This window comes from Mesocricetus auratus, unplaced genomic scaffold (assembly GCF_017639785.1).
Source record: "Mesocricetus auratus isolate SY011 unplaced genomic scaffold, BCM_Maur_2.0 Super-Scaffold_4256, whole genome shotgun sequence".
NCBI classification, from domain to species: Eukaryota; Metazoa; Chordata; class Mammalia; order Rodentia; family Cricetidae; genus Mesocricetus; species Mesocricetus auratus.
Window position 1 is genome coordinate 30,855,804 of NW_024429182.1, and position 266,278 is coordinate 31,122,081.

Consider the following 266,278-nt stretch of genomic DNA (forward strand, 5'->3'; position numbering starts at 1 on the left):
ACTTCAAAAATCCAAATCAGGAAATGGTTTGTACATACTTGTAGGAGAGGGTTCGAAAGAAACCACCAAAATGGCTGCTTCATGATTAGGGGGAAGGTTTTATGTGTGTGTGTGTGTGTGTGTGTGTGTGTGTGAGAGAGAGAGAGAGAGAGAGAGAGAGAGAGAGAGAGAGAGAGAGAGAGAGACAGACAGACAGACAGACAGACAGACAGAGACAGAGTCAGAGACAGAGAGACAGACACAGACACAGAGACAGAGAGACAGAGACAGAGAATCTAGAGGCATCTGGAAGAGTCCAGAGCAGAATGAAAGAGAAGCAGTCTGGACACAGCCAGGGCTAAGGAAGTGGGGAAATCATGCAGTTACCGTTAGGATGAGTAGCTGGGCATAAGGATGACCAGGAACTGGAGCAGCTTGGGAGTTGAGGGTAGAGGAGGAGATGAGAAGGTCCAGGAGGCTAGAGTGGGCTTTGGGATATTTAACAAATGTGGGTGAATTGGGGCTGAAGTGCCCTTGACCTGCAGGGCACAAGGGGGGTTGAGCCCAAGGAAACCTGGAATGACGGGACAAGAGACAAGAGAAAGTGGACAGCAAGACAACATGGCTGATCAAGCTGCTTTTAATGAGAGTTTCGTACAGGTTTAAGGAGGGGAAATGAGGAAGGGGGATGGGGCAGAGGAATGCAGGGCAACAAGGAAGGGGTCGTTGCCTAGTAAATGGGCCAAGGAGTGTGTGTTTTTGGTCACGTATGGGGGTGCTGATAGTTGTAGACCACCACTGAGGCTGAACAGCAGGAATGAAAATAAGAAGTGTTAGTAGGTAGGTGCTAAATAACTGTAGGTTGCTATCAGCTATTCCTGTGAGCCCAGGTTTTAGTCATTAGGAAGCTGGGGGTGGGGGGGTGGAATATTCTTTAAAAAGGCTGGCAATATTTATAAGAGGTTCTAAATCACAATGATCACTCCCAACACTGAAGGAGTCTGGAAGGCAGCATGGACTCTGACAGGTGCCCCAGGTATACGAGAGACGTATGTCCCTTCTGCCTCGGGTTCCTGAGGATGCTGGCTTTTATCTAACCACCAGAAATCCTTCTGTAGTCCATCTTGAGCTGAGCATAGACTCAGTTTTGTATCTAGTCAGTGGGCCTACCCTTTTTTGGCGGGAAGTAGGGTACCATTTGGAACTGATAATCCTCTGTTCTACTTCCTAAATAAACCACCAGTTCTTTGCTGATGGGATTGCACTTTGGAATGGTAATAAAAATGGAAGTCTATCTTGGGCTTTTGCTTCTGAATCTCTGAACTTGGGGTCCTGTAAAAGGAAGCTTTTTCTTTGAGAGAAGCCTTCCCGCCAGCCTGGTTCTAGAGCTGCATCAGTCCCAAATAAACACACAGGAGGCTATATTAATCATGAAGCTGTTGGCCTTGTTTGTTTCTTACTGGCTAGCTCTGACTTAAGTAATTACCCCATAATTGTCAATCTAAGTATGTCTCTTACCGGAGAAGTTTCCGGGCTTCCTACCCCATGGTGTCACATCTCGAACTCTCCTGTGTTTCTCCTTCCCAGAATCCTCCTGGACTCCTAGTCCCACCTATCTAGATTCCTATTGGCTCAACAGTGCTTTATTAACAAATGTACAGGACTTCCCCCATCAGGGTCCCAGCCTCACAGGAGTCCCTCAAAATGAATCTGACACCTAGCTAAGTTATTACTGAGATTTGGGAAGGCAATGACTCTAAAAACTATATGCTGTGCTGGGTGTGTTCCAATTTGCCTATAATCCCAGCATGCAAGAGGTGTCTGAGGCAGGATGATGTTCAAGGTCAACCTGGGCTGTACAGAGAGATCCTGCCTCCAAATGAAGCACAAACGACAACAACAACCCTTTAGCTTATGAAGTGAGCCATTTCCTTTGATTTTCCTAAAAAACCAATTGGGGCTGCAAAAATGACTCAGGGGTTATTAGTACCATTGCTTTTCCCAAGCTGTACATAGCAGCTGTTTGTAATTCTAGTTCTGAGGGATCCAATGCTGTCTTCTGGTCTCCTCAGTCATGACGCACACACAAGGCACACAGACATACATGCAGTCAAGACACCCATATGCATATAGTGAAATAATAGAGTCAACGTCTCTGCAGATCTGTTTTCCTTAAAAAGTGGAGGTCAGGTATTCTAATTTAGTACTTGGAGCTGCTTGAGAGTAAGAGTTGGCTAGGGAAGCCCGAGGCACTTGCTAGCCTCAGTGTATGTCAGAAGTAGCATATGGACAATAGCTTTACTGAGATGAACTTGGACAGGCATCTGCCTCTGGAACTAAGAGATCTTTTAAAGTTCTATCTATCAAAGTCATTTGTGAATTATATGTATCGGATACATTTTGCTTGTTTGTTTGGAGGGCCTGGCCTCGAACTCACTGGGAAGCTAAGGGTGAATTTCTTACCCTCCTGCCTCTTCCTCCTGAGTGCTGGGATTATAGGTGAGCACCTGTTTCAGGTTTAAACAGTTCTGGGGCCCAAGTTCTGGGCTTTCTACCTCCTAGGCAAATATACTGCTACCGAGCTATATTTCCATATCTAATTTTTCTAATATTTTTTCACATTTGATGAAGTGAGGAGAGGAGTATGCATCCCAGCACACTAATAGCAACCAGAAATCACCTTGTGGAAGTTGGTTCTCTCCTACTGTGAGGTTACCAGGGATCAAGATCAGGCCATCATGCTGATGGCCAGTACCTTTACCTAAGACATCCCATTAAGACCTAGATTTCCCATATTTCTGATTTTGGAGGTGAAATCTACATCACATAAAATTAACCATATTAAAAATGACCCATATAGAACAGTCCCCATATTCTTCAAGCCTGGGATAGCTGTCTGGTTCCAAAACATTTTCCCCACTTCTAAACAATTGTTCATCCATGTTAAGCAGTCAGTCCTGTTCTCCCCACCTGTCTCTGTGCCCAGTTGCACTGTGCCTCTGCTCGCTGTGGTTGCTTCATGTGAATGAAGACAATGGCTTTGGCTCTTCTCAGTAGCATCACGTTTTCAAGGCTCATCTCCACAGTAGCATGTACCAATCCTTCAGTCCTTCTAGTGGCTGAAATATGTTGTGAATAAGGGTCTTTTGTTGTTGTTTGTTCCTTTGTTTTTCAAGACAGGGTTTTCCCTGTATAACCCTGGCTGTCCTGTAGACAACCTAGCCTCTATAGACCAGGCTGGTCTTTGAACTCAGAGGTCTACCTGTCTCTGCCTCCTGAGTGCTGGTATTTGTGTGTGTGTGTGTGTGTGTGCCACCACACATGACTGTGAATAAGTATTTTTAATTGAAGAAACTGAGAATTTATTCTTGGAATTTCTGGATTTTTGCTTATCAATGAACTCTCGCCATGAGTGTGGTCAACGGTCTTAGGAAATCCTGCATTATTCGCACGTGAGGAAAATGGCAGCACAGGTAGGCGAGGTAATTAATTCTCAGAAGTTCTACAGCCTAGTGTGATAGCGAGGCCCAGAGGCAGTTTAAGTGACTCTGTTTTGCACAGCTTGTGTGGCAAGGTGCTCCAAGTTCTACAGGCTAGGAGGGTGAGCAGGAAGGAAGTCAGCATGGTAGGCCTGACGTTCATGAAGTGCAAGGAGAGCCATCTGGCCTGGGTTCCAGCACGGTCTGCCCCTACACTACACACTGCTGGACATGCGGCCCAGTCCTGGAAGACCCCTGGGGACACCATGGCTGACCATTTTGACCTAAGTAGGCGTCACAGTGCCCCCCCCCCCAGTAGACTCTGAAGCACTAGGTGGGTGAGACACAGGAAGCTACCAGGTAAGTCTCTGGTTACTACTTCTTTCTCCCTTGGAGAGACTAGTTATACTTTCCTGCAAGATCCACTGCAGTCTCCTTCCCCTGGTGAGCATCGAGGGTATGCAGCAGCTGCAGAAGCTATTTTAGGTCAACAAGGACCCAGAGAAGGTCACCACTCACAGGCCAAGTGAGATTATGGGGAGGGCTGGCATCTTGGACAAGCCTGAGTGGATGTGCTAAGCTCTGGCAAGCACACACTGCATGAATATTTAAGAAGACGTGAACGGGCTGCTTTCAACATGGAGCAAATTCAGTTAAGTCAGGGTTCCCGGCCTCCAAACTGCTGAGTCACACACTCTTGGTACCAAGTCATCTGTCTCATGTAAGCCCAGTGGAAAAATACAAATAAGCACTGATGTGTGACCCTCAAATAAATGCCCAAAGACATTTAGTTTGCTGGTTTCTCTTCTAATAGGCTACAAAGGATGAAAGAGAAAACCTAGAAGCCATAGGCACTTAAAAGTACCAATTCTCCGGCCAAAGGTAGAATTTAAAGAAGTGAAAATTCCCTCGTATTATTTTATTGGTTCAGTAATTAATTATTAAAATTTCAAACTTTTTAGTTTAAAAATGTGCCTGGGTCTCAAGATGTATCTTAGCTGAGGAACACTTACTTGCCTGTGAGATCTTGGGTTTGATCCCTAACACTACCAGAGAAAACAAAAAAAAGGATAGAAGAAGAGGAAGAAGGCTAGGTGAGGCGTTGCCCATCTGTAACTCCAGTGTCAGGAGCCAGAGGCCGGAAGATTGCTGTGAAGTCTGGGTTACGTGCCAAGACGTATCTTACTTAAAGGACGATAGAAGAAGAAAGCAAACTGCAAGAAGGAAAGAGAGAAAGAAAGAGAGAAAGAGAATGGAAGAAAGAAAGAGAGAGAATGGAAGAAAGGAGAAAGGAAGGAAAGACAGAAGGAAGGAAGTGAGGGAAGAAGGGAGGGAGGGAAGGAGGGAGGGAGGGAGGACAGAAGTGCTTGAAGACTACCAACCAAAGTTAGCTTTTTGATAATTTTATTCCCTAATTGAATCACGTCCATGCATTAATTAATTATAAATTGTCTTCCTGAGAATTAACATGACAGCTCTTCACACACAAGCTTCTGAACACTGAACTTGAGACATCAAAGGTGGAAAATAGAGAGGAAAAACTCACTGAAGACACACTGTTTATTGCAAGTGTGTGTGTCTGCTAGCACACATGGCTGTTCTGACATCTACCCTTTCTGTTTTGGTGCTTGTAATGTGAGCATCCTGTCACAACACAGGGCTGACTTAGCAATGCTATGTTAAATCTATGTGTTCCAAACCCTGAACATACTATGATTTTTACCTTTCTTCTTCTCCTCACCACAGGGGTCATAGGTCACTCTGTGCCTGCCTTTTGGTGGGTTCTGCAGGGTTAAATGCAGGTCCATAGCCATTTTCAGCCATTTCCCCAGACTCTCTCTCTCTCTCTCTCTCTCTCTCTCTCTCTCTCTCTCTCTATCTATCTATCTTTCTCTCTCTCTCTCTCTCTCTCTATTTCTCTCTCTCTTTCTCTCTGTGTGTGTGTGTGTGTGTTGTATGTATGTATGTGTGACTGTTTTTTTTTTTTTTATTTACGAGACAGAGTTTCTCTGTATTGTTTTGGAGGCTGTCGGTCCAGCCCAGCCTCCACAGAGATCCGCCTGCCTCTGCCTCCCGAGTGCTGGGATTAAAGGTGTGCGCCACCATCACCCGGCCTGTGTGACTGTTTTTGATGTATACAAGTTTTTAAATTTGTGAAACCAATATGTTATATAATGTTTCTGTTGCTGACACTTCTGTTTTAATTGATAATCTCTGTCCCTTTTAAGCTCTAATCATTGCACTTATATTCATTTATTTTTTGTTATCACTAGACCTTTCTCCTTTCTTATCTATCTAAAGTCATTTCCACACAACTCTGTCTTATTTATAAAGCTGCTGGGCTGGCGCTGTGACTCAGTTGGCAGAATGTTACATAAAAGGCACACAACCTCAGGTTTGATCCCGGGTGTTACATAAAACAGGCATGATGGCACACACACAATCATTTTGGGATGTAGAGATAGGGGATCAGGGTCCAAGGTCATTGTTAGCTAATTTGAGACTGGCCTGGGATACATTCAACAAAGCAAAGACACAGATCCACTATGTAGTCAGTGAGCTCACCAGACAAACCTCAGCCACCCCTCTGCAGAGGACAGTCGGGCTCCTGCTTGCATTTGGAGTTCCTGCCACCCCTCTGCAGAGGACAGTCGGGCTCCTGCTTGCATTTGGAGTTCCTGCCACCCCTCTGCAGAGGACAGTCGGGCTCCTGCTTGCATTTGGAGTTCCTAGCTTGGCTTTTGTGTCTTTTTCTGCTCACACAGTTTCCTAGCTTTGACATCTGTTTCTGTCTTTTGCAACTGGTTTGGACTGTCTTTGCCAGCTCTTGACTTGATACCTCACCTGATTGCAATGATGGTGGAGCACACGGTTGCAAGTGTTCTTTTGCCAGCTTTCAATTCAAGGAACCAGACTTGGTGAGCAGGCCCTCCTTACGGGAAGGAGGTCCGTAAGCTGTGGTGTTCACTAAGGCAGGTGAGCCGCGCAGCAACCTGTGTGTTGACAGTGCACAGGCCTGCCCTCCTCGCTTTGGCTATGTTACTGGGAAACAGGAGAAAGAGAGCAGGAGAGAAGGGCCTGGGACCATCCCCATGCTTGTTGCTCAGCCTAAGTCTGTGTCTCATAAGGACACGGAAGAAAAGCTTAATTGTATGCCAAGTAAGATAAACTGACTTAGCCCTAGTGATCAACAGCCTATCAGATTGGGCCAGGAAATCCTTCAACTCCATCTTATCCCCATCATCAGTTTAGTATGGGGGAACTAGAGTATACACTTTAACTCATCAGAGCCTTCTTTCCGCACAAATAAAGCTACAGGTCAAAGTAGCCTCTGGTACTCTAAAGGCCAAATGTTATGAAAGTCAAAGTTGTCGACTGCAGGCTTGCCCAATGTGTTTGGCAAAACTGTATAAGGTGTATAAGGTGTATACTGTATAAGCTCTAAAGGGTATAATAAGGTATATACTGTGTAATCTGTATAAGGGTGTATAAGGTATATGTTGTATTAGTTATATAAAGGTGTATAAAGTATATGTCCTATAAGCTGTATAAGGCTTTGTATAAAGGACCAGGTATGGGGAGCCTAAATCTAGGTTCAGGGTTTGTTTTTGGTTGAGTTATCTCAAGGTTGAGGCTGGGGCCTTGGGGTATGTATGACTGGACAATGGTTCTAGGTGTGTTTTTTGTGTTGCTCTGTCTCAAACCACTCCCGAGTTCTTGTTGAAGGCGGGGATTGGGGGGTGGAGTGGGGGTTGGTGAGGTGGGGTGGGGGTGGGGTGGAGGTGGGTGAGGTGGGGTGGGGGTGTGGGGGCCCGGCTCCATATGCTGGTCCCTGATGGCTGCTCTCACCTAACCTCTTCCAATGCCCTTCCTAGTTCATTTTGTTTTAGCCACAGCCTTTCTCAGTGTTTCTTATTTCCCTCTACCTGGAACATTGTCTCCGCAGGTGTCTTAGGGTTTCTGTTGCTGTGATCAAATGCCATGACTGATTGCAACTTGGGGAAGAAAGGGTTTATTTCAATTTACAGTTCCATAGCATACTCAATCACTGAGAGTAGTCAGAGCAGGAACTCAGGGAGGAGTGCTGTTTACTGGCTTCTTATGGCTTGTTTAGTACCCGCTTTCTTTTACACCCCTGCCCCCGGGGACCACCTACTCTGGGGTGACACCAAACACAATGGTCTGGGCCTTACTACACCATCAATCAAGAAAATGAACCAAAGACTTTCCAAGAGGCTAATCTGAGAGGGGCATTTTCTCAGTTGAGGCTTCCTCTTCAAAGTGGACTCCATCTTGTTTCAAATTGACATATAAGTAGCTAGCACACCATAGGGCCCCCCAGTCACAAGATAGCAGAGCCACCCATATCTTGTTATATTGAAATATGGGTATATCTTCATATATTGTAGCAGGTATAGTTGTTGACTTTGTGAACTCTCCTTCCAAAGATGACAGAGGGTCTAGACTTTGGGGGAAGTAAAAAGGAAAAACAAATCTGATTCTTTAGAAGGTGATGACCAGAGACTGGCAGAAGCTAAGCACTATGGGTAAGGCGATGAATAAATGACGTAGACATTGATTTTGGCTTCATAGAGCTTACAGACTAGAAAGGATCTTACAGCACTAAAGTTCTGTGCTTCCAGAAACTGCTGTGTGTTTGGGATCATGGTCAAGACATATTGACAGTATAGCACATGTCACTCTATGTCTTAGGAGAAGTGAGTAACATGCTGACTAAAACTAGATGAGGTTCTTGCCTTCATGGAGCTGGCAGTCTGGTGAGGGAAACATGAAATGACCCCAGCACTAATGGTACTGTAAGAGGGGACCCAAGGGGAAGAGTCTTGTTTGAGCAAGTATCACTTCAGTTGAGATTCAAAGGGTATTATCTTGGTAATGAAGAGAAGGAACAAGCATTGTGGGTAATCCAAATAGTGTCTGAGGAGATAAAGGAGAGGTGGAGGCCTGGAAGTCTGAGAGAGGCCAGTGTGGCTGTAGGAGTGCCCTGTGTCTGATGGTTTGAGAGGTAGGCAGGGCATTGTGTATGATACCTGACACAGAAGTTCAGCCCAAATTCTGCATTGTGTTTTCTCAGTGGGTTTCTAGGTTAATGCCATAGGGCCCTTAAGCCATTACATGCTTGGGTCACAGAATCTTGACTCAAAGAGGCTCACTGCACCAGCAAGCAGAAAATATACTGACAGCTGCCTGCATGGCCACTAAAACTAATGACCAGCCTCTTGCCACTTAATGGTGATACTGAAGGAAGACCAACTTTTCATTTATTATTTATTTATTTATTTTAAAGATATTTAAAGATTTTTATTTTATTACTGTGCATCTTGTTAGGGTTACTATTGTTATGATGAAACGCCATAACCAAACTTGGGGAGGAAAGGGTTTATTCAGCTTATGCTTCTATATCACAGTTCTTCATTAGAGGAAGTCAGGACAGGAACTTAAACAGGCAGGAACCTGGAGGCAGGAGCTGACTCAGACAGAGGCCATGGAGGGGTGCTGCTTACTGGCTTGCTCCTCATCGCTTGTTCAGCCTGCTTTCTTATAGAACCCAGGACCAACAGCCCAGGGATGGCTCCACCCATTAAGGGCTATGCTCTCCTCTATCAATCATTAATTAAGAGAATGCTAATTAAAATTTTTCTCAATTGTGGGTCCCTCCTTTTAGTTAAATCTAGTTTGTGTGTGAAATTGACATAAGACTAGACAACACAATAGTGTTTATATGGTGTGTGTGTGTGTGTGTGTGTGTGTGTGTGTTTAGGTCAATAGACAGCCAGTGGAAGTTGGTTCTGTCCTTCTGCCACAGCACCCAGTATGGAATTCATTCTAGTTGTCAGGCTTTGGGGGAAGATGGGGACAAGCACCTTTACCTTCTGATCCATTTTGATGACCCACAAGCATCTTTTCTAGGCCTTTGTTTCCACAGTTCCCTGTGTAGCAGCGGAACACAATGCTGTCTTGGGAACCCATTCATTTTTTTCGTTTGCTACCTTTGTGTTCTTCAGCTATTAAATAGGAACAGAACTATTTTCTTTTCAAAGTCTGTACTTAGCACACAGCTTAACTCAGCCGCTATTCATTAAATCACAGCTATTCTTTTTTAATCTGTTAAATGGAGGCCGCACTGGCTGTCTTCTTTCTCCTCCTCCCTCTCCCTGCTGTACAGCCCTGGCTGGCCTGGAGCTCTTTATGCAGACCAGAGTTTGTATAAAGTGTAAATCCCCCTTCATAACTCCGCTGGGAGTAGACATACAACTTTCTCTTTCTCTCCCTCCCTCCCTCCCCTTTTTTCCTAAGGGCAAGGTCTTCGTTCCATTCTCCCTAGTTCCCTAGTGCCAGTCCATTTTTAATTTATTTGTATTTTTAATGTACATTGATGTTTTGCTTGCATATATGTCTGTGTAAGGGTGTTGGATCCTCTGGAACAGGAGATACAGACAGTTGTGAGCTGCCATGTGGGTGCTAGGAATTGAATCCAGGTCCTAGGTCCTTTGAAAGAGCAGCCAGCTCTCTTAACCGCTGGGCCATCTCTCCAGCCCAGGTTGTGAAGTCTTACTTCTTTCTTGTTTTTGTAGACAGGATCCTACTTTTTCAGAGGCATCTGCCCAGGGCAGGATAAATGCCTGATGCATGGTTACAAGTGGCCTTGCATTTTCCTCTTGCTTGGGGCTGTTCATTTTTTGATTTATGGGTGGTTTTCCGTTTGGCAATCTGCTATCACCAGGCTGGGGGGGCAAGCACAACTCCCATGCCCCGCCCCGGCCACCAAAGATCACTCAGACTCAGGAACTCCGGTGCAGCAGAGCGGATCAGCCAATCAGAAGAAGTTTGGCCCTCTGCAGTTTCCGTCCGCTCACTAGGAGGCGCTGCGGCGGCCGCGGCGGCCCGGGCTGTCGCGGGCCGGGGCGGTTGGGGCTGGTGGCTGTGGCTGCGGCTGCGGCCATGGAATGGAGTTCCGACTCGGCGGCCGTGAGGCGGCACCGCGGCGCAGCGGAGCGTCGGGAGGGACCGGCGGCCGCGCCGCACCGGGAGAGAGAGGCGTCCGCGCAGGAGGACGCGAGCGGCGGCGGGCGGACGCGGAAGGGGAGCCCGGAGAGCGGAGGCGCGAGCCGGCGGGGCGCGGGGACCGCGCTGTCCGAGGCGCGCACGGTGCTGTCGCTCGCACTCTACCTGCTCGCACTGCGGGCACTCGTGCAGCTCTCGCTGCAGCGCCTGGTGCTGAGCCGGACCTCAGGGTTCCAGGGCGAGTTCGACGCGCGCCAAGCCAGGTACGGTCGACCGGCCCGGCCGCAAGTCCGCTGCTGCCGCAGGCGAGAGAGCCCGGGGTGGGGGAGCTCCGGGTCGGTGAGTCCCGCGCGGGTGAGCCCCGGGCCAGTGTGCCTCGGGCGGGTGAGTCTGGCGCCCCGGTGCTGAAGTTCCGGGGTCCTTGGGCGCAAGTGGGTGGGAAGTGGGATGGTCCTGCGCGTCCCTCTGGGGTCTGAATTGCGGGTATCCGGGGTTTGCAGCCTCCCCTTTCGCTTTCTCAGGGTGACCAGGTGGATCGAGTCTGCTGTACCATCCGCTCTGCCCCGCCTGTAGATGATTTGTGCCAAGACTGCATTCATTATAAAACTCTTTGGGGTTGGTGTTGGAAAGGGGTGTCCTGCCTTCCCAAGCACCACAGCCCCCAAATCCGAAAGCTGTCAACACTCCCCAGAGGCTACCCATTCACAATTCTGCTTACGATTTCGCAAGTTCACCGTCGGTCTGTAGCTCTTCTGTGATAAGGATTGTGTAGGGTTCAACCTTTTTAAACGACCTCAGATGTACTTGGGAAGGTGAACTCTTTGATATTGTAACTTGTTTCTTAAACCAGATGAATCCTAAGCTAGCAGAAAGTTTTTAACTGCGGTTGTTTTAAAAGCTGCTTCTTTGGATGTAGCGTGTTGAAAACCTGTCTTCTTAAGGGTTTTCCTCATCATCGGGACCCAGTAAGGAACAGTCTATAAGGAGCCTGTGAAGTTGTGTTTTCCTACCTAACCTTCAGCAGTCACATGCACTGAATATAAGCCCTAGTCTTGGTACTGATTTGATGTGGAGTCAAAGGAGGAAAATTTGAAAGCATTAGTTCCTGGGATGTAATATAAAGTGATGAAACTTCCAGTCATTTTCTTGGGATGTCTGAATTGTTTTTAGTTTGTTTATTTACTTACTTCTTTTTTAAAAAGTGCCTTTAGAGGCAGAGGCAGGTGGTTCTCTGTGATTTCGAGGCAAGCTTGGTCTATATAGTGAGTTCCAGAATAACCAGAGACCATGTCTTAGAAATGGGGGAGGGGGGCAGTGTTGTTTCCTTTATTAAATTTTCTTTATGGGAGAAGTCAAAAGAACTAAACTTTCTGAGGTAGGAGGGACGCATGTGAAGTTGCTCCAAGATGTGTTCATTTTAAGTTTATCATCATCATTCCTTTTGATTGCTTCCAGGGATTATCTGGAACACATAACAGCCATTGGCCCCAGGACTACAGGAAGTGCAGAAAATGAAATTCTGACAGTACAGTACCTTTTGGAGCAGATCAAACTGATTGAAAGACAAAGCAGCAGCCTTCATGGAATTTCAGTGGACATACAGAGGCCTACAGGCTCCTTCAGCATTGACTTCTTGGGAGGTTTTACAAGCTACTATGACAACATTACTAATGTAGTGGTGAAGCTGGAGCCCCGGAGTGGAGCCCAGCATGCTGTACTGGCTAACTGTCACTTTGACTCAGTGGCAAACTCACCAGGTATGTACTTGCACGGCCATTTAAAGTCACTGCAGCCTAGAAAGTTTATTAACTTAGCCCCAACTATTTTTCCCACTCCTGACACCATTCTGTTAAGAGAAGCTTTTTCTTTGCTAGCCGTTTTGGTTTATCCCCCACCAGCCGCCTGGACTCTGCCGCATTGTAGTCCCCAAATAAACACACAGGAGGCTATATTAATTATGAAGCTGTTGGCCTTGTTTGTTTCTTACTGGCTAGCTCTGACTTAAGTAATTACCCCATAATTGTTAATCTAAGTATGTCTCTTACCGGAGAATAGTTCCGGGCTTCCTACCTCCATGGCATTACATCTTGACTCCTCCTACCCCATGGCGTTACATGTTGACTCCTCGTGTTTCTCCTTCCCAGAGTCCTCCTGGACTCCTAGTCCCTCCTATCTAGGTTTCCTATTGGCTCAACAGTACTTTATTGACAAATGCACAGGACTTCCCCCAACAGGCCCACAAACTCCATGACAACACATGAGATGTTTTTGGTAGACTAAAGTAGTCTTATTAGTTGACCATGTGTCTGTCTGCTTGTAAGTGCTTACACAGCCAGGGGTTGCAGTAGGCTTTGGGTGTACTGGGTAAAGGATCCCTGCATTTCAGGGATACATGGTTTAGAGGACATTACTTCTAGCAGTTTCCGTTTGCTTTGAAAGTTAGAATTACTGCCTACTGAAGGTATGACATACTGGTAGAATACTTAGCCTAGTGTTCTGAATAGACATTGGCAAGATAGAAAACTTGATGTTTAAGACAATGACTGACATAATGCACGATTGTCAAATCAGTATGAATCCCCTAAATTGAACTTTTTAAAAAATTTAACATTTTATTGATTCTTTGTGGATTTCACATCATGTATTCTGATCCCATTTATCTCCCTGTCCCGTCTCTTCCAGCCTGTGCCCTTGCAGCTCCCCGCAAAACACAATTTGAAAGTAAAATTAAAAATAAAACAACAAAACACAAAAACATAAAAAAAATATTGGCGTGGAAGCTGTAGTGTGGCCCAGTGAGTCACACAATTTACTCTTTAGTCCATACATCTTTACTTGTAAGTGTTCATTGCAATGAGTCAATGGGAGCTTTTTTTTTTTTTTAATATAAGATTTCTCAGCCAAGTAGTGGTAGCAGCCTATGCCTTTAATCCCAGCATTAGAAAGGCAGAGGCAGGTGGATCTTTGAGTTCTAGGCTAATCTGGTCTATAGAGTGAGTTCTAGGAAAGACTCTAAAACTACGGAGAAACCCTGTCTCAAAACAAAACAAACAAACAAACAAACAAAAAACCCAAAAATGAAAAGAAAAAAAAAGATAATTCAGAAACATGTTTTCAGTAGTTTGAATGGTTTTTTCATGTGTCCTGAGGCCAGACTGTGGAACCTTTCTCCTTGCAGTAGCACCAGAGAGTGCAAGATACATTGGCAAGAACAAGGTAAGGAAACATCTAAAACTCTCTTCAGCTGTTTGATAGGGTATTGGTTGAAGTGAATGTAGCCAAAACTTAAACCAGAAGAGGCTTCCCCAGAAATCTCAAGGAAAAGTATTAAAATCAACAGTAGTAGCTTGGAAATGGAGAGATGCAATTAGCTTCAAAGTTCTTCCAGGAAGTAGATGTACTAAGTAGTTGTGGACCACAAGTGTTCTTTCTTCCTTTTTAAAAACAATGTATTTATGAAATATTGTGTGTGTGTGTGTACACATATGTATTTGGAAGCCAGCAGAGTTTGTCCAATTCCTTGGGGCTGGAGCTGAGACATCTGTGAGCAGTTGTGGCTGATGTGGACTCAGCCTTCTGAACTTGTCCTCACGATTGAACAGCAATCTCCCTTAATTGCTGAGCATCAAGGATTTGTGCTTGGTTTTTTTTTGAGACAGGGTTTCTGTGTGGTCCTGACTGTCCTGGAACTCAGAGCTCCTGCCTTTGCCTACTGAGTGCTGGAATTAAAGGTGTGCCCCATCACTACTGCCTAGCTCCAAGAATTAATTTTTTAAATTCTATTTAGAGATGGTGATATTTTTGGAAAGTATTGAAATAGGGAAACAAAAACCACTATTGAAATGATATTATATAAAACCTTCTCATTGTACTTGAGTCCCGAAATCTTTTATCATGTAGGTAGATTTCCATGACTCTCTCTTACAATGGCCTCATGTCTAAACCAATGACATGCATTATCTCTAAAATTTCTTCTCTATATACTCATGGAAACATTCACAAATAAGACATGCAAAAAGGAAAGAAAACAAAACAAAAACCCAGTTACTATAGGCAGGTAAGAATAGAAAGTAGTGTTTCACAATGGCCCGGAGATCTTAGATCTTAGACATAAGAAGAGCCCTCTTCTGATCACACAGAGCTGGGTAGGTGCTGGGCCTCCTAGCCAGCAGAAGGGTATCTGAGTATCATTAGGCCTTCTCGGGCTTATTGCCTAACTTATTCTTTAACTTCCTAATGGTTTATTGGAAAAATAATAGTTAATTTCCTGGTAGTATAGCTCAAAGGGTTAAGTGTAAGTAAAACATTAGGAGAGCATCTTCCAAGGCAATCTTCCCTTGTTGTGGGTAATATTGATAACAATATTTGTGGATGTTTGAATGTATAACCATTCAGAGTTACATAAGACATAAACTAGTCTTAACTTGATGAAATGATTTTGCAACTGGACATTTCTTTGCATTTAGAATATGCTTTGCTTGTTCAGAAATCAGTATCCACACATTCATTTTTTTAAAAGGCAGAAATGCCTTAACTTATGCTAGGGACACAAGACAAGCAGACAAGGCTATTTACATGTGCAGATGTACCTGGGCGATACCAAGAGAAAATAAACCATTTCAAAGAGGTGGTTCAGCTCTCTGGCTTAGATATTGTTGTCATCAAAGAACAAGACAAAGGGAAAGAGCCAGGTGGGAGAGTGATTGCTCTAAGTCCCATCCTCAGTGCTGCAGAAAAACCAAAACCAAGCCAAAACAAAAAAGGAGAAAGGACCCGGAGCCTGTGGGCAGCAAATACTGGAGTTGACTGACATGTATGGGAAGTTGGCTAGGTTTGCTGTCCGTAGGCTCTTGAGGGGCTAAGGTTGTCTTTGGAGGTGAACCTTTGTCCTTCCGGGTAGAGGGGGGAGGTGGCACACCTGCATGGATTAATGTTCTGCTTTTAGGCAAATGGGAGGAGGGCAGGGAGCTTTTTCCTGTTTCCTTCTGGAATTCTGTCAGTACCAAATAACCCTGTGTTTGCATTTTCTGCTGCTCTTCACACAGTGCCAGGTGTATGGCTTTCATGTGAGTCCACTAATGAAAAGATTCTTTGGACAGACGTTAGAATGCCCTGCCCCCCCTCCCCGTCCCATAGCCCAGGCTAGCTTTGAACTGGTTTCATACTTGCTGTGTAGCTGAGGACGACCTTGCTGAGTGTGCCACCATGCTTGGTTTAAATGACTAAAGAGATTTTTTTTTTTTTCAGATTGAATCTATGGCTTTCTGCATGCTAAGCAATGCTCTATTTCTAGCTTAGACATCATTTTTACCTAAAATTTTATAATGCCATACTAATAGTGTGAAGGAAATACCTACCAGTAATAATCTAGGAGTAGTTGTTTACCCACTCACCAAATAGTTGTCGCCAGAATCCTTTCGGTGAATGAAGTCACTGAAGCAAGTGTGAGTATTTGTGTGTGCGCACATGCTGGGGATGGCTCCAACACCCATGCTTGCCAGACAGATGCTCTACCACTGAGCTGTACTCCAGCTTCAGGAGCACTATTGAGACACCCTCAGCAGTGTGGTCTAGGCTGGCCTGAGCCTTACCAGCAATTGTGCTTCAGCCACCAAAGGACTCGGTCTCAGACCTCGCAGGGCTGGGATCTCAGACCTCGCAGGCCTGTTCAGCCTTGCTTGTTTTCCTGGGAGCATTATTTTTAAGTCCTCAGCAGCGTATCTGGACCCCGGAATTGATACTAATTAGAAGTAATGTTTCCCACAGAAGGGCCTCATTTATCGTCTCAGCTCTGCTGTGTGGTGCCAGGCCACTGGTGAAAGAGACGTTTGAGTTACTTTGGGGTGACTTCAATTTCAGGGTTGATTCTAAATGGGAAGGGACATCTGTTAATCACTTAGCATTTTTACTGTTCGCTTTCTTGTATGTTTTTTTTTTTTTTTTTTTTTTTTTTGGTTTTACGAGACAGGGTTTCTCTGTATTGTTTTGGAGGCTATCAGTCCAGCCCGGCCTCGAACTCACAGAGATCCACCTGCATTTGCCTCCTGAGTGCTGGGATTAAAGGCGTGTGCCACCATCGCCCGGCAACTGTTCACTTTCTTAAAGGTATTTTGACCCCTTTCTGGGTCTCTTCTAAGACACTAGAACCGTTAAAGTAGGGGAATATGAATGGGAAGTTTAATTTGTCAATCAGTCATATAAAGGTAAATATTTTTTAAATTTCACTTTTAGCATAAAGAAAAGCGTTACTATTTGCTATTTATTTATTTATTTTGAGACAGGGTTGTGGGGACACCAGACCTTGAGCAGAAACCCACTTCCCCTTCGGCCTGGGAGCAGGCAGCTGTGAGATAATGTTTACTGAAAACAATTCAGTGCTTTAAAGCTCTTGATAGGGCTCAGATAAGGGCTCGCTCACTGAAACACCATGACTTTGACACCCCCTACGGCTAGATGCCTCTTCCTGCTACCTGCTGTGTCTCCCCGATTCTGGGGCCGGAGATTAAACCACCAGCCAGGAGGGTGAGAAGTCTGGGAGAGCTGTGAGAGGTGTGTGACAGCTCGGTTGGAGAATTGTATGTAGATGGATGGCAGAAGTCCTTAAAAAGGGAAGCGGTTTTTTCTTGGGGAGTTCTCCTCCTAAGCTGACTTGGGAAGCATAAAGTTTTCTAAAGCAACCGACCGGTCTCTGTGTCATCTATCCCGACCACCTCGCTACATTCTCGGATGCAGGCTGCACAGCAGGTGCGACACAGGGTTTCTCTCTATTATTTTGGAGGCTGTCCAGGAACTCACTCTGTAGACAAGACTGGCCTCGAACTCACAGAGATCTATCTACCTTTGCCTTCCGAGTGCTGGGATTAAAGGCGTGCACCACCAGCACCTGGTTTACTTTTTATTTTCAGAGAACAGTTTCAAATTAAAATGAAAATGTCTTATCTGTTTTCTGAAAAGTAGCATGCATTAGCTCTGTCAGCTTATATTCTCTGCTCTAATTAATAGTAATCAGGGAGCCATTATTTTGTTTCACTCTGACTGATGATTAAACTACAGTCCAATATTCACCAAGAGAGGTGTCATTAATACTGTTTCTTTTTGAGTAGAAGTAGGTTTTAGAATCTAACAGAGAGCCACAGCAAGCATTTTAGTTTCCCTGGTTACAGAGCCTTCCCTAAGTTTTCAGAGAAGAAAACTAAGGTGGGATGTTTCCCAGGAGCCAGGCTATGGGTGTTGTCTTGTTTGCGCTGTGCATTACCTGTGAGGTGGAGCCATCACTCTGCTTTCTAGATAGGGAAGGGTGGATGACACCCTGCTCTCCAGCCCCCACTGGATGCCGCAGCATCCTTTGTTATCGCGTGCACACCCAGAAGTGCTACTGCCTGAATTAGGGCGTGTCTGCTCACTCCAGATGCCCTTTAAACTCCCTGTCATGGGAAAAGCAGGTCTACAGAAATCAGAATTGCCTATGAACTCCCGTATGCCTCCCACTCTCATTCCGCCCAGTCCTACTTCTCTCCCTGCAGCCCTCTGACGGTTATGTTGAGGTGGCTTTGTGCTTCATTGGTTCCTCTCTATTTCAGTCTATACTGATGAAGGATGGGGACCCCTTTGAGTATGTCAACAGTATCATGAGCTACCTCACTTAGAAAGTCTAACAAGAACTTTTTAGTGTCATCACATAACCAATCAGTTTGCTTTTTTTGTTTGTTTTGTTTTTCGAGACAGGGTTTCTCTCTGGCTTTGGAGGCTGTTCTGGTCTAACTCTTGTGGACCAGGCTAGTCTCAAACTCACATTGATCCGCCTGCCTCTGCCTCCCGAGGGCTGGGATTAAAGGTGCGGGCCACCACTGCTCGGCTCTCTCCCAGAGCTTTTAAAGTCAGTACATGGGATCCAGCAAGATGGCTCAGTTCGCAAAGGTGCCTGCCACCAAGCCCAGCTGCCTGAGTTTGGACCCACGTAATGGAAGGGAAGAGTGACCTCTCAAAGATTGTCCCACACTTGCATATGTGCACTGTGGCAAGTGTGCCATCTCCTCCCCACCTGCACACAAAGTCAGTACAGATGTTAAAATAATGGATTTCATTATTTTTTAAATCAGAAAACTAGAGTTCTTATCATCTTTAGTTAATATGATTTTCTGATGTAGAGACTAGAGTATTGGACTGAGTGCTGCTATACCCTTTCAGTGCTGGGGCAGGCCCAGCCATTGGCTTTTTCTGCTGTGTCTTACCATTCAGGTGCCTTCTTCATACTCTTCCATTACTCTGCCCCTTCAAAAAAAACTTTAAAAAGTGTTACCCCATCCAGTGTAAACATCCATTGCACAGTGTTCCTCCCTCTGTAAATGTGAAGTGCTACAGCTTTTATGATTTTGAAGGTCAAGAAGTGATAGAGTGGAGGAAGGCATAAGTATCAGAAATAAAGAATATCCCAGAGGATTGTGGGAGAGGATAACTTCCAGTTGGCCTTAGGTCCTTCTGGTTTATTTATTAACACAGCTATTGAGTATGTACTGTAAGCATGGTTCCAGGTACCATTTATGTCATTGAACATACCAGACAAGAATTTTTTTGTTTTGACATTTTGAGGCAGGATTTCTCTGTGGCTTTGGATGCTGTCCTGGAACTGGCTCTTGTAGACCATGCTGGTCTCGAACTCATAGAGATCCGCCTGCCTCTGCCTCCCAAGTGCTGGGATTAAAGGCGTGCGCCACCAACGCCCGGCTTCAGACAAGGATCTTAATGGGGCTTGTCTTTGTTGGGCATAGTTGTCATCCTATGATGAGAGTTATGCTTCCGAAAGGTCATGCACCTGTCATGACGCTTCTCTGAGGGTAAAGAAAACTGCATCCACACCAGCAATGAGAAGAGCTGAGACTCTGAGAAGTGACTCTGTTTTCTGACTCCAAGGTGCCAGTGATGACGCAGTTAGCTGTGCAGTGATGCTCGAAGTTCTCCGTCGCATGTCGGTGTCATCAGAACCCTTGCAGCATGCTGTGGTGTTTCTCTTCAACGGTGCTGAGGAAAATGTCTTGCAAGTAAGGTTTTATTGTTTTAAACATTTGAGTTGAATAATAATGAGAGCAATAATGATTGGTAACTTTTTTTTTTCTTTTTGGTTTTTACGAGACAGGGTTTCTCTGTATTGTTTTCGAGGCTGTCGGTCCAGCCCAGCCTCGAACTCACAGAGATCCGCCTGCCTCTGCCTCCCGAGTGCTGGGATTAAAGGCATGCGCCACCAACGCCCGGCGATTGGTAACATTTAATGTGTTTTATTAGCAATATGAGTTATATCATAAAATAATATGTAAAACAAATACTGTACTTAGCAGTACTTTAAAAATACCCGTAAATGCAGACATGCTCATTAAGTTAAAAACACAACTGAGAACAGCTCATCTTGCTAGTATATGATTCTTTTATTTTCACTTTTTTGTTGTTTTTTTTTCAAGGACAGTGTTTGTTTGGTAACACTCCTAGAACTAGCTCTATAGATCAGGCTGATGACAAATGCATAGAGATCTGACTGTCTCTGCCTCCTGAGTGCTGGAATTAAAGGTGTGTGCCACCACTGCCTGACTGTTTTCACTTTTGGTTTTATGAAACAGGGTCTTGCTGTGTCTTCCATGATAGCCTAGCACTTGTGATCCTTTAGCCTCAGCTCATGCTGGGATTACAGGCATGTACCACCATGCCCAGAAGAGTTGATTCAAGGGCCTTTTAATGTTATAATCACTCTCTTCTGAGTTTCAGAGAGATGGTTTGAGGAAGGTACATAGCATGAATGCCCAACCATATGGATTATCTCTCCTGTATTCTCTTAACTTTTGCATATCCTCACAGTGACTTTCCACTTGGCTAACTGAACACCATTATATACAGGAAAATGTCTTTAGAGTTTGCCTTTAAAATTTTTTATTTTGTTCTCATAGTCCCCACCTTTTCAAGATAGCCATTCTGTCATGCAAATAAGCAGTATAAAAACATATTTTAACCTACTTTTGTTTCTCTCATTAAGGCCAGTCATGGTTTTATTACTCAACATCCCTGGGCCAGTTTGATTCGTGCATTTATTAACCTGGAGGCAGCAGGTGTAGGAGGGAAAGAACTTGTGTTCCAAACAGGTATGTGAGGCTGTACACTGAGCATTTCAGTGCAGTCTAATCTTATGACAGTGGAAAGTTTTTCAGTGTCACTAACCTCTTAATGAGCAATGTATTGAATGAGATTTATTTTTAAGATGTGAGGTAATTTTTAACTTGTCTTTGTGAAACATTTTTTGGTGTGTATATGTGTGGTATATGTATGTGTGTGTGTGTGTGTTTGCGTGACGCACATGCTTGTGGTAGCCCAGAGGTGTTAACATATTGTGTCTTCCTCAGTTGCATTCTACCTTAAAGAGATAGGGCCTCTTGCTGAGCCTGGAGCTTATGCCTTCAGCTAGGCTGACTGGCCATTGAGCTCCAGTGGTCTTCCTGCCTGTTCTTGTTAATGTTTTAAAACAAAATAATGTGATCAGTATGTGGCTCCTGAGTAGTACTTATTATATGCAAATATTATTTTAAAAAATCACTATCATATAATGGTGAATATTATTTTTTAATTGTGGATGATTATAAGGGATTTAAATGATAATTTATGAGTTAAAATGAGCAAATTTACCTGAAGTTTAAGGGATTTAATTTCATCACTGAGTTTATTTAAAAAAAAATCAGAAATGGAGAGCAACCATTTTATTTAGTAGTTCTCTGGTTATTATACTTAATATATTTATACAATATATAACATAATATATATTATACTTAATAGCCAGAGAGTTTAAATTTTAGGCTGAAGTTTTCCTGAAGATAACAGGATACAATCAATAAATACCATGTACTGGTCATCCTAGCAGAACTTAAAGCTCACAGATTTGCTCAGTCAAGGCCTGTTAAGACCTGACTCTGGAAAGTCCATTTCTTGTCCTGCCTCTGCTAGAAATTTGGACAAAGTAAAATGCATTTCAGCCACACACACAGCTCCTGCCAAAAGCTGCCTCTGTTGCTGTTGTTTGAGTCAAGACAGTCTTACTTCGTATCCCTGGCTGCTCCTGTATTGCTCCTTCGGCCTCCTCCTCCAGAGCGGGGTTACGGGCATGTCCTACCATGCGCCATTTGCCAGGAGTCTTAATGGCGAGTAGTGTTTTGGGTGAGATGGGCTAGAGGAAATGACTAAGGTTGTAGAAACTTATTTTGTAGCATCTTTAAAAGACATGGTATTGTTTAAGTTTTGAAATTACACTAAATACTAAGTGTTTTTTATAACCTAAACAGCATCATATTTCAATACGCTCTCAAACTTACTTTATACTCATTCAAAATGGATCTGTATCATACTTCAGTTATGGTACAGCATTGCCAGTTTGGTGATGTAGGCCTTTAAACATGTGCGCGCACACACACACACACACACACACACACACACACACACACGAAATTCAAGACTTTTTAGCTCTCAGATTTTTCTATGTAATCAGTGAGAAGCAGCTGAAGTCTAACATCTGTAGGGGTAGGCAGCTGCTTTCCCCCCCTCCACCTCCAGTTTCTCAGACGCTATCCAGGATAGGAGAACACATTCAACAGCTACCAAATCAAAAAGCAGCAGCAGAGAACTATAAGCAAAAATAACAGTGAGTCTCAGCTGCTGTGAAAATCCCAGGCTCTGCTAAAGTGACACCTTGTCTTACGTATTTTCCCGCCAGAAGTGTACTGCTAAGTGCCTTCATCATATGCCTTTAACTTATGATCCCAGCAGAGCCACTCACTGCCTAGAGACGACCAGCTTCCCTGTGGTGCTGTCTTCAGAAAGGCCATTAGCATTTCCGTATGAGAACAGGCACCTCTGGGCTAGCAGATGTGGGTTGTGTTTGAGAATGTGTGCCAGATTGCCGTCCTCAGCGTTTTTCTGTGTGGTGAAACTTGTCCTATCCTGGCTTTTCATATCAAAGTTTGTACTCTCCAAAGCGCCATTGGAGGGAAATGCTCATTTGGGGAGCTTTTGATGGCTGGAATACTCACTAAATGTGAGGAACAGTGGCCCACCAGGCCAGCACTATAGTGAGTCAGGATGATTGCCGGCGTGTTTGAAAGTGTTAACAAAATACAACCTTGTAAAATTTAAACAGATCAAACCATTAATATATGTTCCATTTTGAAAAATCCAGGTTCTAGCAGCTGAGTAGAAGAAACCCTTTAAGGCACTCTGAGCAAGCAGACTGCAATTTGTTTGACATCCTTCTGGGATTTTTAAATAATGTCTACTTATGCACATGAACACATACACATATTATTTCCTTAAAATGTGGTATTTTGCAGCTGTAGCCTTCTTTAGAGTATATTTAAATATTTATAAATATAAATCATGGCTTATTATATCAAGATAAATTTAAATGTCCTGTAAGTAGTTCACCAACTTAAATAGTTAAAAGTCAGTGTTTGTTTGTTTGTTTTTTGTTTTTTTAGGTATTTCCATAGTTGTACCACTGTCATAATTCTAGATCATTTAAAAAAAAGGTTTATTTATGTGTGTGCGCTCATGTTTGTGAATGTATATGCATGTCTCTGAAGGCGCCCAAAAAGGTCTGAAGAGGTCATAGGATCCCTTGGAGCTGGAGTTATAGGTGTTTGTGAGCCCTTTTACATGGGTGCTGGGAACTGAACTCTTGTCCTCATGACTGAGCAGCAAAAACTCTAACCACTGAACAATCTCTCCAGCTCCTAACATTTTCATCACTCCTAAAAGAATACTCATCAGTTAGCTGTCCATTTCATCTGTGTAGCCAACCACATGTGGCTATGTTGAACAGCGCTATCTGGCTAACCTTGTATTGTATTGTCTCATTTCATTTCAGGCCCTGAAAATCCATGGCTGGTCCAGGCTTATGTCTCAGCAGCTAAGCACCCATTTGCTTCCGTGGTGGCTCAGGAGGTTTTTCAGAGTGGAATCATTCCTTCTGATACCGACTTCCGGATCTACAGAGACTTTGGAAACATTCCAGGTGTTCTGTCAGTGGCCACAGACTATTGGGTCAAAAGCAAAGTTTACTTCTTGAGGATGCTGTATATGGAGCTTTATCTTCTAACTCACCAAAGCACAGTTCTTGATGCTATCCTTTAAAATCCCATAGTAACTGAAATGCTGCCTGCTGTAGGGTGGTGTTGTGGGAGATGGAGACAAATGTTCAGCGCTTCACCCCCAAAGATGCCAAGGGTCGTCAGGGTCTTTACTCCCACTCTTTGTTGTCTTGCATTTCTAACTCTTTTGGTGACTTCTGTAGCCCAAAGTAAGATCACTTTTTCCATTGTCTGTCTTAGGAATAGATTTAGCTTTTATTGAAAATGGATATATATATCACACCAAATATGACACAGCGGACAGAATTCTCATAGATTCCATTCAGAGAGCAGGTTGGTATTTAACAGGTTTGGCTTTTGACATACAGTGATAAAATATCTAGAAAGTGCGTGCTATAGTCTGTGTGATTGAGAGACTGTATGTGGTTGAATGAGTTAGATTTGGAGTTGGAAAGATGAGGGCTTAAATTTTAGTCTTTACTGTCTGACTTAGCAATTAAAAACTTAGAAATTGTCACTGAGGTCACGTAAAAAGGAGTGACTCAGGGCTGTGGTGGGGATGCTGATCACTGTGAGGACTGGAAGGGACAGCCCCAGGCTGGGAGGATTGTTGAATAGTAAAGAATGTAGCTAAAGTGAGAGCTATGAATTGGAGGTAGCATCAGGACATGGGTTTGTGGCGCCAGCTGAGAGTAGAGGATGATAACATGGGCCCATGATAGGGTGGTGAGGACAGATGCGGCCCTGACTTAGCACAGAGCATTGCAGTGCTTCCCAGAGAGCTAAAGACGTTAGGGAGGCAAACCTGAGCCTTGGAGAATTGTTAGGGATTTGGGCTATGGAAAGAAGATGAATTTTTAAGTTAGAGCACAGCACGGGAAGGAGGAAACACGGGGGTAGGGCATGGGAGTGGAAGGCTTCAGACTAGAATGGTGTATTTTCAGAAGTAGAAGACAAGGTTGAAATATATGGGGGAAGAAAATTGTAGATGATTTAGAAGCCATCAAGATCTGGTAGGAGGGTACTGCTTAACATGTGCAAGGATTGTAGGTATACATTTCCACACCTGGCTTACCTTTTAAGGTTTTTAATGTTTTTTTTAACTTTTTTGTTTTGTTTTGTTGAGATAGGATTTCTCTATGTAGCCCAGGATGGCCTTGAAGTTGTCACCTTTTTGCCCTCTGACTAAATGTGCTTTTTATTATTATTGGTTCTGGCTTGTTCCCCAAGTACAGGGGACCTAACCCTTGTGCATGCACTCCAGTCAAGCACTGTATCCCTGGTCCCAGAGCCACCTCTCCAGCCCCTTCTAGAAAACATTGTTTTCGTTTTATTTTTGTTTAAGAGAAGGACATTACTGTATAGCTCAGGCTAGCTTTGAACTTGCTGTGTAGCCTAGGCCGGCCTTGAATTCACAATCCTCCTGCCTTTGCCTCCCATTCCCAATAATTCTTAATATTCTGTAGCAACTTGTTCTGTGCTGATCAACTTCACGAGAAGCTTTGTTTCACCACAGGTTTTTGGTCTTTAGAATAGGCTCTCACATGGTTATAATGCATTCCACGAGGGAGGACAGGCTCTCACATGGTTATAATGTATTTCACAAGGGAGGCCTGAAGTGGAGCTTTGGGGTTGTACAGTTGATCTTAGGGAGTAGCTGTAGTAGAGGGTTGTAGTTGGAGCTTCTAAGTGGAGAGGAAGAAAAGCAAGAGCAGGGCCTTACCTAGGAAATTTGGTAAGAAAGGGGAGAGGGGCGAGTGGTAGGAAGGCGCCTGCTCACACTGCTCCCAGGCACTTCTGTTTCAGATGGTGCCTGATCTGTTTCTGCTTTACATGGTGTGTGTAAGTCACGATCCAATCGTTTACTAGATCGTCTTATCTTTCTTACTAAAAGGTGACAACATTTTAGCAGTTCTTAAATACCTAGCTACATCTGACATGCTGGCTTCTTCGTCTGAGTATCGACACGGAAACGTGGTTTTCTTTGATGTGTTCGGCCTGTTTGTCATTGCATATCCTTCTCGTGTTGGCACAATAATAAACTGCATGGCGGTTATGGCTGTTGTTCTGTACCTGGGGAAAAAACTGCTGCAGCCCAAACATAGGAGTAAGTATTTCCCTCTAAGGTGTGGATACTGAATGGGGGTGTGATTTCTGGAGAGATTTTAGCTATTGTTTTTATTTTTTCCCAGGAAGTACAGTATCTTAGGAGAATATTACTTTATATTTTTAGGAATTTGTAGATAAGTACTGAATTGATATGCTCGTTATAATTTCAGGTTGGTGAAGTCAACAGTTTTAGTACTCACCCTGAAACTGGTAAAGTTTGCCGATTTCTCTGCCTTAGCCAAACTAATGGAAGGCAGAGCCAAATAATGCCAAAGACCTGTTGTGCAGTGTAATACCCTGTGCCCTGCAGGGATCTGTGGGAAACTGTCTGTTGTCCACTCGACTCTCACAGTTGCTTAGTCTTTTGTTATGAGGTAAAATTACTAGTAATACTAAAACAGAACTTTAGTATTGTAGACGATGTAAAGAGAGGTGCTTTCGTATGTGCTTCTCCAAAAAAAAAGAAGCTGTTAGAATGATTTCCCTACTTATTTATAGCAAATTCTAATATTTCTTGAAATTCAGTAATATTCAACTCTATAACTTGTGTTAAAAGTTAAATTTACATACAACCAAAAAGAAAAAAAAGGTTTGTAGAAGTTGACTTTTCATTTTTTAAAAATATTTATGTATCTGTGTGTGTGTGTGTGTGTGTGTGTGTGTGTGGGCGGGCACACACAAGTGTGGAAGCCAGAGGACAGCTTGTGGAACTTGACTGTCTCCTTCCACCGTATGGGTTCTGGGGGTCACACTGAGCCGTCCTGCTGGCCCTATAGATTGATTGTTAGTGAAAAGTCCCATTGAGTCTTCTCCACGACAGGCCATCAGCACAGTCCAGAAGATAGATGCAGCACTTCTGGTCAAACTGTTCCCTCCAACCCAAATAATTTCTGCTTGAAATGTTTCATAGGCTAAATTGTTGTATGTTATGCAAGATAAGTATTTAGCAGCAGTTTAAATAATTCTTTACCACCAGTTATTTTCCCTGTCATTGTTTTCCAGTGTTAACATCTTTCAAAACATTTTTACATTTATTTATTCATCTATTTGTGTGTGTGTGTATGCATGTGTGGGGGTGGTAGTGTGCCACAGTGTATATGTGTGTTGTCAGTAGACAACTTGTGGGCTGCAGTTCTGTGGGGCCTGGGGCTTCAAGGATGTTAGGCTTGTGTAACATGAGTTCTAACAGGTCATAATAATAAAAACCCAGAGTCTGAAAGATCAGAGAAGTAAAGAAGCCAGACACAAGAGAGACTTCTTATCTCCACTGAATCCTCAAGCCAAATAGGTGATCCTGTTTCTAGGAACCCTCAGACTGAATGCCATGAGCTCCTGTCTCCTCCCACCTTAGATTCCTCTCTCCACCCAGCCGTATCACTCCCGTCTCCACCTACCTAGTGCTGGCATGTGACTCCCAAATACTGAGATTAAAGGTGTGAGCCACCACTGTTGGCTGTTTCTTTTAGACTGAATCAATCCTGTATAGCTCAGGGTGGCCTTGAACTCACAGAGATCTGCTTACCTTTGCTTCTGGAGTGCTGGGATTGAAGGTGTACACCACATTGCCTAGGATCTATGGATAACTAGTGTGGCTAGCTCCACACTTAGATCTTCAGGCAAGTTTTATTTGATCGATCATAAACATATATCATTACAGGCGCGTATGGCAAGTGTACTTGCCTGCTGAACCATCTTGCCAGCCCTATTTTCTTGTCTTTTAGCAAGAGTTTATATGGAACTTTGCTTTTTAAAGATCCTTGCTAATACAAAGCATCCCCAAAATGATGAAGATTACCATCTCTTTGCCTGGTAAGGAGGGTATCTGAATTGTTCCATGAGACACCTCTTAAGCATTTTTAATACAATGGGACTTTCACTGAGTTCATTGAATATCCTTTATTCTTATCCCATTAAGTTTTCTACACTATACTGCAATTACAGTAGTGAACTTTTTGTTTTAATATTTGCCCCTTTAGCACTACTAATTTTGTTATTGATTTGATGAAGATGGTGACATTAACTTTTTGTTTTCTCTTAATTAGATGCTGACTACACGAGAGACTTCTTGTGCGGACTTGCCATCACTTTCATTAGCTGGTTCACTAGCCTTGTTACAGTTCTTATTATAGCAGTGTTCGTCTCTCTTATTGGACAGTCTCTCTCATGGTACAACCACTTTTATGTTGCCGTTTGCCTGTATGGAACTGCAACAGTGGCTAAAATAATACTCATACATACCCTTGCAAAAAGATTTTATTATGTGGTAAGTGACTGATGTGTGCTTTCTTTTTGCTACTTTTAAGAATTGAAGACAAACAAGTGGAATTTATTGTGTATGGTCTTTCAGAGCTATTAGAAATTGTTCGGCATGGCTATAGAAAATGCTGCCAGTGTTAATTTCCTGGCATTTTCTTATTCTGAAAATTGGGATGTAGAATTTAAGTGAAGTTACAAAGCTGTATTTTTCCACAGCATTTAGAATGATGGTGGTAGTGAGACTTGCTTGCACGGCTCTCTGCCTCCACTGTTGTTTCTATAACTTATTTCTGTATGAATATCACTGTGCTCTCCTGGACTCTAAGGTTGATGATGGTGGCATTGCTGAACTCTCTGCTGCATTGTTTGTACTTAGGCAGTGTCTAACACAACTTGACACAGTGAGCACTTCTTTCCTAAAGTAGTGCATTTAAAATGTTCTCATTGGTTTCCCCTCCCTCTTTCCTAAAGTAGTGCATTTAAAATGTTCTCATTGGTTTCCCCTCCCTCTTTCCTAAAGTAGTGCATTTAAAATGTTCTCATTGGTTTCCCTTCCCTCTTTCTTTTATTTTTAAGATTATATTATTTCCCTTCTTTTTCCACCTTCTAATCCCTCCCATATACCCCTTCTTATTCTCTTTCAAATTCATGACCTCTATTTTCATTAGTTGTTACACGCATGTATGTATAAGTATATGTATATATCTATATGTTCATATTTCATATGCCTTTTTTAGTTTATATAGTTTTCCTCATGCATGTTTTTAGAGTTGGCCATTTGGTATTGGGTAACCAATCCTTAAAAGACTGTCTTTCTCCCACTCTCAGCATTCCTTCGTTGCCTGTCTTTCTTTGTGTAGGGTTGAAGCCTTGTGCAGCTCATTTAGACAGTCATGTTGGTGAGACCTTATCAATGTAGGGTCTGATATTACTAGGAGACAGTCTCATAGCAAACTCCCTGATCTTCTGATTCTTACCATCTTTGTCCCCCACATCTGCAATGTTCCCTGAGCCTTAGGTTCTAAAGCTGTTTGTAAATGTAGCTATTGGGACTGGATTCCACAATTTTACATTTTGATTGGTTATGGTTTTCTGTAATGGTCTCCATCTGTTGCAAAGTTTCCTTGATGCAGGGTGAGGACTAAACTTATATGTGGGTCTAAGGACATTTAGAAAGTAGTTAGGCATTAAGAAGCCCTATGTAGTTGTCTAGGTTTCAGAACCAGGCATGATTTCCCTCTGAGTAGGTCTTAAGTCCAAAAGAGAGCTTGGTTCCCACCAAGATGTGTGCGTCACTGTTGCATCCTGAGCGTTTTCTTGCCATGCTGGTCATTATAGCTTCATAGCTGGGTAGGTAGGACTATTAGTTGTTCCCTTTGGAAGCTTACATGCTGCCTTCTTGTACCCCAGGGAGGATGCATTCAGGTGAGTTCCACCTTACAGGCCTGTGGGTCCTGTGTCTGTACATGGTGTCTTGAGCAATAGGGACTTACCTTCTACCTGTGAGGGGCAGCCAAGGGCAATAACAGTAGCCTATAATGTTTTGGCACACTCTTGGGTAACTCTGACCAAAAACGTTTAAAAGAGGGCTTCTTAAGCCTGGTGTTAGGATTTTTGTTAGATGGCCTTTGGCTCTTGGAGGGAACATTCTCAGCCCATGTGAGAAAATTTCACTTAAACTATATATTTGTACACATCACAGTATGACTCTGTAACTGTTTCAGACGTCCTTAGTTGTTTTACCCTTCTGCCACCTCCTTCTAGATCTATCTCCTTCCCCATCTCTCACTAGAGTAACCCTTTCCCATTTCCCTGATCAGATTACTTGTACCCTGGTATTCCCCTTCATATTGTTCCTACACCCTCACCCCATATATCCTAGTAATGGTTCTTTCTTACTCTGCTGGATTCTGCAATTAAAGTTCATACTCACATTGGAAGATTTGGATCTAGGAACTCTTAAATGTATTAGATGCAAGTTTTGGCAAAAATGTGTCTGTTATCAAGATTAAAGACACATTATTAGAGCCAGGTGGTAGTGGCGCATACCTTTAATCCCAACACTATCGAGAAGCAGAGGCAGGCAGATCTCTGAGAGTTCAAGGCCAGCCTGGTCTATAGAGTTCTAGGACTTCCAGGGGTACACAGAGAAACCTTGTCTTGACCTCCTCACCCTCACCCCCCCAAAAATCCCAACTGTAGATAGAAGTTTCCGTCCAGCCCTGTCCTGCAGCTGTTCAGTCCCAAATAAACACACAGAGGCTTATATTAACTATAAACTGTCTGGCCTATTGCTCAGGCTTATTACTAACAAGCTCTTACAACTTAAATTAACCCATAATTCTTATCTATGTTTAGCCACGTGGCTTGGTACCTTTTCTCAGTAAGGCATTCTCATCTTGCTTCCTCTGTGTCTGGCTGGAGACTCTATCTCTCCCTTTCCTCTTCCCAGAATTCTCCTAGTCTGGTAGCCCTGCCTATACTTCCTTCTTGGCTATTGGTCAGTCAGCATTTTATTAAATCAATATGAGTGATAGATCTTTACAATGAACAAAAGCATTATCACACATCACCCCAACATATATGATACTCTCATATCATTATAATTTCAACTGTGTAAAAATGAGGGATTTTGGTTATGAAGTAATAGACCAAAAGCGAACTACAGTGAGAAAGTTATAATTTCTAATGTAACTGAGGGAAATCTTAGTACTTTATTTTCAGGACAGTCAATGGACACCCCCACTGCCCCCCAGTTTGTCAGTTTGTTCTGACACGGGTTAAGATGGATGCCTGAAAGACTATCATCTAGCACCCTCTCACTAGATGTCTTTGTTATCTGCCATTTAGTGTGAAAAGATGTGAGGAACCCTTCCATGTTAGCATACCCTATTGAGGAAAGACGTTAGCCATCGGCTGTGGCTCAGATCATACTTTTCTCAGAGTGGCTTCGTGTCCCATGCCTGTTCTCAGCATGGTTCTCTCTGTAAATCAGAATGCGGTTGAGTAGTGTTGGTTGGGTAGTTGTGGGGCAGAAATGGTAAGCAGAATCCACTTGCTCTCTCCCACGTGCTGCTGAAGGCACAGTGGGAGAGAAGTGTGCGCAGTGTGCTTTACTTTGTCAGAGCTGGGGATGGAGCCATGTATGTGTGTGGTGTGCATACATGTGTGTCGGTCAGGACACACTCGCGTTCCTCTTCAACTGTGATCGACTTCCCCCCTTCCCATGGAAGTTTTTAGATTGTTCTCTCCTCAGAAGTGCAGACTCTCTGCTCTGTTTGCTTTCTGCCAGCACCAGCCAGGCCTTTGCAGTGCCCTGCCCTCCTCATTCTTTCTTGTGTTCCTTTTGTTGTTCTCTGGAGGTTTTTCTTCTCATAAGGGCCATGTCATGTAAGTCTGTGTTTAGTATCATTCTTCTTTGCAGATTTCAAAGACTCATAAATCATACCAAAGCCAGTTTGTCTCGTCATCTCCAAAATGGGTTCTGTATCCAAATCAAAAATGTTATCTGGTATGGTTTTGTGTATTTTGTCTAGCATTCCCCAAATTTCTGCCTTTGGTACTCGCGTCTTCCCAGGGTGAAGGGCATCAGTGATCATTTGTTTCCCCTGAGGCATCTTAGTCATGAGCTTCCCTGTCTGGATTGTTAACTGTAATTCTTGATGGCTGCAGGCCTGGAACAGTCAAGGAGCAAAGGAGCACCTTGTGGTTTAGACAAGAATCTCACTGGCCTGGGCCTTGCTTATTAGGGCTAGGTTGCCTGGCTGATTCTCAGGGACCTACCTGCATTTCTCTGCCTACCCAAGCTGGGATTACCAATGAGTACATTGTACCCAGCTAATTTATGTGGGCTCTGGGATTGGAATATAGGTCTCCATCCTTTCAGATTAAGCACTTTACTGTTTCCTTCTTTTTTGCTTTTACTTTTGAGACAGGGTCTCACTAAATTTCCTCAGGCTGGCCCCGAACTCACACTGTATCCCAGGTGAGTCTTGAACGTCTGCTCCTTCTGCCCAGCTTCCTGGGTAGCTGGGATTGTAGGCTGTACCACCAGCCTGCCTCACTGTTTTAGAGACTCTTTTAGCTGAGTGCTCGTGAGAATGTGATGTCTTTCTTTGTGCTCAGCTTCATTTGTAAGATGTAAGAACTATAGTGATTCTTGTACTTTGTACATGTGAAGTAGTGCTTTGAGAATGCAGGGGGAGGGGCATGGGTTTTGCATTGAGACTTCATTCGTGAAGGTGGTGACATTTGCATGGCGCTTTAGAAGCGTGAGTGCCTGATAGAGAACAGGTTGGTGATAGTTAAAAGTGGGAATGTGCAAGACACATTTGGGCCATAGTCAAAGAAACAGTCTAGTGTGGTAAAGACAAAGGAATAAAAAACCATAGCACACAAAAGGTGGGTTAGCATGAAAACCTATTCCTTGCTGGATAGAGTTGAGTGGTTTTGTGATTTAGTAAAAACAAACAAACAAACAAACAAACAAGAAAAGTCTGGCAACTATTTTGGAAAAGGATAGCATAAGGGAGGGATGGAAATAGATTTGAAGACCAGTGTTCCATTTGTTTAGCTCTGGCATTTACTGTAAAACATGCTTAATAGTTTCAGTGTTCCTTACTAAGCTCTTTGAGTGCATTCAGTTTCAGACAGAATTACTGCTGCGGTTACTATTTTGAATATTTTGAGGTAGAGCCTCACTGTGTTCCCAGATTGGGTAAAACTCTTGTTCTGTAGCCCAGGCCAGCTTCAAACTTCAGGGTGTCTGACTCAGCTTCTGGAGTGCTGGGACAACAGGGGTACATCACCCATATAGCCTTCAGGCTGAGGTCTGAAAATTATTTTCTTTTAAGACCATGCCTCTTAATACCGGGTTGGACATATAAATATCTAACTACCCAAACCTGTTTGCTAGTGAACTTTAAAGTGTGGTCCCTTAAGACATAAATGAGAATGAGAGAAAAAGAAGCTTAAAGGCCAGCCATTCTCTCTTTAGTGTCTATGCGCTGTAATTATAATTAGAGGTTTACATTTATGGAATCACTTTGGCATCTGTTATAAAATTTGAAGTTCCGTAGGCAGCTTTCATCTCAAATAGTATAAGAGGCCCTTGGACTTCATGTCTTCCTTTAAAAGGAGCGTCAAATGTGTAAGACAGTGTCAAGAGTAGAAACGTGTCAAAGTGGCAAAGATGATGAAGTAGCATAGGAAGATAGGAAAACCAAGCCACACATCCACCATGGCCACTGCTGTGAAGGGTGGGTGGTTTGGTATGTGCTTTGTGATGCTGTAGCAGCTGGTAATGTCCTTCATGAACCGCTAGATTGCTTGTAACAGTGTTCGGAAGTTGCAGAAACAGAAAAGGAATATGGGATGGATGTTTTTAGGAATCTCTGTATTGTGGAACATTTCCTTATGACAGAAAGAGCAGTGTTGCTCCTGCCTTCTTTATCTTGTCCTGTGTAGCAGCTGCAGGAGCCACACCTGGCAGGAGTAGCAGTGTGAGTGTTCCCTCATCAATTTGAAGGGTTGCCCATGCTGGAAATTATGCATTTGGCCTTGAAGAAATTGTAATAGAAGAACTTTATGAATGACTGTGAACAAGATTGCATTTCTCTTTCTTTCAGAATGTCAGCAACCAGTACCTGGGAGAAGTGTTTTTTGACACCTCATTGTTTGTGCATTGTGCTTTTCTTGTTGTTCTCACTTACCAAGGATTTTGCTCTGCATTCACAAGTGCTATCTGGGTAGCATTTCCGTTGTTCACAAAGCTTTTCGTGTACAAGGACTTCAAGAAACATGGTAGGGTCATTTTGTTTTTTGATAAAAATGGGATCAATTATATATTTAACCAATTGGCTTTCCAAAATACTTTATTTTTTATGTCATACAAATATCGTGTACTGTATGCCCCATCCCATTCTCGTTTCTGAACATATGCCATTATATTACTTTAATATTGTTGTATTTTATCCTCCCTGATGAAAATGCCTGATTGCATTAGATCACAGGTACCAAAGGGGCTAGAGTGACATCTGATTCCATTTCTGTCAGGTGTCAAAAGCAGGTGAGCACTGTGAAAGGAGCCCAGCCCTGCATCTTATCATGGACTCTTACAGGCTTGTTTTCTTTCTTTTCCCCTAGGTGCCCAAGGAAGATTTATTGCTCTTTACCTTTTGGGGATGTTTATCCCATATCTTTATGGACTGTATCTCATCTGGGCTGTATTTGAGATGTTTACTCCCATCCTTGGAAGAAGCGGTTCGGAAATCCCTCCTGATGTTGTGCTAGCCTCCATTTTGGCTGTCTGTGTGATGATTCTCTCCTCCTATTTTGTAAGGGAAAATGGGTTTTGTTTGTTTTTATTTTTTATATATGTGATGACTTTAGCTGTACTGGATTCTGTGAATTTATGTTGCTTATACTTTATTAAGAAAAAAATTAAACAAAAGATAGGATCAGTGTTTGTACATTGTGGGTTCAGAAACAAGAGGATCTGTGAGCTCCAGACCAACCAGGCTACATAGTGAGGCCCCATCTTATTGTTGCTGTTCTAATGTTTGTTTTTTTAAATATATATATATAAACATATGTATATACACACACACAGGGAGGGAGGGAGGGAGGGAGGGAGGGAGGAGGAGAGAGAGAGAGAGAGCACTTTCCATATATATCCTAGCATGGTGAGGCCCTGTCTTAATGTGTATATATATATATATCCCCACTCTCTCTCTCCACACACACACACACACACACACACACACATACACACACGCACACACACACACACACACACACACACACACACACACATATATGGAGAGAGAATGGGGATAGAAAGAGACTTCCATGTATATCTTAGCAGATATGGATGTGCAGAATTATACTGTGTGGACTGTGAGATGTTGTGTCCCTGAACTTGTACAATACTCCCTATGAGCATGTTTTGAAGATGGTAGTTAAAAGGCCAATGTTAATACAGAGTAGTTTCAGTAATGTTTTTTATGTGTGCCATTGAGGCATTTTCAGTATCATTTTACTCCTTCATTGCTGTCATGTCAAAATTCATGAATTTTGCCTCTCGGGGTGACACCCATACATGCTTATCAGTCTCTATGAGTGTACTGCCCAGGTATGCAATCTTGGCTTCTTTTCTCATGGAACTCCTTAATGGAAATAAAAGATGGTTGATTAGTATGGACTAGGACTAGTTCTTTGGTAAGATGTCTACAGCGGATGCTGAGCCTCTCTAGGGACAGCAGCTGTTTAGTGCTTTTTCAGTTGCAATTCCTAAGGAGTACTTACTGAGCACCTATAAGGTGCCTTGAGATCTGAGGCTAGGGAACCAAGTGGAGACAGGGACTGCAGTTCCTGACTGCTTAGTTGTTCCTGGGCCATGGTGAGCTTTTTCATACCTGCAGTGAAGGGAGTTCCTTGTGGAACTTAAGTTCTCAAGACCTAGCAAGGTCAGGGGGATGCCACAGTCATAGTCTACACCATCCACAGAATTTCCCTAGCTACCAGGAAAGCTCTGCATTTACTAAAGTCATTCTTCGGCACACTGCTTGCTATTGACTATACTAGTATTACAAGAAACCTGACTTCTCAACTGCTTGCCTTTAAGATACAGATTAAAGGCTGAGACAGTAGCTCACTGATGCATGAGGCCCTAGGCTCAGTTCCCCAACACGGAAATGGCCCCTCCTCCCAACAAACAAAAAACCTACAGGGTAATGATTAGCTCTTACTGGTATTTACAGAGGTGAATGGAATCCTAATGTTTGTTGTTTACTTGTAGTTTTATTATTAACCCTTCAACCTTGTATTTCTGTATTTGTTAAGTTTTCTTGTTGAATATCACTGTGGCAGAACACCTGGTAAAAATAACTTAAGAAAGGAAAAAATTATTCTGGCTCATGGTTGCTGAGGGGACTGTCCATCATGGTGGGGAAGGCACAGTGGCAGTCTAGATGAGATTGTGACAAGAAGCCAGGGATAACAGACCCAAGACCTATTTTCTCCACTTAGACCTTGCCCGTTTAATTGCTAGTTTCCCCAAATAGCACCTCCCAACTTGAAGGAAACATTTCCCGTTCAAACCGTAATAATAGATTTGCTGTTGTGAGGATTACAAGAGTTAGAGGCCCGGGCATGGAGACACATAATGGTAGTCCTGGCACTTGGGAGGCTGAGGCAGGAAGATCATGAGTTTGAAGTCAACCTTGACTACAAATTGAGACCCTGTCCTAAAAAACAAAATGCAACCATAAAGGAGAGAGTAGAGTTCTGTCCTCTGTAAATTGGAGTATGATCTAAAGGTAGTTAGAATTATGAATCAGGTTTTCATTGTACTTACTCTATAGAGCAGTGCTTATCAACTTTCCTAATGTTGTGACCTTTTAATACAGTTCTTCATGTTGTGGTGACCCCCAACCTTAAAATTATTTTGTTGCTACCTCATAACTACAACTTTGCTACTGTTATGAATCATAATGCAAATCTGATGGTCTAAGGTGACCCCTGTGAACGGGTTGTTCCACCCCCAGGTTGAGAACCACTGTTCTGGATGGTTGGAACTTGTGGTGCTTATAAAGGTGATGCAGGTGTAGGCCATTTGAATCCTATCCCATGATCATGTGGAAGGGCGAATAAGGAACCTGTGAAACTGGAGATTAGGAAAGTCCTCCCGTCATGGCTTTCTTAGAAGCCAGAAGAAGGAGATTAAAGTGTTACCATAAAGTATTATTAGGAAGGTTTTTAGAGAGAATACCTCTTGAAATATTAAAAAAATTCAGGTGAGCATGTTGGAATGTACCTAAGTCTAAGGCCAGGCTGGTCTACATTGTGAGTTATAGGTTAGGTTAGGACAAGGCTGTGTGGTAAGAACCTGTCTCAAAACCACCATTCTTCCCCTAAAACAAAAACCTTATACCCTTTTCATTACGATGTGAAAACAGTGCTGTTACTCTTAGTTGTTGTAAGGCATCTTTCTCTGTTTTCTTATTTATGTGTCACAGTGTTGAAGACAGTGGCTTCCTAACTGAATAAATGTTGCTCCTTGGGTAATAGAACACTGAACCATAATCTTTACTTCAGAGAAGCTTTTTAGTTATTGAGGCTTTTAAAAATTATGTTTTAGAAAACAATTACATTCTTGTTAAGTGGTAAGTTACCATATTCCCTAGAGTTATTCTTTGTTGGGTACCATGGTTGTATCCGATTGGCTGAGAGCTGAAATGGGCTTGATGATAAGCATGGGGTAACAGCCCTGTCATAGTTCACACAGGCTACTCTGGGATCCCTTATATATGCCCCTTTTTTCTTTTCATGTGTATTATGTACACATATGTGGGTAAATGGCATTCTGAGGGCACAGAATGGCATCAAGTACCTTCCCCTACCAGGCCCTGCCTTATGTCCCTGAGAGAATAACTCTCACTGACCTGGAAACTTGCTTATCAGCTACGCTGGCCAAACTGTGAGTTCCCAGGATCTGCCTGTGTCCGCCCCCCAGTGCTGGGGCATGAGTAGTCATGCCTGGCTTTTTACATGGGTGCAGGGGGTTAAAACTCAAGTCCTCATGTGTGCACAGCGAGTGCTCTTACCCACTGAGCTATCTTCCCAGATCCACTCATTAATTTTGGTGTTTTGACACAAGGTCTCACATGGGCCAGGGTAGCCTTAAACTTTCTTACAATAACCTTGAACTTGTGATCCTCCTGCCTTCACTTACCAAGTGCTGGGATTACAGGACTGTGCTACCACACTTAGATTCTTCAGTTGATTCTGTACTCATTTAAGAACTTAAAAGTGATATGAGATACAACATTTAAGGCAATACAACTGTAAAGGTACTTAATTATGGAATCTAAGCATACTGTCTCTTTATGGCCACTCCGTCATCTTCATTCTGTGAGTCTATTCATTTATAACCTTTTAGAAGATGAGTCTTACAATTTGAAGATGAGAGAACTTCAATAGAAAGTGGTAGCTTCAAGTGGATTTTAGGACAGCTTTGGCATAGGTAGGCTTGAGAGTGCCAGAACTATAGCACTATAGCAAGCATGAAAAAATAAAATAAATACACACATATATGTGATTAAAAAATATTTTCTCTCCAATTCTATTCCTTCATCCAACTTTAACTGAACATCATCTGTATGTACAAATTACCAGACTTCCAGTAGACAGGAAGCTAATTACTTGGGACACTTTAAACATTTGGGGCATTATGACAGTTTGGTAGAGGAACAAGTAGGGTTATAGTTGTTTTGCTATCTGGGGTGATTATTTACTAATGTAGTAAACAAGAGTAAGGCCTCCCATCCTTGATTGAAATTGCCCCCCCCCAAAAAAAAAGGATATAGGGACATTAGATATGAGGAGCCTTTAACTTTTCATAGACTTTGATACACATTTTTTGTTTCTCTCAATGAAATATCTTTGTATTCATGTTCTTCTTGAGTTTAGGGTATAGGCAGGAAGATGAAGAAACAAAAGTAGGAGCTAGTTTTAGATAGTGTCTCAGACCTGAGAGGACTGCAAATGCATTTTGTGTGCACTCTTCTTTCAATTTGCTGATTTGGCTACAATAAAAAAGCTAAGTATATTTTTTGGATGCCAACCTTTCAACTGAGCAATTCATGTTTACTATCCCAACTTCAGATTCATTGTTTAGTGTTCACAATGGTTAACTTAAAAGCACAATATTGTTTCATAGTGTAGTTTTTCTTCAAATGGAACTTTTAGAAGATCCATCTAAAAACTAGTCTGTATGATTCCAACTCTTATTATTAGTATGTTATAAACACTAAAGGTGGAGTCTGAGTTTTATTGAAACATATGCTTAGGCATAAGACCCTGCCTGTGACAGTTTGGCAGCTTTGACGCCACGCTTGTGTTCAGTTCAGTGGTAGTCTGCTGTGCAGGTCTGGCCATTGTTGGCTGTGAGTCACAGTAGGCAGTGGCTTGACTGCTAATGGATGGATTCTGGTCCCTTTTCCTTTGATGTTTGAGCACAGGGTCATTGTGCTTTGTGTCCATTCACCCTGTTGGTTTCTGGCCCACAGTCACAAAGTTCTGTCCTGACCAGTTGAGGGTACCTGTCATTTTCTAGGCTCTTATGGAAATACCTGAGGAATTACTTTGTTTACTGGGTGTCACAGTACATTACCCAGCCTCCTAGTGACAATACCCACTAAAAAATAATCATTTAAATTACCTCTATACCAGTGATATGAATTTGTAATTTTTCTGTTTGTGTTTAGATTAAATTCATCTACCTTGTGAAAAGCACAAAGAAAACCATGCTGACTCTAACACTGGTGTGTGCAGTCACACTTCTCCTCGTCTGCGGTGGAGCCTTTTTCCCATACAGCTCCAATCCTGCGAGTCCAAAGCCAAAGCGAGTGTTCCTTCAGGTAAGGGCAGTTCTTCGTAAGCAGTGAGAGTCAGAAGATGAAACTGGTTGTGTGTGCTTTGAGCTCCACTAATGAACAGGAAAACTGACTTTTCTGCTGTTGACATAATTTAGTTGGTCTAGGTTTCTTTGTGTATAAAACAAGGAACACTGCCCATCAGTGGGCATTCTTATTAGCTAGGCACACTTTCCATGGTGTGTGTGTGTGTGTGTGTGTGTGTGTGTGTGTGTGTCTGTCTGTCTGTCTGTCTGTCTAATAGATGAACATATATAACCTGGAAATCATGAACAGTTGAAAATACAAATGCATAAACATCTATAGGCTGACTAAAAGTCTTAAACCATTACTAGCAAAATAAAATAGGAATTAAAAATTGCTAGTAAAATTGAGCCTTAGTAACATTCAAAGTAATATGTGATAAAAATAACCTAAAAAGGGGTTATTAAAATGTACTTTAGGATTTTCTTTAGATTTCAGGTCTTTTCCTAAAACCTTTTAGAAGTGGTACTATATAGCCAAAGGCTTGTTTTCAGTTTTGTCAAAGGTTTTAGAGTGGTCATACAATGCTAACTGAGTTATACTAGATTACTCAAGGATTGAAAAATTAAAAAGACTGCAATGTGAGAGGTTTTGAAAGGAAGCCAACTAGTCCTTGGTGGTAGTCTTTAGGACAGTGATCTGTTTTGTGTGAAACCTTTGGTGAAGAACAGTTTTTAAGGAGGTCCAACATGGTCTTCAGTGGCGTGGCAACTGTCCCAATTCTGACAGTAGAATTTAGGAAAAGCTACATTTTCAGTTTTAAAAGGACTGTTATTTGTTTTGGTTCTTTTCCCCCTGATGGGCAAAATAATAACTATTTTAGGCCCTGCCAGCCGTGCAAGTTTCTGTCGCTGATCACCTACTTTCATAGAGTGAAAGCTGTATTCTACCCAAAGCTAATAGCCGTGAGTTCCAACATGTGCTTCCTGTGCCATGCTAACCCATGCCATGCCATGCCAGCCCTTTCTGTGCTGCTCTCTGCTGCTGAGTAGCTATTTAAATGCATCGAAAGTCCTTTGGGCATTAAGACTGACATGTGGTCTGCTGCCATACCTGTCTTTCTCTGTAGTTGGATTAACTGCATATAATGCACTGAGGAGGAAATGAGTGTGATTATACACATGTGCTTTCCATGATTTGTTAAATTTGAATATAATTTGAATTTTTTTGTCCTTTGGGTTTTTAAAAAAGACATTTTATATTATGTATATACATGTGTCTGTGTGGGTATTTGTATCTGAGTGCAGGTGGCCTAGGAAGCCAAAGGTGTTGATTCCCTGGAGCTGGAGTTACAGGTTGTTATGAACCACCTGATGTGGGTGTTTGTAATTGAACCAGGGTCCTCTGGAAGAGCAGTACACGCTGCCTAGATTTCCTTCAATTCCTGGGTTCAAGTGACCCTCCACTTCAGCCTTTGTAGATTAAGCTGGCCTTGAACTCACAGAGATACGTCTGCCTCTGCCTCCCAAGTGCTGGGATTAAAGATGTATGCCACCAATGCCCAGCTAAATTTTATGTGTAATTAAAATATACTTCAACTATATTTGTGATTTACAATAAATAGTGTCTAGTTTAAAAGGAAAAAAAAACCACTAACAGTTAAGTTAGTAATTGCTAAGTTTCCTTTTTGTTTCCTGTTGCTAATCAATTTTGAGTGGGGAGGAACGTGGGTGAAACAGCTGCAGCAGTCTCCTCACTAGTCTGTTCTTTTCAGCACATGAGTAGAACTTTCCATAACTTGGAAGGAAACGTAGTAAAAAAAGACTCTGGAATATGGATCAATGGGTTTGATTATACTGGAATGTCTCACATAACACCTCACATTCCTGAGATCAATGATACAATCCGAGCTCACTGTGAGGAGAATGCCCCACTCTGTGGCTTCCCTTGGTATCTTCCGGTGCACTTTCTGATCAGGTTGGTCATTACTTTTTGCTTAAGTTGGTGTTTAGTTCCCAAATTCTATCAATGTATCAGGATTCTTATTGAGACTTATCCTTAACTCAATCAAGTGCTGTTTGTAATACTTTACAAAGAGCAACAACAACAACAACAAAATGCTTGTTTGTAATATGACTATAAAATGTCCATTTCGTTAGTCAGATAATAGACCCAGGAGAATAGTTTTAAGACTTCTCTCTTCAAGAAACCTGAGTAGTAGTTAGAAAGGGTGACCCTCTTAATATAATACAAACAACAGTTACAGCTTCATTCCAGCTTGGCATCTCAGAATTGCACCTGAGAAAATAGGATGGGCAGTGGAATTGCCTAGGTAATTCCTATTCTTTTAAAAAGATACATTCTATGTGCATGTATGTTTTCCCTGCAGTTATATGCACAGTGTGTGTGCCTTATACCTTTGAAGGTCAGAAGAGAGCGTTGAATCTCTGGCTCTAGAGTTACAGGTGACTGTCAGCTGCCATGTGGATGCTGGGAACTGAACCTGGGTCCCCTGTAAAAGCAGCCAAGCTTTTGACTCTCCAGCCCTTAACTTCTTTGATTTTAAAGTTAGGAAGGATTTGTTACACAGCATGGGCATCAAAGGAGATGGTATCATTTATCATATTCATTAGGTGTTTTCATACCCCTTGTGTATTCTGAACTCTTCTGTGAGTTATGTTTTACTTATTATAAGTTAAGAGGGCATCCTAAATATTAACGCTACCTTTCCAATAGGAAAAATTGGTATCTTCCGGCTCCAGAAGTTTCTCCAAGAAATCCTGCCCATTTCAGACTTTTATCCAAAGAGAAGACACCATGGGGCTCTATAAAGTTGACCTTTGAAGCAACAGGTGAGCCAGTTTTCCTCTCACCTCATTCCTAAGCTTTTTAGTAAGTTGATATATGTCTGTCCATCCATCCATCCATCCTCTAAGACAGTCTCAAATATAGAGCTCAGGCTGGCCTCTGATTCAGGATCTTCTTGCCTTAGCCTCTTGAGAGCTAGAACATGTACCATCACAACTTGTACCTTGTATTATTTCTAATAGTAATTAAAACTTCTTTGAGACTATCTAATACACTTTATTGCTTAGAAGTTTCAGGATAAAAATGAGCAAAACTACAGTTTAAAGCTTACCAGTTTTCTGCTTTAGACTATTTCTTTTTGTTCTACTTGTTCTTTTATTTAATTTACTCTTCTTTTTCTTGTCTACTAAGGTGGAAGCTTAACTTACATCCTTTAGATTGTTATCCCTAATATATGCATTCAGTGCTATAAATTATCTTTTGAATATTGCTTATGCTCTTGATTAAGGTTTCTTAAAATTTTTATACACCTGAGAAATTTTATTTGACTCTGGGGCTACAAAATAGGTATACAAATCAATCACTTACTGATAATAAATCAGAGAACTTTATTTTCAAAGTTCTTTGGTACACATATAATTTTACCAGTTACTAACAACAAAAGCAAGTTTTCATACTGGGGAAATGGATGTCTTTGTATATTTTTTTACATGAAGAGTTACATCTTGAGTACTTGCTGTTGTAGGATTTAGAGCATCTTCTGTATTTCCAAAAACTGATCAGCATTTTGACTTTATTTATTTATTTTGAGACAGGGTTGCCCTGTATGGTTTTGGAGGGTGTCCTGGAACTAGCTCTGTAGACCAGGCTGGCCTCAAACTCACAGAGATCTGCCTGCCTCTGCCTCCCGAGTGCTGGGATTAAAGGCGTGCACCACCAACGCCCGGCTCATTTTGACTTTATAAACATCAGTGCTGGGAGTGCCACTCTAGTAAGTATGTAATACAAATGACAGAAGTGGTTAGGACCATTGCAGAAAATTGTAAAATTTTGTCCTAATTCCAGGGCAAAATTCATTTAACAAGTCTTTATGAAACTTGTCAGGAACTCAAACAGCAAGTCTAAAAAATAAAGTCTAACACATTCCAGTCCAAACACAGTCAGATTTAATATTTATATGCTGATGGAAAAATTTTGTATAGACAGTATAAACACTAATTCATTACCTAATGACTATCAAATCTGAGCTGGTGTGTTTCAGGCAGCATTTGGTGGCATTGCATACATAGTACAGAGTATTCACGTCATGTGTTGAGATGCAAGGCTGTATTCAAGTCATGGAATGCATCATAGACAAAAGCGTCTAGAAATATCTTGGATTTATTACATATTTGTCTTAATTACTTTTCTGTTGCTGTGTTAAGACACTACTTCTAAGGCAACCTGTAAAATAAAGCATTTAGTTTGGGTCAGAGTCCATGGCCATCATGACGTGGGGGACAAGGTGACAGGCATGGCGCTGGAGCAGTAACTGAGAGCTGTTTTTGTCTATGAGCATAAAGCAGAGTGGTGAGTAGGAATGGTGTGGGCTTTTGAAACCTCAGACCCTGCCCCCAGTGACACACCTCCTAGTTCTTTCCAAACAATTCTATCAACTGGGGGAACCAAGCATTCAACGATACAAGCCCATGGGGGCCATTCTCAGACTATCACAATGTTTGCTTATTTTGGTTGCTGCATATTAAAAAACCTTTTACTGTTGCTATCTCCCCCCCCACACACATTGGGTTAGACGACCAGTAAGGTGCTATGGACCATAGTTGACGAAGCTGGCCCTAGATCCCACAAATTTTAAATTGTTGTGTTTTAGTGTTTAGTTCAAAATACTAAAACAAAATCCTTTCTCTTGACCTTGTTACCAGAACTTCACCCATGCAGGTAAGTGTTCTACCACGGACCCACATCCCAGCCCTCGACTCTTCTGTATTGACCCATTGTTATCAGAAGTGTGCTCTTTAGTTTCCAAATAATGTAGCTTTTTTTCTGGCATCAACTTCTTGTTTAATTTCATTTTGAGCCAAGAAGTTATTGCTTGTATGATTTGTATTCTGAATGTTATGGTGTGCTGTATGCTGAGGATTCTGTGGCTTGGGTAATGCTCTTTGTGAGTTGCTACTGTTGAAGGGAAATTTTGTGACTATCCTGTGGGCCCAGTTTCAGTGTAGCTATCAGTTTTTGTCTTACCCATATTCAGGCTTTGCTGTTAGGTGCATATATTTTAAGTATTCTTCTGTCTTCTTATACATTACCTTTTGACCTTATATAATTGCCTTTTGAGCAGTGAAAATTTCCCTTGCTCGAGTCAACTGTAGTTCTCCAAAGCTTTCTTTTGATTGCTACTAATTAAAAATTGTATATTTTTCTGCCTATATTTGTTTTTGTGCTATATACATACTAGGTAGATGCTCTATTACCAAGCTACATCTCCAGCACCTTCCATTTACTCTTCTGTGTCTTTATCTTTAAGAATTTCGTATAGATAGTACTTGGTTGGGTCTTGTTTTATGACCCAGTTTAAATGGGTTAATAGTTTTGCCTTTGTTTTTCCATCTTCCACCCTGTTTATGTTTTAATATAGTTTTCACTGAGCTATTAACTAATCCATTTTATGGTTTTGGTTTAATTTTGTGCTGGGCATCGGTAGTGCACGCCTTTAATCCCAGAACCCAGGAAGCAGGCAGACCTCTGTGGGTTCAAGGCCACCCTGGTCTATATAGTGAGTTCCAGGACAGCCAGGGCTACACAGAGAAACCCTGTTTTTAAAAAACAAAATTTTGCATTCCCGTATGTGTCTGTAAGTGTATGTCATATGCCTGCAGATACTCAAAGAGGCCTGAAAGAGAGTGTTGAACCCTCAGGAACTGGAGTTAAAAGTAATTATGATCTGCCCAATGTAGGTGCTGGGAACTAAACTATGGTTCTCAGAAATGGCAGCAAGTGTTCTTAACTCTGAGCCATTTCTCTGGCCCCGCTATAGTTTTATTTTTAGTGATTGCCATAGAGTTTGAAGTGCGTATCTACAGCTAATCCAGTTTCACTTTAAACACTGTACTGCTTGGTGAGTATGCCTTTGGTTTGCTTGAGACAGGGTCTTGCTGTATAGCTCAGTCTTGCCCTGCCTTATGACTCTCCTGCTTTTGATTCACCAGTGCTGGGGTTCCACCACATTTGACCAACTATTTTATAAAAAAAATTTAACCCTTTCTCTCCCAGTGTCATTCAAATACTCAAATACAAAGGCCAGTTAAAATCAGGTTGGGTGTAGTTGTGCACACTTAATTCCAGGGAGGCAAGCAGATGTCTCTGTGTGTTCCAGGCCAACCTTGTCTATATATAGAACTTCAGGCTAACCAGGTAACATAGTGAGCAGCAGATGCTATTAATAGCTGAACACCTCTCCAGCCCCAAATCAAACTTATTTTAATGGTTGCTGAGGACTTGCAGTAAGTCTGTGTCCTCAGTTCATCCCCTTCGGAGTGCAAGATGTTGGTCTCAAAAGCAACAGGCAAGTCCTGTGACACTGCTTCTTCACTTAAGATAATTAGACTTTATCTCCTTTAGGCTCATTTATTTACTTTTTGGACAAGCTAGCTTCAAACTCATGGTCTCCCTGCCTCAGTCTCTTGAGGGACTACTGGAGTATGCCACTTGGTGATTGTGACTTTTGTAGTATTTTTTTTTCCTTCTGGGGGGGTGGGGGAACCAAGGTTTCTATGTGTAGCCTTGGCTGTCCTGGAACTCACCCTGTACAGGCTGGCCCCAAACTCAGAGTTCACCTGCCTCCAGAGTGCTGGACTAAAGGCGTGTGCTACCACTGCCCAGCCTGGCTATGACTTTTAAGAAGCCGTATTGAAATGTAGTGTTGGTCATTGTCAAACAGATAGGCATTGACCTGAAGACTTGACTCTTCCCTTTTCCATGTTTAGTCTTCTAGGATTTCCCTCACGGTGTCACCAGCTGATCTACTACATTTGATTGTCACTTCCCTCCTTAAGTAAAATTAATGAAGTTCTTCTGCTTGCAGAATAACTCTAGGGTTCTTGGCATAACGTTTTGTGGGTCTTTGATATAAAGTCTCATAGGCATTTCAAGCTATTCTTCAATAAAGAAATCAGGATCATTTCCCTTTTTGATCAATTGTTCTTTGTGTAAATGTGATGGTTAACTTTGTGTCAATCCAGTGAGACTAAATAGTACCTTGATATTTGGCCAAATTATCCCAGACTTTTCTGATAACATGTATAGAGTGGATTTGAGTCAGGTTGATGAGTTACTGTAGTCCAAACACTGAGAGCCTTAAGGAACTAGCCACAGGCAGATTACTTTCCAACTCTCCCTGCAATCTTGGGTGGGGGTGTGTTAGGTAAATTCCATCAGCAGTTACTTTTCTCACTTAAGATTTTTTGCCTTTTCTGTTCTCTTATCTTTGTTGCTAGATACTGAATGTCCAAGCTGGTAAACCTCCTGCCTTGTGGAGAGTCCACCTAAAGTCACAGCACAGATGAACCACAACAGTATGGTTTGGGTGTTAACTGTATTGCCTATCACTGCTGACTGATGGAAATGTTCCTCTTACAGGACCAAGCCATATGTCTTTCTATGTTCGAACCCACAAAGGATCAACACTTTCTCAATGGTCTCTTGGCAATGGCATTCCAGTCACAAGCAGAGGAGGGGACTACTTTGTGTTTTATTCCCATGGACTCCAGGCCTCTGCATGGCAGTTCTGGATAGAAGTACAGGTGGGAATTTTCCTGGCTCCCTGACAGTACTTAGCTACCTTGGAGTTTAGTGCTGTGGCTCCAGAGAACTAACTGATTTTCTCTAGCAGGTATCAGAAGAACAGCCAGAAGGAATGGTCACGGTGGCCATTGCTGCCCACTATCTATCAGGGGAAGACAAGAGATCTTCTCAGCTTGATGCTCTGAAAGAGAAGTTCCCGGATTGGACATTTCCCTCTGCGTGGGTTTGCACCTACAGCCTCTTTGTGTTTTAATTGTGTGGATGGGCTTTGAGTACATGCCCCTTGGACATTCCATGGGACAGTTTCTCTCCCATGTTATATGGATATTTGTAACACAAGTCAATGAGTTTTAGTGAGCGTATGTTCAAAGAGCTTTTGGGATAATACTCTTCAGGGCCATATGGGTTAAACTTTGGGATAGTGATGCCTGGCTTTTTTGTCACTTGAAAATTCCAGTTTTCGGGCACTTAGGCACATGTGGATACTGCCATTTATACATGTCAGTTTTATGACTGTAAGGACTCAGCAACATAGTTCTTCAGTAGCAAGAAAGATGTAGTCAGATTACTGTTAATGAAGTAGGTAAGTCCATTGTAGGTAAGTCCATTGTTGTCAGTGGATGGTAGGTAAATACCGTTCTGGGATAGTGGCTCTCCTCACCTGTAACTGGAGGTCACAGGAAAGTAACCGCCATGAAGAAGGAAGTCCCGAGAGCTACATTTCTTCAGGCAGCCATTAGCACAGCTGAAGCTTGAGCCCTGGAAACCACTTCTGGACTATTTCCTGAGATAGCATTCATTGTCTGCTTCCTACTCAAATGCTCCTGTCATTTAGGAAGAGAACGTTTTTCAGCTACATTCCCTTCTCACAGTTCATGGGTTGCTTTATTTGTGCAACATAAGATTTAAACTTCTTCCCAGAGCACAGAGTTTATAGCACGGCTTTTCTGAGGTAGAAGAGAGGAGGGTGGAGTATTCTATATAGTATTTATTCTCTTCGTTTTATAGGCATCCTCTGTCATACAAGGTTAATCCTTTACAACATAATTGCAACATTTGGTTTTTTGAGACAGGGTTTCTCTGTGGCTTTGGAGGCTGTCCTGGAATTAGCTCTTAGCAGTCTGGTCTCGAACTCACAGAGATCTGCCTGTCTCTGCCTCCCGAAAGGTTTTCTGTTTTGTAGCAAGTCAATTTCTTAGAACTTACTGTCTGTCCTCATACTGAGGTTGTGGCTTATACAGGAATGAGGCAACTACACCTGTATCTGTTAGTGTTTAGATCCTGAGTAAAAGCAGCAGTATGGTTTAATGGTGCTTTTCATTTGGAGGCAGGGATATAGCTTGTGAAGTTTGTCACAGCAGTGCCTCTTGTGGCTTCTCTAGGTTCCAGCAGTGACAGAGATGATGAGATAAGCAATAAGATGTTTCTTTTTTACATTAACAAATGTAAAAAGACAAAATTTGAGTTAGTCAACAAATATGACCCAAAATATAGTTGAAAGAAAAGCCATAGGAAACCAAAACAAAATAAAATATACTTGTCAGGTAGGAACAGAAAGGTTTTTCTCAGAGTGGTCCTCAGAGCTATCTGAATTTCAGTAAGAGCAGCTACTTAAGTGTACACTGCAGGAGAAACTTTCTTAAAATCACTTGTGTGGTATGTCAGTTTCTAACCATGTTCCTTGTGTTGCCTGCTTAATCTATAACTCCTTAAACACTGTCTGTGCCCATGCAGACATAAGGGCAGCAGCTAGAGCTGGTAATGTGCTGACTGTCACATGTATTGACACTGTATAGTGGAGTCACTGGTTTTGCTGGACTTACAGAAATCTTATCTAACAGTGCTTCAAGTATCTGGCTCCTGCTGTGTACGTATTATTGGTCAGGTAGTACTTAACATCGGCAGCCTGTATAGAATCACAGCTGATGAAAATAGGTAATAGTGCTAATAGATAAATGAACTTCAAAATATAGGTGAATGTTCTGTTCCTGGTTTAATCTGAAACTGATTACTAGAAATTATAGGAGGGGAAGCAAACCATCACGCTGAGGAAGCATATAAAACAAGATGTTCTCTGATTTCTTTCCTTTTGGCAGGGTACCTTTGTCTTTTTTCAGCATAATCATGATTTTCCTTTTGCCTTTGGGTTATTTCTCTATGTAAACAGTTTTGATTTTCTCTAATATTATGAAACTTTGATATTATACACCCAGTAACAAGAGGCTCAGTTTCAGGACATGCTTAAAGGCCAGAAATGGTCAAGCAATTACATACAGTATTCATGGCTTTTAATAAGCACACTCCATAGTTAGCAGTAACTTCCTCTTTTAAAGACTATCTGATCATTTGAGTAATTTACTTCTAAAAGTATATTTCCAAGGTCTAAGTAATGAATTTCCTCCCTAATGAATGTAACTATAAGCAGCACAATAGGGAAGAGTATAAAGAACTGTGTTTTCACAGTTCTTAATATTTAAGAATGATTGATTGTTCTACGAAGTGTTTTCCAGCTAGCAGCTGTAATTAAATGTCCCCAAGATTCCCCAAGGTTTTATCAAAGGAGGTTGAACCACAAGCAGCCTATATGTGATTCAGGAAGCTGCTGGGAGACTTGTTGAGGGTTAATTGTTGCCTTACAATGTTACTGAAATAAACTTTTTTAACATAGTGGTTGGAAAAAATGGATTTTTACAACTGATTTTATTCTATCTCCATAGTTTAAGGCTATTCTATATCCCTAGTCTTTATATAAAAAATCTTTAAGAAGATCTCATGGCTTGAGCATCACTGCTATTTTAATACGTGGTATAAGCAAAGAATTCAAAATGGGAATGCTCACTTCACATGGAGTCTTTTACTTGTAATGAAATGATGCATCTGAATTCCACAGAAATAAAAATACCCTGCTTAGCAAATGATAAAATCCCAGGTACATTTGGGCTTAAATCTCCCATGGGAAGAGGAAGTCACAAAAAGTATTTTTTTTTTAAAACTAGGGGCTAGGGATAAGAGCAAACAGAATACTAACGATGGTCTGTTCTGACCGTCTCAGAAGAGGAGTTCCTCTATCTGGTGAAGGTCATCAAAAAAGACTGGAAGAAGACAAGACATCCATCATTGCCACTCCCACTTTGAACATCATTCTGGTGGTTCCAGCCAGGGCAAGCTGGCAAAGAGAGACAAAGCATTCAGATCCTATACAGAATTAAAATTAAATCTGGTTGCAAATGATACGACTGTTTATACAGAAAGTCAGAAAAATCCAAAGATGAAATTAAACATTCCATTTATAAGAATACCAAGAAGAATGAAACAGAACAAAAGTAAAACTGTAAAATATGCTGAAAGGCGGCTTAGAATGAAAGATAGCATGCATGCACTGGGGAAGCATGGCACTAAAAAGGACTGCTTTCTTCAGATCTGCTGGCACATTGCATACAATTCCTATACAAGTCCCACTTTGGGTGTACACACACTGAAAAAGTGGTCCTAAATTCCTACGGGACCAGAAGAGTCCTGGAATAGCCAAAATAGCCTTGAATGTATAAATAAATGTAGCACTTGTACTTCCAAAGCTTCCTGTGTAGAGCAGGAATCGTCCAACATGCTGCTACCATAAACAGATGATTGTAACAGCATACTGTTATACCTATTTCCTGTTGTACCTAACTTTTATCGTGGATCACTACACTATCATTACAACTGAGTCCAGAAACAAGCACACATGTTTATAGTCTGTTTTTGACAGTTCATTGGGGGGAAAAGTCTTTTTTACAAACAATACTCAGACAACATATTCAAAAGATAGAGTTCTTCATATATACAGAAATTAATTCAAAATGGGACCTAATGTTTGAGCTACAACTTATAAAGCATATGCATAAATATAACCTTGGGTTACATTGTAGTTTCCCAGCTTTGACACAAAAGCAACAAGAAAAGAATGAACGGGACTCCTATCAATAAGAAAAGCTGTTCGAAAAGATAGTATCAAGAAAGGGAAATCAAAGAATGAGAAAATACTAATCATAAACTTGGATAAGGCTTTGTATCCAAAAATACATAAAACCACTGGCAAGTCAAAGATAAAAATGGCCTTTCAGTTTGGTTTCAAAGGTATCCAAGAGTCTGATGGTGGATCATTTTCATGAAGATCTTGGAAGACTGACTAAGATGGTAAGTTTAGGTAGCAGAAGATGGAGACTTCATTCACAGCTAATGGGAACTTTAGGTATCCTGGCATACAGAACTTGGTATTTGCTCAAGGACATAGTAACTACATCATCGAGCAATTCAAAACACAGAATTGCTGATTCACCCAATCTTTCTTATGGGGATATGGTCCAAGACCCTTACTGGGTTCCTGAAACCACAGATATATCATAGTTTTCCCTATATATACATCCATGATAAGAGTTAGGTACAACAGGAAATAGGTGTAACAGTATGCTGTAATAAAAGCTATTTAAAACTTGGAAACTGTTTCTGCCTGTATTTTATGTTTAGTGCTCTTTGGACTTCAGTTGAGGGCAAAGCAGAGTAAGGGAAAATTACTATGTGAATGTTTATAGTGTTACAATCTAAAGTAAAAAATGCAAACTGTAACGTTTAAATGAACAGTAAATAACCACACAACAGCATTATTCAGCTTTAAAAAAGTAAAAGATACAATACATAAAGAATTTTGAAAACATAATGCCAAGGTAATAAACATCTGCATGCTATGTGTTTCTGATTATGAAATGTCTGGAATAAGGAAATCCACAAGATATATTTAAGGGACAGTCATTTTCAGTTTACCTACCAGAGATGACATCCAGTTTCCTGTACACTTTTTTGGTGATCACATGGTGTGCATCATTTTCTATCATTCCTTAACTATTGAACATGTATGTTATGAAGCGTTCAAAATTCTGTCATCAGGTCCCTGGATGTTCCCACGCTGTATCTGTTATGATAACGCGGTGGGCAACCTTATGTGGGAGACCTTGGCGGATTCCATGTCCAGCGAGGCTGACCGAGGCGGAGGGACAAACATGCCAGGCAGACAGAGCTTAAGTGAGAAGTTTTAGAGAGTGAAGGGAAGAGTGAAGGAAAAAGAACAGAGGTAAAAAAGACACAGACGACAGATGAGAAGAGGGAGACAGGAAAGTCCTGTCTGGCCCAAGGGAACAGTGGGAAGAGCAGGAAGAGTAGCAGGAATGAGAGCATAAGTGGGCGAGGCTCTTTCTTTTAAAGGGGTCCTTTGACCCGGGCTGACCAGGGTACTGCCTGAGTGCATTCTGCCAGGTGACAGGGGCAGGCCAACATAATGCCTGAGTCCTTACAGTATCTACATATATTTTAAATACATTTGTCTGAACTTCTGGGAATTTCATTTAGGAGAAGGTAAGTGGTAGGCACTGTAAAGTGAAAAATACTTTTTGTGGTATTTAATACATAACCTGAGATAAGTAAACAAAAGCTCATATAATAGTTTTATTACCTTTTACCAGGGGGTGGAGGAATACATATTACAGAAGCAGCAGCAATTCTAATTACAAGCAAAGGTTGTTTTTATCCCCAAATGACTTGTTTTGGTGTCAGCAAGAAATATAAGCATGTATGTTAACTTTCAAACAGTTATGCTAAATATTTAAGTCCATTAAAGATATGGCTTACAGTTGATGTTTTGAACCAAACAATACAGCAAAACAAAAATTTTTTAAATGTATATAACCACCAGAGGATAATTTTTTTAAGCTCACCACATTTCTTGCCTTGGTGTTTCCTTGTTCTACTAGCTAGACACTATACGTTTTATTGAAGAGTCGTTTCCAGCCCGAATCACAGGAGTGACATTAGCTAACCAGACCTGCTTTAAGATCGTGTGGTGGTGAGATGACTGGGCATGGTAGCAGTCAGGAAAGCCCAGCAACTGGAGCAGCTGCCAAGTTAAATTGGTGCACAGCTTGGGTAGGGTTCTGACTCAGGGTGTGTGCTTGGGGCTGGGATACCACTTACTAGTGGAGCACTTGGTTAGGAGTCTTAGTCATTTTTAAAACGGCTCTACCACCACCAAAAAAGTGAGATTAATTTAGCAGCAGCCATTTAAGACATGAAAAGACCACTGCTGCTTACGATGGTAAGTTGTTTTTATTAACTAATCACACTAGAAATTGACTTAATAAAAAAGATGCTGGCTCTTCTCCCTAATGGAATGGGACAGAAGAAATGTCAGCTTAGTTTTTTTTTCCCATTCTGCATATATTTATATAGGAAACTTTATTCTGTATTTTAAAATTCAGAACAAGGTGGTGGTTTGAGACTAATAAAGTAGCACCAGAAGGACCAGGTAACAACAGTCACATATTTCACCCATTCAGGAGTTTTATTATGTAAAATTATTGCACTTCTAATGTAGAAAGTAAATAACAGTAAATTACCAAATTTAATGATTTTTAAATAGTTGGTGAAATCTGAAGTAATTTCAAAATAATTTTGAGGTTCCTTCTAAACAATGTTGCCTAAGAGGACTAAATCTATCTCTTTAAAAAGGAGAATAGAGGGTTGAATTTTATTTCTAAGCTATATCTGCACTATAAGAGAATGTTTTACATAGTGGTACGAATTTGGTCCACATCAAATACATTGTGTTATAAAAATAAACAAGATTTCATAAAAAATAACATTGCATTCCTTGTTCAAATTGCACAGTACAAATAAGCTATCTAAATTAATACTGTTATTAATAATTAGAATTACATATGGTGAGTATGTGTTTAGTCTGAAGCAATTGAATATGTAGTTCTGCTTTCATAATGTATGAAAACTAAAATTTAAGTCATATCTAGAAATACATAAAATATTTTTAAACTTTACAATATAGAATTTACAAACTAATTTTTAGTAGCTGATAATACAGGATCCCACAGTCTATTTACATAAAAAGCTCATTTTTATTCAATTTACAAAAGCAATAAATAAGAAACTACATTAATTTGCACAAAACCTCTTCCACTTCATGATCAGTGGGACTACTACTTTACAGCTGAGCCAATAACCTGTGTCTATGAAGACCTCTCATTTTGGAAAGAAGAGCAAGTCTTGTCTTTATTCCAAGTATAGTCATGCAGAATCCAGTATAAAACCTTATAGAGTATAATACATGCCTTAAAAATATGGACAGTGCCTTTGCATATATTTACATAAGAGTATTCACAAAAAGATACAGTTCTTTGATACAAAATTTAGTGGTGTCAGCATAATTGACAAGAACCCCTCACCCTCTGTCCACACTGATCTAGTAGGAATTCAGCTTGCTCAAACAGGCACATTATCTCACGGTATAGCTTCCATCGGTTCAGGACTGCTAGAGAACAGAGTACTAAATCCAAAGGGTCTCTGTCCATTGACCCATAATTGTGCAAGGGCAGCATCTATTCAGAGGATCAACTAGAGTCCAGCTGACTCTATACAAGGAAGCAAACAAGTAGCTCAGGTACCTGATGAGCTACAGCAAGCACCTTAGCATTTATTTAAAAGAAAGTTAAAAAACAACCGACCCCACAAAAACAAAACCAGCCTAGACATACACTGAACCTGAAAATACATTAAGCTGTAAGTAGTGAAAAAGCTCACCTGGGGCAAAATAATCCTTACACATTAACAACTACCAATCTGTTGTAAATAAAACTAAAATACTCTACATCTATATTATGCTCATTACTTTCTAGTGGAGCTTAAGTTTTCTTATGAAAATGCTTTGATACCACATTTTTATGGAGCCAAAGAGATTTAGAGGAAGAGTTCATTAACACATAGTAATACTTTATGAAAGAGTTTCTGACCATTGTTCTGTTAACTGTTAAGTCACTCAGTCAGGTCACCAGTTGCACGCTGCTGTGATTAATACTGCCTGCTGCGATGTTTCCTGCTGTTGTCAGGACACAGAACAGTCGTAAGCCCCATCCTGGAATGGCTCCTCCTCATCCGCTCCTGTTGTGTCCTCTTCGTTCCGGCTGACCACACTGTTACTCCCAGTCTCACTATGAGAGATGCTTGCACGGCTGGAAGAGCCCCTGCTCTCTTCTGCTCTGGGGCTGCTCTGTTCAGGAGTCTTACCCACTGTTATTGGCTGGAAGGTGTCAGGCTGGACCTGCTCTTCTGTTATTTCACTGAGCTTCTGCAGTTGTGGCTTAATGATGTTTAAAAATGGCTTATATCCAGGGCTGAGTAAAGGGGGGAAAATTAATTGTCATCTGATGTAATTCAAAAGATTTGCTAGAGGGGCTGGGGAGGTAGCTTAGTCAATAAAGTGCTTGTGTGCAGGCGTGAGGTCTTGAGTTCAATCCCTAGCACCCGCATAAAAAGCTGTTGTGGTGCTGCTGAGAAGGCACAGATAGGGTTTCTGGAGGTATGCTCCACAGTCAGCCTAGCCAAACCAATGAGCCCTAGATCCCAGTGAGAGACCCTGTCTCAAAAAACAAGGTGAATAGCTCTTGTGGAATGGCACCTGAAGCTGACCGCTGTCTTTTGCAAGTGTACACAAGTACAATGCATACACACATGCACAACTTGGTTAAGTGTTGAGGTAAACTCCTAGCAGACATCAGTACAGTAAAACAAGTGATGGAGAGAAGACTCACAAGCACCCTTCTCAGAACAGAGATACATGGCTCAAGGCTGAGTCTTAAATTGCTCAGTAGTAAGGGCAAGGACTGTTACTTAAAAATCAATAACTCAAAGTCAATAACAAACAAGGAACAACAGATTTTAGACTCAAAGAGATCATTTGGAAAGTATCTGACTTAAATACATTTGGTAAGTAAGAAAAAACTAAGTAAATTAAGTAAACAGCTTCAAATCTATATATGATTGCTGACAAAGACATGCCCTCTCAACTACCACCCATTACTTCTAATTAGTGATATTACTAATTGTCATGGAGTGTTGAAATTTGTAGACTACATAACCTGTCTTTTCATGTAGAGTTTATGCTACTTTAACCACAGAATTATATTCTTAGCTCACTTATATGCCATCTTAAGCCACCATATGCTTCCAACACTATAAACTATTCAATAGACAGTACCCATTCAAGTGGCTGAGCATACAATGGTTAAAGAAAATGACTTTAAAACATAAATATGAAAACATAAACTTAAAAACCTCCAAAATGAATGAGTTATAAGTTCTTGGGTTTTTTTTCTTTTTGTTTTGGGGGGGAAGTAGGGTATCATGTACCTCTGGCTGACCTAAAACTTGTTATTTAGACCAGGCTTACCTCAAACTCACAGATCTGCCTGCTTCTGCCTCCCAAGTGCTAAGATCTATAGCATGTGCTACCACACCTTACAATCATAACAATCTTAGTGTGAAAGTCATTATTCACCATAGGACTACCAAGTTTATGGAAACCAGCACTTACCAGTCTGTAGAGGCCCATCGGTCCACTGCATGCAGCCCTGTTTTTATGTTCTGTAACATTTCTCCATCCATCTCTGAAGACTGGGCAATACTCAGAATCTGACTGACTACTGAGGATTCTCTGAGAATCAGGCTGATGACAACACACCAATCCAGACATCCTGCCTCCATGAAAATGTGCAGCAAATACCTATATATACATAAAGCAACAACAGACTAATTTGTATGGAAGAGATCTGCTGATACATAACAGGCAGTATGTACTAAGAAAGGAGCTCCAATTTCCACCAGCACACAGAAATCTGGCTAGAGTTTCTGTGTTCCAACATTCTGAGAAACTCACCGAAGCTGGACTTGAGATTTGTGAGGGCCTTTACTTGCCAACTCCATGGAGATGTGCTCCAACTCAGACTGAGTCAAACTGAGGGTGGAGAAATTTTCATCCACCATTGTCCAGTCACCATCCACCATGGAGCTGCTTTCAGTCAGGTCTGTGGCTGAACCAATGCTGCATTCATCACCTGATGAAGAAATTTCAGAAGTCATAAATGAGCTTTTCATTTCATAAATACTTCCCTTTTATTATAAATATTAGTTATTTGTAAAATGCTGATTTCTCCTCAGGACTTCAAAATGAAACATTCAATCTATTGCTAAAGCAGCCATTATATGAACAACATGTGTTTTAAGAGCTAGCAGGTTAATAAAAAGAAATTATATGCCTTAAAGTGGGAAAACATTCTAATTTTATAACTAAAAGTAATAGCAGTCACAAGCCTTTACCCATCACAGACATTTCACTAACAGTGATGACAAAATGGTAGCCCAGTGCTAGGCAAATACCTGGCCATTAAGAAAACAGGAAATGCAGGGTAGTGTTGGCTCATGCCTTTAATCCCAGCACTCAGGAGGAGAGACAGGTGGATCTCTGTGAGTTCGAGGTCAGCCTAGTCTACAGACTGAGTTCCAAGACAGTCTCCAAAGCTACAGAAAAAAACCTGCCTTGAAAAACAAAACAAAACAACAACAAAAAAAGAAAACAGGAAAAAAATGAACGTAGCTTGTAGAGCAGATCTGTAGTCTCAACTACTTGGGTGGCTAAGACAGGAGGATCTTAAGTTCTAGGACAGCATGGAAAACTTAGTGAGACCCAGTCCTCAAGATTCAAAATATAATAAAAAACAAAACCAAAAGACTGGAGAGGAGGCTTAAGGAGTAGTTCAGTGATACATGCTTGCTCGGCATGCAGGAGGTTTTAGGTTCAATCCCCAGTATTGGCTATCCCCTCCTCCACTCACACAAAGCACAATTACTATTGAAACTTTGATGTTTTATAACCCACAGAAACACAAATTGCTTCAAAACCTCTTCTGCTTGTAGTTTAACCATTACTGTATAGCAGAAATTGGTATAAGTTTTATAAAATGGTCACATAATAAATATTTCAGACTTTGGAAGGTAGGAGTTAAAACAAAAATTATATGTAACAAATTTAAAAAATTTTCATAAACTTTATTAATAAAATAAACACTAGTGATTGAAGTACATTTTTATAACAAAAGTCTACTTATTCTAAACAACAGAATTCCTTATATGATGATGACATTTTATTACCTGGAATTCAAATATAGTTATTTCCTTATCAAAATTAGTAGCAGAGGCTCAGCAAGGTGGCTCAGAGAGTAAAGGCACTTGCCACCAGATGATACAAGCCTGACAAACAACCAGAGTTTGATTTTAGAAACCCACAAAAAAGATGGAAAGAGAGAATTACACAAAGTTGTCCTCTGACTTCCACGTGTATATTCTCCTACACACATCACACATAAATATAAATTTAAAAACTTGATTGCCAAGATTTACTTAGTGCTGACCTGTATTTCACATACCTAAAATAAATAGGGTTAAGCACTGTTAAAGCCAATTTGTCCTTATCTACCTCTGTAGGCAGATGTTTAATGGCTAATTCTTCAGGATATTGAAAGAAGTATGATGCTGTATCTTGGAAATGCTATGGCACAGGATCTTTTCCCAAACAAAACTCAAGAAGGACTACAACTTGTTCCTTTATTAGATATATACCTTTATGAGATAACGGTGACAGGAAAGCATCTTGCATTTGTGGTCCAGGGGATGAGGCTATGTCTGTGTCACGATGGGTGGGGCCAATGTTGCTGAGCCAGCTCTGACTCCGTTGGATGTTAGAGATGCCAGCATCCATCTCAGAGGTTAGGAAAGGGTCAGCCGACTGAGACTTTAATAGCTGCTCACCCACTGCATGGTAAGTCCAGAAGCAAAAGAGGTGTAGTGTCATTCCCAACATGGTCAGTTCAAAGCCAATCACCATCATACACAGTATCATTTCTTCAAAAGTAGGGATGTGAAATTATGGAAAAGATTATCTGAGCCATCTTATTCTCTTACTGTTCCTAGGCCACATTGTACTCTCTTGATCTAAGTGACTCGCCTTGGTTCTTAAGATAACCCAAAGTTTCCAAACACCATGATAACAAGGTTTTGTTTAAGTAATTGGAAAGATATATGAATTTACAAACTTCTTCCTTTTGCTCAAACATGGTTTCACTTTTTCCTTTCCATGTTCAGAAAATGGCACAAGTGTCAAAGACAATTTATCACCTGGGATGAGTTCTGTCGGTAACTATTGATGAGCTTATTTGAGGTTCATGACTAAGTCATTCTAGACTCTTTGCTGCAGTAAGCTAATTATACATTTTACATTCAGTTTCCAAACTGTTCATAATTTAATAATGGCTAGATTTGTGAGTTAAACTTCAAGCCCAAAAGATTTAAGAGATAAGTTTCTACTTGATATATACCTTTGGTCAAATGGTAGACATTTCAACTAATGTATAAAAAGTTGGTTTTTATTTGCTTAAATTTGGAATGAAAAGAGTTCCTTGAACATCTATCAATGGCAACATGTCTAAATATCCAAAATAAAATACTATCTTTGGTAAAACCGTCAGAAGTTCAGGTTACCTGTTCGGCACTTCCCATTTTTGAAAGGGGAACTGATAGAAGAGGCCGGGATAATGGGAAGTGGCCACAGGAAATCCTTGTGAAGTCTCTTCAGGGCTACCACAAAGTTGTCTACACGGGCAGCTCGGGTACGCTCTTTGCAAAGCCAGCTGATTAGTTCAAAGCCTAGCTGGGCTGCAAAGCAGCCCAGGTCCTTTAATCGTACATCTTCTAGGAGGCGCCGAGCATGTCTCCACAGCATCATGTCAATGTACATGTTCTCAGCACAGTCACTGTCTTTGCTCCATCTGTAAGAGACAGAAGCAGCTAAAGAACAACTTACTGAAGAACTAACTCCACACACTTTCAGGTAACATTGATAAAGTTGAAAAGGAAGCAAGAGATCCAATATCTAATTGTGCCTGAACAGGAAGAAAAAGCTTCAGGGCTTCTCTGTCTCATACCATAATCTGTTTAAAACACAAGGCACAGAGTTACTGCTGGTTTTTTTGTTTGTTTGTTTTTTAATTTTGAGACAGGCTCTTTCTATGAAGTGCTGGAATTCACTATACAGTCCAGGCTGGCCTTGAACTCACAGATATCATCCTGCCTCTGCCTCCCAAGTGCTGGGACTAACGGTGTACACTACCATGCCAGGCACAAATATACCTCATAAGACCAATTTTTGGAATTGAATATATGGAATAATAATAAATAGAAGACAAAAGCAAGACCAGGAAGAGGTGGTATGTAGTTGAAGCAGGGAAAAGAAAAGCAAACAAATAATGCATTTGGAAATACTAACGAAAAAGGGAAAAACATAAAAGGAAACCTCTCTTCTTGAGTTATATAGACAAATGAAAACAAAACTCATAAAATTAATGATAAGCAAATATAGTTTATTATCTCTCATAGAAATGAGTAGCTGTGTAGCCAGTCTGGTAATTGAGTAGTGGGCTTGAAGTGAGAAGCAGGGCATTGTGGCAATATTTTGTTTATGATCTAACAAATAAAGCTTGCCTGAGAATCAGAGTGCTAGCTACACTAGTTAGCCACAGAGGCCAGGTAGTGGTGGCACACACCTTTAATCCCAGCACTTGGGAGACAGAGACAGATGGATGGATCTCTGTGAGTTTAAGGCCACCATGGGCTACACCATAGCACTTGGGATCACATGCCTTTAATCCTAGCACTAGGGAGGTGGGCAGAGAGAGGAATATAAGGCTGGAGGAGAAAAGAGAGAGATGCAGTCTGATGATTCACAGAGATGGATGCAGTCTAGGCAGTCAGTCTGAGGCAGTAATGCAATCTGAGGAATCAGTGTAAAGACAGGATTGCTGTAACGAGCATTAATCCCAACAGCCTGGTATCAGAGCTGCGTCAGTCCCAAATAACACACAGAGACTCTATTAGTTATAATGCCATCGGCAATGTTCAGGGCTTCTCATTGGCTAGTTCTGTCTTACGTATGTATTAACCCATAACTAATAATACATATATTTCTATAAGGTATTATCTTACGGAGGACGCCAGACTCATGCATCTTCTCTTCCAGGGATCACATGGCAACTCTCTACTCTTCACTACATTTCCCAGAATCCTCCTTGACTCCCAGTCCCACCTATCTTGCTTCCCTATTGGCTAACAGTGTCTTATTTATCAACCAATAAGACAAACATATACACAGAAGGACTTCCCCCATCATCTCCTTTTCTGTCTAAATAAAAAGAAAGGTTTTAATTTTAGTGAAATTATATATAACAGAACAGTTATCAAGTAAGAACTATAGTTAACAATATTTGGTCCATTAACATTTAGTAAGATTTAAATAAAGTATTTTATCATCTATCCTATCTGTGTGAGTCTAAAGTCTTATATTTTATCATAACTAGGGAAAACTATAATTATAACTATCTGTCTTCAACTCCATCAAAGACCACAGAAGGATAATATATAAACACTAGAATTGACAGAGACATCTTGCTACTGGACAGTCACCTGAAGTTCCTCTATAATGTTGAGTCCTTATGTGTATGTTTGTCTTATTGGTTGATAAAGTACTGTTGGCTAATAGGGAAGCAAGATAGGTGGGACTAGGAGTCAAGGAAGATTCTGGGAAATGGAATAAAGAGTAGGAGTCGCCACATGATCCTGGGAAGAGGGGACACATGAGGCTAGCATCCTTGGTAAGATAAGACCTTATAAATATAAATAAATAAATATATATGTATATATATTAGTAGTCATGGGTTAATAATTAAGTCAGAGCTAGCCATTAAGAAACCATAACAAACAGCCAACAGTTTCATAATTAATAAAGCACCCTGCATGTTCATTTGGGCCTGATGTGGCTCTGGGACCAGGATGGTGGGGAAAAATGCTCATTACATAAGGTTGCCCTTTTGGTCTAAGCACTGGTAGAGGTAAGGACTCTCCAGTGGCTAGCTGCTTTGCTTCTCTGGTCCTTCAGCTTTCACCCGGATAGTAGAATTCTTGCTAGATGACATGAGCAGTAGAGAGCCTGGCATTGGAAGCAGTACTTCTCAGATTTAGATTTCACTCTGCTTTCCTTAGTCGCGTAAACATAATCAAGTATTTTTTCGAGCATCTATTTTTTTTCACCTGCCCAGTGAGTAACAACACAGAAGTTTTTTTAAGGATTAAGACCTAAACATGCAAATGCTTAGAACAGTGTCTGGCATTTGAGCTCTTGGAAAGGTATTAACAAATATTTAAATTCAGAGTGTGGCTGGCAATTGTTGATACTCCTCCATGGCTATGTTTTACAGTGTGTTTTGGGGGAGGAGTGTTAATGACCAGTGACAGGATAAAAAGTAAAATACCATAATAAAACATGTTAACTCTTGATATGTGCCCAGAATTTTAGTAAAAATATGAAGAGTATAAGAAGAGCCAAGAAGCAATGCAAAGACTTCACAAGCCAGAGGAAATCCCAACCATCTGTCACCACTGTGTGAGTCCACAGCCTCTCCATCATGAAAGATGCAGTCTTTGGTTCTCAGAACATACCAGTCCTTCAGCTCTCCCAATACCTAACCTTCTGTTCTGCTTCTCTGTCATCAGAAGTAATTTATGCTAATTACATTTAGAACAAGTGCATCTAGATCTACTTTAGTACAAAGGCATAAAACTTACACAGAACAGGAGTGAACTTAACAGGAAAGAGAAAAAGAGAAACCTTCTTTCAGGCTTTTGCAAATAAAAAAAATTGCAAATGAATTAAATATTCTTTTAAGACTTAATTATACAAATGCCTTGAAATGCAATGACAGATGCTCTGAAAACAGTAACTGCTCCTTATTCTTTTACCTTTTTCCAGAAGGACCAGATGGCATACTTAGTGTTTTCTGTAAGCTGAATTTACCAGGAGGAACATTTTCAGCTGACTGGGATAAACTGATGCTCCGATTCCTGAAGAACTCAAATCCACCACTTGAACTGGGTTCCTGTGGTCACATACAGCATGCAGTAGTTTTAGCCAAAGATGCCCTGTGGGTGTATGCCCTAGAGAAGCTGTACAATTCTGCCAACTAACCTGAGTTGTAGGAGTGGATGGAGGTGTCTCAGATTCTCCAGAACCAATGGCTTTAAGAAAACGAATCATGTGTCGACACAGGTCCCATTTGCCTTGTTCCAGAGCTGTGTTGAACAGAAGGGTGGCATGCTGCCTACTTACTGCAGGGACTTCCATATTCTATAGAAACAACCAAGGAAGACAACAATCCATTTATATGATACAATTTTGGAAGACGGAGTAATTCTTTCTTGATACTTCCTCGCCCAAGGAACTAGCTGGCTGGGGGCAATTTAATAATATTAAATGGGAAAAGAGAAGCAAGCAGTCCCTCTGCTAGTATAGCTCATACTACAATTCACTGCACTGTTACATGCCAGATAACAATACATACCTTACATTTATCACGTCTTTCTTTCTCTCTGAGTGTTAAAATTTACATCATTCCCATTTTACAGGATAAGGAAACAAAGTTATCTAAATTGTTCAATGTCAATAGAAAAGCAAGATAAATCTAGTATTGCCTGATTTCAAAGCACTTGGTCTGTCTCCTATAGCGCTTTCTAAAGAGCTGACAAATGTTTTTGCTTTAAGCAGGACCAGGCAGCACTGGTACACACTGGGCGTTTCATTCCTTCACAACCTAGCTCCCTGCCTGCTTTCATGGAAAGGTATCCAACAGGCTGAGCTAGTTAGAGCCTTTCCCATCAATGCCAGCAACCTAGGCATTTGGCAGGAGGAAAGTCCTAACTCCACAGCTGGGGAGAACAAGGGTCAGCAGAAGGAAAACACAGCTACACTGACTTTCTTCTTTATGATGATGTTGTTTTCATCATTAGTGTTGTAATTTTAAAAAGCAGCTCCAGAGAGAAAGACAACATGGGACAGCGTTCAAGTGGAGTGGTTTTTTTATTAAGGGAAAAAGGGGGAGTGTAAAAAGGGGAAGGGGGAGGGGAGATGGGCCTCCAGGGACACAGAAGGGGGAGGGAGGGAGGGAGGGAGAGAGGAAGAGAGAGAGAGAGAGAGAGAGAGAGAGAGAGAGAGAGAGAGAGAGAGAGAGAGAGAGAGAGAGAGAGAGAGAGAGAGAGACGGGAGGAGGTGGGCAGGGCCCTTTTAAAAGGGAACATAGTGAATAGTAGGCACAGGTGAGGTTGCAGCTGAGGGCACTCCAAAAACAGGCCAGTACAAATGCCTGAATACTAACAATTAGGACTAACTAGTCAATGAATCCCAGATCCCAGAAGCTTTGGGTCACCAGCCTCTGCTTGAGTGTCTCCTCTGGCTTCAGTTAGATGCCATGAAGCAAATAATGTTAAGAAATGTCTTCAGTCTGAGATTCTAACTGGGTTTATGGTTAGCTTTTTGTATAAATGAAAGAACTTTAATGTAGCCTTTGAAATTCACATCACACAGTAATAACAAACTTTGTAGCCCTTTTATCAAATATATACATTTTCTGGAGGCTCATTATTTTAGAAAAATGTGCTATGTATGTTATTATTGTGGCAGCCCTGAGACTTCCATCTGTCCATAGAAAGGCTAAAGTTAGATGTTGTGTTAAAGTTATTCAGAATCCTGTCAGCAACTTCACACTGTAAGGAAAAAAAATCTATTACTGTGGGTAATGAACGCATTCATGTCCAAAGTACCATTTTTTCACTGTTAATGTTTCTTACATTTTATTAGTCTAATGTAGTATTTTTAATGGAACACGTACATCATAAATATTACATATAATAAGAAAATTTCAGCTGAGGAGATGGCTCAGTTGTTACTTTCTTACTCTGTAAGCCTGATGACATGAATTCAAAATCCATGTAAGAAAAGTCTGACACAGAAACTCATCCGTCTGTAGTCTCGTGGGGCCACTACTAACATATGGGAGGTGGAGACAGAGAATCCACAGAAGTACAAAACCCAGTTTTCCTGGCTTATTCAGGAGTAGAAGGCTAGGCAGACAATGCCTCAATCAAGGTTGAAGACAAGGGTCAATACTACAGAGTCCTTTGGCTTTCACATGACACCAAGGCACATGTTTACCTTATTGTATGCACACGCTCGCGCTTGTATGAGCGCATACACACCCTCTTTAAACCTTCAGTCATATTTAAAATTATATTCTGAAACCATTAATCTGTCTTAGGCCTATTTAGGCATAAACAGCCAAAATACTTTTGTAATGTCACTTTTATAACATTCAAGGAAATCTGTAGTCATTTGGCAAGCTTCAGCTCTTCAAAATGAAAGATATACACAACAGAGAAATAAGACCATTAATTCCACAAACATTATTATCATAGGATATACCTTCCTAAGATTAAGATCAGTAATTCTTATTCCTTTATAGGGAGAACTGTTACCTGTAAGATAATAAGGTAAGAGGCAGCTGTGTCCAAATCCTGAGCCATCAAACATTCCTCAAATAAGTCCTTGGGGTTTCCAACAGCTGCAAAAAGGTAATTCCACAGAGCATATTCAGTCTTCCTAGCACAATGCACCACTGTCTGAAGGAAAAGGGGGAACTCGGTGATAAACTTGGCCACGGTGGGAAGCAGGGGATCGGGAATGGGCTCCCGTGAGGTAGCTTCTTCTTCCAGCACTTCATGGAGCATGAGCTCCAGCACATGAGGGAAGTAAGGTAATGCAGCACACGACTGAGCCAGAAGCAGGGCTTGCTCTCCAAGGTTCCTGACCAGCAGCTGACGGAGGATATGGTGGAGGTAGATCTGAGAGGTTCTCTCCACAACACAGAAAGGGAAGAGCACCTCCAGCTGCTCCCTAGCACTGTTCCGCGTATACAAAGAATCATAGAGTAAAGTGTCATTGACAGCACCAAGGACCAAAGCATCTTCAAACAGCACGGCCAGGGGGTAAATGTTGATATGGAAAGGCAGCATGATCCGCTGGGACAAGAAAGAGTGGGGCTTGCGGTGATCCCTAGGAAAGAGGGGGAGCCACACTTTCATCCCTGCACCGCCACAGCTCAGCCAGAGGGCCTCCAGAAGGTGACGCTTTTGCTTATTGGCTCGACAGGTAGTCCAGACATTTTCCACTGACTGGGCTAGTACAACCGGAGGACAAAACGGCAGCTGAAGGAGGAGACACAAGAATCGGTGGGTTTTGGTTTTCCTATTAAACATGTAGGTTCAAGTTCATAGGTATTAGCTTTGTAGACTTTCAGAACTAGGTTTTTTTTTTTTTTTAAAGTTGGGACATTTATTTAGAATTTAGAGATAACATCAGTAATCTTTCAAAGGATACACACTGAAATCTAAAAAACGAAACCCTATGAATACCAATCTCTACCTTTACTTTCCAGTAGATAGGTGAAATCTACAAATATGCGCCTAAGGAGTGACATCTGAAAAATGAGACACTTTAATTTTAGGACTTGCCCTTCACTATTATCTCTTCTTAGCTAAGTTGTAAGATGGATTCTATATTTATTTTCTTAGCTTCCCATCACAACACACTGCTCTCCCCTTAAATTCCTCTTTTCATAAAGTCTAACCTCATAACTTCTCAGAGTTTGAAATGCCTTATACTTTTACTCACAAGCTTCCTTTGGTTAGGGTTACTGTCTTTTTCCCGGATTTGAGGGCCTGACCTGTCCCTCTGCATCATGATGAGCTGTCCGGCAAGATTCAGCATTATGCTCTCTGCATCACGAGCCTGATGTCAGGAAGAGAAACTCATCAATACTAATGAATAGACATGTTCTTGGCATTCCCTCTCCACCTAGTGAAATTTAAAGGTTAAACAACCAACAACAGTTCCTGGGCTTGCTCTATGTACAGACACTTTGCTAGACTCTGTGGATACAAGTTTCCTGGTTATGACGGAACAAAGCATAACCAATGAGTACAGAACAGTTATTCTGGAAAACCTAAGAGAACTCAAAAGTCCACAAAAAAAAATCACAAGTCATTTCAGTGATCTAGCTGGCATCATTAGAGAAGTTTTAAAAGGGTCTAAAGAGATTTGGAAAGTCAAGAAGTCACAGGTAGTATGATAACTGATAGCTGATAACAATTTTAGTTGCAGTGGAAAGAGGCTCTCTAGTAAAGCAGTTAAACTCTACATAATTTTATGACAATGCTGAGGTTTAATGTAAGTACCTAAATTAGAAGAAAAAGATGGACTGGGAAGATAAGAGGTGACAAATCTAAGTATTAAGAATTTCCTTTAGATAACAAGTTCCCAGTCTGACAAAGATTGGAAACTGTGGGGTAGGGAAATGACAACAACCCAGGTGTTGGGAGCATCACTGTGTACCTGGTTACTTCATCCACCAACTATGGGATTCTAGTTTCTCTTCCCTCCTAACTGCCATGAGTCCTCTACACCCTAAATTCATTTTATTCTTTCCATCTCCCCTTTCCTTCTCTATGCTCAGGCCACTGGCACCATTCACTATAATCAGTACAGCATCCTCCTAATCCTCCTCCTTCATGAAGATTTGCTCCATGTTCATTTTCCTCTGTAGAGAATAAAAACGCTAAGATTTGAAATGAAAGTCTAAAGCTACCAACATCATACATAAGACTGACCTTGTCTCACAGCCTAGGTTCTAGTCACTAAAACTCTTTATTTGTCTAATGCATCCTATTGTTTCTTGTCTGTAAACCTTTGCATGACTACTTGAATTTTCTCCTTTGCTTAGAACACTCCTGCCTCTGTTCCAGGTTTCAGTTCAAATGGTATATAAAACTCCTGATTGATTACACAGGCTGTTATGTTTCTAGTGTATGTCCTCAGAGTAGTTTATACATGTGTAACTACTTGTTTAATGTTGACCAGAAACTGGTGTGCTTGGCTTGCCACTAGCACTCAGCATATTCATGTAAGGTACAATGTACACAGTTAGCATGAATTTGCTGAACAAATTAACAAACCCTACTATTTACCAAAAGACTGAAAAGTCAACTCCTAAGAGCTCTGAAAATGTACTGGTACCTGCTGTGGCATTTTCAAGGTGATTCCATTCTCCGTACTCACTGACGTCAGTGTGATAGACACTACCAGGAAAGGATGAGGAATATACCGTGACATGGAGACCTCCTGAAGAACTTGAACACTAGCCGTAGTATTCGAACTGTAAAGACAAAAAAAGTTCATAGCTCAACAGTGTTCACTTATTTTTTTTCTCCTTTCAGCTGCTACATTACAACTCATTCTATGTCTACAGCAGACCCAAATATCTTCCTCCTGTTGTCTTCTCCCTAAATACCCTTCGGAAACCAAGGAACATATACAGGAATAAGACAAGAAAGGCAGCAAAATGCTGGAAAGCAGGAAAAACAAAACCACAACACAAAACCCAGTAGTATGGAAGAAGCTGTACTAATAGAAATATCTTAGGAGTTGGGGTGATGGTGGGCCTGGACAATTGTTTGGTTGTGAAATGACAAAAGTTTAACTATTGAAGTAGGAATGTCTTAATTTTTTATCTTTGTATTACTAACACATCACAGCACTTCAGCAAATATATAAATTATATCCTTATTAAACAAACATACTTCTAAGAACAAAAGAAAACCCAAGGAGTAGATGTCAACAACATAATGCTGCAGGGTTTCAGTTTCTGTGCTGTAGACTACTACATCTACTGCAGCAGGGATTAAGGGAGCTTCCTAAGGGTACTTCCTCCACTTTCTCCAAGTGTCCGAAAAGCACGATAGTTATTAGACACCTACCTGCAAGTTGTGAAAAAAGTATCTAAGATTTATCTCAGTTAAAATTATTACATCCCCCCCCCCGCCACCACCAATAACGCAGGAAGACAAGCTCAAGCAGTCAGCATAGGGTCTTCCTCTTTTCTTCACAGCTACTACATAAATATCCCCCAAACTCCTCAATGAACAAACTACGAGAATGGTGAAAGGTTTCTAGAGAATAATAAAGGAAATATAAACAGGAGTGAATGTACCCATGCAAGCTAACACTTACCCATCGAATTTTCTTTCAATACTGTAAAGGCATATTGAACAGTCTAATCTAAACACTACCACCATGTCCCGGAAGACACTCAGCAGTAACGTTTCCGCTGGTGCTTTGGTGACATGAGCAAACGCATTGTCCAGATTTGATGTTCGTAGGTAGATTCTGAGCTGAAGAAAAAACAAGGAGGAGGATGAGGAGGGAGGAGGAGGAGGAGGAGAAATATATAAAAATAAAAGATGGCTACCAAGAATGTTTGGTATCAGTCATATTTTTATCTATAGACCACCCCCGACCTCCAATTCATTTAAAGTAGTAGGAGTTAAAAGAATTACCAATGATTTAACAAAAAGTGAATAATATTTTTATTTTGGCTACCTAGTCTTTTATAAATAACTAAAGATAGTGTGATCAAGAGTAAATGCAATATTATGAGACCAGGTTTCAGATGTTGTGTGTTCAAATCTGACCAACGAGACTACCATTTCCTCAAAATCACCATCAGTCTTTGTAGGTTATCTACTAGCTAAAAGGTTATCCTTTTTAAGTTTATTTACTTTTTGAGACAGATTTAATATGTAGCTCAGAATGGACCTGAACTCATAATTGTCCTATCTCAGCTTTTTAGGTGCTATGACATAAAAGGTTATCTTACAAATTCAAACTGTAACCTTAAAAAAGAACATAAATACCCGAAAACAGTAATTCCACTAGTGAAACATGCTAAATTATTGTAATAAAATGTTGTTCAGTTTTTAATGGACACTGTCTACCTAAAATTAAAACCTATTATTTCTTAGGGGGGAAAAAAGTTACCTCTTCTTGACGGTCACTTAAGTTATAACATGCAAGGACCATAAAGTCATTCCACCAGGCTAATCCACCAGTCACAATCATATTTTGCTCCTTAAAAGAAAATATTAAGATATATTTACCTTAATTATGTTACCTGAAATTTCAATACAGTTAACAAAACACTCTTAGAAATCTCAGATTATTCCTGATTCATGCTCTCTTGTCTATTTCTCCAGAGCCTTTATTAAAAATGCACCATATCCTATCTTAAAAAAATATTCCTATAAAGAAACACCTAAGTCATTCAAAATACCTCAATACCAGATAGCATCATTAATCCTACATCTAAAACAACTTGATTTAAATTCTGGCTTTATTCTTCATTAGATGAGTGCCTGAATCCCAATCTTTTAGTAAATGGTAGTATTAGTGTCAACATAAAAGCATCTTAAAGTAATTGATACACAAAAGACACCCACTTTAATTTTCTTTTTTTCTTCCTGTTTGACTCTCATAATATCTAATTCATTCTCCCTCTGACCCTCCTTCCCCACTCTGCTTTACAAATGCACATATCTCACACACACTGATCTCTAACTTTGTAGACATTTAGTCTCACCACATCTGATACCTCAATCTTAAAGATTATATTAAACCCTAAACTAAACTATTATTGCTACGAATCTTTTTTTTATTTTTTTCATGTCTATGTCCTGTCAAGTGTCATGTATGTACATGTATTTAGGTGTGTGTGTGGGGGAAGTGAGTGAGTGTGTGTGTGTGTGTGTGTGTGTGTGTGTGTGTGTGTGTGTGTGTGTGTGTGTACACATATGGACCAGGGTTTGAGGTCTGGAATATTCTTTGATGACTCTTCTGTTCTTTGAGGTAGCATCTCTCAAAGTCAGAGTTGGCTGGTATGGCTAGTTTTTTCTCCAGGCTACTTATTCCAGGGATTTCCCCATCTCTACCTTCAATGATGGCATTAAAGGTGACTTGCCATTTCTGCCTAGCATCTAAATGGCCTCTGGGATTTAAACTGAGGTCCCCTTACTTGTATAGAAATAACAAATGGAAGAGTTATCTCCCAGCACTTGTCAATGATCTTAACAAAAAAATGAAAAGCCAACTATCTCAACTCAAGATCTTTTACCAAATCAAGTATTTTATCAAAACTGACTTATTGGCAATTATCAAATGTCAAGCTTCTGTCTCCACTTCTCTGTTCCTCCTAGAACCAGTGAATACATGAAGTTCATTATAGTTGAGCTACACCTCTAGCCTCACTAAGTTTCTTTTTTTTTAATGCTTTGTATCCTGAAATGTATTTTTAGTAAAAAAAAAAAAAAAAAAAAAAAAAAGACTAACCTGAGTAATGTTTCCAAAAAGTTTCCATTTTTTGGTGAGCAAAGAGTAATGTGCAAACCCAAACTTGCCAGCCACAGCGATATTCTGCCCAAGTTCATCAATAGCTGAAAACTGTTTAAAAAGAAAAATTAAAACCTCTTTCCTACAAATATACACTTTACTAGATACAAAGTATTTAATAAAATACAAGATGAAGAGACTAAGAAATGTTTGTTAAGTGATTTAAATGTAAAATGCTATATTAAAAACTCAAATATTGATAGTTATATCTGACAAAATACACCAAGCATTAGAATTTCACTCTTATAAATCTACAATGCCTCAACTCCCAGAATGACTACCACGACACCAATAAAATAACAACTCACCCGTATAGGCCAATTGCTTTCTAGATAGGTGCTGGATATCTATAGAAAATAACATATTATTTGGTGAGACTTAGGAAATACACTTCAATTCACAGCATTAACTTAGCACAGCATGAGAGTCAGCTTCCTGTATAATGTTTAAGATGCCAAGTAGTGGCTTTAGTAGCAGAGCCCTTGGAATTGAGTATTTGTTTATGAGTCAACATTTCACGCGCTCTGTCTTAATTATTTCAAAGTTTTAGACACCATATTTCCTCCCTCCAGCACAGTATTGCTTTTTTCTGTTATTAATACAAACTGACAAAGAAGCATGTGTGATGGTAGCCACAAACTGCAGACAATAGTTTCTGTCTGCTGATATAGACCACCCCCAAAGCAATGACAGTTTAGCAAGCATTGTGGTTTTTACTGAAAATCTTTATTACACTGTTGTGATTTAAAAAGCAATGCATATAAAATCAATCAATATAAGAACAAACAAAAATTCTATTGCTTGAGAATAGCAACTGGCTTATTTTTTCATCCTACTTATTAAGATGCATCTACAAACCTGTATGGATATGTTTAAACTACTTTTTTCTATTAGGCTGTTCAACTTTATTGAACAACAAGAACCCTTATATAATACAGGTGTAAGTCTCCTTCTGAAGCATTGAAGATAAACACAGCCTCCCATGATATCTAGCTTACAACTTTGTTCACAGTGTCATTTTATCAGTGCTATGAAACTTTCAAACTTAGAGAAAATTCTGTGGGTTATTAATGTGGAGTAAGTTTTAGCTCCACAGACTCTTATGCCTCCTAGTCTACTAATTAGCTTTCATGAGCAGCTGGAGGAAGGGGAGTGTGGATTAATAGAAAAAAAGAATGATGGAAGAGTCTTCTGTTCCTGGAATAAGAAAAGCTTTAATTTATTCAAATTTATTTTAATTTGACTCAAGAAAACTGGATACATTTTGAAAAAACGAATCCAAATAAGAAAGTCATGTAAAGTATAATAAAAAAACTGTGTAAAGATAAAAGAGAATCAAGTAAAAGCAATATACTCAAAGCACTTGTATCACTCTGGATAAAGTTTCATAAGGGGTTAGGATAGTCAACTTAAAAATGCAACTAATTAACCAATAACACTGGGTAAAATAAATACAAATCAAAGAACCTTACAATTCCCAAATTTCGATATTCCACTAATTCCTGTGAAATGTGATATGTGAGATAGTAAGCCACTGAAAAGGTGATTCTAACACAAGGCTCAGTAAAAGCTAATGTATATTCCTACAGAAAAAAAACTATTCTTTTCGCCTTCAAAAGTATATGACATGCTACAAATTATAAATAATGTACCTTCAAAACCCAAATACACGTTAAAATTAATGGGTTTTTAAATTTTGTCTGAATATCTTGTGACTAAAATAAAGTACACATTTTTTCCTAGTGTCACCATTTTTGATCTATGTGTCACCTGAACTTTATCCTATATATTTAATGCTGTGTACAGAAATAGTGGAATGAGAGAGGCAGTTAATAAATAATAATCGTGAGTCATAAAGTCAGGGCACAGAGTCATGCCACATCACTGGGAGATGGTGCTAAGGTACCGAGCGGACTCTCACTGTTCTTACCAAAGGTTTTTCCAGTCTCTCTTAAATGGAAAGTAACTGCTTTCCTTCTTTTTTCCTGCCAAACTGTCTCCAGCCTACACTTGTTTTATCTAACCTGTGTGACCAAAAGATTAGATTAGATCTTTGCGAAATAGCACATCTTCCATACCTGATAAAACTAGGGGGGTGTGAGCATATCATTTAAAAGCAAAATAGCCTTTAAAATTCACTGACCTCCCCAATGAAGCGACAGATATTTAAATTTCACATTTTGTGACAGATAATCTTTCAAAATAGAGAAAGGTTAAGCATAAAATCAATATCCTTAGAACACTAAATAAAGACCTTTTAGAAACCAATGCTTTCATTCTACAAAACCCTGAACATTAGAAGGAACACAGCCACAAACTAAAAGGCTAGTTTTTAATTTCACATTGTGTTCCAGTACTTTGTAAATTTGTAACTAAGAAAACTAAATAAAATAAAAACAAACATTGAAAAAGGCACCGTCTATACTGGCAGTTATTAACTTTGCTTCTAAAAAGTGTGTGTGCATTTGGTTTGGTTTGGCTAGAGACATATAACTAACAAAAGCTTCTAATCTGGAAGTGAAGTTGCATAAAACAGAAGGCTTGAACAAACAAACAAGAAAATAGTTCAGTATTCCAGATGATGAGCAGACGGCACAGAATTAGCTGCGGCTTATTGTAGGAACTTATACAGTAAGCACACAAACAGAAACCACACAAACAAATCAACTTTAATGGAGGATGTGGTTTTAACCTACGAGAGAGGATAAGTGGGAAGGGGGAATGAAACCATGCCCCTAGTTCTCCAAGGAGACCACATGACTGGCTAAGAGGCTTACACCGCAAAGCTTTAGCACTATATAGACACTACCCCAAAGATCACTGTCACTCTGTATTCAATTGCTAGGCTCCAGTCATTTAAGCAAGCAAAGGGCAGGACAACTTTAAATAAAAAAAAAAAAAAGCCACAAGGGAAAATTCTAAATTTTAGTACAAAGTCAACAGTATTTGTATGAATCAATATTCAGTGCCTAGATTTTTGAAGTACACTGGATTTTTCTTCAGTGTAGACAGTTTTAAGGCTAGGTTGGCCAGTACACCTTTGTGGATGCTGGATGAGTCAGGTTAACCTCCTGAGCTTCAGTTTCCTCATGTGCAAATCAAGGTGGGCTATATGACTTCTAAGGTCCTTCCAGCTCTAAAAATTCTATGAAATCTGAAATTGAAATTCGACTACAATTAAATGTCTGGGAAGCACAACTGTGGCATTTTTATTTACATTTTCTAAGTGCTTATTATTATTTCTTTCTCATTAAGGTTTATGAGGTCTCCAAAGCAGAGGAAAATTCTGGTATTTCTACCCTATTTTTCTGGGAACCACTTGTTTACCCTTATGGTAAATAAATTAATCATTTAACAAATGTTTTATCAAAGCTGTTCTATTTTTACATAAGACTAAAAGAACAGAGAAGGGTAAGGAAATGAAAAGACCTAGGTAAATCCACACACAAAGCTCATCTGTAGACTGCCCACAGTGAGCTGTCAGGTGAGCACGCCCTGTTGCTACCTGCAGTCCTGAACTCAGCGCTGTGCTTCTCTAGCCCGTGCTTCATGGATGGCTAAGAATCACTGAATTTTTGAGCTGGAAGGAAATTCAATTTGTTATTGCCTGATGGGCTTTTTAGTTCCAGACCTACCTTCTTTGATCCTCTGCTCTACTTGGCTCTCTGGTAACACAGACCTGGCTAGGCAGAACTGGCATTGATGCTAGGTCAGTGTAGAATGAATAGTTGAGAGTATGGGGAAATGAAAATAGCAGAGAAATGGCTATAGGAGAGAAGGGAGCAGTGGAAAATTTTAGTCAAGGAAGTAGCTGACGCAATTTTATATTTTAAAAAATGTTACTTATTATAAAATGGTATGTACATTGCTTGAGTCTATGAATTTATGTATGTTAAATACATTTTCTCTTACTGTATACTATAAGTCAATGTAGGAGTTATTCCTCTTTTAACCCTTCATAGAATGACCATTTTCCTGTCTTTCATTATCTTCATTCAGAAACAACTGAAAATAGCATGAGAGTTGAAGTAAACTAGTGAGATATAAGCAGAGAGAAGGTAAAGAATCATGGAAATAGAAACGGATTAAAAGAAGCTAGTGTGGTGGTGCACGTGTACAGTCCCAGCATTTGGAAGGCTGGGACAAGAGAACTGTGAATCCCAGACCAACTACACAGCAAAGTCCTATCTCAAAAGGAAAGAAAAGAAAAAAGAAACTGACTAAAAGAAACTAACCCAAGAATAGGCTCTGCTACATTTCAGCATCAAAAGGGGAAAGAAAAACTTAGGACTTTGAATAATATACATACAAATTTCTTTCAAGAAATTTCAGTTTACTCACTGCACCAAACTAATTTTAATTGGAATTAATCCATATAAAATGTCAATCTGTCAAAATTGCTAAAAGAATCTGCTAATTTAAATGTGGTATCAGGGTGAACCTGCAATTTGGAAAAATCAAATAATAATAAAATTATAAACAATAAGTTTCTCAAATGTCAAGAAATTTGCAATTTAGATCCACTGTTAAGTGATTAACAACTGAAACTATAAAGTCAGCTGCTTTATAGTCAAATCACTGCTTTCCATGCAATGGACATACTTTATGCAAATCCATAGAGCCAAATTAAGCAAAACAGAGGCTCAAAGTAAAATAAAAGTATCTTCACAGAAGGGAAAAGAAATAAACTACTAGTTCTTGACACTATTAATGGCGAGGATATACTCTGTATCAAATGGAAAGAAAAAAAAGCAAGAAAAAAAACACCATAAAAAAGCACTGAAAGAGATACAGCAATGAAAATAATTAGAAACTGGTTCCAAGTGACACTTTGCATGAGTCACTAGTAGTCAGTAAATGAACACTGACCTGTACAACATGCCAATGCCGATGTCCTAGTAAAGTGCTTAACCCCTGAGACTCCAGACCGCCATCTGCAAATGGGCTCTTTTCCCGAGATGGTGTATGATCAGTGCATGCCGAAGAACTCTTGGGATTCTGGGTTTGTGAGGCATCTCCACAGTTCAAGTACAAGCGATCTTCTCCCTGAAGCAACACCTGTTCTTGGTTACTCTGGACAGGCAAAAGGGGAAGAAATACTCAGCATTAGGTAGAGACAATTAAATAACATGCTGTTTTTATTATTGAACATGTACTATATCTCAGTACAAATTTTTTTCAGATGATTAAATCTACACAATGATCTCATATATATTTAGATAAAGAGTCAATATTTTAATGATTTTTATTGTAAATAATGTTTTTGTACAGCAAGTTTTGCCAATGCCTTGCCAAACTTTTGCAGGTTTACAAACATTTGAACATTACCTTTCTTTAGCACCCCTACGTGGTGATACTCTGAGAACCACACCTGAAAAAGTATATGTAAATATACCTTGTTTACAACTGACTGTGCAAGTTCCTATGGATATTCAGACAAATGCAACGGCTCCTGCTTTTAGCTAACTATGCCCTAGGTTTTAATTAGAAGGAAGATTTCTTATATTCAACTAAGGCAGTGGTATCCTGTCCCTTGTCTTTTAGTCCAAAATACAATCAAAGGTGCTTTGTTTTGCGTGTGTGTGTGTGTGTGTGTGTGTGCGTGCGTGCGTGCATGTATGTATGTATATATGTATGTATGTATGTGTGCTTGCATGTGTGTATGCACATGTAATCCAAGGCTAAATGACTTTAGGTCTCTTCCTCAGTAGCTCTTCTCCACCTTATACTGAAGCAAGGTCCCTTGGTAAACCTGGAGAATGTTACTCTGGTTAGGCAGACTAGCCTGTTTGCTCTGGAATCCCTACCATATCTCTGTAGGGCTGCCACGCCCACCTGTCTTTTACATAGATAGGTTCTGGGGATTCAAAATCTAGTACTCATTTACCCATTTGCTGAGCAATTTCTCCAGCCCCAGAGGGTGCTTTAAAGTGATCTGGAATGGGGAGGGGTAGGAAATATACTTGTTTTAGTTTTTTCTGGGAATCCTTAATTTTCAACTATAGTACAGAATGGGGATCTGGGTTATTTTCACATTAATTTTTAATGTGTTGTAAGTTTTTTTTTTTTTTTTTGGTTTTTTTGAGACAGGGTTTCTCTGTATTGTTTTGGAGGCTCTCCTGGAACTCGTTTTGTAGACCAGGATGGCCTCGAACTCACAGAGATCCGCCTGCCTCTGCCTCCCAAGTGCTGGGATTAAAGGCGTGCGCCACCAATGCCCGGCTTGTGTTGTAAATTTTAAATAACTTGTTACAGCAAATACCTTCAAAAAGCTATTGATAATAGGTACTGAGATATATACTCAGCATATAACTTTAGCACATTAAAATATATGATCATACAATATATTTTAATCAGAGAAATAAAATGGGAAGTTTATATTGTACTTTATAATATTTACTACAAATATTACAAAATATCTATATTGTAATTTGAGGTGATGCTTTCCAAAGCAGGGTCTTAAGACATATTTTCTTCAAAGAGTTCCTTAAAATTTACAGCTGAATGAGTAAGAGGAACGTTACTTTTTATATTATAACTACATTTTTGTGCCAGATATGACCACAACTCAAGTTCTGGAGTCCTAATCTACTCTTTGTTTTTAAAGCCTTTATTTCACATATGAAAACAGAATGTTTTGTTTTGTTTTTGACCTGTGATCCTCTTGCTTCAGTCTCCTATGCACTGGGATTATAAGTGTGTGCCATTATACCTGGTCTTAGAATATATGTGTGTGTGTGTGTGTGTGTGTGTGTGTGCGCGCGCGCGTGTGTGTGTGTGTGTGTGTGTGAGAGAGAGAGAGAGAGACAGAGACAGAGAGAGACAGAGAGAGAGAAATGGAGATTGTGTGCCTGTGTGGAAGTCAAGTGAAGACCTTCCTCACTCACTCTCTACCTTACGTTGTGAGACAGGGGTCCTTCACTGAACCTGGAGGCTGCTGGCTCCTGTTTCCACCCTCCTAGAGTTTCCTCTGGAAACCATGGGTGCACACTGTCATGTTCAACCATTACCATGGGTGTGGGGAGTCAGGCCTTCAAGCATGTGAGTGAAGCAAACACTTTACCAATTAAGCTACTCCCCCAACCACCTAGAATGTTCTTTGGGTTTTTTTGTTTGTTTGTTTCTTTGTTTTAAATCCTGTGGTGCCTCTAGCAATATTTCTAAGTAGTATCTAAATGGAACACACTTTGGATAATCTTACTCAGATAAAGACTAAATTATTCACCGGGTAGTAGTGGTGTATACCTTTAATTTCAGCTCTCGGGAGGCAGGGGCAGGCAGATCTCAGTGAGTTTGAGGCTAGCCTGTTCTATAAATTGAGTTCCAGGACAGCCACAGCTAAACACAGAGAAACCCTGTCTCGGAAAACTTAAAAAAAAAAAAAAAAAAAAAAAAAGAAGGAAAAAAGACTCCATTATTCTTCTTTCAAATTGCTTATTTTTTTTTAAAGAATAAAACAAAAAATCCAAAACATGTTCAGAAATAAGATTTTGGCATTAATTTCATAGAAATAAACTACAGAAAATATACAAAGAAAGTTCAGTTAATTTAGGAATATATTAAAATCTGTAGGTCAAAGAAAAGGGTATAAAATTCTGCTAAGAGGCACTACAACAAAACAAAACAAACAAAAATGCCCACAGCTTTAATTACTTACCATGCAAGGGTTTACAGTGAGTACACTCTTGATAAACTGAAACAGCAAAATGCTGGGCTGTTTAACTATACTCCTGAGGTCAGACTCAATCTCATTGTGCTGAGAACCAAATCCGCTGATCACCCACAAGTGATAGCCTTCTGCACCCCAGCTCTTGAAGAAATAAGAGGAAAAAAAGTCAAAGCAGCAAAAAGTTATTTTCATCTCCTTTATAACTTCAGCTGAATACTGAAACTAGTTAATGTATGAAATAACCAATGACACCATTATTGTCTTCTGAATGCTGGAGAAACCATGACAAATAACAATGACAAGAATTACACCCAGGAATCAGAAGGCTCAACAGGACAAGGTGCTTGGTGTAGAAGTATGAGAACCTGAGTTTGATCCCCCAGAATCCATGTAATGGTGGAGAGAACGAATGCCATAAAGCTGTCCTCTGACATAAATAGAGTAGCATGCCCACACAGACGCACAAAATAATTATTGTAAAAAAAAAAACCCACAACCATCAAGTATACCTTACTTATTTCCAGAGGAAACTCTACTTAGAATGGTAAAATATTACATAATGTTCTTAACTTCAATTTCAAGGTTCCAATTATAAAAATCCTTCTGTAACATCTCAAATAATTTACTTGCTTCTCAAGTACAGAAAGATTAACAGAAGACAACTCTGAGTATGACTAGAAGCTCAGTGAAGAAGCATCTACAATAGATGCAGCTTTGTGGACAGCCAAGAGCATCAGTGTTTTCATTCTAGCTTGACCTTTTTGTTACTGTCTTGACCTATCTGGTTTCTCTAGATAGAGGTTTCTTCAGTTGTGAAGTATACAGTGAAAAGATTTAAATGAATTTCCCCAAGCCCAATCAGAATTAAAATTCTGTAACTAGATTCCACCACAGTATTTTTCAAGAGAGTAATTTCTAATTTAATCCAAGAAAATGTTGAGTGAGGTTCAGACTGCTGCAAATTGTTAGAAGATTAATCATTGTTTATTTCATGTGTGTATGCATAGGTACACATGGAAGCAAGAAGACAGCTTTGATAGCCTATTGTATTGCTCTTTCTTTATTCCTTTGAGACAGGGTCTCTCTGAATGTGGAGCTAACTGAAAGCTTGGATACTTAGTTTGTGGCTGACATACCTACTTAGTGAACCTCTGATACTAATAGTTGATACGTGCCATTCAACGGCATTGGCTAGTTGTAGCATGAAAAAGAAAAGACCCAGAGACTGATATTGGGGTTCAAGCTTCAAGCTGAAGATCAGAAAAGCAAACCAGCTGGGCACTAGCTCTCACCTCTAACTCTGTTCAGACCAAATAGGTGATCCTCGGAGTGCTTCTGACTTCACTGCTCAGATTCACTCAAACTGCTATGCTCTCCTCAACGTGGCTAGAGACTAAACTCTCAGACTGAATGTCAGCTCTAAGACCCTGCTCCTGTCTTAAATACCCCTCAGGAGTCCTGGGATTCAAGGTGTGTGATCCCAAGTGTTGAGATCATCTTTGTGTGAGCTGTTTCTCTTTAGGACTGGATATATTTCATGTAGCTCAGTGTGGCCTTGAATTAACAGAGATCGTCTACTTCTACCTCCCAAGTGCTAGGATTAAAGGTGTGTATTACCACTGCCTGATCGAGGCTGGCTTTGCTTTCTGAATCCTTGGGCAAGCTTTAATAAATCATAAATAATACATTACCACAGCTAGTAGTTTCAGAAATATTATTATACTAAAAACTTATACTTGTGTGTCGATGACGTGTGTGTGTGTGTGTGTGTGTGTGTGTGTGTGTGTGTGTGTGTGTGTGTGTGTGTGTGTGTGTAAGCCAGGTGATGTCATTTGTCAGAAGCCATCTGCTTTATTTTTCAAGACAAAGTAAAACTCCAAAGGCAAGGCAAGAGGATTGTTAGGTCAAGGATAGCCTGGCCTATATAAAGCTTTCTTGTTTTTTTTTTTTTTTTGGAGACAGGATTTCTTTGTGTAACCGTGGCTGTTCTAGAACTAACTCTGTAGACCAGACTGGCCTCACACTCACAGAGATCTGCCTGCCTTCAATTCCCAAGTGCTAGGATTAAAGGTGTACACCACTATCACCTGGCAGGCCCCATCTTAAGCACACAAATAAACTTCACCAGAAATGAACTATATAGGAAAAATATCTGCTAAGACAAAAATGATTCCTAATTTTATGTTTTAAATAGAAAGTACTTACCATGGAATTAATCTTAAGGGGATCTTTTTTGGTACCATCAGACCTATAACTAAAACAGAACAGAAAACTTGATTGTCTTCCAATTACACACTATACATACCATTCAGCTACAGTTTGAAAAAGAAAATTAAAATGACTTTGCTCCTTTAAAATAGAAATACATAATAGTGCATGAAAATGAAATACTCATGCATTATTACATACTTCTATTTTAAAAGAATAGTCACTTTCACTTTTGTTTTTTATAGCATTGTTTTTTAAGAGTATGCAGCCCAGGCTGGCATCAAATTCACAGAGACCCCCGATTCTGCATCCTGAATGCTGAGTATAAAGGTGTGTGCTACCAAGTCCAGCAGTCAGCCTTAAATGTTAACATGAGGTCATGTACATAACTGGACTCAAGAAGAAGAAAAAAAGAAAGGAAAAAAAAAACAAGAACTGTATTTGTGATCACTAAGTAATTTTTATTGAATCAACTGTCAGTTTTAGGAGGGTGAATGTTTGAAGAATCGAAGAATCAGCATATTCTCAACAAATTAAATTTGAATTTCACAAGATATTTTGGTATAAGAATAAAATACGAATGGATAAAGTAGAGATCAGACAGACACATTATCCCATTTTCCCCATATGCAGAATCTAAACGTAGGGCACGGCAGTGAGAGGGAACTATGAGGGTAGAATAGTCGTCCTGGAAGTAAGACGAGACGGGGAAATGAGAGAGGGCAGTGAGGGCAGGGGAAACACAGATAAAATACTGATGAGTACAGTCTAGATTTAAATACAAATACACATACAACATGGCATGAAGAACAGGGAGCCATTTGGTGAAAAGAAGGGAAGATATGGGCAAAGTGCATTGATGTGTACATGTGAAAATATATGAGCTGTCAAGGAAATACCAGGTTATTAACTCACGCAAAGTCTCCTCCAAGCGTACAAATCAGCTGGGCTCCAAACACACTCCATAGAGAAAGACCTCCATATTCCCAGGTTACTATTACAGCACTATTGTCAGGAGACCATCTAATGATTTTAACAGCTCCTGTTTTGTTCCAAATGTCTGTGAAAAGATAGTGAGAAAGGTTAAAGAGATTGCTCGGAAATACTTAGTACTTTACACACTGTATGTTCAATCCGGAACAAGCAGAGTGGCACAGGCTACTTGAATTCTAAGGTGAGTCCTGTTCATGACGGGTACTGAGAGTAAAGCCACCAGCCTTTGCCTGATCTAACATGCAGAACCTTAGAATGCAGGTGAACTGTAGGAAGTGAAGGCTGGTTTTGCCATGATTAGCTTGAATAACTCTCAGTGCGTAATAATCTTCAAAGTTCTCAGACCAGCTTCTGAAAAAAGGGGACAAGGTTGTAGAAACAGTCTCCTTAGAGAAAAATATATGAGCATGATAAAATGAATACTGGGAACAAATAAGTATCCTATCAAATACTATCCTATATGATTCTTCACACTGAAGTGGATGTTGAACCTCTCAAAGTACTTTCCCTCTGAATTCATGTGTCAAACTCTGAGAATCTATCATTAATGGTGACTCACACAGCATGTGAGGGTCAGGAGATAAAGTTCAGAGCTTGCCCACACCAAGAAGCTAGTAAAGATACCCAGTAATGCCAAGATTATAAAGGCTGCATTCAGACTAAAAGGACGATAAGAGAAAAACTGCCATGTAGATGAGGCAGGGAAATTTTCCATATTTCATCCATTACATAGAACTGGAACACAAGTCCCATGGCAGTCCTTAGTCACATATCAACTCAGTCCTCACTCTGATTTATAATTTGTGTAATTAATGTGGTTAAAAAAACAAAACACTTATACAGAGAATACAATACAAAGGGTTCCAGAAGAGTGTGGTAACTCCCAAGTGATCTCTGAAAGAAATGCAAGGTAATCCAGGTCCTAAAGCATCCGTAAACAACTGTCAAGAAAAATCAGCTTTCAGTAAAAAATGCTAAGATGCATAAGCAAACAAACCCTAAGAAATAAGACACAGTAGAGGTAGACTCAAAGTCTTTGGATACTAGGATTAATGGAGACTGACTAAAAACAACCTTTTTGTTTTTTGTTTTTGTTCGAGACAGGATTTCTCTGTGTTGTCCTAGCTGCCCTGAATTCACTCTGTAGACCAGGCTGTCCTTGAACTAACAGAGAGATCTGCCTGCCTCAGCTTCTCAAGTGCTGGGATAAAAGGTGTGTACCACCATGTCTGCCTCACAAGCATTCTTTTTATAGCTAAAGAAATAAAGGAGGGCCAGTGAGACAGGTTGGTGGCAAAAAGTGCTTGTCATGCCAAGCCCAAGCTTGACCCTTATCACCCATGGCGGTGGAGAGAAACAACTCTGAAGTTGCCCTCTACCCTCAACATACATGCTGTGACATGTCTCTCTCCCACCTTCCTCAGTAATGAATGAAGAGAAGGAAACTGGGAGATTGTTCAGTAGATAAAATGCTTGTTGTGTAAGCATTAAGACTTAAATCTGACTGGGCGTTGGTGGTGTATGCCTTTAATCCCAGCACTCCCGAGGCAGACGCAGGTGAATCTCTGTGAGTTCGAGGCCAGCCTGGTCTACAGAGCGAGTTCTAGGACAGCCTCCAAAACAATACAGAGAAACCCTGTCTCAAAAAACCAAAAAAAAAAAAAAATCCTAAACTTGTTCCACCAGCACCTACATAAATGCCAGACATGGTGCCATGTGCCTGTCACCCCACTAGTAGGGAGGCAGAGGCAGGAAGATCTCTGGGGTTTGCTGGTCTGTCAGAACAGCTGACCTGGGCAAGCTCCAGGTTCTATGAGGAATCCTGCCTCAAAAACTAAGAAAGTGACTGAGGAAGACACTTGATGCCAACCTCTGGCCTCCACACACACAAACACACACATGGCATACACATGAGAAGACTATGATGAGGAGCAGAATGCACACAGGCCAGACAAACTCAATAGACCTATAAAAATAAAAACACAGTAATTAAGTGTAAAACTCAGTGGGCAAACTAAGTAGAATATTTGACAGTAGAGAAATTTAAAAATTTTGAAGCCAGGGTAAAACGATGTAGAAAAAAATGCAGCAAATATCTACTTAGAGTTCCAGAAAACAAGACTTTGAGAAAGACAATACTCAGAGGTGATGACTGAGAATTTCCTCAACAGTTGAAAGATTTGAATCCCCACAAGTCTCACTTTCCAGCAGTATTGAAAAACAGAAAGCCAGGACAGGCAAGCACTCTACCAACTGAGCAATATCCTCAACCAGTGGAAATCAATTTAAAACCAGCAATGTGGGTGTTATTTCCCATCCAATAAGTGTACCCCTTCCGTTACCATAAAAATGCTTAAAAATCAGAAAATATTTTCTACTTGTGGGTACTTTTTAGAAAATGACAATGATTTGTTATGACAAAATATTCATTAAATAGGTTAGATCCAATTAATAAACACAAATGTTGGCATAACCTGCATAAAAATTGCAGAGACATTAACATGGAGTAAACCAAGAAAGCACGACAGGGGGACGCAGCAGGTCTTAATGTGCTTTGTATGCCGAGATGCTGCTGAGACAGAATCCAATAGCTAATGCCATCCTCATCCCTTGCCCATTTCTGCTAAAAAGTGTAGGACAAAGCCACTTCAAGTTTGTCTTGAAGCCTAACAGCTACAAGGCACATTTATGGCCAATTAGGTAAGCAGAAGTTGGAGTGGACAGGTCACTCTGGGAGACTTTCTCTGTTTCCCCGCTTTAAAGGAAAACATCATTATATGCCATTTGCTTTCTTCCCAATGCAAATGCAGAAGCACAAGATGGGACTCAAAAGTTATTTTATGACCATGAGGTAAAGGTCAAATAAAGGTCATTAATAGTTTACCTTTGGATTTCTTGCTGTCTGAAAAATAGATCCTATTTAATAGTGATAGTACATATTTTTCTATTAGTTTTTGTCAAAAGCATTTCCATTGACAGAGTGCATTTAGTCCGGTGACTAGTAAGATTCACTAGAGTTCATAAAGAATGTTCAGTTTTGCCCACTGCTATGCACCCAGCCTTTAGAACACTGTCTAATATGCAGTTGTTACTCAGTGAGGATTTGAGAGAATAAACTGAAACCAGGTAGAGATTACAGAAAAGTTTAGACAAGAAAAACAGAGGCTAGGACGGAGAGAGAGATGGCTCAGTGGGTAAGAGCACTGGCTGCTCTTCCAGACTCCTGGATTCAATTCCCAGCAGCCACAGTACAGCTCACAACTGTTTGTAATTCCAGTAATTACCTTTACACCAATAAACATAAAATAAAGTCAAATAAACTATATAAAAAGAAAAATAGAAGCTGAAACTAAGTGAGAGGCAGATAGAGATGAAGGGATAAAATGAGGCTCCAGGAGCTTCTTTCATGGCACAGAAATTCTCAGGTCACATTTTTTTTTCACATCTTAACAATATTTATTCAGAACATGCATTATTTAAAGTTTGTTTTTATATCTTGTCAAGTACAATAGTCCCTCTTATCTGTGGCTTCAGTTTTCACACTTAACAATTACCCAAGATTAACTGTGGCCTGACAATTTTAAATGGAAAAATTCAGGAAATAAAAATTCAAAATTTAAGTAGACAAGCTGTTTCAATACAGTAGAGCTTTGGGTTCAAATAACCCTTGTTTTTGGTTTTTCGAGACAGGGTTTCTCTGTATTGCTTTGGAGGCTGTCCTGGACCTCGCTCTGTGACCAGGCTGGCCTCGAACTCACAGAGATCCACCTGCCTCTGCCTCCCGAGTGCTGGGATTAAAGGCGTGCACCACCACCGCCCAGCTAACCCTTGTTTTTCTTAATGAGGCACAATGGTGGGTGTTGGTAACTCTACAAGGTGGGTGTTATAACAAAATGTTAAAGTTTTTAAGGAGAGGAAAAAAACTACATGCTGACTTTTGCTAAAACCAAATCTTCTCACTTGGGATGGCTGCTATAACTCAAGGCCAACCTGGGCTAAGAGTTTCAGACAGCTAACATGTGAAAGACTTCTCTTTAAAAAATCTTCTCATGTGAAACTGATGAAAAACAACTTATACTGGTTTTCCTGTCACACCTCAAATTGCAAAAATTTTGACTCTAGTATATAATAATTGCACTATTAAAATAGAAGAGGCATTAAACCTACTGGTTTAAAATACAAGCAGAAAAACACAGATTGACCTTAAGTAAGCCACCCCTCAAAACAAATTATGAGTCATTTCTTAGATATTACATGATGACATAGAATTGAAAACAGGTTTACATTGAAAAACTAATGTGTGTGTGTGTGTGTGTGTGTGTGTGTGTGTGTGTGTGTGTGTGTAAATGATAGAGAGAATAAGTTGCTATATTTGCCAATGGAGAAGAGGCTGCCAAAATTCTTATAGAGTTGAAAAACCTGAGTTAAGAGAAAGGGACACCAGCTATAAAAAGTCTCTTCAAATAAGATGTGAAATGTAATCACAGATTAACTTGTACTGTGATACTTGAGGGCTTATTGTTAAAATCAGGTGTAGTAGACATAGGCAAGAACCCACATACTCCAAAAAATTTTAAAAAATTTGAGAGAAATGTAACATTAAGTTACAATTGTTCTATTATCACTTATTTTTAAGGTTTTGGATATTTTAACTGTGCTGTTTATAGAACACACTGTGACAGTTCAATACATGCATACACTGTGATGACTAAATGACCATCTTCACCATCAGCTTGACTAGACTTAGAATCACCATGGGAACACACCTCTGGGTATAAGTGAGGGTGTTTCCAGAAAGGACTCCTTGAGGAGAATGGGCAGCACCATCCTATCAGCTGGAGGCACGGACTGAAAAAAATGAGGCACTAAGTTGAACACCAGAACTCACCTCTTTCTACTTCCTGACAACAGACACACTGCAACCATGTGCTGCCTCACGTTCCTGTCACCATGTTCTCCCCCTCATGACAGGCTATATCCCTTAAACTATAAGCCAGAATAAACGCTTCCTTTCTTTTTCAAAAATATTTGTATGTGCACGGTGTTTTGCCAATATGCAGTGGACCACTTTCATGTCTGATGCCTGTAGAAGCCAGAAGCATCTTTCTTCTGTAACTGAAATTACATATGGTTGTGAGCCACCATGTGGGAGCTAGGAATCAAACCCAGTCCTCTCAAAAAGCTGCAAATGTTCTTAACTGCTGAGTCATATTTCCAGCTCCCAAATTTTCCTTTCCTAAGTTGCCTTTATAAGGTATTTTGTCACAGCAATGAGAAAAGTCACTAATATACAGGGTATCTCTTCTTACGCCTAATTTATTTATTTTTTCTTTTTTTTTAATTTATTTTTCAGTTTAAATTTAGATTAGAAACAAGGTTGCTTCACAAGTCAGTTCCAGGTCCCTCTCCCTTTCCCTCCCCTCCTCCTGCTTAAGCCTAATTTATAAGCAAAACTTTACGACACGTGTAAGGGAGAAACACTATCCAAGTTCAGTATTTCCTACTGTTTCAGCATCCACTTGGAGGCGTGACAGTGCTGGAACGGAAACTCACAGGCCAAGAGAGACATTGCAAACACTTACCAGGATACTGTTTCGCTGTTAGCTCTAACTTGTGGGACAGCAGCATGGCTCCAGTAGTGTTATCTATCGTATAAACTTGCACGGAACCACTGTGAAAACAATACTTTTAGTGAAAATGACAAAAATAAAGAGAAAAGGCATTATCATGGGAATCCATACTCTACTGACAGGTGTACAAAGTAGAAAACTATTTTGTAAGTAATTAGAAGTCACGTCATCAATCTAAAAAATGCATAGGTTACAATCTATTCATTCCCTTTCTACATACTGTAGGAATTCCTGACATTTTCCACGAAACACATACATTGTTTACTATATAATTCCAAAACAATGGAAACAACCTGAACATGGTGCAACATGAAGAAGGAAAAGTAAACTGGCATAGTCACACAGTAGCATTTTTATAACACTGAAAGAATTGACTTTAACAATATGCAGTAACATGGGCTGCAAATACAAGTTTGTGTTTCACACAGATACCGTCCTCTTCAACTTGCTTTAGGAAACAAACATAAGTTTGTATATCTATAAAGTTCAGATAAAGGGGAAACAAGGACAAAATGCACTCATGACCATACTTTCTTAAAATTCTAAATAAAATACAGCAAATAAAATCTGTGAAAATAAAATTTCCCTTCTTTTTGTGGCCCTGAATCCATTTTAAAAGAATTTATTAAGACTGTTGTGGCCCTCACTATGTAGCCCAGGTTATAATCAACAGCCTCAAATTCCTGATCTTGCCTCAGCCTTCTGAATGTGAGGGTTATAAACATGTATCACAATGCTCAGATTTCAATTTTATTTTAAAACTCCATTATATGACTTATAGCAGAAAACTGATTTTATATGTAAGCTTTAAAAGTATTCACTAAATAAAGTTACATACTCATGTGAAAAACATCATAAACAGTGATATCTTAAAGGATTAACAATTAAGACCCTAAATTTTAATTTATTCATTCCTTTTTATTTGTATCTCAACTTTCTACAGTTTGAAACATCTTGCTTTTACAAATTAAAATGTTTAGCCTCTGAAATCTGTTCTTTACCTTTATTTCTAAATAAGAAAACAACTTTATATTTTTATATTAAGATAACTGATAATTATGGCAGGCATAATCAAGTCTCTAAGCATGTTAACATATGTAAGTTTAACTTAGAGTCAAAGTCTCCATCTCACCTTGCACAACCAAATGCCATCAGTCGGTACTTGTTATTTACTGCTACACATGTCCCATCAATAACATCTTGTGGCCAAACACCATGGAGTTGCTACAATAAGAGTTAAAAATTTAAAAAGTGTTCCCCTAAACTTAGTTGTAGTTCAAATAATTCTTATTCAATAAAGATTCAGTTTAACAAAGTATCACTTGGTTTCACCTGCATAAGAAATCTCTCACAAAGACTATCTTCTAAGTATTTTCTCTCAAGAAGCATAAAGTAGTAAAGAAAAAAAGAGGGAAGGTATTAATAAATTTTAGAAGTTGAAAAGCACACAAATGGTAAAGAATGCTTAGAAATAGCTTACACTACTGGGTACACAAAAGGTCTGAGAATTTGGGTGTCTCTAAAAGAATGGTAGAGTTGGTTCAAAGTCTAGTTAAGACTTGGGTCCTTTCTGAGCGTATCCCCAAAGTGAGTAGCCAACAAAGACTCAACTTCCACTCCCATAGAAGACTGAGCATTTCTCCTTTGAGAAGAACAGTAAACATCAAAGAAAAGCCCAAGTTTATATGTTGAACCTGTTAGCTTTTAACTCTTCCAAAACTCAAACATCAGAATATTGAGGTAGTCAGGTGTAGGAGTGAACCCCACAAAGCTATCCGCCCATGAGGGCGGGGACATGTATACTGACACAGGTAGATATAAAAGGAAGTGAAAGAAAAAGGAACCTCCCTTTTCTCCTGGAAGCCAGCCACGCTTCTAACTCCTGGTTTGTGCGACTCTCTCTCTCTCTCTCTGGTAAATAAATATATTGTTTTCCTATAGCATTGACTATCATTAATAGTCAGGAATATATATTCTCTGGAAGGGACTTCAGGACTCTTTTATAAAGAACACTAGAGACACAAAGGGGAGAGGGAGAAAAGGGAGTAGAATAAAAGGGGGGACTTAAAGATGGGTAGGTGTTCCATAAAGAAATCACCTAGTCAACAAACCCCATGATGAAGATCATAGGGAGAGGAGCTGGGATTGACATGTCAAGCAAGCTTTTTTCTAAAAAAATGTAATAAAATATAATGAAAAACAAACAAACAAAACACCAAAATCTACCAAAACAGAGAATAATGCCATTTTATTTAGGGTCTTGAACAGCAGCAAAAACTACACACTTACTATCTATAAATCAATAGGTACAAAAGAAGATATAATTTAAAAAAGAAAGAGACTCCTTGGGATGATGATGATGAAAACATATAAAATACATCTTTGTTAAAGGTGTATAGTAGTAAGCAAGCAGTCTGGAGAAGACATCCAGAAAGCTCTAACAGAAATTTCTTAAAGAAGAAAATTAAACAAACACCTAATGATTTAAAGAATGAAGATGATACTAACGCACTGACAGTCGGTTTGGGAGTTAAGCGGTAAGTATTTAAAGAATAAGCTAATGGAGGGCTAGGTGAGAACTCAGTAAAGTGTTTACTGTGCAAGCATGAGGATCTGAGTCTGATCCCCAGAATCCATGTCTTCACCAGGTTTAGTTGTTATGTACTTGTAATCCCAGCTGTAGGTGAAGACAGGTGTGTCTTTAAGAGTTGATGGCCAGCTAGTTTAATCTACTTGGTAAGCTCTAACCCTGTTTCAAAATCAAGATTGACAGTGACTGAGAATGCCAGCCCAGGTTGTCCTCAGGCCTCTACAAGCACACAACCTGCACCTATACAAACATGCATGTGTCATATGCAAAGGCACACATATCACACAGAATTAAACATAAAAATAAACATTAAAAATAAAGAATTATTAACTGTCAGTGGAAATAAAATAAAAATCTCCAGAAAAGGAAAACCTAATCATTAACATATTTTACAGTTTGGTATCAACAAAATTTACAAAGTTATATATAAACAATGGCTAATAACCTCACTAAAACAATAACTTTATTATAAAGGTAAGATTATGAGTGTGTTGGGGTTGTAGAAGACTGAAACACATAGTAATTTTCCATAGCATAAAGTCAATAACCCTATAACTATCTTACAGTTTGAATAAAACAGTATGCAAAGAGTACATAGGATTTGATAACAAAGCAAAATTAACATATGCAAAATAATTCAAAACACACAACCCATACCTCTGCAGTAAATCTACTGGACACTGGTGTAATAAATCCAACTTTACCATCATTAAACACAACAGCAAACCCATCAAGTGTGGCACAGTATTCCATATCTTTAATGTGCACATCTGCAAAGCCGAGGAATGAACCTACTGATGAAAAATACAGAAGAAGAGTAGGGTTATAATAAACTATTATTTCATATACTTGCATAGTACTACCATATGCCATATATTAAATTGGTTCTACCTCATATAGAAAGTATAACTACCTCTAGATGATTGAAGATCTACTGAAAATGGTACTGTAGACAGATTGATAGCTTTTCTTCCATTTGTCATTCCTTCCCAATGAATAAGATGAAGAAGACCATCAGAGGTTGCCACAAGGAGATCTTCCAGCACAGACTGCAAACTGGAGGAAGCAAGCAACTTAAGTCAAATAACTTTTAAGACAGCACACTGGGAAAGCAACGAGTATAAATATAACTGCTTTCAAAAAATGCTTTTGCAAGCCAGATATGGTGGCACACACCTTTAATTCCAGCAAAGGTAGGTGGATGTCTGTAAGTTCAAGGTCAGCCTGGTCCACAAAGTGGGTTCCAGGCCAGCCAGGGTTATACAATAAGTCCCTGTTTCAGAAAGAAAGAAGAAAGATAGAAAATGCGCGCGTGCATGCGCGTGGAGAGGGAAGAGGGGGTGTCTGAGAGGGGGGGAGGGATGGAGGAAGGAAGGAAGGAAGAAAGGAAGGAAGGAAGGAAGGAAGGAAGGAAGGAAGGAAGGAAGGAAGGAAGGAAAAGATGTACAGACAGTGACTGAGCTTCTGCAAGCAAGGTCAAAAACTTAAAACTCTAATTTTGAAGCCAGCCTGGTCTCCATTGTGTAATTTCCAGGACAGTCAGGAATTACACAGTCATACTGTCACCCAAAACAAAACAACAAAAACAAAACAAAATGACAAAAATTTTAGCTTTAGCTAAATGTCTTAGCAGACTATTAAATCCTTACTAAACACTGTCTATAATTTTAATTATAATTTTAATCTAGATTTAGAAATTGAAATATTGAGGCAACAAATTAAAGAATAAGGAGTTGGTATAGCATGACTGATGACACTGAATAGGAAAAATAGACATAACTAAATAAAGATGGCAAACTGAAATTACAGAATGCACACACGTAACAAACAAACCTCTAGCATTGTCTAATAAAGTTTTCAAAAACAGGAATTCTTTACCCGTACAATCTGATAACAGTAGCCACATGCAGTGACAATATACCTGAAAATTAATAGAGCTCAAAAGCTCTACATTATAATAAACAAAGCTGCAACAACTGACAAGATACACAGATAGGAAGATATCAACCAGAGGAAAAAGAAAAAGTTCATCAAGCAGGGTGTTGGTGGCGCACGCCTTTAATCCCAGCACTGGGGAGGCAGAGGCAGGCGGATCTCTGTGAGTTTGAAACCAGCCTGGTCTACAGAGCGAGTTCCAGGACAGCCTCCAAAACAATACAGAGAAACCCTGTCTTGAAAAACCAAAGGAAAAAAAAAAGTTCATCAACAATATATAAACTATACAATCCCAACATTGGATTAGCAGATAATGATTTAAAATAATTGTGATATAAATGACAAAGAATCTATGTGACGGCTGAGAAGATAGCCCAGTTGGTAATGCTTGGCCCTTGCAGGTTTGGGAGAGCAGCCTGGGTAAAGCCAAGATCATGCAGTTGTCGGTCTGTTCCTCACTCTCTGCAACACTCTCTCTGGGAAGGCCAGATTCTGTTCTTCAAACAAGCATAAGAATCTGAGTTGTGACTCCTAGTACCCACTTAAGATGTCCAGGTGTGGTGGCATACACCTGTAATCCTAGTGCTACGAGTGTCAGGAGTAGACACAGGTGGATCTCTGAAGTTTGCTGACCAGCAGTCTAAGCAAATGGTTGAGGGCCAGGTTCAGTGAGTGACCCCATCTCAAAGCAATATGATGGAGCAAAACTGGGGAAGCCCCACATGTCAATCTCTCTCTCCTCCTTCCTCCCTCTCCCCCCCCCCACCTACATGAAAAGATACACCATTCACCTAATCCAATTAAAAGTAAACAAACTTTTTAAACAATGGCTAATGTCAGTTGATAAAAGTAGTGAATATTTCTCTAAAAAGTTGAAAAATGGGCCTTGTCCCAAACCACTCAATTGCCACTAACAATTAATTTTTAAAACAAATGGTAAGCCCAACAAATTAGGTCTTTTCACACTGTACTGGTTCTTACACTACTCTGAATCTCATCCTTAGTTCTAAGTACATATAAAGGATACACAAACACATTGTAGGTGTGTTTTGAGTTACTCTGCTGCACCGCTGCCTCTGCAGATTATTCATTTCTCAATTGAGGATGCTGACTGAGTTCTAAATGGTTTTATTAATATGATTAGTAAGGAATATAATGCATGTAATCACATGCTGTCACATATAATTTGAAGTAGAATAGTGTTAATGATTAACAAATTGTTAAAACTCATAATTACAAATTTTTATCTTTTAAACATTCTCTGTATTCAAGTAATAACAAAAGATGGATGTTTAGTATTAATCTTTATTTATTTATTTATTTTTTTGGTTTTTTTGAGACAGGGTTTCTCTGTATTGTTTTGGAGGTTGTCCTGGAACTAGCTCTGTAGACCAGGCTGGCCTCGAACTCACAGAGATCCGCCTGCCTCTGCCTCCCGAGTGCTGGGATTAAAGGCGTGCGCCACTAACGCCCGGCCTTAATCACTTTTGCTCCTATAAGCAACATTATAACCACTATTCCCAATTTTAATTGATTACACTGGCTGTGATAATAGAAAAAAGCTGATTATATAGTCTTTCAGTGTCTTCTCTCTTCACAAATGTACAGGGAATTTCCAAGAAGTTTATATTAGACTATTAATAGTTTTGTTTGAAATGTAATTCTTTCTTTGGAAGTTTATGAGAAATCTAAGACTCCCAACCACTTAAATGTGCAGAACCTACTCTTACACAGGTGAAAGTTCATTGTCTTGGTTGGGGCTCTGCTATAACAAAAAAGCAAGTTGGGGAGGAAAGGGTTTATTTGCCTTCTACTTCCTCATCACAATTCACCATCAAAGAAGTCAGGACAGGAACTCAAACAAGGCAGGAACCTGGAGGCAGAAGCTGATGCACAGGGGTGCTGTTTACTGGCTTATCCCCACGGCTTGCTTAGCCTGCTCTCTTATAGAACCCAAGACCATCAGTTCAGGGATGGCAGCACCTACAAAGAGCTGGGTCCTCACCCATCAATCACTAATTAAGAAAATACCTCATAGGTTTGTCTACAATCCAGTCTTATGAAGGCATTTTCTTAATTAAGGCTCCTTCCTCTCAGACGACTTTAGTTTGTGTCAAGTAGACATAAAACTATCCAGTACAGTTACACAGTTGGAAGCAATTCCTCCCTTCCCTTTAGTGGTGCTAGAACTTGAACACTGAACTACGAACATGGTGAAAACATGCTCTACTACTGAGCTACATGTCCCAGAGATTCTTTTTGCAAAGGCTGTTTTTCTATCCTATTTCCATGTGTTACATGGTGAAAACATGCTCTACTACTGAGCTACATGTCCCAGAGATTCTTTTTGCAAAGGCTGTTTTTCTATCCTATTTCCATGTGTTACATAGCTTTACCACCAGGTGGAGGCATAAAACCAAGTTGGGTTGCTCTATCTTGTTTGGTACCCACATACATTCAAAATTCCTTCTGCATCAAGTAATAGTCTATTAAAATTTTACGATTTTACTTTTACTCTGTGTGTGTGTGTGCGTGCACGCGCATCCATGTATACACATATGGAGGCCAAGTTGTGCACTGCTCAATCACATTCCACCTTACTTCCTTGAGAAAAGGTCTTTCACTGAACTGCAGCAAGGTTGCCAGCCAGGAAACCCTGGCTGTCTGCCCACCCCAGCACTGTATGCAACTACACTCATATGTTTAGGTGGGTGCTGAATATTTGAACTTGGGTCTCATGTTTAAGCAGCAAGCGTTCTTACCCACTGAGCCATCTCAAGTCATATTCTTGAAAATGCTTCCATATTGTGTAAATAAAATCTGAGTTGATCAGAAATCTTAAATCAACACAGTGAATATGCTAAACTAAATTTTTTCAGCTTAATCACATTTAAGCAAATAACAAAGACATTATTTTCCATGAGGTGATTAGAGAATAAGAAGACAGACTAAGCAGGGCAATGACAACAGCTCACCACTTGCATGTCCATCTTGCAGTTTGTTCCAGTGTTATTTTAACAAAAGAAACAATGCAAGAAGCCCTTTGTTAGGATATAAATCAGAAAGTTCTTTTAGACTTACAGTTATGTGTTCAGTCTTTATGTTTTCAAATTGTTTCACATTTATCATTTATGGAGTGCATGGGCATGCCATGGTGCATGTTTGGAGGCCAGAGGACAACCATAGGGATCAGTTCTCTACTTCCACCTTGTGAGCACTGGGAAGGTGACTCCTATCATTAGCCTTGAAAGCAAGCACTTCTACCCACAGAGCCACCTTGCTGGTCCCATGGCTCAACATTTTTTGAAAGATACCTAGTTAAAAAAAAACTCTTCCCCAAATCTGTCCATTAGCTTCTTATGTATTCTAGAACAACCAATTTGTGACACCTTTTAAAAACAGATATTCTCATTACTATACACACCTTGCTCTTACTCAACAGTTTATCTGGGGAAATGAGCCTATTTTCACAGCTGTACACTGCTCATATGAATCACATATGTGCAGAGGAAACGATATGCAATTGGCTGAAGTAACAACTAAAAGGTCAATCATGAACAATTAGGAAAATAAAATTAAACTGTAAAAATAACTTAAAAAAAATCAATGGGTACTAATAGATCATTGGTATTTTAGTATCTCTCACCGCTTGTCATACAATATTTATTCACACTAGAATCAGAAAACTTAATGTTCTTTCATGTCTACATGTACTTCCAAGAAATGCATGGAGGCTGTAAAAAGGGAGAGCTCCTCTTTTCCTCAACATATATGACTCTATCAGAATATTTTTAGTATGTTATCATATCATACAATCAAACAACAATATGTATATTTTGACATAAAACAATTTTCTTGTTGGTCATGTAATTAACCAACTACATGGTCTTTTGTGGTCAAAAAAAAAATTCAAATTTAACCACCATACCATACCTCATGATGGGTGCTTGCAAATCCAATATTTTCTTCATTTCTAAATTCAGTGCAGGGGCACAATGTTCTTCCTTAAAATGAGGTATCCCCTTCATTTGTGGACTTCCTCTAAGAGAAAAAGCACAAGGTTAAGACAAAGATATTAAATTTGCCCCTACTCTGTACTTAACTATACACTCAATTAAACAAACATAACAGAGAAACCAGGTATTCGCCCTATAGATTCACAAATAAAAATCAAATTTGAATTCTACCACAGTAGACACATTTATACACCAACTAGATATAAATATGCATGACTAATGTAACTTGTGTTGGGGACTGAGAGGAAAAAAGCAGAGGAAAAGAGGGACAGAGGGATGGGTGGAGGGAAAGCAAGGAAAATTAAGGTGAACTCTCAAGAGAACTAACATTCTGTTTAAAATGACTAAGAGAGCTTCCCTAGTTAGGAAACTACAGAGGAAATATATCATTCCACATGTAGTAGTATATGGTCTAAACTGTTCATTCATTTCACCTTAATCCACACCCTATCTTTGATTCCGATTCTCTGGGTATTTACCGGAATTAATGTAAGATTCAGGGATGTAATTAGGTATTCATAAATAACTTGGCAATAAATAAGAGAATCACACAAGCACACACATACACACACATCCATGGTGATTAATGGATGCATAAGGATAATGCTAGATGAATGCCAAGAAACTGAGCACACAGCTCTTTTTTTTTTTTTTAGTTAGAAACAAGCTTGTTTCACACGTCAATCCTCCCTCTTTTCCCCCCTGCCACTCGCTCCCCACCAGGTCCCCGAGTCCCCCACCCAATCTCTATTCTGATCTCCAGGGAGGGTGAAAGCTTCCATGGTGGATCTCCAGTGACTGTCATTTCATCCAGGGTAGAGCCTAGGCCCTCCCCCCAAGAGCCCTGGCTGAGAGAACATCCCATATTGTGGCACGGGTACTCAAAGTCTATTTGAACGCCAGGGATAAGTATTAACCATGGCCCCATAGATGACCTAGGCCTCCTCACTGACACCCACTTTCAGGGGGTCTGGGTCAGTCCCATGCTTTCCACACAGTCATCAATCTGGAGTCCAAGAGCTCCCCCTTGTTCAGGTCAACTGTTTCTGTGGGTTAAACCAGCCCAGTCTTAACTCCTTTGCCCATCAGCTCGCCCTTTCTGACACTGGATTCCAGAAGTTCAGTTCAGTGTTTGTCTGTGGGTATCTGCTTCTGCTTTCATCAGTTGCTGGATGAAGGTTCTGTTTCCCAGATTCTCTGGCAGTGGGATTGTATGCTGGCACTCCCCTGATTCATGTCTAGAATCCAAAAATGGGTGAGTACATACCATGGTTTTCTTTTTGTGACTGGGTTACCTCACTTCAGGATGGATTCTTCTAGTGCCATCCATTTGCCTGCAAATTTCAAGATTCATTGCTTTTTTCTGCTGAATAGTACTCCATTGTGTAAATGTACCACATTTTCTCTATCCACTCTTCAGTTGAGGGGCATCTAGGTTGCTTCCAGGTACTGGCTATTACAAATAATGCTGCTATGAACATAGTGAAACAGACATCCTTGTTGTATTAATGGCATCTTTTGGGTACATGCCTAAGAGTGGAATTGCTGGGTCCTGTGGTAGACTGATTGCTATTTTCCTGAGGAATCTCCATACTGATTTCCAAAGTGGCTGTAAAAGTCAGTACTCTCACTAGCAGTGGAAGAGTGTTCCCCTTTCTCCACATCCTCTCCAGCAAAAACTGTCATTGGAGTTTTTGATTTTAGCCATTCTGACAGGAGTGAGATAGTATCTCAGAGTTGTTTTGATTTGTATTTCCAGGATGGCTAGGGATGTTGAGCACTTAAGTGTCTCTCAGCCATTTTAGACTCCGCTACTGAGAATTCACTATTTAGTTCTGTACGCCACTTTTTGATTGGATCCTTTAGTGTTTTGGAGACTTGCTTCCTGAGTTCTTTGTAAATTTTGGAGATCAGCCCTCTGTCAGATGTGGGGTTAGTGAGTATCTTTTCCCAATCTGTGGGTTGCCTTTTTGTCTTGCTGACTGTGTCCTTTGCCTTACAGAAGCTTCTTAGTTTCAGGAGGCCCCATGTATTAATTGTGGATCTTAGTGTCTGTGCTACTGCAGTGATGTTCAGGAAGCGGTCTCCTGTACCAATTCGTTCAAGGGTGGCTCCCACTTTCTCTTCTAACAGGTTCAGTGTGGCTGGATTTATGTTGAGGTCTTTGATCCATTTGGATTTAAGTTTTTGCATGGCAATAGACATGGATCTATCTGCAGTATTCTACATGGCAATATCCAGTTATGCCAGCACCATTTGTTGATGCTTTCTTTTTTTTCATTGTATAATTTTAGCAATCAGCTGTTGATACATGTATGGGTTAATGTCCAGGTGTTCAATTTGATTCCAGTGATCTATCTGTCTATTTTTGTGCCATTATCAAACTGGTGTCAGGACTATAGCTCTAAAATAGAGCTTGAAATCAGGGATGGTGATGCCTCCAGATGTTGCCTTGTTGAACAGAGTTGTTTTGGCTATCCTGGTCTTTTGTTTTTCCATGTAAAGTTGATTATTGTTCTTTCAAGGTCTGTGAAGAATTGTGCTGGTATTTTAATGAGGATTGCATTGAATCTGTATATTGCTTTCAGTAAGATTGTCATTTTTACTATGTTGATCCTACCTATCCAAGAGCATGGGAGATCTTTCCATCTTCTGGTATCTTCTTTCTTTCTTTAAAGACTCAAAGTTCTTGTGATACAGGTCTTTCACTTGTTTGGTTAGCGTTTCCCCAGGGTAATTTATGTTGTTTGTTGCTATTGTAAAGGGCGATGATTCTCTGATTTCTTTCTCAGCCCTTTTATCATCTGTATATGGTAGGGCTAATAATTTTCTTGACTTGATCTTGTATCCTGCCACTTAGCTGAAAGTATTTATCAGCTGCAGGAGTTCCCTGGTAGAGTTTTTTTGGGTCACTTATGTAAACTATCATATCATCTGCAAATAGTGAAAGTTTGACCTCTTCCTTTCCAATTTGTATCCCGTTGATCTCCTTTTGTTGTCTTATTGCTCTAGCTAGAACTTCAAGTACAATATTGAAGAGGAATGGAGAGAGTGGACAGTCTTGTCTTATTCCTGATCTTAGAGGAATCGTGCTGAGTTTCTGTCCATTAGTTTGATGTTGGCTATTGGTTTGCTGTATATAGCTTTTATTGTGTTGAGCTTAAGTTCCTGTTATCCCAGATTTCTCTAAGACCTTTATCATGAAGGGGTGTTGAATTTTGTCAAAGGATTTTTCAGCATCCAGTGAGATGATGTGATTTTTGTTTTCAGCTTGTTTATATGGTGGATTACATTGATGGATTTTCCTATGTTGAACCAATCCTGCATGCCTGGGATGAAGCCTACTTGATCATGGTGGATGTGTTTTCTGATGTGTTCTTGGATTTGATTTACCAGTATTTTATTGAGTATTTTTGCATCAGTGTTCATGAGGGATTTTGGTCTGAAGTTCTCTTTCTTAGTTGTGTCTTTGTGTGTTTTGGGTATCAAGGTTGTTAAAGCCTCATAGAAAGAGTTTGGCAAAGACCCTTCTGCTTCTATTGTATGGAATACTTTGAGAATTGGTATAAGCCACTCTTTGAATTTCTGGTAGAATTGTGCACTGAGGTCATCCGGCCCTGGGCTCTTTTTGGTTGGGAAACTTTTGATGACTGCCTCTATTTCCTTAGGGGTTATAGGTCTATTTAAATTGCCTTTCTGTTCTTGATTTAATTTTGGAAAGTGACATCTACCCAGAGAATTGTCCATTTCCTTCAGATTTTCAAATTTTGTGGAGTACAGGTTTTCAAAGTATGACCTGATGATTCTCTGGGTTTCCTCAGTGTCTACTGTTATATCCCCCTTTACATTTCTGATTTTGTTCATTTGCATATTCACACTCTGTCGTTTGGATAAAGGTTTGCCTATCTTTTTGATTTTCTCAAAAAACCAACTCTTCATTACATTGCTTTTTTTTGTATTGTTTTCCTAGTTTCTGCTTTATTCCTTTCAGCCCTCAATTTGATTATTTCCTGGCATCTACTCCTCCTGAGTGAATTTGCTTCTTTGTGTTCTAGAGCTTTCAGTTGTGCTGTTAATTTTCTAGTGTAACTATTCTCCAGTTTCTTCATGTGGGCATGAACTTCCCTCATAGCACTGCTTTCAAAATGTCTCATAATTTGGGTATGTTGTGTCTTCATTCTCATTTAATTCTAGGAAGTCTTTTTCTATTTCTTCTTTGACCAAGGAATGGTGCAGTTGTGCATTATTCAACTTCCATGAGTTTGTAGGGTTTCTGCAATTTGTGTTGTTGTTGAATTCTAATTTTAATGCATGGTCTCATAAGGTGCATGGAGTTATTCCAATTTTTTTGTACCCGTTGAGGTTTGATATTTGCCAAGTATGTGGTTGATTTTTGAGAAGGTTCCATGTGGTGCTGAGAAGAAAGTATATTCTTTTTTATTTGAGTGGAATGTTCTATAGATGCCTGTTAATTCCAATTGGGTCATAACTTCTATTAGTTCCTTTGTTTCTTTGTCAAGTTTCTGTCTGGTAGTCCTGTCTAGTCGTGAGAGCAGGATGTTGAAGTCTCCCACTATAAGTGTGTGGGGCTTTATATGTGATTTGAATTGTAGTAATGTTTCTTTTATGAGTGTGGGTGCCTTTGTATTTGTAGCATGGATGTTCAAAATTGAAACTTCATTGTGGTGGATTTCTCCTGTGATGAGTACAAAGTATCCTCTTTCATTTCTTTTGATTGATTTTATTTTAAAATATAATTTGTTAGATATTAGGATTGCTACCCCTGCTTGTTTCTTGGGTCAATTTGATTGGAAATCTTTTCCCAACCCTTAACTGTGAGGTGTAATGTCTGTCTTTGAGGCTGAGGTGTGTTTCTTGTATGTAGCAGAAGGATGGGTTCTGTGTTCAAATCCGGTCTGTTAGCATGTGTCTTTTTATGTGCGAGTTAAGACCATTAATATTGAGGGATATTGCTGACCATTGATTGTTCATTCTTGTTTGTTTTGGAATAGTTGATGGTGGTGGAATTATATGTGGGTTTCCACTTCTTTTCTTTTTGGCTGTTGGTAAGGTGGGATTATCTATTGTGTATGTTTTTCTAGTTGTAGTTAACTCCCTTGGGTTGGGGTTTTACTTCCATAACTTTCTGTAGGGCTGGGTTAGTGGATACGTATTGTTTAAATCTGGTTTTGTCATGGAATATCTTGTTTTCTCCATCTATAGTGATTGAAAGCTTTGCTGGGTATAGCAGTCTGAGCTGGCATCCGTGGTCTCTTAGTGTTGGTGGAATATCTATTCAGGACATTCTGGTTTTCAGAGTTTCCATGGAGAAGTCAGGTATGATTCTGATAGGTTTGCCTTTGTATGTTACTTGTCCTTTTTCCTTTGCTGCTCTTAATATTCTTTCTTTATTCTGTATGTTCGGGGCTTTTACTTCCTTTTGTGGTCCACTCTCTTTGGTGGTCTGTAGGCTTCTTGTACTTTCATTGGCATGTCTTTAAGTTGGGAAAGTTTTCTTCTACGATTTTGTTGAATATGTTTTCTGCCCCTTTGAGATGATTTCTTCACCTTCTTCTATACCTATTATTCTCAGGTTTGGTCTTTTCAAGGTGTCCCATATTTCCTGGATATTTTGTGTCAGGAATTTGTTGAACTTAAGATTTTCTTTGGTCGATGAATCTATTTCCCCTAGTGTATCTTCAACACCTGAGATTCTGTCTTCCATCTCTTGTATTCTGTTGGTTATGCTTGTATCTGTAGTCCTTGACCATTTGCCCAGCTTTTCTATTTCCAGCATTCCTTCAGACTGTTTTTTTTTAATTGTCTCTATTTCAGTTTTCACCCCTTGCATTGTTTGAGTTGTTTCTTGTAATTTTTGCTTTGTCTTTTCCTCTCTTGCATTTGTTGAATTTTTTTGGTTTGTCTTTTCTTCCATTTCTTGGATTGTTTTTTCCTCCATCTCTTGCAATTCATGCATTTTTGGTTTGTGTTTTCTTCCATGTCTTTAAGGGATTTTCTCATATCCTCTTTGAGGGCCTCTATCATTTTCATGAAGTTGTTTTTAAGGTCTTTCTCATCTGCTTCCTCCGCAATGGGCTGTTCAGGTCTTGCGGGTGTAGATTCTCTAGTTTCTGGTGGTGTCATATTGGTTTTTCTGTTGGTGGGTGTGTTTTTGTATTGTTTTCTTCCAATCATTTCTTCCTGTGGGTGCAGGAGGAGTCTCTTCCTCCCCTAGTGGGTATGTGACCCCTTTCTAGTGGGTGGGAGCAGGTCCAATACTCTGGTGGCTTTCCTCTTGTGTTGATGGAGGCCGTCCTAGTATCGGGACATTGGCAAACTCTGGGTAGGCTGGGCCCTAGCCTCACCTGTCCTGTGGATATAGAATGGGACTTGGAAGCTAGCAGTCTCTGGGTGGGCTGAATCCCGTCGGGCTGGGATCCAGATCTACCATGTGCAGTCCTCAGGTCTCTGGTGGTTCTGCTCAGGTCACCAGATAGCAGGCTGGAGACAGGCCATGCTCACCTTGCCTGTCCCATGGGTGGAGAATGGGACTTGTAAGCTGGCAGTCTCTGGGAGGGCTGAATCCCATTGGGTTGGGATCCTGATCAGCTGAGCACACAGCTCTTAAAGACTACAAAGCTATCTTGACTTTATCTCCACATGGCATGAGTGTATGCTAATACCACCCTATTCTTCTGTAATGCCTATGCTGGGATTTAATAGTTATGTATCTATCTGTCTTTGGGTTTCTATTGTTACGATAAAAACCACGACCAAAGGCAACTTGGGGAAGAAAGGGTTTATTTTGCTTACATTTCTATATCACAGTCCATCATTGAATAAAGTGATGGAAGGAATCCATGGCAGGAACTAAAGCAGAAGCCATGGAGGAACGTTGCTTATTGGCTTACTCATGTCCTGCTCAGTCTTTCTTATATACCACTTGCAATGTGCTGTATAAGAAACTCTCCCACATACACCAACCATAAGGAAATGCTCTACATAGGCTTGCCTATAGGCAGGACTTATGGAGCTACTTTCTCAACTGACTCACTCTATCTTATGTCAAGTTGATATAAAACTAGCCAACACAGTGTCTTTTGTGGCAGCTATCCATCTTGTCAACAATAAGTCTGTTAACATCACTTCTCTTTCAATCATCTATAATCCTGCAACTTAATTTGTTAATACTACTACAGTTAGATGCAAAAAGTTCAACAAGAACTTTTGAGTTTTCTGGTTTTTGTGAAAATTACTTTGCTGCTCAGAAACCCACTTTGCTTACTTTTTGATAGTGGACTTTTAAATTTCTTTTTCACATATAAGCTTGATGGTAGCCCACTGCCATATTGTAATTGCAGTGACCAGGAACATTTGATTCTTTCTATGTATGAGAAGCTAAGCTAGTTGATATTTAACCATTCAGGTTTGTGAATAGCTAGTATGCTTGGCTAATGTGCTAGTTTCTAAAAAGAAAATGAGTGATTAATTTACCAGAGTCACATTTAAGGTGGTAATCATGCATTCTGTGGTCACTTTCCTAGGACATTCTCCACATCTAAGTGGTTTTAAAGCTAATTTTATTTTTCAAAGTAATGTCTAAAATTTAATAGTGTTGGGAGACTTACGAAAAAGGAAAAAACAAAAGCAGTCCCTGAAGACTCTGCTAAGAACAAGCCAATTTTGAAAAAGGCCCTAAGTTAAATTCTGCTACACATGCTTAAAGCAATATATTTCCCACTGTATCTTAAAGGCTTTGCACCTCGCCCTACAGTGTGTGTGTGTGTGTGTGTGTTAGGTGTCTCACTATGTAACCCAGGTCAGCTTCAAATCTGTGATTCTCCTGCTTCTACCTCCCAAAACGGTATTACAATCATATGCTACTATGTCTCAGTACATTCTTTGTCTTTGACAATACTAAAATTTGGCTGTTTTCACCAATTACACATTTTAATGCCCTTTCTTATGGTGATTTTGAAAATATCTTTTACATTCTAAGAGACTGGAACTTTTGCTGAATCTCACAGCCAAAGTTAATAAGTATATTTTGAAGTCATGTAAGGCTTAAGACTTCTAGCCTACTGTGTACTCAGTGTGTTTGTTTAACCTGCCTTTAAGAGAACAACTGAACAATCAACCTTACTTGTTCTGGATTTCCCATGAAGCCAACTTTTATAACCTAAGATGTCGCATAGCTACAATCCTATGTACTGTCCCATGCCCTTGACCCAGATAATACAGGTATATCTTTGCCAAAAGCAGCAGATACAGAAGTTGAAAGCAACTTCCTAAAACTTACCATAAAGGTTGAAAGCAACCATTTATGGTTACTGGTTGATATACAATGATGTTTATTATCTGCTTTGTAGGGATCAGTTGGAACCATCGACTTAATGCCTTGTAAAACTCTGTTAAAGATTTCTGTAAAGATCCCATTCCTTCTCCATGTCGGTGTTTTCTATGCTGTTCAATAAATACAGAGCAAAGCCCCTTATTAGGGACAGTAACACCACTCACAGACACCACATATTCATACACACAGCGCATACAACAGACAGATACACATGGGGACAGATACATAAAGACATAGGGACAGAGAGGTTCAAAACAGCTTAAGTCAGATCTCAGGCAGGCACAGATTCAGACTCATATAACAGACAGGGAATACGAAGTAGAGGATTCAAGTCTGGACTGGATCTTAAACAACTCAAAGGGAAAGTACCTTTTATTTCTTTCCTTAATGCAACACTGATGCATTATTGGTAACCGGATTAATCACTAGTGCATTATAGTTTGCACATCTTCCCTTCCACTGAAAACCCACCCTAAGTTTAGTTATGATTATTTGAATGAGTGTAAGTTGGAGGGTTTTTTATTGGAACACATAAATTTATCAATGGCTACACCACTCAAGAAAATGGTAACTTCTCTTCCAGGATTTTAAAACGTGTGTGTGTGTGTGTGTGTGTGTGTGTGTGTGTGTGTGTGTGTGTGTGTGTTTGAAACAGAGTGTGGGGTCTTGTGCATGCTAGGTAAGTGTTCTAACAGTGAGCAAAATACCTCTCACTCTCAGTGGCACTTCTATTTGCAGATTTTTATTTGTCCCTCCCCCATCAATATCAGACCTTTCTTTTTCTTTTTTTTTTTAAACTAGGTTCTAAACTTTCAAAATATACTTTCCATAAGCATGTGAACCTATATCACTGTATTGAGCAGTTGGCCTGTTCAATATTTGTGTAGATCTGGAATGGTCATACTTTGTTTCCTTAATATGTTAATGGGGTTTATGATATTTCATGCTCTTTTTATTGAACTCCTATTAAGTTGGACAATGAATTTCACACTAATCTATTTTCTGTTTTTTACTCTTATTTGTGCCTTTTGTTCTAGAATCATATACATGGTCCCTCAACTATTTCAGTTTCAATTATTTCAGAATCTTTTTACTGTCAGTTTTATTTAAAAAATACAAATATTTTTAAATGTTGGGTTTTTGAAGCATCATACAACAAAGAAATCTACATCAAATTAGTAACTCAAAGACACCAACTCTATCCATTAAATTAAAATGACAGTATTTAGGATAAATTAAAATTTTTCACTGTATCAACACTTAAGAGAAACAAGTCATTTCTAACATGCTGCTATAATTAAAACAACCACTCTTCAGCAGCAAATCTACTGCTTGCTTAAAACAACATAAAACTGATGGTGAGTTGATGCAAATATTCCACATCTGAGAAAAAAAAAACTTCTCATAAATTCTTTTTTTTTTTTTTTGGTTTTTACGAGACAGGGTTTCTCTGTATTGTTTTGGAGGCTGTCTGTCCAGCCCCGCCTCTAACTCACAGAGATCCGCCTGCCTCTGCCTCCTGAGTGCTGGGATTAAAGGCGTGCGCCACCACCGCCCAGCCGAAACAGAACAATCTTATATGTGCTTAAATAAATATTGTCCAGGTGAAAATTGTTCAAATTAAATGACAGTCCTTAGGTAGACATTATTATTATTATTATAACAGAGTAAATGGTCCCAAACTATCCATCCAGAAAACAAACAAAAACTGGACAAAATACACACACACACACACACACACACACACACACACACACACACACACACACACTATAGCTACCTGACAACAAGCAGAAGGATGATGATTTCAAGACCAGCTAAGGCTACAAACTTAGAAATTGTCACAACCAAGTAAAAGTTACGTTCCAGACTACTATATGCAGTGGAAGAACCCAAGCATAACACAGAAGTGTCACTAAGTTAAAGAAAGAAAAAAGATTAATGTTCAGGGAAACAGATTTGTGGAGCAGAGCAACAGAAAGATTAGAGTTACATTGAAAAAGAGCTCCAGAAATCCCTGTTCCCTTTACAAGACTAAGCTGTTCTTATGAATCACCATACCAAGTCAGACAAAGGATAAGCTGGTAAGGTTGGGATGCCCTGGAGGAGGCCTCTAGTTCTGACAGGCTAGAGTGGAGACCAAGGAAGACAAGTCTAAAGAAAGGCCATCCATCCTCACGAAGCACGTAAACAAGCCTCAAACTGGTCAGCAAGTTTTCCAAGTCACCTGCCACCCATAACAAATTTCACCATTATTTAAAGAAAAACCATATAACTCTTCAAATGGAAAACACGAAGATCAGGTAATCAACAATGTAGTATGATACCAGTATCCAAACTAAAGTAACTAGACATGTGATAATGACCCAGTAATTCTACACACAGCTATTTATTTACTCAAGAAATGTAGGACAAATGAAAAGTTGGATGGGATTATAATCTAAAATAGCAAAATTCACATTTTTAAATTTTTATACACTTCTCATTGTCTAGTTTTTAAAAATATAACATCGATCTCAGGTATAAAATTTTAAAGAGCGCTATGGGAATATATATGGAGGACTAGTGACTTCGTGAGTACAAAAGAGAGCAATAGAGTTGGGAAGAAATTTTATAGAATAAAACAGATGGTTGCTCTGAGTTCAAAAGCCAGGCCAGAACATTTGCTTACATAAAGAGATGGTGGGGAAGCATACCACCCAGAGCAAATAACAAAGAAACACAGAAATGTGACTTCCACCATATTCTACCTGTGAGAAATGTAGGCTCCAAATTCCATCCCAGGGAACTTGGACTTTTATTTTGTGACAACTAGAGAGCAATAAAAGCTTTTAAGAATAGCATTTTTAGGTTTCTGTTTTTGAAAAATAATGCAAAGGGTATATCTCACTATACAGGAGAGACTAGGAGAAAACTAGTGACTAGATAATTCTAGATGCACTGGAGAAGTACAGTCATTGAAACTTGATTACTGAAAATACAGGAAGTGAAGAGAAACAAAGAATCATGGTTCTCCACTTCACAGGATTACATAAAGGATTATAGTAACTGCAGTCAAGTTTGGTAAAGCAATACCAGATTTGGTTTGGCAGGTGACAATAGGTATGGTTTAAACTTCATGAATTTGAGGCTGCTAATGAACCACTTAAATTGATTTAATCATAGAAAGGTAAACTTGGCACTCAAGAAAGGATCAGATATATACCCCCCTACTTATATACTATACAGTTAAAGGCAAAGAAAGAGAGAGAGAGAGAGAGAGAGAGAGAGAGAGAGAGAGAGAGAGAGAGAGAGAGAGAGAAGAGAGAGAACGAAACACCTCTTGAAAGCACTAAAGCACTGCTCAAATATTATCATTGAGAGTGCTGATTTACCCCCACTGACAAATCCATGGAATAGATGGCATTAGTCCCATTTACTTATCAGATAAGTAAAATGGATCTTAAAACACACACACACACACACACACACACACACACACACACACACACACACAACCACAGCAGCATAATTAATCCTAAAACCTAAGGAAAACCATGAAAAATTTTATACAGGGAAAGGGCAAGCAAATTATGTTTAGATAGTTTAGAGGTAAATTATAAGTCCCAAACTAGCCAGGTGGTGGTGGTGCATGCCTTTCATCCCAGAACTCAGGAGGCAGAAGCAGGCAGATCTCTGTGAGTTCAAAACCAACCTGGTCTACAGGAGCTAGTTCTAGGACAGCCTCCAAAGCCACAGAGAAACCCTGTCTCGAAAAACCAAAATAAAAAATAAAAATAAAAAAGTCCCAAACTAAAGAAGTCTTGTTGGAAAGTAGGAGGCAATGAAAGACATATGGGAAATAAATATACGCTAGAAGGCTGAAATGGACTTTATAGACTGGCTGTGGTGTGACAGGCAAGGGAGACTGAGTCAGTTCAAGTGCATGATGGTTCTCTGTACAGAGGGACTGCCTCTATACTTTTCTAGGCTTAAATTACTTCAAAAACTATTCCATTCTTAGCTACTTCAGAGGTTGAGGTGGGAGGATCATCTGAGCCCACAAGCTCAAGGGCAAGCCTGGGCAACACAATGAAGCCTACCTCAAAAACAAACAAAAGTGAATAGTGCTGGGAAGATGACTGCAGGACTGGAGCTCTGCTCTTAGAGTACATGAATGGGGTGCCTCAGCCCATTAATCCCAGCACACAGGAGGCAGAGACAGGCAGATCTGTGCGAGTTTGAGGCCAGCCTGGTGTACAGAGCGAGTTCCAGGACAGCCAGGGCTCTGTTACACAGGGAAACTCTCTTGAAAAGAAAAATCCAAAAACAACAACAAAGAGTGCTAGCGGGTTCAATGTGGCCCTGGCTGTCTGGAACCCATAACACAGAACCAGCTATCACTGTTTTGAGGTCTCAAACAAACCAACCAACCAACCAACCAAAGCTAAAACCAACCAAACCTACAACTATCAAAGAACTCAAAAAAGAGTACACGAGACTTAATTTGTTGAAATTATTTTCATTATGAAGAAATAAGCAATTTTAAATCTCTTAGACTCATATTTAAATATAGTTAAGTAAACCAATTTCAAAGCTAAACATAATTATTTCTAATTTATCCACAGCAAAGTTTCCATCACAAATTTCACTGCAAATCTTAAAATATATATAAAAAATTAAAGCCTTCAGAAAGTCTACATATTGGTAAAGATAAAGAGATATTTTAATATAGGGTGGAATTTATAAAGATACTAAAGATAAACAAAGTGCCAAAGAATAAATGACATTTGAAATGAAAGGAGTTATTTAACAAGACCGCCATCATTGTTGAAGACTCCCTGCATCTATAAGAATGCCAGAAACATTAGGTAGAAACTGCTAAGGATCCTGGAGGCACCCAAGCTGTATGCTCAGTTGGAGTGTAATGGAAAATGATGTGCAACCTGAGGTTAAGATGCTGTCATGTAATACCGGAAAGCTGAGATGCTCTGGAAATACAGTTTATGTGATGAACTCCTAAGATGTAGAGAGAAGAAACAAGAGACGGTGCTACTTCTATAATTGAAGAGACAATTAACTGCTGGCCTTTATTATGCTGCCTCTAACTTGGGAACTATTACAGACCTTTCTCCCTTTTTGTCCTATTCTTTATTCCCCAAATCTTAAGAAGTAGGAGATTGCTGGATGTGGCACAAACAGGGTTGAAGTATATGTAGTATCGGAGGCTAAGGAGTATGGACTGTGGAACTGTAATATGGCCATGTCTGAACCCAGGCTCTGGTCTATGACTGCATCAGCTTGTGATGATGGGTGGCTTTTCTAGGCAGCAGTTTGCACAACATATGCCTTAAATTATATAAGCGCTTACCATGACATATGTGGTAACACTACTAAAACCACTTTCTTCACTCTCCTCTAACCATTATATGATCGCAACTTTTCAGGTTTTAAAATCAAGAACTCCTAACCAAAAAAAGGTAATTTTGCTACCTCTTTTTTTTTTAAACAAATGATTTCTTCAGAAAACTTACTGAAATAAGTATTCTAGAAAGTACTAGAGCACACAAATACACAGGAGACTGTCTAACAGAACTGTATTTGTACCAATAGTTCATAGAGTAGTTACTATAAGTTATATTCTGTAAAAGATTATGTATATATTTTATTTTCTATTTTTTTCTTAGCTTACTTTAAAAAACACTTTTTTTTAAAAGGTTTTTGAGACAGGGTTTCTCTGTATTGTTTTGGAGGTTGTCCTGGAACTAGCTCTGTAGACCAGGCTGGCCTCGAACTCACAGAGATCCGCCTGCCTCTGCCTCCCGAGTGCTGGGATTAAAGGCGTGCACCACCAATGCCTGGCTAAAAAACACTTTTTGAGACACTCATACATGAGGACTATGTCTACATCACTCCTGCTACTGTCTTCCCCCTTCCAACTCCTCCCATGTCCCACCCCCTACCAAATTCACAGCCTCTCAATTATTATTGTTACATATATAAATACACATATTCTGTATATACAACCTATCATGTCTATTTAGCATTCTTTGTATGTACATGTGTCCAGGGCTGACACTATGCTGGAGCTTGTTCTTGGAGGAAACTGATTTCCCCCTTCCCAGCAGTCATTGACCACCTGTAGTTATTCATTTTGCAGTAGATCTGATGGAATTTCCTCCATCTACTTTGGCATGTCAACTAGTATTATTGTTACTGTTGAGAGTTCATGGGAGCAACTCCCCTGTCATGTCTACACTATCTAGCAGCAGACATCCTGGTTGTCCATGATGGTTGTTTTCTGAGTTTTACACATATTTTATGCTAATCATTAAATTACTTTTTACATGTAACAAGTTGTGTTTTACCTATGTGAAAATACTGATTATAAAAAGATGATATACCACATGAAGTGCTATGCTGGCTAGATAGAAAGAGTCATTTGGGAAGAGGGAATCTCTGCTGAGAAAACGCCCCTAACAACCTGGCCTGTAGGCAAGTCTGTGGCTGATGATAGATACGGGAGGGTGCAATCTAGTATGAGTGTGCAACCCACACGGAGGTGGTCCTGGATGGTATTTAAAAAAACAAACAGGTTGGCAGGCCATAAGGAGCAAGTCAGTAAGCAGCATTCTTTTATGGCTCTGCTTCATCACAGCAATAGAAACCCTAAAGATCACATTTCATTAATTCTGTTATATAAAGCTTTTCTTAAGTTATTTTACTTACAATGAGAACTTTGAAAATTTCAGTGGCATTAGATGGACAATAAGTTAGGCAGAAATTGCTTCATAGAAATGAAGAAAAGACAAAAAGGTCATCATCTTTTGTCTGTCAAAAGTGTGTATAGGTCAGAGGATTCAAGTACCCTAAGTTGGCTAGCCAGCAAGTTCCAGGGAGCTCTGCCTGCTTCCATCTCCCCAGTCCTGGAATGACAAGCACACGCTACCATGCCTGGCACTTTTATGTGGGTTCTGGGGACTGACTTGGGTCTTCACCAATTGAGTCATCCAGCCTAAAAATGCATATCTGCTCACACTAGAAGAAACTTATCTATAGGTCTGAAATAATGTGCAAACTAAATGTGAAATGAGGACATTATGCTAATACAACTGGTTTGCTGTGGCATTTGTCTAATATAAACAATTATAAACAGCTGAGTGCAATTAGTATTTGGGACAATCCTTATAGTGTTACAGTGTCAGGCACATTTCATCTCTCCTTATCCCACTAGTTTTCTTTGCATAATGGGGCTTAGTCTTCTTCAGTAAGGTCGTGTGTGTGTATGCATAATTTTAATATATGTTACATCTAAGTTTAATATACAAATATATTATACAAATAATATATTTATCATTTTTCACTAATTATACCATTATTATTAAATATCAATGTTAAATATTAAAAACAATCATGCTGACTATCCCTAATAATGTATAAATGATATATCTATTTTTTAGGATATATCTTTTAGTGCATTGTTTACATATTATATCATTTATATAATCATTATATATTATTTGTGTATAATAATAGTATACAAATAATTTATTATAGCTTTTTTAATCTCAGGAGTTTCCTCTTAGTCATACTGGCAATAGTCTTTCATGTAACATCAAGCAAACTTTTGACATAGAAGTGGTTTGCCCCCAGAAACAAAGATGTTGTACTTTAAGAAGTATATTTTTTTGCCGGGCGGTGGTGGCGCACGCCTTTAATCCCAGCACTCGGGAGGCAGAGGCAGGCGGATCTCTGTGAGTTCGAGGCCGGGCTGGACCGATAGCCTCCGAAACAATACAGAGAAACCTTGTCTCGTGTAAAAAAAAAAAAAAAAAAAAAAAAAAAAAGTATATTTTTTTAATTAAAAAATAAAGGATGCTGTGGAGGAAATGTGCAAATTATAATGACACAGTTTAAACATTTAAGGAACAAAAGTCCATGCTCTCCCAAAGTTTAGGAGGTAACTACTGTCTGTGTGGGTTTTTCATGTGCATATATACAAACACAGTCAAAGGAGCCTGTAACTGACTAAGAATTACCTCTTCATATTTCTCAGCTCTCCATTTCAATAAAGACTAGAGGATATCTGACTTGGAGTATATTAGTAGTAATTCTGATTGTCTAAGAAAGGTCTCTCAACCTGGGCTCTTAGGGGAGGGCCTAGGCCCTGCCCTGAACGAAATGACGGACTCTGGAGATTCACTCATGGAGGACCTTACCTCCCTGGGGAATGGAATGGGGATTGGGTAGGGGGACTGGTGTGGCTGGCTGGGAGGGGGTGGGTGAGGAGGGGAGGGAGAGGGAGCAGGGACTGACACATGAAACAAGCTTGTTTCTAATTTAAATATAAAAATTTAAAAAATAACAAAGGATATAACATAATCATTAATATCCCTTGATTCATTTAATTACATATTTTTAAATAAAAAAATGACATTTCAAAGACTGAAAATTCTTGAAACATCATTTTAGAAATGCAACTTAACATTTTACTGACTTTAGACAACCCCAAAAGACATTCTTTTAAAAATATTAAGTTTTCAAACCATATATTAGAAGAATGAAAGCCAATAAACTTACTTGGGATATACTGGTTCATAAAGGTATTTGTCCCCTCTTGAAGAAGTAATATGAAAAAACAAGATGTAGCCATTTGCTGTCTGAAAGAGAAATTTTATTGACCATGAATAAGAATGTTATAACTGTTGCCCTAGGCTGTAACTTTACATGCCAGGACTATGAAATCGTATTCAACTCTCTGAAGAATTAAAGTTTCTTTATACAAGCAAAATATATAATCTATCATAAAACGTTTAACAAGTTTTAAAAATATTTTGTAAACTATGTAACTGAAATCCAGTCTGTAGAATATTATGGGCATGCACATTCTAAAACAATTATAATTCAACAGACGAGTACTGTGAAAAATATCCAGTATTTCTGAACTCTGCGAAAGTACAAATAGTAATTCTAAGCTTACAAAGCAACACTAACAAGTAATAAAAGTAAAAAATGCCTTATTATACCCAAATAAACATTATCATTTACTTCATAAACAGCATAATTTATATAGTTAAAATTTTTAGGTTTTTACTATAAAATATATTGTGAGACAAAAATCTTGATATTTTGAAATCTAAACATTAACTAACTAAATTCAATCTCTAAATTCCAAAATATGAACATCTGAAGTTCAACTCCTCACATCTAAATTTTTAAAGTAATTAAATATTATAAAAACAGAAACTGTATTTGAAAACAATGTTGCATCTGGGTGACTGAAGTAGGTTCCTAGCTAGCTAGGACTACCCTAAAAGATTCTATCTCAAAAACAACTACCCTAAGAGATTCTATCTCAAAAACAAACTAACTCAACAACAAAAATACAAACAACACAAAAATATGTTATATGACCACAGTATACATCTGTGACTGACAAAAGTTCAAACAACCACATTATATTTATATAAATATGCTTAATACTATATGTAATTGCTCCTATAAAATGTTTTCATTGTAAAATAGAATAATAGAGTGAAGTGGAAATTTTTTTAAACTCAAACGTCTTTACCCTAACACTCAATTTCTGTCATCTCAGAGGTGAGTGAGGCTGAATCCAAAGTAGAAACAATCAAACCCAAAGAAATCATCCAGGGTTTCCGATTTCTTCCCAGAGAAAACATTTCCCAGAGCAGCCAGGGTTCTAACTATAAACTTACCCTTCTGTAATATATTTTCAAATACCACAGTCTAACTTACTGGATAATTAAAAGGTATCGGGAAAAAATTACCAAGAAAAGGAATAATCTGACCTAATTTGATCTCTGAAGTCCAAAAAGAAGACGGAACCCCATAACAATTACACCAGGATTATGATAATATCGCTAAGCTGAAAATCACCACCTACCTACCACCTAAAGATCAGCTTTGGACTACACACTTCTCAGGAAAAATTTGAGGAGGCTAGCAGAGATGATCCAGCCCCACAGTCTACTCTAGCAAGGACTTGAGCAAGCCCTGCACTTTCCCGTTACACAGACTGGACAGCAAATGATACAGCAACCTCTCCTGGGACTTGACAATTAATCCAAATTTTTCTTTTCATGATCCCCTAAAGATGACATTGCCACAAGATAGCAGGAAGAGGTGGGGATAGGTGGTTTTTGGTCATTAAATAGGTTATGGATATTTGTCATTGTTTAGGGGAAATGGTTACAAGTTGTTATTGGTTACCGTCAGGAAGAAAGTTGAAAAGCAAAAAGGGAGCTACAGGTAAGATAGGACATAAGGGTAGATTATTGAATCTACTCTGAAAAGAAAAAAAGGGAGGATATACATAAGATAAAAAATATTATTGAATCTACCTTTAAAAAGCAACTACTAGTTTTAAATATTAAACACTGGACTAGATTTTTGAATATTGTACACAAATTTTATATATTGATAAAAATTTGAGATTAATATGGTTAAAGCCGCAAGACGACTCAGTGGGTAAAGGTACTAGTTGCCAAATATAATAACCTGAGTTTGATCCCTGGGACCATCACAGTAAGAGGAGAGCAGACTCGTGTGAATTTTCCACAGACCTCTATTCATGCCATGGACATGCACATTCCCATTCACAAATTTTAAAAAATTATTTTCCTAACACTATCACATTTGTTTATACTATGGGTCTAATTTCTGTTCAAAAAGAAAAAAAAAGGAGGGGAGCCAGATTTCAACTTTCAACAAAACCGGATTAAAATTTAAGTAGATTTATGCTTCGATCTGAAACAACATTTTATATATGAAACAATGACTTTCAAAACATACATTAAGGACTGTCTTCCTTGGAAGGTGGGAAAAAAGGTGAGCCCTATTCCTCTTACCCATCTTACTGCCCTGTGAAGATCTCCAAATTACAAAACTGAGAAAGGGAACTGAAGCACAGCCTGGTAGACTTCTCCAAATTGGGAAAATGAAGCCGGGAGTTCAGGAAGAAACTATATACAACAGTAACTCTGGAGTACCAGTAAGGGTGGGGATGTGAGGAAAGCACTTGGTTAAGAGAAGGAGCAGAGAACAGGTAATGAAAAGAGAGCATAGTGTCACTAGAGTCTTGCTAACAGCACCTGTCTCATAAACAGTACTAAAAACCATAGTTCACAGGGCACAAGGTGGACTACTCAGAAAGGGTATCCTCAGATCTTTGTACAATAATCCTAGAAAGATCCGTGCCTTCATAAATTGAGTAGTTAAGAATCCACAAAAGCAGGCAGAAAACAAGGCATGAGCAGATCAAACTCTTCCAAATAACTAACTACATACCAGAGAGACTTACAGAACTGCAAAAGTTCCAGCATCCAAGTTAAATCACATCACTTAGCATCATCTACACCCAATAAAACGGTTACTACATGTAGAGAGATACCGGACACTAGCAAACAGAACCAGAAGAGAATTAACCAAACAAAACAATCCAGAACACACGTAACTGAAATGAACACAAAAAGGCATTTGAGCAGTAACAATGTTCTTTTTAATATTTTTAAGGATTTTATTTTATGAGGGTTTTGCCTATCTGTATATATGTGTATCGCATGTGTGCCTGGTGTCCACAGAGGTCAGAAGAAGGCATAAGATTCCCTGGAGCTAGAGCTATTATTTACAGATGGCTGTGAGCCACCAAACAGGTTCTGGGAACTGAACTTGGGTCCTCTGTGAGAATAATAGGTTCTCTTAACCACCATGCCATCTCTCCCGTCCCAGTTACTTTGCTCTTGATTTTCAAAAGGTTAGACAAATAAAAAATACCAAAATATAACTCTGGGGATAAAAACCAAAGCATGTGAGATTAAAAGTGCACAACACAAGATCAACAGTTTAGACACTGAGGAAATAAAATTTTATCATAACAATCACAGCAATAAAAATTATTCACAATGAAATGGGGGGGGAGGACAGAACATGAATAATTTAAGTTTGAGATTTTATGTGGCCTAATACAAATATACCAAGTCCTCAAATGATGCTAACATTTCCATTAAATTTAGTTGAACCTTTATTTCCCTTACTTGAATTTAATTTTTTAACTTTATTTTGCTCATGTGTCTTTGTATGGATAGGTGTATATGTGTGTATGTGTACACAAGTATCACAACCCATTAGAGGCCAAAAGACAACCAACCTGCACAAGCTGGTTCTCTCCTTCTACCTAACACCATGTGGGTATTAGTGGTCAAACTCAGGTCATCTGGCTTGGCAGTGACTCTAAGATGTGATTCTTTGCTGGTTATGATTCCAATTTGGAGTGCTAAAAACTACTCAAGGAATCAAAAGATTGATAAAGTGGATAAAGGTGTTTGCTGTCAACCTTGACAGCTACAGACCACCCCCAAGACCCTCAGACCTCTTTATGTGTGGTAGCAAGCATGAACCCACATTTAAAAGCAGGCTCTTTATTTTTCTTAAAGTTAGCAAACAAAGTAATAGGCCTCCTTATGGTACCTTCATACACAGTGTTCTTACTTGTCTTAATTCCCAATTCCCCTTTCTACTTTCACTGGCCCTTCCTGAAGGCCCCTTGCTACCCAATTGCTCCCCTTCTACTTTGGAAGCATGTGTTTCATTATCTTGTCTTCTGTCCTTCCCCACTACCATAAGATCTTTCCTTCATAGGTCCCTTCCACACACATACAAGTTTTAATCTATGTTCCACGTTTGATTTTATCTTTCTGCGTCTGAAGATAACTACTGCAATTCTCTATAGTTCATTTGCAGTGTCCATAATAAAATACAAACTCTCAGACATTACAAAGCAAGATCACAGACTTAGAAACAAAAGGAAAACGAAAGCAAAGAACCGGGATACTAGCATTAGACAAGAACTTCAAGGTAAAAAGAGAGAAACCACAGACAAGAGAATAAAATTTTCACTGGAAATTTAAATGTTATATAAAATATTTTAGATAGATATAAATTATAAAGTTAAGCTGGACAGCGGTGGTAGAGTGAATGTCCTTGATCCTAGCACTCAGGAAGCAGATGCAGGAGGATCCTGTTGAGTTTGTGGCCAACCTGGTCTACAAAGGAGTTTCAGGACAGTCACAGTCAGAGCAGTTACAGACAAAGTCTGTCCTGAAACCTGCCCCTCCCCCACATTATACAATCTATACCAACAGAGAAGATAGGAAACGAGGAGGACCCTAAGAGAGACATACATCCGCCCCCTCCCAGAAGGGGAAGGGGAAAGGGACAAGATCTTCTGGGCTAATTGGGAGTATGGGAGGAAGGGAGAGGGAGTTAGGAGAAAGAGAAAGAGAGAAGAGGAGGACATGAGGGAGCACAAAGATTGAGTCAGGGGAAGAAAAGAGGAGAACAAGAAGAGATACCATAATAGAGGGAGCCATTTATAGGTTTAAAGAGAAATCTGGCACTAGGGAAATATACAGAGATTTACAAGGATGACCCCAACCAACTAACAATCTAAGCAATAGTCAAGAGGCTACCTTAAATGCACTTCTCTGATAATGAGATTGATGACTACCTTATATGCCATCCTAGAGCCTTCATCTAGTAAGCTGATGGAAGCAGAAGCAGATACCCACAGATAAACATTAAGCTGAATTCCTGGAATCCAGTAGCAGAGATGGAGGAGTGATGAGCAAAGGGGTCAAGACCAGGCTGGAGAAACCCACAGAAACAGCTGAGGTTGGAGAAACCCACAGAAACAGCTGACCTAAACAAGGGGGAGCTCATGGACCCCAGACTGATAGCTGAGAAACCAGCTGAAACCTCCTGAACCAGGATGTCAGTTTGGAAGTCTGGTTAATCTATGGGGCCTCTGGTAGTGGATCAGTATTTGTCCCTAGTACATGAATGGACTTTGGGAGCCCACTCCACATAGAGGGATACTCTCTCAGTCTAGACACATGGGGGAGGGCCTAGGCCCAGCTCCAAATGATATGATAGACTTTTAAGATCCCCCATGGAAGGCCTCACCCTCTCTGGGGAGTAGAAAGGGGATGGAATAGGGGGCTGGTGGGGGGCAGGGGAGGAGGGGAGGGAGAGGGAACTGGGATTAACATGTAAAACAAGCTTGTTTCTAATTTAAATTAAAAAAGGGAAAAAATAAAGTTAAAATATATACAACTCCAACTTAATATCCAAATGCAGATAATATTGCACACTGCAGACTGGACAGGTTTTGTAACTGAGCAATCTATCCAAGGAAAATAAGCGCTATAGAAAAACTGGGAAAAGTAGACCAACAGAAACCATGAGAGGTTAAACACACACACAGACACATACACACATATGATCAATTACTATCACAGAACATATTTATGTATTTACGGACATATACGTAACAATAATAATTAAAGGTTAAAAAAGTCATAAATTTTGAGAGGGAGTAAGGTGTGGTGGAGGCATGGAAGAGGTTGGAAGGAGGAAAGGGAAAGGGAGAGTATTGTAATTACATATTAATTAAACCAAATAACAAAAAAGTAAAGATATAAAAAGGGTGGAGAGGGACAAAGCAAAGGCAGTTTAGAAGTTAATACCTGACCATTTTCAAGTTGAGGATCTCAACCCACAGATTCAAGAAGTATACAGAACACCAACTAGTATGAGCACAACAAAAACTACTCTCACCATATCACAGCTAAATTATGAAATCCAAAGACACAGAGAAAATTTTGGGTATAGGAAGAGCAGGGAAATTACTTACATTACTTTCGAAGGGTCAGTAAAAAGCCTCACACTAATTTCTCCATAGAAACAAGAGAAGACAAGTGAAGAACTCCTAATCTTCTTGTTTGTTTTCTGGTTTTTGAGACAGGGTTTCTCTGTGTAGCCCTGGCTGTCCCGGAACTCACTCTGTAGATCAGGCTGGCCTCGAACTTCAGGATCCACCTGCTTGTCACTACCACTCAGCCTAATCTTTAACTTAAGTAATCATCAATGCTGATTAGATACCCTTGAAAACACCCTCCTGAAATGAATGTCTTTACCTAAGCAGAATGGGATATACATTACAGAGTTAGGTAGATTTATTTTATTTCTTGCTGTACCTTGCAGTGCTGAATTACTAATATGCCTCCAGTATTCTTTTACTTTTTGAGACAAGGTATCACTAAGTTGCCCAGGTTGGCCTTGAAATTGCTATGTAACTTGGTCAGGCCTTTAATTTACTATCCTCCTTCCTCAGACTTCCCAAGTACTTGGGATTAAAGACCTGAACCACTAGGTCTGACATAAATTTATTCTTGTGCCTTCATATTTACATTTTTCTAACTGCTTAACAAGTTAACGGGGTTTATTGACAAACCCAACTATCTATATCTAGCAAAAATACCTTTCCACAACAACAAAAAAACAAAATAAAGACATTATCAAAGAAAATGAAAGTAAAAAATAGGCACCACCAACAAAAAGCTGGGCACAGTGAGATGCTCTTGTAATCCCACAAATTGGAAACTAGAAGGATAAGGAGTTTATCTAGTCTAACCTCAGCTACATAGTTTGAGGCCATTCTGGGCAATATGAGCCTAAGAATATCTCAAGAAGGGAAGAAGAGGAGAGGGAAGAAACCACACTCCATGGTTCAAGGTAATTTTTTCACATGTTATATCTTCACTCTACCTGGAATATATGGGGACTCCATAAATGTTGAACAAGAGAGTGAATCTATCATGACTTCTCCTATGGCCACAAAACTTGCAATAATACTAATACTTCATTGTAATCTAAATTGTAAGTTTTTCCTTACAAAAATACTGATCTTAGGATGTGTGTAACCTTTGGTCACCTACTAACAAATTTTTGTTTAGTAGATCAATGTTTTAACTACTTTAATTCCTTGTTATACTTCTTTAATCCAACCTACAAGCTAATATAACTTAAAAGCCCAGAGATAAACTAAGGAGGATACATTTGACTCTGATTTTATGTAATTTCTTCACAATCTACTGCTTTCCCTTCTATGCAAACCTCCTAGCGAAAAGAGCAGAAGCCAGCAGAAACTAAGTCAGCACCTCAGGATACTTTAGCATTCATGCCCTGTTCCAGAACAAAACTGAGCAGGCAAGTTCTTATTTCCAAAATAAAGTCGCAACTGCCACTGAACACTGGAATTTGATCTTTTAAATCAAAGTCAGTCTACTAGTTGTTCAAAAAGTAAAGAAGAAAAAATAAATGAAATCCAACTGAACACTGGGGAAAATTTCCGTGAAATCACTCTAGGGAAAACATTCCCATGCATGTATAAAATTGACACCACCATTTCTTTGTCAGTAACTGCACACAATCTACCTTACTTGTACTCTACAGAGCATTTCACTCCTGAAATTTCCTCATTCTAGTCATTAATTTCAAAACTTCATAAGACTAGATAAAGCAGTGGTTCTCAACCAGTGTTGCAACCCCTTTGGAGGCTACAGATCAGATATCCTGTGATTCATAACAGTAGCAAAATTACAGCTATGAAATAGCAATGAAATATTTTTATGTTTGGGGATCACTACAACATGAGGAACTGTGTTAAAGAGTCAACACATTAGGAAGATTGAGAACAACTGTCCTGGAGGGTTACATCATGAAAGATTGTATAGGAAATTCTAAAAAAATCTATTTACTTATCAAAACAACTGAACTTGCCAATGCTATGGTGTCTGCTTGGAGCCAACACAACTCACACACCAAGTCAATGCATATGACACAAATTTGTTGTAATCAAGTCACTACTGATCAATCAGGGCCACAGAACAGACTCCGGAGATGAACTGTAACCCAAGAAGAATGTTACAGTGCTTTTAAGCCTGAAAACCTCAAGCATCTGTGACAAGTTAGTTACACTTTTCACCAATCAGGATTCAGGGGTTAAGAACTTTCCTAGAAACATTTTCCTTTGTATCACACTTAACATGTTTTCATTGGTTGACTTACTCAAGTGTGGTGGGGCAGCTTGCCCACTATTTATGTCTCACCTTGTTAACCCGGATGTCAGTAACCCAGGGAGGTGTGAGGAGGTCTTGGGAACTTTAACTTTACTTGATCATTTTTCAAAATGAACAAAATGGCTTCAGTTTGTTTTCTTCTGACAACAACACTGAGCTCAATGATACCAAACTCTCAATCTAAGAGGAGCACTTGTAACACCCAGGAAAGGGCTTGATGGAGCTGATCAATTTTATCAATTTAGTGATCCATATTTGGCCAACTCTTGTCAAGGGTGTCTGGCTGGAGTAAGGTGGACAATATTTGTCCCTCACCATTGGATTGTAAGTGTTGACTGTCACTTCTGCTCAACAAGGAAGGGGGGACATACTAAACTACTGAAGTGGTTTCTGGATCAAGAGGGTTATTTTTGGAGACTGAACCTAGTCCCTTGTACCTCTCCTTGTAAGACTTAAAGTTTAGGTAAATGACTGCCAAGAGAAGAGAAACTACAGTGATTGCAGAAAGAAGAAGAAATATTTCACATGAATAGCTGGGGGAAACTTAGCAAATAGGTAAAACCCAACCTCTGAAAGCAAGAAGAATTTGTTTTTCAGAGCTACCACAATATGCTGGGCAGTGTGTCACGTTAAGTGCCTTTAATCCCAGCACTCAGGAAGCAGAGGCAGGAGGATCTCCCTGTGAGTTCGAGGACAGACCAAGTTCTAGAACAAAGAGAAACCCTGTAACGTGTATTCTTCCAGCCAGTCGCTGGGGTCCCGTTGCCTCTTTCAGCCCCCAAATAACACACAAGACACTATATTAATTATGAAGCTGTTGGTCATTTGGTTGGTTTCTTATCGGCTAGCTGTGATTTAATTATTAACCCATAATTACTAATATATATTTTATAAGGACTTATCTTTTTGAGGACACACTCCTGAGCACCTGTTGCTCCCCTGGGAGATCACATAGCGACCATTCTCTTCACTACATTTCCCAGAATCCTCCTAGACTGCTAGTCCCACCTATCTTGCTTCCCTATTGGCCAACAGTGCTTTATTGACATATACACAGAACAACTTCCCCCATCAAAACCCTGTCTTGAAAAACAAAAAACAAAGCAAAACAAAACCCAAAAACAAACAAACAAAAACAACCCAGTTACTCTGATGCACAGCCACAGGAAATAAAGGATATGTCAAAAATTATCTCTGAGCAAGTCCAAATGTTCAAATTCTTAATAAAAAACATTAAATCAACAGGCTTAAGTATGTTCAGTGATCTAAAAGAAACCATAGACCTGTTGTTATTCAGGTGTGGTAAGGTCAACAGGTCAGGAGACAAATGCCACAGAACAGAGAATTAGTCATTTACAGTTTGTGGAGGAAGGTATACAAATATGCCACACCAAAGGATTTCCCAGAGTCTGTCAGGAAGCACAGAAACAAGGGGCGAACATGGGTAAGAGCCGTGACCTTGGTTTACATGGTATCCTGGCTAGTTTTACATCAACTTGACACAAGCTTAGTCACCTAGGAAGGGGGACTGTCAACTGAAAAGATGCCTCCCTGAGACTAGGCTGTAGGCAAGTCCACAGCACATTTTCTCAATTAGTGATTGAGTGGGAAGGCCCACTGCAGGCAGTGCCGCTCTGGGGCTGGTGGTTGCTATAAGGAAGCAGGCTGAGCAAGCCAGAATGACCAGCAAGCTGCACCCGCCATGGCTTCTGTTTCAGTTTCTGACTCCAGGTTCCTGCTCTGACTTCCCTCAGTGATGGAGAGTGACCTGAGAGCAGTAGCTGAAACAAACCCTTCCTCTCCAATTTGTTTTTGGTCCTGGTGTTTTATCACAGCAACAGAAACCCTGTCACACATGGGAAGAAATGGGTAAAGCATGTATGTTGCCTTAGTTTTAATCCCAGCACACAGCTGTTTTCCAAAGCTGTTCATTGCCTATTAAGTAGCAGAAAGTGGCTCTTTATATTCACAAAAATGTTAATTTAGACCAAAAGCTAAAAAAATTTCCACCAAACCGTTACCACATTAAGCCACAAACACTTGTCAGGCAACACAAGACATTCTGCTTTTATCTCTGATGAAAATTTACATCACGAGCTTTAAAAGTCTGATATGTTCATAAGATTTGGAATTTGTCCAACTATGTCTTTTTCTGTTTTGTATGTTATTTTTGCTTTCAATTAATACTCAGTTTGTACTGAATTAGTTTTTCTCAACTTCTTTGAGCATTTTATGAATCTGGAGTTATTCTATACAGGCTATGCAGACAGAGTATTCTCAGCTCTTTGACACTCAGCAATGGCCCTGCAAATAAACTACAACAGAGCAGTACTATATCATGTGATAATTCACCAAGAATTGAGCAATCAGGGCTGGAGAGATGACTCAGCAGTTAAGGGCACTTGTTGCTCTTAGATGGAGCCAAGTTTCATTTTGAGCATGCCATCATGGCTCACAACCATTTATAACTCTAGTTCTGGAGTACCCAATGCCTATTTCTGACCTTCACAGGCACCAGGCACATACCTGGCACACAGACAAAATACCACATACATAAACAAATAAAACCAAAATTTTTTAAGAACGGAGTAATTTTACTTCGCATATGCTTTCAAATTCTGACACAATAAACAGTATTTCAAATTTTCTATTTTTTCTATAACTTCCATGAACTAGAACTAAAATGTGAGTAATGACACTTGTATTCTTTAGGAATTTACTATATAATGCACATTTGCCCCTTAATTCAACAATTTTTTTAAATCCATACTTGAATGCTTTAAAAACAGGACAATTTTCTCATCTGTTCTTTTTGCTTGTTTGTCTTTGAGACACGGTTTCTCTGCGTAACAGCTCTGGCTGTCCTGGAACTTGCATTGTAGACCATGCTGGCTTTGAACTCAGAGATCCACTGGCCTCTGCATCCCAACTAATTAGAGTAAAGGCGTGGGCCACTGCCTTGCACTTCTGTTCTTTGATGTTAATATGTACCAGTAATAAACATAATACATCTCAGTATGTGGAACCCTTGATATGGAGAGTAGTTATAATCGTTATAATAATTTATAGTGTGCTGAACAAAGGAGAAAGCATTGAGAACATCACATACAGTTGTTGTCAGCACTGCTCAATTCAAATCTGCTGTTGCAGCTTCAAAGAGCCCACACAAGACATAATATGTGAACATTTCGTTATTTGCATTGATTATTTAAATCTGCAAAATATTTTGTGCATGGCGATAAACATGGATCGATCCGCATTCTTCTACATGCCAGCCTCCAGTTATGCCAGCACAATTTGTTGAAGATGCTTTCTTTATTCCATTGTATATTTTTAGCTTCTTTGTCAAAGATCAGATGCTCATACATGTGTGGGTTAATATCAGGATTTTCAATTCGATTTCATTGGTCTACCTGTCTATTTTTGTGCCAATACCAAGCTGTTTTCAGGACTATAGCTCTATAATAGAGCTTGAAGTCAGGGATGGTGATGCCTCCGGATGTTTCCTTGTTGAACAGGGTTGTTTTGGCTATCCTAGGTCTTTTTTTTTTCCATACAAAATTGATTATTGTTCTTTCAAGGTCTGTGAAGAATTGTGCTGGCATTTTAATGGGTATTGCATTGAATCGGTAGATTGCTTTTGGCAGAATTTTCATTTTTACTACATTGATCCTACCTATCCAAGAGCATGGGAGATCTTTCCATTTTCTGAGGGCTTCTTTAATTTCTTTCTTTAAAGATTCAAAGTTCTTGCAATATAGGTCTTTCACTTGTTTGGTTAGTGTTACCCCAAGGTATTTTATGTTGTTTGTGGCAATTATAAAGGGTGATGTTTCTCTGATTTCTTTCTCAGCCATTTTATCATCTATATATAGTAGGGCTACTGATTTTCTTGAGTTGATCTTGTAGCCTGCCGCTTTGCTGAAGGTGTTAATCAGCTCTAAGAGTTCCCTGGTAGAGTTCTTTGGGGCATTTATGTAAACTATCGTATCATCTACAAATAGTGAAAGTTTGACCTCTTCCTTCCCAATTTGTATCCCCTTGATCCCCTTTTGTTGTCATATGGCTCTGGCTAGAACTTAAAGCACAATGTTGAAAAGGTATGGAGAGAGTGGACAGCCTTGTCTTGTTCCTGATTTTAGAGGAATTGCGTTGAGTTTCTGTCCATTTAGTTTGATGTTGGCTGTTGGTTTACTGTATATAGCTTTTTATTATGTTTAAGTATGTTCCTGTTATCCCAGATCTCTCCAAGACCTTTATCATGAAGGGATGTTGGATTTTGTCACAGGCTTTTTCAGCATCTAGTGAGATGATCATGTGATTTTTGTTTTTCAGCTTCTTTATATGGTGGATTACTCTGATGGATTTTTGTATGTTGAACCATCCCTGCATCCCTGGGATGAAACCTACTTGATCGTGGTGAATGATTGTTTTGATGTGTTCTTGAATCAGATTTGCCAGTATTTTATTGAGTATTTTTGCATCAATGCACAAAACTTAAGTCCAAATGGACAAAGACCTCAACAGAAATCCAGCCACACTGATCCTCTTAGAAGAGAAAGTGGGTGGTACCCTTGAACGAATTGGTACAGGAGACAGCTTCCTGAACATAACACCAGTAGCACAGACAGTGGGATCAACAATTAATAAATGGGCCCTCCTGAAACTGAGAAGCTTCTGTAAGGCAAAGGACACAGTCAGCAAGACAAAAAGGCAACCCACAGAATGGGAAAAATTATTCACTAACCCTACATCTGACAGAGGGTTGATCTCCAAAATTTACAAAGAACTCAAGAAGCAAGTCTCCAAAACACCAAAGGATCCAATTAAAAAGTGGGCTGCAGAACTAAATAGAGAATTTTCAATAGAGGAGTCTAAAATGGCTGAGAGGAACTTGAGAAAGTGCTCAACATCCTTAGCCATCCGGGAAATGCAAATCAAAACAACTCTGAGATACCATCTCACTCCTGTCAGAATGGCTAAAATTAAAAACACCAACGACAATTTATGCTGGAGAGGATGTGGTAAAAGGGGAACACTCCTCCATTGCTGGTGGGAGTGCCAACTTGTTCATCTGCTTTGGAAATCAGTATGGAGATTCCTCAGAAAAATGGGAATAAACCTACCACAAGACCCAGCAACTCCACTCTTAGGAATATATCCAAAAGATGCCCATTCATACAACAAGGATGTCTGTTCCACTATGTTCATAGCAGTAATATTTGTAATAGCCAGAACTTGGAAGCAACCTAGATGCCCCTCAACTGAAGAGTGGATAGAGAAAATGTGATACATTTACACAATGGAGTACTATTCAGCAAAAAAAAAAAAAAAAAAAAAATGGAATCCTGAGATTTGCAGGCAAATGGATGACACTGAAGAAACCATCCTGAGTGAGGTAACGCAGTCACAAAAAGAGAAATATGGCATGTACTCTCTCATATATGGATTTTAGACATAGATCTGGGGAGTGCCAGCCTACAATCCCATGGCCAGAGAGTCTGGGAAACAGAACTTTCATTCAGTGGCTGATGGAAAAAGAGGCAGACTCCCACGGCTAAGCACTGAGCTGAACTCAAGGAATCCAGTGACAGAGAGGGAGGACTGATGACCAAAGGGATTAAGACTGGGCTGGTTTAATCCCCAGAAACAGCTGACCTGATAAGGGTTAACTCTTGAATCCCAGGCTGATGCCTTGGAATCCAGCATGGGACTGATCAAGAATCCCTGAATGGGGGTGTCAGTGAGGAGGCCTAGGTAATCTATTGAGCCTTGGGCAGTAGATCAGTATTTATCCCAGGTATACAAATGGACTTTGGGCTCCCATCCAAAAATGAGAGATGCACTCTCACCCTGAACTCTTGGGGGAGGGTCTAGGCCCTGCCCTGGATGAAATGACAGACTATGGACACCCCCATGGAGGGCCTCACCCTCCCTGGGGAAATGAGGGGATATTGTGGGGGGTTGGGAGGAGGGCACGGGAGGAGGGAAACGGAGAGGGACCCGGAACTGACTTGTGAAGCAACCTTGTTTCTAATCTAAATTTAAACTTAAAAATAAATATTAAAAAAATCTTCAAAATCTATGTGTAGTTTATGAACTATACATAACAACCATAATTTGTCATGTGGTTGTGAAATCTACCAGCTCTGCTACAAGAAGTACTGAACTACTTGGTACTTTTGGCTATTTGGGACATTTTCAGATGAGCAGCCCAGTCAACATGAAACACCACAGACTAGAAAGAGTGGAAACAGGCAGGTGAGGTAATGTACTAGTTAAGAGAACAGTAAGAAGACAGTGATGTCATTCAGTGGGTGAACACTTGTCTAGGACACACAAGATTCCAGCTTGTGCTCCATGACAGACAGGAGAGTACAGCAAATATAATCAAAGTTTCTTAAACTTATTTTCTTATTTCTCTAACATATTATCGGTAGGCTGGGGAAGGAATGGCTCAGAAAATTACAAAGAAAGGGACAAGAATTGTTCAGGGATGGAAGAATATAGTAAAGTCAACAAAGAAGATACAGTAGATACAAGAAGAGAGAAAAGGACAGCACAGGCCCATAGAAATCAGTACAGCTTTCTCTCTCTCTCTCTCTCTCTCTCTCTCTCTCTCTCTCTCTCTCTCTCTCTCTCTCTCTCTCTCACACACACACACACACACACACACACACACGAAAGACTGAATGAAATATCAGAAAATGTCACTTAAATGCAACTTTATGACTTCTTAAGTAAATAATATTAAGGTTGCAAGATCTACTTACTGACACTGCTATCATGGTACTATCTGGCCTCCATTCAGCTTGTTTGTAAGATCCAAACTGAGTAGATGATTTAGCTGGTTCTTTATATGTTACGATTAACACAGTAGGCTGGAAGAAAACAGGTATATTTTATTTTAGTAGTATATCACAGAAACAGATACAAACAAAATTTAAACATTACTTATAGAATACACTGAAAATATTTTTAAACTGTAGCATAATCTAAAATCATCCATCTTCAGTATTCCATGCAAATTATGAAAAAAGAAAAACAACTTGTTAGTCATACATACATCTACAGAATAAGCTAAACTGAGTCAATAATTAGTTATTATTAGTTATTATTTATCAGTTCTCTACAACTGTTTCTAAGACATAGTAGATAGGGGGTCCTTTTAAATTCATTTTGTGAATTCAACATTACCCTATCTAAAGCAGACAAAAACCACACGAAAACCAAACCAAAAGATCAAAATCTCTCATTGAACTTGTAAACAAAAACTCTCAACAAGATATTAACAAATTGAGCCGGTGGTAGTGGTGCAAGTCTTTTATCCCAGCACTCGGGAAGAAGAGGCAGGCGGATCTCTGTGAGCCTGGCCTACAAGAGCTAGTTCCCAGGACAGCCTCCAAAGCCACAAAGAAGCCCTGCCTTGAAACCCCCCCCCAAAAAAAAACATGTATAACGTCTATTCAGAGAACTCCATCTTGCTAATGAACAGCTACAAAAATCCAATACCTATTATTACACTTAGTAATGGGAAACTCCAAGTTTTCTTACCTGAGGAACAAGGCAAGGAGATATTCATTACTATCCAACATAGTAGCACAATTCCTAACAAATGTTGTTGTAGGAAAATCTCTTTACACACTGTGAAGATGTGTCTCTGCCAAGGCACCTTCTGACTGATTTAATAAAGACCTGAACGTCCAATAGCTAGGTAGTACAGGATGAGTGGGACTTCCAGAAAGAGATAGGAACTCTGGGTAGAACAGAGGTGGGATTCACCAAGACACAGATTTGGGCATACAGTATGGAGGAGAGGTAACAAGTCACATGACAGAAGATAGATTAATATAAACAGGACAACTTAAGTTTTAAGAGCTAGTTGGGAACAAGTCTAAGTCAAGCTTTCAAACTTAATAATAAGTGTCCTTGTCTTTAGGAGCTCTCGGTACAAAGAAGTCTGACTACAGAATATCACAAGACAAAAAAAGAAAATAAAAGGTATATATCAAGAAGGAAGATATTAAATTATACGCACAGATAACAGTGACATATATAGAATTTGAAAGAATCAACAGCATAATCTGAAATAAATAAGCAAGACTTCAAGACACAAAATTAATACACAAGAGTTGATCATTTTCACAGATCCCAGTAATATAAAAGTATAATTTATAATAAAAAGCAGGTTCCCATTTATACTGTTAGCCAAAATGAAACATCTAGCATCGTAAATCTAATAGAATTATGTATATAAAGAATATTATACAAAATACTAATGAAAGATATCCAAGACTAGATGAAGCTATTCTATATTAATGGCTAGGAAGGGTCAATACTGTTGAAATAGCAATTCTACAGATTCAATGCAGTTCTAGCCCAAATCCCAGCTGTTGTCTTTGTTAGAGACACCATGACCACAGCAACTCTTATAGCAGAAACATTTACCTAGAGTGGTTTGCTTACAGTTTCAGAGGTTCAATCCGATATCATGATGAGCATGACATGTAGGCACACCTGGTGGTGGCTGAGAGTACTACATCTTTCAGGCAACAAGATGTCGACTAAGACACTTGGCAGTAGTATGAGCATAGGAAAGCTCAAGGCCCACCTCCACAGTCACACATTTCCTCCAAGTCCATATACACTCCAACAAAGCCACATCTCCTAATAGTGTCACTCCCTATGAGATTATGGGGGCCAATACATTCAGACTACCACAATTACCAATAAATCAACTCAACTTTAGATAAGTTTCAAGACAGAGTGTTGAGGAGAGGTGGAGTGCTAACACTACTTTCAAGACTTATTATAAAGCTACAGTAAGCATGACAAAAGATTAGAAAAATTGATCAAAGAAACAGAAGAGAACCTAGAAAGATTCACAGTCAACTGATCTTTGACAAAGCGGCAAAAGCAATATAGTGCTAGAATAAATGGAAATTGATTCACAAAAGTTCATCATGATGCATACCTTATATAATTGTCAAGATTCAAAATAAATAAAAAATCCCATGTATAAAGTGTAAAAGTTCTAGAATATAACATAGTGAAAAATCTAGATGACCTCAGACATGGCAATGACCTCCACCAAGGGTACAATATTTAAAGCAAAAGATACATAAGATGAACTTTATTAAAATTAGAAAATGATCTGTGAGAAACAACATCAAGAGAATGAAGACAGAGGACACAGAGTGGGGAAAATGTCTGCAAATACCTGATAAAGAACTGCTATAAAAAATATCAAGCTTAAAATTCAGTAAGAAACAAAATAACCCAATGGGCAAAGACCTCAACAAGCGTGAAACAAATACACATGAAAAGCAATCTTTCCACAAGATATTCAACATCCTCTGTCTTTAGAGAAAAGAACATTTAAACAATGAGATACCATTAAGTACCTATTAGATAAGTCAAATATTAAGAAGATTGATACCAAGTGCTAGCAAAGGCATAAAAAAAACAGGAATTCACATTTTTTTGCTGTGGAAATGCAAAATGATACATTCACTTTACACAACTGGCTCTTTCTTACAAAACCAAACACACTAACCCTATAAGGTAGTAGTTACTCATTAACTTATCCACACAAGAAACAGTTTAAAAAGCTGAGTGTGGTAGCTCCCCCCATTTAGGAGGCTAAGACAAAAGGATCATGAATTTAAGACCAGCCTGGGTTAGTAAGCTTGAAACTAGCTTGGGCTACATAGTAAGAAAGTGCCTGTTTAAAATAGCAACAATAACAAAAGTAGAACACAAACATTATAGTAGTTCCATAAATATTGCCAAACTTGGAAGTAACTATGATATCCTTTCTTTAGTAACTGATCAACTACAGCAGATCCAGACACCAAGACATGAAAAGACATGGAGAAGCCTTGAATTATTACTGAAAAAGATGCACATTATACAGTTCCAATTACATGACACTTGGAGAAGGACAGACGGAAGGTTTTTTGTTTGTGTTTGTGGGTTTTTGTTTGTTTTTAATAGGGACTGCCAGAGCTGGAAGACAAAATGAGTAGGTACACCACTGAGAATTACTTACTGCAGCTAATATTCTACATGCTGTAGTCTGAGTCATAACTGTCCCCCAAGATCCCCTGTGTTTTAGACTTGATTCCAAGAGTGTGGTTCTATTAGGAGGTACGAGAACCTTTAGAAAGTAGAGCCCCACAAAATGAAATTAGGCACAGGGGCACACCCCTGAAAAATATACTGGAACACTGGTCCCTCCTCTCTGCCCCTTCTTTTGCTTCTGGGCTGCCATGAGGGGAGTATCTTCCTCTGCCATGTATTCTCATCATCATATACTATTTCTCCATAGACCCAAAAGCAACAAGTCTTTTGATCATGAACCAAAACCTCCAAAACAGGGACTCAAAATAAGCCTTTCCCTTTTTAAAGCTTGTTATCTCAGATATCTTGGAACAGTAACAAAAGTTGGCTAACACATACTGCAATATTATACACTTCTTAAAACCCATAAAATGCAGGATGGTAAGGACAGTCCCTAATAATCACTGGTCAGTGGGGGTGGGGGATCACCGATTGTAACAAATGCACCACTCAAGTAAGGGATGTCCATATGAGGGGTAGTTATTGAGGGAGGAGCAGGTAATATGTGAGAATTCTCTGTTCTTGCTGCTCAATTTCGTTGACAACCCAAATCTGCTTCTTAAAAAAGTTTATTTTAAAAATAGAACCACAAAGATTTCAGTCAATACCTATTAAAGGTTAATAAGATATACTAGATGAAAATTCTAACTTTATAAAGTTTATAACCTACTCTGGAAAAGCAATGTATGTAAGTAGGAATCCAGGAAGGCAGAGCAGCACATAACCAAATTCAACACAATGTGATAATACTCTATCTGGGCAGATCTTCAGCTTCTCAAACATTTTCATATTCATAACATTGTTTGGTAGCATGAAGACTTTGAGTAATAAAATAATGGAAAATCTAGCCAAGACAGACATCAAAGGAACATTTTACTCAATTTGGGTAAGTAGTACAGTTCAAGCCAAAGAAGTAACACCAACAAAAGCTCAAATGGCGCTCAAGACTATAGAGAAATTGCCTGACTGATGCATTGACCACAGGGAAGTTTTTACATAGACAATGTTTAAGCAAAAGACTATATAAAAAGGAATAATTACCAGAGGATATCAAATATGACAATGATTTTTCAGCCTCAATACTATAAATACCAAAGAGTAGTTCCCAAATATTTTCCAGTCACATAAGATTCATAAAACTTTGACCAAATAATAATAAATTGTAATGATAGTCTAAAAGTAGGCTGTTTAGGTAACAGTCTACACTATTAAAAATGGAAAAGTAAAAATATACAAGAATTCTTTTACATGAAATAACTTCAGATAATGACAAAGGAGTATAATTAGACTAACCCTCCTGTAGTCAACAAGAAAAAATCTAAGAAATAATATTTCAAAGCACTGAAAAGCAACCTAATGTCTCAAAAATGAGAAAGTAGGGACTGGGGAGATGGCTCAGCAGTTAAGGTCACTGGCCACTCTCCTAGAGGTCTTGAGTTCAATTCCCAGCAACCATATGGTAGTTTATAACATCTGATGCCCTCTTCTGGCATGCAGGTGTACATGCAGATACAAGCGCCCCATACATAAAATAAATAAATCTAAATACAAATATTTTTTGTTTGTTTTATTTTTATTTTTTTGGTTTTTCGAGACAGGGTTTCTTAAATACAATTTTTTAAAATGAGAAAGTAGCTTTTCATGAAAAGCAGGGCCATGAACTTGTTGTCCTGCCTCAACCTCTAAGTAGTCAGTATTACAGGCCTGCACTATGTGCAATGCATCATGAGTAATATAAAATGAGATAGTTCTGTTGTCTAAAAAGCTTTAAATTTAGTTTTAAAAATAAAACATAAGTGCAAAACTTACAATACAAAGCAGCAGTTCAAGGAAGTAGTACACCTTTCTCCAGAATACAAAAAACCCAAAAGATTTCATAAATACAAAAAAAGTTAAAATATTAACAAATTCAGAAATGTCATAAGATACAAAATCTATGCATAAACCCATTATATTTCTATACAGTAAAAACATACTGAAAAAGAACTTAAAGCAATCCTATTTACAAACAGCATTTAAAAATAAAATAGTACATAAGTTTAACCATATGACACTGAAAACTGTAAGACACTGAACTCGACACAAATGGAAAGATAGCCCATGCTCATGGATGGTGAATTTATACTGTTTAAATGTACATATTACCAATACAATCCCTATCAAAGTTCCAATATTTTTCATAGAAATTTACAAAACGTCTTAAAATTCAAACAGAACTCAAAAGACCAAATAGCCAAAGCAATCAAAAACAAAACTTCATTTATACTACCTGGTTTTGAAGTATGGTATATAGATACAGTAATCAAGATAGCATGGTTGATGGGGGAAGTCCTGTACATTTGTTAATAAAGCACTGCTGGCCAATAGGAATCTAGATAGGTGGGACTAGGAGTCCAGGAGGATTCTGGGAAAGAGAAACACAGAGAGTTCGAGATGTAACCGCCATTGGGTAGGAGCCCGGAACTATTCTCCGGTAAGAGACATACTTAGATTAACAATTATGGGGTAATTACTAAAGCAGAGCTAGCCAGTAAGAGACAAGCAAGGCCAACAGCTTCATAATTATTATAGCCTCCTGTGTGTTTATTTGGGACTGATGCAGCTCTAGAACCAGGCTGGCGGAAGGCCCCTATCAAAAGAAAAAGCTTCCTTTAACACATGGTACTTGGATAAAAACAAAGCACAGAGACCAACAGAACAGAAGAGAAGTCCTAGGGAGAAACCATGCACCCTGTCCCTCCCTACCCCTCCCCAGCCTCACACATGGTCACCTAATCTTTGACAAAGACTCTAAGATTGAATAAAAGGGAAACTAGCCTTTTCTACAAGTGGTGCTAGGAAAACTAGACATCCAAATTGAAAAGAATAAAATACCCATAAACAAAGATCAACTCAGGGCAAACTAGAGACTTAAACACAGGATCAGAAACAATCAATTTCCAGATGAAAATGGAGGAAAAGCTCCTTGATACTGGTCTTGGTAAAGAGTTTTGGATAGCACCAAAAGCAAAGAAACAACACAATGAACAGGGGGACTACATGAATCTAAAAAGCCCCAACCAGCAAGGAAAATACTCAATGCAATCAAAAGACAATCTCTGCAAAGGGAGAAAATACAAACCTAGCACACATACAAGACACTTAAGCAATTCACAAAGTTAACAACAAAAAGAAACGCAATTTGAATCAGCAATAGACCTGAACTGATATTTTTTCCTTCACTAAAGACATTAAAAACAGCCAGTAAACCAGCAGATACTCAATATTGCTAATTAGCAGGGAAATGCATATAAAATCCATAAGATATAGTGCTCTGTACTTATTAGGATGGTTTTCATCAAGAAATCAAGTGATAAAATGTGGATGAGGATACAGAAAAGGGATATTCTCAAAACTGTTGGCAGGACTGTAATTGATACAGCAATTACAGAAAATGGTATGGAGCATTCTTTACAAATTTTTTAAAGAACCACATAGTTTAGTTATCTATCTATCTATCTATCTATCTATCTACCTATCTACCTATCTATCTATCTATCTATCTATCTATCTACCTACCTACCTATCTATCTATCTGAGAGTGCACTTGTGCTTCCCCATCTCCCAAAATGGTATTACTCCGAGTATGTACAAAAAAAAAGGATTTGAAACCAATATTTTAAAAGTTATCTGCATGCCCATAATCACTACAGCATTATTCAAAATCACCATAATGTGAAAAAAAACCTAAGTGATTGCCCAAAAAAATGATCTGATAAAGGAAATGTAGTATATATACAATGGGATATTATTCAGTCTTAAAAAAAATCCTCACATTTATTGCAGCATGAACTTTTAACAAAATAAGGCACAGAATAGGATATACTATATAAGCTACTATATAAATAAAATCTCAAGAAGTAAATCCATAGACACCAAGAGTAGAACAGAGATTACCAGAACCTGGGAATGGAGGAGATGGGGTGATTTGGGTCAAATACAAATATACAGTTATAAGACGAGTCAATTTTTGTGACTTAACTCAGAGTTCGGTAACTTCAGGTAATAATATCATATACTTGAAATTTGCTCAGAACAGATTTTTAAATTTATGTAAATTTATGTAATGTATGTGTGTTGTGGTGATGGGGTTTGTGTCACAATGTGTGTGTAGAGTGAAGTGTTTATATAATTATTCTTCATCAATTAAAATTTGGGAGTCAGGTGTGGGGGTAAGAACCTGAATGATCAGAGAATCAGTGGAAAAGCCACCAGTGACCTCCTCCCTCTTCTGTTCCTCGATCAAAAGGGCAGAGATCCTCTCTCAGCGTCCTTCAAGACCTCTACAGTTAATTTTGGTCAGCTAATGGCTCCACCCTCTGACTCAAAGCAAACTTTATTGTAAGAATTCGATCAAAATATCACACAATAAACTAACAAACAAACAAAATATCACACAATAGTGGAGGTCAGAGGACAACTGTCAAGAGATTATATGTGTATGAGTGTCTGCGCATATGTATATACATCTGTAACCATAGAGGCCAGAAAAGGGCATCAGATTCTCCAAAATTAGAGTTACATCAAGTTGTCAGCCAGCATGTGAACTGACCTGGGTCCTCCCTAAGAGCAGAAAGTGCTCTTAACTGTAGTGAGAAATCCACCCTGTGCCCGTACCTGTAGCACTGACCAAGCCGGTAGGACTAGATATGAAGTCCTGAACCCCAAACCCCGGTGCTGTCTCTTGCTTCCGGTAGGGTCGCAGAGGGCCGCCTGGGTGAATCCTTGGAGCTGGAACTTGGGGCAGTCACCCACTTCTTGTAAAAGTGCATTTTCCAGAAAAAAACTTCACTTTAACCTGTACTGAGTCTAGTGAATCTTGATTCCCACGCAATACTTAACCACTAAGTTATCTCTGCAGCCTGAGAATAGATCTTAAGCATTTTCATAAAGGAACTATGTGAGGTGTGGACATGCTTATTAGCTTAATTATATGTTGTGGGACAATGCTCTTGTACATTGTAAAGATTTGTTACTCATATTGGTTTAATAAATGCTGATTGTCCAGTAGCCAGGCAGGAAGCACAGGTGGGGGGACCAGACTAGAAGAATTCTGGGAAAAGGAAAAGGAAACAAGATAAGAATGTCTTACTGAGAAAAGGTACCAAGCCATGTGGCTAAACATAGATAAGAATCATGGGTTAATTCAAGTTAGTAATAAGCCTGAGCAAGAGGCCAAACAGTTTATAATTAATATAAGCCTCTGTGTGTTTATTTGGAACTAAAGAGCTGTGGAACCAGGCAGGATAGAAACTTCCATCTACAATTACATCTATCACTATACATGTATATAAAAACATTTTGCCATACATTATAAGTATTACAATTTTGCCATATATAGTTCAATAAAGTTAGAAGGGAAAAAACTCAAAACAGTAGTTCATCAGTAAATGATCACTTCCAGTTATGGTAGGTAAACAATGACACATGGAGAAAGGATTGCAACAGAAGCTAAAGGATAGGTAATATACTAATACTCAGAGATGAGGCAAGAGAGCATTCCAGGATAGGAGTGTCTCTGATATCAAACTAAGGAGTTGAACTTTACTCTTTAACATGTAAATTTAAAAGGAAGGTCTCTGGAGATAGTAACAGAATAGAACTGAAACAGTGAAATGGGAACACTAGGAAAAAGGAGCTTTCCTGAGGATGTGTAGCTAATTATACCCTTATAGCTTGGTTCTTGGGACATCTAGCTCACTGTGTTTGCCATGTACACATAACAAGGACTTTTCACTATTAGCACACATCAACAGGAATCTAAGTTTCTGCTCAGAGTTCCTCAATACATTATTTATATAACAGTGGTGATTTGCCAATTTCAGCTTTATATTTGCAACCCACAGTGATAACTCAAAAGATTTTCATTCTCTGGGTGTGACGGTGAGATCCAGGTCAACTAGTGATAAAGTAAGACCCAGTGTCAAACAAACAACAACAAAAAGCCAGTGTTCATGCATCATACTAACATACAGCATTGGGCAGAATGTTTTCTATATATAATAAGCCTCTTCATCACTTCCATGCTCTGCCTATGTATGCTATCCTTTACAATTAGTATTCAAAAACACTTCCCTGAAAACAATTTAAATATTTGAAATCAGTGACCTGAAAATTGAGATGAGTATGTATCTAATTCAGAATGGAAGTGTCCTAAATATTTCGAGGTTAACATCCATAGACTTTCCTAGCTACAGCTAAGGAGTCTATTAAAGGAATATACACAACCCCTGCTATACTACAAGATGCAGTTCATCCCACACAATACTCATCAATCATGAACCATATCTTATTTTTTAAAGAGCAGCTCCATCAGCCAAGCTGGGTTCTTCTACCATACACCTGCCTGCCGGAAATGCATCATCCCATGGATACTACACCTCTACTGCCTCATCCTAACACACGTACTGAATCTTTCTTTTTTCCTCCCTTTTTCCTTTCTTTCTGTCCATCCCTCCCTCCCTTTCCTTGACAAGGTCTTAACTCTAGTCCAGACTGATGTAAAACTCACTAGGTAGCACAGGCTGGCCTCAAATTCATAGCAATATTCCTGCCTCATCCTCTCAAATCTCAAGTGCTAGGATTACAGGAGTGAGCCACCAAGCCATGATCCTAAATCCTTTTAAAACATCCATTTAAGGCTTCAAAAACTGTGGACAATCCCATTACAGGCTTCAGAAGGTATTTGCTTAGTGGGGGTTTGTGTGGCTGTGGAAGCACGTGCTATGGCACAGGCATGAAGGCAAGATTGACCTGCTGGACTCAGTTCTCTTCTTTTGCTATATGGGTCGTCAGGGCTGGCATCACTCCGCCCACCCCCAGCCATGCTGGCCTCTGGACTAGCGTTTAGAATCCCGAATTGCAATCACAATGTCAAAAAAAGCAAACCTCTATTAATACATCACAATGAAAACGAAGTAATAAACACAATTTTTGATGAAATGTATTTTAAAGTCTTTATCAAGAAGTAAAATGAGCATAGAAGCATTTGTTCATAAACAAGTTCAAGCAAAACTAACATGTGGTTTTCAAATTAGGCTAGGAAATTAGTCTGAACAGATAGAACTCTAAAATGCTGGAATTCCAAATAGCAACTTAGTACATAATAGTGGGAAGTATAAGAGGCCCACAAAAGTTTATTAGAAGACCCATAAAATGTACTTAGTTTAATGTTCCCATAGTTTCATGGGTAATCAACATTTCATGTACGGCAACTTTTTTGAACATTCCAACACCAACTGAGACTAAGCACAAATTTCTTCTATAAAGCTACTTTTCTCTTTCAAAACTGCATTTTCCCTATGTAGGCTTACTTTATTGAGTCCTAACAAAATTTCTAAAAGCAAAATCTATTTATTCTCTTCTCCTTTGAGTCTCTCTCACTGCCTTCAAATATCCTAAAGTAGCTTTTGAACACTTCAACTCTGTAGAACCCTGTGGACCTTCAAGATGTATTACAACCTTCCAAAAAATAAATAAAATCAATACCCTCATTCATATCCTCAATGAAGACATTTTAAATCAATTCATTCCAAACCAGGAGTGTAACTGATAGCCTCTATTTAGCTAGAGATACTTTTACCAATTTGTAACCTAAGCTTATTTTAACACACAATGTTTTACAAAGTTTAAGAATGAGAAAATTAAAAAGAACACTTCACAGGATAAGAACAGTTACACAGGTAAATCCCAAGAGGAGAAGCCTTGGCAGGTGGAGCCTGCCTCTTGTTCCCACTCACCTGGCCATATAAGCACAGATCTCAGAATTGTCTGATTTTTCTGAGTTGCAAAGCTTAGAGCTTGTGCTAACAGTTCCATGTAAACCCTGAGTGCCATGAAGCCTTCCTAAGGTAGTCCAGAAATTTATCTCACTCCCTACCTCTGAACCCATATATTCCCCCAAATCTAACTTTTGAAACTTTTTTATTTCCGTTTGTGATGTACTGCTTTGTATCTGTGTAAAAGTCTGTTTTACACACTAGAGATCAGTAGTTATCAACGTACTTCTGTGAAACACAGCTGTGTGTAGAATGGGAGTTGAAGGAAAGGGGTAGGAGACATTTAAATGCCATAATACTGCATCTAACCCCAAATCCAAACAGATTATATTAATATTCATAATGTCCCTAAATTGTCACTGGGACACATTTTAATGTTCTTTTTGTGTATGGGGAATAAGGTAATTTACAGGCTTCTGCTCTATCATGCTGCTTACATAAATCAAACTTTTATCTTTAGATGTTAAAAAAGTAAAATGTTAGGTTTTACAATGTGTTACATTCAAATAAAACTACTAAATTTAGAATAGTTCTAATTATGCTTTTCCACATAAACTATTAACTTTAAATAGTTACAACTAAATAAAATTTGTTCACCTGCCACATATGCTGAAAACGAATCTCGTTTAGGTACCAACTACAACATACATGTTTAAAAAGCAAATTAAGCACAGAACAGAGTATCATATTACTGATACGATAATGACTAAGTAGCCTGCTGTGTTCTGATGCCTTTCTGAAAATTAGGTCAACCAAAACCTAGTGACAAATAGTCTGATTTACAGCCTAACTATGTGATAGTTAAAAGAGAAACCAAAATTATCTAAATCCTAGCACCGGTTTTACCACAGCTGTGTGTGAGGACAATCAAGGGCATTATCAGCATTCCAATGATAACAGGCAAAATTCCAAAGGATTTAACCAAACCCAAACCTGTGTTTCATATATCTAGCAAGAGCAAGGTCAACCAACCTTCGATCTCTTCCATGAGAACACCACTTTTAAATCGATTAGTACAATCTCTTTGAATGGGGAGGGGGCAACTTTAAACTTAAGAATTCTGTAATTTTTTTACAGACGGATCTCCAACAAGCGGTAATGTCCGTACAGGGGCTATCCCACTCTCCATCTACTTTTCAAGTTATTTCTCCTATTAACAAGGAACTCGAGACACAGGAGGAAAAAAAAAAAAACCAGGGCTCAAAGCAAAGAATTCTGCCCCACACTCTCTCCAAGCCTTATTATTTCCAGGTGCGGCGCAGACAGATGTGAATTCCATCCCCCCCAACCGTTCTCCGGAGTCCAAGAGCAGCAAAGACAAGGAGGAAAAGACAAGAGTCGGTGGTGTTTGGAGGACACCGGGAGCTAAGTTAGCAGGCCACGAGAAACGAACAACTCTTTAAGTTTTTAGAAGTCAGTTCCAACAGTCTGACACGGGGTAAAGACAACAGGCTTTCCGGAACTTCAAAACAACGACCTTTAAAGCGAGGGGGAGATGGCCGCCACAGCTGCCGGAGTGCTGGGGGGACGTCCCAACAGATTGGCTCCTCCACAAGGAGGGCAGCGAGGCAGGCAAGTCCGGACTCAGCCAGGGAGCTCCCGGCCCGGCAGCGCGCGGCTGTGGGCGCCACGCGGGGACTGGGGGCTGTGGAGACTCTGCCCGCGCGTGGCGCCAACCCGAGGGCGAGAGGGACTGAGGGCCGGGGGAGTCGCTCCCGGACCCTGGTCGCTCGGGAGTCCAGGACACGGCCTGGGTCGCTCGGGGGAAGTCGGGACGGGGCTGGGGTCGCTCGGGGGAAGTCGGGACGGGGCCGGGATCGCTCGGGGGAAGTCGGGACGGGGCCGGGATCGCTCGGGGGAAGTCGGGACGGGGCTGGGGTCGCTCGGGGGAAGTCGGGACGGGGCCGGGGTCCCTCGGGGGAAGTCGGGACTGGGACGGAGTCGTTCAGAGTGAGTCAGGACCGGGCCAGAGTCGTTCGGAGGAGGTCCGGTCGGAGCCAGTGTCGTTCGGGAAGGAGGTCGTGACGGGGCCGGGGTCGTTCGGGGAGAGTCGGGATTAGATCCAGGCCTCTCTGGACGGGACGGGACGGGGTAAGTCGGGACGGAGGCGCCTACTTACTCGGCTGTACCAGATGCTGAGGCGGGCCGGGGCCAGCACGGCAAAGAACGCTCTCCGAGGGTCAGACTGGACGTGGAGCGGCGCCTCGGCCGGGCTCCGCGGCGCGCAGAGCAGCCTCTTGGGCCAGCCGCTCAGGAAATACATGGTCCGCGCGCGGCCCCGACAGCCCCCGGCGGCCCCGGCCGCGTCTGTCACGCTTGGCGGCCCCGGGCCAGGTGCCCACCTCCCACACCGCCACCGGCCGAGTCGGCGGCGGCGACAGCGGCAACTCGGGGCATCTGCCCGGGGGCCGGGCCGGGCCGGGCCGACGCGATGCTGCGCGACGCAGTCTCGGGCGCTGACGGGCCGAGGGTGGGGGAGGCGGGAGGCCAGTGGGCCCGCGGCGGGAGGAGCCCAGGCCGGCCCGCCCCGCTCGCCGCTCGCGTCAGCACGCCGCACGGCGCGGGGAGGCTCCTGAGGCTCCGCCCGGTCCTCTCCTGCCGCCGCGCGTCAGCACGCAGGGCGCTGGGCTGGACGCCGGCTGTTCGATGCGTCTTGCTGACGACCCGGAGCGTGGGGCTGGGGGCCGGGAAGAGGCGACAGAGCCCAGTCAGTGACAGTCTGGGCGGCCAGGCCCACTTGGACTTCCCCTCGATTGGCACGAGCTCCGGGACTGGGGTGGGGTGGGGGCGGGGCGAGCGTCACGTGACACCCAGGCTGCGCTTGGCCCTGGGTCTCTGCGGTTCCAAGGCTGGTGGGGGTTCCGTACCCAGAGATCTTTTGTGTGCTGCGGTTTGAAGCGGGAGCTGGTGATGTCCCTGCCCTTACGGAGCTTGCAATCTAGGCAGGATCTTTATTCTGCGTAGCCAAAAAGTGCTTTAGTCCTGTCTTCGGGTCTTCAGGCGTTCTAAATAGTACAGTATACAATTCTAATCCAGTTTGCATCCGTCTGCCCCTCTACCAGCTATGGTGCTAGACAAAGCCCAGATGGTGTCTTTTGCACCCCCAGTAAACTGTTCTGGAAAAGAAATGGACTTATTTTCTGAGTTGGGCCAGACTGGAGATAACTGTATCGGGGTATTCAACTTTTGGGGGGGTGCTTAGCTTTGGAACCTGGAGCCTTCAAAATAGCTACATCATTTAGCAGATTGACCCGATAACCCCTTGAGTGCATACAGGAAAAGGCAGGAAGTGGAGTTAGGGGAAAGGGGTCTGTTAATGTTGACCTTTCATCTTTCCGTGTTACTTTTCTCAGACATGTGTTAACAAAGGTTTAAAAGTAGCAGCATCAACAGCAAACTGGAAAACAAAGTAACAGTCCGGATTTTATAACAAGCAATGTAACTTTCCCTAATTGTTTTACCACTTGCTGCTTTTCATAGAAGTTGACCAAAGAAATGCCAGCTGCTCACCAGCCTTTTGTGCCAGTAGAGTCTCCTTAAGGCCCCCTTCCTGGGGTGTCCCACCCACAACACTGCATGCCTGGAATATCTTTAGCGTAGCAAACCTGGAAAATAATTTCCAGATGAACGTGTGGGTGAAATCTTGATCTTTCGAAGTTACACCGTTGGACAAATAGGTCCAGAGACGTCTGCCTTGCCAGTATAAAATTGTAGAACTTCGTTGTCAAGAACTTTTTTGGAACACATTGCAGATAGAGAGAAAATAAGAAATGTGTGGCAATTCCACTCAGAATATTTGCTCCACCTCTGCTTCAGACAGTGTGTTCATGTGCCTCACCTGTGTCGATGTCTCCTGCAATCATGGGTAATTTAGAAATTTCTAAGTAATTTTTAACTTCTTAGTTCTGACCTTACTTGCCAGCTCCAGTATTGGAGCCTCCTGCTGTGCAGCGATCTTTTGTAGTGACTAGAGTTTATAAAATAATTTAAGGGGGTGATTTGATTTAATTCCACAGAACGGCTTCAAAGCCCATCATGTTGCTGTATCGTTGCTATTCATTTCTTAAGTAACATGGCACCAAAGTGGTGGATGTGTCCTAAGTCACATGGACTGCTCTTCCTTCCAAGGACCCAGTGATGTTAGGTCAGATTGAGGTGAATGGTGATAGTGGCCTGAACATGGATAAGAGGAGGAGACCCTTTAGGCCTTTGTCCCTTGGGAGTGATAGGGTAAAATATCTCACTCTAAAACTCCCTATTGTGACAGAACTAACATTCAGATATCATAACTGTAAAATATACTAACAATTCCAGTGCTCAAGTCTTCTGTTCCTATTTCTTTCTCCTGCCATCACTACTCTAGTCAAACTATCTGGACTACCCTGAGCCAGCAGTAAACTGATAAAAGTTAGTGGGTACATATTTGATTCTATCAGATTTAACAAGTTTTGTATTATGAGGAATAATTTTGATAAGGGTGCTTCAAAACAAGTACATTTATAAACTGTTGGAGGATAATTTGGAGCAATGTCCACAAAGACTATTATATGTTGTGGCCTCAAGAATAGTGAGAGAAGGATTAGGAAAAAATAATCACCAGGCTAAAAGTAGGCTCTGCTTATTTGCATAAAGTCACAGGTTTCTGAGACAAAGCCACAGCTGGATTTCGGTTCTGAGTATAACCACTTCTAGTATCCGGGGACCCCTATCAGAGCCTATGATGCTAACCACTGGTGAGGATGTTTCAGTTTGAGACTCTCCATTATGCTTTTAGCATCTGCTTTAATACACTTGTATCATGTGCATTTGCTTCTGAGATGGATGGAGTCCTGGTTATGTATACTTTTTGCAAACTGGTAATGAATAATGGAGCTGTGTTTTGCTTTAAAATAATACTGAAGTAATCAGGGTATATGAAAAGTATCATAGGTTGATAAACTTTCAGGCTGAATGAGGAATTCTTGGGAATTCATTACGTTATTTCCTCCACCTTAGCTTTCAAAATTTCCAGAGATTTAACTGAAAATATTACAGCATAGTAGAAAGACTCAGGCTCAACCTGGAGCTTTGAAATTAATCCTAGCTGCAGGCTGAGTGACTTGTCTGAACTAACTGCCAAAGGCCAAAAGCTTCCCTGTTTACTGCTCTAGTTGGCAGTGTGAACCTGGGAGCGCAAGGCCTGAAAATGAGGTGGACTAAAGTCTCATGCAATAGCCAACTCTATTCAGAGCATCCGGCAACTTGTCCTCAGGTTAGGAAGACTCACATAAGTATTTAATCACACAAGCTACACTTGGCAAAAACATGTTTTCCATAGAGGCATATGAATAGCAACAGCTGAAGTAAACTCACTGTTATCCGCTACACCTGGGGGAACACAAAAACACATTCCAAGAAAAATTCTGTGTTGAAGAAACTGAGGTCACAGACTTTTGTTTTCTTGGAGTTTTATCACAAGAGATAAGAATTCTCATAGGACTCAATTCTTGAACTGTGTTCTATCATCTCCACCTTTTTATTTTTTAATAGCATATCATGATCAATCTAATTGTCATTTGATGCATGAGTATTCTATAAGTAAGCAAATAACAATACTAGAATGTTAAGAGAAGCTTTTTCTTTTGCTAGCCGCTTTGGTTTATCCCCCGCCAGTCGCCTGGGCTCTGCCGCGCCAGCCTGGTTCTAGATCCGCATGAGTCCCAAATAAACACACAGGAGGCTATATTAATTATGAAGCTGTTGGCCTTGCTTGTCCCTTACTGGCTAGCTCTGCCTTAAGTAATTACCCCATAATTGTTAATCTAAGTATGTTTCTTACCGGAGAATAGTTCTCGGCTTCCTACCCCCATGGCGTCACATGTCGACTCCCTTGTGTTTCCCCTCCCAGAATCCTCCTCGACTCCTAGTCCCTCCTATCTAGGTTTTCTATTGGCCAGACAGTACTTTATTGACAAATGCACAGGCAAATAACAGGACTTCCCCAACACTAGAACAGTGAAAGCATTGTGTCTAATCCAAACTTTGTCCAGTACTATTAGTTGCTATTATTCTATTGATCAGAAAAATATAGAAAATAGCTTGAAAAGAGACCATATGATTAGTAGTTTTAGTATTTTGTAGAACATAAACTCACATTTGCCTTTATGTTGTCATGTCCTATGCAAATGAAGTTATTTAAATCCTATGGAAAATTAAATGCAGTCCCTTCATCAGATGGATAAATGAGTCTATTATGGTCCCAAGGTCCATTCATAAATAGAGTCAATTAACTTCTCCCTTGGTGCACAGGGACTTAACTTGGCCCCAGGCAAGGAACTTGACTTCTGATGATATGGTCTATATTTCCTTTTGCCCTTTAGCTGGAGGTCTGCTATCTTTCTGCTGACTCCTATTGTTTCCTCACCCTCCACTATTGTCCTTGATGGCCTGGGTCCAGAGGAGTCAAAGAGGAATCCATAATATTTCAGTAGGATCCATCTACAATGACAGACACATGGCCCTTCACAGTTTTCTTCTGGAGAAGTAAAGTTGGGGCAGGTTAATACATCAGCTTGCTTATTTCCTTCTGCATAAAACCAGAATATGCACAAATATGGGTATATTTCTGTTGCTGGAAATAATCTCACAACATAAGCAGAATCTGAAATGATACTTAGATGAATCAAAACAGCTAGTTCCACCTGTTGGGCTGAAGGAAAAGAAGTATTAATAGATTCATGAACATCTGGACCATGAATCCTTCCTATACCATTAGATGAGCCATTAATAAAATAAGTATCTGCCTGTGAACAATTTTTGTGCTTACAAATTAAGTTATGAGGAAATCCCATAGTTTGACAGCTGGATAATGATTTTGTATCCTTCATAGTAATTTACAAATTAAATTAGAAAATATATGGAGTTCTGTAGTGCTCTTAAAAATTGATTGTTAGGGATAACACAACAAGGATCAAACCTATATAACTGTTGACATCAGGTCCTCCCCTGATTCACTAATTGAGCAAGAGTGACTTGAGACTAATTCTCAGACTGAATGCCTCTAACTTTTATATCTCTTAAATCCTAGGATTAAAAGTGTGAGCTCTGATTCACTCTCCAGTAGCCCAGGGTTGTCTTGGACTCAGAGATCCATCTACCTTTTTCCTGAGTCCTAGGATTAAAGGTGTGTGCCACCACTGTCTAGTTTCTATAACTAACTAGTATACCTGGCTTTGCAAACTGATTTCCAGTGGCTTTGTTAGATCATAAACAATATATCACCACATAGATCCATTTCAAAAGTTTATCCTCCTGTACTGTAATATCTGTGGGAGATACTTTAGTGGGGAAAATAAGTTAAAAATAAGTTTAAAAGCAGGAAGGATCCACCCAATACAGAAATGCTTCTTTTAGTCTGAATTCAAATGGCTGTAGTTCTTTTCTTGCCTCTCAAGATGATATGCAAGGACTGTCTAACACTTCCTTTCCTTCTAGAGTTTTAAGATTAGTGCATATAAACATTCTGATTTTGCTGAAATTGCACTGGAAATACCAGTCGTACCTCATGAGGCCAGGGGGGATTTGCTAAAATGAATTTCATTTCCCTGTCGTGCTTGCCTAGGTTGTAAAGTTAGCTTTTTCATAGGCTCTCCTAAGACCTCATTTTAAAAATGGAGAGAATTCAGTATTAGATTGATTATCAAATCCTTGTCCCATGCTTCAGGGTCATTTTCAAATAATAGAGGATACATATTTAAAGGAGGTCCCAGTAAGGGAGCTGAGGAACCATCACTAGCATAGGTGGCGCCATTACTACTTTTGACTTTTACCTGCATAGGAAAATCCTCCTTTGCATCTCTTACCAGTTTTAAGGTTTGATCATTCAGTTTATATTCAAAGAATTAGCCATCTCTTCCTCATGACTAGTATTCTCCATGTCCTCAAGTATCTTATAACAGTTTGAGTCAATGCCAAGGTGATCCAAAACCGAAGAGGGGTCATTCCCCCTTGTTATTGCTGCCTCTTCAATATCCTTTGCGATTCTGTCCATGCTTCTTCATTTAGCATTCCTTCTGGAAACCAGGGCTTATACTTGTGCTCCTCCTTCCTTTAAAAATGATGCACAAGCTCCACATAAGGTAAATCCTTCCCTGGTTTCTGCCCCATTATCCTGGCCTCCTTGGGGAGGGTCACCAGTCTAATCTCATAAGCCACTTCAGGTCCTTGATTCATGGAGCCACTGGTTTACCACCTGGGAGGCACCAGGAGCACAACTGTCCTCCTCCTACAGTTTATCAGGGCTAGTGATAGCCCTCACCTCATCTAGCTCAATCTGCTTCATTAGATACACATAGTACAATCTTGCCATCTCATAAAACTTCTTGCTGGGCACAGTGGTAATTTCTCCACATGCACGGTTGTTCAGGAGGAAGTCATGCCCAGGTGCGCATCATGTTATCCAGTGAGCACCTGGGCTCCTCCAGGATGCTAATGTAGGGAATATTGGCAGATTGGTGGTAAAAGTGAAAACGCTGATGTGAAACTGCCACGACCGCCTTGACCAGCAATGGAAGACGTGATTCAGGAACTCTTCTCGAAAACAGTTTAATCAAGACCTTGATGTACAGTGGAACTTCCTCTCTCCGGGAGCCCGTCCCGCTCCCTAAATAGCCAAGACCAGCCAACCCTGAATAGCCACATGTACATCGGTCATTGGTGCAACAGCAATCAGATGATCATGGTGTGACCCTGGTGGGATAGGAACACGCCAAATAAGGAGTTGTTTACCACTGAGAGCACTCACCCTCGGGATGGTGGAAGGCTGAAACCGGCGCCATCTTTAAGGCGCGGCATATCGCAGCTCTCCACATGAAACAATATACATGTAAGTGGTATGCTACTAATCTATCTTGTCCACATTTCTCACGAATCACAGTTAAATATTACTTGGAACCACTAGTGTACCGTAAAGGCAGGAAAACTTATTAATAAGCTTTAGTGGGTGCAAATGAGATTTCTGGAATGGGACATCAGCACAAAGTAGAAAATAAAGTGAAGAAGCTATTGTTTCTCCTAGCCAAGTGAAGGAAGAGTTACAACTCCCCTTCACCAACACACACTTTTGGTCATTTATTTGTGACAAGGTTTTGCTATGTAGCGTGGGCTATCCTCAAAATCATTGTATTCCTGTGTCCAGTTCCCAAGGACTACAAGATTCAGCAACCACATCCTGCCTTTTTTTTTTTTTGAAAGAAAAACTAGCTGGTAACATATTTAAATTAGTCAAATTAGTCATTTAGTCATCAATAACTATTCTGTTCAATCTGTTCTCAAGTCTAGCAAAATGTAGGACTTGAATATTATGTGTATTCTTTATTTTTCAAAACAGGAAGGGCATGTGTTAACCCTTTTCTTAGTCACTGTTCTATTGCTATGCAGACACACCCTGAACAAGGCAACTTGTAAAAGAAAGCATTTAATTAGGGGCTTGCTCATGGTTCTAGAGGGTGAGTCCATGATCATCATGGTGGGGATCATGGCAGCAGGCAGACAGCAGACAGGTGCCGATTGGCAAGTACTTACATGTTGAAACCGCAACCACAATCATAAGGCAGAGAGAGAACAAACTGAAATGGTGTGAAACCTAAAGGCCCACCCCCAGTGACACACCTCCTCCAACAAAGCCACACCTCCTAATCCTTCCCAAATAGTCCATCCAACTAGGGATCAAGCAGTCAAACATATGAGCCTATGGGGGCCATTCTTATTCAAACCACCACATCCCCATAACAAGGAATTCTGTCAGACACCACTCTGTCTCTTCTCTGCCTCTTTTTCAGTCAAAATTTTGTATCCACCGTGCTATGCCTGTATCACTTAGGGTAAATATAATATCTACTTGTAACAAACCATTCTGTAACATTAGGGGTCCTGCTCTTATCAGCTGTGTTTATATTTTCTAGGAGTGAAATGGGAGGAAATGGGCCTTTGAGAATCACAGACATTCTTGTCTCAGGTATGCTAAATTCAGGGACTAGGTAGGGTGCTAGCCTTTTATGGTCCCCAAGCCTCCATGAGTCATTGGCTCGGTGTTTTTTCTGGAGAACTCAAAGACAGTCTCACGGGGTAAATTTTGGAAAAGGGTAGTTGCTGTAGAGGGAAAGCTTAGAGAGGAGAACAGTTGCAGAGAGGAAGTGGGCAGAGCTCCTTCGTGGTGGAAGGGGTCCTAAGAGAAGACTGCTGCTAACAGGCTTTGTTGAGAGGTTCATACAGCTTCTTGTGGAGGAAGTAAATTGGCTTTCGAAATGACTGGGCTGAGATGGGGGGAGGTGAGCTGGTTAGTCAGATTATCTAATCATAGATCCCCACGGGGTGTCTATGTGCCTCTCTGTCCTCGTGAACACCTCCAAGGACCAATGAAGTACCTGATAGTGCAGAGCTCCCAGGCAGTTCATTTGGTTGCTGTACTAAAGAAGAAGACAAACAAAAATCCAAGGACACAAACTAGTATGTGTGGCCAATACACTGGCTTTTGACTGGGACAGAGCTGTCAGCATTACCAAGGATGATCCTGACTGAAGCAGGATGGCTTCTTTGCAAGGCCTCTTTCCCTTAACTGTCTAGCAAGTTTCTTTCTCCCTTTTTTCATCTGGGTTTAATATGATTATTCAGGAATTACAAATACTAAGAAGTATAATTCTAGAATATAGTTATCATGAAAAATTATAATAGACCAACTCTTTTTTTTTTTTTTTTTTTTTTTTTTTTTGGTTTTTCGAGACAGGGTTTCTCTGTGGCTTTGGAGGTTGTCCTGGAACTCGCTCTGTAGACCAGACTGGCCTCGAACTCACAGAGATCCGCCTGCCTCTGCCTCCCGAGTGCTGGGATTAAAGGCGTGCGCCACCAATGCCCAGCTAGACCAACTCTTAACAGTAATTATATGTCATGTTTTATAACATCCAAGATGTAAAGTGACCACTATGTTCTTTTTTTATCATTACCACTTTTAGTTACTTACAGTTTTATTATAAATAAACTAAAAAATTCTTAAGAGGGTATTCGTACTGCTACATACCTGTAATTGAGCCCTTTAGAGGCTGAGACAAAGGGATCAGAAATTCCAGGCCATCCTCTGCTATGTAGCAAGATCCTGTATCCAAAATAATGATAGTAATAAATAAATTTACCTTACATTTTAAGTATATAATTCAGTAGTACAAATATGTTTACACTTTGAAATGTCTCTAAAACCTTTTCATTTTACAAAACCAAAAACCATACTCACTAAACAAAAATCTCATTGTCTTCCTTCCCAAGATCTTTACAACCACATTCTGGTATGTTTCCATGAATTTGTCTACTTACTTGGTATAAATAGAAACCTATAATATTTGTCTTTTTGTAACTAGCTCATTTCACTTAACATAATGTCTCAGCCATGTAGCCTGCAACAAGTTATCTTTTGCTTTTTAAAACCTAATAATATTCCATCCTGTGTTAATGCCACATTTTATTTACACATCCATCCATCCCTGAATGTTTGCATTCCTTCCATCTCTAGTTACTGTGAGGAATGCCATGAACAACTATGTGAATATCTCTGAGATTCTGATTTCATGTCATTTGAACATATACCCAGACCATATGGATAGTTCTACCTTTATTTTTTAAGGAACTACCATTCTGTTTTTTCATAACATTGTGTTGTTTTACAATCCCATCAACAGTGCTGGGGGAAGGGGTATTGAAATTTTTCACATTCTCATCAGCAGGTTTTGCTTTTAGCTCTCTCTCTCTCTCTCTCTCTTTCTCTCTTTCTCTCACATGTGTGTTCTGTATGCATATGTGGACACATGCAGAAAGAGGACAGAGAGTTATGCTCTATTGCTCCTATTTTATGAGACAGGGTCTCTCACTTAACTTGGAGCTCACTGAGCCCAGTTTTATGGGGGTGATGAAGATCAGAGTCAGGTCCTCACACTGTTCAGCAGGCACTTTGCCCACTGAGCCATCTCCCTAGCCCCCAGATTTATTTTTGATAGTGGCCATCCTACTAGTATAAAATAATATCCTTGTGTTTTTTATTTGTGAATCTCTGGTGGCTACTGGTGTTGGGATGCTGGACACTCGATTCATGTATTTGTCAGCCACTTTAGAAAAATGTTATTAGAGTTCAGCATAAATAATGATTTATTTTTAAAAAAAGCCACAACAGTGGTCCTACAGAACTATGGTGGAGCTGAGGAGTTCCTATCACACCGTGGCATGGTAATCATTGTGTACATGGTGTTTACTTGTGTGTCTGTGATGGTGTTCATGGTTGCTTATAAAAGTATAGCACATATGTACCAAGTATGATCTTGGTAATTATAGCAACAATGTTCCTTGTTTGTTACCTACTGTCTTATTTAGGGTTTCTTTTGCTGTGAAGAGACAACATGACCATGGCAACTCTAACAAAGGAAAACATTTAAGTGAGGTGGCAACTTACAGTTTAGAGGTTCAGTCCATTATCATCATGGTAGGGAGCATGGTGGCATGCAGGTAGACATGGTGCTGGCTACATCTTGATCAGAAGGCAATAGGAAGTGGACTGAGTGTTACACTCCTTCCAACAAGGCATACCTACCCCAACAAGGCCACGCCTCCTAATAGTGTCACTTCTTTTGGGGGCCATTTCATTTCAAACCACCACACTTACTATATACTTTCTTATTTGATTAGATTATACCCCCTCTGCCTATTATAAAGATAATACACATCTGTCAGAGGACTGATCTCTAAAATTTATAAAGAACTCAAGAAGCAAGTCTCCAAAATACCAAAGGATCCAATTAAAAAGTGGGGGACTGAACTAGATAGAGAATTCTCAATAGAGGAGTATAAAATGGCTGAGAGCATTTAAAGTGCTCAACATCATTAGTCATTAGGGAAATGCAAATCAAACAACTCTGAGATATCATCTTACTCCTGTCAGAATGGCTAAAATCTAAAACACCAATGACAGTTTGTGCTGGAGAGGATGTGGAGAAAGGGGAACACTCCTCCACTGCTGGTGGGAGTGCCAACTAGTACAGCCACTATGGAAATCAGTGTGGAGATTCCTCAGGAAAATGGGACTCAGTCTACCACAAGACTCAGCAATTCCACTCTTAGGAATATACCCAAAAGATGCACATTCACACAATAAGGATGTCTGTTCCACTGTGTTCATAGCAGCATAATATGTAATAGCTAGATCCTGGAAGCAACCTAGATACCCCACAACTGAAGAGTGGATAGAGAAAATGTGGTACATTTACACAATGGAGTACTACTCAGTGGAGAAAACAATGAAATCTTGAAATTTGCAGGCAAATGGATGACACTAGAGGAAACCATCCTGAGTAAGGTAACCCAGACACAAAAAGACAAACATGGTATATACTCACTTATATATGGATTTTAGATATGGATCAGGGGAGTGTCACCCTACAATCCCAATGCCAGTGAGTCTGGGAAACAAGGAAGATCCCAAGAGAGATGCATGACACCCCAGAGAAGTGAAATGAGGCAAGATCTCCTGAGCAGATTGGGAACATCGGGGGAGGGGAGAGGGAACCAAGAAACAGAGAGGAGGATAGGAGGAGGGGAAAAGGAGGCGTGGGGGAACAGGAAGGTTGAGTCGAGGTAAGAATGCAGGAGAGCAGGATGAGATATACCAAAATAGATGGAGTCATTATAGGCTTGAGGAGAGAGCTGACACTAGTGAGATCTACAAGGTTAACACCAACTGGCAAACTAAGCAATAGTGGAGAGACTACATTAAATGCCCCTCCTTGATTGTAAGGTTGATGACTACTCTATATGCCATCCTAGAACCTTCATCCAGGGACTGATAGAAGCACAGACAGATACCCACAGCTAAACACTGAACTGAACTCCTGGAACCCAGTGACAGATACGGAGGAGTGATGAGCAAAGGGGTCAAGACCACGAAGGTGAAACCCACAAAGACAGCTGAACGGATAAGGGGGAGCTCTTGAATCCCAGACTGATGGCTGAGAGGCCAACAGGGGACTGATCCAGACTCCATGGATGTAGTGCCAGTGAGGAGGCCACATAAATCACTGGGGCCTTGGTGTATGAATGATCTTTGGGAGCCCATTCCAAATAGAGGGATGCTCTCTCAGCCTGGACACATGGGGAAGGGCCTAGGTCCTTCCCTGGATGAAATGACAGACTTTGGAGATCCTCCAAGGAGGGCCTCATCCTCCCTAGGGAATGATGTAGGGATTGGGTGAGGGGCAGAGGGGGCTGGAGGAAGGACAAGGGAGGAGGGATGGGAGAGGGATCTGGAATTGACATGTGAAGGATTCATGTTTCTAATTTAAATAAAAACATATATTGAGTAGGAAAAAGACATTAAAAAAAGAATACAAAGCATTATGCTGTGTTCTGCCAGCAGCAGCCTCACATGTCTTCTGTTTACCATGTATTTTGATTTTATCAAAGGCCACATGAACAGAATGATCTGTACTATCTAGGTTTATGTAAGCACACTCCACAATGTTCCCACAACAATGTGAACTATGGCTATTATATCTGATAGCCTCTGACATCAGAAAACTGGCATAAAATGACACAGGGCATGAGAGAACCTCTGAGTTTACATTCTAGAGTATATAAGTTTAGATTCTTCACCAAGTTTGAAGGTAGTATAAGTTATGTGGTATAATAATAATCTTACAGTTACCATCTTTTGTTGCTTTTCACCTTATTTTCTGAGACAGGGTCTCTCTATGTAGGCCTGGCTAGCTCAGAACCTGTTATGTAGACCAGGCTGGCTCCAACTCACAGAGATCTGCCTATTTGCCTTTGGAACACCAGGATTAAAAGTATGTGCCCAAGATAGCTATTCTTTATAATCATAGAGTTGGATGAATCTTACAAATGTGACTTCTTAGAATGGATGTTGAATATTAGAGTCAATTTAATTCATGTCAGACATAAAAGAATCATTTATTAAAATCCAAAGAATTGACATAAGTGGAATATATCTCTAAAACTGAATGTCCAGTATATTTAATTATAAGTATGTAAAAGGAAATGTGGGCAAATAGTTGACAGTGTCCCACAAAGATATAGTTATTGTCCTCATTGGCATTTATTTTAAAATATTTAAACAGACAACTATCAAAATATTTACAATCATGCTTCTAAAAATATTAACTATGATTTTTAATTTTATATTTGGAGCATCTCCTATGTGTTTTCAAATCAGAAGGATAGTAAATATTATTTAAAGATACCTTCTGTTTCCTGTCAAAGAGATCACTCCTTAGTGATGACATAGTCACCTGCATCTGCATCGCTAGCAGATATGTTGTGTTCAGATTTCCTGGCTAAATCCCATACTACATGTCTTGGTAATATCAGATAATTGGGAGTATAAACAAATACCCTAATGATTCTTCCATGACAAAGAAAAAAAATTAGTAAGAATGGCAGGACTCCTTCCATTTTTTTTCCTTTTTTCTCTGTGCCCCCCCACCAGACTGGGTTTCTTTGTGGCTTTGGAAGTTGTCCTGGAACTAGCTCTTGTAGACAGGCTGGTCTCAAACTCACAGAGATCCATCTCTCTCTGCTTCACGAATGCTGGGATTAAAGGTGTATGCCACCACCGCCCAGCTCTCCTTCCATGGTTTTATCTTGACCATGGAGGGAGAAACACATGGGTTCAGACCGGCCATGTGTGAACTAGAAAAGGAAATTTGCCATTGCTGATATAACTTGTCATTAAATCCATGTCCCCTAGTGATCAAACGGATAAAATCAGTTCACCCTTTAATGACTTTAAAAAACAGTAAGTGGTTATCCAGTTTTCTCTCAAGTGAAAACACGGATTGCATAAAATGTGGCAAACATACTGGGAACTGTCTAGACTCCAAGAATGGACTTAGGTGATAAGCTACTCAGAGGACTAGTTCTAAGTGGCCTATTATTTCTCATGCGGTTCCCTCTTGTGGCTAATAGATGTATTTTTTTTTAAATACATGTTACTGCTAAGGCTAACTGAGGTACAGTCATTCTGGGGAGCTCTGGGTACCAGTGGAGAACTCATTCTTATCAGAATATCAATATACCAAGTGATACCAGTCATTGGTTAGGGGGTGCTCTGGGAAGGCTTTGTATCTCCACATACATGCCCACAGTTGGAGCTCTGGTTAACTCATAAAGCCATTAGGATAAGGTGGTGCAGATGCTGGCAGCTAGAAAGGCCCAAGGGGCATGGGTAAGGCACCAACAATGTCTAGTACACTGGTATCTGACATCAAGTACACTGAAACCCATTATCAAAAGCCCCAAGCTTCCTGAGGCTCTACGGATGCCTAGATCTTCAAGGATGGAGTAGCTTCTGGAGGCCCCATTCGCTGAGCCAGCTTACCTCTCCTCTCAGAGAGTTTTAAAGTTCATTTTATATTTGTGAGAGAAAGAAAAGGGAAGAAGGAAATTGTATTTCATCCTTTGTAACACAACCCAGCACAAACATAACCACCTTTCAATAAGTAAGAATTTAGAATTCCTCAATTGAAATGAAATTACACAGTTAGAATACTGAAGGCATGTTTCCCCCGACTTCTCAGTCAGTGAAGACCAGACTTCTGGAAAACACAAGCCACAATATGAAAGCTGGGTAGGTTTGCGTAGGTTTTGATCTGCTGTTAAATATCTCTACTTATCTGACCATTGGATAGATTTGGAAGGAGGTTATAAAAAGCATGAAATGTGCTCATGATGCCACGTAAAACTACAACAAAAGTTAGTGAGGGAAAGTTGTTTTCCAAAAGAAGAAAGGACCAACTTTTCAATTTTCTAAGACTGAAGGAACCCGAATACTTTGGGGTGCTCTGCTCGGGATCCCGATTAGGCACAGACCACACCCAAATACCAGTTTCCAAGCACAAACCAAACACAAAGAGATCCTTTATTAGGCAAGGCAGAGACAAGGTGGCTGGATCTGACTCGGGCAGAAACAGCAGCAAATAGCTTTGCAAGGATTCATTTTGAGTGAGATAAAGGAGAGGTCTGTGTTAGAATGAGTGAGCTAGGACGTGTTGGTAAGTTCTGATTGGGTATTCTAATTATGTTAGTCAAAATAAGGAATTTTGATTGCTGGAACTTGATGTTTTGATGGTTGGACCTTGATGATCAGTCTCAGGAAGGAGCCAGTGGCCAAATAGGGAATAGACCTTGCAATTTAGGAATGTAATGTGAGGGGAAAGGGTAAAAGGCAAAACCTGTTGGTGCCATGTTTGCCATGCTTGAGCTTGCTGGAGCCCTTCGAAGACAATCTGAATACATGGAGTAATCTATGTCTGTGCAATGTGGTGTTTTTATGTCCCGGTCACTATTGTGAGGATTCTAATTGCAGTTTTTCCTTCCTGTTTGGTTTTGGGTCTCTTGTGGCCCAGGTGACCTTGAACCTGATCTGCTTACATGACCACTCCTGGAAAAATGTTGCCTTTCTTAATGAAAATAAACACTTTTCCAAAGTGGCACTAGAAAGAAAATCACCACATAGAAAGGAACTGGATCTCACATGTCCCTTGATTGAGGGCATGGCTTCCTATGCACAGCCACTATATTGGTCTTCTCCCTGAGCGCCCCCTGACAAGGGCGCCCGCCTTAAACAGCACTGCCTGAGAACCAATCTGTGGATGCTCAAAGCTAACGTACACAGATCTTGATGAGTAGTCCACAGGTCTCGACTCCAAAGGCTAAATGCAAGAAGTGAAAGCAGTCCTGTGGGACGCTGCTGATGGGCAGCATTGATCTTGCAAGTTTGTGTCTCTGTTGAGGTCTGTGCTAAGCAGCAGTATGATATTCTTTTTTAAATACTATTTTTTATTCTTTCACATTGGGGGTATACAATGTATTTTGATCATATCCACCCTACTACCTCCTTTCCTTCAGTTCTTTCCATGAACCCACACTATATTTGCCTCCCAACTTCATGTCCTTTTCCCTTTTTAATTTAATAATCCACTGAGTACAGTTAGTGCTGCCTGTATGCTCATGGGTGTAGGACCATCAATTGGTGTAGGCATTTTGAACAGATTGGGTGGGTCAGGTATTCTGGCACTTGGGAGTCACAGAATGCTAATTGTTACACAGCTCAGATGGAAAGGTATCCTGGAGCTCAGGAGCCAAGGGCCACCACAGGTTGCAGTAAGCTTAACTGCTTACAGCCTTGCCTCAGAGAAAGGCTTCCCCAGTGTATCCGCTCAGCTCCAGCAGGAGACGGTCTTCCAGCTGGGGATGTTTGCCCTGTGCAGCAGTTTTGCTGGGGCAGGAGGTTTCCCAGCCAAAGTTGCTATACAGTTCAGCTCTGCTCCTGGGAGAGTGGAGAGCAGAGTGTACAACTCGACTCTGCCAGGGGAACGTTTCCTGACCAAAGTGTTACTTACAGCTCTGCTTGCTCTGGTCTGCCCAGGGTTGTCTCTGCTCCGCTGCAAAAGAAGGTCTTCACCCAAAGCTCATTGAAGGAGTTTATTGGGAGGGAAGAATCCAGGAGAGGGGGTACCCTCTACCAGAGAGGCAGAGGACAGCCAGGTAGCACGAACAACCACAAGCTGAACAGACACAGGGTTTATATAGGACTTTTAGGGTGGGGATTGGTCAGATTTCAATGCTGAGCTTACATTGGCTAGAGCTCCTGCTTGAGGATTGGTTAGATTTCTGCAATTGGTTAGGGTCAGATTTGGCTCTGGTTTTAGGGTCAAAGTGTGTTTCTTTCTCTGGTCCTTTTTAGCCTTTTGGCTCTAGTTTTAAGGCCAAGGTGTATTTCTTTCACTGGCTCTGATTCCAGGGACAAAGTGTGTTTCTTGACTCTGCTCAGTGTGTGTTTCTTTGGCTGGTTCTTTTCCCCTACAATGGGGAACCAGCAACTGATCACATTCCTATAGAAAAGTAACTATCCCTCCCTCATCATCCATCAGCTACCAGTAATAGATTATGGTCTCAGGAGGCCCCCCCCTCCCGCCAAGATAGAATTTTTACTGGCTGGATCTCATGTGGGTCTTGTACAGGTCATCACATCTGCTATAAGTTATGAGTGTCAAAGCCCAGTTATTCTGATCCTTCAGCTCTCACAATCTTTCTGTCCCTCCCCCCTTCCTTGGTGTTCCCTAAGCCTTGGATGGGGGAAGTTGATGTCAGTGTCCTATCTGTGACTGAACTCAGAGTCACTTAATCTCAGTTCTTTGACCCGTCTTGATTCTCTTCATTGACCACTACCTCAGCAAAGAGAAGCTTCTCTGGCCAAGGTTGAGAGTAGCACAGATCTATGAGTGTAAACATAAATATTACAAGACAGTTTGACAACATGACCATTTAGAAAACCACAGGTAGGTTCACTTCTAAGGCCCATGGACTTTTCTTGGGTTCACAGGACTAGGCATGAAATCCCTCTTGTGAAGCAGGCCTCAAATCCATTTAGAAAGTCATTGGTTCCTCCCTATATTAGTTGCTTTTCTTTGCTATGATAAAACACATGAGCAAGACAACTTATAGAAGAGCTGTTTGGACTTACAGTTCCAGAGGCATAAGAGTCCATCATGGTGGAGAGGCATGGCAGCCTAAGTAGGAAGCCGAGAGATCACATCCTTTACAAAAAGCATGAAGAAGAGGGGTAGAGGTGAGGGTGGGGGCCTGGAAGTGGAATGAAGTTACAAATTCTCAAAGCCTGCCCCAAGTGACATACTTCCTCCAGCAAGGGCATACCTCCCAAACTTCCCAATTGTACCACCAAAATGCAGACCAAGAAATATATATTTCTTTTCCAAACCACCACACTCCCGTAAAAATCAGGTCACTATTGATTGCACCAGTGGGCATGTCTTATCTAGAAGGTTGGTATTGCAGCATGCAGCATCCAGTGTTGGGTAAGACCATTGAGTGCTGCCTTTTCTTCCCCAGCAGCCTACATAGCATTTGCAATCACTGTGGAAGCTATCCAGGGGGTAAAGGGTTCCCTGGTCAGTGCAAGATTAACTTCTCTGTGTCCTGAAAACCAAGTGTGTTGTGTTGTGTCTTCAGTAATATGATCTTGCCATCTGGTTCTGGTAGGAAACCAAGAGCAATGGCAATAGCTTGTGTTGTTTTGGGCCTCCCGGACCAATAACTTCTATGGTAATATTCTATGCTTGGCACTGAGGTTTTTAGTTAATAACCCATGTCTTTTGGGAGCAGCTCCATCCACTGATGCTGAGTACCTCTGTCCAGACTGTTTCTTTAAAAAAGAAAAGTTTACGTTAGCTTACATACTTGTGGTTTTCCATAAATCTTTTTCATATGTCTTCAATTTTGGTTAACTCCCATGTTTTCCATTCCCTCTTTCCCCATCCCCCCATCCTCTTGCTCCTCCATCCACACTTAACCCCCAGTATTCTCTCCTGTTCTTTTATGTCACATGCGTTCTACTAGCCTCTCTAGAGAGAGAGAGAGAGAGAGAGAGAGAGAGAGAGAGAGAGAGAGAGAGAGAGACTTCAAGATCATAGTATTCCATACAGCTTTCTCCACATACTCTTTATTTTGGTTAACCCTTCCCTTGCTTATTCATTCCCCCACATCCCCACCCCCTTTCATGCATAACTTTTCAGCTTCCACTATTCTTCCTCTCCACTTTTAATCATATTTTCTCATCTCCCCTCCCTTAATGCCCACCCTAGTGGTCATTTCTGGTTTTCTAGATCCACTTGTTCTCAAAGTTAAACACACAGGACAAAAGATTTGAAGTTGGTATCTCTCTCATATGAGAGAGAAAATGCAGTATTTGTCTTTCTGGGCCGAGGTGACCCCACTTAAATGATTTTTTCTAGTTCTATTTATTTAGCTGAAAATTTCATCCTCCAATTTTTTTCTTTATGGCCAAAAATATATTTCCTATTATAAATATACCATCCTTTCCTTATCCATTGATCAACTGGTGAGCATCTAGGTTGATCCTATTTCTTTATTATTATGAACAGATCATCAATAGCATGGATGTATACATGTTTCTGAAATAGGATGTAAGTACTTTGGCTATATGCCCAGAAGGGGCATGACTGGGTCATGTGCTGGCTCTGCTTCCAGTCTTTAGAGTAACTGCATACTGATTTCTAGAATGGCTGAACTAGTTTATACCTCCACCAACAGCATGTAAGTGTTCCCATTTCTTCACATCCACACCAACATTTGATGTCATTTGTTTCCCTGATCACAGTCATGACTGGGGTAAGATGGAATCTTAAGGTGGTTTAAATCTGCATTTCCCTGACAGCTAGGGATGTTGAACACTTTTTCAAATGGTTAGTAGCCACTTGTATTTCTTTTGAGAATTTTCTGTGCAGTTCCATAGCCCATTTAAAAAACTGAGTTGTTTGTTTTTTGATGTTCAGTTTTCTGAGTTCTTTGTGTATTTTAGATATGAATCCTCTTTTGGATGTATAGCTGTCAACACTTGTCTCCCCTTCTGTGGGCTTCTTTTTCACTTGATTGATTATTTCCCTTGATATACTGAAGCTTTTTAGTTTTCCCGAGGTTCTGTTTGTCAATTCCTGACCTTTAATTCTGAGCAAAGAGAGTTGAATTCAGAAAGTCATTTCCTATACCTATAGCCTGCAGGACACTATCTATATTTTCTTTGAACCATTTCCACATTTCAGATTTCACATTAAGATCTTTGATTCATTTAGAGTTGTTTTTGTGAGTGTTTATAAATATGAGTCTAACGTCATTCTTTTAACTTGTGGATATCCAATTCTCCCTGCATCATTTGGTGAAGATGTCTTTTCTCCAGTGTGTATTTTTGACATCATTGTCAAATATGAGACAGCTGTAATTATGTGCACTTGTATTTGGATCTCATTTTCCATTGGTCTACATGTCTGTTTTGTGCCAGTACCATATTGCTTTTATTCCCATATATCCCTGTAATATAGCTTGATTTGAAACATTTTATAGAATCTTATATTTAAATTATTTATTGGCTATTTTTCTTTTTTCATAAACTGCCTGTTCAATTCATTGATCCATTTATTGATTGACAATTAGTTTTATGGGGTATTTAATTTTTGCATAATCTAGATCATAACCTTTTACCACATGCATAGCTGGTAAAAAAAATTTCCCCCATTTTGCAGGCTGTTTCCTCACTTTGGTGGCATTCCCTATTTTGAAGATGGTTTAATTTATACCTCACAGAAATGCCATACTTTTTGACTGCTAAAAATTGGTTAGCTAAAAAGAATAAACAGTCTATGCTGGGCATGATGGTCTGTAATCCCAGAACCCATGGAATCCGAGGCCAGAATATGGAGAGTTTCAAGCTAGCCTGGGGCACATAGTGAGACCTCATGCCAAAACAAAACAAAAATTCTCACTTATTTTTCTATTATGAAAAAGAAATCACTGAAGTTGTTTTTAAAGTCATCAGAGGTGCTAAAGTTGGGAATGAGGAGGGTGCAAGTCTTAGAGAAGGGAGCCCTGAGGCAGGCCCGGGAGTAGTGGTATGCTTGTGACAACAGAAGGGAAGGCTGGGAGCCTAGGCTGCCACAGGAACAGGAGCCCGCGGATAGAACTCCATTTTACAGGGGCCTCCCAGACTGGGAGCAAGCACCGCCTAGCTGGTGGGGGTCGGCATACCTAACTGGAGGCCACTTAGCACAAGCAAGGCTCCTAACCTGTTAAGGCTACTGTGACCTTTAGCTTTAAACACCCCCCCCCCCCCGGCAAATCAGTGAGAATGAAATCTCCGGCAGGAGTTTGTCCCCGTGAGTATTTTACAGCTAGGATGAGAGCCGCAGTATTAAGAGCAAATAGATGGGGAAGGGCAAACTCAGACAGGCTCACAGATTCGATGGTTAGTGGGGGGGGGGGGTCACAGTGCTTCAAACCTTAGAAGCAGTTTGAATCATGCCCCCGCAGAGAGGTCATAATGAGTCAGTTCTAAATAATTTTCCACTGTTGTCTTAAAAGAAAAAAGACTCCAAGTATTTTAAGTTTCAAAATATTTTCCCCGTTTACAACAGAAGATCATTCCCAATTGGGTCTAATTGGCAGTGAAAACTGCTTGCTTGCCAAAGATGGGTTTGGAGGCAGGCAGAGTGGAACCGAGCATGTGAAGCTTCTCATGGACGCTAGGTGGTGCCGTGGACTGAGACTTGGTCTAATGTGTGTCAAAGAAATGTTAGACTGGGAGAAAAGTCTTGGAAACTCCTATTCTTCAGTCACGGGTTTTAAAGTATTATTATTATTGCTAAGTATTTACTATTATTATTGTTGTTGTTAATTTGGTGTGTGGACAAAAGTTGGCTACTTTTCACGTTTCTCATTCGTGAAGAGAAAGCGATGGAGGAGGCTGTTCCCAGTGTGTGCTATCTTGCAGCTGCCACAGCTGGCTCCAGAGGCTCAGCAAGCAGGAAGGAGGTTGAGACAACCCCGGGCTGTCCCTGCGACATCAACGGTTTGCCCACTAGGGGGCACGAGCAGAGGAGTGTGGATTGGGTCAACACCGACTGCGTTTCTTCTTGCTTCTCACCAACAAAAGCTTTCCTTAGATTTGGGTTCAGTAATTCCCTCTTCCCCTTGTGTCTTGAGGCTTCGGTGAGCAGTCATTCTCTCCTAAAACCTGCCCACTGTGTTCCTGTCTTCTGTTAGCCCTGACCACACCTTTGAAAAGATCCCAGTGCTTCTGCTCCTGTCCCTCCTCCCGGGATGCTCTTTCCTCATTCCCCTGTCCCACGCCCACCCAGCTCTCTCTCAGAAAGCAATTCTTTTGGTTTCCTATACTTATCTCCATACAACCACATAGATAGACACGTGTTCAACTATTTACTCAGATTACAGCATACTTGAGTGCTGTGCCACGATTTTATTTCCACATGAGATACCCTAAAGATCTCTCTACAGCAGCACACAAAAAGCTTCCTTATACCAGTTCATGGCTGAATTATATTCTACTTTATAGGAATACAATTACTTTTTAACCGTCTCTGTATCGATAGAGATGTAGGTTATTTCCAGACACTGTGATAAATGTTGCCATAGGACAGAGGCCACTGTCCTCTGACATTTGTATGTCTGAGGAAATGTATGACTGAGTAAATCGCCTCAGGTTAATTCTCGGCAGAGCCCATGTCACAATAATCAGAAGTAGGAGGTTAACATCTGTGATCTGCATTTTGTAGGACATTCCTCTCCCCACGTAGTCTATTTCCACTTACTCCCCCTTTATCCTTCCCTCCTCTCATCGTCCCCCAGCTGTCTTTTTCTTTTAAAAACAGGGTTTGACTGTGTTGCCTATGTTGGTCTTGGACTTGTGACCTCCTGCCCTAGCCTTTTGAACAGCTGAGCCTCTACGTGTATGCCACTGCATCTGGCTTCAAACTCCATCGTCATAAAATTTCTACCCTTCCACATTTATTCCCAGCTTAGTGGTTATGAACAGAGATCCATGGTATTGTAGTATACTTTCTGCTGCATTGGTAATTATCTATGTGACCCTGGCAAATCATGACTTCTTGTGCCTCAGTTTCTTCATATATAAGATGATTCCTTTCTCGTAGTTTGATAAAAACGCTTAGTCCTTGGAGTAGTATCTGTCACCAGTAAGAGCCACATAGACACTGTCACATTCCTGCAGCCTGAGCCAGTGCTACGCACCTGTGGACATTCACACGGAGAACCAGAGGTGTTCACTGAAGTTTCAGTAGTAGCTTGCCTTTCATATAAATGATAAGATTAGATCAATTCTTGAAAGCAAAGTAGGACCAAAAGATTAGGGAACTGGGTACTGAAGAGACTTTCTGGAGATACCTTTTGTACATTATAATTTTGTTTTGATTTTCCTGTTCATGTGTCCTTAAAACAGTGAGACCCATACCTGCTTAGCTAACTGGGAATCCTTTCAAGAGAGTATCCTTCTTATCATTTTCAAGCTAGACTTGTGGTCCATAAGGATCCATCATCCATACACCAATAGACCAGGAGCATCTTATTTCAGAAGTCCATACCACACCCAGCTGAGTTAAACCATCTCAGCATCATCCTTTACTGATCTCTTTCATAGATTTCATGTTGCACTTGTTCTTAAATCCTATGAATTGACCAAATATCATACGGAATCCCCACTGAAAGCCATTTTGTTTCCCAAAGCTCTCTGCAATAGATGGGGAGAATTCGAACTGAGGCAGCAGCTGTGGTCAGCACAGTTCCTTCTTCTCCTAGATGTTGCCCTTTGCCAAAGACACACTAAACTGTCTGCAAGTTCAAAGCATTAAGCAAGCATTCTGGCAAGGCAGAACCACCAGAAGCATACACCTAGTTTCCATGACAAATAAGGAAATGTGATATTAGCAGGTGGAGGCCTCTTCTGCATTTCTACATGGACATATACAGCAACATAGACTGGAATAGAATGGAACCTGTCCCCTGTTGGCAGAGTCACCTCAAAGGAATAGAAAGATCAATAATCATGTTAGTTGGTACAATAATCAAGGAATTATTTCAAAACCAGCATAAGTGATGCCAAGTGAATCATGTATTCACTAAAATATGGCATATTGAATTAAAATAAAGTGCATTAGAAACCTTAAAAAATTCTATGAATTATGTCTTTTTAGTAGTCATAAGCTTCAACCTTGCCCTTTCTGCCTCCTCTAATATTACCTCACACCCAGTTTTTGGTTTCCAGGGACCATTGTAGAGTCACCCGGGGAGTAGGGATCAAAGGGCTGTGGCAGTTGTCTTGGCTGATGATTGATGTAGGAGGGCCTAACCCACTGTGGGTGGTACCATCCCTAGGCAGGTGTACCTGGGCTGTGTAATAATCTAGAGGACTATGTTACATAGAGTAAGCCAGTAAACTGTTCCTCCATGCTTTCTGTTTCAGTTCCAACCTCAAGTTTCTGCCCTAACTTCCCTTATGATGGACTGTTACCTTGAGGTATAAGTCAAACAAACCCTTTCCGCCCCCAGGTTGCTTTGGTCACATTGTCTTAATACAGCAATAGAAAAGCAAACTAGGACTGAAGTGTTGAGAACTGGGTTTTTGGAAGGGAAGGGGAAAAAGGTAGCCTGACTCAAAGATGGGGGAGAATAGGTGATAGCTGTGTGGAGAACAAGCCAGCTTTGAAATAATTCTGTGAGAGTTGGGCAACTGGTTTCACTTTTCACAGTTCCACAATCAGGTTGAGACTTCAAGCAGAAAGGGCCCAGATGGAGCCTATGAGGCATGGCCTGAGTGCTATGATGGAGCCTGTGGGGCGTGGCCTGAGTGAGTGCTGTGATGGAGCCTGTGGGCCGTGGCCTGAGTGCTGTGATGGAGCCTGTGGGGCATGGCCTGAGTGAGGGTTGTGATGGAGCCTGTGGGGCGTGGCCTGAGTGAGGGCTGTGATGGAGCCTGTGGGGCGTGGCCTGAGTGCTGTGATGGAGCCTGTGGGGCATGGCCTGAGTGAGGGCTGTGATGGAGCCTGTGGGGCGTGGCCTGAGTGCTGTGATGGAGCCTGTGGGGCGTGGCCTGAGTGAGGGCTGTGATGGAGCCTGTGGGGCGTGGCCTGAGTGCTGTAATGAACTAAAGCACAGTGACAAGGTTCCTTGTGGTGGACCTGTAAGCAAAGACAGGAATTTCATGAGAGTATCTCAGAAGCCTGCCAAGATAAAAGGTCCCATCACACACCAGTCGACAAGCAGGTAACATCATAGCAGCTAAGAGACCAAAGACTAGACCCACCTCCATTTTCAAGTCACCGTGTGAGCCTAATGTCCTAGATTTATGGGTAGGTGAGTAATTAAAGTTTCCTCTGTCCAAGGTAATGAAAATGTTTACTCTAAGCAATGAGTCTTATCCCAGGAGACATTTCTGCCACACAGGCTACAGTTTCTAGTCTTCTGTTTTTTCACTTTCCCCCTTCCCTCCTCCTCCTCTTCTTCCTTGTTCTTCCAGGAATATGACAAATTCGTTGTGTCTTTATGAGCATGCCATGACAAGACAGTGTTCTTGCCTGTATGACACGGGGGGTGGGTTTGAATTTCTGCCCCAGCTCTACCTCCTCAAGGTTTGATATCATCTAATCCACAGAACAGATTGTCAATACAATACCTGAAGACTTTTTCCTTTGCTTTACTATTGGTCACGCTCCCATCAGAAGACACGAAAACTGGTAAGGGTTATCTGTATCAGCAAGCACGTGGATTCTGATAACGCTTGGTCAGTTGTTTCCTTACTGCCCATCAGTGAAAATACAGGCAGCAGCAAGGCTGGGGCCAGGTCTTCCTGCACTGGGAGCACGTGACTTATCTTTGAGGCATATCATGTGAAACTGATCCTCAGATGTCCTCGCTTGAGGCTGGCTGCAGTGGAGGTTGGGGGAAGGGATGGCTCCAACCTAAAGACGCTTCATGCTAAGTGAACAGAAAGATTACTCCCTGTTAATATACAAGGGTTGGCCTCCACCAGGACCCCTCAGGTCAGGGGTGCACGGGTTTCATCGGTTCAAAGCCAGCTTCTGTCGTGGACTTTGGAAAAGAGAGCTGTGTGAGAGCACACTATTGAATTTAGCATCCTATTTCTCAAGCAGATATATTGAAGGAGGATATTAAGAGGGAAGGAATAGTATGGTTTCCCAACAGGTGGAATCAATTGCTAGACAAGACAATCAAATATGTGTGGCCTCTGGGGATGGTGTTCTAGGCCTACTAATCAACTGTGACTTTGAGCACATAATTCTTTGTGCCTCATCTATAAAATGGAAACATTGGACAGGGCTGGAGAGATGGCTTGGCAGTTAAGAGTACATACTCTTCTTGCCGTGGTCTCTTGGGGCCCAATCCCTATGCTGATCAACTCATAGCTCACAACTGAGTTTAACTCTAGTTTGGAGACTTTTCTGGACTTCTGTGCTCACATGCACATATGCACACCCCCAACACATGATTATATGCCCAAGAGTGGTGTTATTTTGTTTTCTTTAAAGATTTATTATGTATAGTATTCTGCCTGCAAGTATGATGGCGCACCAGAAGAGGGCACCAGATCTCATTATAGATGGCTGTGAGCTACCACGTGGTTGCTGGGAATTGAACTCAGAACTTTTGGAAGAGCAGCAGGTGCTGTCAACCTGAGACATCTCTCCAGCCCCAAAGTCCATTGTCTTATATGCTAATTTAAGAAGCCAATGAAAACATCATTCTAGATGATGCCATTTTTCCTGAATGGATTTTGGTGTGTGTGTGTGTGTGTGCCACTAAATATTTAAGGGGAGTACTTTTAGTTTCTTTCAAGGTATAGAACAATAAATAAACATATGAACATTTCTAACCTTCTTGGAAATATAGGTGAAGTGACACATCGTAAAATTTGAACTTCCAATGAGGGTAATTGTGAATAGTCATATTTTCTTTTCTTTCTTTCTTTCTTTTTTTTTTTTTTGTTTTTTGTTTTCGAGACAGGGTTTCTCTGTATTGTTTTGGAACCTGTCCTGGAACTTGCTCCGTCTCAAACTCAGAAAGATCCACCTGCCTCTGCCTCCCGAGTGCTGGGATTAAAGGCATGCACCACCACTGCCCGGCCTATGTTTTCTTTTTGTTTTTTTTTGAGACAGGGTTTCTCTGTGTAGCTTTGGAGCCTGTCCTGGAACCCACTCTGTATGCCAGGATGGCCTTGAACTCACCGCCAGGTAACAGTCATGTTTTCTTAAGTTCCAAATTGACATAAAGGTTCTGATCATTTCTCACTGATCCTCAGTGCGATGAGAATTCTGGCCCCTTAGAGAACTCTGAACACAGTATTGATTTTTCTCTGCAACTTCAAAAGCCACAACAAGACATTGGTAAGTTTGGCCTAGCTGGTGACATTTTTTCTTTTAATACTCTTATGCTTCTTAAAATTTCTAAAATGAGCAAAGAAAATTTTGAAAATTGAAACCTCAGTACTGGAAAGATGGCTCAGAGGTTAAGGGCACACACTGCTCTTGCAGAAGACACAAGTTTGATTCTTAGCACCCATGTCAGCCAGCTCAACAACTGCCTGTGACTCCAGTTCCAGGGATCTGATGGCCCTGACCTCAGTGGACAGCTGAACCCACGAGCACATCTCCCCCCCCCCCACAATTAAACTTCCTTTAAATTAAAGTTCTTTAAAAGTTAATATTTGCTATTCTACTTACTTTCTTTTTATAAAAATGGTATTTGTTTTTTCAATTATGTAGGGGGGGACACATACATGTGAGTGCTGGTGGCCACAGGCACCAGAAGAAGGGATTGCAATCCTTGGGGGTGGATTAACAGGCAGTTGTATACTGCCTGGCATTGGTGCTAGGGACTGGACTGCAGTTCTCTGCAAGAGCAGCACGCGTTCTCAACTGCTGAGCCATCTCTTCACTTATTTTCATAAAGCAAAGAGAAATTGGCTAGTTCATTGCCTTCTAGAAATAGCCCAGAGAATAAAACACCGGAAGTCAGCATGTTTTATTGCCTTTTTAAAAAGAGGAAACTGTAATTCCCCAGATTTGGACTTGGGCATAGATGGGCTCTTGTAGGTCTTAGTATTGAGATGTGTGACACCTTGGTGACCTCATATCTATTTGTCTCAATAGCTTTATATCACTATTATCACACATCTGGTCCTGGAAAAGTAGACTAGAAAGTCCCTGAGATGCAAATCTCTAAGAGATATACAGGAATCTAAGAGATACCACGAGAACAAAAGACTGCCACATAGCTTCTCCACTGTTTGCATCACTGATTTTAATATTATGGAGACCTGGAGGGTATTATGGAGGGGGGAGGTAATTCTTATATTTTACCCAATTTCTTCTCTCTCTATATACGAGTGTGTTTCATTAAGGTTCTGGTCTGAATGACATTTTCTCCTGGAGTCACATGATAAGATATATAGCATGCAACATTCTCAGTTCCTCTTACTGCAACCACAATGGTAGCTTCAGAAGCAGGCCCAAAGGAGAAGGAGATGCTGGAAGAAAGCAAAGCCCAGGCTGGGGTTTTGCAAGATGTCAGTTCATTTATCAGAGGAATCTCTTTTAGAGCCCCAGAGCAAAATCCTGGATATTTTTGGCTGAGGGGTATTAGCCCTTTGCACTTCCTTATTTTTTATCAATGTCAGTGACAGCTGTAAACTCCCTGCAAATCCAGTACTTTCTGCAAGTCCCAGGTACATACACAGTGCCTAAATCTTGGTCCAAACTTGTAAGCGTTTTTAGTCTTGTTAGGGAAACCTGTCCAGACAAAGTAGAGGAGACCGTCAAAACAGATCTTCTTATAAATCCTTTGAAGACTATTAAGCCAGGCATGGTGGGGTACACCTGGAATCCTAGAAGGCTTAGGCAGTGAGATTATGAACTACAAGCCAATCTGGGCTATACTGAGAGATCCTCTTTCTCTTTCAAAAAGAAAAAAGATAAAGTTCTTATTCATTTTGTTTGTACCTCTCTTGAGACAGCCAAGGATCTCAGCAGTTAGGTCAACTTCACCAATTATAGCTCAATACATTCTTTATATTGCTTCCAAATTTAATCTGACATGTCTGACACTGGTTTTGTGACTTTCTCCCATCAACCACCACCTGAGCAACTCTGTCTTAAAATGCAGCTTGTTTCTGACATTTCTGGAACCTGGCACCCACACAGGACTTCATCTCACTTCTAATGCCTCCAGCATTCTAGATCAACTCAGGCAACAAACAGGAACTCCCACAATCCTAACCCTAAGGGGTCAGTAATGTGCTTCAATGACTCACAGCCCCAAGGGAAACAGTCCAGTGCTTCTGCTGGCTTATTTTATGGGGTATGATAAAGGCTATAGGTAAATTGAAAGGACACACTTTCTAAGAATACTGAATATAGGACCTTATGCTCTGCGAAATGAAACTGCACCACCCTTTTGGTTTTTGGGTGTTTGTCACCCAGAGATATCCAAACTTCATAGTCTAAGTTATGACTATACTTTCTGCCCATCTTCCCTTTTCAGAAATCGGGGTTCTACTGGAAGTTCCAAGATTTTAGTCATGGCTGGACCATTGTGAAGTACCCAGGTGACCATCAGGAGGTGCCTCATTAAAATAAAAAAAGATGCAGGTTTGGAGAAATAGCTCAACAATTGAGAGCATTGTCTGCTCTTCCAGGTTTGATTTCTAGCACCCATATAGCAGCTCACAACCAGGGTGTTAGGGCATCCAAATCAGGGACTAAGAGCAGAAACCAACTGTCTTCCGCTGCTTCTAAATGAAGGAAAAATATGTATCCATTTTTCATGAAGAAATTAAGGGTTCTGCTCTGAACACTCTTCTCATCTGCTACATGCTTTCTACTGTAGAAATTGCTTCCAGTGGACTCTTACAACCAAACTAAAATCCCAAGTCTCCCTCATTTTCCCTTAGATCCAAAGAGATTAGAAAAGTTGTAGTTGAAATCAGGTAGCTGGTTTCTACATTAGTTTTGAGTCCACCTAAATTCTACTAGTCCCTTTTCATTGGTCCCTAGCATAGTCCTTTTAGCAAAATAGAGCTTTGGTGATCGTGCCTTCTCAGAAGTATGTTAATAAATCCCTAAGTCTCGCTTACCTCTCAGCGGATGTACCTTTAGGATAAAGTGGAATTGTTCCCTGTGCACCCTCTCAGTAACTCTTCATTTCTTTCTCTCATGGTTCATACATTCATTCATTCTATGAAACTGCACTGTGGTAGGCACTGTCCTAAGAGACGGAAAGGTGAATCTTGGTCTTCCCTCAAAGACCTCATATTGGTAGAAAAATACAGACAACCAGTGTATATGCATGTCAGTGTGTATTAGAAAGTGCCCTCCATTCGGATGGACAGATCTCAGTAGGACTCAGACTTGGCAAGTAAGAGTAGAGAGGAATCTAGCCCCTTCTTGCTTCTTTGGCTGGGAGGCTTTGTATAGGGCACAAAGAGAGCAACTCTGTGTTATGGCTCCAGGTACACAGACATCATAGACTCACAGTGTGCTAAACATAGGGGAAAGAGCCCAGCCAGGAAGACAGAGAGCATGAGAGGGGTTAATGGCAGAGGCTACACATGAGCTGACCTGTGAAGGAGTCTGCCAACTAAATATGAGTGAGAGTGAAGGGCAGAGGGTACCAAGCCACACAGCTGTAAAACAATGTGCTCTTCTCCATGGTGTCTTATGGGCTCTTCATTGACTAGGATGCCATGTGCAGAGTGGAAGGACGGAAGTGGGAGAGATGTGGCAGGAAGTGAAGCTAGAAGGCTGGAGCCATGACCAAGGACCAGACTGTAGTTTCTTGCTGATTCAAGTGTGGCCTTTCACATATAGATTATTATTATTATTATTATTACCAAGAAACTTGTTAGAATTGCAGAATCTGAGCTCACCCAAGACCCACTGAATTACCCTACACATTTGAAGATTCTCAGAAGTTCATGTAGACATTAAACATTGGGTAGCACTGGCTCAGGGGAGAGCCTATGAGAACTCAAGTTTTGCTTCTCAGCTTGTTCTTTAGATATTGGCAGCTCTGTATTTTCCTTATGCTTCCACGGGCCTCCAGTGAATGGATTTATCTTCAGGGCACCTCAGTGTCATTGACCTAAGCCTCCAGTTGGGGAAAACAGACATATGAACAGTTTAACTTGCCATTAGCAATCAGCAAATCAAAACAGAAGGGAGAAAACATGAACTCTTTCTTCTCTGTTTATCTTTGTTCTTAGTACTCAGGCTTGTTTAGTCTGGATCTCCACCTGGGAAGCACTGTACTCTTATTCTAGTTGGAAGAAGGAATGTCTGATAACTGTTCAGCCTGAAGGTGGTGTCTGAGCATCAGGCTGGAGGTAGGGGTGAGGGATACCTAAAAAAAACGGAAAAAGCAGAAGCAACTGTAAAGTACATGCTAGGAAGAAAAGTGAATGTCTGTTGCCCCTGGCCCAGCTTCATTGGCATCCAACTACTTACTTAACTATGCACACTCAGTCTCCCTCCTCTCCCTCCCTCTGTGTGTGTGTGTGTGCATGTGCACATGCGTGCATGTGTATTCCATTTGTGTAGCTCAGACCTGCTTTTTTGAGGGACTGTAGGACCTAGATTTTTTCAGAGACCTTAGCTGGTTCTTAGCCCCTTTTCCCCATTTAAGCTTGGCTTTCCTTCTTGGCCTCAGTTAGCTTAGAAAACTCAAATCAATTGAAGCTAGCAGGCTTTACTTTCTGCATGTAGATGCTTCTCATTATTTTTCTCTATGGGAGGTATTAAAAGACAAAATCTCTAGGATCCAGTGAGGGCTTTAACACCTGTGTGATGCTGTGGTTGAAGTTAACTAAGGGGTTAGGCCTGATTTGATGGATCACTGAAGTCAAAGCTCAATGCACCCCCTGCAAACCAACAAAGAAAGACCTCTGAGGAAGGAGGCTCAAAAGAAAAAACACTGCTATCTCCAACAGTTTCTGGGAAATCAGCAAAGAAACCCCACAAGGTTACAAATGTATCATCGATTGGTGGCAGAATCATGTTAGCACAAAAGAGGGATGGCAACAGAAAGGGGCAGGGCTATGTGGTGGTGTCTATTTAGATTTTAAAATAAAATTCTACATGGAAACTGTGCAAAGAACAATTTGGGTGCTTACCACAAGTTGATAACTGCACGTACACTCTGTCAGTTTGCCTTGGCTATCTTGTTCATCTGAAAGTGTGGTTGCTGGTTTAGGGAGAGGGGAAATTAGAGAAGAAACTTGAAAATATCAACTTTTGAATCTGCCTTGTCCTCAGGCTGTTGGGGGATATACAATAACACTGTGAATCCTGAATTTGCATTTGTGGTAATTAAATAAAATTAACCTTGGGTCAGGAGATTGTATTAGCAACTAGTTGACAGGAAATAACCATAGAGCATTAGAGAGAATCCAGGACGGATAGAGAGACATAGGATGTAGCAGAGAGAGAGGGACTTGGAGTGGTGGGCAAAACAGAAACATGGGTCTTAGGGAGACACCAGCAAGGATAAGAGGGTCAGCTGATTGCTACTCAGTCTCTCTGAGCTAGCAGGTTTTCACTCCAGCCTTTGAATCTCAAGTCTTACTTATAAGCAACACAGCTGGCGACAGAGGGAACAGAATTCCTGCCAGGCTGTGGCCAGAGAAGCAAAGTGCAATGGCTGGCTGAAGTCACAGAACAACTTCAGGAAAATTAAATTATCTTTATGATAAAACTAACAGTTTTACTTATATGTCAATTACTAGAAAAATAATGTAGCCTCTCCAAACCTCTCTTATTTACAGCATTTTCAGTGAGTAAAGACTGATTTTAACAGCCCTGAATACTTCTTGAGTTATATTTAAAAAGTAAAAACTAAAAAGAAAAAGAAAGAAATCTTATGTAAGCAGTCAGTAGATGGAGACTTCACAAGTGGTTAAGTGCTTCTTTTTTTCTATTTTAATTTAAATTAGAAACAAGCCTGTTACCCATGTCAATCCCAGTTCCCTCTCCCTCCCCTCCTCCTCTGACCCCCTCAGCCCCCCAGTCCCCCATCCCATCCCCACTCTGCTCTCCAGGGAGGGTGAGGCCTCCCATGGGGGAATCTTCAAAGTCTGTCATATCATCCAGGGCAGGACCTAGGCCCTCCCCCATGTGTGCAGGCTGAGAGAGCATCCCTCCATGTGGAATGGGCTCCCAAAGTAAATGTGTACGCTAGGGATAAATACTGATCTACTCTCTGAGGCCCCATCACTAACACCCACATTCAGGGGTTCTGGGTTAGTCCCATGCTGGCCTCCCAGTCACCATTCTGGGGTCCATGAGCTCCCGCTTTTTCAGGTAAGCTGCCTCTGTGGGTTTCACTAGTCAGGTCTTGACTTCTTTACTCATCACTCCTCCCTCTCTGCAACTGGGTTCCAGGAGTTCAGTTCAGTGTTTAGCTGTGGGTGTCTGCTTCTGCTTCCATTGGCCACTGAATGAAGGCTCTAGGATGGCATATAAGGAAGTCATCAAATTCATTATCAGGGATGGGCATTTAAGGTAGTCTCTCCACTATTGCTTAGTTTGCCAGTTGGTGTCATCCTTGTAGACCTCTGGAAATCTCACTAGTGCCAGATCTCTCCTCAAACCTATAATGACTCCCTCTATTATGGTATCTCTCATCCTGCTCTCCTCTATTCTTCCCCTGACTCAACCTTCCTGCTCCCCCATGTCCTCCTCTCCCCTCCTCTCCCCTCCTCTCCCCTCCTCTTCTCCCCCTCTCTTTTTCCCAGCTCCCTTTCCCTTCCCCCTCATGATCCCAATCCCCTTAGGAGATCCTGTCCCATTCCCCTTCTCTGGGGTACCATGCATATCTCTCTTAGGGTTCTCCCTGTTTCCCTGACTTCAAGCTCTACTATAGAGCTATAGTAATGAAAATAGTTTGGTATCGGCACAAAAATAGACAGGTAGACCAGTGGAATTGAATTTAAGACCCTGATATTAACCCACACACCTATGAATACTTGATCCTTGACAAAAAAGCTAAAACTATACAATGGAAAAAGAAACAAATGGTGCTGGCATAACTGGATGCTGGCAGGTAGAAGACTGCAGATAGATCCATGTTTATCGCCATGCACAAAACTTAAGTCCAAATGGATCAAAGACCTCAACATAAATCCAGTCACACTGAACCTCTTAGAAGAGAAAGTGGCAAGTATCCTTGAACAAATTGGTACAGGATATCGCTTCCTGAACATAACATCAGTAACACAGACAATTAATAAATGGGACCTCCTGAAACTGTGAAGCTTCTGTAAGACAAAGGACACAGTCATCAAGACAAAATGGCAGCCCACAGAATGGGAAAAGATATTCATCAAGCCCACATCTGACAGAGGGCCGATCTCCAAATTTACAAAGAACTCAAGAAGCTAGTCTCCAAAACACTAAATAATCCAATTAAAAAGTGCAGTACAGAAATAAATAGAGAATTCTCAATAGAGGAGTCTAAAATGACTGATAGACACTTAAGAAAGTGTTCAGCATCCTTATCCATCAGGGAAATGCAAATCAAAACAACTCTGAGATACCATCTCACTCCTGTCAGAATGGCTAAAATCAGAAACACCAATGACAGTTTATTCTGGAGAGGATGTGGAGAAAGGGAACACTGCTCCACTGCTGGTGGGAGTACCAACTCGTACCGCCACTTTGGAAATCAGTATGGAGATTCCTCAGAAAAATGGGAATCAGTCTACCACAAGATCCAGCAATTCCAGTCTTAGGCATATTCCCAAAAGATGCACATTCATCTAACAAGGACATCTGTTCCACTATGTTCATAACAGCATTATTTGTAATAGCCAGAACCTGGAAGCAACCTAGATGCCCCTCAACTGAAGAGTGGATAGAGAAAATGTGGTCCTTTTACACGGAGTACTACTCAGTGGAGAAAACATTGGAATCTTGAAATCTGAAGGCAAATGGATGACACTAGAAGAAACCATCCTGAGTGAGGTAACCCAGTTACAAAAAGGCAATCATGATATGTACTCACTCATATATGGATTTTAGACATGGAGCAGGGGGGAGTGCCAGCATACAATCCCACTGCCAGAGAGTCTGGGTTAAGTGCTTCTTTTTTATTTGCATAATTTTTTATTTAAATTAGAAACAAGCTTGCTTCACGTGTCAGTCCCAGATACCTCTCTCCCCTCCTCCCCCTGACAACCCCAACCCAATTCCCCCATCCAATCCCCACTTAGAGGAAGCAGTTGTAAGGATGAAAGTGAAAGACCCTTGTCTGCAAGTGTGGTTTGCATGTCTTCACTCAGGCATCACTTACTGTTCTACAGAGGTCTGAGGTCAACACAAAGAGCTCAGAAACTCTGAGAGAAACATGATAGAGTAATTTTAGGTCTGTTGAACCTACTAATTAAAAAATGTGCTTCGGGCTGCCATTTGAAACCTCTTTGCTTATTTCATTTCTTTTATAATTTTGATCATGGTTTATAAAACTCTGGGTGTGTGGATGGGCCTGGTGGTACAGGCCTAACCTCTTATCATACAGGACACAAAGCAGGGGGATCATGAATTCCATGGAGCTTAAACCAGGCAGTAAGACCCTGCTCAAAATAGAACACAAATTCTCTACTTTAGTCTGTTAGCGACATTAGCGGTTGCTTTCTGGACTTAACAGAGCACATTCTCTTGTGCCCAGTGGCCCTGACTCCATATCATAACCCTGTGTCCTATCTATGGGCCACATATACACCATTGTCTCTAGATAGGATTTTGAATGGGCAGGGGATATTTACAAGCATAAACTCTTGAATCCCAGATATATAAAACAACTTGTATTGGAAATCTCACATTTTTATTAACTTTCTAAGAAAATACACTCCCCATAGATCATTTGTCTATGTACATCATTCAAGAATGTTTATTTGGCTTTGTCATAAACTGGCTGAAACTGCCTCACTCCATTTCTTGTACCTTTTGGAAGTTTCCTAAACGGAGAGGAATCATCTAGACCTGTGTGTCTTCATCACAGTTGTGTTGTGGAACATTTTTTAAAGATGTGTTACATTTGTTTATGCTGTGGAACATTTGTTTTAGTGATGCAAAGATTTGTTGCATTCTTTTATGTTGCATTTGTTTAACTCTGTGAAGCTGTGTTACTTTGCCTATCTAAAACACCTGATGGCCTAATAAAGCGCTGAGTGGTCAATAGCAAGGCAGGAGAAAGAATAGGCAGGGCTGTCAGGCAGAGAGAATAAATATGAGGGGAGATCTTGGAGAAAAAGATCTAGGAATAAGAGGAGGAGGAGGATGCCAGGGGCCAGCCACCCAACCCTACAGCCAGACACAGAATAAGAAGGAAAGAAAAGGTATACAGAAATAGAGAAAGATAAAAGCTTAGAGGCAACAGGTAGATGGGATAATTTAAAATTAAAAATCAAAAGCTGACTAGAAACAAGCCAAGCTAAGGCTGGATATTTACAATTAATAACAAGCTTCTGAGTGTGATTTATTTGGGAGCTGGGTGGCAGGCCCCCAAAAGAGGCAATGAATAAAGAGTAAAGAGTGAAAAGCAAGTAACACCACAATGAAGGTCAGTGTCCGTGGACAGGCAGCAATCTCCCTTACACAAACAGTAAGCATTCCTCCGAATACGCTTTTCTTCCTAGTTATATCTTTCTTAGGTGAATCCTAAAATCCTTTATGTGATTGTGTGGAGAGCTCTGGAGTTTGATAAACCTGTGTTTATCTGGAGTGTTACATAATCTCCTCAGCACTCATTTTTTATTACCTATTGGTTGGGTTACATAGCCCCCTCAGCACCCATTTCTCACTGGTAAAATAAGGATAATCTCACCCATTTTGTCCTATTGGAACACAAGATAAAATGGAATAATTCATGAAGAACATCTAATCAGTGTTCAGCAAACCAGATTTTTACACTTAATGACATCCTCACTTTTGGGTGATGGGGCACAGAGAGAGTGTAGGAGAGATCTGAGTGGTGAAGGGAGACAGAATGCTGGAGAGATGGCACAGTGGCTAAGAGTGTGAACTAAACTTGCAGAGGGCACAAGTTTGATTCCCAGCACCCACGTCCAGCATCTTACAGCTGCCTGTAACTCCAGCACCAGGGGATCTGATATGCAAGTACCTTCACTCATGTGTATACATACCAACATACAGACATACACAAATGCATACGTAATTTCTATTTTTTTAAAGAAAAAAAACATTGAGTAATCAAAGGCTATCTTTGGACTTTCAAATCCACAGGGTCAGGATGTTATCCACCAGCAAATGAAGTCATCTGGACTTTTACTGCCCAGTGACCTGAGGTCATAGAAGTGTGTTCTGCTGCTTTGTGAGCATTGCCCCCAGAGACCTGTGTGACATCTGTCAGAGCTCACCAGTTTTCAAGTGGCCACAGTGCTTGCCAGTGTCCAAATAATTGTGAGCCCCACCTCTGTGGGAGACTGTGATAGGTCCCTCTGACTTTTCCTCGAGGATTTGAGGGAATTCCCAAGGAATGCTTGCTTACTTATTGCTAGCTACCACCAACCACTGCAATTACATGTTGCAATCTCCCCAGACACAAAACAGACTGTAATATTTAACAAAATTTTATTGGAGGAGATATGGGTATAACGAAAAAAAAAAGCAGTGGAGAAAAAAATCCACCTGAGCCAACCTTTGGATTGCCAGTCAGCTCCACCCCTCTATTGTGCGATAGGTGTAAGTATCTTGACGGATCCATGGAACAGGTATCCTGGCACTCGGGAGTCACAGAATACTGAATGTTATACAGCTCAGATAAAAAGCTATCCTGGAGCTCAGGAGCCAAGGATACTGAGTGTTACACAGCTCAGATAAAAAGGTATCCTGGAGCTCAGAAGCCAAGGACCACCACAGGCTGCAGTAATCGTAGCAGCTTACAGCCTGGCCTCAGAGAAAGGCTTCCCCAGTGTATGGGCTCCCCTCCGGCAGGACGGGGTCTTCCAGCTGGGGCTGTTCATCCAGTGTAGCAGTTTTTCTCCTACATGAGTGGACAGGGGAGTATAACAAACAACTCTGCTCTGCCTAGGGAAGGTTTCCCCGGCAAAAGTGTTACAGCCCTGCTTGCTCAGCTCTGCCCAGGGTCGCCTCTGCTCTACCACAAAAGATCTTCACCCAAAGCTCGTGGAAGGGGTTAATTAGAAGGAAGCAGCTGGACTGGATAAGCTGAACATACACAGAATTTATATAGGGATTCTTGGGGGCAGAGGAAGTTTTTCCAGAGTAGGGATTGGTCAGATTTTAATGCTGAGCTCAGGTTAGCTAGAGCTCCTGCCCAAGGATTGGTTAGTTTTCTGCACAGGGTTAGGGTCAGATTTGGCACTGGTTTCAGGGCCAAAGTGTGTTTCTTTCTCTGGTCCTTGTTAGCCTTTTGGCTCTAGTTTTAGGGCCAGGGTGTATTTCTTTCACTGGCTCTGATTCCAGGCACAAAGTGTGTTTCTTTGACACTGGTTTCAGGGTCAGGGTACATTTCTTTGGTTCTGGTTGCAGAGCCAAAGTGCGTTTCTTTGGCTCTTCTCAGGGTGTGTTTCTTTGGCTGGTCCTTTTCCCTACAATAGGGACCTATCCTGTTACATAGTTTGTGGACTATGTCTCCCTGTATCAGATTCCAGACAAAGAGTTCCAAGGGCCTCAACTGTACTAACAGAGACACCCTTTCACATAAGCACTGCCTTATGAATGCAGAAGTTGCTCAAAAATGTTTGTTGAATGAATGCATGACATCTCAACCTCCCTGTTCCAGATTAGGGTCTTAGCTTTACATTTATGTCATTAAAATGCTTATATAAAATATCCTCCTTAATCACTCTCCAATGTAAATTTTAAAAATTCCCTTCTGTTCCAGATAAAAATGTTGAGACTTAAAAAGTGTAAAGATAATCTTAGATAATTTCAGTGATCTGACAACTTGGAAGTATGAGCATTTCTCCTACCCTCATACTCAACTTTCTCTATTTTAGAAATTAAATTTTCACAAACTATTTGGTCTCAGGCTAAACTGATACACCTCATTGCACAGGGCATTTACTATTGATAGGGTGTTTCTGAAAATTCCAGGTTTTCATTTTTGCATCTAGGCTGACAGAATAAGTTCAGTTTTCCCATAGTTGATTTTTAACAAAAAAATTATGATACTAGTTTCTAGAAGCTACTCCAGTCTCCAGGCAGGTGGTAAATGGTCATATAGATTCAATTATCAAGATCCGTGAAGTTGATCTCCATGCCTTACCTCGAGGCCCTCGTGGTTTCGACTGTGGTGGTGACAAGTCTTCTACAGTGCACTGAGGAACTAACTGTTTGAGGACTGTTACAACATTTCTCGCATCTCTTTCTCTGTCCAAGCCTCAAAAAAAAGTCCTCAGAATCTATAGCTTATTGCCAGTGTTGCCCCAGTGACTCCTACTTAATTCTGCAAATGACCTTCAGAAAATGCAGGTTCAGAAAGAATGTTCAGCCTGATGTCCTTCTAGCCCCTGTTGCTGTCCTGCTGCAGCCTGAGTCAAGGTCCTGAGACAGGAAAGGGGCATGGGAGAAAGAAAAATTGTCCATCCCCAAGATGAGTTTCTCACAAGTGGCTGGTCCCAAACAGCCCTAGCAGTCTTTATTTATACTTCAAAAACAAGCATGTTTTCCTCACCCTCCAACGTTAACTTCTGGCAAAAACAAGTATGTCAAATATATTTTTCCCCAACTTTTGCATCAAAACATCTTTTAAGCCAAAACCAACAGATGTCATTTTGCTACCTTGGCTAAATGTTGAGCCAGGTACATTCTGTGCTTACAAAGTTAAAAGGCGAACAGGATATCCAACAGGAGCTGCGACAACATGTGGTAATGAACACTTGGAAATAAAGATGAATGGACTAAAGGGTAGCTGTGTGATTCATGCTACAGTCCCCATGACAAGATTCCCCCTTCTTGTTTGTCTCTTGGTTTTATTTGTTTTGGTTGTTCTTTTAAATTGGGCTTGGTTTTGCACGGGCAGAGGGTGGATGCAAGTGGATAGAGATCAGAGTACATGATGTGAAATCCAAAAAGAATCAACAAAAGTTAAACAATAAAGGTGATACACATAGGCACACATTCTCAAAAACAGCACTGTCATTCAAAACTTCTTCGCAAAGCATATTTACAGAAATAGGGGTGAGTTGCCATAAGCTTTGTATATGTAGTTAGTTTATATTTTCTCTAACTTCCCTTGTCCTACAAAACAGTCTGTTTGCTTAAGTCTCTTTATAAAAGGCAAACTTTGATAAGTCACTCTTTTTCCATTTTGCCACACTGTTCTTATGTGCTTTCCCAGAATTGGGAGACATAGCTAATGTCCCTTGTGTTGTTTCCTTACATGGGCTCATTAACTTTATTTGTCCCATGCATGGTTGACAAAGGGAGACTAAAATCACCAAGAGAAACATCAATATTATGAGAGGAAAGAGACTGTACAGGCCACTTAGTCTCAGCAACATTCTGTGCTGTCCCAAGGTCTGCCAGTTCTGGCCCAGTGAGAGACTGTCTCCTACTGGCTGTGCCTCATGGAGACCTGTTGAACAAGCGCTCACATGCTGGTCTGAAACTAGGCCACATAGCTTCCAAGAAACCCTTAAGAGTACCACTTTCATCAGTGGGGTTTCAGTGCTTCCGTAGCTGTTTCTGACCACTCTTCTTGGTGACTGAGCATTTGCTCAGGGCCAGATATACAGACCTTTCATGGGAAAGGGATACAGAATAGATTCGTCTTCTGGCTGGCACAACTCAAAGCTGTGTGTTGAAGTGAACCTCTCTTTCCTCTGTTTCTGCATTCTCTGGCCTGAAGCTCAATTCGGGGCATGTGAGGACACTCATCAGTGGTCATAAGCCTCTCACGACAGAGATTCTGTGTACTCTGTCTGGACCCATGCTGTTTACCACTTTGTTTAGCCTCCAAAAAATGGTTTGGTAAATGAAAAGGACAACAGACTGATTTCCCATGTTTACAATTTCCTGGAATAGTCCTGGTGTCTGCCTCAGTAAAAAATGGCCCCTTCCCCAGAGGACTCATATAACACGGCGCTAATGGAGTTAAGGAATAGAGCTAAAGAACTTCTTAAAACCTAAAACAGTCTTGGATGCTTAAAAGAAACAATCCCCAACAGTGAGTGATGAGGCAGAAAGAAGAGGAATAGGGAAGTGTGCAGAGGGAAGGCTGGGACATCTGTGCACATTTCCTGACATGCTCACACAGTCACTTTCTTTTCTGGGCTGTCTGAGTCTGCTCTGAGGTGCTTATTTGAAGCAGTTACCCATCTCCCTATCCCAGCCCCTGGTTAGTGCCTCAAAGCCAAGCTCAGAATTTCACCATGATTCTTCACTAATCTTGACACTATCAGATAAAGGTCAGAGCACCTAGTTTCCTAGAAGCTGGAGCTAAATGAAAGAAGGAAGTAAATGTCACCCCTCTACACACACACACACACACACACACACACACACACACACACACACACACACACACACACCAAACTTTCTCTTCTGCATCTTTATCTGCTTTTGTCCTGCTATGGACAACAGATGGACAGTTACACCAGCAGATGGAAAGAGAGACATGTCAAATGAGATACAATGTGCAATGTAAAAGCATGTTGAAAGGGTCTTGCTTCGGTGTTCACAGCTGAGTTCCATCAAGTACCCAGGGCTGTGGCTACACCATTGTAACAGACAGAACTAGATGGAAAAATGCCCACTTTCCCAAGCACCTTGAGTGGCCCCTGCTGCCCTGACCACCCCTCTAGGACTTGTCTCTCCTCCGGGTTCCTCAGAAACCTTCACAATCAACAACTACAATAGCAAGGGGTTTCTGAGATACTTCCCTGGCATTTTGGCCTGTGACCACACCAAATGCCCAGGGATGCAGCTGGGCAGCTGGATGAGCCTTTGGAGTACCAATCCTGCTCTCAGTACTTGCTCAGCATACATCCCTAGAAAGCCTCCAGGCTCAGCACACTTCTCCATCCCTCCCTGCTTCTTCTTGTGTTACTGACTCCTATGAGGAGCTCCCATCTGCTTTGAATTCCTTGGAGTCTATTTTCATTCACCAGACATGCAACTGTATGCATCCTTGGTTTTTATATAACTTCTCAGTGTGTGATCCAATTCTCTAGTTTATTTTGAAGTCCTCAGTGTGAAACATATCTAATGCACTGTTTTGTATTCTTCAGGACACATAGCTGACAGAGGATTCAAACGACAAGATAGAAGGTAATAGGCCCTGGGGACTAGGTGTACCCCATATACCTTGAAAGGGAAGAATGCTGCTGAGGTGTCCAGTGTCGCACTGATGCTCAGTCAGAAGATAAAAGCTCTGTTGACCTGGCTCTGACCTGTCCCTTTAAGCCTGCATCCCCCCCCACCCCCCACCCCCGACAGCACTCAAACATCACTCCCACCATGTAGCCGTCACCCGTGGAAGCCGTCCTTCTCTTCTCTTCTTTCTGAGAACACTGGACAAAAGACTTTGTGTTTTTGGAAAGGCCCCTTGTAGTCCCCACCCATGAATTTCTGCCACGGGGTGGGTCTTGACGACAACTTCCCCAAGCATTACTTGGAACAGATGCATGCAACTCCTCCTGTCACATGTGCCTCATATGCTCAGCCACAGCTCAGTCATGCGTGTGTGCTTGGCCCCTTGTGACATCTCCTGAGGCTGGCAGGATACTGGCAAGCCCGGTGACTGCTCAGACTTTCACTTGGTCAACTTGTCTTTTAGTTTCTCTTTAGATTCTCATAAAAACACAGGTGAAAATTTGCGCCTGACATAAGGGAAACAAATGTTGAACATACAAAAATTTTGCCAAAACTCCAGTGTTTCTATGGGCTTCTGAGTTTTAATAGGTAGACATGGAAATTCTAAATTTTAATGTATTTCTTTAAATGATGTTTAAATTTTCCTAGTGGTGGTGGCGCATGCCTTTAATCCCAGCACTTGAGAGGCAGAGGCAGGCGGATCTCTGTGAGTTTGAGACCAGCCTGGTCTACAAGAGCTGGTTCCAGGACAGCCTCCAAAGCCACAGAGAAACCCTGTCTCGAAAAACAAAAAACAAACAAAAAAAAGAAAAAAATGTTTAAATTTATAATGTTCAAATGTTAAATTTTTAAGTATATATTTAAAGTATCCAAAGTGTGTTTTCACCTCTCAAATACAGGAATAATGGAGTGAAATAAATATAGCTCATAGTTTCCTAGCATATGCAAAGCTATGAAGTGTTACTATTCTTATGACACAGCTGAGAAAGCAAAGGGAAGGACGGAAAGAAAAATGAATGGGATATATTTTTAGTACCCCCTCCAATCTTTACAAAAGGATTTTATGGAGGCATTTCCCTCAAATTTCGTGAAGAAATGACAGAGAAGCATCTTACCAATAACAACATTGCATGGGTAATTTTGTTGTCTTTGAATACCACAGCATTTCAGTGGCCAGTCCACTTTAGAGAACACATTCTAGAGAATTGAGAGTTTACATAAATGCCAACATCTGTATTATAAGGAATTATGTGCATCTTCTTCTGTAGAAGGAACATATAAGGTCTTACGTGTGAACAAAACCCTCTGGATAGTCTCATGTACCCCTTTCCAGACTTTTTTTTATGTTAGTTATTGGGCTTGGCATTGAACCCAAAATAGTGCTAAGGTATTGTTAGCTGTAGGCCACTGAATCATTGTTCCACCCATCCTGCCGCCCCATCTCTTATACACACCCCTCCTGCACACACACCACCTCTGTCCTTTATCTGAGTTTTTTGTATCAGTGAGTTTACATTTGAGTCCTGGGTCTCCTAAGTGTGAAAACTTGGGAAAGTTACTTGGCAACCTAGTCTCCATGTTTTCATCTGTGTAAGGCCTGAACCCTCTTTTCCCATAGGGTTCTGTAACATGAAGCTATACATGCAAATTGTGTGCTGACTTCACAGAGAGTGCCTAACACAGAGAGACTTAAAATGACATCCAACAATTACTTCATATTTCTATGGAGTTTAGTGCCCGTGGTTAGATGGTGGCATGTAATACAAACACAACTCACGGTAACTAAACTGTTTCCATTGTGCTTGACAGGTAATTTCCAGTTTGGGGTCACAAATGCCACATGAAAGCATGTTATCTGTAAAGCTTGTCCTTCCCCTCTGTTCTGCTTCTTTTCTTTAGAAGAATTCTTGCCATTCTTCTTGCCATAGTATTTCTAAGTAGAGTAATTAACCTTGAGTAATCTAAATAAAAGTTTTAGGTTTTGCCTATTACATTCAATGTTGTAACAAAGCCTCAGCAAGAACCAGCACACACACACACACACACACACACACACAAGCACAGAGAGAGAGAGAGAGAGAGAGAGAGAACATTTTTGTGCCTATTGCTTCTTTGATACTTTGTATCATTCCCTTAGAGAGATTCTGAGCAATAGTTACTGGAGCAAACTGTAGGACAAATGGCCTGGCCTCCACACTATAAATACTATAAATGCTGCATTGTGACCATTTATTCCACTATTAACAATTTATGAGACTACCAGTTTTGAATGGTCTAGTGCATTAACATATTGTATTGTTACAATTTAGAAAAGTGTTAGACAGCCGGGCGTTGGTGGCGCACGCCTTTAATCCCAGCACTCTGGAGGCAGAGGCAGGCGGATCTCTGTGAGTTCGAGGCCAGCCTGGTCTACACAGCGAGTTCCAGGACAGCCTCCAAAACAATACAGAGAAACCCTGTCTCAAAAAACAAAACAAAACAAAAGAAAGAAAAGAAAAAAGAAAAGTGGAAAAATCCCATTTAAATTTGGTCTTGATTAAAAATTTTGTATTATTTCTTTTGATTTAGATTTTAAATTACTTGGTAAATTAGTCATTTCAGTTTGGGATTTTGGAACAAGGGGGACTGAATATTAGAATGCTTCCTGACTTGACAAACAATGTTCTTGGTTTCCCTTTCTGTTTCTACAGATAAAACATTCTGGCTCTGGTTGCTTCCTCTCTGCTTCTTGCAGCTGTCCTAACCTGGAGGTCAGTTTTCACGGGACAAACAGAGCTGAGCAGGAAGCATGCCACTGACTTGTTTCAAAGTCAACAAGATATCTGACAGAACACCCAAGGAAAGAGAAGTTTACTCTGCCTCACTGTCTGACAGTGTCAGTAGACCAGGAAGAAAGGGCGTGGCATGGCAGAGCGGGCCCACACGTCCAACAAGGAGGGAAGGAAACAAAATGGGGGTGAGCATGAATTTGAGGAAAAGTCCATTCTCTAGGGCTCTTGCCATCCCACTTTTAAATTACAAGGCCCCTCAGTCTATAGAATGATGTGGCTTTGTCCACGTCCAGCAAAGGTCTTCCCTACATTTGGCGTTCTCTCTGGATGTGACCTTACAGATACACATGTGAGTAAACCTTACTAGTCTCCTAGTTTCCAGCTTTTCAGTATAATCAAGTTGACAAGTTTAACCATCAGGGACTGTGGAGATGGCTTGGTAGGTAAAGTACCTGCCCCAAAGAATAAGCAACAGAATTCAGATCCTCAAAAGTAATGTAAAAAACATGTGGGTGCTGTAGCCAACCCGCAATCCCAGCAAGCTGGAGGAGCATGCTGGCTAGCTAGACTAGCCAACACAACAAGCTTGTAGGTCAACAAGAGGCCCTACCTCAGTACACAAGTGAACAGTCAAGGAATACACTTAACACCAACCTCAGGCCTCCACACGTATGTGTACATGCACACACACACCTACATAATGCACACATACCACACACACACACAACAAAGAAAAGAAAAAAGGTTAGTCACAGTCAACTCAAAATGAGGTTACAGTCTGGATTATGATGATAAAACTCCTCAACACTGTTCTGCAACAAGAGGCACCAGTGCTGCCTCAGAATATACTATTCCTATGGAAAAGTTATGAAGAGTCAAGTCATACTTGCTTCTCTTCTGGGTAATCATGTATCAGGAGAGGGTGAGAGACAGGGGAGGTGGCTGGACTGATGGCCATGGCTGGCTCCATTAAGCTGTGTGAGTCTGATACATTCCTCAGCCACTGGAAGGACAGACCTGACAGGCCACTGGAAGGACAGACCTGACAGGCCACTGGAAGGACAGACCTGACAGGCCACTGGAAGGACAGACCTGACAGGCTGTAGAAGGGTGTGGCTCCAGTGTCGTGTCTGAGATTTACTGACACATTTTGCCTTCTTTTCTCTAGACTTCATGCATAAGATTTTTAGAAGTATCTTATACACGCCAGCTCTTGTTTTGGATTCTGTGATTATGAAAGTGAATTTAAAAAAATCAGTTCTCTAGCTACCTCACAGGCAGTTGTAGACAATCAGACAGAGATGTAATAACAAAATGCTATTATTATGAGGGCTCTTTGCAATACATCCAGGATGTCTTGGCCTCTTCTTAGTGTGGCTGAAAAATATTAAGATATAAAAGGCTATGCCATTTACTAGCTGAGTTAGTAGAAACAATTTAATTAAACTTCATGGGACTCTAGTTTGCTGATGTACAAGTAAGGACCTTAAGAGTCCCTATGCCTCTAAATTGTGAAGTCTGGGTCATCAAACACCTGTGAGGTTATTAGAACAATGGCTAGGTGTGGTAGTGCTCCTCTGTCATCCTAGCATGTGGGAGGTAGAAGAAGGAGGACCATGAGGAGTTCAAGGCCAGTCTGGGCTACACGAAACCTACTTTCATAACCAACTAACCACAGCCACACATTGGAGTGGAATGACAGCTACAATGATAAATTTGATCAACTTTTGTGCTAGATACTGGGTGTAAGGTACCGGCAATCTAATGTTTCAAGCCCAGCCATGAAAAGTTCAAACTCTTTCTGCACATTAACCCATATGTATCCCATGAAAGGAAAGAGACACCCACTTCCGAGCCTACGATCATTTGTCTGAAGCAGAAATATTTTTACCCAGCAGTTTAGGATGGAAGTGGGATTTTTTCCTTTGGTGGTTAATATTGACCGTCAACTTGGCAGGATTTAGACTCACCGAAGAGACAGGCCTCTGGACACATGAGTAAGGAGGTATTTAGATTAAGATAACTGTGGTGGGAAGGCCCACCCTAAATGTGGACTGCACTACACCATGGGTTGGGGTTTCAGGCTGCATATGTAAAGAATGCTACCCCCTCCCTTCAGGGTTAGCATGCTGAAGTGGAGGGGGGAAGACTGCAGGAGCCAGTGGGGATGGAGGACACCAAGGAGACAGTGTCTTCCAGATACAACAGGATTAGTGCACATATGAACTTGTGGATACTGTGGCAGCAGGCACAGGGCCTGCACAGGTCCCGCCAGGTTTGGGCTCGGTACTGAAAAGAAGTGAATACAATTTCCCATCCTAACATAGAAACTATCTACGATTCACAGCTACTGGCAAAGGGAAAATTAGTTTTCTCCAATGGAGTCTCCCTGGGTATATAAACCATGGATGTCCAGCCATAGATCGACAATAGAAAACAAACTCAGTGGTATGTTTTTTTGGGATGTTTTGTCTCTTTAATGCTTTGTTTGGGCTTTAAAATCTTACTTTTTTGTGCTTTTATGTTTTCTGATTTTATATTCTTAGGAATTTTAATGTGTGAGTGTGTTTGTGTGTATCTCCCTGTGTGTATGTGTTTTTTGTGCTCTTTTTTCTTTTTTCCCTCTGTCCATTTACTTTGCTTTATTCTGTTTTTGTTTTTTTAATTGGACCATGTGGTTTCTAAAGAGAGAAAAAGAAGACGTGGGATTGGATGGGTGGGGAGGTGGGAGAGGATCTGGGAGGAGAAACCATGAGCAGAATACTTTATGAAAATTATTTCCAATAAAAAAGGAGACAGCTGTCTGAGTACAGCATTAATCTCTTTGCCCCCTGACTACAGGTGCAATGTAACCAGTTACTGCAGATTCCTGTCATCATGTCATGGTGGACTGTCCCCTTGAACTATGAGTCAGAAGAGACAATTCCTTTTTCAGTAACTTTTGCCACAGCAGTGCGGAAACTGTCAGAATTCCCAATAGCTTTCTCTACACATTTTGGCAAGCGTCCACAGATGCACTTGGAGCATCCAACATATCAGCTCAAAGGCTTCTCTGATTCTTAGGCATCTCTGTCTTAACACCCAGGAGATGACAGGGCCACATTTACCTGAGACCTCATAGAAGTACTAGTCACTTCTCTATTGCTGTGATAAAAATAGACTGGCAAAAAAAAGCAATTCAGGGAAGAAGGGGTTTATTTTGGCTTTTGGTTCCAGAGAGAGAGAGAGAGAGAGAGAGAGAGAGAGAGAGAGAGAGAGAGAGAGAGAGAGAGAGAGAGAGAGAGAGAGAGAGAGTCTGGTAGAGTTGAACATAGAGGATCTATTAACTATAGGCAATCATCTTGTGATCGTAAGAGGACACATTGAGTTGGGCGATGGTGGTGCATGATTTTAATCCCAGTACTTGGGAGGAGGCAGAGGCAGGTTGATCTCTGAACTCTGAACTCTGTGAACTCAAGGTCAGTCTGATCTACAGAGCAAGTTCCAGGACAGCCAGAGCTACACAGTAAAACCCTGTCTTGAAAACAAAACAATACTACTACTACAACAACAAAAGTACAGAAATGAAGCAGAATGAATAGACAGGAGAGAGAGAGAGAGAGAGAGAGAGAGAGAGAGAGAGAGAGAGAGACAGAGAGAGAGAACTTGACTCCTGAGGGTATTTATTAGAACCCATTGCACCTCTAGATTATTTAATTGTATAAATGAATAATTCCTCTTTTATATATAGGCTAGTTTGCATATGAATTTGCTTTTTTTGTTTTGAGATTGGCTTTCAAATTGTAGCCCAGGGAAGCTCTCAGCTCAGGAGACTCCTGTGCCTTGGCTTCCTAAGTGCTGGGATTGGAGCCATGTGCCACCATGCAGCGCCAGTCCCGCCTCCTAAGTTATTTTTTCATACAGTAGATTCTCATCAGTCTCCCCTCCTTCATCTCCTCCAGATCCTCCCCACCACCCTATCCATTCAAATCCACACCTCCTTTCTCTCTTTAAAAAGTAAACAAGCCAACAATCCAGAATAAAACAGAGCAAAGAAAGAAACGAGAGAAAACACGAGAAACATGCTTACATGTACACACACACCACAAAACCATAAAAACACAAAATTGGAAAACATAATAGAAAAGAAAAAACAAAAAAATTGATTAAAAAAAAGCCCAAACAAAGTTTTATGAGCCAAAACATCTCCAGCAATGCCATGGAGTTTGTTTTGTGTTGGCCATCTACTGCGGGGCATGGGGCCTCTCCTAAATGTGGTGTGTATACCCAATGAGACTCCACTGGAGAAAACTAGTTTTTCTTTGGCGAGCAGTGGTCAGCTGCACAGAGTGTCTGTGAGAGAGGGGACCTTGTATCCGGTTCCCTTTAAGCACTGGGGAACATCTGGCTTGGCCCTGTGCTGGCCTGAGCGTGCTGCCAGTCTCCATTTGTTCACATGGGTGTCAGCTCTGTTGTGTCTAGAAGGCCTTGTTCCCTTGCTGTCCTCTGTCCCCACTGACTTACAATCTTTCTGCCTCCTTCTTCTGCATAGTTCCTGAGACCTGAGGGGAGGGGTCTGGTGGAGGGGTAGGATTTTGGACTGAGTAGCTGATATAATCAAGCATTATTCTAGTAAACATGGTTATAAGGGATGTGAGGTGAGGTGGGCTGCTTTAGCTCAGAGATTTCCCCTGAGACCACAGGCAGAGCACCAGCTGGGGTTCCATGCTGGCTCTAAAAATATCTCCCATTCCTTCTGATTGCAGGAGTAACTAAATATGAATGAGGACTCAGAAGCAAACCTGAAAAGTCTACGGGGAACAGGGACATGGAAGGAGCAGAACCAGGCTAGGAGTGGGGACATTTGACCAGGCTTGTCCTGAACTTGTCCCTGAACTCCCCTTCATAATGAAAGAAGTCCCTCTTTCCTGTCTGCTGACACTAACTTTCCCTTGCTTAAAACCCTGTATAACCACATATTAACATTGGCCTCCCAGGGTTGTCCCCATCCCTCATAAGCCCCAGTCCCTGCCTCATTCAGAGCCACAGGAGTAGAGTGGATAGGAAGTGTCTCATATTCCAAGAGAATCACAATATTTTAAAATTTACATTGGAATAAACTGAATATTACATATGGAGTGGATTCTAAAGGTATTGGATTGGATTGAGCCCTGACTGTCACTTCCTGGATTCTTTAGACTCACCATTTTAGACTGTTCCAGTATTTCTGGTCCTCCAGAATATCATGCTTCTATCATCTCTTTACCCCCTGAAATCTGGCATGCCTGTGGGTGTGCTTTCTTTGACCATTGAGACATTAGGAAATGTGATATGACTGGGGTTGGAGGGATGGCTCAGTGGATAAAAGCACTGGATGTTCTTCCAGAGGACCCAGGTTCTATCTCCAGCACTACACGTGGACTTACAACCATTCATAACTCCAGTTCCAAGGGAATACAGTGCCCTATTCTGGTCTCCAAGGGCACTGCATACACATGGTACACAGACATTCAGTCAAAACACCCAGACTCATAAAACAGTTAAAAATAGTGTAAAAAGCCAGGTAGTGGTGGCTTATACCTTTAATCCCAGCACTTGGGAGGCAGAGGCAGAGGCAGGCAGATCCTTGTGAGTTCAAAGCCACCCTGGTCTACTAGAGTTAGTTCCAGGACAGCCAGGACTACACAGAGAAACCCTGTTTTGAAAAACAAAAAAAGTACAAGAAAGAAAATAAGACACAATCATGCAGTCCAAACTGTTAACCTAGAAAATCATAAAACATCACTAATTTTTTCAAGTCGCTAAGTTTGGGGTGGCTTGTAACACAGCAAAAGCTGTGAAACAGATATATCAGCTTGTGCGTCTGGGAAAGGTTTTGCTTTCTTGGTTGGAAGATGGACTAACAGTGGTTACGTGAGTGATGCTAACTCACCACATAGTCTACAGGAGTACTTTAAAGGCTCAGGGAGACAAGAATGATGGGAAATCAGTCATGTATAATTATGTATCTTGCCTCAACCCTTGGGTCCTGCAGGGTCTAGAGAGTAAAGCCTTCTCTGAAGCCCAGAGAACTGCATTCATGAGGTGAGTCTCAGCAAACTGCAACAACATGCTTTGGCAGGTGGGAAGCATCACCTCGGAGTTGGATTTCCTGATCTCAGTGGAGATGACGAGATACCAGACTAGCACTCAGAATTTTCTTACCCACAGGAATCTCTGATGGGGTATGCCTCTAAGAACCAAGAGCTATGTCATCTATAAAGCCTACCTTGAATTACAGACTAGAAACCAGATGTGTCTTACCACAACTGAGAACCTTGCTTCTTCCTCTATCCCAACAGTGGTATGAGTCAGAGGATATTTTAGTGAGATATATCACAACTAATAAAATATTTTAAAATAATAATTGTTTAAGGATTTTGGTCTAAAACAATTAAGAGTCTAAAGTCATATAACACAAAAACAAATCAGATAAAACTGAACTGTCTAGATCCACAAACATAAACGTCAAAGAAAATTGACACAAATGGTTGTTCAAAAATTACATAATTTATTCATTCTCAATTCATATTTGTTAAAAGAAAGGGATACACATTTCTCGGAAAGTTTTAAAAAATCAGTTATACATAATTTTCCTCTGATATTCCAGTGAGAGGGGTGTTATTCTTAGGATGTTCATATATAGGTGAAGACATTGTAGCTTAAAAGCTAAATAATATATCAAAATGATTAAGTTATAGAGTAAACAAAGCACTGAGCAAGAGGCTGAGCAGGGAAGGGAAGAGTCTAATAGATGCTAATTCTAATGGTGGCCACAGGAAGAATGCTGGTTTAGGAGTAAAGCTATGGGTGACCAAAACAGGAAAATCTAAAAGTGTCATTGCTGTAGTCTGTTATATTGGCAAAGTGAAGCTTTAAGCATACCAGCAGTGGAAGAGTATTCCAGTAGCAATGCAAATATAAAGACCTCTGGAAACGGGGTATGGCTGAAAAGCTTGGCAAGTTCACCTTCTCTACAAATCCCTGTTGAGGTAACCACCCCAAGGAAAGCAATAGAACAAAACCACACTACACCAAGCAGAACTTAGACAGTGCTCTAGAATTTCCAAGGAAAATACTTGGTTCACATTCACTTTTTAAAGCATTAAAAGACATGCAGTGGGACAGTGACTTTTATATGAAGGTTTGCTTTGTGCTCTGTCATGCCTTTATATGTTCAGAGATATACTGATCATGGGTGCCCAGACCTAATGGATACAATAGAACTCTTGCATGCAAAACTCAAGGAACATCCTGAAAGAGGTAATAGTAGGATGGCAAGACCAGGAAGTCTGCTGTGAAATTGTGTCTCCCAGAAATGAATGGGAAGCTACATCCAGGATACTTCAATGATATGGCTGCCTTAGTAAGAGCTGAACAACGACACCACCAATTAGAGTAGCTAACATGGAGGGGGAAGGTCTCACAGATCACCAGTCCTAGACAGAGAACTACAGGTAACTACTGATTTCTAAGAGAAGAGGTTGCATCTCCCAGTGATGAGCCCCTAACTGATTATCCAATACAGAGTGGTTAACTTTGAAATCATAAAAACATAAACAACACTTAAGAGACTCAGGAAGTTGTATTTACATATTTATATGTATACATAAGTAACAATAATATTCAAAGAAGAAGCCATTGATTTGAGAGAGAGTGTGGGGGCCATGGGAGGGGTTGGAGGCAAGAAAATGAAGGACAGAAGTGACATGATTATATTTAATTAAGTATTTAAAATTGTCTTTATTTACTTTTTAGCTAATCACATTAAGGTCATAAAGTTAGACTAATGAATATAATTTTATCCTCAATATGTAAAGATGCTCAGAGTCAATCATGTACAAAGTACCTATCTCCTACAAGGTACTATGGGAATGGGAAGAGTTCTCTGCCTTCTAGGAGTCCAAGAGCAGGGAGATAAAATGTGTACTCTAGTCCCCTTAGTTTAAAAATGAAAACATGTGTGTACTTGAGTGGGAGAGAGGGAGAGAGAGAGAGAGAGAGAGAGAGAGAGAGAGAGAGAGAGAGAGAGAGAGAGAGAGAGAGAGAGAGAGATCACAACCAGTTGGAGGAAAATTACAAAGAGTATATCTCCTAGAACAGGTCCAAGTAATGATTAAATCATGGACAGACTTTTCCCAGGAAGATTTGAGGTTCCAGAAATGAGGCATTGTAGGTGAAGGAGACTTTATAAGACACAGGAGACCAGTGAGCACTTTGACTGTTGAGGCCTGTGTAGGAGTTCCTGGGACTGAAAGCTTATGCAACATATTTAGGCTGGAAGTTTCTTTAGGAATGGAACTAGGAGAAATCTGGTGCTGATAAATCAGCTGGTAATGCCTGAATGCTGTGCTGCCTTTGCTTCGGAGACAGTAGCTGGTATGTTGGGGGATTCACACTGACCCACACTTAACAAGTATTCATTGCACACCACACACAATAGTGCCTGGTAAAGAAAAGCAATAAGCATCATTCGTTTACTTTCAGATAGGGAAATTAATGCTTAAGGGTGTCAGCTGATGGATCTAAAGACTTACATAGTTAAGCTAGAGTTTGAACCCTGGGCCCACAAACCTGGACTTTCCCTACACATATTTCTTGCATCTCCCCAGGAAGAGTGGGTGTGAAATTAATCCTTGATCAGTCAAAATACCACTGGGCATATGCAAGTGGCAAAAGTCCACCTTGAAGTCCCATCCAGGGAAATGAGGGCACATTAAAGACTGTAATAAATATGGGTTTGATGCCCTTGCTCACTTCCTTTTCAATAAAGCAGGTAACTCTGGACAGACTGTCTAACCTCTCTGGACTCTTGGCTCCTTGCCTAAAGAATGACATAATTAATAGTTCCCTTTTCAGAGGATTTTTGAGAGAAGTCACTCCAATAGTGTGTAAAAGGCTTCATAGTATATGGTACCTAGTAAGTATTTGGTAAATGTCAGGGGTTAATGTGAGAGGTCACACACACATTTAAACAGTTAACACACTGCACTTACGACCTTATGGCCTCTTAGGATTTTAGGATATTGGTTCTAGATGGCCTTTCTCCATTTGATATCCTAGAAAACAGCCCCAGCAAGGGCCAAAGATGGCAATATTTTGTCAGAATCCATTATACCACTGATTCCTAATAAAGAAAGCAAACCACTCAACCCTGATTGGCAATCAGGATTCGGCCTGCCAATCATGCATCTGAGAGGTGGGGTCCAGCATAAGTGAGTCTGTAAACCCAGAAAGACTTTTCTGTCTGCCCTGCTCTCTGGTACTGGGAGGGTCTGCTTCCCCAACAGGAATCTTAGGCTATGGCATGGAAGCAGTGAGAGACCCATCTTGCTGCAAAGGCATCTAAATACACCTCAGAGATTTGTGCTTCGCAGGCATTCTCTGTTCTGTGCAGGCAGAAGATGATAGAGTTAAGACCCAGGTTGGAGAATGTTGCTTCAACGAGGTAGAGATGTGTTACATTTGTTTATGTTGTGGGATATTATGTAACGATATGCTGCTGTTTCATCTTGCCTGCCTAAGGCATCTGATTAATTTTATAAAAAGTTGAACAGCCAATAGCTAGGCAGTAGAGGGATAGGTGGGGCTGGTGGGCAGAGAGCAGACATAAGAGGAGGAATCTAGACTCCAGACAAAAGAAAAAGGAGGAGAAAGGAGAAGGAGATGCAAGGGTCCAGCCAGACATCGGCCATCCAGCCATGGAGGGAACAGGAAAGTAGGAAATGCAGAATGAAAGGAAGGGAAAGCTTCCAGGTTAAAAAAAAAACAGATGAAAAGAAACAGGTTAATTTAGGTTTTTTTTTAAGCTAGCCAGAAACAAGCCTAACTTAAGGCTGAGAATCCATAACTAACCATAAATTTCCATGTCATGATTTGGGGGCTGGTAGTCTGAGAACCTCTGCTACAGATGCATCATCTAAGTATCACCTTTAAACCTTTTCACCCCATCAACTCCAAAATCAGTCTAAACACTGGGTGAAGAGCTTGCTGCAGACTCACTAACCTACAGCTGCCATAGTAGCTAATGCGTACATTTGGGTAGTTCGCAGGTCAGTAAATTCACTGAGTTTCATGGTTCTAGCATACAGACCAAATTTAGCACCTGTATGTAACCCGAGCACAAGGAGGTCTGGAAGAACTTCCAGAATGCCCATCATCAAATGCCCTAACTAATGACATCACCACATTACAGCTGTAGAAACAGCTACTAGAAGTTTCACTGCAAAATCACACAGTGGGCTTAGCTTGGGGAACAGCACATTATTGATACTCATCTGAAATCTCTGAAGGCACAACACGTTGGCATGGCATTTTTCCTTAAGGTGATACCAATGAAAAACAACAACAACAAAACATCAGCAAAACTCTATAACCTTTTGTTTTAAGGAAAGATGTAGGTGAAAGAGAAAACACTAGCAAACATTGTGACAGTACAGGTTAAAACAAATGCCTTGTGACTCAGACCTTAAAAAAGAGGAGTCTAAACAAAGACTTATCCTGTGATTGTGTACTCAAAATCTGCTTAGCTGCTTCCTCTTGTTATTTAGAAATTCAGAGTCTGCCAGGATTCTAGGAAGCTTCAAACCACCAGTTATGACTTTGTTTACATAAAACCGTCTGGAGTTTCCAGCCCCCAGAGGAAATGACAGATATAAATAACTCTATGACAGTCTGTTTTAGTAACTGGAAATTTCCACGTCTTCCCATGGAAAGCCAGGGGAAAACAATTCTTTTTACTCTCAGGCTGGTGGCCAAGAGACCCCTCGGTCCCTCTCTGGGGTCCAGGATCCCAGGGCTGACTTTCTAAAGTGCGGTTGTGCTGGTTCAGATGGAGTCTTGAGACCCAGGAGGCTGTCAGTCTGGCAGGTTCCTCATGGAAGTGCTCGGTCATGATTCAAAGCATTTGAAAAGTGCAAACGGCAGGTTCTGCAGACCAAGGGATCCTCACTCAGAGTCCAGAGCCTCTTGAGGGTGTCCCATCAGATGATCCCAACCCCCAAGGCCACAGGTCCAGATCTAGGAAGAAGAGACCACAAACAGGAAAATGTATGATTAGAGCATACATAACCTCTCAAAATAGACTGGAGGGAGAAACAACCTGAAAAAAAAATCCATGCAATGAAATCAGCAGCATGGCTCAAAGCCATTCATGCCACTCTCTCTCTCCCATTGATTGCCCAGTCTAATTCCTTCCCAGCACTTTTGCAACAGCCACCTTCCCCCTCCCATTCTATGCACCACGGACAGCTGTACTATGATGAAACATTTCAGAGCATGCTAGATGCCCTGGAGCTGGAGTTACAGGCCGTTGTGAGTTGCTCAACAGAGATGAGGGGAACCCAATTTAGGTCCTCTGCAAGGACCCGTTCTCAGGTCCTTTACTTCTGTTTTTAAAGCTCTGGCAGTTCCAACAAGCTGACTTCCACCATGTGCTTGACCAAGTGAATGGCCAAGACTGCCCCCTCATCTCTTGGTTAGTTTGTCCTATCTATTTGGATAGGCTGCAGCACCCATTGTCTTATCAAATGACAGTCTAGATGTTTCCGTGAGCATTATAGATGTAATTAACATGCAGTGTCAGGTAGATTTTAAAGAGATTACATTCCAAAGTGTAAGTTCCTTCCAATCAAGTGAGGACTTGAGAATAAACCCAGTTCCCAGAGATGAAGAAACTGTCTGGACTGTAATGTGGAAAACCACCTGCTGGCCTATTACGCCACAAAGCTCAGTATCGCTGTCCCCACGATCATGGGTGCCAATCCTTTAAAATGAATCTGCCTGCCTTTCCCTCTCACTCTCCCCTCCCCCACCCCAGGGAGACCCTGACCCCCAACAACAGAAACCAATTCCCCTGGTTGTCTCATTTCTTTCCTAGTAACTTTATTTTGCATGTCAGAAAGGAGGACTGAGGCTTTCCGGTTATGTGAATAAACATTTGTTACAAAATCCTTATGATACTGTTGACTCAACAAAGATGTTCTAATACTACAGTGCGAGACATTCGGGAGACTATACAAGTCTTTATGTGTCCTTTGAGTTCCCAGATGCTTATGTCTGCCTCAATGACCCATGCCTTAAGGCTGGCTGTTGGTATTTCACCACTAGCCCAGTAGTGGCAAATGGATCCTCTGTGGGTGTATCTGATTTGGCTCATATGGTATTTAAGAATCTTTTCATCTACTATTTACTAACTGGAAGACATTGCATAAACCTTTATGTTTCCATCTTGGCAGTGACAGGGTGGAGCTGAGTAGCAGCCTATGTTCTCCAGTTGGCCACCATCCCCAATCCCTACCTAGTTACCTGGAACCTCCATCCATTTCACCACCCGCTGGCTGGAAATCGGAGTTTCTCACCCCTGCTCTCAGGCCTATCCCATTTCTTCTGTCCTGAGCAGTTGAAGGAGTCACTTACAGAAAGACACTGAACCCACAGGACCTAAGCAGATGCCTCTGGGTCAAGGATATCACTTATAGGAATAGGGATTTTCATGTCTGAAGAAATGGATATGTAATCAGGCTTGCCAGGGCTGATGGGAAACTGTTGAGGCAAGCGAATCTAACCGCTGACTCAGAGCTGAGTGCAGTCAAACCTCTACGTGGACCTGCCCTGAGCCACATTTGTTCCCCGGCTCTGTGCCCAGGATGTGGCCCTCAGTAATGGCTGTCAGACCGGTGGTTGGTAAAGGCTGCGGGCCCGCGTTAACTCTTCTTCATCCCATTGGTGCTGACGATTGCCATAGCTTACGCTTGAGCCGAAGGCTTTCCAGGGTTGTTTTCTCAACTGGTGGCTTTGGAATTGTGGTGCTCATCACGGTAGGATTCTAAACCAAGCACCTTGACTAGCCCGAGTTTCTGACACAAAGGTATCTCGAAGTCTGATTCTCCTGTATCCTTCTGTTCAACTCAAGCGTCACACTACACCGTTGATAGTCCGCAAAAGAAGTAGCTTTTTACCAAGCAAGAGAGGCATCCCATTGTCCCACATGACCCAGGCCTATCTGATTCCAGAAGCACTGCTTCCTGCAGGAACCTAGCACCCTCCCTTCTGATGTGCACAGCGCATCCCTTCCCTGTCACCCATTCCAGCTGTGAGCCCCTCGCCCTCTTCAAGAGGCTTCATTAGCCCGCACTGCTGCCAGCTCGGCCCCACAGCCCGTTTCTTAATCACTGCTGCCTGCGAAACCTTCAGTTGGTTGTACCCTGCTGCATTATTGTCTCTCACTAGCAAATTTTGACTGCGTTTCTAACTTTACCGCTACGGACTTCCCTAGTGTATCAGCTAGGAGAATTTAAGGGTGTAGATAAAGCAAAGAATGGCAGGGTTGCTCCTGGCCTGAAACGCACAGCACGCAGTGCTTGCTCTCCAACGGAGAGCACGGAGGGAGGCACAATTGTAAGACTTGTAAGAACGAGCTTAGCAGAGCAGTTACCAACTAAAAAGCTTCTGTGTACCCTGACCCCATTCAACTTTCATGAATTCATTAGCACAACCATGGATACAATTGCGCCTCCGTATCTCCATGTTCCAGACCCACTGGTTGGCCAACTATGGGTTGAAAACATCTGAAAATAACAAAAACAAAACAAACTGCCCACAATAAATGTTTGCAGGTAATCTTCCTTTTCCTGTTTTTAAGTGTTAAAGTGCATTTTAATATTTTTACAAGTAAAGCATACAGCTGTATAATGATTATTCTCTGGGCACAAGCTGTTGTTAAGATCCATGTGTGTGCTGGCTGGTCTTATGCCAACGTGACACACAAACTACAGTTATCTGAAAGGAGGGAATCTTAAGTGGGAAATACATCCATAGCACCCAGCTGTAGGGTATTTCCTTCATTAGTTATTGATGAAGGTGGGCCCAGCCCATTGTGAGCCCAGTTCATCCCAGGCTGGTGGTCCTGGGTTCTGTAAGAAAATGTTCTGAACAAGTCATAGGGGGAAAGTCAGTAAGCAGCACTCCTCCATGGCCCCTGCATCAGCTCCTGCCTGCAGGTTCCTTCCCTGTTTGAATCCCTGTCCTAATGTCCTTCGATGATGAGCAGTGATATGGTAGTGTAAGCAGAATAAACCCTTTCCCCCCAGCTTGCCTTATGGTCATGGTGTTTTGTCACAGCAATGGTAATCCTAAAAGAAGGTGTAAAATCAACAGTGCACCGTTAAAGCCACACTTTAAGCCACCAACACCATTCTGTTCCATCTCACATCCCTTCTCTGACAGAGAATGGCACATCCTTTAATTTGGCAGCAAATATGGCCACCCTGACAAGGCCCCTGGGGATGGCTGGGAGAACAGATGCTAGGCACCACTGAGTCCCCTGGCAGCTAGTTCACATTGCAATCTATCCAAAGATTCCAACAGATGCAGAGTCAGGGCTGCAGAGCACTGCAATGACAGAGCACGTGTGTACCCACAAAGTGTGCTTCTCAAAATGCATTTCAGGGACAGCATCTACACGGAGTACAGGAGCTGGGGCTTTTTCTGGGTTAGAGTATCTTGGTTGTATGACATCATTAAAAGGATGTAGGGCAGAACACTTAAACTGAGGGCTTTAACATACAAAATAACAAAAATACATATTTTATAATACAGGAAATAAGAATATCTGTTAGAAAAGGAAGACTGGGTTTTCCAGAGCCTTCCATGTTTGGAAGTTCAAATTTACATGCTTTACATTCTGCTCACATTTACAGGTCAGGGATGGAAACAACTGTATCCATGCAGGCCAGGTTGAGGGGTCCCGAAGAAGTTGCTGGAATCCCTAGGACCTGCCCCTCTTCCTACCTAGAACCTCAGTTTCCTCCACCTATGCTCCACCCCAGAGCTGGGTGGAGGACCTTACTTCTGCACAAGAGATGCCCCCCGAGGGCAGGAAAATAAAACAAAAGAGAAACAGAGCCAGCCCTGGAAGGTACTCAACCATGGCTCTAGAGGCACCTTTCTCATTATTCCTTTACTATTACTTTCTCAAAGAATAGAAAAATAGGCTTCAGGTAGGCTTAGCTGGCAATAAACAGTCTAGAGCAGACATTGTGTAGACTTTTTGTTATCATTTGAAGGAGAAATGTACAGTCACAGGCTCCTGTGTTTGAATTACATGGTCCCCAGTTGATGATTTGGTTTTGGAGGGTGTGGACCTTTAATGAGGTGGGAGTTAGCCTGGGGAAGTAGGTCACTAGGGTTTGGCTTTGAGGTTAATAGCTTGTTCCTATCCACAGGCACTTCCTATGGAACTGAGATGTGAGCAAGCAGTTGTCACACATGCTCTCACTGCCGTGAAGATGCCTGCTGCCATGCCTTCCCTTGCACTATGGATGATATGGCCCTTCAAACCATGCTCAAAATAGACCTCTTGTTTCTTGTCTGGTGATTGGTTATGGCACTGAGAGAAGTAACAAGCACACCGTTGTTTTTGTCATTGTTCAGAAAATAATGAAATGCAACTACTATCTACAAAGCATTTGCACTGTAATAGGTATTTTAAGTAATCAAAATGATTTCAACATGCATGATTTTTGATTTATGGCAGGCATGTCACCCTAGGTCTCTCATAGTGTCCCACACCGGAGCAAACTGGCTCCTAAGCCTTGCCTGGCTTCTGTGCCTGTAGGCTGCTGGCACTGAAGTGGGTTACACTGTGAGAAAAAATGAGTTCAAGCCTACGTGCAGGTGCATATAGGTTATCTGCAAATATTGTGACATTTTACCAAAGGGACATGAGAATTCACTAATTTAAGTGAGGCTAGAACCTATTCCCATGGATACTGGGGGATAATTGAATTAACTAACTCAAATAGAGAAGGAGGTGAGAAAGAAAAGCAAAACCGTGTTTACTCATTGTTCTGTTCACTTCTGTACTATGGTGGTAGAATTCATTGTCTGCAAAACCAAAATCCCAGAAATGTCTAGTTTCAGTATTACTCCTCCCTTTTCACTTTAAAAATATGTTTTATTAATTCTTTGCAAGTTTCATAAATGCCTAGAATGTATTTTGATTATATCCATCTCCCCATATACTCCCACTATCCACCCCTGTCTCCCCAAACCCTCCCAACTCTGTGTCTTCATGTGTGCTGCCCATTTGCTCAGGGTATGGAACCACCACCCGAGCATGGCCAACCTACCAGGGCCACCCTTAAAGAAAACGGATTTTCCCTCCCCCAGAAGGTATCAACTATCAATAACTTCTCAGACAGTTGTGGGGGCTCATGAGACCCTCTTTGCTCCATGCTTGTGCAGGTGGCCATAGCTGCTCTGAATTCAATGTCCATAAGACACCGTTTTTTTGTGCCTGTCCTTCCCAACCTCTGGTTCTTACAATCTGTTTCTTCCTCCTTCATGGTCTCTGTACTAGCTGGTTTTATGTCAACCTGACAAACTAGAGTTATCTGGAAGGAGGGAATCTTAACTGGGAAAATGTGTCCATAAAATTCAGTTGTAAGGCATTTTCTTATTTAGTGATCAATGGGAGACGTCTCAGCCCATTGTGAGTGATGTCATCTCTGGGCTGGTGGTCCTGGGTTCTATAGGAAAGTGGGCTGAGCAAGCTGTAGGGAGCATGCCAGTGAGCACCTTCCCTCCATGACCCCTGCATCAACTCCTGCCTCTAGGTTCCTACCATGTTTGAGTTCCTATCTGTCTTAGTTAAGATTTTTATTGCTGCGATGAAACACCATGACCAAAAAGCAAGTTGGGGAGGAAAGGGTGTATTTGGCTTACACTTCCACATCACTGTTCATCACTGAAGGGAGTCAGAACAGGAACTCAAACAGGGCAGAAACCTGGAGGCAGGAGCTGATGCACAGGCCATGTTGGGGAGCTGACTGTTGCAAACATTTTCCACCTTTAACCCCCTTTTCACCAAGAAATTTGTGTCCCCCTCTCTCTCTCTCTCTCTCTCTCTCTCTCTCTCTCTCTCTCTCTCTCTGTGTGTGGTGATAACTACAAAAATCAAGCATTTACTGGTTATAAGTAATAAACTTACTTAAAAGCAAGTCTTTTGTGCATATGTAATTTTACCATTCATTAAGGATGAAAGGAAATTTGTATACCAGTGACTTTGTTATAATTAATAATTATCAACATGTAGAACACCAACACATAAATACACAACACAAATTAACAGAAGTATATTTAGAGTTATTTCAGAAATTGTTGGAAATTCTGTCATAATAGTAAACCAAAATTTATTTAATAATTTTTAATGAAATGCAAGGCAACAATGAAAAGTTTTAAAAATAAAATATCTAATGCACCTAATACAACGTTATGAGTTTGATACATGCTGAGGAATGATGGTAGAAAAATATTAAGTGTCTTATGTGGCATGTAGCGGTACACACCTCTAATTCTATCATGTGGGAAGCAAAGGCAGGCAGATCTTAGTGAAGGTAGCCAGACCTACATAGTGAGTTCCAGGACAGCTAGAGCAAAATAGTTAGACCCTGTCTTGAAAAAAATGAAATAAAATAACAATTTTTTGTAATTAAAGCACTGCATTTCAGTAAGATATAAAGCTCTATATGTACAATAAGTCATAACACTGCAAATCATAACACACCAGAGTCTCAAATCAGATGAAAGGTGTTTCTGCAGCATTCCGTGGTGTGGCATAGTAGGACAGCATGCACAGTGCAAAGCAATTATGCTGCATGTTCAGAACCATGTTGTCATGAGATTATGTAATATAACATGGGCAAGTGCTGACAAACACCTCAGATTCACTATACATTTACTTTTGAATTGACTATTGGTCATTGCATGTTCAGACACCATTTGCCAAGTTTTTTAAATCCCCATTCATTTAAGCCATCCATAATGTAATAAATTCTATAAATCTAGACTCTGTAGCAGGTACTGCTATGGTCCTCTAATTTGACTTTATGATGGGCCCAACATATGAATGGCAACCCACTCAATTCTTTAGATTAAAGAATGGATAAAACTATTCAGATTGATAGTTTTTACTAAACTGTTTTGTTATGAAAAGGTCACAAGTTTTAGAGTATGACAGACCTTTGGAACTGCATTTGAGTCTACACTGTGTGATTTCAGGAGGTCACATGGCTTTTCTGAATTTCAGTTCCTTCATGGGGAAAATAAAGGCACCATTCCCTGCCTTAGGCAAGACTCATAATTAAGAGAAAAGAAGTTTAGAAGAGATTTGCCACATTACCATGAATAGGTTTTCCTGCAGTGACAGTAATGTTGGGTATCTGCAGTGTCCCGCATTGTAGCCTCGAGCTACTACCATGTGTGACTGCTTTACATATGGCTTCTAAGCCCTAGACTTAAATGACCACAGCTGGCCATTATATCAGGCAGGTCTGACATACTCACCTACAGAGAGCAGACTTTGTCTATTATTTTAGTGAGCACTGCAGAATCCCATAACTGGCCAAAGTCCAAGAGTAAGCAATGATGGACCATTCTGCCTTAAATGGTACATCTACATCATCCCCTCCAAGGTGCAGGAAACATTATGGAAGAGGGGGAAAGGAAGAATGTAGGAGGCAGAAGGTGGGGAGATGTTCAACACAAAGACTGACAGACACTGCACTCATGGACCCAGTAGAGCATGCTTTCCACTCAAGACCTGCAAAATTTGACTGGTCCTGTCAAATTGCATCATGGATGAGAAAGGAGTCTGCGATGCCCACGCCCTTCTGAGAGGCTGTTGGCAATTAACGGTTGCTGTGGTGTAGCTACTGATACATTGACTTTTCTTTAAACAGCTCCACCCAATGAACTCCAATGAAACTCAGGGAGTCACATACAGAAAGAAGAAAGGAAAATAGAGGAGGGGCTTGTTGGAAAGATTGCCAATAGGAAAGGAAGGGGAGTAGGAGTGGGGAATGGAGGATGAGATGCCTACAGTTCATTATACACACATACGCATGAGTGAATAGAAATAGAAAAACTCATAATTTTATTAAGCATCTGATGCGGGATGTCATTCTGCGTATATGTTGTCTTATTGGCACTGTTAGCCAATAGGGAAGCAAAACAGGTGGGAGTAGGAGTCTAGGAGGATTCTGGGAAATGTAGTGAAATGAGTGGTCACCATGTGATCCTAGGGAAGCAAAGAAGGGCCAGGATGTCGTCCTCGAAAAGGTAAGTCCTTATAGAAATATATGGGTTAATAAGTAAGTCAAAGCTAGCCATTAAAAACAAACAAACAAACGGCCAACAGCTTCATAATTAATATAGTGTCTTGTGTGTTATTTGGGGGCTAAAGCAGTGAGGGGACCCAGGCGGGCATCCCACAACAAGCATCATTTTACACATACCAGATAATGTTTTAGACATTGCAAATGTATCTATTGATGAGAGAGACACAGTTTCCAAGAAACTTAGGCCTAGCTAATAAAGCAGAACTTGATATTTTTGTAGGGGAATTTGCCAAGGTCTTCTCTGGAACGCAATGTGGCACTCTGAATCCTTGAACTACTGAATGGCTCTTTGCAAGGAATGGTTAATAAGATATTTAATGAACCAGCAATGACTGTCCTCCAGCAGGCACTATGAGGTGTGATACTCAGGTGGGTAAATCTTCATAGGGGCCAAGGAGACTTCCAGAAAGAAATGGACTGAGACGTCTCTATCTTTCCTTCAGTCTCAGGACAACAGTGGCCCAAAAAAGAACTGAAGAGGGACAAGTTAAGGCTCCTGACTCAGGTTCTTCATGCGGGTCTCATGTGGAAGGGGCTAATGGTGCAGCAGTTGAGAATTTGGGGAGCCCCTCCTACCTCTTCAGCCATAACAGTTTAATGTGATCTTTATGGGGACTTGTTCTGGCAAAGAGACCTTTGCCCAGTGGTTGTAGACACCTGGAGGAAATGGAGATTCTACATGGCCGGGCTAGAGAATCATACGCCGCCGCAGTGGCAGTGGATTACAGTTAACGCCTCTTCACATGCCTCTTGCCACTGCTCCCAATGCAAGACACTCACGGCTGAAGAGGCAGGTGGGACTTCCTGTCTTGGCCACAGCTGTGCACAGTCAATCCCTTACACACTAGGCCCTCAGCAACCGCTCAGATCGGGCCCTCTGGTAAACTGACTTAGCTCCCTGGGAGGCTAGAAGAGGAGGTAAGATCTCCTGGAGCCGGAGTTACAGGTGACTGTGAACTCCCTGGTGTGGATGCCGGGAATGGAACTCAGATCCTCTGTTAGGCAGCTCTTTAACTACTGAGCCATCTCTCCAGCCTAATCAGAATGGCTTTTCACACATGCAGACAGTGTACTTCAATCATATCCATTCCCTTTCACCTGTCCTGGACCTCCTCCCCTTGTGCGGGTGCCCTGTCCGTGTATTATTATTATTTAATTCTACAATCTATATATGAAAGGAAACATATCTCTGCACTGTCTGAGTTGGGCTTAAAACGATGACCTCTATTTTCATTCATCCCCCTCAAAAATGATACCATTTCATTTCCCTTTATGGCTAAATAGTGCTCTATTGTGAATACACCTCACATTTTCTTTAGCTATTCATCCACTGACGACACCTGGGCTGGTTGCACAACTTGACTATCTTGAGTGGTAAAGCCGTCCTTTCTGCAGTGACGAGGGGGTCCTCCTGTGTCAGGAAATCTGTGAGAGGCGTGTGAGAGGCGGGACCTAAGACTTCAGTGGCCTTTGCTTTCCACAGCAGTCTGACGTCACGGGTTTGCAGGAAAGACTTCATGTAAAAGTCAAAGTCCTGCTGAAAGTTACTATTTCCTCTTTCTTTGCTCTTCTGCTCCCTTCCTGTCTACTTAAAATCCAATCTCCCGCCTGCTTCTCTGTCTCTTTCTCTCATTTCTCTCCTGTCCCCCTCCTCCCTTCCCTTTTTCTCCCCGCCCCCCTGTTTTTACTGGTCTCCCCTCTCCTTTTCTTCCTTTCTTCCTCTTCCTTCTTACAATTTTCTTTTCTCTCCTAAGGCTAGGTTTCACTGAGTGGCCCAGGCTGCCTTTGGCAGCATGACCCTCCAGTCTCCACCTCTCCCTGAATGCTAAGATCTTATTTTCTTTTGACAACAGTCCCTTGAACTCTACAGTTAGAGGTCTCATGGTCAGCCCTGATAATGCACAAAGTGCTTCAACAGATGAGGACACAGTATAGATTCAGGGTAGGATGACAGCCTCCAAGACTTCGCCCCCTTGCTGGTGCTGCCCACTTCAAATAAATTAGTCAAAGACGCTATTTCCTTTTTGACAGAGACCGTGTAGACGTGGGAAGAAGTTCACTGGGTGCTGCCTAGGCCCCCCTGAGGAAAGCACCAGACAGGTCTACAAACATTCTGGGGTTTTTGTGGACTTCCAGGAAGTGAGGAACAGACAGACACCAGAGCAGCTCTATTTAGGAAGCTGTAGGCATGGCCCAGCCCTCGCTGGTCCAATCGAATAGAAGCAGGGTGATAAGAAGGCCCAGGCTAAGCGGTGCTCACCAAAACTTCCTGGAACTGGGAAGGCTCCCAAGTCTCTCTCTATTCCTCACCTGGATAGAAAGGGTGGATTCTTAGGAGATCAGGAAGGTTTAACCCAGCTAATGCCCAGAATGAGAAAAACAACAGAATCCTCAGACAGGCTCCTGGCAACCTCTCACTGGCAAATGCTGCCCGTATTAGCCAAAAGACAGCACTCTGGAGGCTCAGAGAGCAAAGCAAACCCGCTCAGCCCAGAAACAAACGTCCCCTTAGGAAAAGTAGGTATGTGGGTTCAGCTCACTGAAGAGTGAACCTTTTTCTTCTTGGGGTAAAAAGTCCCCAGGATTGTCTCAAAGCCCTCTTATGCTTGAAGTGTTTCAGAGGAGACTGGCAGGTCGCAGGCCACTGTGAGTCAAGCAGAGGCTCACACCTCGGCTCACAACACAGGCTCACACTGCTTCTAAGTCACTCACCTATGTCTAGAACGCAGCTTTCCATGGAGCTTCTTTCTCAGGGCTATCGCTGTGGCTATGAAGATTAAAGCCATGATACAAGATGGGATGAAAACATGAAGTGGTGATGCTCTGGGGACCTTGGGTTCAGTCCAGCCTGGGTGAAGGAAAGAATCAAAATCCCATCACAGGGTAGCTCACAGCCAGACGGGGGTGGCTTTCTGAGGGGTCCCCACCAAACAGCCACAGGGTTAAGCCTTCACTCTACACCTCTCCTAGTCACCCAGTGAAGTAGCCTCTACTTTGCTCTCCATTTTCACTGGTGAAAAAAGACAAACTGTGAAATTTCCCCAAAGCTAGACTGCAAGGGGTTTAGCTGAGACACACTCCAGACTGTCCGGGCCCAGATCCTGTGCCTTTTGCCACTTGGTCATTCCATCTATCCATCCATGCAACCATCCATCCATCCAACCATCCACCCATCCAACCATCCATCCATCCAACCATCCACCCATCCAACCATCCATCCATCCATCCACCCATCCATCCATCCATCCATCCAACCATCCAACCATCCACCCATCCACCCATCCATCCATCCACCCATCCATCCATCCATCCATCCGTCCAACCATCCAACCATCCATCCATCCACCCATCCAACCATCCATCCACCCATCCATCCATCCATCCATCCATCCACCCATCCATCCACCCATCCATCCATCCATCCAACTGTCCAACCGTCCATCCGTCCAACCATCCATCCACCCACCCATCCTTCACAAACCCCATCTCCGTCTTGGTCTCCATTTCCTTTCTCTTCATCAACCTGCCTTTCTTATTCAAGCAGGAAAACGACCTCAGTTCAAAAAGTGAATTTCTCCCTCACTGATAAGAACTCAAGCACCTAAAAATACCACTAGTTATTTGATTTTAAAGACTAGCAAGACACTTTGGAAAAAGCAGAACATTCCAGGAAGTGGTGACATATTAAATCTAGTCATTCAGGTCTTGGTGTGAACCATTACAACTGATCCTTATCTTGTCTGGACTAACCAAGGTACAGATGCTGACAACAGCATCCATTTAGTGAAGAGGTGATAAGAAGAGTAGTTTAGAGGCCAGAGGATAGCCTTGCAGAGCTCTGGGTACCTTCAGGCTGGCTAGATGGTAAGAGGAAAGGACTACTGGAGTGTTCACAATTTGGCAATGAAAGGGCACACAGGTTAGGCTGTACCTGTTTCAGAGACTGGAACTTTGCCTCATGGCATGATGGACCCAGACTAAACAACTGTACAGAATTATTCAGGAGGGAGGGCTTGAACTGTTGGCTGCTCTGCTCCTGACACTACCTCCTCAATGTTGATAACCATGGAATAGTCTAACTGAGAAATTATTAGACACCACTTAGTCCCGAGTCACTTTAGTGCCTCAGGGATGCTAAATAAATCTGCCTATGGTCACTGCTTCCGAAGAAATAACACAGTCAGGGTTCCAGACCCAGATCTGCCTGACCCAAAGCTCAGGCTCTATGAGAATCATCTTCATCCAAGAACATGTGATCACAAAGAACAAAAAGGTAAGAGTCTGCTTGTTCAAACCATGTCACAAAACCCTAGGTGATCACACTGCCTCTTTACTGCTAAGTGATACTTCATGCAGCACGGCGAATCAGACCCCTGCCTCAGTACCTTTGGGAACCTTTGTTGGGGTTCAGTTTCCTCCACATGTGTGGAGTTTCTGCTCATTACTGAAGACTTCAGCCTCCCTAGACTATACTTGGAGGGCAAATGTGACACCTAAATCACCCCTCTGTCCTGTATGAAGCGTAGCATCACTGCATGAGAGGTGTCAGTCAAAGTTTCTGGGCTGCACAGACTACTCCACCTAGCTGATCAGTAGTTACCTTGTGGATCAGCATTTAGGTGTAGCCAGTAATGAAAACTAAGTGGGTCTTCTGGATCTTGAATGTAAAACATCAAAGGCCTCTTCCACCACTTTTTCCTCTTCAAAGGCAGAAATATGGATTTGGCAGTGACCCCGCTTTGACAGTCCAACAGTGACAATATCCAGAAGAATGGTAGAACAACAAGATGGAAATAACCTGGGCCACAAAATGACTGATGGAATGTAGTCATTTAGCTGCTTAGAGCACTTTCTATCTTTGAGTATTATGTAATGGGAAAACACACGACTGCTTTGAGTCATCATATGCTTGTCTCTTCATTATGGCTGCTTAGCCCACATATTCTCCAATATTATTTTATGACAGCTGCATTTTCTTTAACAATGATAAGCAATGGGGAAAAAAAACCAACTGCTCTATTCTTACCACAGACCTGTGTGCTCAGAAAGAAGCCAGGAATCTTGTTGGTGGTGACTTAGTTTTTCTTCACTTAGTATCATGTTTCATTTAATTCCCACAGCAACTGTTTAACATTTGAAGTGTATCTGCTTTCAGAGCCCACATTCTCTTCTGCTGCCTGGATTCCCCCAAGATGTGCTAGGAGGGTTTCACTTTTTCCAGCCTCACCAAGCGTTTTACAGTCGCTCCTACAGTCTAGCCCAGTTACATTTTCCAGTGAAAACGAAGCAGCTGGCTGACGACAGCCCTGTCTCTCAAGGGAAATGACCTGATAGCTCCTTAACTTCTGAGCAAAATTCAGTATGTTCAGCTTTCTGTCCTGAGTGGCAGAAGCCCTCCCACGCCCAGACTCTCATTTCTGCATCTGTTTTATTCACTGACTTCTGGAGAAGCCTGACGTGGTTCACAGAGGTCAGCAGTGAGTGAGTAGCTTAGTTTATGAGAATGAGTAGAAACAGGATGGTTATAAGTCAGCCAGGCAACACCTTGGGAGGATGTGTGACTGTGGTTATCCTGCTGCTGCGGCTTTGTGTCACACATCGGGGCATCGTCTCTGATCTGACTGTCCACACAGACTAGGAGCTGAGCTGGGGGAGTTGGAATCTGCAAGATGGTGTCTCCCAACCAACACTGCAGCATTCACCAAGCACTCCTCGTGGGCAAAGCAATCTGCTTTTACTCTGGCCTGGGTATAAAGAAGACCTTAGGAACCATGGAAACACACGGGCTAAACTCATAGAAACTGAGAAAACATAACACACAGTCACAGGAAAATATGCAAGTGATGCGGGTAAAAGATCTTAATAAAGAGATGTGGGCAAAAGATCTCGATGAGCAAGCTGAGAACCTGAGCCTGAAGTTGTATGAGCTGTCTTAGGGCCGGGGTAGGGTGGGGGCTGCAAATGATGTTATTTTACGGGAAAGGAACTTACAGCACAAAGAAGGTGTGGATGTGGGAAAGATACTGTAACAGGGCCCCAGACCTCAGTAGGCCCCAGACCTTATCATAACTGACTCCATGATGCAAGGACTATTCAGGCCCTAAAACTCAGCACACAGACAATACCACCTACCAAAGTGAAAATAAAATTCACATTCCTTGGAGAGTCTCTAAATGTACTAACCTTGATTTTTGGCTTCTATATTTCTGCTCCTGGCTAACTGTTCTTGTTAACTGAAGTGCATCAACCCAGAATATAGCTTTTGTACTTAAAAACTCACCCCGAGAAATGTTTGGGGCTACACATCTAGTGGCCAGCTGGTTGATAAAGACCTTATATCGGCTTAAACCCATGTCTGAGCAGTCTTCTCTGGTGAATAACCCCACAACATTTCTGGAGGTCCCATAGAGTGAGAACCTTGGAGCCGCTTGGGGTGAGGTACAGTGTAGTCGTCAGGATACTCTTGGGGGTGCAAAACCTGAGTTATGGATCCCTAGGGCTCCCTTTGATCAATGATGCCTAATGCTTTGGAGGAGTCTGACACTTCCACCTCAAAAGGAAACAAATTAGAAAGTTGCCTGGTTTGTCACCTCAAGAGGTAAGACTGGTGAAGGCTGCACTTTCTGTTTGGACACATAGGAGACAGACACTATTGCTGATTCAGTGTGCAGGATCCATGTGAGGGGTCACTAAATCCCCCCTCTGTTCAGGTTTATGAAAGTGCAGTGGCCACCCTTGGTTGTCTTTATTCTCTCTTTCTCTTTCTCTCTGTCTCTGTCTCTGTCTCTGTCTCTGTCTCTGTCTCTGTCTCTGTCTCTCTCTCTCTCTCTCTCTCTCAGTGTCTTTCTATGTGTTTCTGTCAGTTCTGCTTCTTGTATTGACCAGCAGCTAACCTCCTGGCTTAAGACCAGTGCTTCCTCCTTTGGGGGCTTGAATCCTTTAGGATATGCCAGGCTGCCCAGAGAACACCCTTCAAAAGAAAACCCTCCACCTGTTCCACTCCAGGATCAGGAACACTTGCTTGTTTCCTGTTCAGTCAGGGTTGGTTCCATGTGGATGTGGGGAAAGCCAGGCCTCTCATCCAGGGCCCCCTGCCATCTAAGCAGAAGGCACACAGGGAGGGGAGATAGTTCTCTGTGGTGCACACTCCCTCTGCTCCTTCTCCTCTGCCTGCTCTAAGTAACCCCGGGGAAAGAGGACATTTACTCCATCTTTCATGATTATGTTTCCTTTCAACCAATTATCCATATAATTGAAAAACTGAAAATTAGCATTCTCTGAACAAAGTAGAAAAACCACCTGAGGCCCAGGCTGGGGAGTCACCACAGACAATGCTGCCAGGACAGAATGGATTTTCCCTCTGTCCAACACTGACCAAGGGGGCATTTTTCACTGGGTCCTTTCAGAGCTGTAAGTGGGTAAGGTCAGTATGGTTTTTCTGGCTGTGGTGCAGTTAATTGGTGTGGGTGACATTTCAAGGAAAACCGGTCTCTTATTAAATTATTCAGAGCTTGCCTGGCCACGCTAGCTAGCTCCAGAAGTGGATCTCAGCCTTTGGATTCCTGCACCCACAAAATCTCAACCTATTGGGACACATAGATGGGGGCATCTAATAAAGCCCAAGGTTCAAGAGAGAGTGAAAGCGTCTGATAAAGGGGCCGAGGGCTGGGTCACTATTGTCTTTCAAGATGCAGGAAGCAGTCGCAAGCCAAGCAATATAGATGATGAAGGTGGAAAAGGCAAGAAAATGGAGTATCTCCTAGGACCTCTGTCACCCTCACTCACCTCGACTAGAAGCCAGTGAAACCTAGTTAGACTTCAAACCTCCAGAAGTATGAGATAACAGAGTTTTGTTGCTTTGAACCATTACATTTGTGGCAATTTGATATAGGAGCAATAAGAACTACATACACAGTGGAAAAAAATATTCCTGTCTCTTCACTTGTTGCTCTGGACACAGGATGTTGCTACTGCCTCTCCAGATCTGTTTTCTACAGTGTAACACTATGATCTGAGATCGGATGTTGACATTTCTGGAAGAAGCCTGTGGATACATCTTTGTTCTCTGACCTCCTGTTGGGTTTAGGCAATGGGAGACACCAGCAGGATACTGGAGGACCTGAGGTGTGGTTGGGGTATCTGTCATTCCCACACTTCCCCCCTTAAAGCTGCTCAGATCACTCCAAGAGGTGCTGTCCCCACAGCTACCTTCTCCCAGGAGCCACTCCAACAGTGTGGACTCTTGTTCAATACAGATGTGTGTCCTGCTCTATCCTTGTAATTCTTCTAGATCCTACCTTGACTTCACGAAGAGTCCCTTATAACGCCTTCCTTGAATGGCTCGTGTGAGCACATCATCTGTTTCTCACCTGAACTCTGATTGTTAGAACTGGGAAGTGGGGACTGCACTTACCCAGAGGGCCAAGGATGGCTGACGTAAGCTCCTTCATGTGAACATTCCAGAATATGCAGCTGAAGTTTCTGCCAGGCTGGGGCTTTAGGTGCAGGACACTGGTGACCTGGTAGAGGCCTTCAGGGGTCCTGATGTGGCTGGTGTTGGCAGGAACACTGATGTTTTGCCAGAACACTTCTGCCAGGGGGTAACCTCTAGCCTGACAGGTGAGCTGCACCTCCCCTGTCCCTGGGATCTCTAGGATCCTAGTGTCTATCTTCTTGTAAGAAGCTGGATAACAGAAGAAAAAGAAGTTTTATTTTGATTGCTGTAAAATTCTATTCAATGCAAGAGGAAATCAAATGATCACTATTGATCTTAGGTAATACTCTTTTATTTTAAAAATATTTTCTATGTCCCAGGTACATTATTTTGCATAGATTGAATTGTTTAATTAGTACAATACAACAGAAATGCTATGTTGATATCTCCAATCTTTGTTGGGGTTAATTGAAGATGGGTATGTTAAGAATGGTGTTCAAAGTTAGATGAATAGACTGGTAGACCCAATGTTTGAAAATAGGAAGACTACAAACTTATATCTTAGCATTATGCTAAGGTGCCATATTCTACTTTCTAGAACATGAATATTTAGAACTGGAAGGAGATAATTGAAGGGTCAGGAAGCACAAAGGCTATCCAACAATCCTAGGTCATACCTAAAAATTAACAAATATTAACACCACATGTATAGAGCTGGAAGTGTTGATAGTAAACTGTACTTTTTGGTGATAGAGTCAGTACTGGCTTTTATTAAATGGGAATTATTCTCTTAAATAGATGCTTAGCACAATCATTGAAGTAAAAGCTATTTTGAAGTGAAAACACAGTTGTTGAGATGGTTAATCTTGTCAACTTAATTGGATGAGAAGCTCCTAGGATATTGGCAAAATGGATGTGCCTGTGAGGGCTTTCTCCAGAGAGAATTAACTAGTAGGTGGGAGGTCTACCTTGAACATGGGCAGCACCATCCCATGGACTGGGGACCCCAAAGAACTAAAGAGAAAACGAGCCATGATGGGAGTTCTGTTGTGTGTACCCTCCTGCGTACGTGGACTGAAACCTCTGAAAGCATGAGCTAAAATAAATCCTCCCTGTTCAGGTTGTTTATGTCACGATGTGCTGTGTCACAATGATGAATAGTGATTGCTAACACTATTTTTTGGTTTTTCAAGATAGGGTTTCTCTATGTAGTCCTGGCTGTCCTGGAACTCACTCTTATAGACTGGGCTGGCCTCAAATTCACAGAGACCTGCCTGCCTCTGTCTCCCAAATGCTGAAAAATTTTTGGGAAACTATTTCACACTAAAGTAATAGCCATATTTTTCTTAGATTTTATTTTTGAGACAGGGTCTGTCAATGTAGCCCAGGCTGGCCTTGAACTCACTATGTATCCCAGGTTGAACTTGAATTTGCTGCCTTCTGGTGTCTACATCCTAAATGCTGGGATTACAGGCCTGAATTGTCATGGCCAGGTTGATAACAGCTATATGAAAACACTTAGACACATATGATTTACTTAATCTTAACTAAGCTTTGTGGCATGCCCTTTTTTATATAATGTAGAACAGAAGGAAGAAGGAATGGTCAGGCCCTTCTCTGTGTGTTTTGCCTCTCTGTCTTTCTCTGTTGTGTCTCCACTTACTAATTTGAGTAGTTATCCATACACTCGTTGAATCAGGGTTTTCCCAGAGAGCTTTACTGTGATCATAACAAGTGGACCTTTGGGCCCTCTCTTGACATTTTTGTCTATGTAGTGAGCATACCCACCCGGGCCTGAATGTATGCCTCAAAAGGTCTGACATTTTTTTTTCCAGTTTTCCTATATCTAGGGGGATAGAGCAAGGTTTTTATTTTCTCCATCTCCTAGGACTGTACATGTTAGGTAAGAACTTCTCCACATGTTCTTACATTTTATGAACAAGACCTGTGATGGTTAACTTTAGTTGCTAACTTGATGCAACCGAGAATCATCTGGGGGGAACATCTCAATAATGGTGATCCATATTGAGGTAGTCTGTGAGCATCTCTATTGGGTATTATCTTAGTTAACTTAATTGATATGGAAAGACCCAGCTCACTCTGGGTGGCACAGATTCCTAGGCAGAGGTGGGGCTGAACTATCTAAAAATAGAGAATTAAACTTAGCACAAGCAAGCAGGTATACATGCATTCATTTCTCTCTGATCTTCACCCTGGATGTGATATTAGTAGCTACCTTGAGTTCCTGCCTTGATTTCCCCTTAATGACAGACTATAACTTAGAACTGTAAGTCAAATAAACCCTTCAACTCTTAGTTGCATTTCCTCAAGGTATTTGATCACAGCCACAGATACGAAACTAGAATAGGGTCTGAACTGCAAGTCTGTGCTTCTAGATCAAGGTAAGAGAGGAAGGAGGAAGGGGCTCTCTGTTCTTATTCGTGCCCTCTAATGTAAACCATCCAGGGATATCCCCAGAACAGGGAGAGGAGTGGAAAATCATGTAGTCATACAGCTATTCGCTTAACATGTGGTGCGCATTTCCCCCATAGCTGTGTATTCTTAGGGTTGCTCACTTATTCAAACACTTAGGTGAGAGCAGAGGTTAAGTGACCATAATACCTGGTCCTAGCTTTGTCACTAGACATTATCTTATTTGAAGTGTACAAGTACTGTATGAGGATGGTAAAATTTGGATTCTTAGCTTGTAAACAGAGAAACAATAGAACCCTTGAGATGGTGGGAAGGTGTGAACTCCTGCATTTATCACACTACTTTGCATTGTAAAGAAGCAACATATGCAGGAAGGATGCATTCCCTTGATAGATCCAGGAATACCTAAAACTCATAGAAAATGAAGAGAATTGGGTTCTGACGGTCTACTGAATGATTTGGCCTAGTCTTACTTGGAACCAAGTTTTGGGCTGCCTCTAGCAATCAAACAATGCCTAAAACAACCTTTGGAAGTAACCACTTTACCTCTAATTTAGCCACACTTTACACTATATCTTATTTCTGTCTTTTGTGGGTTGGGGGGGGGTTAAAAACCAAACCAAAAACCAACAGCCTAGATTTATTGGGGTAGCGTGCTGTAGGTGAAATCCAGCCAACTCCTGCAGGAAGCTCCAAACAAAAAGAAACTGATCTGGGCTGAGCAGAGAGGTGATTCTGAAGATGGAGGACAGGACGGGAATCGGGGCTGGCTGAAACTGCCTTGTGACATGTAGATGAAGGGACACATGGGAAAGGGGTAGATATTCAGCTAAAAGAACCAGCAGGGTTTGGGGAAGGGGTGGAAATCCATACCTTACCATTACAGTATCAAAAATGCTTCCATAGCCTCTTTTCATTGGGAAGTGGCCAGAGAGGCACCACACCCAGCAAGGCATTGGGGAAGCTAGACTTTTCTTGAGAAAAGATGAGCAAATTTTAGAGTTCCAGTGGTAGAAGTAGCTTTTAAAGCCCAAGAGTTCCAACTTCTTGTTCAATGAGAAGTATCTTCTCTAGCAACTTTGCTAGATAACTACCTTGGTAAGTGTTAGACACAATCCTAGAAACAACCTTAGGTAATCTGAGGTTGGTCAGGATGGGTAAGTGTGTTGTTCAAGTCTTCTGCTTCCTATTTTATCCTATCTGTTATAGCAGCGATAAATCAAATGACAGAGATGAATCAAAAGCTCACATATATACTTGTCATTGTCTTCTTCATTTTGTCTTCAGATTGTTTTTGAATACAGAGAACTGAGGCTTATTAAGAAAGTGATAAAAGTCTAAGAGGCCTCAACCCTACACAAAGGACTACAGGTAACTAAGGAATGCTGAGATTGGGAGACAGTCTTTCTCAGGGAAGAGAACAATGATTGGCTATACTAAATTGTCATCCCTAAAAACACACATGTGACATTGTACAGACTGAGAAGGTTGTATTCATGTGTGCAGAAATATATATATATATATATGTATGTGCTTGTTTGTATGTATGTATATATACATATATACACACATATATACATATATATGTATTATGTATGTAGCAACAATTAATGAAGAAATGAGGTCATGACTGAATAAAAGATGGGTATGTGGGAGGATTTGGAGAGATGGAAAGGAAGGTAGAAATGATATAATTATATTAATCTAAAAATATAAAAATAATTTAAAAGAAATAAAAGAAAGAACTGAGACTGGGTTGGGGCTCCAGGGAGGAATATCCAACTTTCCAACTTATGTTTAATACAGTGAAGACATATTGTCAGCTGCACATACATTTTAGAATAGCAATTTCTGTCTATAGAGCTGATTCTTATAATTATGAAATGTGGCTTTTTAAAGACCCTGCCATTCTTTTTATGGCATAGAAAAACTCTATAAAATACAGATTGTGTTGACATTTTCATACATGCATTACTATACTTGGATGACAGTCATCTCTCTATTACCCTCAGTTATATTCTCTCCTGTTTCCTTTCTATCCTTTCTCTTTCTTTCCTTTTCTTTTTTTTTTCCTTTCCTCTCCTCTGGCAATTCCTCTTTTACGTTGATGACATTTCTTTCCCCCTTAGGTTCCACAGATGAGACCAAACATATACATTTCTTCCCAAGTCTCCATTATGTCTCTTTACACAATGGTTTCCAGTTCTATCCATTTTCCTTTAAATGACCCGATTTTGTTCTTTATTATAAGTGAATACTCCATTAAACATGTATACATTTTCTTTATGCATTGAGAGCAACTAGACTGTGACTTGGCTATTATGAGTAGTGCTACAATAAACATGGTGGGTATTTTTATGTTGTGCTGACTTGGGGTCCTTTGAATATATCCTCAGAATGACTATAGCTGGATAAAACCACAGTACTATTTTTAGTTTCTGAGGAACCTCTATTCTGATTTCAGTGGCTGGACCGACTGAAAGCACTGCCTTTTATCTTTAGTAACATCTATTTTTCTCATAACAGCAATGAGTTAGCTACCTAACTTGTAGTTATATCTACAAATGGAAGTCCCTACTTCCCCCAGAAGCTGTCTTTGCCATGAGCACAGCAAGTAACTGAGCTTCCAAGTGGGAAGCTCATTTTTGTGCCATCAGTTTCATCCTACAAACACGTGTTTGGCTGAGTAAAACACATATCATAAGCTCAGTGGCTAAGAACCTCCTGGTCTTGCAAATCTGAAAGGTGTTAACAATGGCTGGTGACATGATCTTTCAAACTCTCAGCTGTCTCATTAATCAAAGGACACTTCCCTCCGTCTCTGCTCTGGTGGTTTCTATAGCAGCAGAATGGTTTCATCCCTGGCGCCAGCTCTCATTGAAGACTCTGTGAAGTGAGGTATGTGGTATATGTGGCATATATGGTGCATGCTTCTGTGAGCATGTGTGTGTGTGTGTGTGTGTGTGTGTGTGTGTGTGTGTGTGTGTGTGTGTGTGCAGGTGGGCATGCCCATGTGAAGATCAGAAAAAAACCCTGATTGTCTTCCTTATTCTCCATGGTATTTCCTTGAAACAGGGTTTACTGTTTTTGGCTAGGCTGACTCTGGCCAGCGAGCTCCCAGGTCCTACCTGTTCCTGCCCTACAGGAGGATACAGACATGCATTGTTTTTAATGTGGGTGCTGCGAATTCAAACTCAGATCCTTATACTTGCAATGTTCTTACCCATCTCTCAGCTTCCATATTACTTCTAAGGTAAGAGCTAACTGTACATACAGTATTATAATCTTAATCATCATAGTGACTGTAAATAAAGTGGGAAACATAGTTCTTATGTGCTTTTATCTTACAGGATCCAGGCAGAGTTCAAATAATCACTGAAATAGCGTTGAGGATTGCTTTCGGTCTGCCATTAAACAGCCTGTAGGGTCAGACTGTAATTCCTATTGGAAAGTCGGGGCAGTGCATTCTTGACTCTGATAGCCTTACTCCTTGTCTCCTGAGGGAAAGGAGCTGAGGGAAGAGGTGGGGCTCCCCCGTAAGTCAGTTCAGCCTATGCTTTCCCTGGGCCCAGCCAGAGCTTCAGATGCTGGTCACCTTTCCACCCATGGCGTCTCTTCCAGCCCCCCTTGTCCTCACTGGTGCTGGATTCTCTGCAACAGGAACCATGCTGCCTCCTTCCTCAGCCTGGTGAAGTCACACTCACATCTTCCTGGGCTTCCGTTGGGTTAAAGCACTAGGTTCCCCACAACAGCTCATCTGTTCTGTGCTTAGCTCCAGCTTGACGGTGGCCCGGTGCTCCATCGCTCTGAGCCTGCATGGAGTCCTCTTTGCGGGACACTTCTCAACCCCGGCAGCTTTGTGATGCCCTGGCCTCTCTCGGTGCCTCTGTACTCTGCCTCAGCAACTCTCCCGCCTGATGGCTCTTAGTCACGAGGCTACAGCCAGGTTTTCCAGAAGCCACCATCTCTTCCGGATCTTTCCCTCTTTCTGTGTCGTCATTTTTCTACCTTTCTGAAATCAACTCTTCCCTATATTTAATATGAATCATGGTATGGAGAGAGGTGTTAAATTCCTATTGTCCAGACCTATTCCCTAGATTTAAGGGTAAAACTAACCCTTCCTCTGTTCATACTTCATTTGTAGGATCCTTCCCCGGCCCCAGATCTGAGGTTCAGTGTCACCATAAGCTACTCTTACATGTTAGTCTTTAACAATGCTCTCTGCTTACACCCCTCTGATGAAAATTAAGACACAGTGTTCCCTCTTGTGTGTCACTTTGATTCTTAGATTTTTCCATAAGCTTCTATGTTGAAAAAAATACATGTTTAGGATTTTATAAATATTTGTATTTTCAGCAAATAATTGTTTCATTCTTACAAATACACACACATATATGTTTGGTAGTTCTCTAGTTTATCATTCTTAACTGTCTTATACTTAATAACAAAATATGTACAGCTATTGAAATGAAATCTTTCCTTATTACGGTGGGATTTCAGGTGTCTAAAGTTTTCTTCTATATTTCATTGCCATTATCAACACATATTATCAAAATATAAAATATCATGGATATTGACAATTATTAAGTGTGAAAAAATAAAAGTGTACTGGAAATGTATTGTTCAGTTATTCATCAATCTGAAAAGGCTTATAGATTATGTTCAGAACTATTTTGTGATGTAGAATTCAACTTTATTTTTATTTGTATTTTTCAATTTTGTAGCTGAAATGGTTAATGAATCTTGCTCATATGAATTAGCTGGTAGGAACTGGAAGAAAATTGAAAGACATAATTCATCAGGCAAAGCTTGATAATTTTTGATTACCAGCTGTTACCTCTAGGTGAGGAATCTCACCATCCTTCAGTTTTATGGACAGCAAAGCATTTGGTGGCTGCTGTGGAGGCAGAACAGACAGCAGGCAGCCATGCTGCTCTGTGAGACATGGGGTTTCTTTTCACTCTTGTCTGGCACGGTAGAGTTTTTAATCCTTGGGACAATGGATCATATCTGTGAAGGGGGGCGGGCCTTTCACAAAGAGGGAGAAAGCAAAAGTAAAAGAGGGGGTATTTCAGGGGAACCCTAAGTGCCTTGCCTGGTGGTACATTCTCATGTTCCTCAATTTGGGAAAGGGGTTGAGGACGATGAAGATCTAGACACCCAAGCCTGTGCTTCCCTTACCGAGGCTGTGGGCATCAACAGGCCCCTCTGTGAGGACCCTTGCTTTAAGGAAGAAATCTTCCTACACAGGGAGTCCTGAGCCCAGCAGAGGAAAAGGCAGGGTGCCTCCTCATTCTGACTTTCTTCCGCCCCACCATGTTTGTTTTAACTGCTTTACCTTTACCAGGTGACAAAATATGTTTCCTTTCAGGTACCTTTTTTTCCTCCCTTTGAAGTAGCTGCTTCTCATGTGGAACATTATTTTAAGATGGGTTACATTTGTTTATGCTGTAGAACATTTGTTTAATGATGCAAAGATTTGTTGCATTCTTTTATGTTGCATTTGTTTAACTCAGTGAAGCTGTGTTACTTTGCCTGTCTAAAACACCTGATTGGTTTAATAAAGAGCTGAACGGCCAATAGCTGGGCAGGAGAAAGGATAGGTGGGGCTGGTGGGCAGAGAGAATAAATAGGAGGAGATATCAGGGAAGAGAGATAGAAGAGCAGAGAAGGAGGAGGACACCAGGGGCCAGCCACCCAGCTACACAGTAAGTCAGGGAGTAAAAAGTAAAGAAAGGAATATAGAACAAAGGCAAAAGCCCAGAGGCAAAAGACAGACGGGCTAATTTAAATTAAGAAAAACTGACTAGAAATAAGCCACGATAAGGCTGAGCATTCATAAGTAAGACTAAGCCTCTGTGTGTGTGTGTGTGTGTGTGTGTGTGTGTGTGTGTGTGTGTGTGTGTGTGTGTGTGTGATTTATTTGGCGGGCCCCCCAAAAGAGCAAAGAGCCGAAACAGTAAAAACCAACTACAGCCTCTTTCAACCAGGTTTTCAGCTTTTGCTTGAGCTACTCCAAGTAGCAAGCTAGGGTGTGCAGCCATCACAACCCTCCACCAGCGCTGACTTGCAAGCACTCACCTTTGACCTTCACCGTCAGGTACTTGTAGTCCCAGGCAGCCCCGCAGATGACCAGACAGCGGTACTGCCCCGCATCTCTCATGTGGACACTGGGGATGTGGAACAGGGCCTTCCCTAGTGGCAGAGCCTCCTCCAGAAGGGTGGCTCTCTCACTCGGCCAAGAGGTTTCATTTTCTACCTTCTGCAAGCTGGCTCTTATTTCTCCAAACTCTGTGCATTCACTGCGGTCAAAATCACACTCCAGACTCACGTTGCTGCCGAACTCTGCCGTGTACACTTCCTTAGGGACTGTCACTGTGAATAAAGCTGAAAGGGAAAGGCGGCTTGCTGTTATCTGATTCTGTCGCATCTCAGTTCTTATAGAATGGGAGCTGTGCTCCACCCCTGCCTTATCTTCCAGGAGACCCCTGTTATTCTCTGGGCTTTCCGCGTGGCTCCTCGCTTCTCTTTAGTCCCATGTAGAAACAGCGGAGTTCTTGTTGCAGCACGCTGAGGTGATTTTCTTCTCTGAATATTCTCACCCTCACAGCTGATCCCCGCTCCTGCTTCTCCTGAACACCCCAGTAGGAGTTTCTGGTGGACAGGCCTGCTTGCCCCCAACAACATCCCACCTCGGAGCCCTGCAGTCAGCCCAGAGCACCCCTCTTGTGAGACCATAGGCTGCCCTACCATAGAGGGCTACCTCCATTTTACTTTTTGTCATTACATCTTATCATCTGGGCTGATTTTCTTTAGTTTTAAACTTCTATTTGCCAAATATCACCATCTCTAACCAGTGACAGTAAAGGTATCCACCTCTTATAGAGCTCTTAGATACACCAACACCTCATTTAGTCCCCCTGGAAGCCAGTGAGACAGGAGACATTGCTAACTCCCATTTGAAAATAAAATGAGGCACAGAAAGGTTAATCTGCTTGCCTAAGAGTACACAGCTAAGACCAGTACAGTATTTCTCTATCTTTCACGGGAAATCACCAAGTCACATGAACCCACTATGGATATTCACTATTTTGGATCAATAAAGTCAAAGAAAAAGAAAAGGAACTGTAACTACTACAGGCCAAATTTCACAGAAGGTACTTTATAACTATATTCTTTTTTTTTTTTTTTTTTTTTTTTTTTGGTTTTACAAGACAGGGTTTCTCTATATTGTTTTGGAGGCTGGACCAGCCCGGCCTCGAACTTACAGAGATCCACCTGCCTCTGCCTCCCAAGTGCTGGGATTAAAGGTGTGCACCACCACCGCCCGGCTTATAACTATATTCTTTAATCTTGACCTGAAACATGTGTTGCCATTAGAGTCTTGTTCAAAGACATTGGCTCCAAGAATGATATGGCTACAATTCAGGGCCCATTGGTGTTTGACTTGAAAAAGCTGTAGTATCTATTTGCAGTGTTTCCCAGGATATCTCAGAGATTTGTAAGGTAATTTCTTGTGTGGCAGAAACACAGGCTAAGGGAGTTGAATTATTTAGAGAGAAATTTATTTCCCTTTAATTTGATTTCAATCCCTCCATTACAGGATTTCTACTGGACTTGTGTTCTTTTGGGATGGATATTTCTTCTTCTACTAAAGCAGGGAGCTCCCAGGAACATGAGCAATGCCAGCAGAGAACTTAAATTTAAAAAGTGTTTGCTTTTGTCTCTAGCCTCTGTTTTACTAGTGTGTTACTGGGTTTCTGCCTATACAGAGCGACCTGTTTGCTTGTATTTTAAAAGCCAAGTCAATTTAAATAACCCTTTAAGATAGCAGAAACAGAGGGCAGTAGAGTGTGGGAAACTATGTGCTGTATCCATCAGTATTGACAGGGCACCCTTATGATAGAGGTATGGAAAGATCTCAAAAATCATTGCAGTAGATTGGATCTAATTCTACTCAATAGATCTTTCATTCAGTCACACAATCAAATAATCTGATCATCAAATAGTTGTAGGTGTTTTCTAGGTATTTTTATTTAGTGAGAGGTGAGCTTGGGTTCAGATCCCAATAGGAGCCTGATTACTTAGGAGCCTTTGAGTGGGGGCCTGTCATTTAACTTCTATGAGTCTGTCCATTTTCTTTTAATGAGGCAAGTATCTATATCTTGGTTCTGTGGGGAAATGTGGGCAAGGTGGAACACATGTGCCACCCATGTCTGCCAGCTAGCAGGCACTCAGAAAACCTTCCATGTGATGGTTTAGTTCTTGGGACAGCAGTAATCCATATACGAAATAGGTAGCCATTCTTTATTAGCCAGGATGCTTTGACCCTCCTCTATCCCTCCTTCCCTTTTTTCTTTCTTTCGCTGACTGACAGGGTCTCACTATGTAGCTAGGCTGGCTGTTACCTCATACTCCTGCCTCAGCCTTCTAGGCCCTCAGATTCTAGGTGCACACCACAATTGTGGTGAACTAGGATGTTAATTAACCAGGATGCTTGTCCATTCCCTGACCCAACTCCATAGTGTGAGTAATTCTGTGTTTCCTGCTGGTTGATGGTTCACACTGCAGTTCTCTTTTAGATTGTTTTTGCTTGTGAGACAGGGCCTGGCTAGGTAGCCCCATATGGTCTTGGACCCAAGTCCTTCCAGTCCCAGCTTCCAGAGTGCTGGGAGTAGCAAGGGTGTGGTACCATACTCAGTCTACAAGTCTCTTCCACTTCAAATGTTTCCTTCTGTTATTCTTCAAACCTAAGAAGTTCATGATAAGATTAAGTTTGCTTTGGCATTTTCCCCTAGTATCCAGCATGTTAATTTCAGCTATGGAAAACCAGGGGAGAGTAGTGAAGAAAAAGAATATGAGCTTGATTATATTTATTTCTCACCAAGGTGTATTTTGCAGCAGATCACAGGAATCAGCAATTCTTGGCTAGCATTCGGCATATTGGATAGTGATATGCACAAATGAGCTTTACCAAAAATGGCTGGCAGGTTTATTTCCTCTATTCTGTGCCTTAACTACAACTAGAACATCAATGTGCATCTCTACTGTGGAAGAGAGGAGGTGCACATATGCCCAGGAGAAAGACTCTAAGGTGTGTGTTCCTTTGCAAAACATTGCTAATCATGTATGCCCTTGCTGGATCATATTTGTGAAGAAGGATGCCATAGTTCAGGAATTCCTGTACGATTCCATTTTGGAGACTCCACTGAATGCTGAAATCACAAGTTCCTATGTACCTTACACAGGACCCTCTCAGTGTTACGATCCATTCTTATGGGAACTGTAATAATTAGTTTCCTCAATTTGATGGGATTTGGAAACACGTAGGATATAAACCCCTGTGCATGTCTGGGAAAGGGTCCAGAGAGAGGCTTAATTGAGCAAGGAAGTTCCACTTGAGTGTGAGTGGCACCATCCCATGGACTGGGGTCCTGGGCTAAGGAACAATGAGAAAGTGAGCTGAGCACCAGCATCCATCTCTCCCTGCTTCCTGACTATAGATGCAATGCCACAGCTGCCTCACACTCCTGCCGCTGTGCCTTCCCCGCCACGATGGACTGCATGCTCTCAAACTGCGAAACGAAATAAACCCATTCTCCCTGAAGTTGCTATTCTCAGGTACTTTGTCACAGCCAGGGAGAAAAATGGCTACAACAGAAATCATCTCTAAATCTATAACTAAGAGACACCTTCTACCAAATCCACTCTGCCCTGGAAGGAGTCGCAATTATTAATCACTCACCAAAAATACACTAGCTACCTTCTGAGCACTTAGTGTAGAAACTTCTGTTAAAGCACACCCCCCTTTCAAATTACAGACATCCAAACAGAAAACAGGGAGATGGGGTGTGGGACAAGGAGTGTTAGTTGTGTGATTGAGTGACAGGGCTGGATGGATGTGGGCATGTGCTGACTGACTTAGCTCATCTGTTTACCGCTCTACACTGTCTTTCTCATGAGAGGCACGGGGTACTTCCTCTGGAACTCCCCACTACAGCAGTACTTCCCCATCACTGTCCGGCCTTGTACAAACATATGGCTTCTCTTTTCTTTTCAACCCTTCCCCCCTCGGCTTTGTCAAGTAGATATCCTAGCTTTAGAAATAAAATGTTTTACCTTTCAGACAGGTGGCATTTGGGGGCTAACTTAAGTGGAAAGAGCAACTAGCCAACATAAGTCATGCATCAGAATACCTCAGAATGACTGAGGGTTGTTACCTTGATGAATTTTGACTCAATTATAGCTTCCAAGATGCGCAAAGTCTAGGGCTTGATTACTCATTATAAAATGGGTAGTTTAGAAGATGCAACATACTTTTGAAATACTATAACTTTGGAATTTTCATGTCATTTCATTTCACAGAGAAAATGAAAACACAAGTCTGTGAAGAGCTCTTCCTCAAGGCTGTGTACACGTTAGAGTAACCAAGCAGAAGGCCTCAGCCTGCCTGACTCGGGAGTCTTTGGGGACACTGCCTCAGCCCATTCTGTGTTGTTTTAACAAAACACAGAAGGCGGTGAACTTTATTGCTAATGAGGCTCAAGATTCTGGTACAGGAGGGTCCAAGAGGCGAGGTGCCACCATCCAGGTCTGTCTGTGTCACAACAGGGTGAAGAAGCAGAAAGGGCTGGCCATACACTTGAGGTGGCTTCCCATTATAATGACCCGTTCTTCAAAGACAGATGTCATTCATTTGTTAGTGTGGACACTCAGGATTTAATTAACTTCCACTAAACAGCCCCCTTTAAAGCTTCTGCCAAGTTAACGCCACTGTGCTGGAGGCTAAACCCCAACACAGGAACCTTTGAGGAACTCATAACCAAACCATAGTAAAGGCTTTTTAAAATATGAATGTCCAAACACCAATTTGACTTCTTTAGATGAAGTTCTCTTTTTTCTTTTCTTTCTGTTTTCTTTTTCTTTTTTTGGGGGGGGTTTGGCCTTTTGGCTTTTGGCTTTTTGAGACAGGTTTTTCTATATAACATTGGCTCACTCTGTAGACCAGGTTGGCCTCGAACTCACAGAAATCCACCTGCCTCTGCCTCCAAGTGCTAGTATTAAAAATGTGTGCCACCACTGCCTGACTGATGCTCACTGTCTTATACAAATTGCTTTAATAGCTCTTCTTTAACTCATTCTGCTGTTAAAAAAAGTTCTTAAAGGGGTAGAGCAGACATCCATTTTGCAACTCTGCTTGGGAGCTTCTAATGTGCCGACTGTATCGAACAACTCCAGTTAGGCAAATCAAACATCTGCAATTGTAAACACTTTTACCATCTTGCCAAAACATTGCCTTCACCTTCACCTGAGTACTAATTAGGATGCATATGCTCAGGTTTGCCCCAAACCCAGAGAATAAGGATCTGTGAGGCAGACTATGGCATTGCTGCATTTAGACTGTAACTGGTAAAAAGTGATAATTGACTTTTCTAAATGATTCCCACACTAAAGGAACCCTTAAATCTCCATCTTATTGGCTCTCCCATCGACCCTCCAAAGTGGGAGATACAATCCATGTTTAACAGGTGAGGAATCTGAGGCTTTACAAAGGACACAGTTTGCTTAAGGCCAATGAATGGCGACCATGGAGCTGGAATTCAAGTTCATCTCTATGTACAACTCAATTTCATCTGTCTGCTTACTACAACTCTCAGCTGTGAGTCTAGCGGCTACTTCAGATTTTTACCAGCTAATACCAGATTCTAGCGGCTACTACCAGATTCTACTAGCCACTACCAGATTCTAGCAGCTTCTATCAGCGTGAATAGACAATGTCTGTGATTGAGGTAGGTAAACTTTGGCTCTCTGTTAAGGTAAACATGTTTGGTTTATATTTCATGTGCCATGCAGCAACTAAATTGAGCTTCAATCCAGAACTGAACTTTTGAGGTGATCAGACAAAGGATATCCCACTAGATACTTCTGGAACCTTTTTGGAGATTCTGAGATCAACTTAGCATTTTATTTGCAAGCAGGCTTTGATGACAGCTAGCACCTGTCACATCTCCAGGAAACACAAAACAAATCATTTGCATGATCTCCCAAGATAGTTTCTTCCTTAGGCTAATTTTGAACTTTTTCCATTAAACAACAGAAGTTTAGTTTTCTGGCCTTGCTATACAGTGTTCTTGAAATGTGAGAAGGAGCTAGCAGGCTTTATACAGCTGCTGTTCTTCAGGTAACTCTGTTGTGTGCATGAGGCCCATGCTCTGTTCTGTGTGTGAACATTGCAGGGGGCACCCTTCATTTTAGAAACACTGTCCCAGCCACATCCCATTCCTCGGTTATAGTATTTAATTGACTCTTCACATTGCTGTGACAGAAAAGCTGACAAGAAGCAGTGTGAGAAAGAAAGGCCTTGCATTGGCTCACAATTTGAGGGGTACATCTATCAGGGCAGGGCAGGCGCAGTAGCAGGAGTGGTCACATGGCATTTGCAGTCAGGAAGAAGAGAGAAGTGGGTGCTGTGCTCAGTCCACCTCCTCCTCTTTGATGGGTGCTGGTGCTTAGTTCACTTTTCCTTTTTTATTCAGTCTTAGACTCATGGCATGGTGCCATCCACGTTCAGGGTGAGTCTTTCTTGCCCAGTTACTTTCTGTGAACGCCCTCACAGACACACTTAAAGGTGTGTGTCCATAGTGGTTCTAAAGCTCCTTGGGTTGATAATCAAGATCAGCCATCACACTGTGTATATCAAGAGTCACTGGAAATTGAAAATCAGAATGACTGGGGTGTACTCTGTACCAGGGTCCCTCAAGCATCATCACCGTCTAATTCTCCCTCCTCCGCCCCATCTTCATCCACACCTGGAAGATGGAGGATGATGGGAAGAGGGAAACATCAATGACAGAAAAAAGTGTTGTTTTGTTTCTGTCTAAGACGTAAGTATGAAAAGAAATGCTATTTCTTAAATGTATCTGGGTTACAAGATAGTTTTAGATTTTGCAAAAAAATTAAATCACCTGTACAAATTTACAATGATCAATAGAAGAATATTCTGACGAAGGCTAGACACAAGGATCAATGAACCCACACAAATACGAGCTATTGGTTTGTGGCAAAGAGTCAATAGTGTGGGCTGGAGTGAGTGGGCACTGGTATGCAAAAGTAAGAGTCTCAACTTTCACTCTACATTCTGTACAAGCACTAACTCAAAGTGGATTACAAATCTAAATGCAAAATGTACAGCTACTAAATGTTCAGAAAAAATAATTTCTATTTGAGCTGCTGAGAGATCCTAGATATGAAATCAGAAGTGTGAGACATGAGAGACAACACCCATACACTAGATCACAGGAAGCATCTTTGCAAAGACACGATTTAAAAAAAATAGAAAAGCAGGCTGAGAGATGATATTTACAAACCATATACCTGATAATGGACTTACATCTGAAATAAATAAAGAACACTCAACACTTCACTAGGAAACGAAGAACCCAATTAAAAACTGTCAGGTGGTTTGCATACACAGTTTAGCAACCAAGATAAAGGGCTAGCCAATAAGCACATTAAAATGGCTATCCAGTAAGCATGCTAAGATGAGCTTAACATCATTGGTCCCTGGAGCACTGCAAACTGAAACCACAACAAGGTATTTCCACACATCTGTTGGGATGACATAGAGTAACAGAACAATGTCAATACCAGGAGTAGCTGAAACCCTCAGACACTGCTGATGGCAATGTAAAGCTGGCACAACTAACATGGAATGCTCTGGCAATTTTCTATACATTTATTTACAATGGACTTAGAGTCTAGAAATTCAATGTAATTAACCAGAAAATTAAAATGTATGTCCAAGCAGAAACCTATTTGTAAGCGTTTGTTGCAACTTGATTTAAAATTGCCACAAATGCGAAACTGTCCAAATGCCCTTCAGCTGTGTGAAATGGATCATCAAAATGCAGCACATACCTACAAAAGGACACCACTCAATAACAAAAAGAAATAAACTATTGATACAGACAGCAACATGGCTGAACCTCTAGTGCATTGCACTGAGAGAAAGAAGCCAGATAGCAAAGAGTATGTACAGTATATGTTATATACATGTGTAGACATATCACAGTGAATTCCATAAGCAATATAAGGAACATATATTAATAATAAAAGAATATGTAATTACACAAAGAGCATATAATCCCATTTTGATTATGGAGGTCATCCTAATACTGTATTTGTCAAAATGCACAGACTTTTTAGTGACAGAGAAAATTTTACTCTATGTAAACTTGAATACTTTTAATATGAAAATACATCTCTAATCATCACATTAAACTTCTATAGATGGTATATATCTACAGACTATACATAAGGAAAGAGTTAATAAGCAATGGCACATGGAATCATAATGAGTCAGGTTTCTCTACAGTCTTGAAAAGATACCCTTGACCCAGAAATTGAAATAACTGCAATGCCCATGAATGGGGGGACAAGGTAATAAACTATAGCATGCTAAGGGAAATATATAGTCACTTAAAAATTAGGGTTACGACAGAGCTTCCCATCCCAGCAGGAGCCAAGCACCCCAGATTCCAGGTCTTCTCTTCCACCAATGAGACCAGGAAAACAGGACCAGAACTAGGATGATGAATAGAAGAACTACCAGAGTATTGGACTTGCTAGCACCCACCGAAAGGGAACTCTGGACCCCTAACCACCAGACCAGTAAGGGGCTCTTTCTGCACCCAGTAGAAGAAGAGATGGGAAAGAGACAATACAAAAACACACTCAGCAACAGAAAAACAAATATGACACCATCAGATTCTAGAGACTCCACACCAGTAAGACTCCAACATTCCAATGCAAATGAAGTAGAAGAGAATGACCTTAAAAACAACTTCATGAAAATGATAGAGGCCCTAAAAGAGGATAAAGGAAAATCCCTCAAAAAATGGATGAAAAAAACAAACCAAAAAATGCAAGAAATGGAAGAAAAAACAAAGCAAAAAAATACAAGAAATGGAAGAAAGAACAAACCAAGAAATTCATAAAATGCAACAAATGGACAAAAAGATAAACCAAAAATTGCAAGAAACAATTCAAACAGTGCAAGAGTTGAAAACTGAAATAGAAACAATAAAAAAACACAATCTGAAGAAAGGTTGGAAATAGAAAAGCTGGGCAAATGGTCAGATACTACCAATACAAGCACTACCAACAGAATACAAGAGATGGAAGAGAGAATCTCAGGTGTTGAAGATACACTAGGAGGAATGGATTCATCGACCAAAGAAAATCTTAAGTCCAACAAATCCTTAACACAAAACATCCAGGAAATATGGGACACCATGAAAAGACCAAACCTAAGAATAATAGGTATAGAAGAAGGTGAAGAAAACCACCTCAAAGGGGCAGAAAACATATTCAACAAAATCATAGAAGAAAACTTTCCCAACCTAAAGAAAGACATGCTAATGAAGGTACAAGAAGCTTACAGAACACCAAATAGAGTGGATCACAAAAGAAATCCCCTCGCCACATAATAATCAAGACCCCAAATATACAGAATAAAGAAAGAATATTAAGAGCAGCTAAGGAAAAAGGCCAAGTAACATATAAAGGCAAACCTATCAGAATTACACTTGATTTCTCCATGGAAACTCTGAAAGCCAGAAGGTTCTGGATAGGTATTCTGCCAACACTAAGAGACCATGGAAGCCAGCACAGGCTACTATACCGGACAAAGCTCTCAATCACTATAGATGGAGAAAACAAGATATTTCATGACAAATCTAGATTCAAGCAATACGTATCCACTAACCAAGATCTACAGAAAGTTTTGGAAGGAAAACTCCAACCCAAGGAAGTTAACTACAACCAGAAAAACATAGGCATTGGATAATCCCACTTTACCAACAGCCAAAAGAACAAAGAGGTGGAATTCCACACATAATTCCACCACCAACAACCATTCCAAATCAAAGAAGAATGAGCAATCAATGGTCATTAATATCCCTCGATATTAATGGCCTTAACTCACCCATAAAACGACACAGGCTAACAGAATGGATTCAGAGACAGAACGCATCCTTCTGCTGCATATAAGAAACACACCTCACTCTCAAAGACAGACATTACCTGAGAGTTAAAAGTTGGAAAAGATTTTCCAATCAAATGGACTCAAGAAACAAGCAGAGGTAGCAATCCTAATATTTAACAAATTAGACTTTAAAATAAAATCAATCAAAAGAGATGAAGGAGTTCATTACATACTCATCACAGGCGAAATCCACCAAGATGAAGTTTCTATCCTGAACATCCATGCCCCAAACACAAAGGCATCCACGTTCATAAAAGAAACATTAATAAAATTTAAATCACATATAAAGCCCCACACACTTATAGTGGGAGATTTCAACACCCTACTCTCACCACTATGCAGGAATACCAGACAGAAACTCAACAAAGAAGCAAAGGGTCTCATACAAGTAATGACCCAACTGGGATTAACAGACATCTATAGAACATTTCATCCACATAAAAAAGAATATACCTTCTTCTCACCACCACATGGAACCTTCTCAAAAATTGACCACATACTTGGCAACATATCAAACCTCAGCAGCTACAAAAAAATTGGAATAACTCCATGCATCTTATCAGAGCACCATGTGTTAAAATTAGCATTCAACAACAACACAAATTCCAGAACCCCTACAAACTCATGGAAATTGAATAATGCACAACTGCACCATTCCTGGGTCAAAGAAGAAATAAAAAAGGAAATTAAAGACTTCTGAGAATTCAATGAGAATGAAGATACAACATACCCAAACCTATGGGACACTTTGAAAAGCAATGCTACGGGGCAAGTTCATAGCACTAAGTGCCCACATGAAGAAACTGGAGAATAGTTATACAAGAGAATTAACATCACAGCTGAAAGCTCTAGAGCACAAAGAAGCAAACTCCCCCAGGAGGCGTAGACACCAGGAAATAATCAAATTGATGGCTGAAATCAATAAAGTAGAAAGTAGGAAAACAATAGAAAGAATCAATGCAACGAAGAGTTGGTTCTTTGAGAAAATCAACAAGATAGACAAACCTTTGTCCAAATTTACCAAACAGCAGAGTATGAACATGCAAATTAACAAAATCAGAAATGAAAAGGGAGACATAACAACAGACTCTGAGGAAATTCCGAGAATCATCAGGTCATACTTTGAAAACCTGTACTCCACAAAATTTGAAAATTTAAAGGAAATGGATGACTTCCTGGATAGCTATCACTTGCCAAAATTAAATCAAGAACAGATAGACAATTTAAATAGACCTATAACCCCTATGGAAATAGAAGCAGTTATCAAAAGTCTCCCAACCAAAAAAAGCCCAGGTCCAGATGGCCTCAGTGCAGAATTCTACCAGAAATTCAAAGAACAGCTTATACCAATTCTTCTCAAAGCATTCCATGAAATAGAACCAGAAGGGTCTTTGCCAAACTTTTTCTATGAGGCTTCAATAACCTTGATCCCCAAGCCAAACAAAGACACAACTAAGAAAGAGAACTTCAGAACAATATCCCTCATGAACATTGATGCAAAAATACTCAATAAAATACTGGCAAATCGTATCCAAGAACACTTCAAAACAATCATTCACCATGATCAAGTAGGTTTCATTCCAGGGATGCAGGGATGGTTCAACATACAAAAATCCATCAATGTAATTCACTATATAAACAAGCTGAAAAGCAAAAATCACATGATCATCTCACTAGATGCAGAAAAAGCCTTTGACAAAATCCAACACCCCTTCATGATAAAGGTCTTGGAGAGATCTGGGATAACAGGAACATACCTAAACATAATAAAAGCTATATACAGCAAACCAACAGCCAACATCAAACTAAATGGACAGAAACTCAATGCAATTTTGCTAAAATTAGGAACAAGACAAGGCTGTCCACCCTCTCTCTACCTTTTCAAGTTCTAGCCAGAGCCATATGACAACGAAAGATCAAAGGGATACAAATTGGAAAGGAAGAGGTCAAACTTTCACTGTTTACAGATGATATGATAGTTTACATAAATGACCCAAAGAACAGTACCACGGAACTCTTACAGCTGATTAACACCTTCAGAAAAATGGCAGGCTACAAGTTCAACTCAAGAAAATCAGTAGCCCTACTATATACAGACGATAAAAGAGCTGAGAAAGAAATCAGAGAAACATCGTCCTTTATAATTGCCACAAACAACATAAAATACCTTGGGGTATTGCTAACCAAACAAGTGAAAGATCTGTATCGTAAGAACTTTGAGTCTTAAAATAAAGAAATTAAAGAAGCCCTCAGAAAATGAAAAGATCTCCAATGCTCTTGGATAGGTAGGATTAATGTAGTAAAAATGGTAATCCTGCCAAAAGCAATCTACAGATTCAATGCATTAAAATACCAGCACAATTCTTCACAGACCTTGAAAGAATAATAATCAATTTTGTATGGAAAAAAAGACCCAGGATAGCCAAAACAACCCTGTTCAACAAGGCAATGTCCAGAGGCATCACCATCCCTGACTTCAATCTCTATTATAGATCTATAGTCCTGAAAACAGCTTGGTACTGGCACAAAAATAGACAGGTAGACCAATGGAATCAAATTGAAAACCCTGATATTAACCCACACCTGTATGAACATCTGATCTTTGACAAAGAAGCTAAAAATATACAATGGAATAAAGAAAGCATCTTCAACAAATGGTGCTGGCATAACTGGAAGCTGGCATATAGAAGAATGTGGATTGATCCATGTTTATCGCCATGCACAAACCTTAAGTCCAAATGGATCAAAGACCTCAACATAAATCCAGCCTCGCTGAACCTCTTATAAGAGAAAGTGGGTGGTACCCTTGAACGAATTGGTACAGGAGACAGCTTCCTGAACATAACACCAGTAGTACAGACAGTGAGATCAACAATTGATAATGGGACCTCTTGAAACTGAGAAGCTTCTGTAAGGCAAAGGAAACAATCAGGAAGACAAAAAGGCAGCCCACAGAATGGGGACAGATATTCACTAACCCCACATCTGACAGAGGGTTGATCTCCAAAATTTACAAAGAACTCAAGAAGCAAGTCTCCAAAGCACCAAAGGATCCAATTAAAAAGTGAGCTACTGGACTAATTAGAGAATTCTCAATAGAGGAGACTAAAATGGATGAGAGGCACTTGAAAAAGTGCTCAACATCCTTAGCCATCTGGGAAATGCAAATCAAAGCAACTCTGAGATACCATCTCACTCCTGTCAGAATGGCTAAAATCAAAAACACCAAAGACAATTTATGCTGGAGAGGATGTGGAGAAAGGGGAACACTCCTCCACTGATGGTGGGAGTGCCAACTTGTTCAGCCACTTTGGAAATCAATATGGAGATTCCTCAGAAAAAATGGGAATAAACCTACCACAAGACCCAGTAACTCCACTCTTAGGCATATATCCAAAAGATGCCCATTCATACAACAAGGATGTCTGTTCCACTATGTTCATAGTAACATTATTTGTAATAGCCAGGATTTGGAAGCAACCTAGATGCCCCCCAACCAAAGAGTGGATAGAGACAATGTGGTACATTTACACAATGGAGTACTATTCAGCAGAAAAAAACAATGGAATCCTGAGATTTGCAGGCAAATTGATGGCACTAGAAGAAACCATCCTGAGTGAGGTAACCCAGTCACAAAAACAGAAACATGGCCTGTACTCTCTCATATATGGATTTTAGACATAGATCTGGGGAGTGCCAGCCTACAATCCCATGGCCAGAGAGTCTGGGAAACAGAACTTTCATTCAGTGGCTGATGGAAGCAGAGGCAGACTCCCACAGCTAAGCACTGAGCTGAACTCAAGTTATCCAGTGACAGAGAGGGAGGACTGATGACCAAAGGGATTAAGACTGGGCTGGTTTAACCCCCAGAAACAGCTGACCTGACAAGGGTTAGCTCTTCAATCCCAGACTGATGGCTGGGAATCCAGTATGGGACTGATCAAGACCCCTTGAACATGGGTGTCAGTGAGGAGGCCTAGGTAATCTATTGAGCCTTGGGCAGTAGATCAGTATTTATCCCGGGTATACAAATGGGCTATGGGCTCCCACCCTGAACTCTTGGGGGAGGGTCTAGGCCCTGCCCTGGATGAAATGACAGACTATGGACACCCCCATGGAAGCCTCACCCTCCCTGGGGAAATGAGGGGATATTGGGGCGGTTGGTGGGAGGGCACGGGAGGAGAGGAGGGAAAGGGAGAGAGACCTGGAATTGACATGTGAAGCAACCCTGTTTCTAATTTAAATTTAAATTTAAAAATAAAAATATATATATATAAAATTAGGGTTACTTCCATTTGCTAGCTTGGACTCTACAAAGAGTGCATACTTCCTGAATGCTTAAAAAAGATTTACATCTGTAGCCATTTATTTCTATGAAGTTCAGAGCAGAAAATAATACCATGAGTAGTGTTTTGAGGAAGAATATATTTAGGCTGCTGCAGGCAAATTCCTGGGGAGCTGGTGAACAATCTGGGGGTGTTTCCAAAACTATTCAGTTGTGTCAAGTTTGAATTAGCTTCATCTGGTTTTCAGCGTCTTTGGTATATTTTGCAGCAGAATGGGTTGAAGAAGAGCTATTAATGCAATTTATGTAAGAAAGTGAGCATCAGCCAGGCATGGTGGCACACACCTCTAATCCCAGTATCAGGAGCGGAAGCAAGTGGATTTCTGTGAGTTCGAGGACAGTCTCGTCTATAGAGTGAGTTCCAGGGCAGCCAGGGCTGTTACACAGAGATACCCTGTCTCAAAACAACAACAACAAAAGAAGCCACCTCTTATCCAAGAACTTGGACATGACACATGGCATGTGACATGTGTACTGCCTCCAGAAGCAACTGATACTGAATTGTATGCGTCTCACGTTCTTGCTTATTTCAGCTTGACCTTATACATTTAAGGATGCTTGAGCAACAGACTTATGAAAAATACAGTGCTGTATATCATCTTTCAGGGCACGGCTTTTTACTCAGTGTTACACTGCTAAATTCACAGACGCAGTGACATGTTTGTGATTAATTTACTTTCATGTGGTGATATCTTGCTTGTACAAACAAAGCCTGTGTGAAGGTCAGAGAATGGAACTTGCCACTGGCTAACCATAGAGGTCTGGAGGTCTGTACAGATAAACAGGAAGGAGAAAAGCCTAAACAAATAAATATGAGTCCTGAAGTTTTCCTTTTTACCCCATCCCAGACCTTTTCCTTTGCTCATACAATCACCAATCCTCAGCCTTGTTTTCTAGACATTCCCACCAACAGTGATGTTTGAAATCAAAATACTTTAATTAGAAAGACACACAATGATAAAGTTAAAAAACACACACGAAGAAGGCATTCTGATTTAACACTCATTTGAATTAAAATTATCACAAAGAAAGAGCAGAAAAAAGAATTTCAAGTTTATGGAAAGAACAAAATGTGCTGGCTTGGCTTTTTATTAATTCATCAAATAACTTATTATACTTTTTTTTGGTTTGTGAAATGCTCAGAATAAGCATTAAACGCATATCCATTTTCAGACTTATGTAAAGTGCCATCCCCAGTTAGACAATTTATAGACTGTCTACCATTGCATTGTACTGGTAGCACCAAGCTAATGGGGCAGAAAGGACATCAGTGTGTGCAAATCCTTGATATGCTGCAAGTAACTAAGTAACTATCTCATCCAGGGCACACACACACACACACACACACACACACACACACACACACACACACACACAAAAAGTCCCTGACTTTCAGTTTCTCTACCTACCAAATGGCTGCTGTAAATATTGAATGAGATATATAAATTGCCATTTACAACATTCAGCACATATAAGCCCTCTTGTGAATGTAAACATCCCTGCTTCCCTACATCCTTCCTGCTCCCTTAATACCTAACTCAGAGCTCATAATGACCATAATTGCCCTGTGCTGTGTTTCTTAACGAGAACATCCCTTCCTCTATGGAAAGATTCAGTGAGGGTTGAAGATAAATGGATGATTCTAGAAAAAAATCATCCTGAGTGAGGTAACCCAGACCCAGAGAGACAAACATGGTGTGTACTCTGTCATAAGTAAATATTAGTTGTAAAGAAAAGGATAACCATGCTACAATCCACAGTGCCAGAGAGGGTGGGTAACATCGAGGGCCCAAGGGGGAGACACAGGGATCTCCCTGGGAAGGGGAAATAGAAGAGATATTCTGGGTGGACTGGGGGCAGGTGTGGGGTGGAAACTGGGGGCTGGATGGAGTAGGAGAGTACTGAAAATGACCGGAAATGGGGGGCATTTCAGGGTCATGTAGAAACCTGATACAAGGGAAACTCCATGAATCTATAAGAACGACCCCAGCTAGGACTCCTAGCAATAGTGGATACATAGACTGAACTGGTCATCTCCCATGACCAGATTAGTCACTTCCCCAGTTGTCATCGGAGAACAGTAATCCAGTAACTGATGAAAACAGATGCAGTGACCCACGGCCAAACGTTAGGCTGAGCTCAGGAAATCCTGCTGCCGAGAGGGAGGAAGGACTGTAGGAACAGAGGGGTCAAGGACATCACAAGAAAATCCACAGAAACAACTAACCAGGCTCATAGGATCTCACAGAGTCTGAACCAACAACCGGGGAGCCTGCATTGGACTGGCCTAGGCCTTCTACATACATGTGACAGCTGTGTAGCCTGGTCTACTTGTGGGACTCCTACAATGGGAGCAGGGCTTGTCCCTAACACTTTGTCTGGCTCTTGAGATCCTATTTCTCATACTGGATTGCCTTCCCCAGCCTTAATACAAGGGGAGGAGCTTAGTCTTACTGCAGCTTGATATGCCGTGCTTTGTTGGCACCCGTGGGAGGCCTGCCATTTCTGAGAAACAGAGGAGTGGATTGAGGGGGCATGGGGTGAGCAGAAGGAGTGTTAGGGGAGGGAATGGAAGAAGGGGAGGGAGGGGAAACTTCAGTTGGGATGTAAAACAAATAAATAAAATAAATTCAAAAACAAATGAAATAAAAAGAAAAGAAATGAAAAAGCACAGGCAAACAAACAGCGAAAAACCAAACCAAACCAAACCAAAACAAAATATTTGCCACCCTTCACCCTCGTTTCCCTAGCCCTTTCCTTTCCTAAGAGAAAACACAGAAGAAAACCAGCAAAGCACCAGCCCTGGTGGTTTTATAGCTACTAATCTATAGAGGTTGCACACTCCCCAAGGTTTCTCCTGAATGCAGAATCCTGTTAGGGCACAGGAACTCCAGCTTCAGACCCTGCTTTTGCCCATTGGTCCCTTTATGGCTTTATGGGAACAAAAACTCTAGTCCAATTAAGGTAAAATCATTACAAGCTCCTTTAGCTAGCACTGGGGTAGAGGGGGACAATAAAGAGGACAACTACTAGGGTCTTTTTAAAGAAGAATGTGCCAAATATGTGTCCTAGTGCCAGATCAGGCCCACAGGGAGGGAAGGAGCATGGCTGGAAGATAAGTGTGGGACCGACAACCTGGACAGGATGAGATGAGGAGACTGCTCATCAAAGGGTTATCCAGTGCCGAAGGACCACTTTGGCCATGATTCCTCTCAAGGCTTCCATTGAGGATCATCGGGTCCCCTAAGCCTTCTCTTGAAAGTGTACTGCCGCCCCGATGGTACACACCAGTGATCTGAAATACCTTCCCCAGGGGAACAATCAATTCTGAAACTGCTTTCTCCCTGCTCAACCACATCCTCCACTAGATGTCCCATCTTCAAGTTCAAAGGCAGAGGTTTCAGATTCGATTTTCATCGGGGCTTTACGGAGACTCCGACTTTTCGTTCCAGTCCACATCAAGACATTAAATGACCAGTGGCTGCCGCCACTGCTTGCTAAAAGATTTCACATGAGTGATAAAGTGCTTTATGTTTACCCTGGTCGCTGTCCCTGATAGAGGGGAAGCAGCTGGTTAGCACCTTATTTTAAACGGAACTGAACCACTGCTCTCTTACATCCACTCAGATGTGTCTCTGAAAGCATTGGATGATGGGGACAGATGGAGTAATTTTCTGTAAGATGGGACCAGCCTCCCTGGGAACCATTCTTCTCTGTTACTTGAAATATCCAGTAACCCCACTCCCTCTCGAAGAAAGCCCATCGACGGAGGAGCACACTCATTTCCAGCTTTGGCTACGGACCATCACCTGCTCGTCGCTCCCATGCCCCTCCCCCTATCCTTTCTTACCTGCTATATGATGAAGGTGCAAGCCGAGACTCAACATCAGCGGCAGGAGGATCATGGTCTGTGTCGATCTGAAATGGACCATTGAGAGTCTCAGGGCTTGGTGAGCTTTCTCAGTCTCTGCTGGCTTAACTACTCCCAAGAGCATGGTAATGACCCAGATACAAATCTTGTGGGAGACACAGGTGACAGCAAAGGCAAGAGGAGAAGCAAGCAGTAGGTGCCTTTTCTGCAGAAGAGGGCATGTGCAGTAAGGAGGAAGAAGGCACTCTTTCTGAATTCAAATGAGATGCTCTTCTTCCTTCTGGGGTGGCCTTTTCTGGAGAAGAGGCTGAAACTCATCAGTCACCCACATCGTCTGTACCCTTTTGTGCCTCCTACCTCACTTCTAAAGTTGAGTCAGTATCAAAATCTTGAACACTAGCCTTGTTTACAAATTAAATAAGGTACGCCATGCTCTCTAGCTGGACCAGAACCTGGAGAGGGGACCCTGGAGAACAGGGGTCAGCTTGGGAGATCAGGGTTGCCGTCTCAATGCTTCCTAGTTGGTTGAGCAGAAAACATCAAGTTCTTGAGTGCTGCGACCCATCATGCCTGTTGTGTAGCTTTTTGTTGTTGTTGTTGTTTTGTGGGTTTTTTTTATTTGTTTGATATTTATATACCATTTTTTCACTCTCCCACTCTCCCACTCCTCCCACTGTCTTCCCATCCCATGCCCCACCCACTTCACCCATGGGGAATCATCAAAGTCTATCACATCATTTGGGGCAGAACCAAGGCCATCCCTGCTGTATCTAGGATGAGCAAGGTATCCCTCCATAGAGAATGGGCTCCAAGAGGCCAGTTCATGCACTAGAGAAAAATACTGGTTCCACTGCCAGCAGCCACATAGACTGCCCAAGGCCCCCAACTTACACCCACATTCAGAGGGTCTAGTTTGGTCTTACACAGGTTTCCCAGCTGTCAGTCTGGAGTCTGTGAGCTCCCACTTGCTCAGGTCAGCTATTTCTGTGGGTTTTCCCAGCATGGTCTTGACCCCTTTGCTCATCACTCTTCCCTCTCTACAACTGGATTCCAGCAATTTGGCTCAGTGCTTAGCTGTGTATCTCTGCTCAAAAGCAATCTAAAGATTCAATGCAATCCGTAGCACAATTCTTCACAGACCTTGAAAGAATAATACTCAACTTCATATGGAAAAGCAAAAAACACAGGATAGCCAAAACAATCTTGTGCAATAAAATAACTTCAGGAGGTATCACCATCCCTGACTTCAAGCTCTATTCTGGAGCTATAGTAATGAAAACAACTTGGTATTGGCACAAAAACAGACAGGTAGACCAATGGAATCAAATTGAAGGCACTGATATTAATCCACACATCTATGAACACCTGATTTTTGACAAAGAATCTAAAATTGTTCAATGAAAAAAAGAAAGCATCTTCAACAAATGGTGCTGGCATAACTGGATGCTGACATGTAGAAGACTACAGATAGATCCACATCTATCCCCATGCATGAAACTTAAGCCCAAATGGATCAAAGACTTCAACATAAATTCAGCCACACTGAACCTTTTAGAATAGAAAGAGGGAAGTACACTTGAACGAATAGGCACAGGAGAACACTTCCTTAACATAACACCAGTAGCATAGACACTGAGATCCATAATTAATAAATGGGACCACCTGAAGCTGAGAAGCTTCTGTAAGGCAAAAGACACAGTCAGCAAGACAAAAGGCAGCCCACAGAATGGGAAAATATATTCACCAACCCCACATCTCACAGAGGGCTGATCTCCAAAATACACAAAGAACTAAAGAAAGACACCAAAACACCCAATAATCCAATTAGAAATGGGGTACAGATCTAAATAGATAATTCTCAATAGAGGAATCTCAAATGGCTGAAAGGCACTTAAGAAATTGCTCAACATCCTTAGCCATCAGGGAAATGTAACTTGCCTCTTAGTGAGTTTTCTAAGCATTATTTTTAATTATTTTTTTTGGAACAGGGTCTCCTATTATCCAGGCTGACTCTACCTATGTAGCAGAGACTGACTTTGAACTTCTGATTCTCCTGCTTCCACCCTCTGAATACACAAGGGCCACTGTGCCTGCCCTACTTTTTATTTATTTGAACACATTAAATGGAGATGATTTATTACTTATTCTAAGTTATACCTGAAAAATCTGGTTAAGATTTATATGCTGAGAATACTTATATTCATATTGTGAAAACTTTATTAGCTACTAATTGTATAAAACAATGGGTTCTGTTGTGACTTTTCATTCATGGACTTTGATTATATTTACTCCCATTACCCTATAAGCCCCCATATCCTCATGGCACCCTTCCTCATTAGCAGTTCTCCTGCTTACACATTTTTTTCTACAAATGGAATTGAATTCTTCTTTAAGGCTGAATAATGTTCTATTGTATACATACACAACGTATTTTTTATCCATCAGTGGGCACCTGGACCAATGTCATAACTTGACTGCTATGAATGGTACAGCAATAAGCATGGATACACAAGTATTTTGGTGAATGAGTTAGATTCCATTGGGTTCTCAGGAGGGGAACAGCTGGACTGTATGATGGTACCAGCTTTAGTTTTTTTTAAAGGAATATCCATGCTAATTTCCATGTGATTATACTAATTTTCATTCCTATTAGCAGTGTGCAAGGGTTAATTTTCCCTGCATATCTTCTAGCACCTGCTGTGCCGTGTTTTGCTGTTTCCTTGACAATAGTCATTCTTCCAGGGGATTGGGAGGAAACTCAGGGTTTCCTGAGAGCTCTAGACAAAGCAGATAGAGCTCTAGGGTCTAGTGGGAATGGGACGTGTGATGGATCCTGCTCCAACTCAGCCTAGGTCCACCTCCTGGTTCACTTCTGATCTCAGGTTTTCTGCATCCACAGAATGCTCATGTTTTTAACACAGATGGGAAGGCACATTGCTGTCAGTTCTTGAAAGGAACCATTTCTCCAAGGAAAGCTATACATGTAAGTCCTGGGGAAGCAGAGCTGTTCAGAGAATATGGTAAGCTGGTGGAGGGATTCTCTCTGGGCCTGGGTAACATCATTTGCATTTTAGAAGAGGATGTTGCTTTGGTTAGATAATTACCTACTATCAGAAGGACGAGTTAGTTGGCAATGCAGACTAAGGAGGGCAGTGTGATTGCTTGCATTAGAAGAGGGAAGTGATCTGTTGAGGGTTTTCTTTTCTATGTGTTCCTTAAATTTGTTTTTAATGTTCAATAGCTTTATTAGAATTGTTAAAGTTAACACACAAAGAAAGCTGTATAAACTTAATACAGACTCTAAAAAGTAGAATATTAATTCAGTGAATTATTTGATATATACATAGAGTTGTGTAACCAGCACCACTATTTGATTTTGCAACATTTTACTTACCACTAAAAGGAACCATACCAATTTAGAGAAATTCCCATTTCCCCTTCATTTTCCCAGAATCCCTAGCAGTTACCAGCCTACTTTCTGTCTTGGTCAACTACTTTTGCTGAACATTTCACAAAAGTGACATCAAGGAGCTCTTGATCTTTTGTGGCTAGCCTCTTACAATGAACATAATGTCAAGATTCATCTGTTGTGCATCACATATCAATATTTTATCCCTCATAACGGGAAGCTATTCCATTGTGTAATGAGCCACATCTGTTTATCACTTGCTAACATTTTCTTGTGAAAACAGAATATGTTCTGCTCATACCTGGGTCTCTAAACTGTTTTGAGTTAATTTTTGTGGATAAGTAAGGGTTTTTGCACGTTTCAATAAAAATTTATTTTAAAAAGCTAACTATGCGTTCTCTGTAGATCTGTCTTGGCACCCTGGATGACAGATGTGGGGACGTATTGCTGGACTTTTCGTCTGCTTTGCTCAGCTCTATGTCTGCTCTATGCCCCTATCACACAGTGCTAATAATTACTGTAGTGTTGGGGTAAGTTTGAAATCAGGAAGTGAGACAACTTTGTTCCTTCTCAAGTCCTCTCCCTCCCTCCCTCCCTCCCTCAGCCCTTCCTACTTCTTTCCTCCTCTCCCTTGAACTTCTGTATGAATTTTAGTATAGACTTGTCTATTCTGCACAAAAGAATTGGATTTTGTGCTTTGGTAAGAACAACATTGACTCCACAGCTCCATCCAAGGGGTATAGGATCATCTCAACATTAAGTCCTCCAAGCCCTGAAAGAAACCTATCTGTCTGGTTGCTTTTCCCTGTTTTCCTTTAAAAAGATTATTTTTTATTATTATTGATGATGTGGGTAGGTGTGGGTACATGTGCTCTGATGTGCATATGGAAGCCAACTCTGTGAAGTTGGTTCTGTCCTTCTACCTTTCTGTGAGGTTTGGGAACAGCACTTAGGTCTCCGAGCTTCCTTAACAAGCACCTATGCTCACTGAGAGATCTCACCATCCCAAGCCTTTAAAACGTTTTATTTGCACATTCAAATGTTTGTTGCGCGTTCTAAAAATTACAATAATTTGAACAAAAAAAAATGGCACTCTGGTTAAACTGCATGTTGCAGCCTGCAGGACACCACGGACCGTCTCAGATTTTACTCTGGATCTCACCACCTCCCACCCAGCTTCCTCCCTCCCCAGCAGGAGGGAGAGGCAAGCAGAGGGCTTTGTTTCCAGTTGTTATGGATTCTGTGATGTGACAGAGAGAACCCAGCCATTTAAACTTGGTCCAACCTCTTCACATTACAAACTTAAACAGTGGAAAGAAAGTAGAATCGGACGGCAATATTCATCGGGTACTCGGTGCGTGCTGCTGGTGCTTGTCTGGTCATCTGCCTACTGATTCTCCCGTACATCTCTGGGTTCTTCAGCCTGTACTCACTGAGTTTCAGGAGGTCAGCCACACCGGGTTTTTCAGGCAAGGGTGAGGAGAGAATGGAGTAAATTGTGTGAGTCACTGACTGGGCCATTTTCTATATTTTGAAAGAAAACCTATAGGGAATTGCTGACTGTATAAATAAGTAGTTACAAAACTGCAGCAGAACTCCTGGGCTTGGGGATGGGGTCATTAGGGTAGCAGACAGCCAGCAATAGCCATCAGATCTGAGGTGCCTGCCAGCGTTCCAAGTGAAAGCCTTGGGAGGTGGCAGGGCAGACAGTCCAAAGCTGGAGGTTATGATAAGACTTTTTGTAACAGTGGCATAGGTCACAGCCTGCATGACGTCAGCCATGAGAGATAGGAAAGACAAAGTATGAAGCCACAGACCTGGGGTGTTTCAACATGTCTGCACCCTTGTGAGGAGAGGCAGCAGCAAAGACGTGGCAGAGGCCCAGGTGACAGCACTTGTTAACTGCGGATCCCATCTGGGCATCCTGATCTTTGGCAGATTCAAAGCTTGCTGATGCTGATCAGACCACCCTCCCCAAATCAGCCAGTTCTAAGAGGTGGCATCGATGGACCAGGAACTCTTGTTTAAATGTAAACCAGGCAATTCAGAGTCTTTGTGGTCTATGACCTGCTTCACTGGGGACCTTGACATTCGTGTTCACTATCTGTCTTACTCCTCACAACCAGCAAGTCCGTGCTGAAAGCAAGCAGAGATTCTGTTTGTTCATTGTAAATCTGCTTTTTCTGCCTGACTTCTTTCTCACCTACCTACATATCTCCCTTCTGCCTCCTGGATAACCCCAGTGTTTCTCCATAAGGGGCCCTGTGGCACAAGGCTTTTTTTTTCCCTTTGAGATTTCTAAGTATATCGACTATCTTCTCCATGACAAAATGAACTAACACTCCACATACCAGGTATTCATTCTTTAAATAACAAAGTACTTAGGTTGTTTCCAGGAGATCTCTTCAGAATCCACTTGAGGGGGGTTTGAAAAGGGCCAAAACATTGTGTCAACAAATGCTCAGAAAGGCCCATTGTACGCTGTTGGTAGGGTTGGGGTGAGGTAGGGGGTGTGAGTTGGCTGGAGAATGTGAGCCTGGGAGAGCTACCCCCCAACCCCCATCGCCTGTGGCAGGTGGGAGAGCTGGTCCTGCCCCTCACCAGTCAGAGCTGGCCCTGCACCTTGTCTGGGCAGCACAGTACAGTTGACCTTGTGAGCTGGCTTGAGGTTGTGAGAACCGAAGAGATGACCCCATTACTTGCTGGTCATGTGACAGCATGGGTGAGAGAGAGAAGCTCTCCTACCTAGCCCCACACCCTTTGCCCCTCGGCAGGTGAGATCTGGCTCCAGAATCAGGAGAGTGGGAGAGCAGGCCCTGTGCCTTGCCTGGGCAGCACAGTGGAGCTGGTCTTAGGGACACAAAAGCAGGAGAGCTGGCCCTGCCCCACACCAGCTGCCGCACTCTGGAGAGTGGGCCCCACACCCCATATGGGCAACACAGAGCTGACCCTGGTGTTAGGGCTTAGGGTGGGGGTGAGCTGCCCCCAAGGGTGTGAGAGCAAGGGAACAGACCCCACCTCTTGCTTCCTGCTGCATGGGGTGAGTCAGCAGGGGCAATGCTCTCACTGGTGGTGAGGATGGGGGGAGAACTGGCAGGCTGACCAACCTAGCTACCACCCAGGCCCAGAACCCTGGCTATCAATTGACCCACCCCAACATCCAGCCCATCTAAGAAGCGCTAGAGCATGTGAAACACCCATCCTATAAATCCAAAGCTACGGGGTCTCCATGACACAGGGTAGCAACAGGACAGCTAAGACGAGTCCCAATGAGAGGCCAGTATTGTGGTGTAGCAGAAACCAGAGACCTCAAGCCAGACCAATGACTCACTGCAATGAACACTTGCAAATAAAGATGTAGGAGTCCAGTCATTGTGTCCTTGCCTTTCTTTCAGGAAGGGCCACATCACACAGGAAGTACTCAGGGCATACTACTTGCCATGTACCTTAGTTGAAACCCAACCATGGCATTCCTCTTATCAAAATGCAAGCATAACTTAAAAAGTTACTGCCTTCATGCATGGCAGCAGGCCTGGCACTTGCCAGCATTCTTATGTTTAAACCATGAAAAGATGACATGCAGCAGAATTCTAGTAACAAAAAGTGCTCCAGGGTCACTCACTACTGGCCCTTTCTTCAACAGCCAACCCATTGAATTTTTCTGGAACATTGCCTCCCTGGGAAGCAGAGGAACAGGCTGTTCTAAAGGTACTTTCCAGCCTGCAAACTCCTGTCCTATTAATTTTGCTTCTCGGGAAAATGTGACCCGTGTCATGTGTAAGAACACAGACTCTAAAACCAGGCACATAAGCAATAAAATTACAAATTATTAGCCTCTAATACTTTGGACAACATATAAAAGCTTTGCACTTTCTTTCCTATAATAAAAACAATAATAATAATAACAACAACAACCATCTCCTGCCAGAATCTTAGGAGATCATCTCATAATCTCCTCTAATCCTCTTACTTCTACATCTGCCACACATCTTAGATGATCCCTCTCCTTCCTGCTATCCATTGGCATCCCCTTAATTCAGACTCTCATCACTTCTGCTGCTGCCGCAGGATAGCTTCCTCACTGCTGCCTCCCCCTTTGTGTCCTGGCTTCCTCTCTTCCAGTCTTGTTGAGACAAAGGACATCAGTCCTGGAATTATTTTTCATTCTTTTCTTCTCCCTTTCAATTCTGACTCACCAACTCATCCTATAAGCTCTCTCTCTTCACATATACTCAGAACCTAATCACTTCTCACCGCCCCCAGAGATTCCATATCAGTGAGGGGCATAATCATCTCTTGTGACGGTTTCTGCAGCTTTTTGATAATAAGACTCTAAGATCCTAATCCCACCATCTGACATTTGATGCCCAATTCAGCAGCCAGAATGATTCTTTTAAAACATGTGTTATTGCTTATGGAGTCAAGTTTTCCTTGGGACAGCCTTTAATTCCTTTCCTGCCCTGGCCTCTTTTGCCTCCTTAGTCACAAAAACCCTTGCCCTTTCCAGGAACAGGAACACTCAGGATGGTTATGTAAATTCTAATCTCGTTTTACTTTGTAAAGTATTTTGCTTTACTCTATCTTTGTTTATGAGTTTTATTATACCATACATGTCTTGTTAAAATGCCTTATATTGTACTAGTAACATTCTACACAAACATTTCCTAACTGCCTTATGCAGTTCCCTGTATCTTGAGTGTATTCTAAGGCTAGCATGTAGCTCATTACTGGTATGTCAAGTGATTATATGTTAGTCTGGAAGCCTTTTTCATTTATTTAGGGTATTGGAATTTTGTTGAGTAGACAATAAATTGCTACTTATAAGCATGATCATTCCCTTGGGAGCCTGGCTCCTAGACAGACTCTTCCTCTTTTAGATAAACAGAAACTTTAGGAAGAATTTCCTATCAGTAGTTAAGGCCACAATGGGATGAAGTAGTAACAGGCAGACAACCATCATCCTAGGACTTGTTTCAGACAAAGGCCCACGTTGAAGCAAGAATTTCCATTGGTGGAAGGTGCTTACAAGGTTGTCAGCACAGGTATAGTAAGACCCTCCCTTGTCAACTTGTCTAAAGACTCTACTCGATACAAACAAGACCTTTGTCTTCTGAGTTCTGTGCAAGAACCATATTTTCTAAATGAATAGGTCCTCAGAGCCCTTATAGTTAGGGAAGCAAAAGTCAAGTACAATGAAGTGAAGGAAGCATGGATTCTTTTATAGCTAGGCAAGTAGGGTCTGGGGAGTTTAGAGGGTGTATGGGATGAATGGAGAGTTTGGAGAATGTATGGGGTGAATGCAGAGTTTGTAGGATGTATGGGATGAATGGAGAGTTTAGAGGGTGTATGGGATGAGTGGAGAGTTTGGAGGATGCACAGGATGAATGGAGAGTTTGGATCATGTAAGGAATAGAGTTTAGAGGATATATGGGATGAATGCAGAGTCTGGAGGGGGTATGGAATGAATACACAGACAAAGTAATGAACTCATCATTTACAGGGCATCCACAATACAGTGATGACACGGATAGATGAAATGTGCAGGTAGCCAGTCCCTCTCTTCAGTCTCCTTTCTGAAATTCACTTGTGTTTTATAAGTCAGTACCCCACCATCTATCTATTCTTATTGTGTCCATTTTTTCAATTGTACTGTGATGGATTCTAGAAATCATCAGGTTCACTAACACCTGCATCTCTTCGTCAAACCACAGGAAACGAACAGAAATGCTCATGGGTACTTGGATGATATGTTGTAAATGATAAGTCAATCACTCTTTGAATTTACAGCCATTATCCCTTCTGAGGTGACAGGCAATCTTACACTTAGAAATTGCACGACTTTACATGTGCCCATTCATTTCATAAGCCCACTAAGGGATCATCTAGTAGAAGTCTCTCTAAAACTACCTATTTTGAGGAACGGCCCTGGGCTTTCTAAGCACATATTTGCAATGTAGTTACACCTCAATTGTATTCTTTATCTGTCTTATTTTCAGTAGTTTTTATTCAACTTTCTCCCGAATAGCAACTAATAATATCATCATCACTTGCCAGTTTTACTCAGGTGGAGTTTTTTTTGTTTTGTTTTTACAAGACAGGGTTTCTCTGTTTTGGAGGCTGTCGGTCCAGCCTGGCCTCGAACTCACAGAGATCTGCCTGCCTCTGCCTTCCGAGTGCTGGGATTAAAGGTGTGCGCTACCAACGCCCGGCTCAGGTGAAGTTTTATGTAGCCCAGGCTGGCCTTGAACATCTGATCTTCCTTTTTTACTAGTGGAATGCTGGGATTATAGGCATGGGCCAATGATACACCCGGATCCCCAGTAGATTTTTAGCTCATGATTTCTATATATTTGGAAGTCATATTTTTCCAGAGAAATCAAGAAAATTTCTGTAAGTTTGAAAAACTTAAAACAAAACTTCTCAAAGAAAAACTTGTAAGAGGCTCAGAAATCATATTGGGGCTGGCAGTTTCATTTCTTGGTTGTTGTAGGTTTAGTTTCTTGCCAATTCTGCCATCTGACCAAATTAACAATGAAATAAATTAAGTTTGTGATGTTAGAAAATGTAGAAAAGCTTTCATTCTTTATTTTATTCAGAATTTTTACTGTAATAAAGCTCTTATTACAGAACATAAGACACAGCCAACAAGCTTGAGAAAGTTTCCTCAATCTTTGAACAACCCAGGCACAGAATCCTAGATTTTTCCTTTCTGTAATAATGACAAGCATAACAGATCCTTGGTTTTAGCCAAAGACCAAGAGACAATCAGATCATGTCTGTGTATCATCTCATTATAACTAAACATTGCTAGTTTTATCTGGTTTGGTTTCTTACATACTTTAAGTATCTGACACAGCCTAGCATGCCCATGAAAATTTAGATTAAAGAGACATCTAGACTAGATTAACATGTCTGAATTAGCTAATGATTCTGAGATCAAGTATCTAAGACTGAAACTAGAGTTAGCAATGTCTGAAAATAATTTGAATTTGGTGCCTTTCAGCAAAAGAATGCAGAATTGGCCCTGGGATTCTGTCACTCCTCATTGTGTCATATCTACCTGAACTCAAGTATTTTTGTTAACAGCCAGCTTCCATGATTAATAGGGGAGCTTAGAGCCAGTTCCTTGTTCTCAAGGGGATATGAGTAACTGTGTCATATTTAAATAATCTGTGGCATCATAGACAACTTATAGTCTTAAGTTGTTACTCATTGCAATTAGTGGGTTGCATAAGTTCAAGCTGCATCTCAATCTTTCATTTAATCAACACTGAGCTCCCCCAGTACACACATTGGCTTTCGTGATTCTTTCTATCAGACCATGTAGAATTTGTAGTAGGATTCATTTAAGAAAAGACCCTTGCAAGTGAAAGGCATTATAACATAGAAGGCATTATACCATAGAAGGCATTATAACTAAGTAGGAGCTAGTGTAAATGGAATGATGACAGAGCAAGCTCCATGTAAACTGACTACAGAGATGGAGACTTCCTAGGGATGGGGGCCTTGAAGTCGCTTCTAACGCTCTGGGAAATTTGGCCTGAAAGTTCTTTGGGTAGGCACCTGGGAAGTACAGAAACTAAACCTCAGAAATGCGAATGCATGGGAAAGCTGAGGGAACACAAAAGACTAAAGTGGTTTCTGAAATTCACACGGAACAATCACATGCTTAGTGCCAGGCAGAGGTGATAATGAGGTTGCAGTGCCCACCGTCCAAAAACAGTTAAAATGCCAAAAGAGTGGGGAAATGATTAAATTGTGTGTGTGTGTGTGTGTGTGTGTGTGTGTGTGTGTGTGTGTGTACACAGAACTGAGGGAGGGTTGGCCACTCAGAGGGTCATTGTCTTCTTCTATACATTTGATCAGAAAGTCTTTGTTTAGAGTCAGAAAAGGGAAGCAGAGAAAGGAGAAACTGTAAGACCATTGACAGAACTGTTGACAAAACAATTGGCAACTCATCAACCATATAGGTGAGAAAAAGAGAAGCAACAAGGATGACTGGAGTCTTAAGGCCCGAACATTTCAGGGCTAGACAAAGAAGTTATTTCCATCACAGAAATGTCAGTTAATCCTGGGGACTGAAGAAACTGCCTCAGTGAAAGAACGCCTTGTAAGCTGATCAACTCGGAAGCATAGTGCCCCAGTGCATGGTATCTCAGCATTATTTGGAGATACTCCCATACTCTGTCACCATGCACGAATCCACTGCCACAACTCTCCTCTTAGGTATGTCTTAGGTCACTGCAGTTTTATCTTACATGAAAAAGTAAGTTACTTAGTAGGCTGAAATCCTATTTTTTTAATTAAATAGTGGTTAATGCAGACTTGTGGAGACCATTTCCAAAGGATACATCTACAAAACATTCTGCATCCAAGATTCAGGGACCACTGCAGAAGAGAAGGCAGAAAGAGTGTAGGAGCCAGAGGGTCAGGGAGTTTTCTGTGAGACTGTGTCCTCTAGAAATGTCAGAAACTATGCCCAAAAATGTTCAGCAACATGCCTGCCTAAACAGGAACTGAATAAGAACAATGATAGACATGCCAAAGGAGAAAACCCATAAAGCCTCAACCCTACACAATGGACTTAAGCAACTGAGGAATGCTGAGACGGGAGGGATAATCTTCCCCGGGTTATCCAATACCACATGGTCAGCTCTGAAAATATACATATGAGTAAAATTATACAGACTGAGCAGGCTGTACTTAGGAATACACACACACACACATGTAACAATAACTAATGAGAAAAGAGGCCTTGGCTTTGAAAGAGAGCAAGGAGGGGTATATGAAAGGTTTTGAGAAAGGAAAAAGAAGGGGAAGGATGTAATTATAATTTCACATTTAAAAATAATTAAAGAAAAAGATTAGATTCATGAAATATAACTATTTAAATTTTTTTCTCTCCCTAATAGCGTACTCTTAGAGCCTTGCTTTGTAAACACAGGTCAGCTGGGGGTATTGCCTGCTTTCCAAAAGGGCAATCACTTACAGATGTCAGTTGGAGAAAAACAGATTCTGAAAAATTTTAAACTGCTAACACTTGCTTCAAAACCTCTGAAGGAGGCAATCTCAAGAATGGCTTCTCAGGCTGCTAAGACAGCTTGGTGGTAAAGGCGCTTGCCGTCCAAGCCTGAGCTCCGTTCCTATCATTTAAAGGTAGGAAGACGGAACAGATGCTACAAGCTGTCCTCTGGCCTCAACACACCTGCTGACACTCCGCAACCACGGCACAATATTAATAAAAAAGAAAAAGAAAAAACTAAACCCCAGCAAGAATAGTTTTCTCTACAGTGACACTTTTTTTTTAATGCAGAGAGTTCTTTACCACATAAAGAGTTTCAATAAGAATAGCAAACACTGGGAGAAGTGAGAGAAACCCTGACTTTTGGGAGATAGAAAGAAATTTCCCCATAAGCACAATTTCTCAGTCAGAAATGACGTAAAGAAAAGATGTATTCTCATCGTCCCCCAAAAACCAAGATCGTAAGAGATGCTGTCAATGCACTGTTCCCCATACTCACAGCAGCCTCGGCACAGCTCTGCCAGCAGACTCGAGGAAAAGCATCTCCTGGAGGTCTTCGCATCAGATTCCCTTGAAGCCAATGACACCCACAGCCAAAACTGTCCGCAAAGGGGACAGCAGTGGATTCTCCCTAGTTCTAAGACAGGAGGGTGCAACAAAAGTATGCCCACATCTGAGACTACGATATATTCAATAAGGGAAGAAAAGATGCAGTCATGATCCTTGAAGTTCTGTTTTCCTGTTAAAAAGAAAAAAAGTGGGGGTTGAAATTCACCCAGAATGGTTTTTGAGGAACTGGATGCTGCCTGCAGGAGAGTTTTGGTTTTGCTTTCAGCACTGTTGTCTGTAGGTGCTCAAGTCACATCCCTGTCAGTCACCCTGGAGCTATTGCCCTTGTCAGCTGTCCTGTCCCTATGGAATGGGGACCCCCGCGGCAAGCTGGCTTCGAGACTAGCCATATCACAAGCTCTGGGTTTGAAAGAGAGACCCTGCCTCATTGAGTAAGGCGCAAGAGCCACTGACAGTGATTCCCAACATCAACCTCAGGCCTCCACATTCATAAGCACGAGTACATGTGCATCCGTATGAAAGTGTGCCCACATACATGCACACATGTGCACACACACATGCACACGAACACACTCAGAAACAGAAAAATAAATAAACAAGAACACTTCCCGGCTTCTTCATAACTTCCCACCAGGCAGCCACTTAGCGATCCTTGGCATCCCCTGCCACGTACAGCATCACCTCCTGTGTTCATGTAGCCTTGTCCCTGGTGTATCTCTGTGTGTTTCCTGCTTTTATAAAGGCATCAGCCCCTGGACTAGTGTCCACCCTGATCCACTATAATTTCACTATAAATTCCCAATTTCCAAGTAAATTCTAGGGTCTAGGGTATGACCAGAGGTGGTCGTTGGGAGGGCACTAGCTCACTACACATCTAGGTGGGTGTGATGGGGGAACTAACTCACTATAACATCTAGATGAATGTGACGGGCACTGTTGTTAATTATGGAGTCTCAAAGTCTTCCCGGGATCCCTTGCCCTCCCGGGTTCCAGAACCACGGCGTCCCTGTTTCAAATATGGTCAAGAAGGGCATTGGGCCTGGTCGTGCCCTAATCCCTGTGTGCCTCTCAAACCGTGTTTAAAATGCCAAAAAGAGGGCCATTGGTTAGTGAACTGTCCCGTACCCCTTGTGGCAGGAGGACATCAGACACAGACCGCCCTGTAGCTGACTTCCTAGCTCTGGCTATGGACGATGACGAGGAGTGAAGGGGCCTGGGCTCTCCTGACCCGACCACTGTCATCTCGCACAGGGAGATTAAGATAGCAGGGTGATTCATCTCCTTCCTTTTGGACACTGGTATCACTTACTCAGTCCTAAGGGAGTTTGGGGGACCCACCTCTCCTCATCTCCCTATTGTCGGGGTAGGGGACAGCCTTACTTACCTCCTCAGACTCCACCACTTAGCTGCTATCCAGGGGAATTCCCCTCACTCATTCGTTTTTAGTTATACCACCTTGTCCTGTGCCCTTACTGGGGAGGGATCTTTCAGCAAAGGTGGGAGCTCCTATGTCTTTTGCTCCCCACATTCGCCTAATTCCAGACTCACCAGCGGCTCCTCTCCTCCTCCTCGGCACTCACCCTAGTGGTTCCAATATGTCATTTCCTCTGCCAGCCTCTCAGGTAGACCCCAAAGTCTGGAACACCCAAAACCCTTCTGTGGCTAGACACCATTCCCCCATTGTCATTCAGTTACAGGACCCCTCTAGGTACATCACTCAAGTTCAGTACCCACTTCACTCCAAAGCCTCAGGGGACTTAAGCTTGTCATCTCTGACCTCCTAAGAAAAAGGTTACGTGGTTCTACATCCTCTCCCTTTAACACCCCTATACTGGTGGTAAAAAAAACCGAATGGGACCTATCGCCTGGTTCAAGACCTCCGGCTCATTAATTCAGCAGTGGTCCCCCCTCCATCCTGTGACACCTAATCCTTACACAATCCTTTCCACTGTCCTCTCGGGGACCTCTCATTTCTCAGTTTTGGATCTTAAGGATGCTTTTTCCTCTATACCCCTCGACACTCAGTCACAGAATATCTTTGCTTTCACCAGGACTGACCCTGACACGTATGCCTCTATGCAGCTCACCTGGACCGTTCTACCTCAGGGCTTTTGGGACAGCCCAAACTTACTTGGTCAGGCTCTAGCTTCTGACCTGCTCTCTCTATCTCTCTCCAAATCCAAGCTCACAGAATACATAGATGATATTTTACTTTGCAGCCTGTCCTTGGAAGTTAGCCAGACTGACATCTCCGCTCTTCTAAATTTCCTGTCTGACAGGGGTTAAAGAGTCTCACCTTCTAAGGTCCAATTGTCTACTTCTCAAGTCACCTACTTGGGACTAACTATCACCCCAACTCACAAAGCTATTACCTTAGACAGAAACAACCTAATCCAATCTCTTGCAGATCCTTCTACTAAAGAGGAGATTTTATCGTTTCTAGGAACAGCTGGCTTCCTACGCTCTTGGATCCCCTCCTACTCTCTCCTTGCTCGTCCCCTATATGAGGCAGCTCTTGGCTCTCCATGTGAACCCCTCCTTAACCCTGTTACTAAGCCCTTTCAGAAATTCATAGGCTCTTCTCCAGGCCCCAGGCCTGCATCTTTCAGACCTAACTCGTCCTTTCTCCTCTATGTAGCCGAAAAGGAGGGACATGCCCTTGGAGCTCTAGGTCACCAGTTAGGATCTTCCTTTGCACCCATAGCATATCTGTCGAAGAAATGAGACCTAACTCCCCAAGGGTGGGCACCCTGTATACTGGCTTTAGCAGCTGCTGAACTCCTCATTCTCGAGTCAAAGAAACTAACCTTTGGGTCACCTATCACTGTCTTCCCATCACAACCTGTCTCACCTTCTAACTTATAGAGGCTTACAAACTCTACCCCTCTTGAGCTCTTTCTCTCCAGGTGGCGCTGGTAGAAAATGTCACCCTTACTTTCCAATCCTGCTCACCCCTCAATATCTCAAACCTTCTACCTCAGCATAACACTAACTATTCCCCATCTCATTCCTGTATTGAAACCTTAGAGGAACTACAGTCTCATCCTTCACACACACAGGAGGGCACACTACCCCAGGCCACCTATACCTGGTATACAGATAGAAGCTCCTTTTTACATGGGGGACCCGTAGAGCAGGCTACAGCATAGTATCAGATACCAGGGTGGTGGAGGCACGGGCACTCTCTGCCCACACCACTAACCATCAGGCTGAATTAGTAGCCCCCACCTGTGCCTTCCAGTTGGCACAGGGACATTCTCTAAATGTTAACACAGACTCTAAGTGTGCTTTTCATATCCTCTTGTCCCATGCTACTATCTGGAAAGAGCGTGGACTTCTTACCACTAAAGGAGGGTCCATAACTAACTCAGGTTATATTATGGCGTTGCTAAAGGCCTTCCACCTCCCCAAAGCTATAGGGATCATTCACTGCCGGTCTCATCAGACTGACAGATCCATTATCTCTAGGCACAACAACGGGGCTGATGAAGCAGCTGGGCTGCAGCCCTCTGAGGCCCAGATCTACCTCACCCACCACAGGGAGTTCATACACCACCACCCACCTCCTCACAGTCACCTCCTGACACTCGACAAATCCTGTCCTGTCTACACCAGCTCTTTCATCCCAACAGTCAGACTCTGTCTCCTCTTGTCAAGGTGCATCTCCAGCCCACTCCTGAGGACTTAAGTTTCTTAAGAACTATCACTGCCTCTTGTAAAACCTGTCAGATGTCAGACCCTAACTCCAGGTACCTTAACCCCCCTTTTCCCACCCACCAGGCTAGAGGCTTTCTTCCAGGGGCTGACTGGCAACTTGACTTTACCCACTTGTCAGATGAGTTAAAAATCTCCTGCTACTAGTTGATACCATCTCAAGGTGGGTAGAAGCGTTCCTACCACTAACAAAAGGGCCCAGACAATCTCTGACATCCTTCTGAGGGAAATTATTCCCCAGTTTGGGATTCCAGCCTCTCTTCAGTCAGGAAATGGTCCTGAATTCACCTCTCAGATCTCGCAAACCCTATCTAAAGCTCTCAACATTCCTTGGCATTTTCATATTCCATATCATCATCCCCAGTCCTCAGGGAGGGTAGAGAGCACTAACCGCTCTTTTAAAAATGTTCTTGTTAAAACATCACAGGAACTTCACTTTGATTGGTAAAGCTCTTGCCTCTGGCTCTTTTCAGGCTGAGGGCTCTTCCCAAACGACCCCTTTTCATCTCACCCTTTGAGGTCATGTGCGGGCAGCCAGCTCTAACACCTGGCCTCTCACCTAAACCCTCATGTCTCCCTGACCACCTGCTTACCCCTTCACTTCTCCATCTCCATTCCCTCCTAGGGAACCTTGCTGGCCATTCTCTACCTCAACCATGTGCCAACTCCTGTACATCCCCAACTAATATCGGGGATCGGGTCCTTCTCTCTCCTCCGGACCAACACCCCTCGTCCCTGTCTCCCAAATGGCAGGCCCCTTCAAGGTAATTCTCGTCACTCCAACAGCCGCTAAGCTTGAGGGCCGTCCCCACTGGATTCACTTATCCCGCCTCAAGCCCTTTACTTCTTCACCTGAGACTCACTCCTCATATGCAGCTACTACAACAGGACCTTGCTCCCTTAAGCTTCAGAGGACACCGAGATCAATACTTTGCCTCCTGTTTCAGAAGAATAGGGCTCCTCTCCTACAACCAAACTCGGCCGGACTGGAAACCCCATATGCTTTCCTTCCTGTCCTCAGACTGATCTGAACTCTCCTGTTTCTAATTACACCCTGCTCATCAACAACTCATTTAAAACTTCTAATCCAACTAATTAGCTGTTGTTACAGAAATGCCAGCCAAAAGCCACGGATCTAGAAATACAAAGACCACCAAACACTTGTACCTCCTAAGTAAAGGTAATCAAAAATTCCTTACAGCCTCAACAACAATAAAACAATCAGCTGATAAGCTATTAATCCAATTCTAACAGGGTACTAAACACCAAACAATGCTACTATACAGTGCTAAAAATATCTGTCAGTTTTAAAAATAGTAATGCTTTCAGCCAAGTCACTTCTAATATGCTTCTATTATGCTGCTAATGTGTCTAATACTTACGTTTTCACAAACTCAGAGGATTCTTGTAAGTTCCAGGAGGCCAAATTGGACCCATCCAAACAGATCAGATTCACTCCAGATATTATTCAACCTCTCCCTGGTCCTGGGATTCCCTCTCCTCATCTTAGGACCCCTTGGGAACCTCTCCCTCATCTAACAATCTTCCCCTCAAGTACCAGGACCCAAGAAAATGTGTTTAACCTAACTTTGTCCTCTACTCTGCTAACATCTTAACAGATCTACAGAGATGCCAGAGAGTTCCATACAGCCTGGACTGCGATGGAGCAACCAGCTATCCTGGACGTGGCAACACCCCAACTTTCTCCAGTCCCCCAAAGATGGCTGACACCCCAGGTCAGCAGGAAGCAGTCTTGAGAACCCCCATACCCTTATTCCCTGACTTGCCATGCCCAACAACCCACCTTTTAAATTATCATAAGAGGTGGGAATTGTAGAAACTCTGGCATTAGATATTATACTAACTCCACCCCCCTGACGACCGGCGGGGAGGCAGTGACACAGCTACATCATCACCGTGTCACTCTTCACAGGACTCAGTACGTATGTACAACTCCCCTTTTATAAGATCCGTAGCTGCCCCGCCCCTCTGCTGAGCATGGGTTGGTTCCCTCTCCATCCCCCTTCCTTTCCTGTCTACCAATAAACTCCACGTGGGACCGTTGACCCATGGTTCGTGTCTCGTCACTGGGTAAACTTAGACATTTTAACAACAGGCACTAACACACTAGAGATGGGTGTGACTGGGGGCCACTAACTTACTATAGAGTCTAGATGGGTGTGACTGGGGGCCACTAACTTACTATAGAGTCTAGATGGGTGTGACTGGGGGTACTAACACACTAGAAACCTAGAAACACTTGGACCCATTCCACACAAGAAGTAATGGCCAAGACATAGCAATGGTTTCTTAGGTGCGTGGCTGGATTTGAACTCAGGCCCGTGTGGCCCCATCATTCTATGAAGCTGTGCAGGGCAAGATTCAAACCCAGTGATGAGAAGGGAAGCTGAAGTGAGTGCAGACGTGGGGGCAGTTGCCTTCTTCTTGCCTCCGCCCCTAACCTCTGACCTCTGGTTTTCCTCCTGAAAAGGCAGGCTCCTTTCATGCTCGTCTACGTGCTTTTTAAATGTTTAAAAACATATTCACTTCACTCTCTCCCTTGAGTAAGAAGGAATGATTACAAAAAGGGGGGGGTTGCCTCAACTACAAAACACAAAGCGGGAGACCATAATGAGGGGACCCTGTTTGGGACACCGCGCTCAGTCCTCCCTCTAAGAACTGCCTCCCACTCCCAGATGCTTGCATTGAGTGGTTCTGGGAGGTTAGCGTCTGTGGAATCCTCAGTCCACCCACAGGAGTGAGGCGTGTGTAAACCACTCTTCCCACCTCCTGAGCCACCTCCAGTGGCCACTCACCCCTCAGTCTCCTCTCCATGGGTCTGAGGCAGCGAGAGCCCAGGTCTCTTCACAGTCGAACCAGAACAACCCAAGCTGACGTCTCAGCATGCTGGCCTGCTTCGTCTGGAAAAGTATCAGAGAGGGCGGACCCTGAAGCCTCCACAGAGCGTGGGGCGACGTGGAGGTGACTTTGCAGTTGCTTTTTCTCCGTTACATTGTATTTTCTGCCTGCTATGAACATGAATTACTCTTTTAAACACATAGAAGTAACTTTTAAAACAAAAGAATAATAGAGAGTACTGTTAGATTGCTGAACAAAACCAAGAAAACATTTAAAGAATTTAGCAAACACCGGGCGGTGGTGGCGCATGACTTTAATCCCAGCACTCGGGAGGCAGAGGCAGGCGGATCTCTGTGAGTTCAAGGCCGGGCTGGACCGACAGCCTCCAAAACAATACAGAGAAACCCTGTCTCGTAAAAACAACAACAACAACAAAAACAAAAAACAACAACAAAAAAAGAATTTAGCAAACATCTCAAGAACTTAGCAAACATCTCCTATGTTTTTAATTATTTGATAAGGAACAAACAACTGTGGAAGCTCTTAAATTAGAAATATCTGGAAGCTCTTTGCTTCATTCCCAAAGGTCTCTCACAGGCAGAGAGAGAGGAGGGGGGGGGGAGGGAGGGAAGGAGAGAGAGATTGGGATTAGACCCTTCCAACATTGTTTAGATACTTGATATTGGGAAAATGATAAATACGGTCAGAAAACATGCCACTATAATATGCATGATAATGTTCCCATCAGTATATAAAAACTAGCCCATTCTGTACACATTCCATTCTGTACAGAGAAGAGCTGAAGAGAGATTATATTATCAGGCTACTGCAGGACAAAGAGAGGATATGTCACACCCGTTTTGCCCTTCTCTAAGACATTTTATTCTATGCACTGTCATGAAAATGCTGTTCAATGTATGGAACTTACGTCAGCCACCCAGACAAGCATGACTGTGTGAAATGTTTACGTCAGCCACCCTAACAAGCATGACTGTGTGAAATGTTTACGTCAGCCACCCAGAATGGGGCTCAGTCAGCATAGCCACAGCTCCTGCAGATCTGAAATAATCTTTTCTACCCTGCCTACTCTGATTAGTCTAAGGCAGAACGCTCATAGCATGAGGACAAGAAAAAAATGGCCTTGGAGAAATAACAGAAGGGCAAGCGCTGGGGAAGCCATGACCTGTGAGGAGCCAGACTGACTCTAGAATTGCCTTCCCAACTTTCCCAAGTACATAACCAAGATTTAGACATGGGTTTTATCTGGAACATGACAGAAGGGAGAAAGGCTAACCTTTGGAGAATGGGGGCTTGTGGGTAGAAGGACAGTCATAAGCAGCTGGGGACAGGGAAAAGACAGACGTCCACACCTGGAAATCTGCCTGAAAACTGACCTCTTCTATTACAGCCCAGGAATTGGAGGCCAGTTAGTTTCTGTATATACATTGGCTTGGGATTCCACAGATCTCCTGAGGGAGGCCTGATCTTGAGGTGAGGGGAGAGAGAGGCACAGATTGAAGCTCTGTCCAAGACAGCTGAGATGTTCATTTCGTGGCCAGAGTCTATTTTGGGCTCCTTTACTGGCAAGGGCTTTGAATGCCAAGGGAGGTGTATTATAAGTGGTCAGGTTGTTGCCAGGCTCTGGTGAAGTGCTTTCCCACTCCAATTTCACTGGACCTGCACAGCGGCCGGAGAATAACTAAGGCGATGGCTCCTGGCTAAATGGCAAGTTGCTGAACCCCTAACTGTCAAATTTAAGTCAAACTGCTTCCTCCAAAATGTCTCAGGAGCAGGGGTCAGAGGTCAAGCAGGAAGTAAGGGAGAAGAGATGGAACTTGTCTCCTGGCCCTCAGCAATAAAAAAAAAAAAAGAAAGAAAGAAAAAATAGAGGGGACTCATGTGACAGAAGTTTCTAGGAGCCTAGAAAGGATTTGTGCCTTCCTGGACAGACAAGAGAACACTGAATATATTGCCCTGAAGTATGATGTGAACTTACTACAAAGGCTTGCTGCCTGAAGTTTCTGAAGCAGAGAGGTTCACCACCCTGCCCATGCTTGTAAAGGGAGATGGGTTGTCCATAGGGATGAAGGAGATGGGAACACTTTTGCTACCAGGCCTGGACCACAGGAGCTACAAAACCCCAATGCCTGCTGCAACAATGCAGAAAGGAGGGACACCTGTGGTATAGGAAGACAGGGCTCTAAGGCCACCAACAGGGAATGGAATCAGGCTAGGATTGCCATGTCACCCTTCTGCTCCAAGGTAGGGAAGCTAGAAGCTTAGCTCGCTTTGGGAGTAAGTGTGAGTTGAAAAGATATAGGATTGGGACTTTAAATGGGACTGACTCTGTCAGTTCCTCAAATCATAGCACAGAGTTCCCGTGTGACCTAGTTAGTATTCTACTCACAGCAATGTATACATGACAAGAGAAGTGAAAATATATATCTACACACAGTCTACGTCAATATTCATTGCAGCATTATTCATCATAGACAAAGTGGAAACAACCTAAATGCCCAGAAGGAGTGCTAAAACAGAGTGCTCTATACAATGGAATGTAATTCAGTCCTTGGAATAAAGACACATTATGATATGGATGCAATATGATATACCTTTAAAGCACACTATGACAAAGAAACTGGGCACTAATGACAAGACCACGTGTTATATAATTCTATAGCTATGAAGCATCCATGACTGCTGATTATAGGAAAGCATCAGCAGGAACTGTGAAAGGGTGCATGGTTTCATTTTGGGATGAAAATGTTTGCAATTTGATAGCAGTATTATAACACAAAAAATATTGAGGTTCAACCTGAAGATCAGGGACGCAAAGTAGTCAAGTTATCAGAGAGCTCTTACTCTCTAACAAGACCTATTCTCATCGTGGCTAGAGAATGAATGCTTGATGTCTTAAGTATTGCTGGAGAATGAATTCTGACCCTGACTACTGATCCCTGCTCCTATCTTTTATTCCCCTCTGGTGCTAGGATAAAAGGCGGGTGATCCCAGGTGCTGAGATGAGCTTTGTGTGAGCCGTTTCTCTTTAGGACTGCATCGATCTTGTATAGATCTGGGTGGCCTTGGACTCACAGAGATCCATCTTCCTTTTAATCCTGAGTCCTAGGATTAAAGGTGTGTACCACCACCTCCTAGCTTCTGGCTGCTGGGATTAAAGGTGTGCTCCTGGATTCTATGACTTGTGGCTGACTTTGCTTTCTGAATCCTCAGGCAAGCTTTAATAAATCATAACCAATATATCATCACACAGTATAGGTCACACTGCTCTGGGCATAACACTAAAAACCATTTACACGGGTGAACTGTGCTGCATGTGAACCATATCCTGAGAGCTGATAAAAAATGTGGGACTCGGCTGAGTTGTGACAAGAGGCCTGGTAATGATGAGGCCAGGTTGGGATATGATGAAGGTCTCTCCTCAACAGGTTAGGAGAGTCAAAACATTTCTATGAATTGTGTCACCTCAAATTGGTGCTTATAGAGAGAGAAGGACCAGGAAGCAACCCCTGTGTCCACTGTTTTCCTTAGTGTCTCTCATAATGAACAAGTCTCTCTCTCTCTCTCTCTCTCTCTCTCTCTCTCTCTCTCTCTCTCTCTCTCTCTCTCTCTCTCTCCCTCCCTCCCTCTCTCCCTCCCTTCCTCACTCCTTCCTCCTCTCCCCTTCACCTGACTCTATTTGAGAGTTGAAGCACTAGCTGCTGGTCCTTGTCCTAGTCCCTTCCATAGTCGGGGTTGTGTTCGCAGCCCCAGTTTTGTGTGGATGGCCTATGTGTACTTAGGAGTCTGTATTCTAGAAGATCAGAGAGAGAGAGAGAGAGAGAGACGGAAGAGCCCCCAACCTCCTGTGCCACACTGAGCCAGGCCTGAGCTTGTTTGTAGGGCTTAGAGGAGGAAGGGAAAGACTTGAGGACTAGAGACAGTCTGGGGACTGAGGGACCCTCACAGCCAGCCAATTTCCCCAGAGCTGTGACATGTTTCAGGGACCAAACTGAGATGGGAATATAGTTCCTGCTACCCGGGCCCATATCCCTTCGCCTTTAGACCTGGAAGTGGATAAAAGGGTGGGGCTCAAGCAGGGGAGTGGTTTAGACTTATGCTCAGGTGAATGGAATCAGCTTCCCACAGTGACTCTCAGGTTTCAGTTCAGTTAAAAAAAAAAAAAAAAGAAGTGAAGCGATGATTTACCGCTTCAAATGCAGTCAAAGGTGGCGTAAGGGGCAGCTGACTCATATAGAAGTGTCAAGTCAGTGGATAGTTCCTTCAAGTCAGGGCTCACCAGAATCCCCTGGGGGAACTTGGAATGTGCAGAGGTGCCCAAGTGCCACTCAGACACCCCGCCAGACACTCAGGAGTCTGCATTTCTGGAAAGTTCTCACGTGCTTCTGGAGCAGCTGATTTGGTGCATGGGATTTAGGGAATTCATGGGATTGATGTCCACTGACAGCAGTCACTGAGTCAGAGGAAGGAATGGAAAATGAATCTACAAGATTCCAAGAGGCAGCTTAAGTCTGCCTTTGCTCTACGACAAGCTCAGGTGGCAATCTGCTAACTCAGCCATGGAGGACAGGGTGTGATACTTAACTAGAAATTGCTCTCTCCTGGGGTAGGAGGCAGAGTTAATGGCAGGCCTGTTTTTCAGAGCTATGCAACTGTAGAGGAGGTGGCAGTGTGGAAATTCACGTCAATAGCTCCCAACAGAAGCCAGTCAGTCTCCTGGCTGAGCAGCCTGACTGCTCAGAGCCCTGGCTCATGACACAGGACTTTTTGGATTATAGCTTATAATGTATACAGAATTTCTTCACTTAAGTGCCTAGCATAATGTAGGACCTATTTTTCCCTCTGGGTGAAGTGACATGCTAAAAATCATCAGCTTCTTGATGTCAGAACTCTGAGCCAGGCATTTGGAAAACAGAAAATTTTAAAAACCCACAAACTTATTCACAAATGCCACTTTATCTTCCGTAGTTCAAGGCTCCTTGGGTTAACTTCCAATTATTTGCTCAACAGAGGACGCTCAATCACTCAGGGTTCTTTCCCACACAGCTATGGAGGTTCATGCTGGTCTGTGTCAGCCTTGGGGCGTGTACCCAAGTGAACAGACTCATTATTGGGTGGTGACACACACAGAATGCTTAGCTCCCAGCCGACTCTGACACTTGCCAACCTCGAGATCCTTGGGTCCCATGTCTCTCAGTGTGGAGTCACCTTAGCTTAGGTCCCAGAACCCTGGCTAGGGGCAGTGAGGGAGTGGAGAAGGGACAGAGAAGCGGAGATCAGGTGGGGTTCTCTAGTCTACCACTATGGCCACCCACACGTGGGAAACTCGGCATGTTTATGAAGGACAGCACAGGGGGAGGGGCTGGCTAGTCTGTAGGAGGTCTCTGTAGGCCGGCAGTCTAAGGATGAGGAAACTGCAGTTGCTGGTCCTTGTATACGCTGATCAATTGTCCATAAACACTCATACTAGGGGTCCCGAGGAAAGCCTTGCCCATTTCCCATGGGCCAATTGGTTTTGGAGTCCTTGACTGGCTGTGCCCATGTTAAAACACACATTCACTTAGGACTTCACAGGGCGTCCACTGCTCCCTACATCTTGGCCTGAAACTTGGCATTAATGGTGACAGTAGAGGTAGTGAACCAGCATAAGGTAACCAAATCAACTAATCGATTCTAAATGGAGTGCCTAAGAAGATGCCCTCAGTTAACAAAAGAGGAAACAAAACTGGGAGAAGCTGAGGAAACAGGTGGCCAGCTGAATCCCTAAGATCCCCCAGGAACAGCAGTTTGAACCCGCAGCCTCCATTTCTGCCTCTCCCCACTCCACGCCCCTAGCTCCTGCTCAGCACTCTGTCACCTCCATGCCCCATGAAGCTGAGCAGGTGAATTGAGGCTGCAAGCCAAAGATGCAGAATGGTGCCTGTGGATTTGGTAGCAGGCTTCCGACCAGATGGGTTTCTATTTCATCCCCTTATCAGCCGGAGGTGTTAGACAAACGACTTCTCTAAGTGCCCATTCCATCATCAGTCAAATGAGGATCATAAAAGACCTGCTTCCTGGGGCTGCTGTTCGGATAACAGGACAGGTCTGGCTGGCCACGTGAAGTACTCTATAAATGTTTTAGTCTTAGGGGGCAACCAACCCAGATCCCATCTCTCAAATATGAGTGTTTTAAAATGTGAAGTTTAGTTTTTTTCTGGGCACAAAATGACACAATGTATCACTGTAAAAATATTTTAAGATGCAAAAAAGTAAATTATACAGAAGATAGTAAATATTCCCTCAGGAGTAAATCTCTAGATAATTAATCTCTGTTTTGAGGAGCATAGTTCACTGTGCCTCTCTGGACACAACCATAGAAATGTACTTCTAAATAAGCACCATTGTGTTAAAACTCACGTTAATGAACTAATAACAAATATATTATGGACATCTTTCCCTTTCAATTAATACAGACACTACAAGTATTTGTAGAGACCGACAGAGC

The 266,278-nt window shown here is 41.3% G+C and overlaps 3 protein-coding genes, 2 long non-coding RNA genes, 1 other non-coding gene and 1 pseudogene across 9 annotated transcripts; 5 read left to right on the forward strand and 2 right to left on the reverse strand.

Annotated features, from left to right (window-relative positions):
- The first annotated feature begins 10,359 nt into the window (after window positions 1-10,359).
- Ermp1 (endoplasmic reticulum metallopeptidase 1) lies at window positions 10,360-49,638 on the forward strand. 2 transcript variants are annotated; one of them, XM_040745769.1, is made up of 15 exons: window positions 10,360-10,747; window positions 11,940-12,241; window positions 19,395-19,522; window positions 20,503-20,608; window positions 23,374-23,520; window positions 23,837-23,929; window positions 25,491-25,703; window positions 27,748-27,968; window positions 33,589-33,763; window positions 34,106-34,296; window positions 39,229-39,381; window positions 41,135-41,337; window positions 42,097-42,212; window positions 46,807-46,970; window positions 47,057-49,638. In XM_040745769.1, the coding sequence occupies exons 1-15, from the start codon at window positions 10,422-10,424 to the stop codon at window positions 47,222-47,224; spliced, it is 2,706 nt and encodes a 901-aa protein (XP_040601703.1). In that variant the 5' UTR covers window positions 10,360-10,421; the 3' UTR covers window positions 47,225-49,638. The 2 variants fall into 2 exon arrangements, with proteins under 2 accessions (XP_040601703.1, XP_040601714.1); XM_040745780.1 differs by having other exon boundaries at window positions 10,361-10,747; window positions 47,060-49,638.
- A 2,798-nt stretch (window positions 49,639-52,436) lies between these two features.
- On the reverse strand, window positions 52,437-141,769 carry Ric1 (RIC1 homolog, RAB6A GEF complex partner 1). Of its 3 annotated transcripts, none has more exons than XM_013115045.3 (26): window positions 141,425-141,769; window positions 128,140-128,247; window positions 113,007-113,086; window positions 96,012-96,119; window positions 91,057-91,199; window positions 90,801-90,934; window positions 88,686-88,777; window positions 87,506-87,594; window positions 81,846-81,990; window positions 80,928-80,976; window positions 78,711-78,863; window positions 75,923-76,126; window positions 71,362-71,400; window positions 70,994-71,104; window positions 69,650-69,739; window positions 68,843-69,003; window positions 67,850-67,988; window positions 66,449-66,565; window positions 65,254-65,982; window positions 62,915-63,073; window positions 62,689-62,825; window positions 59,380-59,666; window positions 58,462-58,653; window positions 56,723-56,900; window positions 56,381-56,569; window positions 52,437-55,181 (listed from the first exon to the last, which is right to left on the reverse strand). In XM_013115045.3, the coding sequence occupies exons 1-26, from the start codon at window positions 141,566-141,568 to the stop codon at window positions 54,893-54,895; spliced, it is 4,266 nt and encodes a 1,421-aa protein (XP_012970499.1). In that variant the 5' UTR covers window positions 141,569-141,769; the 3' UTR covers window positions 52,437-54,892. The 3 variants fall into 3 exon arrangements, with proteins under 3 accessions (XP_012970499.1, XP_005063764.1, XP_040601689.1); XM_005063707.4 differs by having other exon boundaries at window positions 90,801-90,937; XM_040745755.1 differs by lacking the exons at window positions 128,140-128,247; window positions 141,425-141,769 and adding an exon at window positions 104,394-104,557 and having other exon boundaries at window positions 90,801-90,937; window positions 113,007-113,027.
- Window positions 141,770-164,535: 22,766 nt separating this feature from the next.
- LOC101830379 lies at window positions 164,536-164,780 on the forward strand (annotated as a pseudogene).
- Window positions 164,781-183,018: 18,238 nt separating this feature from the next.
- On the forward strand, window positions 183,019-191,060 carry LOC121134294. The gene is made up of 3 exons (XR_005871361.1): window positions 183,019-183,059; window positions 185,795-185,854; window positions 190,621-191,060. It is a non-coding gene; the product is annotated as an uncharacterized LOC121134294 (long non-coding RNA).
- Window positions 191,061-192,384: 1,324 nt separating this feature from the next.
- Pdcd1lg2 (programmed cell death 1 ligand 2) lies at window positions 192,385-253,358 on the reverse strand. The gene is made up of 6 exons (XM_021225180.2): window positions 253,130-253,358; window positions 240,179-240,246; window positions 222,020-222,325; window positions 213,485-213,754; window positions 207,784-207,919; window positions 192,385-196,912 (listed from the first exon to the last, which is right to left on the reverse strand). The coding sequence occupies exons 1-6, from the start codon at window positions 253,171-253,173 to the stop codon at window positions 196,876-196,878; spliced, it is 861 nt and encodes a 286-aa protein (XP_021080839.1). The 5' UTR covers window positions 253,174-253,358; the 3' UTR covers window positions 192,385-196,875.
- LOC121135633 lies at window positions 201,406-201,539 on the forward strand. Its single transcript, XR_005872736.1, has one exon. It is a non-coding gene; the product is annotated as a small nucleolar RNA SNORA42/SNORA80 family (small nucleolar RNA).
- On the forward strand, window positions 242,958-258,978 carry LOC121140421. Its single transcript, XR_005877254.1, has 2 exons — window positions 242,958-243,182; window positions 258,534-258,978. It is a non-coding gene; the product is annotated as an uncharacterized LOC121140421 (long non-coding RNA).
- Window positions 258,979-266,278: the final 7,300 nt, after the last annotated feature.

Bases quoted from the DNA above. Each gene is read 5' to 3' on its own strand.
- Ric1 (XM_005063707.4), bottom strand. From the start codon at position 141,568: ATGTATTTCCTGAGCGGCTGGCCCAAGAGGCTGCTCTGCGCGCCGCGG. The intron at 87,595-88,685 runs GTGAGATGGAGA...TTGTTTTCACAG, and splicing joins ATGGCATTTGGTTGTGCAAG to TGGTTCCGTGCAAGTTTATA. The intron at 62,826-62,914 runs GTTAGTTGGCAG...ATGTGACCACAG, and splicing joins CATCCACTCCTACAACTCAG to GAACCCAGTTCAAGTGGTGG.
- Pdcd1lg2 (XM_021225180.2), bottom strand. From the start codon at position 253,173: ATGCTTTTCCTCGAGTCTGCTGGCAGAGCTGTGCCGAGGCTGCT. The intron at 240,247-253,129 runs GTGAGTATGGGG...GGTCCATTTCAG, and splicing joins AGAGCTGTGCCGAGGCTGCT to ATCGACACAGACCATGATCC. The intron at 196,913-207,783 runs GTGAGTGACTTA...TCTTCTTCCTAG, and splicing joins AAGCTGCGTTCTAGACATAG to ATCTGGACCTGTGGCCTTGG.
- Ermp1 (XM_040745769.1), top strand. From the start codon at position 10,422: ATGGAATGGAGTTCCGACTCGGCGGCCGTGAGGCGGCACCGCGGCGCA. The intron at 20,609-23,373 runs GTATGTGAGGCT...ATTTCATTTCAG, and splicing joins AGAACTTGTGTTCCAAACAG to GCCCTGAAAATCCATGGCTG. The intron at 41,338-42,096 runs GTTGGTCATTAC...CCTTTCCAATAG, and splicing joins CCGGTGCACTTTCTGATCAG to GAAAAATTGGTATCTTCCGG.